The sequence below is a fragment of the Ascaphus truei genome, chromosome 14 (assembly GCF_040206685.1).
Source record: "Ascaphus truei isolate aAscTru1 chromosome 14, aAscTru1.hap1, whole genome shotgun sequence".
Taxonomy (NCBI): Eukaryota; Metazoa; Chordata; class Amphibia; order Anura; family Ascaphidae; genus Ascaphus; species Ascaphus truei.
The window spans coordinates 6,776,789-7,063,841 of NC_134496.1; the positions used below are offsets into that span (position 1 = coordinate 6,776,789).

A 287,053-nucleotide genomic window follows, 5' to 3' on the forward strand; every position below is an offset into this window, starting at 1 on the left:
AGAGGGGAGAGGGAAAGAGGGGGAGGGAAGAGGGGGGACGGGGGGAAGAGAGTGAGGGGGAGGGAGGGGGGGATGAGGGGAAGAGTGGGAAAGGAGAGGGGGAGGAAGGAGAGGGGAGGGAGAGAGGAGAGAGAAGGGAGGGAGAGAGAAGAGGGGGGACGGGGGAAGGGAGTGAGGGGGAGGGAGGGTGGATGAGGGGAAGAGGGGGGAAAGGAGAGATGGGGGAAAGGAGAGAGGGGGAGGGAAGGGGGAAGTGGAGGAAGGAGAGAGGGGAGGGAGAGAGGAGAGGGAAGGGGAGGGAGAGAGGAGAGGGAAGGGGGGAGGGAGAGAGGGAAGGGAGAGGGAGAGAGGGAAGGGGGAGGGAGAGAGGGGGAAGAAGGGTGAGAGGGGGAGGGGAAAAGAGAGAAGGGGAGGGAAATGTGTGTGTATATCTATATATATATATATATATATATATATATACGTGTTCGACAAATCAACCAAAAATCTACTCGCCCAACCAAAAAATCTACTCGCCACCTAGTCCCGCCCCCAACCCCACTTTAAAATAAAATATATAAATAAAATACATTTAATAAATTCCTAGTCAGAACAACATTCGTTTTTAACATAAATGTATTTATTGTATTACATTATACTACAATTAGTCCTTGTTAGGTATGTGTGTGTGTGTGTGTGTGTGTATAAATGTTGGATCTAGAAATAAAAGCCAGGTGTGAATGACTAGTTTCCTGAACCCCTTAACCAGGGACTGGACGTCCCCGCTTCACAATATCTAAAGCAGCAATCCCGCCTGGGATCTTACCTAATCCGCAGTCCCTCAATGTCCAGGTACCCTCATTCCCGCAATCTTATACATTGGAGGGGAGGTGTTCCCTACCTGTCTTCTGGGTTAGAGGGGATTCCGATGTCTCCCGTGTGAAGCTTGAGTCAGATCTGGAAGAAAGCAATATAAGTTATTTCGGTGTAGGCATAGGGCAGTTAAGATATACAGGGTAAATAAGATATCCAGATCCAGAGTGTGAGAGAGTGTGGGTGAGAGCCAGAGAGAGTGGTGGGTGAGAGCTAGAGAGAGTGTGGGGAGAGAGCCAGAGAGAGTGTGGGGTGAGAGCCAGAGACAGAGAGGGTGAGAGACAGAGAGGGGTGAGAGACAGAGAGGGGAGAGAGACAGAGAGGGAAGAGAGACAGAGGGGAGAGAGACAGAGAGGGGAGCGAGACAGAGAGGAGAGCGAGACAGAGAGGAGAGACAGACAGAGAGGAGAGACAGACAGAGAGGACAGAGAGACAGAGAGGAGAGACAGACAGAGAGGGGAGAGAGACAGACAGAGAGGGGAGAGAGACAGACAGAGAGGGGAGAGAGACAGACAGACAGAGAGTGGAGAGAGACAGACAGAGGGGAGAGAGACAGACAGAGAGGGGAGAGAGACAGACAGAGAGGGGAGAGAGACAGACAGGGAGGGGAGAGAGACAGACAGAGAGAGGGGAGAGAGACAGACAGAGAGAGGGGAGAGAGACAGACAGAGAGGGGAGAGAGACAGACAGAGAGAGGGGAGAGAGACAGACAGAGAGGGGAGAGAGGACAGACAGACAGAGAGGGGAGAGAGACAGACAGACAGAGGGGAGAGAGACAGGGAGGGGAGAGAGACAGGGAGGGGAGAGAGACAGAGAGGGGAGAGAGACAGAGAGGGGAGAGAGACAGAGAGGGGAGAGAGACAGACAGAGAGGGGAGAGGAGACAGACAGAGAGGGGAGAGAGACAGACAGAGAGAGGGGAGAGAGGGGAGAGAGACAGACAGACATAGAGGGGAGAGAGACAGACAGAGAGAGGGGAGAGAGACAGACAGAGAGAAGGGAGACAGACAGACAGAGAGGGGAGAGAGACAGACAGAGAGGGGAGAGAGACAGACAGACAGAGGGGAGAGAGACAGGGAGGGGAGAGAGACAGGGAGGGGAGAGAGACAGGGAGGGGAGAGAGACAGAGAGGGGAGAGAGACAGGTAGGGGAGAGAGACAGGGAGGGGAGAGACAGGGAGGGGAGAGAGACAGGGAGGGGAGAGAGACAGGGAGGGGAGAGAGATAGGGAGGGGAGAAGGGAGAGAGACAGGGAGGGGAGAGGTGAGAGAGACAGGGAGGGGAGAAGGGAAAGAGACAGGGAGGGGAGAGGGGAGAGAGACAGGGAGGGGAGAGAGACAGGGAGGGGAGAGAGACAGACAGGGAGGGGAGAGAGAGACAGACAGGAAGGGGAGAGAGAGACAGACAGACAGAGGGGAGAGAGACAGGGAGGGGAGAGAGACAGGGAGGGGAGAGAGACATGGGGGAGGGGAGAGAGACAGAGAGGGGAGACGACAGGGAGGGGAGAGGGGAGAGAGACAGGGAGGGGGAGAGAGACAGGGAGGGGAGAGGGGAGAGAGACAGGGAGGGGAGAGAGACAGGGAGGGGAGAGAGACAGGGAGGGGAGAGAGACAGGGAGGGGAGAGAGACAGAGAGGGGAGGGAGACAGACAGAGAGGGAGAGAGACAGACAGAGAGGGGAGAGAGACAGACAGACAGGGAGGGGAGAGAGACAGACAGACAGGGAGGGGAGAGAGACAGACAGACAGGGAGGGGAGAGAGACAGACAGACAGAGAGGGGAGAGAGTGAGACAGACGACAGAGGGGAGAGAGACAGGGAGGGGAGGGGAGAGAGACAGGGAGGGGAGGGGAGAGAGACAGGGAGGGGAGAGACAGGGAGGGGAGAGGGGAGAGAGACAGGGAGGGGAGAGGGGAGAGAGACAGGGAGGGGAGAGGGGAGAGAGACAGGGAGGGGAGAGAGACAGGGAGGGGAGAGAGACAGGGAGGGGAGACAGACAGACAGAGAGGGGAGAGAGACAGACAGGGAGGGGAGAGAGACAGACAGACAGGGAGGGGAGAGAGACAGACAGACAGGGAGGGGAGAGAGACAGACAGACAGAGAGGGGAGAGAGACAGAGAGGGGAGAGAGACAGAGAGGGGAGAGAGACAGAGAGGGGAGAGAGACAGAGAGGAGAGAGAGACAGACAGAGAGGGGAGAGAGACAGACAGACAGAGAGGTGAAAGAGACAGACAGAGAGTGGAGAGAGACAGAGAGGGGAGAGAGACAGAGAGGGGAGAGAGACAGACAGACAGAGAGGGGAGAGAGACAGACAGGGAGGGAGGGGAGAGAAACAGACAGACAGAGAGGGGAGAGAGACAGACAGACAGAGAGGGGGGAGAGACAGACAGAGAGGGGAGACAGACAGACAGGGAGGGGAGAGACAAACAGTTAGGGAGGGGAGAGAGACAGACAGGGAGGGGAGAGAGACAGACAGGGAGGGGAGAGAGACAGACAGGGAGGGGAGAGACAGACAGACAGGGAGGGGATAGAGACAGACAGAGAGGGGAGAGAGACAGACATAGAGGGAAGAGAGACGGGGAGGGGAGAGAGACAGGGAGGAGAGACAGACGGGGAGGGGATAGAGACAGAGATGGGAGAGAGACAGACAGACAGAGAGGGGAGAGAGACAGAAAGACAGAGAGGGGAGAGAGACAGACAGACAGGGAGGGGAGAGAAACAGGGAGGGAGGGGAGAGAAACAGACAGACAGGGAGGGGAGAGAGACAGACAGACAGAGAGGGGAGACAGACAGACAGAGAGGGGAGACAGACAGACAGAGAGGGGAGAGAGACAGAGAGGGGAGAGACAGACAGACAGAGAGGGGAGAGAGACAGATAGACAGAGAGGGGAGAGAGACAGACAGGGAGGGGAAAGAGACAGACAGGGACGGAGGGGAGAGAAACAGACAGACAGAGAGGGGAGAGAGACAGACAGACAGAGAGGGGACAGAGACAGACAGGGTGGGGAGAGACAGACAGACAGGGAGGGGAGAGAGACAGACAGGGAGGGGAGAGAGACAGACAGGGAGGGGAGAGAGACAGACAGAGAGGGGAGAGAGACAGACAGACAGGGAGGGGAGAGAGACAGGCAGAGAGGGGAGAGAGACAGACAGAGAGGGGAGAGAGACAGACAGAGAGGGAAGAGAGACAGACAGACAGGGAGGGGAGAGACACAGACAGGGAGGGGAGAGAGACGGGGAGGGGATAGAGAGAGAGGAGATAGGGGGGACTGACTGATGGGGGGGAACTGGGTGAGGAGATGGTGACTGACTGGGTGACTTTGACAGACTAGGTGGGGGGGGGTGACTGATTGGGGGGTACCTCTGGTGTCACACACACACACACACACACACACACACACACACACACACACACACACACACACACACACACACACACACACACACACACACATATATACACACACACACCCATATACACACACACACTCTCCCATATATATACACACACACACACACACTCTCCCATATACACACACACTGTCCCATATACACACACACACACTCCCATATACACACACACGCTCTCCCATATACACATACACACACACACTCTCCCATATACACACACATGCACTCCCATATATACACACACACACACACACACACACACACACACACACACACACTCGCACACCCATATACACACGCACACACCCATATACACCCACACCCACACACCCATATACACACACACACTCCCATATACACACGCACACACCCATATACACACACACCCACACACCCATATACACACACACACACTCCCATATACACACACTCCCATATACACACACACACTCCCATATATACACACACACACACACACACACACACTCACTCCCATATACACACACACACACACACACACTCACTCCCATATATACACACACACACATTCTCTCCCATATATATACACACACTCACACTCACTCCCATACACACACACACTCCCATATACACACACACACTCCCATATACACACACACACACACACACACTCCCATATATACACACACACACACACACACACACACACATTCTCTCCCATATATATTCACACACACACAGTCACTCCCATACACACACACTCATTCTCATATACACACACACACACTCCCATATACACACACACACTCCCATATACACACACACACGCCCATATACACACACACACACACACACTCCCATATACACACACACACACATACACACTCCCTCACACACACACTCACTCCCCCCCCCCACACACACACTCACTCCCACACACACACACACACACACACACACTCCCATATATACACACACACACACACGCACACAGACAGAGAGGGGAGAGAGACAGACAGAGAGGGAAGAGAGACAGACAGACAGGGAGGGGAGAGACACAGACAGGGAGGGGAGAGAGACGGGGAGGGGATAGAGAGAGAGGAGATAGGGGGGACTGACTGATGGGGGGGAACTGGGTGAGGAGATGGTGACTGACTGGGTGACTTTGACTGACTAGGTGGGGGGGGGTGACTGATTGGGGGGTACCTCTGGTGTCCCCCCCCCCCCCCCCCACACACACACACACACACACACACACACACACACACGCACACACACCCATATACACACACACACACACACACACACACACTCTCCCATATATACACACACACTCTCCCATATACACACACACTCACACTCTCCCATATACACACACACACACTCTCCCATATACACACACTCTCCCATATACACACACACACACTCTCTCCCATATACACACACATGCACTCCCATATACACACACGCACACCCATATACACACACCCATATACACACACACCCACACACCCATATATACACACACACACACACACACTCCCATATACACACACGCACACCCATATACACACACACACCCACACACACACACTCCCATATACACACTCCCATATACACACACACACTCCCATATACACACACACTCCCATATACACACACACACACACACACACACACACACACACACACACACACACACACACACACACACACTCCCATATACACACACACACATTCCCATACACACACACACACACACACACACACACACACACACACACACACACACACACACACCCATACCCATATACACCCACTCCCATATATACACACACACACACACACACACACACACACACACACACACACACACACACACACACACACACACACACACATTCTCTCCCATATATATGCACACACTCACACTCGCTCCCATATACACACACACACACACACACACACACACACACACACACACACACACACACACACACACACACACACACACACATTCTCTCCCATATATATTCACACACACACTCACTCCCATACACACACACACACACACACTCCCATATACACACACACACACACACACACACACACACACACACACACACACACACACACACACACACACACACACACACACACACACACACACACACATTCTCTCCCATATATATGCACACACACACACACACACACACACACACACACACACACACACACACACACACACATTCTCTCCCATATATATTCACACACACACACACTCACTCCCATACACACACACACACACTCCCATATACACACACACACTCCCATATACACACACACACACACACTCCCATATACACACACACACTCACACACACGCTCCCATATACACACACACACTCCCACACACACACACTCCCACACACACACACTCCCTCACACACACACTCACCCCCCCCCCCCCCCCCCCCACACACACACACACACACACACACACACACACACACACACACACACACACACACACACACACACACACACACACTCACACCCATATACACACACACACATACACACACACACACACACATACTTCCATATACACACACACATTCTCTCCCATATATATGCACACACACACTCTCTCACTCTACACACACGGGGGGTCGTAAGAGAGGAAAGCCCGCGACCAGCACCACCCCGCTACCCCCCCTTCCCCCCTCCCCTCCCCCCACGGGGGCATGAAGCTATTGGGCGGGCAAGCATTCCGCCCCCACCCCCCCCATACCTCACTCGGCGTAGTGGAAGCTTTGGGGAGGCAGGGTGGGTGGGAGTCACGTGGCGAGGTGTTCCCCAGCGGGCGCCCCAGGAGACATCTTCAATCTTAGCAAAAAGAGTCTAAATGCCGATGAGTGTAGTCTTATCAAAAAGGGCCTTAACTTTGCACCAGCCGCTGTAGCTAGCGGTTTCAATTTATACATAGACGCACATAAATTTATAAGACAACTGACCCTGAAAAAATTCTTCCTATCTAAAGATGCACAAAGTAGGGAAATTACGAACAACAGTACACCTACGATAATAGAAGAAGATACTTTCAAACACACATCTCTTAAAGAAAAATCTAAATTTTATCCTAGCTGGGCTAAGAGCCATAACATAGAGACCTTCCACCAGAAAATACAAGAAGATTTTGAAAAATTAACTCAGAATAATAGAAGTAAAATAAAACATAACCTGACACTAAAAGAGAAGACTGCGCTCAAAAAACTACAGGATGATAAGTCAATAACTATCAAACAAGCGGATAAAGGGGGGGGCGTAGTCATCATGGATACTACCAACTACAAAAAAAGAAGCAGACAGAATCCTCTCAGATGCTACCACATATGAAAGTCTAAAAGTAAACCCTCACAAAAATTTCTGTACAGAATATTCGAAACACCTAGATAAGGGTAAAGAGATAGGGGTTATCAATACCAAAGAATACGAATACCTGAATGTTAAATTCCCCGTGATGCCAATTTTCTACTTCCTTCCCAAAATACACAAAAGTCTGATAGACCCACCAGGAAGACCGATCATCTCGGGTATAGGCTCTCTCACCTCACGACTATCAGAATACATTGACATTTCCCTACAACCGTATGTCGTGGGGATGAAATCATAGCTTAGAGATACCACACAAACTATCAATATGATAGAACAAACAATATGGAGCCCAGATTTTATACTATGCACATGTGATGTAACATCATTGTACACATCCATCAACCACGAAGATGGCATTTCAGCCATAGATAGGATACTAAGCAATGACCCAAATGTCCATATAGAACAAAAAACCTTTATTTTAGAGAGTATTAACTTTATTTTAAAACATAACCTTTTTAACTTCGATGGAAAGTATTTCCTGCAAAAATGTGGCACCGCAATGGGTACAAAATTTGCACCGAGCTACGCCAACCTTTTCATGGACGTCTGGGAACAGGACAAAATTTGGTCCACACATGAATTCAGCGCAGATCTGGCGCTATGGCGGAGATATATTGACGATATCTTCTTCATCTGGAGAGGAAGCGAGGACAATTTAAAACGGTTCCTGGAATACATCAATGATAATAAAATCAACCTGAAATTTACGGCCTGCACAAACTCCATTTCAGTAGATTTTTTACATCTCACTATCTATGTTGAGAACAGTTCTCTCAAAACTAAAATCTTTTTCAAGCAGGTAGACTGTAACAACTACCTACTGAGGACAAGCTGCCACCACAAAAAGTGGCTATCTAACATACCCCCAGGCCAATTCCGCCGCATTAGGCGGAATTGCAGCGACAGTAACACCTTTAAAGAACAAGCAAATATCTTAAAAAATCGGTTTATAAACAAAGGGTTCGACGAAAACTCACTAGATGAATCCATTAAAAAGACAGGTCTCCTACAACGAAAAGATATTCTAGAGACAACTCAAAAACAACCAAGAGACAATTTTAACGCTGCATTTCTAACACAGTATAGCCAGGATTCAGGCAAAATACAACAAATTCTAAATAAACACTGGCACCTCTTATTGGGAGATGACACTCTTAAAAACTACCTCCCAGAAAGACCTAAGGTCATTTTCAAAAGAGCAGACAATATAAAAAACAAGCTAGCACCCAGTCTTTTTAGAACAGATAACACTAAAACGGAAGGGAATTGGCTATCAACAGCCAAAGGTTTTTTTAAGTGCAGCACCTGCAAAGCATGCAAACAGGGCTCAAACGACAAAATAGATTTTTCATCACATGTAACAGGTGAACAATTCAAAACGGCACACTTTATTAATTGCAAGAGCGACTACGTGGGCTATCTACTAAACTGCCCCTGTGGACTCCAGTATGTCGGACGTACCAGCCGACCACTAAGGGTTCGTATATTGGAACATATTGGTAACATCCGTCGACAGGTTATGACCCATAGTGTGTCAAAACATTTTTCACTCCAACATCAGGGAGATCCCTCTGGCCTGACCTATAGAGCCATAGAACAGATTCCCCCCCTTTGGAGAGGGGGCGATAGACTTACTAAACTAGCAAGAAAGGAGACTTTATGGATTTATAAATTAAAGACGCTAGCACCCCAAGGACTTAACATTGACATCGACATTGGGGCTTTTTTAGAGTAAAGCATACTAATTATGTTTCTCTTCCTTCCTTCTCTTTTCCTTTCTTTCCGTCCCTCTCTCATTTTGTACCAGTACCGCCGCATTTTGTTGATCCATTCACATTTGTATTTATCTATTTTTACATTGTTTTTATCGCAACATACTACCACATTCATTTTCCCTATGTTCACATGTCTCCAATTATATCAACGAGTGTATGGAGCTTATCTGCCTCTGTTTAGCACTGCCAGCTTAACGCACTGCCTCAGTGAGTGCTATTGTGACCATGGAGTCAAATCCCCGATGAACCACACACTGTAACACTTGAAATACGCACTAAAGAGCACATTGAATACATGAATTTTACACATTTTTAACTACTGAGCAACATTTTAACTACTGAGCTATCATTCTAATGAATATATTTTATTTCATTCAGACACCACTGTCATCTTTTAAACCAACCACAAGGGGGAATCAAGACACACAAAAGAACTTTTAATATTTTAATATTTTACTATATTAACCTGGGTAACACAGCAAATGCTAATCAACACTGAATAATATTGAACACATATGTGATACCATACGGTTGCCCCACAAATTTTCATTTCCTTTTTAATTTCTTCTTTTTTAATTTCTTAATTTTTCTCACCACTTTTTTAAAAAAGAGTACTTGAGCTGCTTTGCTTGTTGGTAGAGCCATGAGTGTATTCAGCTAGAGTCTAATACACCACACAAATACAAATTCTAAATGTAAAGGCCATTCTGGGAATGCAAGTCAATTTGTTTAATGGTTGAAGTCACAATGTATTTTGCTGCACCTGCCACCATTTTTAATAGATTTGTTTAATGATGTGTGCATTTTGCCCTAATCACTAATTGTTTATGTGACAAGAGTGATAATTAGGATCCTAGAGATCTGGTCTGCAGAATAGATGTCATGTGCGCATGATTAACTGCCTGATATATTATTATTGTTTATAGCACCACCACTGTGTGTATTTACATTTTTAACCATTTTTAAATCATTTTGTACATCACTGGACAATAGTCCAACACCCAATAAAGAATAAAGGTTCTTTTATAATTTATAATATGTAACTGTACTAGCACTAATTGATTGCAATTAAACAATCAATCAATTAGATACCAGCCTATAAAGAGGGAAGACACAGGGCATCCGGCAGGAACCTGACGAAGCATCACTGCGAAACGCGTAGTTCCCTGCCGGAGCCCATTGACTGAAGGACCCAGCCAGCCTGCTGACATCCGGGAAGATCTCCTCTTCCGGTCCCGCCGTCGGACGCGATCACTGGAGCCACACTGGTGAGAGGGATAGTACCGGACGATCGGGCTGATGCTGGGCTGTTTGAAAGCTGTATCGTGAGTGTTATTCTGTGAATTTGCTGTTTTCTTGCACTTAATAAATCCTATTTGCTTACTCACCGAGTTCGGCCCATTTCTTCCAATTTGGGCACCCGGGAGAGAAGCAACTCACATACTGCCTCCATTGGGAGGGTGAGAAAGCTATCCATCGCTTCTAGCAGCACTCCGTGAGGGAAAAAATGCATATTATACTTTGCAAACCAGCCTCATTATCCCTTTAAACCCCTGACCAACAGCAGGCTATACAAGCATATAGAAGCCCGCCAGTCACCCACATATACCACTGATTTTTATTTTTACTTTTATTTTCATTTTATTACATGCTGCAGAGTTCCAATCTTGTATTTACCTAGTTGACCTTGGCATTTTCGATCTGCACACAAGTAGCTCCATAACCACACAATTTTATTTATTTATTTATTTCTTAAAGAATTTTATCTGTTTATTTTACATAAATTTATTTTACAAAATTTTAAAGAAAAACTTTTTAACTCTCCATTGTTCTGTTTGGCTACCTAAAACACTAATTCCGTGTTCCATATCATCTTATCTCAATTTCTGAGCAAAATCCCGTGCGCTGACCAACCCTCCACCTCCACTGCAACTACAAGAAGATTCCGGGCTTTATCTTCTCTACTGGTCCAGCTGCAGAAAACAACAAGGGCAAGTATACACTACCCTTTCTTTGGTTACACATTACCACACAGGCAGTTTCACAAGCCTAAATAAATAGGGAGCGCCCCAGCCTTTTCTCTTTTTGTCACCTCCAGTGCAGTGTCAGGGTCCGAGCACCATGACAAGTGGTGGGCACCCCTATTTACAGGATACCACAACGGTATGGACCGTACGCGGTTCCTGCTGATCAGAAACAACATAGTCGACCATTGGTGGGCTGTAGGTGCCTTTTCTTCCCAGGAGGTGGCAGATGAGTTTGAGTTTCGCTACCAGGTGATAGAGCAGAAGAACATCCTTCCTAAGGGGGCTGCCATACTATATGATGATGTTGCCCCAGAGGAGCCTGAGTTTTGGATACTGCCAAGTAGGGCGGGTAACCGTAAACTTACCAAACTGAGCAGAGCAGACAGAGCCATAGTGGCCAGGTATAGACAATCTTATGGCTATGAGTTCCCTTACGTGCTGAGCCTATAATGCAGGAGATAGAGGAGCAGAGAGATACCTGGCTTCGGGAAGCGGTAATGGAGTACTTACGAACTAGGTTCGGTAAGGCGGGTTATCACAATGAGGATAAAATATGTGATGTGATCCGGGCCTGGAGCATTGGGAGAAGCATATACATGCACAGTGTAGTGTATCGGCTGGAGTATGGGTCGGTACAGCCATACTATGTGAAAGTTAAGGATCATAATGTAAGGATCCGGGAGTCACGCCGCTCTCGGCGTGCTCCCCACTCACCTGCAGCTCCGTCGGGTCCTCCCGCGGCAGGCAGGCAGCCTTCCTACAAGACGCCGATCGCAGCTCCACGTGGGCACGCGCGCGCACGCCAATGCTCCTCTTCAAGGGTTGGTCCTGCGGGTATGCCCCGTCACGCGCCCGCAAGCGCTGCTACACGGAGGCGCGGCCACACGGAGGCACACCAGCCCCTTAAAGGCACAGTACCTCAAACTATTGCTGCTACTAAATACAACCTTACTACTGGGCTTTATGGCTCCTCCCCTGGGACTCATGCTGGACCTATCCCTGCTGTAGCCTGGCCCTTCCACACACCCCCACCTTGCTGCGTTGCCATTGGGTCCTCTCTCCCGTATATACCCTACAGTTTCACTAACTCGTCGGCTGAGTATAGAACCAGTTGTTCTCATCACTCTCTGCCTCCCTAGTCCTGTCTTGTTTTGCAGTCTTCCTCGTGTACCGAACCGGCTTCCTCTACGACTACCCGCACCTCTGGCATCCCGAACTTGGCATACGGCAATACGACTCTCCGCACCTCTGGCACCCCGAACCTGGCAAATGGTAAACGATTACGTCCCTCTCTCTAACCCCGGACTTGGCGAACAGCACCCTCTACCATCCGTACCTCTCCTGCCCCGACTCGGACTCCCAGACCACTCTATTCTCAAGACGTGCCCTCGTGGCTGTGGGTGGCGTTATATCCTATCCCACCTCAGCAGAAGGTCCCGCCTCGTTTGTGGTGAGCTCGTCCTGACACATAATAGGCGGGAAGTAAGGAAGCCTGACCCGTGACATTATTGTTGGTGCGTCTTAAACGCAACTGCTCTGAAGATGAGACTTTTAAGACACAGGCAAAAGACCTAAAAAATAAATTTATTATAAGTAAGTACCCAGAGAGCCTCTTAGATGAGGCAATTGAACAAGTTAATAATATACAAAGGGATACTTTGCTTAAATATAATAATAAGAGAAAGGACACGACAGAGAGGTATAATAAACAGGTTGCATTTATTACTCAGTATAACGAGATGGCACCTAAGATTAAACAGATTATAAACAAGTATTGGCCCATTTTGTTGAAAGATGAAGTTTTGGTGGATATTCTCCGAAAAAAAACAAACGTCATATTCACAAAGGCTAATAATTTAAAATCTAAATTAGCCCCCAGCTGCCCCGTTAAGCAACAAAAACAGAAACAGACCGGGAGTTTAAAGGGTTTCTTTACTTGTGCGAAATGTGTGGCCTGTTCCTTTAGTATGAATGCTAGACATTTCACATCCACCGTCACCTCTAGGAGCTATCCCATTAAAACATTTATAAACTGCCAATCAACATTTGTTATATACTTGCTGCAATGCCCTTGCGGCCTGCAGTATATTGGCAGAACAGGGAGAACTTTTAAGAGACGCATTTATGAGCACGTATATAATATCAGAAAGGGACTGGTCACACATAGTGTCTCTCACCACTTTCTTCTGTGTCATAACAAAAACCCTATAGGTTTGCGGTGTCAGGCTATTGAGGAGGTCTGTGTCGATCCACGAGGGGGGAGTAGACTCAATCATGCCAGTATGCGGGAAGCATACTGGATCTATGAATTGAAAACACTGTCTCCGAGAGGGTTGAACATAGACTTTGAACTCAAGGCCTTTTTATAATATATTGAGATTTTTTTTAGGAGAGCTGCATTCTTTATTTATTTTTTTAATAATTTTTTATATTTTTCATGTTTTTAATGTTTTTATGTTTGTATATATTGATGTTGTCATTTGTTGTTATTGTCATGTATCTAGCTAGGCTTGTTCTTGTGCTACCCTGATTTTGGCAAGTATGGGGTTAAAGATAATTCTGACCATCTAATTAGCCAATTGAAAGCATGGACTGGGTGTATATATACCATGAAGCCCTAGGGGTAGTCACATCCCTTGAAGAAGTGCGCGCATGCGCACGAAACGTGTCGGGAAGATTCTTTGTATCTTAGAAGCTGAGTTTTGGTCTGTGGAGGACGTTGCACAGCAGCAGTTTGAGCCGTGGGGGACGAGAAGTGAGAGAGGGACATCGGGAGTGCCTTAGGGCGTGACGTCACATCCGCCCGGAAGCCCTAGAGTTCGAGTGACTTGTGCGCTCCAACCTATCATCCCCTCCACGTGGAGACACCCGCGAGAGAGCTCCGGTCGCCATCTTTGGCATAACATCTATGTGAATCCAGTTCCACTGCCTGTATACATCTAACATCGTGTGAGTAGGGTTACAATTTTTCCCCTCCGGATTGGTGTGTGCCAGCCACCCTCCCACACCCAGCTATAGTAGTTGTTTAATAAATAGCTTTTTTAATCATTATATAGCCTTGCTAGTGTTGTTTTCATCTGTTCTGTTTGTCATGTGTTGTTAGTCTATTATGTTTTTATGTTTGCATTGACATACTGCACCATAATCTGTTTCTTTTCTTTTCCCCTTATATATTGCACTGCATCTTGATGAGAATTGTCAGCTCACTTCCATATCATCAACCTATTTAAGGACTTCACTTGGACTGCACACTGTTATGGTTTGGATTTCCTTTAAATGACAATCAATTTTTGGCGCCGATATTCCCTTTTTTTCTGTATGCTTTTTGACTGACTATACTGTTAGTTTTTGTCTGGCTGCCAGTATTTTTATCAGTACACCTTATAACTAATTAGGTAAATATTTCACGTTTGTTCTGTAGCGCTGTTTTGCACCGTCTTTTTTTGTTAAAGGAAGCCTGACCCGCGACATTATTGTTAAGTTGGTTCTTCATGTTGGGAGTAACCGTGTGCCTTTTTGTTATAACGCCATCCGGGTGGAATGGTCTGATGTATGAACAATAACCATGTAATGTGTTTGTTTCCCAGGTTGTTCACCTGCAGGATGGAGCTGCTAAAGTTAGGTCCAAGTGGGGACCATTGGATTCCACCTGAGGGAGAGTGTAGCCCTGGTAAGAAATAGGGCTATATATCTAGCCTCCTACTGGTGTAAGTCATGCTAAGGGCAGGCCGCCAGTAGTTATCATGGGTTTCCCCCGCTTCAAGCCCTGCCTTGATTGGTGGAGGTAGGCCCCCTGACTCTGTGTGTAAGGCAAGAGACAGAGGGGAGGGGCCTGCTGACATCATGATGGGTGGGGCTGTCTAAATTTAGTTGCCTGATCCTGTCAGTGGCAGTAGTGTGAGAGTGAGTTCTGTCTTGGGAGTGAGAAGAGAGAGTTCTGCCCTGGGATCAGGAGGAATGAGCTCCAGGAGAGACAGGCTCTACATGTGGAGGAGCTCAGGCCAGCGTGAGTAGAGTTAATAGAACAATGGTGGACCAATGCCCCTCACCCTGCCTATAGGGTGAGGGAGAGCTGGCCCCCACTCTGAGGGTCTGCACCTTGGGGTGGTGGCGGGGAGAGTGAGAGCCCCAGACAGCCCATCCTGAAGGGGTACAGTCTGGAGGAGGAGGAGGAGGAAGAGACCATTGTGTATGATCTGCTGCTGCTGAGAGCTGTGTACAATAAAGAGACTTGATACTTTTTACAAAGAGTCTGAGACTGAAATCTCTCGCCCTATTGTGGGGACTTCTCTGGGAGGATTTCACCCTACCCCTATAGGGCTCGCCAGAGATGGAGGCGCTGCACTGTTGCTAGAAGATGAAGGCCCTGACCCCAGAAGCCTGTCCCTGTTGTCTCCCATACCATTGCGGGAGACTCAGGCCCTCTTGTTACCAGCAGGTATGCACCACCCACAGACATGTAGCCAGCCCTCATTACACCCCAGGGGTCTGATCTGCGACCGGGGGTGGGTGGGGGGGGGGGGAAGATGGGTTACATACATATAAATTAAATTGATTCATATTACGGAGCTTGTGGCTCTCTCTCATTTTTTAGATTTCTACGTGGATGAGGTTGTTCCTAAAAGAAGCTGCTACTGTACATCTCCATTGATGCTCTATTTTGAGCTAAGTTCCTATTGGATTTCTTGGGACTAAATGATTTAAAGGAATATTTCCATTTGAAACAATATCCTTTTGGATTCCTTTCCTTGATGGGACTTTCTAATGTAAATCCCCTTTCCAATAGATGTATCCAATAGATCAAGGCAATTGATAATATATATTTTCATAATCACTAATATTTAGGGAATGTATCTTTTAAGTATAGTTTATTTGTGTATGGATTGTTGTATATTGCATATTAGTATAATTGAGTTAACACTTCACTATTGGCACTTGTATATAATTATTGATAAATGCAGAGTATAGAATTTTGCAATATTGCAGATATCCCAATTGGATATTTTATCTAGTATATTTGGTGAACTATATATATATATATATATATATATATATATATATATATATATATATATATATATATATATATATATATCTGTTTGTGAATTTTAAATTGTTGGACTTTTTGGGGGATTATTAAATGTTATTTTTAGACATATTGCACTAGGATAGAATATTTTCTTTTTTGTACATACATGTAGCCATGCATAATAATGGACTGCAGACATCTTCCCTGTTGGCAGTAAACCCTGGTAAGTACAGGAATGCCAGCAGTAGTTATGGAGGTTTTTCCCTCACACCCTGGTGAGGTGCCCTACAGGTATGTATGGATGGGAGTGGCTGCATGCTCTGAGTCCCTGGATAGTGACGTCAGAGATGTGCCTGCCCCCTGAGGTATATAAGGCACAACACTGTCAAAGTTAAGGTTGTTGCTAAAGTGTTTTGGCTCCTGTGAAAGGGATTGCGGAATAGCTTGGTGCCCACTAGTGCTGTAACTAGTGGCACGGGTTTCCAGATCAAGCCTGTCAAGGCCACACTGTGTCCAGGAACCTGGCACAGGTGTGATCTCCCTACGGGGAGAGGGGATCCCACTTCAAATTGGAAGGGCGTACCTGGCAAAGGGACAGCACGGCGAAATGTGCGGCTAAAGCTGAGAGCTGCAAGGGGCAGTCTATCACATCAATCACGTCAATAAAGATGCCCTATTCAAAGATACCCCCACTGTGTGAGTGTGAAGTTACTCAACAGTGGATGAGACCACCAAGAAGGAGTTCCTCAACAGGACCATCTCCCTGTGGAAGCATAGATCCTGATGAGGTGGAGGCGCTGCACTTGAAGTAAGTTGGACTCGGCACCACTACCTCAGCTGCCTGTCTGGTTGATATCCCCACACACCATCATGCGGGAGACTCAGGAGGCCTGTTGCCTACAGGTGCACCACCAAACACGACCATGTAATGGGGGCTGGTTAGACCACAGGGGCTAATGTGAGATTGGGGTGATCAGGAAGGAGGGAATACCCGTTACATTTGGAGGCGCTTCTGAGATACTTGTCAACAGGACAGGCTTTTGCTAGGCACACTAGGAAACAGGGAGAGTGTCTGCTGCCACTTTGTGCTGCGTGGGACGGAGCCAGGGGTAGTCAGGGAGCTGCTGGAGCTGCAGACCGCACAGACGACCTGGGATCCTGCAAAGGGTTAGTGGGTCTGGAGAGGGGGGCTATTGCTGTTCTAGTCACCTTGAGGTAGCGCTGGTGGGGGACGCCTGAAAGTATAAACTGGTAACTTAGGGCAGGAATTCTGGAAGGGTCCGCGCTAGGCTAGCCAACAGTAGGTAGACGCCCAAAGTACTGCATGGAAGAGCCAGAGTACTCTAGTCTCCATTCTAGACCACATACCAAGAGGAGCACAGACTGGGAGGAAGGAGATACAGTAGACACAGAAAGAGTGAGCCTAGCCTGAGGTAGTGCAAACACGAGTCAGGTGTACGTTAGGTACACAAGATGGTTCACAAGGCATTTTTATTGTATCGATGTGGTAGCTGCCCCGCAGAGAGGAGCTCCATGTACAGAAATCCGATATTCAGAGGCCGTGAGGAGACCGCCCGATTGGAGGATCTGCAAGGTGCAGAAGGTCCAGGATGGGGGACAGAGGCCGAAGAAGAGAGCGCACCTGTTCTGTGCGCGTATGAAGAACAAGCTACAGAAGAGACTTTTGTGAGCCTGTTGTGGAATGGCGTGAAAGCCTTGGCTGCGCCGTGTTTGTCCTGCTTAGGCCCTTGGGATAGTAACCCCGAGGACAGCGAGGACGACAGTATTGTGAGATAGGAGGAACGTAATGGACTTGCTTGTCATTCAATATACAAACAGTCAAACGCTATCTCAACCGTGAATTCGAGTGACAGAGAAATCCAAGATGGCGGTTCCCGCGTTACTGGGACACCGCGTGGGACAGTTGCAGAGTCTTGCAAATTTGCAACTTGCAGAAAGTTGGCCAGAAGTGGCGCCAACATGAAAACCCCACCCTGTTTGGGAGTGTGGCGCGAAAGCTGGAGCTGCGCCCTCATGGACTGTGACTCACTCCGCCCCTGTGCTGGGTCAGCCTACAAGTCTACGAGACCTCCCCCTAGTTTCAACCAGGGGGAGTGGTTTACAGTTTCGCCGGATGCGGATGAAGAAAGCTGGAGGAGGGGTGGCCAAACCAGCCCCTGCACTTCAGTTGCGAGGAGCCAGCAAGCAGTACCGGTCATTAGTGAAAGTGCCTCCACTGGTGACCATGGCCTGCAAATCTGAACGAGCTGAAGCAAGCCCTCTGATAACTACTCACCCTTACTCGGCTCCAGGAGGCTTCCTGATCCTCCGAGTGGAGGGTGTAGAGACTGTGGCGTGTCTCTGCCTGCAGTGCAGACTGCCGGGCGGAACCGTGGGCACGGCTGCCCGATGCCTCATTGTGGATTGCAGTATCTGTGGCCCATGCCGACCTTTGTGCCGGCGCAAGCTGTGGAAACAAAGGAAGATATCCCCATGTTAGAAGAGGAACTTCCAAGTGCGATGTGGAGAGAAACCATGGATCCCAAAGAACAGGGACCAGTGCCGGTTCTCAAGAAGGAAAAGCACAGTCACCGACGGAGTGACAAGAGAGGGGCTCACCGGAGATCACCTAATGGAGTGCCCCGAGCTAATGCGAAATTAGAGTCCTTGGATGAGGAGTGCGCAAGGCTGTCTGATGTGCTAGATTTGTTACCGGAGTACCATACCAGTGGTACGCTTCGGCGAGCGGACACTCCTTGTGGTGTGGAGACATGGAGTCGAGTGTCGCCCGTACCACGGCAGACCGAGCAGCGGAGTCCCACGGCCGTGGTGACTAGCGGTTCGGATGGAGGCCGATCCACCCCGACACTACGGAGTAGTAAGTCAAGGCCGTGCTTGTCTCAGGCTCCGGGGGTGGTGATCAAGGAAGAGCGGAGCCAGGCCCAGGCGGTATCGCGTAGGAGCAGGGCGTTGCCGGATGTCCTTGTGGAGGAAGAGGTCTCGCTTGGGGACCCAACCCAAGATGGCGGCGAGGCACGTACGTGCACGGAGATCATTTCCGGTGACCCGAGCGGGGTCGAGTGGGAGATGATTGCGCCTCTACGATCGAGCAGCGGAAGCCGGTCGCCTACCTCGAGGGAGAAGGGGCGATCGATCCGGAGAGTGAAGAGTCCCAGTACCGGAGAAGAAGAGAGACTTTGTGGCGGAGCTGAGCCAGGTAGTACCGAGGAGCAGGTCGTAGCCCTGCACATACCCACTGTCCGGCCCTTTCCCCAAACCCCGCCCAAACCCAGAGCTAGTCCCACGGCCTTAGCTAAAAGTCCTGCCCCAGTCGTTTTCACGTTTGGGTCCTCTTCTAGTCTAGGGATGTCAGGGGATTCCCGGGTCACTTCCAAGGAACGGACTGGGATCCTGGACTGGGGAACATCCGATGATGGATCGGTGGGAGGATTTCACGACAAGTGTCGGTGTCAAGTGACTGTCCTAGCGCTATGAGCGTCACTATTGGGAACAAGTCGCGGGACAGGGAGTTGGCGGTGCCATCTGAGGGTACCTCGGGGATATCTTCCGGGGGTTTGCCTGAAGAAGAGGAATCTTTAGAGTCAGTTCAGGATGAGCTCAGGGAAACTAGATGGTGGGCGCCTTTGTATGAGGGATATGTAGCTTGGATGGATCGAACCCGATTTATTTTAGAAAGAGATGGGGTGGTGGATCACTGGTGGGCTAAAGGCGAGTTTGACGAGGAGTCTTACCTGAAGGAGCTGCAGGATAGGTGGGGCAAGATTAGGCGAGGCCTTATCACCCCAAATGGTCCCGATGGATTAGAGGATCCAGTGGATCCACATGAGCCCCTGTCATGGGTGTTACCGGGGAGGGCGGGCCATGCTAAATTGACCCGGTCCTGTCGTGCAGAACGGGCTATTGTGGCAAAATATAAGCGGTCTCATGGGCTTGAATACCCCTACGTCCCAGAACCCCTTATGAAGGAAATTGTGGATAACCGGGAAAGATGGCTCCGGGCAGATATTGAATATTACATGGTTAATAAAGGGGGTGCCATTACGGGTACGCAAGCTGAGCAAAGAATTTCCCAGTTGATGCGGGTGTGGACTATCGGGCGCAGCGTGTACATGCACAAAGTAGTGTACAGAAATGAGCGTAGTCTGCCCCGGCAGTACAGTATAACGGTGAGAAACGCAGCCGGAAGGGAGGTGAAAAAGCCAGACCCTCGACACTATTATTAGGTTGCCAGAATAGAGAGTCTGTGTGTAGTCTAGCGCTCCCTACTGGTCGGTGAGCGTCATTCCGTTGCATTATTATGTGATCTAATGATGTTTTGAAATTCTAATTTTGTGTTCTTTTGCAGTGTTTCCTGGCGCAAGGTACACCAAAATTAGGTCCCAGCCGGGACGGTGGGGATTCACCAGGGGGAGTATGTAGCCATGCATAATAATGGACTGCAGACATCTTCCCTGTTGGCAGTAAACCCTGGTAAGTACAGGAATGCCAGCAGTAGTTATGGAGGTTTTTCCCTCACACCCTGGGGAGGTGCCCTATGTATGGATGGGAGTGGCTGCATGCTCTGAGTCCCTGGATAGTGACGTTAGAGATGTGCCTGCCCCCTGAGGTATATAAGGCACAACACTGTCAAAGTTAAGGTTGTTGCTAAAGTGTTTTGGCTCCTGTGAAAGGGATTGCGGAATAGCTTGGTGCCCACTAGTGCTGTAACTAGTGGCACGGGTTTCCAGATCAAGCCTGTCAAGGCCACACTGTGTCCAGGGACCTGGCACAGGGGTGATCTCCCTACGGGGAGAGGGGATCCCACTTCAAATTGGAAGGGCGTACCTGGCAAAGGGACAGCACGGCGAGATGTGCGGCTAAAGCTGAGAGCTGCAAGGGGCAGTCTATCACATCAATCACGTCAATAAAGATGCCCTATTCAAAGATACCCCCACTGTGTGAGTGTGAAGTTACTCAACAGTGGATGAGACCACCAAGAAGGAGTTCCTCAACAGGACCATCTCCCTGCGGAAGCATAGATCCTGATGAGGTGGAGGCGCTGCACTTGAAGTAAGTTGGACTCGGCACCACTACCTCAGCTGCCTGTCTGGTTGATATCCCCACACACCATCATGCGGGAGACTCAGGAGGCCTGTTGCCTACAGGTGCACCACCAAACACGACCATGTAATGGGGGCTGGTTAGACCACAGGGGCCAATGCGAGATTGGGGTGGTCAGGAAGGAGGGAATACCGTTACATACATATATATATATATGTGTGCTCATTTGCATGTCATTCCCCAGAATCCCTTGCTGCAGTGGAAGTGCTGTGTGCTGGGTGATAATGGTGAAAGGCGGGGTTGCAGACCTGCCTAAGACATGCAGATGAGCATACAGTTGTATTTACATTTGCACATTTGCTTTGCTGTGGAGGGTTTTTGTCACTTTTTTTACTCACCATAACTTAACTCAGTATGGTAAACCCCATCCTTTAGCTTCTCTGCATACCCAGTTTACCAACCCCACACTGATGAGACCCATGAAGGTCGAAACAGCTGTCTGTGGGTGGGGTTTCTGGGTGTGCACCTTAACCCTGGCTGTGCTCAAAGCTGTGACCATGCAGCAAGCTTAAGCCTATAGGGAACCATGTTAAAAATGGTTTTTGAAGCAAAAAGTGGCAGTGTGCGCTCATTTGCATGTCATTCCCCAGAATCCCTTGCTGCAGTGGAAGTGCCGTGTGCTGGGTGATAATGGTGAAAGGCGGGGTTGCAGACCTGCCTAAGACATGCAGATGAGCATACAGTTGTATTTACATTTGTGTATATTTATATATATATATATATATATATATATATATATATATAAACACACATACATATATACACATACAGTTGTGTGAAAAAGAAAGTACACCCTCTTAAAATTTTATGGTTTTACATATCAGGACATAATAAAAATCATCTGTTCCTTAGCAGGTCTTAAAATTAGGTAAATACAACCTCAGATGAACACCAACACATGACATATTACACCGTGTCATGATTTATTTAACAAAAAATATATTTAAAAAATAAAGCCAAAATGGAGAAGCTATGTGTGAAAAACTAAGTACACCCTTACTGCTTCCATAGGAATTAAGATGCTAAGTAGCAGACAGGTGCTGCGAATCAAATGCCCTTGATTAATTGATCATCAGCAAGTGACCACCTCTATAAAAGCCGAAGTTTTAGCTGTTTGCTGGTCTGGAACATTCAGGCGTGTGTTAACACAATGCCAAGGAGGAAAGACATCAGCAATGATTTTAGAGAAGCAATTGTTGCTGCCCATCAATCTGGGAAGGGTTATAAGGCCATTTCCAAACAATTTAAAGTCCATCATTCTACAGTGAGAAAGATTATTCAAAAGTGGAAAACATTCAAGACAGTTGCCAATCTTCCCAGAAGTGGACGTCCCAGCAAATTCACCCCAAGGTCAGACCATGCAATGTTCAGAGAAATTGCAAAAAAAAAACAAGAGTAACATCTCAAACTCTACAGGCCTCAGTTAGCATGTTAAATGTTAAAGTTCATGACAGTACAATTAGAAAAAGACTGAACAAGTACGGTTTGTTTGGAAGGGTTGCCAGGAGAAAGCCTCTTCTCTCTAAAAAGAACATGGCAGCACGGCTTAGGTTTGCAAAGTTGCATCTGAACAAACCACAAGACTTCTGGAACAATGTCCTTTGGACAGACGAGACCAAAGTGGAGATGTTTGGCCATAATGCACAGCGCCACGTTTGGCGAAAACCAAACACAGCATATCAGCACAAACACCTCATACCAACTGTCAAGCACGGTGGTGGAAGGGTGATGATTTGGGCTTGTTTTGCAGCCACAGGACCTGGGAACCTTGCAGTCATTGAGTCGAACATGAACTCCTCTGTATACCAAAGTATTCTAGAGTCAAATGTGAGGCCATCTGTCCGACAGCTAAAGCTTGGCCGAAATTGGGTCATGCAACAGGAAAATGATCCCAAGCACACGAGCAAATCTACAACAGAATGGCTGAAAAAGAAAAAAATGAAGGTGTTGCAGTGGCCCAGTCAAAGTCCAGACCTCAACCCGATTGAAATGCTTTGGCAGGAACTTCAGAGCGCTGTGCATAAACAAATGCCCACAAACCTCAATGAACTGAAGCAACGTTGTAAAGAAGAGTGGGACAAAATTCCTCCACAACGATGTGAGAGACTGATAAAGTCATACAGAAAACGATTACTTCAAGTTATTGCTGCTAAAGGTGGTTCTACAAGCTATTAAATCATAAGGTATACTTAGTTTTTGTAAGGGTCTGGGAGTCACGCCGCCCTCGGCGTGCTCCTCACTCACCTGCATCTCCGCCGGGTCCCCCCGTGGCACGCAGGCAGCCTCTCTCCGGAACGCCGTTCACAGCTCCACGTGGGCGCGCGCGCGCACGCCAATACTCCTCTTCTACTGTTGGGCCGACGGCTACGCCCGGTCACGCGCCCGCAAGCGCAGCTACACGGAGGCGCGGCCACACGGAGCCACACCAACCCCTTAAAGGCACAGCACCTCAAACCATTGCTGCAATCAAATGCAGTCTTACTACTGAGCTTTATGGCTCCTCCCCTGGGACTCATGCTGGACCTATCCCTGCCGTAGCCTGGCCCTTCCACACACCCCCACCTTGCTGCGCTGCCATTGGACCCTCTCTCCTATATATACCTTACAGTCTCACTGACTCGTTGGCTGAGCATAGAACCAGTTGTTCTCATCACTCTCTGCCTCCCTAGTCCTGTCTTGTCCTGTCTTGTTTTGCAGTCTTCCTCGTGTACCGAACCGGCTTCCGCTACGTCTACCCAAACCTCTTGCATCCCGAACTCGGCATACGGCAACACGACTCTCCGCACCTCTGGCAACCCGATCCCGGCAAACGGTAAACGACAACGTCCCTCTCTCTAACCCCGGACTTGGAAAACAGCACCCTCTACCATCCGTACCTCTCCTGCCCCGATCCGGACTTCCAGACCACTATACTCTCAAGACGTGCCCTCGTGGCTGTGGGTGGCATTATATCCTATCCCATCTCAGCACCGCGGTCCTGTCTCGTTTGTGGTGAGCACGCCCCGACATTATGCTCAGCCCTACAAACATGGACCTCGCTGAGGTGGAGCGCACTTTAAATGCTCATAAAAATCTCTTCACCAGGCTAGAGACTTATCTGGAACAAGCTGATAGGCGAATGGATACGTTACAGCAAAGCGTTCATTCCATTACCGTTCAAGTCCGAACTCTCAGTCGGCAACCCTCACCCGTGGCTTCCACAGCTTTCGCAACCGCCTTTCCAGCACCTCCGTTTGCTTTGGAACCTCGTATTCCGGCCCCCAAACACTATGCCGGGGATCCCCAAGGATGTAGGGGCTTCCTTAACCAATGCCTCATTCAATTTCGACTCTCGCCCTCTCGTTTTGTCTCTTCTGTCTCCAGGGTCGGCTATATCGTGGCTCTTCTCATCGACGAGGCGCTGGCATGGGCTTCTCCCATCTGGGAACAACAAGGTCCTCTCACACAGGACATCGATCTCTTCGTCGAGGAGTTCCGAAGAGTCTTCGATACCCCTGCACGGCAATTAACGGCAGCATCGTCTCTTCATCACATAACCCAGGGAGATCGACCCGTCGCCCGTTATGCCGTGGAGTTCCGCACACTTGCTGCTGAGACGGGATGGAATAATGAAGCTCTATCTTCAGCGTTTTGGCAAGGTCTGTCGAAATCCCTAAAGGATGAGCTCGCAGCGCGGGAACGTCCCACTGACCTAGAGGATTTGATCAGGCTGTGTGTTCGAGTGGACCAGCGTCTGCAGGAGCGGAGAAATGAACGTTCTCGTTACCGTCAACGGGTTTCAAGGCATCTTGCTCCATCGTTCATGGCGCCTACACCCCCTTCCGGGGACGCCCCGGAACCAATGCAGTTGGGAGGTAACAAGCTGTCTGCTGCCGAAAAACAACGTCGGCGCAATGCTGGTCTCTTCATGTACTGTGGCAATTCCGGTCACATATTACCCCAGTGTCCCCACAAGCCGGGAAACGCCAACTCCCAATGAAATCCCGGAGAGTTTCGTTGGGAATACTGACACTTTCTCCCATCGTCAAAGACGTCCTTCCCACCAGGATAATGTTGCCTATAACACTGTCTGGAGAGGGGTTTCACACTCAAGCACGGCCGTTCATTGATTCCGGTTCCGCAGGCAATTTCATCGATGAGACTTTTGCTAGACGGAACAATATTCCATTTATCAGTAAGAAGACGCCAGTAGGTCTGGAGGCCATTGACGGTCGACCTCTACAGCCGGCATTCATCACGCTCCAGATGGTGCCTCTCCTACTGCAGTACATCGACGTTCATACGGAGATCATTACCCTCGATGTTATCCACACTCCCTCGGTTGAGCTGATTTTGGGCCTTCCTTGGCTTCAACTCCATAATCCTCGCATCGACTGAACGGATCGGGAACCCATCCAGTGGGGTGCTCCTTGTGCCAAGACATGTACCAAGATTTTCCAGAAGATTGGTGGGTTGTCTACCCCGCCAGAGAAGGTCGACTCCCTACCTTCTGTGTACTGGGAATTCTGTAATGTGTTCGACAAAGCACGTTCCGAGGTTCTACCTCCGCTCCGTCCTTTCGACTGCCCTATTGACCTACTACCCGGGCACCTCTTCCCAGAGGACGATCCTATCCTCTCTCTCTCCCAGAGACTAAAGCCATGAACACTTACATTGCTGAGAATTTAGAGAGGGGTTTCATCCGAAAGTCTTCTTCGCCAGTCGGAGCAGGCTTCTTTTTGTCAAAAAGAAGGACGGTTCTCTTCGTCCATGCATAGACTACCGGGGTTTGAATAACATCACACGCAAGAACCGCTACCCACTGCCCTTGATACCGGAACTCTTCGACCATCTTCAGGGAGCAACTATCTTTTCTAAATTGGATTTAAGAGGTGCCTACAATTTAGTAAGGATATGTGAGGGGGACGAATGGAAGACTGCTTTTAATACCCATGACGGCCACTATGAATACCTGGTCATGCCGTTCGGTTTGTGCAACGCACCAGCAGTTTTCCAGGATTTCGTCAATGAGATTTTTCGGGACATTCTTAACACATTTCTTATCGTCTACCTAGATGACATCCTAATCTTTTCTAAGTCCCCTCAAGAACACATCAAACACGTTCAACAAGTGCTGTTACGCCTCCGGGAGAACCATCTCTTTGCGAAGTTGGAGAAATGGCAGTTCCATCTCAAGTCTGTGGCTTTTTTGGGATACGTTATCTCTGACTCTGGATTCAATATGGATCCAGAGAAACTTAAGGCTATTTTGGACTGGCCCCGTCCGACCACTCTCAAAGCCGTGCAACGCTTTCTAGGTTTTGCAAACTATTATCAACGCTTCATTCGCAATTTTTCTTCTACGGTGTCTCCCATAACTGCTCTCACAAAGAAGGGTGCAGATCCTTCATCATGGTCTGAGGCCGCCATACGGGCATTTGATCTTCTGAAAAAGGCTTTTGTGTCTGCCCCTATCCTCACCCACCCAGATCCGAAACTTCCATTTACCTTGGAGGTAGATGCCTCTGACATCGGGGCTGAGGCTGTTTTATCTCAAAGGACCTCTCCCTTAGCCAGACTACTTCTCGAAGAAATTTTCGTCCGCAGAACGGAATTACGATGTCGGGAACTGGGAGCTTTTGGCGATCAAGTTGGCATTAGAAGATTGGAGACACTTATTAGAGGGTACGGAGACACCTATAACCAGTGGTCGACAAATCACCAAAAAATCTACTCGGCGAACAAAAAAATCTACTCGCCACCTAGTACCACACGTGTGCTGCTTGGGCCAATAGGAGCTCGCCACGATGTTAAATCCACTCGCCCGGGGCGTGCAAATGTATAGGTTTGTCGAACACTGCCTATAACCATACTCACAGACCATAAGAACCTTCTCTACTTAGAAGGGGCACGTCGTTTGAGCTCTCGACAAGCCCGCTGGGCACTATTTTTTTCACGATTCAATTTTCTTATCTCCTTTATTCCTGGCTCCAAAAATCTAAAGGCGGACACTCTGTCTCGACAGTTCCTGGCAGAGGACAAGTCTGAAGAACAGCTAGAGACGATTATTCCCTCTAGATGTATTCTGTCCGCCAACTCCTTTGATATTTTGGACAAGATTCGATCTGAGCAATCACAAGCTCCGAGGGGGCTCAAGGTTCCGGAGGGAAGACTCTACACGGCACCCCAACACCGCAAAAGGGTTCTCGAGTGGTGCCATTCCTCCAAATCAGCAGGACATCCAGGGATACGGAAAACCAACGACCTTGTTCAACGTACCTTCTGGTGGCCAGAGAGGGCTAAGGATGTGGAGGAGTTTGTTAAAGCGTGTGGCACGTCCGCTCACAACAAAGTACCCCGAGTCAGACCAGCAGGCCTTCTTCTTCCCTTACCCATTCCAGACCGTCCCTGGAACCATATTTCTATGGACTTCATTGTACAGCTCCCAGACTCCAAAGGAAAGAATACGATTCTTGTGGTAATTGATCGTTTTTCCAAACAGACTCACCTTGTCCCCTTGAGGGGTCTTCCAAATTCCTCCAGGCTTGCGGATGTTTTCATCCAGGAGATTTTTCGTCTTCACGGAGTACCTTCAACCATCGTCTCTGATCGTGGGTCCCAATTTGTGTCAAGATTTTGGCGAGCCTTTTCCCGAAAAATGGGTATTTCACTTCAATTCTCCTCGGGATACCACCCACAGACCAATGGGCAGACGGAGAGGGCCAACCAAAACTTGGAACAATACCTTCGGTGTTTCATAACCGATACACAGGATGATTGGGTGGATCTACTTCCTTGGGCTGAGTTTGCTCTTAATTCCCTTCGCAATGACTCCACTCAAGAATCTCCCTTCTTCATAAATTGTGGCTTTCATCCTTCCCGTCTACCCTTCTCTCCTCTATCCTCAGGAGTACCAGCGGTTGACAAGCGCATCTCCCGGCTGAAAGACTTATGGACGAGGATTCAGGAGAACTTAAAGGTGGCTACAGGGAGACAGAAACTCCAGGCAGACCGTCTTCGACGCCCGGTTCCGGAATTCGTCCCAGGAGACAGGGTTTGGCTTTCTTCCAGGAATATCCGACTAAAGGTTCCTACCATGAAGCTAGCACCTAAGTTCCTCGGTCCCTTTCCTGTGGTCAAGAGGATTAATCCTGTGGCTTATCGTCTGCGCCTTCCACCCTCGATGAAGATTCCTTCAGTCTTTCATGTTTCTTTGCTTAAACCAGCATTCCAGAGTCCTCGCTTTTCTAAGACCACGTCTCCTCCACTTCCTCTTCTGATCCAAGGTTAACAGGAGTACGAGGTACAGTTTATCCTGGATTCTAGGATTTCCAGAGGAGGAGTACAATACCTGGTCCACTGGAGGGGGTTTGGACCAGAGGAATGTTCCTGGATTCCCCACCGGGATCTCCACGCGCCTCGACTCGTCCAGGCTTTCCATCGTAAGAATCCCTCCAAGCCATGTCATGGACGCCCGGAGGTTGCCCCTGAAGGAGGGGGGTACTGTAAGGGTCTGGGACTCACGCCGCCCTCGGCGTGCTCCTCACTCACTCACCTGCAGCTCCGCCGGGTCCCCCCGCGGCACGCAGGCAGCCTCTCTCCGGAACGCCGTTCACAGCTCCACGTGGGCGCGCGCACGCCAATACTCCTCTTCTACTGTTGGGCCGACGGCTACGCCCGGTCACGCGCCCGCAAGCGCAGCTACACGGAGGCGCGGCCACACGGAGCCGCACCAACCCCTTAAAGGCACAGCACCTCAAACCATTGCTGCAATCAAATGCAGTCTTACTACTGGGCTTTATGGCTCCTCCCCTGGGACTCATTCTGGACCTATCCCTGCCGTAGCCTGGCCCTTCCACACACCCCCACCTTGCTGCGCTGCCATTGGACCCTCTCTCCTATATATACCTTACAGTCTCACTGACTCGTTGGCTGAGCATAGAACCAGTTGTTCTCATCACTCTCTGCCTCCCTAGTCCTGTCTTGTTTTGCAGTCTTCCTCGTGTACCGAACCGGCTTCCGCTACGTCTACCCGAACCTCTTGCATCCCGAACTCGGCATACGGCAACACGACTCTCCGCACCTCTGGCATCCCGATCCCGGCAAACGGTAAACGACAACGTCCCTCTCTCTAACCCCGGACTTGGCAAACAGCACCCTCTACCATCCGTACCTCTCCTGCCCCGATCCGGACTTCCAGACCACTATACTCTCAAGACGTGCCCTCGTGGCTGTGGGTGGCGTTATATCCTATCCCATCTCAGCACCGCGGTCCCGTCTCATTTGTGGTGAGCACGCCCTGACAGTTTTTCACACATGGCTTCTCCATTTTGACTTTATTTTTGTTAAATCATGACACGGTGTAATATGTCATGTGTTGTTGTTCATCTGAGGTTGTATTTACCTAATTTTAAGACCTGCTAAGGAACAGATGATTGTTATTATGTCCTGATATGTAAAACCATAGAATTCAAAGAGGGTGTACTTTCTTTTTCACACAACTGTAAGTCTTTATTTATATAGCACCATTAATGCTTCACAGTAGTAATACATGACAATCATTTAAATAACAAATAATACAAATAACACATAATGGGAATAAGTGATTCAGACATATAAGTAATATTTTGGAAGAGGAGTCCCTGGTCCGAAGAGCTTACAATCTAATTGGTAAGTAGGAAGAATATGCAGAGACAGTAGGAGGGCATTCTGGTGTGTCTGCAGGGGGCCAAGCTTTATGTATCTGGTGTATAGTATTAGCCACGGAGCTACTCATGTGCATCTTTAAGGAAGTGTCTTAAGATGGGTCTTAAAGGTGGATAGAGAGGGTGCTAGTCGGATATTGAGGGGAAGGACATTCCAGAGGTGCGGGGCCATCAGTGAGAAAGGTTTAAGGCGGGAGAGGGCTTTAGATACAAATGGGGTAGAGAGAAGACATCCTTGAGCAGAACGCAAGAGTCGGGATGGTGCATAGCGAGAAATTAGGGCTGAAATGCAAGGAGGAGCAGAAAAGTGTAAAGCTTTAAATGTGAGGAGGAGAATTGAATGTGAGATGCGGGATTTGAAGCTGCAGTTCAGTCTTTTTTTTTTTTTTTTAATTATTTTTTTTACTTCAATAGTTTCATGTGTGCAATCTCTAATTACCTAAAGAACTATATAGCTGCCGATCAATTCGTTCTCCATGTATTGATCGGCAAAATTTGGTGACATCATTAGAGAAGGCATATGTTTTTCTTCTGCTTCTGACACTCAGTGGAAGCTCATGAATATTCATGAGCACTCCTGCACTGACATGTGCTAGAGCCAGGGTGGGCAACCCTGTCGCCATTCGCCACTTGTGGCGAATTGGCTGTAAAACTGTGGCAAACAGGGCTGCCGGGACACTCAAACCCCCCCTTTCCCCTTCCGTGGTAAGGTGCGCGCTTCAGCGGTGTGACGCGCTCCTCTCCCTCCAGCACCCCAGCTCGCGCGCTCCCTCCCCTGCGAGGCCACTCCATGACGCGCTCCCCCCCCCCCGAGCACGCTCCAGCGTGACGCGCTGACGGCCGCCCGCCACCACTGCCACCCGTCACCACTGCCCCCCGTCCGCCTGCCACCACTGCCCGCTCGCCACCACGGCTGCCCGCTGCTGCCGCCGCGATCTGGTAGGTATTGGTGGGGGACGGGAGGGGGGAGGGTAGGGGGGTGCTTTCAAGGGTGCTGGGGGGAGATGAGGGGAGATGAAGGGTGCTGAGGGGAGATGAAGGGTGCTGATGGGAGATGAAGGGTGCTGAGGGGAGATGAAGGGTGCTGAGGGGAGATGGAGGGTGCTGAGGGGAGATGGAGGGTGCTGAGGGGAGATGAAGGGTGCTGAGGGGAGATGAAGGGTGCAGGGGGGAGATGAAGGGTGCTGAGGGGAGATGAAGGGTGCTGGGGGGAGATGAAGGGTGCAGTGGGGAGATGAAGGTTGCAGTGGGGAGATGAAGGGTGCTGAGGGGAGATGAAGGGTGCTGAGGGGAGATGAAGGGTGCAGTGGAGAGATGAAGGGTGCAGTGGGGAGCTGAAGGGTGCTGAGGGGAGATGAAGGGTGCTGAGGGGAGATGAAGGGTGCTGAGGGGAGATGAAGGGTGCTGGGGGGAGATGAAGGGCTGGGTGTGTGTATGTGTGGCTGGGAGTGTGTGTGTATGTGTGGCTGTGTGTGTGTGTGTATGTGTGGCTGTGTGTGTATGTGTGGCTGGGTGTGTGTGTGTATGTGTGGCTGGGTGTGTGCGTGTGCGTGGCTGGGCGTGTGTGTGGCTGGCTCGACGTGTGCGTGGCTGGCTGGGCATGTGTGTGGCTGGCTGGGCGTGGCTTGTGTGTGTGGCTGGGCGTGTGTGGCTGGCTGGACGTGTGTGTGGCTGGCTGGACGTGTGTGTGGCTGGTTGGACGTGTGTGTGGTTGGCTGGGCGTGGCGTGTGTGTGGCTGGCTGGTTGTGTTTGTGTGGCTGGCTGGACGTCTGTGTGGATGGCTGGTTGTGTGTGTGTGGCTGGCTGGACGTGTGTGTGGCTGGCTGGTTGTGTGTGTGTGGCTGGCTGGACGTGTGTGTGTGGCTGGCTGGATGTGTGTGGCTGGCTGGTTGTGTGTGTGTGGCTGGCTGGGCGTGTGTGTGGCTGGCTGGTTGTGTGTGTGTGTGGCTGGCTGGGCGTGTGTGGCTGGCTGGGCGTGTGTGTGTGGCTGGCTGGGCGTGTGTGTGGCTGGCTGGTTGTGTGTGTGTGTGGCTGGCTGGGCGTGTGTGGCTGGCTGGGCGTGTGTGTGTGGCTGGCTGGACGTGTGTGTGGCTGGCTGGTTGTGTGTGTGTGTGGCTGGCTGGGCGTGTGTGGCTGGCTGGGCATGTGTGTGTGGCTGGCTGGACGTGTGTGTGGCTGGCTGGTTGTGTGTGTGTGGCTGGCTGGACGTGTGTGTGTGGCTGGCTGGATGTGTGTGGCTGGCTGGTTGTGTGTGTGTGGCTGGCTGGGCGTGTGTGTGGCTGGCTGGTTGTGTGTGTGTGTGGCTGGCTGGGCGTGTGTGGCTGGCTGGGCGTGTGTGTGTGGCTGGCTGGGCGTGTGTGTGGCTGGATGGTTGTGTGTGTGTGTGGCTGGCTGGGCGTGTGTGGCTGGCTGGGCGTGTGTGTGTGGCTGGCTGGACGTGTGTGTGGCTGGCTGGTTGTGTGTGTGTGTGGCTGGCTGGGCGTGTGTGGCTGGCTGGGCGTGTGTGTGTGGCTGGCTGGACGTGTGTGTGGCTGGCTGGTTGTGTGTGTGTGGCTGGCTGGACGTGTGTGTGTGGCTGGCTGGATGTGTGTGGCTGGCTGGTTGTGTGTGTGTGGCTGGCTGGGCGTGTGTGTGGCTGGCTGGTTGTGTGTGTGTGTGGCTGGCTGGGCCTGTGTGGCTGGCTGGACGTGTGTGTGTGGCTGCGTGCGGGCAATGGCTGCTTGTATCTTTGTTATGTACCCAGTCACGTCCTGGCTGTGCCCCTGATCATGGATTTGGGAGGGAATGAGATGAGGGGGGTGAAATGAGATGATGGGGGGTGGGGGGACCGAGAATATATAAATAACATACCACCCCACCGACTGTGTGTGTGTGTTTGTGTGTGTGTGTTTTCATCATTTGCGTCTGACGCAGTTGTTACTGAGTAGTCAAAGTGTTCATGTTTTCAATAAACTTGTTCAAACAATGTGTGTTTTAAATTTTCGCATGCGCAACATAATACCTCAATTCTTACATGGTGGGGCTATTTTCACATCTAATTCGCCACACCTGTGGCTACATTGAAAAATTGGTTGCCCACCCCTATGCTAGAGGGAGGGCAGGGCTGACAAAGGGGTGTGCCAGGGTATTGTGAGGTCTGTGACCTCTTCTATTACATTTTGTATTGTTTCCCAGTATTTCTGAATTTCCGGACATGTCCACCAGATATGGGCCATGTCGCCCTTTTGACCGCAGCCTCTCCAACATAGATCGGAAGCCAGGGGGTAGATTTGATTTATTCTAACTGGGGTAAGATACCAGCGAAACAGTATTTTGTATATATTTTCTTTGATTGTGGTACATTTGTTTCCCAAATACTTTCCCAATCCTCTCGGTCTATAACTATATTCAATTCTGCTGCCCAATGCAGCATGTAGTCATGGGTGGGGGCTTCTATTGCCCTCTCCAGTTCTGCACAAATTTGCGTTATGAGACCTTTCTGGTGGCCTGTTTCTCTACAGAGCCGCTCGAAACCAGTGAGAGGGGGAAATTCCAACGTTGGGGATAATGTTTGAATAAAGTGTCGGATTTGTAGGTACTTGAAGACATTCAGCCCTACTATTTCATATTTGGTTTGTATGTTTTGGAAACTCAGGAACTGCCCAAAACTCAGGAGGTCGGCAACCGCTCTAATATTTTTTGTTTTAAATTGATCGAATTGTCTGGGCTCACAACCAGGTGGGAATTTTGGATTTTTATGAATTGGTGTAAGTTGAGAATGAGGTACTGTGAGCTTGAATTTGAATTTGCATTTCGTCCAGGTCTCCCATGTGTGTCTCATCGGGCCTAATTTGAATTTGCTATTCTGCATGTCCTCCCTGCTCAGGGACCAAAGGCACGCCGGCAGTGAAGGCGTCCCGGCGTAATACGTTTCTAAATCTAGCCAGCAGTATTGGTTTGGGTTAGCATTCCAGACTACTACCTGTCGCAGTTGGGGGCTTGGTAGTATCTTGTGATGTCTTCTTGTTACTCAAAGTCCTCCTCTCCCCCTTGAGGCCAGGAGAACTGTTCTGGCAACTCTGGGTTTTTTACCCTGCCAAATAAAATGGAAAATTAGTTTTTGACTGTTCTTTAATTCTGAGCCAGGGATGTGGACCGGGAGAGTCTGGAAGTAGTATAGTAATCTAGGGAGTATATTCATTTTAACTGAGATCATTCTCCCGATCCATGATATCTGATATCCTCCCCATTTATCTAGGTCTTGTTTGATTTTCCGAAACAGGGCCGGGTAATTATGTTGGTATAGGGATTGGTAGGTCCTTGATATCTTGACTCCCAGATATTTGATACACGAGGAGCTCCAATGGTAATTAAAGTTTAGCTTGAGGAGTTTCACCTCTGGCTCTGGCAGGCTTAGATTCAGGGCTTCCGATTTGTCATTATTAATTTTGTACCCTGAGATTCTTCCAAAATCCTGGAGTTCTTTTTGAAGGTTGGGTAGGGAGGTTTGGGGTTTGGAGAGAGTTAAGATGACATCATCTGCGAATAGGGATATTTTGTGCTGCCTGTGTCCAATTTCTATTCCTTGGATGTCTATATTGGTTCGTATTGCCGATGCCATAGGTTCTATGGTTAGTGCGAAGAGGAGGAGAATGGAACTCGTGATCTCGAATCTCTGGTTACTGCCCCCTGGTAGTTTTACCGTTGCTGACGGGTTTTGGTATAGTCTACGGACCCCCTCTAGATATGCGTCTTTGAAGCCAAATTTGCGCATAGTGTGGTCCAGGAATAGCCAATCTATTCTATCGAACGCCTTTTCTGCATCTAGGCTCAAAAGTAATGCTTTGGTTCCTGTGAGGTGGACATGATCAATAATGTTGATTATCTTCCGAGTGTTGTCTGATTTATTAATCTCGGTAAAATGGGGTTTAATCTGTTTGCAAGTATTTTACTATATAATTTGAGGTCACTGTTGAGAAGGGAGATTGGGCGATAGCTTCCACATTGCATCGGGTTTCTGCTTTCCTTGTGTATAATAGCCAGGTTGGCAAGGGACATTGATGGGGGGATTTGGTTCCTTTCCATAAAATGATTGAATGTTTTCAAGAGATGCGTGGATAGTGTGGGCAAGAATCTCTTGTAATAGACATTGGTGAAACCGTCAGGGCCAGGAGACTTAGTAATTTTTAGTGATTTGACCGCCTCTTCCAGTTCCTCTTTTGAGATCTCAGCATTGAGGACTGTGTTCTCCTCCTCCGTTAATGTAGGGAGTTGACATTTGTCTAAATATTGCGTTATTAGTTCAGTTGCTATCGGTTCAGGTCGGCCATTTTTAGATCTTAGGTTATAGAGTTCGGTATAGTATTTTGTAAATTCTGCTGCTATTTTGCTGTCACTATATTGTATCACACCAGACCTTCTCTTGATCGCCGTTATTTGGGATCTTTTTTGTACAAAAATAACTAGTAGTATACTGCTCACCAGATAGCAAATATTATAGCCGGTGCAAAGGGATGGTACTGGCATAGCAAGTAAAAAGGAAGACAGCAGAGTGATCTCCCACAGATCCCTTTTACCACTGCACAGACAGGCTAGTAGGAAAGATGGCAAGGAAATAGTGCTTCTTGAAAGAATTGGGAGTGAACTATAGGGGAGACCCTGGTAATCGCACCCAATACTAGGAATGATCAATTACCTAAAACTGCCTTATGGGCAAAACAATAAACTTTTATTAAACATTTATATGCACACACAATATAACGACGCAAAAATGAGTGGGTAATAAAAACAACTAAAACACAGGTACGGGTATATTCAGGAGGTAAATATGCAGTGGATATCTATTATTCTAATTCATTAATAGAACCCTCCTGATGGGTAGCTCCGGTGGGGAAAATACACAGTGCAGATGGTAGTGCCTGATAATATGGCTGTAGCAGATGGTACTTACTAATGCAATGGCAAAATCTACCGCCTAAATGCAGGGAAGGGTGTAATGGGAGTATATCTAATGCTATAAGTATAGCAGTACCAGGCAGAGGTGCATCAGTCTATAACAGTCATTGATAGTACAGAACGTGCTGTGGTCAATGTAGCTGCTGCTGTGGCAGTGTTCCAATGATAACACTCCCACCATGTATATCATGTGCAGCTTTAGCTCTTGTACCCACAGCTAACGGCAGTGGCCTGTGTAGTGCACTGTTGGGGCTTAATCGCCACAAATACCTGAGCCTCCGGTACACCAACTCACACCCTCCCTCCCCAATAACAGAGCGATCTCACCCGTGACCTCCGACGTCAACACGATGACGTCATCCCGACGTACGTTTCGCACTCGGGGGCTGGCGCTTTCTCAAGGTAGGTACCACTCTCAGTTTACTGGCCAAGAGTCTGTCGGCCTTGTTACCCTTGTCATAATATTGTTGATTGGTCTATTTGAGGGCCTTCTCAACATCCTCCAGCTGGGTTTGTCTAAGTTTTGTTCTGGCTGTTAGCAATGTTTTATATATTTTTTTTGAGGGGTTAGCTTTATGGGTTTATTCTATTGTTTTGATGTTGTCTGTGAGTTCCTTGATTAGTTTTTGGCGGGCTTTTATCCTGTGGGACGCAATGGAAATAAATTTCCCTCTAATGGCTGCCTTATGGGCTTCCCATAGGATTGCTGGGGAGGAAACGGATCCTGTGTTAAAAAAGAAGTAGTCCTTAAGTGAGGATCTAATCTCCCTTTCTATCTCAGGATGGTTTAGTAATGAGTCATTTAGTCTTCAAGAGTAATTTGTTGTTTTTTCGAAGGGGATTGATAGGGTCAGGGTGATCGGGGCATGATCAGACCATGTGATTGGGCCAATGTCTGAGCCAATGGTTGCCGCCAACACATTTTTGGTGGCCAAGAATTAGTCTATTCGAGAGTAAGTCTGGTGAGGTGCTGAGTAAAAGGTGTAGTCTCTCTGACCCTGATGCTGGGGGAGGGGACATGGGGAGGTGAAGGGGGGAGGGTGGGTGGGGGGGGGGGGGGTCTAGTATAGTAATCTCCTTAGCATTCTAAGTGGTGGCTACCCCCTTCTTTAAACATTTCCACATATTTAACAACATTTCTGGCAACATCTTTTTCAGGCATACATGAATAAACAGTTATTTATGAGGTGAGAGATTAGCCCTTGTGATTTAACTTATCATTGCAGTTGAACTCATAATGGGGGTCGATCCCCCTATTTATCCAATCACGTTAGTTTGTGGCCGTTCCCGGGGTTGAGCTTGCAGGCTCAGTCCCCTGTCTATCATCGTCCCGTGTCGTGCAGTTTTGGTCGTGCAGTTCGTTCTGTGGTCTATGTGGGGGCTCCTTTTTTGCGTGTTGAGTTGGGTATTGAGCCTTTACTTGTGTGGTGAGGTATGCTGAGCGCCAGCACTGACACTGTCTCCTAATGTGGTTGTATTGCTCTATTGGGTTCTGCGCGGGGGAGAGACGGGGGAGGTGGCGGGGGGGGGGAGTGGGACGGGGGGGTGGATGGAATTGCGGGGCAGAAAAAAGGGGGGGTAGGGGAGGGTGGGGAACGGGGGGGGGGGTGCTGATTGTGGCGCTAGAGGGGGAGACGTTCCGGTTTTGAATTTACTCTACTCGCCGCCCCAGCGGTTTATGTGATCTTTTCTTCTGCACCTTGGTGTGGTTGCTGCTTTTCTGAGATCTGTACGTGTATGTGATCTCAATATACATTTATCTCACGTGCTGTTCTCTGCCGTGTAAGGGGGAGGGGACGGGGGGAGGGAGGAGGGGGAGGCAGAGGGGAGGAGGGGTGACGGAAGGGGAGGGTGGAGGGTGGGGAAGGGGGGGGGTAGGGGGGGAGTGAGGGGAGGATAGGGGGAGGGGTTTGCTTGGGTTGCGATGGTGCCCCTTTCAATTTAACATATATTTTTAGCGAAACTGTATTCCTCGCTACTGCGGGAGGCGTGTATTCCTGTCTGTGCTGGTCGCGGATCTACTCATAGCCATTTTATATGTGCAATATACCAGCATATTTAGCAACCTTAATAACAATAAACAACTTGAACAAACCTATTAACATGTGTGGGAGCCTGCGCATTAACAGTTTTACAGGGTACACATTACTTCACAAACATTGGTATGGGTAGGAACACCGCTCCTTATGGTCTAGCATGCGAATGGGAGTGACAGCTTAGTGGGGATCATTGTAGTCGCTTGTCCAGCCCTCTCGTTTACCACCTTTTCCCCAGGTCCAGCACATTAGCTCAGTCCCGACAATTTGGGCCGCCCAGGGGGGGCTAGGTTCTAAGACCTATCTATAATGCCAAGTGTCCGATCCGGATGTATATTTCCATTTGCCAGGTAGCTGGGGGAGCGGTGGGTCAGATCTGGGGTCCCTGTTGGTCCGACGGGGCAGAGAGGCCGCTATGGCTCTGTTATCTAACACCCAGTCTCGCAACCCCAGTCTGTCCCACTGAGTGCCCTCCTCCCCTCTATCTGGGTCTGCTTCCGCAGTCATGATTTGGCCCGATAGACTTGGCTGGGGGGTTGGGTTACTCACGCTTGTTGGGGCATCCAGCCTTTCGCCTGGAGGTCCCAGTTATCAATGGATTCCAGATCTCTGGGCAAACGGTGTCGCGCAGGAGGCTGGGTAAGCCTTCGATCGGGGAAAAACAGAAAGCGAGAGGGGCCGGGGTGCGCCCCTACCCCCCCTCGCGTCTCCCCTCCTTTGTGTGTAGCTGGGCTACTCTTCTCCGGTCGCCTTGGTCCTCGGTCCTCTTGTCAGGTAAGTGCTGCTGGCAGGGTGCGGGGCGTCGGGGTTGATTTTGGGTGCGGCGTTGTTCCTTGCTGGCTGCTTCCCTCCCGTGGGCATAGGTGTGATGGTGGGTTGATCCTCGGCGGCGTTCGCTTCCCATTTGCTGCTCTGTCTCGGTGGGATTTTAGACCATTCTGCGGCTCAGTGTTTTAGTAAGGGCCACAGGCGGGGGCAAGGTTTCTTTATTTATTTCTGTGGTCCCTCTGCCCCGCCAATCTTTCAGAGGCCCTGATCGGAGGTTCCGCCAGACCAGTGGTTTCAGCGCTCCAGCTAGGAGGGGGCATGAGGTTTAGTGCCTTCACAAATTGTTCCATGTCCTCTGGGTGCTTGATTGAGAGGAATTTACCGTTTCGTTGAACCAGCAGTTTAAATGGGAACCCCCACTTGTATTTGACCGCGTTATCTCGCAATAAGACAGTTAGTGGTCTTAGCTCCTTACGGCGGTTGACCGTGAGTTTGGAGAGGTCGTTGTAAATTTGTAGGGGGTCCTCTCTGAACGTGATAGGTTCTTTGGTTCGGCAAATCTCCATTATCCTCTCCTTCACTGAGTACCTATGGAGACGGATAATAACGTCTCTCATCCGGTTCGGTTCCTCCGATCACGGGCCCAGTGAGCGGTGCACCCTATCCATTTCTAGGTCTTTATGTTCGAAGTCCTCGCTTAGTGATGTGAAAAAGTCCAGGAGGTAGGCCTTTAATTGTCCTGGGAGCACCAATTCGGGGATACCGCGTATCCGAATAGTTTGCCGCCGATCGCGGTTCTCCTGATCTTCCAGGCACTCGCGGAGGTTTTGCACCTCTGCTCCGAGTCGGTATATCTCGTTTGCGCCAATTCTTGGGCTTGCGCGGTGTCCGCCATTTTGGTCTATAGGGCCGATGTACGTTCCGTGAGGCCTGTAATTTCCTGCTTCAATTCAGTGACTGCGGCTCTTAGATCTGCCTGCAGTGACGTGTGCAGGTTGTCAAGCATCCCGGCCATGAGGTCCTTCATGTATTCGCGGGTAAGCGTTTCCTCTGCTTGTGCAGGCTCCGCTGATCGGTCCCGATCTGAGGCAGTTTGCTTGGGGCCTCGTGCGCTAGATGGTCCCGCGCCATCTTGGTTTCTGGATGCCGCCTCTGAGTTCCGTGGGGAAGGGGCAAAGTATTTGGTAACTGCCTGCGCTGCCTGGGCTTTTTGTCTGCCGGCCATATCTGCAGGGTATGTGCTCCAGGGGGTTCGTTTTTGAGGGGGGGATTTTGGGGGAAAAGCGCCAATATTCGCAAGTTTATACGAGGGTCTGAGGAGCTCCTCTCCTACACAACCATCTCCGTCGGCGTCCTGGCCACGCCCCCAAAGTTGTTTTTTTAAAAACAGAAAATGCTAAAAGTATTTTTTCTTACTACAGAACTGATTTATTAAAAAAAAAACACACATGCAGTATATTGACTGAACTGCAGCTTTGATAGGAATCCAGGAGAGGGATTTCAGCAGGGGAGGTGTTGAAACAGATTTAGGAAACAGTAGAGTGATTCTGGCAGCAGCATTTAGGATAGATTGTAGGGGAGACAGGTGAGAGGCAGGAAGGCCGGACAGCAGGAGGTTATAGTAATCAAGATGGGAGAGAATGAGGGTCTGTGTCAGTTTTAGCTGTCGAGCAACAGAGGAAAGGGCGTATCTTTGTAATATTGCGGAGGAAAAAGCGACAGGTTATCGAAACGTTTTGAATGTGAGAGAGGAGTCGAGTGTGAACCCTAGGCAGCGTGCTTGGGCTACTGGGTGAATGATGGTACTTCCAACAGTAATGTGGAAGGAGGTAGTAGGGCCAGGTTTGGGAGGAAGTATGAGGAGCTCTGTTTTAGCCATGTTGAGTTTAAGGCGGCGGAGGGCCATCCAGGATGATATAGCAGAGAGGCATTCAGAAACTTTGTCTGTACAGCAGGTGTAAGGTCAGGGGTTGAAAAGTATATTTGTGTGTGGTCAGCATAGAGATGTGATTAGGTCACCTATAGAAAGTGTGTACAGAGAAAAGAGGAGAGGTCCCAGGACAGAGCCCTGGGGTACCCCCCACAGAGAGATCAATAGAGGAGGAAGTGTTAGCAGAAGAGACACTGAAAGTACAATGGGAGAGGTAAGAGGAGATGCAGGATAGAGCTTTGTTACGAATACCAAGAGTATGAAGAATGTGAAGGAGAAGAGGGTGGTCCACGGTGTCAAATGCTGCAGAGAGGCCGAGTAATATGAGTAGAGCGTAATGACCTCTGTCTTTGGCAGCATGGATGTCGTCAGTTATTTTAGTGAGGGCTGTTTCAGTGGAGTGAGCAGTGCGGAATCCAGATTGTAGAGGGTCTAGGAGAGAATGGGTGTTGAGAAAGTGGAGCAAGCGAGAGAATACAAGATGTTCAAGTATTTTAGAGGCAAAAGGCAGGAGGGAGACAGGTCGATAGTTGGAAAGACAGGTAGGGTCAAGCTTTCTATTTTTAAGTAATGGTATAGGAGGAAGGAGGGAAAGGTTTGAAGGAGGGAAAGGTACAAGTGTAGAGGAGTTAAAAATATGTGTGAGTGTAGGGATTATAGTAGGAGCAAGGTTTTAGGAGATGGGAGGGAATGGGGTCAAAAAGGCAAGTGGTAGAGGGAGATATTTTCCCACAGTCACAAACTGCTTCTTCATTTCACTGGCGATTGATTTGTTTTTTCGGCAGATTGTTGATCTGTGTGGGGTTTTGTTCTTGGAGTGAGAGGACAAGTTGTTTGATGGCACAGGGTTTATAGTGAGGAGGTCTTACTTTTTCATTGCTCTGTAGCAGTAATACCGGGGATGGCTGTTGTTTAGGTGGGCCAAGTAGGTATGCATATATACTGTATAATGCATATATATATATATCTATATATAAAAGTATACATTACCGCATAGCAGCAAAAAGGGAGACAGCACTCAGGTGAATGAAAATAAATGTATTAAATACAGCACATAACTCCAACGTTTCGATCCCACAGGGGGATCTTCCTCAGGGTGGTGCAACAGACACAGGACAGTGAGTGACTTATATACCCCAACACCCAAGTGACATAAACATCTCCACATCATCAGAAAGCATCATCATCGGGCGACAAAACAGCTGTGCATAATACAATTTAATTAGATCATGCTCCAACTCCATGTCTGTACTCCTATTGGGGAATCCAAGTCACATGAGCAAACCCAAGCTGTCAGTGTCATTGCATGTAAACAAACTGATGCTGCATCAGCAGGCCCGGTTTTCAAGGCAACAACATGTGTGCTCAACTCTTTAAAGGCAGCAGACACCGGTGGTTGTCATGTGTACTGCACGTGTATAGATACACCACTGCAAATGTGTATGTGCTGTAGCAGTGATGAATTTGCTTCTAAACAGCACCTAAGAATAACAGATACTGGCATGCGTATATCAGTAGAATCCTATGACAGATGGAACCCGCTGTAATCCCAGTCGGGTAACCCATAATAAACCTGTCGGCGTCACATGCTGCTTGGATATACATAGGTTGCTAGTTAACCCCTACTATACCAGTACTGCTAAAGACACAAAGTGCGATCAAATAAAGGAACATACTGTCTGTAGAACTACATAAATATACAATATACGGACCTGCAAAAATGTGGAATAAAGAACACCCAATACACAGTGAGGGTAAAGTGAAGAGAACCGGGAGGGGAAAATAAAATCAATGGAAGAAGCTGAACGACAAGAATATACAAGCTGTAGTAAAATATACTGTATAATAAATGCCTTTTACATAATCATTTTGAACTACGCTGATCCATGTATACTGTACATACAGTTGATGTTGAACAGTAATAATTACAAAAAATTGCAAAAAATTACAAAAAACAACCCAAGTTCATGTCCTCATTCAGGCCTTTGGGGGCCATAGAATCCAGTCTGTGAATCATCCTCGCCTCAAGCTGGAGCAAAAGCCTGTGTCTATTTCCTCCCCTGGTTGGAGTATGGGCTTGTACAACGGGCATACAACGAAAGGTGGCTAAGCTGTGCTGTTTAAGCTTAAAGTGCCTTGCCATTTTTTATCACATATATCTATATATATATATGCTGCATGGACGTGTGCGGGAGTGTGTATATATGTGTGCGTTAAAGCGATAGGTAGGTGTCTAAACCTGCAGTTACAACTGCATCCTCATTACTAGAATACTTACTGCTGCCCTCTACAGCAGCTCACGAACACTTATTGCAAATGTGGCACAGGCTCCACATTAATCTTAGACATAATCTATGTCCTGAGCTCATTGAGAAATGCAGTTTGTTCAATCTCAATTAACAGTTACTTTGCCCTGCACTGATTAGCAATCTAACACAGGTAGCTCACTGAGACCACCTGGTCATCAACATAGGTTCCTACCTATCCCTGAAACCTTAGTCTCACGGGATTACATCAGACATGCGTCTTTTTAACTTACTTTGCAATACATTTGTTATTGCACCCAATTAAGAGGCTATTTGTTGTTGCTCCTCTTTTCATTTATTTTAGTGACGTATTATTAAAAATTGATGTTTTCATTTGATTAACCACCCACAAGTGTACACTATTAGGGGGGAAACAGACGCTGGGAGTCCCTCTCATCTCAGCAACACTGATATCCATAGGCTGCTGTAGTGTTCAGCTCCATGACCATTCGGACCGTTTCTCTAACCACTGAACCAATTATCCACATGGTTAGGTATCCAGTGCATACAATTGTGGCCTTCCAGCCTACTCTCCACGAGAGAATCTGCCTTGTTTTCATAGTGTTTGATGGTTTCCCCATAGTGCACCTACCTTTCCCTGTATACTGAGGGAGCGGGTGTCTCTCTTTGTCCGTCCCGTACTCGTTTGCTTAGAAGATTTAGGCCGCTTCCTGGTCCCACGCGCACTTTCTTGTTCTATTGCTTTTCCATTTTCTTTTTTGTATCTCTGCTTTACAGATAGCAAGTTATTCATTCTTCTCTAAGATCTTACAGACGCACACCCACCCACACGCGCGCGCACCAGAGGTGAGTGTCAAAAATATTGTATTAAAACACACCCAACATCTTAACATACGATGCACACTGCGTCCCGACGTGCGAGTCCATAAATGAAATACAGCCAGGTCCGGGTGCACGGACCGCAACTCGAAGAGAAGCAGGAGCATGCGGTCCGTGAACCCGGTGCAGACTGCTGGTGGGCTGTGTCTTTATGATAGAGAAATATATATATATATATATATATATATATACACACACACACACACACACACACACACACACACACACACACACACACACACACAAAGCTTTGTACTTGCTTTGCTAGTCCCATGCTGTGCTTAAAAGCTGTGTGAACAGCGATGCATTTGCTTAAATTGGCTCCATGTGAATGGATATTCCAGGCAAAAGGTGACACATTGTGTGCTCATTTGCATGTCATTTCCCAGAATCCCTTGCTGCAGTGGGAGCACTGTATGCGAGGTGATAATGGTGGAAAGGCAGGGTTGCAGACCTGTCTAAGACATGTGAATGTGCTCACAAGTGATATTCTTTATTGGCGCTATATATATATATATATATATATATATATATATATATATATATATCCATGTTTGTGCATTCGTTAGTTAGCACAGTACTCTTGTTTCCAGCACCATGTGTGGAGCCCACTGGCGGAGGCACCGTTTTCATCTCAGTATTTTCTCCTTGGAGATTATGTTACTCTAAATGCTGATTGTATATATACACACATACACACACACACACACACACACACACACACACACACACACACACACACACACACACACACACACACACACACACACACACACACACACACACACACACACACACACACACACACACACACGAAGTGGTGTTCTTGTCCATAACCAGCTGATCATTATCATATCACGCATCAATCTCCCAGATGCTTTCGTTAGCTGAAGGCTCTGAGCTTTAACCACTGACAGAAATGGACAGAAAAAGGTACAGCTGACCTAAAAACCCAGGCACAGTATGTGCTGAATGGGTACAGTTGGTCAGTATGCCTTATACTGGGCAGCTTTTGGTAGATTCTGGCTATACAGAGGTACATGCACCTTGCACCAGTATAACAGTGTCTATGTTGTCAGCCAGTGGCTGCTACATTTTTCTCCTTGGCAAATATTACTTTTGGAAGGCTACCACAATTCAAGGTGAATTACACAACCATTACCCTTTCAAGGAGCAATCCCTCCTAGGACTAAAGTGTGCTAATGGCAGTGACACAATTAAAATCAAAGTAACTAATGCCATTTTTTTTTTTTTTTTTACATGAACCTAACACTGTAACAAAATAATTAGTACATATAGGTTGAAAACACAGGGAGCGGTGACTTGGGAGGGGTTTGACTTCCTCTGGCTGCTCCGTTTTCGCTGATGTCACAGGGTATTTAATAAAGAGTTTGCACAGGCAGAGTCCCCACACCCCCCCTCTCCGAATCTTTATTGGCTCTCTGAAAAGGTCGGGGCGGGATAAGGGGAAAGAAAACACTTGATTGACAAACACTTCCCCGTTCAGAGACCCCAAGCCATACAATTTGTAATTACTTTCCAGAGAAGCAAAAGAAACAAAGTCTTGGTTTCAGCAAAGTTAGATTAGTTTAAGGACGTCAATTAGATTGTTTATCATCTATGTCAGGGGTGGCCAACCCTAGGCCTCAAGGGCCACCGCTTGTTGACTGAGCCACTGATTGAGCTACCTGTGCTGAAGCAGGTATATCCTGAAAACCTGCCCTGTTGGTGGCCCTTGAGGACTGAAGTTGGCCGCCCCTGAGCAATGTCAATGCTTGGGATTCAGACGCCGATGCATCATATTATCCTTGTGTGTGAAACATGTCATTCTTTCTGCAGCCGCTATAACCAAGCATTATAACTGCACACCGGGCCAGGGCGGACGGATTAGGAGAATGTGTAATTAGTCAAAGTGTAAGCCTTTGCCAACCAGGTTTTGGAGCTGGAAGCCCAGCCCCCGAAAAGCCTTCATGCAATCAAATTGCTAAGATCCCGAGCAATTGTGTAGTAAATAAACGAGTCGTTTCACTATTAAGACATCATTTACTGTAAGAACAGAGGTGGCCCTTTGCCACGCAGCTATTTACAAGCATTAACATCACTTTGGAAACAGAGCAGAGGCTGCAGCGAGGCACAGGACTAATAAATACACACGGAGGGGGTAAGGTCGGGAGTTATCAGAGGGACAAAGGGAAGGGACCTGCCCGGGAACAATGTGGGAGAAGTGGCTGAGCGGAAAGATGAATGGGTGTGGAAACCTCACACCACACCTCCGATATAACTTCAGGAAACAATACTTCATTTTTAACTCCTTGGCTGCCAATGCGTTGTTGGCTCCACTGGCGGCCAAGGAGTTAATTTTGGTCACGGGTTGTTTCCTGCTTAGAAATGTACCTATAGAAATGTAAACAATCTTTTGATCAGAGACCAGAGCTTGACGTTCTAATGTCTTCTCACAACTTGGGTTTGTAAAAGTCCAAAGCAACCAACGATCATGATATTCATCCCTAACACCAGGAATATTCCCTGCAGATTTAGGAAAGGCGTCTTAAATAAGCGTATTCATATCAAACACAGAACTGAGAAGTCCACAACCATCCAATGCGGTGCGTGATGAGAGGGGGAGGGTGGGAAAGGTGCGGAGAAGCAGTTATGGGCCATGACAACATTCAGAGGAACTGGGTCTTGGCACCTAGAGCGACTCTCTGGCACCCGAGGGAAGCAAAAGAGTGAATACGATTTTACAATGTGTAGGTACAGAAAGTGTGCATCTGCAGTGTGAAGTCATGATGGGTCCTGCTCTCACTCCAGGATAGCAGCTCTGTCTGTCCCAAGCAACACGAGGTAGCACTTGAGTAGGTCAGCAGAAGACCTGTCTTCACCACAAAGTAGCCGGTCCCACTGCCGGTTTCTGATTGTCTTACGAAAAGTTAGTTCATCCCCAATTTGGTGCCGAGATAACCTGGTGATGGATTGCCATTGGCTTCAAAAGCATCCAGTGCACTCCTTGATTAGCTGAAACAATACATAAAGCCCTTGTTTATGAATGAATGCATCTATATCTAGGACACACTTGTCCTCTGTGATTGGCTGCAGCAATTCCAAGGGCACGACTGTGATTGGCTGCAGTGATACCCTGGCCACGTCTGATTGGCTGCGCTGATATGTAGGCACGTCTGATTGGCTGCAGCTACAACAAGGCGCTGTGCTGCCATAATACCTACAGAGTGGGTTTGTGGTCATCTGCAGCAATACCGGTCACAAGAGTCACCTGGACTGGACGACACACGCAGTAAAGACAGACCCTAGTCCGCACTGACAGAAGGGGGGCTGAGTTCCCGAATCCCGTGTAGGATTCTCTTCATGTGGCCCACCTTTGTCACACCCAGCTCCTGCAGAACAAGAAAAGAGAAGTCTCGTTCACACCAAATACCTGAGAACTGGCCGGGGAGCCCCTCTACAGAAAGCGAGAGGCGAAGAAAATAAAACTAATTCAATATGCTGCAAATCCACCTGGTAACTGAAGCATTCACCTCAACGTACCAACCTGCTCTACTCACCATAGGAAATAATACAGACATGCTTCGGTTCTTGTTACCATTGCAAAGTCCGTATGATGCTTCCTTTAGCAACACTATCGTTTACATTCTAGAAATGAATTCTGGGAGATAACCAGTTGGGGAAAATGTTGCCTCCCAGGAAGCGTAAAAATGGGGTCACTGCCATTCGCACAGTGGGCAACTTAGGTTGCCATGGTAACAGGGGGTGCCAGGGAAATAATAACCAGGTTAAAATTCTGTAAACAAATAAATCATGTAAGATTTGGAAAAACTTGGAAATGGATGAGCACAACATGAACAGATCGGGTTATCCGATGGCACAGTTTTTAGTTTTTTTGGGGGGCTGTTGGTTTACGGGCTCGGGGTCTGATGCTTTGCTAACGAGGTGATCATTTTGCAGCATAATGAATATGGGCCTAAGAATAGGCCGTGCATGTGGTAGGAAGGGAAAGAGAACGTACTATCCATGGAGGGATCAAGTGCTTAGTGCAGGGGGCGGCAACTGCGGTCCTCAAGGGCCATCAACAGCTCACAGCATATTCCTGCTTCAGCACCAGTGGCTTAATCAGTAGCTCAGTCCTGCGCTGAAGCAGGATATCCTGAAAACCTGACCTGTTGGTGGCCCTTGAGAACTGGAGTTGCCCGCCTCTGGCTTCGAGAGAGCAGAGGTGCAGAGCGCACACATGTCAGGAGAGAGCGTGAGAAAAGAGTGATGCAGCAAGAGGAGAGCGCTCGGGTAAGATGAGCGGAGAGCGCGTGTACAGGCGGTGGATGATCTGGTGTCTGCGAGAGATACCTTGAGATCTCGGCGCTCCAGATGTAGGAGCTCACAGCCCCGGATGTCATGGCGGGTAAAGACCTCCTTGTACTCAGACAGACTAAGACGCTCCAGCCAAAGAGACACCTCCTCCGTCCCCCAGAGGTGAGCTGTCAGAGAGAGTCCCGCAGTGAGAGACCACATCCCAAAGCAGAGAAAGACCGCTTCCCAAAGTAGAGACACATACCACAACCCACAGCAGAGGAAGAAACCATTGGCCAGGGCGGAAATGGCTTGAAGGAGAGAGATCAGGGAACTAGGAGCCCTAGAGCCAGGAGCCCTAGACCCAACCGCCCTGTGCGTACAGATACCCAAAGCCCTAGAGCCAACTGCCCTGTGCGTACAGATACCCAAAGCCCTAGAGCCAACTGCCCTGTGCGTACAGATACCCAAAGCCCTAGAGCCAACTGCCCTGTGCGTACAGATACCCAAAGCCCTAGAGCCAACCGCCCTGTGCGTACAGATACCCAAAGCCCTAGAGCCAACCGCCCTGTGCGTACAGATACCCAAAGCCCTAGAGCCAACCGCCCTGTGCGTACAGATACCCAAAGCCCTAGAGCCAACCGCCCTGTGCGTACAGATACCCAAAGCCCTAAAGCCAACCGCCCTGTGCGTACAGATACCCAAAGCCCTAGTTTACAGTTCTGAAGGCCTTCTATATTCTTCAAAATGTCCCAGCGCCAGGGCAGCGGGATAACAGGAGGGACTAAGGTCACTGTGCCATCGACTTTCTATCCTGATGAAGGGGCTGTAGACCAGAAACGATTAGGTCTGTCCTCGGTCGTCATTATGTGCTAATAGCGCTCTGTGCTCTAATATCTGAGTGCTACCCCCCTTAATTTCAGCATATTTGTTTGATACGTTATACTGGGCAGCTTTTGGTAGATTCTAGCTATAAAGAGGTACATGTACCTTGCGCCACTATAACAGTGTCTATGTTGTTAGTGTCTGGGTGCTACATTATTCTCCATTTCTATTCTTACATTTGCAAGGATATGTCAATTTAAACTAATGCCCCATTCAATGTCTGGACAACTTAAACCACACTGAGCAGCTCCAAGAGGTTATGTGCCACGACCATGCAGGGAACTTTGAACTCACACCATAGTACTCCATGGAGCTCCAATCTCACGGTGCTATCCTACTATATGTTCTTTCACAAACCTTGACATGTGTTAAACAGATGGGAGCAGACAATTATAAGCTTGCTCTCCACCATGACATAAAAAATACAATCCAAAAGAAATTAAATATATTCACTGTGTGCACTTGTGGGTTTTGCACACAGTAGATGTTTCATGGGACATTTCAGTCACATACTCAGACCTGTGTCGGACATCGAAACGTCAATCTCCATTAAAAAAAGTGGTGATGTGCCCTGGGACCCCTTCTGGAAGATACCTTATGGCCCATTCAAGTGAAACGGTTATAAGGTGTTTTCAGCAATAGCACAGCATATATAGAATATGGGGTACAAAGTACAGCTCTACTCACAAGTTCATAATGAAGCTCTCCATTTAATGTAACAGCCAAGAACAGCGGGAAGACACCGTTCCAGGAACCATCTCCTGATGAAAGGTCCACATGGGACCGGAAACGTTGTTCCTCCTCTATTCTTCGCCGTCACATTAAATGGAGAACTTCATTATGAACTTGTGAGTAGAGCTCCACTGTGTATCTCTGTCCTAGAGGAGACCTGCACTGTGTATCTCTGTCCTAGAGGAGACATGCACTGTGTATCTCTGTCCTAGAGGAGAACTGCACTGTGTATCTCTGTCCTAGAGGAGACCTGCACTGTGTATCTCTGTCCTAGAGGAGACATGCACTGTGTATCTCTGTTCTAGAGGAGACCTGCACTGTGTATCTCTGTCCTAGAGGAGACCTGCACTGTGTATCTCTGTCCTAGAGGTGATCTGCACTGTGTATCTCTGTCCTAGAGGAGACATGCACTGTGTATCTCTGTCCCAGAGGAGACCTGCACCTTGTACCTCTGTCCTAGAGGAGACATGCACTGTGTATCTCTGTCCTAAAGGAGACCTGCACTGTGTATCTCTGTCCTAAAGGAGACCTGCACTGTGTATCTCTGTCCTAGAGGAGACATGCACTGTGTATCTCTGTCCTAGAGGTGATCTGCACTGTGTATCTCTGTCCTAGAGGAGACATGCACTGTGTATCTCTGTCCTAGAGGAGACCTGCACTGGGTATCTCTGTCCTAGAGGAGACCTGCACTGTGTATCTCGGTCCTAGAGGAGACCTGCATTGTGTATCTCTGTCCTAGAGGTGACCTGCACTGTGTATCTCTGTCCTAGAGGAGACCTGCACTGTGTATGTCTGTCCTAGAGGAGACCTGCACCTTGTATCTCTGTCCTAGAGGAGACCTGTACTGTGTATCTCTGTCCTAGATGAGACCTGCACTGTGTATCTCTGTCCTAGAGGAGACCTGCACTGTGTATGTCTGTCCTAGAGGAGACCTGCACTATGTATCTCTGTCCTAGAGGAGACCTGCACTGTGTATCTCTGTCCTAGAGGAGACCTGCACTGTGTATCTCTGTCCTAGAGGAGACCTGCACTGTGTATATCTGTCCTAGAGGAGACCTGTACTGTGTATCTCTGTCCTAGAGGAGACCTGCACCGTGTATCTCTGTCCTAGAGGAGACCTGCATTGTGTATCTCTGTCCTAGAGGAGACCTGCACTGTGTATCTCTGTCCTAGAGGAGACCTGCACTGTGTATCTCTGTCCTAGAAGAGACCTGCACCGTTTATCTCTGTCCTAGAGGAGACCTGCACTGTGTATCTCTGTCCTAGAGGAGACCTACACTTTGTATCTCTGTCCTAGAGGAGACCTGCACTGTGTATCTCTGTCCTAGAAGAGACCTGCACCGTGTATCTCTGTCCTAGAGGAGACCTGCATTGTGTATCTCTGTCCCAGAGGTGACCTGTACTGTGTATCTCTGTCCCAGAGGAGACCTGCACTGTGTATCTCTGTCCTAGAGGAGACCTGCACTTTGTATCTCTGTCCTAGAGGAGACCTGCACCGTGTACTTCTGTCCTAGAGGAGACCTGTACTGTGTATCTCTGTCCCAGAGGAGACCTGCACTGTGTATCTCTGTCCTAGAGGAGACCTGCACTTTGTATCTCTGTCCTAGAGGAGACCTGCACTGTGTATCTCTGTCCTAGAGGAGACCTGCACCTTGTATCTCTGTCCTAGAGGAGACCTGCACTGTGTATCTCTGTCCTAGAGGTGACCTGCACTTTGTATCTCTGTCCCAGAGGAGACCTGCACCTTGTATCTCTGTCAAAGAGGAGACCTGCACTTTGTATCTCTGTCCTAGAGGAGACCTGCACTGTGTATCTCTGTCCTAGAGGAGACCTGCACTGTGTACCTCTGTCCTAGAGGAGACCTGCACTGTGTACCTCTGTCCTAGAGGAGACCTGCACTGTGTATCTCTGTCCTAGAGGAGACCTGCACTGTGTACCTCTGTCCCAGAGGAGACCTGCACCGTGTATCTCTGTCCTAGAGGTGACCTGCACCTTGTACCTCTGTCCTAGAGGAGACCTGCACTGTGTATCTCTGTCCTAGAGGAGACCTGCACTGTGTATATCTGTCCTAGAGGAGACCTGTACTGTGTATCTCTGTCCTAGAGGAGACCTGCACCGTGTATCTCTGTCCTAGAGGAGACATGCATTGTGTATCTCTGTCCTAGAGGAGACCTGCACTGTGTATCTCTGTCCTAGAGGAGACCTGCACTGTGTATCTCTGTCCTAGAAGAGACCTGCACCGTTTATCTCTGTCCTAGAGGAGACCTGCACTGTGTATCTCTGTCCTAGAGGAGACCTACACTTTGTATCTCTGTCCTAGAGGAGACCTGCACTTTGTATCTCTGTCCTAGAGGAGACCTGCATTGTGTATCTCTGTCCCAGAGGTGACCTGTACTGTGTATCTCTGTCCCAGAGGAGACCTGCACTGTGTATCTCTGTCCTAGAGGAGACCTGCACTTTGTATCTCTGTCCTAGAGGAGACCTGCACCGTGTACTTCTGTCCTAGAGGAGACCTGTACTGTGTATCTCTGTCCCAGAGGAGACCTGCACTGTGTATCTCTGTCCTAGAGGAGACCTGCACTTTGTATCTCTGTCCTAGAGGAGACCTGCACTGTGTATCTCTGTCCTAGAGGAGACCTGCACCTTGTATCTCTGTCCTAGAGGAGACCTGCACTGTGTATCTCTGTCCTAGAGGTGACCTGCACTTTGTATCTCTGTCCCAGAGGAGACCTGCACCTTGTATCTCTGTCAAAGAGGAGACCTGCACTGTGTATCTCTGTCCTAGAGGAGACCTGCACTGTGTACCTCTGTCCTAGAGGAGACCTGCACTGTGTACCTCTGTCCTAGAGGAGACCTGCACTGTGTATCTCTGTCCTAGAGGAGACCTGCACTGTGTACCTCTGTCCCAGAGGAGACCTGCACTGTGTATCTCTGTCCTAGAGGTGACCTGCACCTTGTACCTCTGTCCTAGAGGAGACCTGCACTGTGTATCTCTGTCCTAGAGGAGACCTGCACTGTGTATCTCTGTCCTAGAGGAGACCTGCACTGTGTATCTCTGTCCTAGAGGAGACCTGCACAGTGTATCTCTGTCCTAGAGGAGACCTGCACTGTGTATCTCTGTCCTAGAGGAGACCTGCACTGTGTATCTCTGTCCTAGAGGAGACCGGCACCTTGAATCTCTGTCCTAGAGGTGACCTGAACTGTGTATCTCTCCTAGAGGAGACCTGCACTTTGTACCTCTGTCCTAGAGGAGACCTGCATTGTGTATCTCTGTCCTAGAGGAGACCTGCACCTTGTATCTCTGTCCTAGAGGTGACCTGAACTGTGTATCTCTGTCCTAGAGGAGACCTGCACTGTGTACCTCTGTCCTAGAGGAGACCTGCATTGTGTATCTCTGTCCTAGAGGAGACCTGCACTGTGTATCTCTGTCCTAGAGGTGACCTGCACTGTGTATCTCTGTCCTAGAGGTGACCTGCACTGTGTATCTCTGTCCTAGAGGAGACCTGCACTGTGTATCTCTGTCCTAGAGGAGACCTGCACTGTGTATCTCTGTCCTAGAGGAGACCTGCACCGTGTATCTCTGTCCTAGAGGAGACCTGCACTGTGTATCTCTGTCCTAGAGGAAACCTGCACCTTGTATCTCTGTCCTAGAGGAGACCTGCACTGTGTATCTCTGTCCTAGAGGTGACCTGCACTGTGTATCTCTGTCCTAGAGGAGACCTGCACTGTGTATCTCTGTACTAGAGGAGGCCTGCACTGTGTATCTCTGTCCTAGAGGAGACCTGCACTGTGTATCTCTGTCCTAGAGGAGACCTGCACCTTGTATCTCTGTCCTAGAGGAGACCTGCACTGTGTATCTCTGTCCTAGAGGAGACCTGCACTTTGTATCTCTGTCCCAGAGGAGACCTGCACTGTGTATCTCTGTCCTAGAGGTGACCTGCACTTTGTATCTCTGTCAAAGAGGAGACCTGCACTGTGTATCTCTGTCCTAGAGGAGACCTGCACTGTGTACCTCTGTCCCAGAGGAGACCTGCACTGTGTATCTCTGTCCTAGAGGAGACCTGCACTGTGTACCTCTGTCCCAGAGGAGACCTGCAATGTGTATCTCTGTCCTAGAGGAGACCTGCACTGTGTACCTCTGTCCCAGAGGAGACCTGCACTGTGTATCTCTGTCCTAGAGGAGACCTGCACTGTGTACCTCTGTAGCAGAGGAGACCTGCATTGTGTATCTCTGTCCTAGAGGAGACCTGCACTGTGTACCTCTGTCCCAGAGGAGACCTGCACTGTGTATCTCTGTCCTAGAGGAGACCTGCACCTTGTACCTCTGTCCTAGAGGAGACCTGCACTGTGTATCTCTGTCCTAGAGGAGACCTGTACTGTGTTTCTCTGTCCTAGAGGAGACCTGCACTTTGTATCTCTGTCCTAGAGGAGACCTGCACCGTGTATCTCTGTCCTAGAGGAGACCTGCACCGTGTATCTCTGTCCTAGAGGAGACCTGCACTGTGTATCTCTGTCCTAGAGGAGACCTGCACCTTGTACCTCTGTCCTAAAGGAGACCTGCACCTTGTACCTATGTCCTAGAGGAGACCTGCACCGTGTATCTCTGTCCTAGAGGAGACCCGCACCTTGTATCTCTGTCCTAGAGGAGACCTGCACTGTGTATCTCTGTCCTAGAGGAGACCCGCACCTTGTATCTCTGTCCTAGAGGAGACCTGCCCTGTGTATCTCTGTCCTAGAGGAGACCTGCACTTTGTATCTCTGTCCTAGAGGAGACCTGCACTGTGTATCTCTGTCCTAGAGGAGACCTGCACTTTGTATCTCTGTCCTAGAGGAGACCTGCACTGTGTATCTCTGTCCTAGAGGAGACCTGCACTGTGTATCTCTGTCCTAGAGGTGATCTGCACTGTGTATCTCTGTCCTAGAGGAGACCTGCACTGTGTATCTCTGTCCTAGAGGAGACATGCACTGTGTATCTCTGTTCTAGAGGAGACCTGCACTGTGTATCTCTGTCCTAGAGGAGACCTGCACTGTGTATCTCTGTCCTAGAGGTGATCTGCACTGTGTATCTCTGTCCTAGAGGAGACATGCACTGTGTATCTCTGTCCCAGAGGAGACCTGCACCTTGTACCTCTGTCCTAGAGGAGACATGCACTGTGTATCTCTGTCCTAAAGGAGACCTGCACTGTGTATCTCTGTCCTAAAGGAGACCTGCACTGTGTATCTCTGTCCTAGAGGAGACATGCACTGTGTATCTCTGTCCTAGAGGTGATCTGCACTGTGTATCTCTGTCCTAGAGGAGACATGCACTGTGTATCTCTGTCCTAGAGGAGACCTGCACTGGGTATCTCTGTCCTAGAGGAGACCTGCACTGTGTATCTCTGTCCTAGAGGAGACCTGCATTGTGTATCTCTGTCCTAGAGGTGACCTGCACTGTGTATCTCTGTCCTAGAGGAGACCTGCACTGTGTATGTCTGTCCTAGAGGAGACCTGCACCTTGTATCTCTGTCCTAGAGGAGACCTGTACTGTGTATCTCTGTCCTAGATGAGACCTGCACTGTGTATCTCTGTCCTAGAGGAGACCTGCACTGTGTATGTCTGTCCTAGAGGAGACCTGCACTATGTATCTCTGTCCTAGAGGAGACCTGCACTGTGTATCTCTGTCCTAGAGGAGACCTGCACTGTGTATCTCTGTCCTAGAGGAGACCTGCACTGTGTATATCTGTCCTAGAGGAGACCTGTACTGTGTATCTCTGTCCTAGAGGAGACCTGCACCGTGTATCTCTGTCCTAGAGGAGACCTGCATTGTGTATCTCTGTCCTAGAGGAGACCTGCACTGTGTATCTCTGTCCTAGAGGAGACCTGCACCGTTTATCTCTGTCCTAGAGGAGACCTGCACTGTGTATCTCTGTCCTAGAGGAGACCTACACTTTGTATCTCTGTCCTAGAGGAGACCTGCACTGTGTATCTCTGTCCTAGAAGAGACCTGCACCGTGTATCTCTGTCCTAGAGGAGACCTGCATTGTGTATCTCTGTCCCAGAGGTGACCTGTACTGTGTATCTCTGTCCCAGAGGAGACCTGCACTGTGTATCTCTGTCCTAGAGGAGACCTGCACTTTGTATCTCTGTCCTAGAGGAGACCTGCACCGTGTACTTCTGTCCTAGAGGAGACCTGTACTGTGTATCTCTGTCCCAGAGGAGACCTGCACTGTGTATCTCTGTCCTAGAGGAGACCTGCACTTTGTATCTCTGTCCTAGAGGAGACCTGCACTGTGTATCTCTGTCCTAGAGGAGACCTGCACCTTGTATCTCTGTCCTAGAGGAGACCTGCACTGTGTATCTCTGTCCTAGAGGTGACCTGCACTTTGTATCTCTGTCCCAGAGGAGACCTGCACCTTGTATCTCTGTCAAAGAGGAGACCTGCACTTTGTATCTCTGTCCTAGAGGAGACCTGCACTGTGTATCTCTGTCCTAGAGGAGACCTGCACTGTGTACCTCTGTCCTAGAGGAGACCTGCACTGTGTACCTCTGTCCTAGAGGAGACCTGCACTGTGTATCTCTGTCCTAGAGGAGACCTGCACTGTGTACCTCTGTCCCAGAGGAGACCTGCACTGTGTATCTCTGTCCTAGAGGTGACCTGCACCTTGTACCTCTGTCCTAGAGGAGACCTGCACTGTGTATCTCTGTCCTAGAGGAGACCTGCACTGTGTATATCTGTCCTAGAGGAGACCTGTACTGTGTATCTCTGTCCTAGAGGAGACCTGCACCGTGTATCTCTGTCCTAGAGGAGACCTGCATTGTGTATCTCTGTCCTAGAGGAGACCTGCACTGTGTATCTCTGTCCTAGAGGAGACCTGCACTGTGTATCTCTGTCCTAGAAGAGACCTGCACCGTTTATCTCTGTCCTAGAGGAGACCTGCACTGTGTATCTCTGTCCTAGAGGAGACCTACACTTTGTATCTCTGTCCTAGAGGAGACCTACACTGTGTATCTCTGTCCTAGAAGAGACCTGCACTGTGTATCTCTGTCCTAGAAGAGACCTGCACCGTGTATCTCTGTCCTAGAGGAGACCTGCATTGTGTATCTCTGTCCCAGAGGTGACCTGTACTGTGTATCTCTGTCCCAGAGGAGACCTGCACTGTGTATCTCTGTCCTAGAGGAGACCTGCACTTTGTATCTCTGTCCTAGAGGAGACCTGCACCGTGTACTTCTGTCCTAGAGGAGACCTGTACTGTGTATCTCTGTCCCAGAGGAGACCTGCACTGTGTATCTCTGTCCTAGAGGAGACCTGCACTTTGTATCTCTGTCCTAGAGGAGACCTGCACTGTGTATCTCTGTCCTAGAGGAGACCTGCACCTTGTATCTCTGTCCTAGAGGAGACCTGCACTGTGTATCTCTGTCCTAGAGGTGACCTGCACTTTGTATCTCTGTCCCAGAGGAGACCTGCACCTTGTATCTCTGTCAAAGAGGAGACCTGCACTGTGTATCTCTGTCCTAGAGGAGACCTGCACTGTGTACCTCTGTCCTAGAGGAGACCTGCACTGTGTACCTCTGTCCTAGAGGAGACCTGCACTGTGTATCTCTGTCCTAGAGGAGACCTGCACTGAGTACCTCTGTCCCAGAGGAGACCTGCACTGTGTATCTCTGTCCTAGAGGTGACCTGCACCTTGTACCTCTGTCCTAGAGGAGACCTGCACTGTGTATCTCTGTCCTAGAGGAGACCTGCACTGTGTAATTCTGTCCTAGAGGAGACCTGCACTGTGTATCTCTGTCCTAGAGGAGACCTGCACAGTGTATCTCTGTCCTAGAGGAGACCTGCACTGTGTATCTCTGTCCTAGAGGAGACCTGCACAGTGTATCTCTGTCCTAGAGGAGACCTGCACTGTGTATCTCTGTCCTAGAGGAGACCTGCACTGTGTATCTCTGTCCTAGAGGAGACCTGCACTTTTAACCTCTGTCCTAGAGGAGACCTGCACCGTGTATCTCTGTCCTAGAGGAGACCTGCACTGTGTATCTCTGTCCTAGAGGTGATCAGCACTTTGTACCTCTGTCCTAGAGGAGACCTGCACTTTGTATCTCTGTCCTAGAGGTAACCTGCACCTTGTACCTCTGTCCTAGAGGAGACCTGCACTGTTTATCTCTGTCCTAGAGGAGACCTGCACTGTGTATCTCTGTCCTAGAGGAGACCGGCACCTTGAATCTCTGTCCTAGAGGTGACCTGCACTGTGTATCTCTCCTAGAGGAGACCTGCACTTTGTACCTCTGTCCTAGAGGAGACCTGCATTGTGTATCTCTGTCCTAGAGGAGACCTGCACCTTGTATCTCTGTCCTAGAGGTGACCTGAACTGTGTATCTCTGTCCTAGAGGAGACCTGCACTGTGTACCTCTGTCCTAGAGGAGACCTGCATTGTGTATCTCTGTCCTAGAGGAGACCTGCACTGTGTATCTCTGTCCTAGAGGTGACCTGCACTGTGTATCTCTGTCCTAGAGGTGACCTGCACTGTGTATCTCTGTCCTAGAGGAGACCTGCACTGTGTATCTCTGTCCTAGAGGAGACCTGCACTGTGTATCTCTGTCCTAGAGGAGACCTGCACCGTGTATCTCTGTCCTAGAGGAGACCTGCACTGTGTATCTCTGTCCTAGAGGAAACCTGCACCTTGTATCTCTGTCCTAGAGGAGACCTGCACTGTGTATCTCTGTCCTAGAGGTGACCTGCACTGTGTATCTCTGTCCTAGAGGAGACCTGCACTGTGTATCTCTGTACTAGAGGAGGCCTGCACTGTGTATCTCTGTCCTAGAGGAGACCTGCACTGTGTATCTCTGTCCTAGAGGAGACCTGCACCTTGTATCTCTGTCCTAGAGGAGACCTGCACTGTGTATCTCTGTCCTAGAGGAGACCTGCACTTTGTATCTCTGTCCCAGAGGAGACCTGCACTGTGTATCTCTGTCCTAGAGGTGACCTGCACTTTGTATCTCTGTCCCAGAGGAGACCTGCACTGTGTATCTCTGTCCTAGAGGAGACCTGCACTGTGTACCTCTGTCCCAGAGGAGACCTGCACTGTGTATCTCTGTCCTAGAGGAGACCTGCACTGTGTACCTCTGTCCCAGAGGAGACCTGCATTGTGTATCTCTGTCCTAGAGGAGACCTGCACTGTGTACCTCTGTCCCAGAGGAGACCTGCACTGTGTATCTCTGTCCTAGAGGAGACCTGCACTGTGTACCTCTGTAGCAGAGGAGACCTGCATTGTGTATCTCTGTCCTAGAGGAGACCTGCACTGTGTACCTCTGTCCCAGAGGAGACCTGCACTGTGTATCTCTGTCCTAGAGGAGACCTGCACCTTGTACCTCTGTCCTAGAGGAGACCTGCACTGTGTATCTCTGTCCTAGAGGAGACCTGTACTGTGTTTCTCTGTCCTAGAGGAGACCTGCACTTTGTATCTCTGTCCTAGAGGAGACCTGCACCGTGTATCTCTGTCCTAGAGGAGACCTGCACCGTGTATCTCTGTCCTAGAGGAGACCTGCACTGTGTATCTCTGTCCTAGAGGAGACCTGCACCTTGTACCTCTGTCCTAAAGGAGACCTGCACCTTGTACCTATGTCCTAGAGGAGACCTGCACCGTGTATCTCTGTCCTAGAGGAGACCCGCACCTTGTATCTCTGTCCTAGAGGAGACCTGCACTGTGTATCTCTGTCCTAGAGGAGACCCGCACCTTGTATCTCTGTCCTAGAGGAGACCTGCCCTGTGTATCTCTGTCCTAGAGGAGACCTGCACTTTGTATCTCTGTCCTAGAGGAGACCTGCACTGTGTATCTCTGTCCTAGAGGAGACCTGCACTTTGTATCTCTGTCCTAGGGGAGACCTGCACTGTGTATCTCTGTCCTAGAGGAGACCTGCACTTTGTATCTTTGTCCTAGAGGAGACCTGCACTTTGTATCTCTGTCCTAGAGGTGACCTGCACTTTGTATCTCTGTCCCAGAGGAGACCTGCACTTTGGAGCTCTGTCCTAGAGGAGACCTGCACTGTGTATCTCTGTCCTAGAGGAGACCTGCACTTTGTACCTCTGTCCTAGAGGAGACCTGCACTGTGTATCTCTGTCCTAGAGGAGACCTGCACTGTGTATCTCTGTCCTAGAGGTGATCTGCACTTTGTACCTCTGTCCTAGAGGAGACCTGCACTTTGTATCTCTGTCCTAGAGGTAACCTGCACCTTGTACCTCTGTCCTAGAGGAGACTTGCACTGTGTATCTCTGTCCTAGAGGAGACCTGCACTGTGTATCTCTGTCCTAGAGGAGACCGGCACCTTGTATCTCTGTCCTAGAGGTGACCTGCACTGTGTATCTCTGTCCTAGAGGAGACCTGCACTTTGTACCTGTGTCCTAGAGGAGACCTGCATTGTGTATCTCTGTCCTAGAGGAGACCTGCACCTTGTATCTCTGTCCTAGAGGTGACCTGCACTGTGTATCTCTGTCCTAGAGGAGACCTGCACTGTGTACCTCTGTCCTAGAGGAGACCTGCATTGTGTATCTCTGTCCTAGAGGAGACCTGCACCGTGTACCTCTGTCCTAGAGGAGACCTGCACCGTGTACCTCTGTCCTAGAGGAGACCTGCACTGTATATCTCTGTCCTAGAGGAGACCTGCACTTTGTATCTCTGTCCTAGAGGAGACCTGCATTGTGTATCTCTGTCCTAGAGGAGACCTGCCCTGTGTATCTCTGTCCTAGAGGAGACCTGCACTTTGTATCTCTGTTCTAGAGGAGACCTGCACTGTGTATCTCTGTCCTAGAGGAGACCTGCACTTTGTACCTCTGTCCTAGAGGAGACCTGCATTGTGTATCTCTGTCCTAGAGGTGACCTGCACTTTGTATCTCTGTCCCAGAGGAGACCTGCACTGTGTATCTCTGTCCTAGAGGTGACCTGCACTGTGTATCTCTGTCCTAGAGGAGACCTGCACTTTGTACCTCTGTCCTAGAGGTGACCTGCACTGTGTATCTCTGTCCTAGAGGAGACCTGCACTTTGTACCTCTGTCCTAGGGGAGACCTGCACCGTGTATCTCTGTCCTAGAGGAGACCTGCACTGTGTATCTCTGTCCTAGAGGTGACCTGCATTGTGTATCTCTGTCCTAGAGGTGACCTGCACTTTGTATCTCTGTCTCAGAGGAGACCTGCACTGTGTATCTCTGTCCTAGAGGAGACCTGCACTGTGTATCTCTGTCCTAGAGGAGACCTGCACTGTGTATCTCTGTCCTAGAGGAGACCTGCACCTTGTATCTCTGTCCTAGAGGAGACCTGCACTGTGTATCTCTGTCCTAGAGGAGACCTGCACTGTGTATCTCTGTCCTAGAGGAGACCTGCACCTTGTATCTCTGTCCTAGAGGTGACCTGCACTGTGTATCTCTGTCCTAGAGGAGACCTGCACTGTGTATCTCTGTCCTAGAGGTGACCTGCATTGTGTATCTCTGTCCTAGAGGTGACCTGCACTGTGTATCTCTGTCCTAGAGGTGACCTGCACTGTGTATCTCGGTCCTAGAGGAGACCTGCACCTTGTATCTCTGTCCTAGAGGAGACCTGCACCTTGTACCTCTGTCCTAGATGAGACCTGCACCTTGTATCTCTGTCCTAGAGGAGACCTGCACCTTGTATCTCTGTCCTAGAGGAGACCTGCACTGTGTATCTCTGTCCTAGAGGAGACCTGCACCTTGTACCTCTGTCCTAGAGGTGACCTGCACTTTGTATCTCTGTCCTAGAGGAGACCTGCACTGTGTATCTCTGTCCTAGAGGAGACCTGCACCTTGTATCTCTGTCCTAGAGGAGACCTGCACTGTGTATCTCTGTCCTAGAGGTGACCTGCACTGTGTGTCTCTGTCCTAGAGGGGACCTGCACCTTGTACCTCTGTCCTAGAGGAGACCTGCACCGTGTACCTCTGTCCTAGAGGAGACCTGCACCTTGTATCTCTGTCCTAGAGGAGACCTGCACTGTATATCTCTGTCCTCTAGGAGACCTGCACTTTGTATCTCTGTCCTAGAGGAGACCTGCACTTTGTACCTCTGTCCTAGAGGAGACCTGCACTGTGTATCTCTGTCTTAGAGGAGACCTGCACTGTGTATTTCTGTCCTAGAGGAGACATGCACTGTGTATCTCTGTCCTAGAGGAGACCTGCACTGTGTATCTCTGTCCTAGAGGTGACCTGCACTGTGTATCTCTGTCCTAGAGGTGACCTGCACTGTGTATCTCTGTCCTAGAGGAGACCTGCACTGTGTATCTCTGTCCTAGAGGAGACCTGCACTGTGTATCTCTGTCCTAGAGGTGACCTGCACCGTGTATCTCTGTCCTAGAGGTTACCTGCACCGTGTATCTCTGTCCTAGAGGAGACCTGCACTGTGTATCTCGGTCCTAGAGGAGACCTGCACCTTGTATCTCTGTCCTAGAGGAGACCTGCACCTTGTACCTCTGTCCTAGAGGAGACCTGCACCTTGTATCTCTGTCCTAGAGGAGACCTGCACCTTGTATCTCTGTCCTAGAGGAGACCTGCACTGTGTATCTCTGTCCCAGAGGAGACCTGCACTGTGTATCTCTGTCCTAGAGGTGACCTGCACTTTGTATCTCTGTCCCAGAGGAGACCTGCACTGTGTATCTCTGTCCTAGAGGAGACCTGCACTGTGTACCTCTGTCCCAGAGGAGACCTGCACTGTGTATCTCTGTCCTAGAGGAGACCTGCACTGTGTACCTCTGTCCCAGAGGAGACCTGCATTGTGTATCTCTGTCCTAGAGGAGACCTGCACTGTGTACCTCTGTCCCAGAGGAGACCTGCACTGTGTATCTCTGTCCTAGAGGAGACCTGCACTGTGTACCTCTGTAGCAGAGGAGACCTGCATTGTGTATCTCTGTCCTAGAGGAGACCTGCACTGTGTACCTCTGTCCCAGAGGAGACCTGCACTGTGTATCTCTGTCCTAGAGGAGACCTGCACCTTGTACCTCTGTCCTAGAGGAGACCTGCACTGTGTATCTCTGTCCTAGAGGAGACCTGTACTGTGTTTCTCTGTCCTAGAGGAGACCTGCACTTTGTATCTCTGTCCTAGAGGAGACCTGCACCGTGTATCTCTGTCCTAGAGGAGACCTGCACCGTGTATCTCTGTCCTAGAGGAGACCTGCACTGTGTATCTCTGTCCTAGAGGAGACCTGCACCTTGTACCTCTGTCCTAAAGGAGACCTGCACCTTGTACCTATGTCCTAGAGGAGACCTGCACCGTGTATCTCTGTCCTAGAGGAGACCCGCACCTTGTATCTCTGTCCTAGAGGAGACCTGCACTGTGTATCTCTGTCCTAGAGGAGACCCGCACCTTGTATCTCTGTCCTAGAGGAGACCTGCCCTGTGTATCTCTGTCCTAGAGGAGACCTGCACTTTGTATCTCTGTCCTAGAGGAGACCTGCACTGTGTATCTCTGTCCTAGAGGAGACCTGCACTTTGTATCTCTGTCCTAGAGGAGACCTGCACTGTGTATCTCTGTCCTAGAGGAGACCTGCACTGTGTATCTCTGTCCTAGAGGTGATCTGCACTGTGTATCTCTGTCCTAGAGGAGACCTGCACTGTGTATCTCTGTCCTAGAGGAGACATGCACTGTGTATCTCTGTTCTAGAGGAGACCTGCACTGTGTATCTCTGTCCTAGAGGAGACCTGCACTGTGTATCTCTGTCCTAGAGGTGATCTGCACTGTGTATCTCTGTCCTAGAGGAGACATGCACTGTGTATCTCTGTCCCAGAGGAGACCTGCACCTTGTACCTCTGTCCTAGAGGAGACATGCACTGTGTATCTCTGTCCTAAAGGAGACCTGCACTGTGTATCTCTGTCCTAAAGGAGACCTGCACTGTGTATCTCTGTCCTAGAGGAGACATGCACTGTGTATCTCTGTCCTAGAGGTGATCTGCACTGTGTATCTCTGTCCTAGAGGAGACATGCACTGTGTATCTCTGTCCTAGAGGAGACCTGCACTGGGTATCTCTGTCCTAGAGGAGACCTGCACTGTGTATCTCTGTCCTAGAGGAGACCTGCATTGTGTATCTCTGTCCTAGAGGTGACCTGCACTGTGTATCTCTGTCCTAGAGGAGACCTGCACTGTGTATGTCTGTCCTAGAGGAGACCTGCACCTTGTATCTCTGTCCTAGAGGAGACCTGTACTGTGTATCTCTGTCCTAGATGAGACCTGCACTGTGTATCTCTGTCCTAGAGGAGACCTGCACTGTGTATGTCTGTCCTAGAGGAGACCTGCACTATGTATCTCTGTCCTAGAGGAGACCTGCACTGTGTATCTCTGTCCTAGAGGAGACCTGCACTGTGTATCTCTGTCCTAGAGGAGACCTGCACTGTGTATATCTGTCCTAGAGGAGACCTGTACTGTGTATCTCTGTCCTAGAGGAGACCTGCACCGTGTATCTCTGTCCTAGAGGAGACCTGCATTGTGTATCTCTGTCCTAGAGGAGACCTGCACTGTGTATCTCTGTCCTAGAGGAGACCTGCACTGTGTATCTCTGTCCTAGAAGAGACCTGCACCGTTTATCTCTGTCCTAGAGGAGACCTGCACTGTGTATCTCTGTCCTAGAGGAGACCTACACTTTGTATCTCTGTCCTAGAGGAGACCTGCACTGTGTATCTCTGTCCTAGAAGAGACCTGCACCGTGTATCTCTGTCCTAGAGGAGACCTGCATTGTGTATCTCTGTCCCAGAGGTGACCTGTACTGTGTATCTCTGTCCCAGAGGAGACCTGCACTGTGTATCTCTGTCCTAGAGGAGACCTGCACTTTGTATCTCTGTCCTAGAGGAGACCTGCACCGTGTACTTCTGTCCTAGAGGAGACCTGTACTGTGTATCTCTGTCCCAGAGGAGACCTGCACTGTGTATCTCTGTCCTAGAGGAGACCTGCACTTTGTATCTCTGTCCTAGAGGAGACCTGCACTGTGTATCTCTGTCCTAGAGGAGACCTGCACCTTGTATCTCTGTCCTAGAGGAGACCTGCACTGTGTATCTCTGTCCTAGAGGTGACCTGCACTTTGTATCTCTGTCCCAGAGGAGACCTGCACCTTGTATCTCTGTCAAAGAGGAGACCTGCACTTTGTATCTCTGTCCTAGAGGAGACCTGCACTGTGTATCTCTGTCCTAGAGGAGACCTGCACTGTGTACCTCTGTCCTAGAGGAGACCTGCACTGTGTACCTCTGTCCTAGAGGAGACCTGCACTGTGTATCTCTGTCCTAGAGGAGACCTGCACTGTGTACCTCTGTCCCAGAGGAGACCTGCACTGTGTATCTCTGTCCTAGAGGTGACCTGCACCTTGTACCTCTGTCCTAGAGGAGACCTGCACTGTGTATCTCTGTCCTAGAGGAGACCTGCACTGTGTATATCTGTCCTAGAGGAGACCTGTACTGTGTATCTCTGTCCTAGAGGAGACCTGCACCGTGTATCTCTGTCCTAGAGGAGACCTGCATTGTGTATCTCTGTCCTAGAGGAGACCTGCACTGTGTATCTCTGTCCTAGAGGAGACCTGCACTGTGTATCTCTGTCCTAGAAGAGACCTGCACCGTTTATCTCTGTCCTAGAGGAGACCTGCACTGTGTATCTCTGTCCTAGAGGAGACCTACACTTTGTATCTCTGTCCTAGAGGAGACCTGCACTGTGTATCTCTGTCCTAGAAGAGACCTGCACCGTGTATCTCTGTCCTAGAGGAGACCTGCATTGTGTATCTCTGTCCCAGAGGTGACCTGTACTGTGTATCTCTGTCCCAGAGGAGACCTGCACTGTGTATCTCTGTCCTAGAGGAGACCTGCACTTTGTATCTCTGTCCTAGAGGAGACCTGCACCGTGTACTTCTGTCCTAGAGGAGACCTGTACTGTGTATCTCTGTCCCAGAGGAGACCTGCACTGTGTATCTCTGTCCTAGAGGAGACCTGCACTTTGTATCTCTGTCCTAGAGGAGACCTGCACTGTGTATCTCTGTCCTAGAGGAGACCTGCACCTTGTATCTCTGTCCTAGAGGAGACCTGCACTGTGTATCTCTGTCCTAGAGGTGACCTGCACTTTGTATCTCTGTCCCAGAGGAGACCTGCACCTTGTATCTCTGTCAAAGAGGAGACCTGCACTGTGTATCTCTGTCCTAGAGGAGACCTGCACTGTGTACCTCTGTCCTAGAGGAGACCTGCACTGTGTACCTCTGTCCTAGAGGAGACCTGCACTGTGTATCTCTGTCCTAGAGGAGACCTGCACTGAGTACCTCTGTCCCAGAGGAGACCTGCACTGTGTATCTCTGTCCTAGAGGTGACCTGCACCTTGTACCTCTGTCCTAGAGGAGACCTGCACTGTGTATCTCTGTCCTAGAGGAGACCTGCACTGTGTATCTCTGTCCTAGAGGAGACCTGCACTGTGTATCTCTGTCCTAGAGGAGACCTGCACAGTGTATCTCTGTCCTAGAGGAGACCTGCACTGTGTATCTCTGTCCTAGAGGAGACCTGCACAGTGTATCTCTGTCCTAGAGGAGACCTGCACTGTGTATCTCTGTCCTAGAGGAGACCTGCACTGTGTATCTCTGTCCTAGAGGAGACCTGCACTTTTAACCTCTGTCCTAGAGGAGACCTGCACCGTGTATCTCTGTCCTAGAGGAGACCTGCACTGTGTATCTCTGTCCTAGAGGTGATCAGCACTTTGTACCTCTGTCCTAGAGGAGACCTGCACTTTGTATCTCTGTCCTAGAGGTAACCTGCACCTTGTACCTCTGTCCTAGAGGAGACCTGCACTGTGTATCTCTGTCCTAGAGGAGACCTGCACTGTGTATCTCTGTCCTAGAGGAGACCGGCACCTTGAATCTCTGTCCTAGAGGTGACCTGCACTGTGTATCTCTCCTAGAGGAGACCTGCACTTTGTACCTCTGTCCTAGAGGAGACCTGCATTGTGTATCTCTGTCCTAGAGGAGACCTGCACCTTGTATCTCTGTCCTAGAGGTGACCTGAACTGTGTATCTCTGTCCTAGAGGAGACCTGCACTGTGTACCTCTGTCCTAGAGGAGACCTGCATTGTGTATCTCTGTCCTAGAGGAGACCTGCACTGTGTATCTCTGTCCTAGAGGTGACCTGCACTGTGTATCTCTGTCCTAGAGGTGACCTGCACTGTGTATCTCTGTCCTAGAGGAGACCTGCACTGTGTATCTCTGTCCTAGAGGAGACCTGCACTGTGTATCTCTGTCCTAGAGGAGACCTGCACCGTGTATCTCTGTCCTAGAGGAGACCTGCACTGTGTATCTCTGTCCTAGAGGAAACCTGCACCTTGTATCTCTGTCCTAGAGGAGACCTGCACTGTGTATCTCTGTCCTAGAGGTGACCTGCACTGTGTATCTCTGTCCTAGAGGAGACCTGCACTGTGTATCTCTGTACTAGAGGAGGCCTGCACTGTGTATCTCTGTCCTAGAGGAGACCTGCACTGTGTATCTCTGTCCTAGAGGAGACCTGCACCTTGTATCTCTGTCCTAGAGGAGACCTGCACTGTGTATCTCTGTCCTAGAGGAGACCTGCACTTTGTATCTCTGTCCCAGAGGAGACCTGCACTGTGTATCTCTGTCCTAGAGGTGACCTGCACTTTGTATCTCTGTCCCAGAGGAGACCTGCACTGTGTATCTCTGTCCTAGAGGAGACCTGCACTGTGTACCTCTGTCCCAGAGGAGACCTGCACTGTGTATCTCTGTCCTAGAGGAGACCTGCACTGTGTACCTCTGTCCCAGAGGAGACCTGCATTGTGTATCTCTGTCCTAGAGGAGACCTGCACTGTGTACCTCTGTCCCAGAGGAGACCTGCACTGTGTATCTCTGTCCTAGAGGAGACCTGCACTGTGTACCTCTGTAGCAGAGGAGACCTGCACTGTGTATCTCTGTCCTAGAGGAGACCTGCACTGTGTACCTCTGTCCCAGAGGAGACCTGCACTGTGTATCTCTGTCCTAGAGGAGACCTGCACCTTGTATCTCTGTCCTAGAGGAGACCTGCACTGTGTATCTCTGTCCTAGAGGAGACCTGCACTTTGTATCTCTGTCCCAGAGGAGACCTGCACTGTGTATCTCTGTCCTAGAGGTGACCTGCACTTTGTATCTCTGTCCCAGAGGAGACCTGCACTGTGTATCTCTGTCCTAGAGGAGACCTGCACTGTGTACCTCTGTCCCAGAGGAGACCTGCACTGTGTATCTCTGTCCTAGAGGAGACCTGCACTGTGTACCTCTGTCCCAGAGGAGACCTGCACTGTGTATCTCTGTCCTAGAGGTGACCTGCACCTTGTACCTCTGTCCTAGAGGAGACCTGCATTGTGTATCTCTGTCCTAGAGGAGACCTGCACTGTGTACCTCTGTCCCAGAGGAGACCTGCACTGTGTATCTCTGTCCTAGAGGAGACCTGCACCTTGTACCTCTGTCCTAGAGGAGACCTGCACTGTGTATCTCTGTCCTAGAGGAGACCTGTACTGTGTTTCTCTGTCCTAGAGGAGACCTGCACTTTGTATCTCTGTCCTAGAGGAGACCTGCACCGTGTATCTCTGTCCTAGAGGAGACCTGCACCGTGTATCTCTGTCCTAGAGGAGACCTGCACTGTGTATCTCTGTCCTAGAGGAGACCTGCACCTTGTACCTCTGTCCTAAAGGAGACCTGCACCTTGTACCTATGTCCTAGAGGAGACCTGCACCGTGTATCTCTGTCCTAGAGGAGACCCGCACCTTGTATCTCTGTCCTAGAGGAGACCTGCACTGTGTATCTCTGTCCTAGAGGAGACCCGCACCTTGTATCTCTGTCCTAGAGGAGACCTGCCCTGTGTATCTCTGTCCTAGAGGAGACCTGCACTTTGTATCTCTGTCCTAGAGGAGACCTGCACTGTGTATCTCTGTCCTAGAGGAGACCTGCACTTTGTATCTCTGTCCTAGAGGAGACCTGCACTGTGTATCTCTGTCCTAGAGGAGACCTGCACTTTGTATCTTTGTCCTAGAGGAGACCTGCACTTTGTATCTCTGTCCTAGAGGTGACCTGCACTTTGTATCTCTGTCCCAGAGGAGACCTGCACTTTGGAGCTCTGTCCTAGAGGAGACCTGCACTGTGTATCTCTGTCCTAGAGGAGACCTGCACTTTGTACCTCTGTCCTAGAGGAGACCTGCACTGTGTATCTCTGTCCTAGAGGAGACCTGCACTGTGTATCTCTGTCCTAGAGGTGATCTGCACTTTGTACCTCTGTCCTAGAGGAGACCTGCACTTTGTATCTCTGTCCTAGAGGTAACCTGCACCTTGTACCTCTGTCCTAGAGGAGACTTGCACTGTGTATCTCTGTCCTAGAGGAGACCTGCACTGTGTATCTCTGTCCTAGAGGAGACCGGCACCTTGTATCTCTGTCCTAGAGGTGACCTGCACTGTGTATCTCTGTCCTAGAGGAGACCTGCACTTTGTACCTGTGTCCTAGAGGAGACCTGCATTGTGTATCTCTGTCCTAGAGGAGACCTGCACCTTGTATCTCTGTCCTAGAGGTGACCTGCACTGTGTATCTCTGTCCTAGAGGAGACCTGCACTGTGTACCTCTGTCCTAGAGGAGACCTGCATTGTGTATCTCTGTCCTAGAGGAGACCTGCACCGTGTACCTCTGTCCTAGAGGAGACCTGCACCGTGTACCTCTGTCCTAGAGGAGACCTGCACTGTATATCTCTGTCCTAGAGGAGACCTGCACTTTGTATCTCTGTCCTAGAGGAGACCTGCATTGTGTATCTCTGTCCTAGAGGAGACCTGCCCTGTGTATCTCTGTCCTAGAGGAGACCTGCACTTTGTATCTCTGTTCTAGAGGAGACCTGCACTGTGTATCTCTGTCCTAGAGGAGACCTGCACTTTGTACCTCTGTCCTAGAGGAGACCTGCATTGTGTATCTCTGTCCTAGAGGTGACCTGCACTTTGTATCTCTGTCCCAGAGGAGACCTGCACTGTGTATCTCTGTCCTAGAGGTGACCTGCACTGTGTATCTCTGTCCTAGAGGAGACCTGCACTTTGTACCTCTGTCCTAGAGGTGACCTGCACTGTGTATCTCTGTCCTAGAGGAGACCTGCACTTTGTACCTCTGTCCTAGGGGAGACCTGCACCGTGTATCTCTGTCCTAGAGGAGACCTGCACTGTGTATCTCTGTCCTAGAGGTGACCTGCATTGTGTATCTCTGTCCTAGAGGTGACCTGCACTTTGTATCTCTGTCTCAGAGGAGACCTGCACTGTGTATCTCTGTCCTAGAGGAGACCTGCACTGTGTATCTCTGTCCTAGAGGAGACCTGCACTGTGTATCTCTGTCCTAGAGGAGACCTGCACCTTGTATCTCTGTCCTAGAGGAGACCTGCACTGTGTATCTCTGTCCTAGAGGAGACCTGCACTGTGTATCTCTGTCCTAGAGGAGACCTGCACCTTGTATCTCTGTCCTAGAGGTGACCTGCACTGTGTATCTCTGTCCTAGAGGAGACCTGCACTGTGTATCTCTGTCCTAGAGGTGACCTGCATTGTGTATCTCTGTCCTAGAGGTGACCTGCACTGTGTATCTCTGTCCTAGAGGTGACCTGCACTGTGTATCTCGGTCCTAGAGGAGACCTGCACCTTGTATCTCTGTCCTAGAGGAGACCTGCACCTTGTACCTCTGTCCTAGATGAGACCTGCACCTTGTATCTCTGTCCTAGAGGAGACCTGCACCTTGTATCTCTGTCCTAGAGGAGACCTGCACTGTGTATCTCTGTCCTAGAGGAGACCTGCACCTTGTACCTCTGTCCTAGAGGTGACCTGCACTTTGTATCTCTGTCCTAGAGGAGACCTGCACTGTGTATCTCTGTCCTAGAGGAGACCTGCACCTTGTATCTCTGTCCTAGAGGAGACCTGCACTGTGTATCTCTGTCCTAGAGGTGACCTGCACTGTGTGTCTCTGTCCTAGAGGGGACCTGCACCTTGTACCTCTGTCCTAGAGGAGACCTGCACCGTGTACCTCTGTCCTAGAGGAGACCTGCACCTTGTATCTCTGTCCTAGAGGAGACCTGCACTGTATATCTCTGTCCTCTAGGAGACCTGCACTTTGTATCTCTGTCCTAGAGGAGACCTGCACTTTGTACCTCTGTCCTAGAGGAGACCTGCACTGTGTATCTCTGTCTTAGAGGAGACCTGCACTGTGTATTTCTGTCCTAGAGGAGACATGCACTGTGTATCTCTGTCCTAGAGGAGACCTGCACTGTGTATCTCTGTCCTAGAGGTGACCTGCACTGTGTATCTCTGTCCTAGAGGTGACCTGCACTGTGTATCTCTGTCCTAGAGGAGACCTGCACTGTGTATCTCTGTCCTAGAGGAGACCTGCACTGTGTATCTCTGTCCTAGAGGTGACCTGCACCGTGTATCTCTGTCCTAGAGGTTACCTGCACCGTGTATCTCTGTCCTAGAGGAGACCTGCACTGTGTATCTCGGTCCTAGAGGAGACCTGCACCTTGTATCTCTGTCCTAGAGGAGACCTGCACCTTGTACCTCTGTCCTAGAGGAGACCTGCACCTTGTATCTCTGTCCTAGAGGAGACCTGCACCTTGTATCTCTGTCCTAGAGGAGACCTGCACTGTGTATCTCTGTCCTAGAGGAGACCTGCACCTTGTACCTCTGTCCTAGAGGTGACCTGCACTTTGTATCTCTGTCCTAGAGGAGACCTGCACTGTGTATCTCTGTCCTAGAGGAGACCTGCACTGTGTATCTCTGTCCTAGAGGAGACATGCCCTGTGTACCTCTGTCCTAGAGGAGACCTGCACCTTGTACCTCTGTCCTAGAGGTGACCTGCACTGTGTATCTCTGTCCTAGAGGTGACCTGCACTGTGTATCTCTGTCCTAGAGGAGACCTGCACTGTGTATCTCTGTCCTAGAGGAGACCTGCACCTTGTATCTCTGTCCTAGAGGAGACCTGCACTGTGTATCTCTGTCCTAGAGGAGGCCTGCACTTTGTACCTCTGTCCTAGAGGAGACCTGCACCTTGTATCTCTGTCCTAGAGGAGACCTGCACTGTGTATCTCTGTCCTAGAGGAGGCCTGCACTGTGTATCTCTGTCCTAGAGGAGACCTGCACTGTGTATCTCTGTCCTAGAGGAGGCCTGCACTGTGTATCTCTGTCCTAGAGGAAACCTGCACTGTGTATCTCTGTCCTAGAGAAGACCTGCACTATGTATCTCTGTCCTAGAGGAGACCTGCACTGTGTATCTCTGTCCTAGAGGTGACCTGCACTGTGTATCTCTGTCCTAGAGGAGACCTGCCCTGTGTACCTCTGTCCTAGAGGTGACCTGTATCTTGTACCTCTGTCCTAGAGGATACCTGCACCTTGAAGACATTGTTTGTCTATGTTGTGTTGGCTGCACAAGTCGGATCCTCGTCACCTGAAACTATTTCCCCGCACTATGGAATTGTACTATATGGAATATGGGTCATTGTCTTTAGGGTCCCTATTCAATATGATCTGAAGCGGACTTTCATTCAAGTGAATGGCGCTGCAATCTTCCCAAGTAGAGGGAAGATGACTTCACAGCAAATAAGGACCAGAGGGACAATAGGAGTTTTTCATTGTAATTATGGGAGGCCTCCAGTAATGTGCTTCACTCATCTAGAAATACTGTAACTGAGAGCAGCTAAAGCCACTCATTGCTTTATATTTACAGGAGGTTCTTTCTCATGGGGCAGAAATGTGCTCGACATTTCGGCTGCAATAGCAGCCTTCCTCAGTCATGGCCATCACCTTGAGGAAGGCGGAAACGTCGTGTTTCAGATGGCAAAATAAATTAAATAAAGATATAAACAAAGCCGCGGTGTGCAGTCCTCTCTTCATTTAGATGTACCCTTTTGGGCAGCATCAGGCTCTCCTAGGAGTGCGGAAGCACCCATATCGTTCATATAAGAGATCAACATATGTCACTTTCAATAAGATAACAGCCATTATAGAGTGCGCCTCTGTTTTCATGCAGAAATATACTCACCACTTAGGCACCTCTTCGATATGCTCTGTATCCACCATCCAGTGCTGGAGAAATGTGCAGCTCTATGCACGTGAATAGGAGCAACATCTTCTCCAGCACAGGCAAGAGGCTTCACCGCATATTGAATAATAAGGTGTAGGAATAACACAGCTGTGCTGGATATTTCCTGTAGAAAAGAACATTAACGTGGAACAGGACTGCGCACCCTCCAGCTCCACTGCTGCGCTAGTGATCCTCACGCTCCCCTTACGAGACGCACCATTAGATACACGGATTCAGGCAAGTGGCGTTAAACTATTTACACAGACACACTGAAACAGGCGTGCATCAGGCATACACATACATACACAAAAGGCATCTATGCACACAGTCACAAACGCAGACAATCAGGCACAGCTGGACAGGCACATTTTGTTTTACCCGCAGGTACAGTGCTGCTTCGAGTCTCTTTGTTCCGGGTGTTTTTCTCCTTCTTAAACTTGCTGACCAGCCTGAACCGACTGCTGCGTCTCAACTTGGAGTAGTCCAGTGCGCCCTGTGAAGAAAAGGGGTGATCCTGTGTTCATACCAGTGAACCGGACGGGAGGGTCCAAGACAAGGAGAGAGATGGAGGAGAGCATCAAAAAGAAAACACGGAGATAGTGATGGGGATCTAGCACTGCACGGCAGGAGCACACACGTAGTTGGCATCTCCAAAGAGAATAGGAGGTGCATTTCAGAGCCGCAGAGCATGTGACGCGTCGGCCAATGCTGGGGCATTTCATGGGGGAACCACAGGGCAACATATTCTATTTGTCCAAATGACAGGTAAGAAAATGAGATGTAACACAACACATTCCTGGACACATCACCAGATTGAATATAATTCATGCAACTAAGCACACACTAGAGCAGGGGTGTGCGGGATTTTTTTTATGGGGGGGTGCGGGCGGTTGCAGAAGCCCCACGCCCTTTCCCGAGGCATTTAAATTAAATGACGGGGACAGCGCAATGCCTCTGCAACCTCAACTTACTGGGATTCAGCCGGCTTCTGCTGCGGGGTCATGTGACGTGTCGTCATGGTAATGCGCATCAAATAACGCTGTGGGGTCACGTGACCCGCGGCGTCATTTGACGCGCGGTCACAGGAGAGGTGAGCGATGGGGCTGGTACACAGGTGGGCGCAGCTCAAACAATTTGCGCACCCCTGCACTACAGTATATAGAATATGGGATGACCCGTAATGGTATGGAGTATACAAACAGTTCTGTCCCCGTCAGGGTGTTCCGCGTGTGGGACTCATGGCCCTCACCTCCTCGTCTCCAGGCTCCGTGCTCTGCCACAGCCAGGGGATGTCATTCAGCTGTCGCAGCTCCTGCTCTGTGCTACTCAGGGACGTCAGCAGCTGCTCCTTCTGAGGGGGATCCAGCAGCTGGAAGACCCAGAGTAGGGGTAAGTACAAACCACATGCCATGTAGTAGAGGAACCCTGACCAGGACATTCAATATGAATAACACGGACGTACTAAAAGTTCCTCTGTATAACAAACTCTCAGATCATTGTAATATAATATATTTAACAGAGAGAAGATTCTACGCCCCATCAAACTCAGCTTTACATAATAGATGAGGTTGAAAAATGACATATGTCCAGGAAGGCAAACAAGAAACCCCAGTGAATCAGCATCCAATGATGTCTCATAAAGGGACAAATAAATTCCTTACAGACTCCACATAATGGCGCAAGTAAAAAATCAAAGCGCATCTATCCTTAATACTTTTTAGCTTAAGTGACAATAAAAAATGCAATGAAAGATATGGGTGAAAAATGTAAAGAAATAATGATACAGGCCCTTTGGGTTCTGAGGTGGCCAGGAGGAAGCAGCTATCCTGTGAAACGCGTCGGGCCGTCAGACGTCAAGAACAAGACTTTATAAAGAGGTTGCAGCTGGGATAGGCGATCTGTCCTCTGCTCCATCCGGTCTCCCATAAACTACATTATTGGGGTTGACGCTGTGACGGGGAACACAGGTGGCGAGGAAAGCCAGACGTCTGTTCACCCAGCCTGCGTGCTCCAAATGCCTTTATAACTCCTATGTTTATGAGTGTACTTGCTCTATTACTACTGTACTACATAAAATCTTTTATACATCATTATGCTATGTGCCTGCTGGATCCCTTTAAGAAGACCTCTGGTGGGCTGATGAGCCGGATTTATACACGCGCGTGATTTATACACCCACTTTGTGAGTGCATCCATTACCCACTTTTCACTGAATGTGCACATTGTTGCACTATGTGTTGCTTTGTGTTTACCTATCCCATACGGTATATGGTTTCCTGGGAGTTGCGCTCCAACTCTTGTCCATAGTTTTCAAATAATGGCAATCAGATAACTCCCTGGATCAGCATCCTTCCCATGTTTACTTATTTGGTATATCCCTGTATACATTTCCTTTCTAAAAAGATGTCCAACCTATTTTTTTATATCTATCGGTCATCACAGTCTCCTTGGGTATTTGTATATAGTTATCATATCCCCTCTTAGACGCCTGTTTTCTAATGTAAATAAATCTAATTTAGCTAGCCTCTCCTCATAAGTTAGATTGTCCATCCCCTTTATTAATTTGGTGGATCTTCTCTGCATTCTCTCCAGTTCCATAATGTCTTTTCTTAGGATTGGTGCCCAAAATGGTACTCCATATTCAAGGTGTGGTCTTACTAATGCTTTGTAAAGGGGCATAATTATGTTTACTTCCCTTCCATCCATTGCCCGTTTGATGCCAGATAAGATCTTGTTTGCCTTTGCAGCTACTGCATGACATTGGGCACTATTGCTAAGCCTGCTGTCTACAAGCACTCCTAAATCCTTCTCCATCAAGGACTCCCCCAATTTATTCCCATTTAATTTGTAAGTCGCCTTTTTATTCTTGCATCCCAAATGCATAACCTTACATTTATCTGTATTAAACCTCATCTGCCATTTACCTGCCCACGTTTCCAGTCTCTCCAAGTCCTTCTGAAGAGAAATGACATCCTGCTCTGATTCTATTACCTTACACAATTTAGTGTTATCGCTCTCGATCCCAACCTCAGGGTCATTAATAAACAAGTTAAAAAGCAGGGGTCCCAGTACCGATCCCTGAGGTACTCCACTCACGACTTTAGCCCAACCTGAAAAAGTTCCATTTATGACAACCCTCTGTTGTCTGTCCTTTAACCAGTTTTCAATCCAGGTGCATATATTATTACTGAGTCCAACTTTCTTTATTTTGTACACCAACCTCTTGTGTGAAACCGTATCAAAAGCCTTTGCAAAATGTAAGTAGACCACATCAACAGCATTACCCTGGTCTAAATTCCTACTTACCTCCTCAAAGAAACAAATAAGGTTAGTTTGGCAAGATCTATCCTTCATAAATCCATGCTGACTATTACTAATAATTTTGTTTCCCATTAGGTATTCCTGAATATTATCCCGTATTAAACCTTCAAGTAGTTTCCCTACTATTGAAGTCAGACTTACAGGTCTGTAATTTCCCGGTTGTGATCTAGCTCCCTTTTTAAATATAGGCACCACGTCTGCTTTAGGCATTGTTTATCGTGGTTGCACACGTCTCTCGCCCGAGCGATGTGTGCACTGCAGATGGAGACGATGGGGAGGCGTGGCGCAGGCGTCACCAGGCTGCTTCGCCCTCATTGGCTGAACCGTTCGTTCACGTGACACGGCCGTCATGCAAAAAAAATAAATAAATAATTTGTCGGCTCAAAATTCTGCCACACGGTCGCGCGCACTATGGGCATCCACATAGTGGTCCTGCATTTTGTTTGTGACGCGTGCGCCGTCACGCTTACTATAGTCGCGGCCTTACGCCAATCTTGTGGTACTGAGCCTGTGGAAATGGGTTTCCCTGAATATTACATTTAATGGTTTGGCTATTACTGAGCTTAACTCCTTGAGAACTCTTGGATGTATGCCATCGGGGCCAGGTGCCTTATTTACTTTAATTATATCAAGCCGCCTATGAACTTCTTCCTCAGTAAACCAATTGTTCATTAATATGGAGGTTGTGGCTTCCTCCTGCGGCACTACTATTGGACTGGATTCTTCCCTGGTAAACACAGAGGCAAAGAATTTGTTTAATACCTCAGCTTTTTCCTTATCTCCAATAATCTGCCTACCCATCTCACACTGAAAGGGTCCTATATTTTATGTTCTTTTTTGGGTTATTAAGGTCCTTAAAGAACTTTTTAGGGTTGACCTTACTTTCAATTGCAATCCTTTTTTCATTATCCATTTTTGCTAATTTGATTGCCCTTTTGCAATTTTTGTTACATTCCTTATAATTCTGATACGATGTCTCTGTCCCTTCTGACTTAAAGAATCTAAACGCCTTCCTCTTCTTGTCCATTTCCTCCCCTACCTGTTTATTTAGCCGCATTGGTTTTGACTTATTTCTTTTATACTTATTACCCAAGGGTATATACACTGATAACTGTGCTTTTCTAACAATGTTTTAAAGACTGCCCATTTATCTTCTACATTTTCCCTGCAAAAACATCATCCCATTGTATTACTACTAGATTAGACCTCAGTTTATTAAAATCTGCCTTTCTAAAGTTTAAGGTCTTTGTTGAACCCAAGTAATCTGTTTGTTGATAATTTATTTCAAATGAGACCATGTTATGATCACTGTTACCCAAATGTTCCAGGACTTGAATATTTGTTATTACTTCTACATTGTTTGATATGACCAAATCCAGAACTGCCCCTCTCCTGGTTGGTTCCTCAATAATGTGGGTCATATAATTGTCTTTAAGCACCCCCAAAAACCTGTTTGCTTTTGTTGTAATGCTAATCTCATTGCCCCAGTCTATGTCTGAATAATTAAAATCCCCCATTATGCAAACATGACCCAGTTTTGATGCCTTCTCCATTTGCAAAAGTATTTTAGCTTCCTCAATCTCACAGATATTTGGTGGTTTATAGCATATTCCCACAAACATTGTCTTTATACTTTTACCTCAACTGCTAATTTCTATCGACAAAGTCTCTACATTTTCATCATTCCCTTCATAGACATCATCCCTTATAATAGGTTTTAGATCCGGTTTAACATATAAACATACTCCACCTCCCCTTCTATTTGTTCGATCCTTCCGAAAAAGAGAATAACCCTCTAAATTAACTGCCCAGTCATGAGTTTCATCCCACCATGTTTCAGTAATGCCATGTAGAGCCGTCCTCAGGCTTTGCGAGCCCCAAGGCGGCATGTTGGCGGGGCGCCCCCCCCCTAAAAAAGAAATGACGCTGCCCGCTGCAGAGAAGGTAAAAGCGCATGAACGCGCACACACCTCTCTGCCGCTCCCGCTTCCAGCCCCCCTCCGGTCGGGTGAAACTTGGATCCATGCGCCAACAGAAAAGAGAAGGAGCGGAGGATGCGCGGGGCCCCCTTTGGCGCAGGGCGGCCGCCTTGCCCTAAGGCCGGCCCTATCATACTGCTCCCTTGCAGCTATTTATTCAAGCTCCCACATTTTATCTGTCAGGCTTCTTGCATTAGCAAGCATGCATTTAAGTTTTTATGTGCTATTAGTCTTTAGAAGGTTTCTAGTATTATCTGTATTTAATATAGGTGCCTCCCTGCTTCCTAACTCCCACTTCCCCCTACTCTACTTCCATAGGTATTTCCTCTTTCCTATCTATTCTGTGTGGGACTATTCAGTGTGGTTGTGTTACTCTCTGTGACAGTAACAATACCCTGTGTAGCAGACAATGATTCCATAGGCACCTACTGCATGATCCCCAAATATAAACAATCCCTAGGACCGTGGATCCCAATTTGGCTGTCACAATGGTAACAAGAGACCTGGCAAGTGAATGGTCGCTGAGATGTCTCCCAGCGCTGGAAAGCATCTTGTGCAATGGAACAACTGAGAGAATAAGGGCCTCAATGTCCCCGTATTTATGTACATTTGTAGTGTCCCTGTGTTTCAATGTCTTGCCCTGAGGAAGCCTCCGTGTATAACTTGGTACCGCCGGTAAAGAAATTACTTTCAACTGCATTATCAAGTTTACTTATGGACCCAAGCAGCAACAATGGTCTTGTGGGACTCCACCAGTAACACGTCCGTCTCACAACAACTATCAGAGCATTCCCCTCTTCATTAACCCTAGAGACACTGCAGAAACTTTTCAGCAGGACATTCCCAGGGGCGCCGTCACCCGTCTCTTCTATACTCACCAACGCCATCTTCCCTGCAAGCAGCAGCTCCGTCTCGCTGAGAAGTGCGCGGACATTTGTGACCATTTCCAGAACGTGGCTGCAGCTCAGACCCTGCGAGGAGGGAGGAAGCGGAACAACAGCTGCCATTATTATTACTATTAGCAGTACTACAGGAGAGAAGGTGAGTACTAATCAGTATAGAGGGAAGTAATAAAGCAGAGAAGGTGAGTACTAATCAGTACAGAGGGGAGTAATAGAGCAGAGAAGGTGAGTACTAATCAGTATAGAGGGAATAATACGGGAGAGAAAGGGAGTATTGAACTAATCAGTATAGAGGAGATTAAGACCAAGAGGGGCCCGGGGACATGGGGAGAGGGGCCCGGGGACATGGGGAGAGGGGCCCGGGGACATGGGCCCGGGGACATGGGGAGAGGGGCCCGGGGACATGGGGAGAGGGGCCCGGGGACATGGGGAGAGGGGCCCGGGGACATGGGGAGAGGGGCCCGGGGACATGGGGAGAGGGGCCCGGGGACATGGGCCCGGGGACATGGGGAGAGGGGCCCGGGGACATGGGGAGAGGGGCCCGGGGACATGGGGAGAGGGGCCCGGGGACATGGGGAGAGAGGCCCGGGGACATGGGGAGAGAGGCCCGGGGACATGGGGAGAGGGGCCCGGGGACATGAGGAGAGGGGCCCGGGGACATGGGGAGAGGGGCCCGGGGACATGGGGAGAGGGGCCCGGGGACATGGGGAGAGGGGCCCGGGGACATGGGGAGAGGGGCCCGGGGACATGGGGAGAGGGGCCCGGGGACATGGGGAGAGGGGCCCGGGGACATGGGGAGAGAGGCCCAGGGACATGGGGAGAGAGGCCCGGGGACATGGGGAGAGGGGACCATACCTCAGAGTTCTTAGTATAAACATTCTCCATGGATTTGGAGCTGGCGTTGACCGCGTGGGCTAACTCCTGCTCCAGGCTCTGGTGGGACACCGCAATCTCCTTAATACTGCACAAAGAGGAGGCGCAGGCGGGTCAGCAAGAGATGGCTGTGCCAGCCGCTGGGTATCAGGCTCAGGCTTCACTGTTCCCCCAGTTAACTGAACATACCCAGGAACGCTTTACAATACCACAGAGATCCCCTCGTATTCAGTGGTATTGTTGCTGCAGAGTAGTGCACAATACCCCAAAACAGAAAAACATTTTGGAAAAATCTCCCTTTCCTCTAATCTCAAGGGATCCCCGTGTTATTTGTACGGTCTGTGAGTTCCCTGGTCCTGTGCATCATAAGGGTTAACCTTGAACATATTTGTAAATAGTCATCATGTCCCTTCTTGGACGCCTCTCTTCTAATATAAACAACCCTAGTCTAGTACGTCAGAGCAGTCTTATCCCCTGGACTCGTGCATTGAACCGTTGACTTAACGATGCCAAATGTTGGTGCGGTGCTTCCATGGTCTGGTAAGGAAACACGCGTGTCTAGGAAACACATTCTCACCTGTGAATGAGGGCGCCTGCAGCATGGCCGAAGCGTGACACTTGGGCAGCCTCTTCATCGGACAGCACCTCAGGGTGCAGCGAGGTGGGAGAGAGCGTGGAGGCAGATGGGTGGGGAACCTCACATTTCTGCTTATCTTCCCAGGATTTTAATGTGCTTTCAAAGGCCTGGAAAACCGTACAGATGTGAGTGCAACAGGATGTGGTCACTACACAGGAAATAGAACCACAACTAGTCAGCAGCTTAACCCTTTGAGCGCCCCAGGACGTAGCCACCACGTTATGAGGTCTGGCACTCCATGGGCCCCATGACATAGTGACTATGTCACGGGTTTCAGCTCCTTTCTCTAGGGGAGATCGTGTTCTGTGCTCCGCTGAGCTCAATCTGGCCACAGCAGGAACGCAAGACGACTCCTCTTCCGCGCGTGTCATCAGTGACGCCGCTGCCACGATAGCGATGCAGGGCCGGCTTGATGGTGGTTCCACCGGTGCCACTGCACCAGGCCCCGCTCTTAGAGGCCCCTGTAACTGTCTCTCACCTTGTCCGGCGGCATCACTTCCTACAGCGTCCCGTTATCATGGCGCCGCGTTGCCATGACAACGTGACGCCACCATGTGAAGCTGTGACGTCATGATGCCGAGTCGGCTGGGATGAGATGCCGCACTGGACAAGGTAAGAGGCCCCGCAAAGACCCCACACACCGAGCCTGCAAACGTCCCAGCCGGCCCTGTCGCGATATGCCGAAGGGGCTGTGGCCTTCTCGTACCACAGGGGGCCTTCTCGTACCACGGGGCCCCTCAGGTGCTCCAGAGGTTGTGAGAGCAAACATACTGTGGCGGACTGCAAATAAAAGTTTGCATTTTATGAGTGTGGATTAGTTAGTTCGATCATATTTTAGAAAGATTAACGTGACATTTATGCTTCATAAAACAGAAAAGAAGAAATAAAGATTTCTAAAATAAATCAAGTTTTTTAACATAATACAAAGTGGAACTGCTAGACTCAGTGTGAAAACAAAATAAAAGAGGTGGTACTCTGGGGTGGTAAATAAAAAGTGCTGCTCGTCCTCGTACTATTAGTTACACCCCTGAGCGGAACTCCTCCCACCTCCTGTAGCACTCAGGATTAGGAACTCCAAAATATTATCGCTAGCAGCAAGATCCGGCCAATAACTTTAACTAAACCCTCCAAGCACCAAGACATACCCTGAAATCATTACTGCTCACCAAGAGATACCCAGCTATACCCCGAAATCATTACTGCTCACCAAGAGATACCCAGCTATACCCCGAAATCATTACTGCTCACCAAGAGATACCCAGCTATACCCCGAAATCATTACTACTCACCAAGAGATACCCAGCTATACCCCGAAATCATTACTGCTCACCAAGAGATACCCAGCTATACCCTGAAATCATTACTGCTCACCAAGAGATACCCAGCTATACCCCGAAATCATTACTGCTCACCAAGAGATACCCAGCTATACCCCGAAATCATTACTGCTCACCAAGAGATACCCAGCTATACCCTGAAATCATTACTGCTCACCAAGAGATACCCAGCTATACCCCGAAATCATTACTGCTCACCAAGAGATACCCCGCTATACCCCGAAATCATTACTGCTTACCAAGAGATACCGAGCTATACCCCGAAATCATTACTGCTCACCAAGAGATACCCCGCTATACCCCGAAATCATTACTGCTCACCAAGAGATACCCAGCTATACCCCGAAATCATTACTGCTCACCAAGAGATACCCAGCTATACCCCGAAATCATTACTGCTCACCAAGAGATACCCAGCTATACCCCGAAATCATTACTGCTCACCAAGAGATACCCAGCTATACCCCGAAATCATTACTGCTCACCAAGAGATACCCAGCTATACCCCGAAATCATTACTGCTCACCAAGAGATACCCAGCTATACCCCGAAATCATTACTGCTCACCAAGAGATACCCAGCTATAGCCCGAAATCATTACTGCTCACCAAGATACCCAGCTATACCCCGAAATCATTACTGCTCACCAAGATATACCCAGCTATACCCCGAAATCATTACTGCTCACCAAGATATACCCCGAAATCATTACTGCTCACCAAGAGATACCCAGATATACCCCGAAATCATTACTGCTCACCAAGAGATACCCAGCTATACCCCGAAATCATTACTGCTCACCAAGAGATACCCAGCTATACCCCGAAATCATTACTGCTCACCAAGAGATACCCAGCTATACCCCGAAATCATTACTGCTCACCAAGAGATACCCAGCTATACCCCGAAATCATTACTGCTCACCAAGAGATACCCCGCTATACCCCGAAATCATTACGGCTCACCAAGATATACCCAGCTATACCCCGAAATCATTACTGCTCACCAAGAGATACCCAGCTATACCCCGAAATCATTACTGCTCACCAAGAGATACCCAGATATACCCCGAAATCATTACTGCTCACCAAGAGATACCCAGCTATACCCCGAAATCATTACTGCTCACCAAGATATATCCCGAAATCATAACTGCTCACCAAGAGATACCCAGCTATACCCCGAAATCATTACTGCTCACCAAGATATATCCCGAAATCATTACTGCTCACCAAGAGATACCCAGCTATATCCCGAAATCATTACTGCTCACCAAGAGATACCCAGATATACCCCGAAATCATTACTGCTCACCAAGAGATACCCAGCTATACCCCGAAATCATTACTGCTCACCAAGATATATCCCGAAATCATTACTGCTCACCAAGAGATACCCAGCTATACCCCGAAATCATTACTGCTCACCAAGAGATACCCCGCTATACCCCGAAATCATTACTGCTCACCAAGAGATACCCAGATATACCCCGAAATCATTACTGCTCACCAAGAGATACCCAGCTATACCCCGAAATCATTACTGCTCACCAAGAGATACCCAGCTATACCCCGAAATCATTACTGCTCACCAAGAGATACCCAGCTATACCCCGAAATCATTACTGCTCACCAAGAGATACCCAGCTATACCCCGAAATCATTACTGCTCACCAAGAGATACCCCGCTATACCCCGAAATCATTACGGCTCACCAACATATACCCAGCTATACCCCGAAATCATTACTGCTCACCAAGAGATACCCAGCTATACCCCGAAATCATTACTGCTCACCAAGAGATACCCAGATATACCCCGAAATCATTACTGCTCACCAAGAGATACCCAGCTATACCCCGAAATCATTACTGCTCACCAAGATATATCCCGAAATCATTACTGCTCACCAAGAGATACCCAGCTATACCCCGAAATCATTACTGCTCACCAAGATATATCCCGAAATCATTACTGCTCACCAAGAGATACCCAGCTATACCCCGAAATCATTACTGCTCACCAAGAGATACCCAGATATACCCCGAAATCATTACTGCTCACCAAGAGATACCCAGCTATACCCCGAAATCATTACTGCTCACCAAGATATATCCCGAAATCATTACTGCTCACCAAGAGATACCCAGCTATACCCCGAAATCATTACTGCTCACCAAGAGATACCCCGCTATACCCCGAAATCATTACTGCTCACCAAGAGATACCCAGATATACCCCGAAATCATTACTGCTCACCAAGAGATACCCAGCTATACCCCGAAATCATTACTGCTCACCAAGAGATACCCAGCTATACCCCGAAATCATTACTGCTCACCAAGAGATACCCAGCTATACCCCGAAATCATTACTGCTCACCAAGAGATACCCAGCTATAGCCCGAAATCATTACTGCTCACCAAGATACCCAGCTATACCCCGAAATCATTACTGCTCACCAAGATATACCCAGCTATACCCCGAAATCATTACTGCTCACCAAGATATACCCCGAAATCATTACTGCTCACCAAGAGATACCCAGATATACCCCGAAATCATTACTGCTCACCAAGAGATACCCAGCTATACCCCGAAATCATTACTGCTCACCAAGAGATACCCAGCTATACCCCGAAATCATTACTGCTCACCAAGAGATACCCAGCTATACCCCGAAATCATTACTGCTCACCAAGAGATACCCAGCTATACCCCGAAATCATTACTGCTCACCAAGAGATACCCAGATATACCCCGAAATCATTACTGCTCACCAAGAGATACCCAGCTATACCCCGAAATCATTACTGCTCACCAAGATATATCCCGAAATCATTACTGCTCACCAAGAGATACCCAGCTATACCCCGAAATCATTACTGCTCACCAAGAGATACCCCGCTATACCCCGAAATCATTACTGCTCACCAAGAGATACCCAGATATACCCCGAAATCATTACTGCTCACCAAGAGATACCCAGCTATACCCCGAAATCATTACTGCTCACCAAGAGATACCCAGCTATACCCCGAAATCATTACTGCTCACCAAGAGATACCCAGCTATACCCCGAAATCATTACTGCTCACCAAGAGATACCCAGCTATACCCCGAAATCATTACTGCTCACCAAGAGATACCCAGCTATACCCCGAAATCATTACTGCTCACCAAGAGATACCTAGCTATACCCCGAAATCATTACTGCTCACCAAGAGATACCCAGCTATACCCCGAAATCATTACTGCTCACCAAGAGATACCCAGCTATACCCCAAAATCATTACTGCTCACCAAGAGATACCCAGCTATACCCCGAAATCATTACTGCTCACCAAGAGATACCCCGCTATACCCCGAAATCATTACTGCTCACCAAGAGATACCCAGCTATACCCCGAAATCATTACTGCTCACCAAGAGATACCCAGCTATACCCCGAAATCATTACTGCTCACCAAGAGATACCCAGCTATACCCCGAAATCATTACTGCTCACCAAGATATACCCAGCTATACCCCGAAATCATTACTGCTCACCAAGAGATACCCAGGTATACCCCGAAATCATTACTGCTCACCAAGATATATCCAGCTTATACCCCGAAATCATTACTGCTCACCAAGAGATACCCAGCTATACCCCGAAATCATTACTGCTCACCAAGATATACCCATCTATACCCCGAAATCATTACTGCTCACCAAGATATACCCAGCTATACCCCGAAATCATTACTGCTCACCAAGAGATACCCCGCTATACCCCGAAATCATTACTGCTCACCAAGAGATACCCCGCTATACCCCAAAATCATTACTGCTCACCAAGAGATACCCAGCTATACCCCGAAATCATTACTGCTCACCAAGAGATACCCAGCTATACCCCGAAATTATTACTGCTCACCAAGAGATACCCAGGTATACCCCGAAATCATTACTGCTCACCAAGAGATACCCAGCTATACCCCAAAATCATTACTGCTCACCAAGAGATACCCAGCTATACCCCAAAATCATTACTGCTCACCAAGAGATACCCAGCTATACCCCGAAATCATTACTGCTCACCAAGATATACCCAGCTATACCCCGAAATCATTACTGCTCACCAAGAGATACCCCGCTATACCCCGAAATCATTACTGCTCACCAAGAGATACCCCGCTATACCCCGAAATCATTACTGCTCACCAAGAGATACCCAGCTATACCCCGAAATCATTACTGCTCACCAAGAGATACCCAGCTATACCCCGAAATCATTACTGCTCACCAAGAGATACCCAGCTATACCCCGAAATCATTACTGCTCACCAAGAGATACCCAGCTATACCCCGAAATCATTACTGCTCACCAAGAGATACCCAGCTATACCCCGAAATCATTACTGCTCACCAAGAGATACCCAGCTATACCCCAAAATCATTACTGCTCACCAAGAGATACCCCGCTATACCCCGAAATCATTACTGCTCACCAAGAGATACCCCGCAATACCCCGAAATCATTACTGCTCACCAAGAGATACCCAGCTATCCCCCGAAATCCTTATTGCTCACCAAGAGATACCCAGCTATACCCCGAAATCATTACTGCTCACCAAGAGATACTCAGGTACTGTGGCCCCAACGTCTTACACTCCGCAGCATTATATATTTCTAAATTATAACTAACTATAAGTCTACAAGCCTGAGCTCTATAAACTTGAACCCTTTTTGTTGTTTGTACCAGCAAGAGAAACACGGATACCAATTCAAAACCTTCCTCTTACGAGCAACAGACACCCGGGTGCTTTAACCAGCAAGACAAACCTGGGCTCTAGAACCCAAAGCCTTCCTGGTACCGCGAGAAATCAGTCGACTCCTGAAGAATCTGTGCCAAGCGAAACACGTAGAATATGCGGAGAAGGCTCTCAAGATACCCTCCGTCCTCATACCGGATTGCCGCCCGTTCCTCTCCGTGATACCGAGTGCACTGGCAGTGACGTGACGCACACCGGGAGCTCAACAGAGTGAGAGACTCTTACAGTCGGAGCGGTGAGGATATCGGAGGCCACCCATCTCTAGTTTTATGTGTGTATGCTGTTTTTTACCCATGTAAGTGTGATACTACTATATGTTTAATACGCACTTGAATTGCATACATTGTTGCACTATGGCATAATTTCTGCTTTAATGAAGAACATCACACCCAGACCACCTCTACTTACCAGAGAAGCCACGTCTGGATATCCAGAGACACACTTACAGTATTGTGGGACATGCTGTTTTTTATCTGAGAAATTGTGAGTCCCCATTTTACTGCATTCCTAGATTTTAGAGACCCTTTTGAAGCATATTACACTATGTAGTATTTCTCTGCTTCATTTCACATATGGTGATGCCTGCGCTCCCCAAAGCTTTCGACACATGCTTTAACCAGCAAGACAAACCGGGGCTCTAGAACCCAAAACTTTCCTGTTACCATGAGAAATCAGGACACATTAGCTCCCTCCTCGAACAATCATAAACCACAGCAGTATAACAAGACTTTGTGTCATCATTTGAACCCAGAGCACTATCGTCCCAGCTCCATTTTGTCACGTACCCCAAAAACCACACAGACACTCTCACCCCTCTCCTTCCTCTGTACCATTATTCTGCCACAACACCTTTGTAGCACACTGGACTTGCGTTCCTTTCTTACCCTGTCTCGGGTGAGAGTCTGAGTTCTGTTCTTGTGCAGTATACGGATATACCCTGGCGGTTGGACCCAGGCCTCTCCATCCACTTGCACTGGGACGCCCTCGTCTCCCAGCACCGTTATCTTCACCGTGCGACACTGTGGGGAGAACAACGCATGACTTATAATGACTGCGGGGAATCTGGCCTCAGGGGCAGTGAGTGGGACTTCAGTTGTGGATTTGTCCCTTTAAATTTGTTAACCCAATAAAGAGTGCTCAGAATGACTCAAATTCCCAATGGACTGAAAGCTCGCTGGCAAGGTAAAGGTGTTAGTGGTAAGAATTCTGCGTTTAAGCTGTGCGAAGCCGTTTCCCCAATCCCAGTGTTAGCTTTCCTGGCGACTATATTTTGTATATAGTCCTAACCAAAAAGACTTTCAGCACGACTGCCCCTACTCTTCTATGGGAACCTCTGATAAAGGGACGCTGGCTGGTCTTGACACGTGTAAGGGGAAGACTGTAGAGACCTTCCACCAGCGACTCTTAAAACATACAAATATGAATAACTATATACAGACTGTACATACATACATCTAAACTAAATAACTATATACAGACTGTACATACATACATACATACATACATCTAAACTAAATAACTATATACAAACTGTACATACAAACAAACATCTAAACTAAATAACTATATACAAACTGCACATACATACAAACATCTAAACTAAATAACTATATACAAACTGTACATACAAACAAACATCTAAACTAAATAAATATATACAGACTGTACATACATACAAACATCTAAACTAAATAACTATATACACACTACACATACATACAAACATCTAAACTAAATAACTATATACACACTACACATACATACAAACATCTAAACTAAATAACTATATACAAACGGCACATACATACAAACATCTAAACTAAATAACTACAGTATATACAAACTGCACATACATACAAACATCTAAAGTAAATAACTATATACAAACTGCACATACATACAAACATCTAAACTAAATAACTATATACAAACTGTACATACATACAAACATCTAAACTAAATAACTATATACAAACTGCACATACATACAAACATCTAAACTAAATAACTATATACAAACTGTACATACATACAAACATCTAAACTAAATAACTATTTACAAACTGTACATACATACAAACATCTAAACTAAATAACTATATACAAACTGTACATACATACAAACATCTAAAATAAAATAACGGAGGATTTAAATCCTGTGACGACTGCAATTTTGTAATTTGTTTTCACATTTGCTGCTATGGGAGATAATATGTAGTTGGTGTCACTTTGCAAAGTTCAGTAATCCCATTATAAGTGGAGACATGGCTGGGATTTTCCCTGCTGAACACGCGTGGGGCTTTAAACACTAGGTGTGTCTAATTATATTGCAATTAATGAGAGACTCCTCCAGCAAGAACTGCGGTTTCCAGCAGCCACCGGCCTCTGCAAAGGAAAGAGTAGGAAGAGGTTCCTTAATTAGGGAAGCCACCCAGTCCCCATCCTACAGGAAGAGAGAGTTTATAACACGTTGGGGCCGGAAATATACAACAATGACTTCAACACGGAGAAAACGAGTCAACGAGGAACTAGAACAGGAAGACACATCCTGGAGAAGAATAGCAAAGCATTAATAGTGAGGTATGCAATCCATGCTCCCAATACTCTCACCTTAGACCAACTCTCATTACTAAGGAAGGGCCTGGGACTCACTCCTAAGTAACGATTACAATCGTTTCACCTCTTCGTTAAAGAAAATCTAAGTACATTTAGTACACAAGAGCAACAATGCATTCATTCACTTATTATACCCTCCTGATAGCAAATACAAACCCCACGTGTGAGCACAGTCACACGTCTCAGACAGGTCTGCCCCCTGCCTGTCCCCATTATCTCTTAGCATACTCTTCTTATTCTACTGCAGCCAGGGATTCTGGGAAATGGCATGCAAATGAGCACACAGTGTCACCTTTTACTTCTCATCCATTGTTAGGCCAGGTCCCCGCTGGCTACTGCAGCGCCCGCTGTGGTGGACGCTGCAGGGCCAAGAGTCGCCTCACAATGGGGCCGGGCCCGCTGCGAGGGGAGGCCGCTGCGCTGCGCCGACAAACTCCTGCTCTCAAGAAAATTGAGATCAGGACTCGTGACGGCCGCTAGGCCACGCCCCCTGGCGGTTCAGCCAATGAGGGTGAACCTGCCGGGTGACGTCACGGCCGCGCCCCGTCACTCCCTCCCGTCTTTCCCCCTGCAGCTCACTGCAGACCGGGAAATTCAGCTGCACGCGCCGCCAGCCTCGCAAGCGCGCATGCAGCGGGGCCGTAGCCTTACACGGACCCCTATAACCCTATACCTGCGTATTACACAGCTTTTCAGCACAGCCTGGGTTAAAGTGCATAAGCCAGTAACCCTACTCACAGACAGCTGTTTCGACCTTTTGGGTCTCTTCAGTGTGAGGCTGGTTATACAGTACTGGCTTTGCAATAGGTTTCAACCACCATTATATAAGTTATGGTGGGTAACAAAGTGACAAAACCCCTCAGTGTCCAGCAAATGAAATACCCTCTGATGGAATGAGACGCTAGCGATTGTCAGACCCAATGCGAGCATTCCCTTCCAGCTGATTCCCACCCTCATACGGACAGTGGGAGATCCCCACGCTGCATTTATTCACTCGCACTTCCTACCCAAGTCACTTTTCTGCCCCTATCTCTCGAAGGGAAATGTTAGTCCTGTTACACGTTGGTTTTACAGGATTTCCTCACAATTATCACTGTATGAAATCTTCTCGCATAAACTTGAATCTATCCATAGGGAAAAGGAAAGCTCTTATATAACTGAACAATTTAGGCAGGCCGATAACGGGGGAGGGGGAAGTATTGTCATACAAGACTGGGATATCTATATGAAAGAGGCCCTTAGGCTTTTGTCTGAAATCCTACACAGTATTATCGTCTGACCCTATGGCTGACTTCCAATTTTCATCTCGCTTGAAGGAAGCAACTAATGACGGTATTATTACACCCGCTGAATGTACATTTCTCTATAACTCTCACCCGTGTGTGCCGATCTTCTATCACCTACCCAAGGTCCATAATGACCTCGCAGATCCCCCTGGCAGACCCATTATCTCTGGGGTGTAGTCCGTGATGTCCGACATGTCCAGGTATGTGGATCACTTTTTACAACCATGTGGTCCAACTTCGATCATACCTAAGGCCCCGCTGCACGCGCCCAATTCACGGCACCACGATCTGCGGTGAATTTTTTCTGGCGCGAGGGGGCGTGGCCAAAACGGGTGAGGGGGCGGGACCATCACACAGACACAAACACAGCAGACAGCCCCACACACACACTCGGACAGACACACACAAACACACTCAGACACACAAATACACATGGGGGAAATCGGAACGGGGGGTACTGGTGAATCGGAGCAAGGGGGGAAATCGGAATGGCTGCTGGGATCCAATCCGTGATTGGTTCCCTTGCGTGCCACGGCACTCACCGAAACCACAAGCTCCTTGTAGCTCCGGCTGGCCGACACGTCGCAGCACGCAATCAGCCACGCCGGAAGGAGCCAGCGGGAACCTCCAGACCGGCGGTAAGGGGCTGGTGGCGCACGCCGCCGGACGCAGCGGGACCCAAGCCTAAGGGACTCGTTGCATGTTGTGGGCTCCATCTCAGGGATTAAGTGGGAACCCCCTGATAAAGGGACATCCCTGAATGTACAGGAACTATATATAAGTATACAGCATGATAAGGGTCTATTCTGCTCTACAATTCTCTCTCAATCCACACGATACATGGCCGCTACTTCAGCAACTATTGTTCTTGTTCAGTATAAGATTTATACTTTCTCCTAATTATTTTTTATTTCATTATTTATATGGAAGACTGAGCAGCTGGGACATCCTGAAAACCTGACCTGTTGGGGGTTTTGAGGACTGGAGTTGCGCACCCCAGGACTAGCCGTTGCTGCGGACGTCTGCACTGAACGGACGTTGGCGAGCCACTGTGATCCAGACAGAAGAACCCCCCCTAACAACGAGAGGCCCGGGAACAGCGGCCCCCTAACAACGAGAGGCCCGGGAACAGCGGCCCCCTAACAACGAGAGGCCCAGGAACCGCTGCCCCCTAACAACGAGAGGCCCGGGAACAGCGGCCCCCTAACAACGAGAGGCCCAGGAACAGCGGCCCCCTAACAACGAGAGGCCCAGGAACCGCGGCCCCCTAACAACGAGAGGCCCGGGAACAGCGGCCCCCTAACAATGAGAGGCCCGGGAACAGCGGCCCCCTAACAACGAGAGGCCCAGGAACCGCTGCCCCCTAACAACGAGAGGCCCGGGAACAGCGGCCCCCTAACAACGAGAGGCCCGGGAACCGCTGCCCCCTAACAACGAGAGGCCCAGGAACCGCTGCCCCCTAACAACGAGAGGCCCGGGAACAGCGGCCCCCTAACAACGAGAGGCCCGGGAACAGCGACCCACTAACAACGAGAGGCCCGGGAACCGCTGCCCCCTAACAACGAGAGGCCCGGGAACCGCTGCCCCCTAACTACGAGAGGCCCGGGAACCGCTGCCCCCTAACAACGAGAGGCCCGGGAACAGCTTCCGCCATGAGATTTATCTCCCAGATTGCGAGTATTCTTACTGGCCTTGTGAGTGGGCCTTATCTAGAGGTTCCGCCTGTATTAATAAATGACTCGTGCTTTTTTACGCTATGTGGTCCATCCCATTAGAAGCTGCAGAAACTGCTACCGCCTTCAACTTTTTGTGGCCTTGTCTTGTCCCTGGGAAACTTGTATCACAAGGACACTAACTATATGCCTTTTCTTTCATTTTATGTTATTATATATTTTATTGTTTTCCAAACACTCCTAGAATGTGCCGCCAGCCGCTACTAATTCCATATAATTGTATTGTTCAATTCTTTATATAGCACTACTTATTATTTGCACATGGGTATATCTGGTTAGCGGTCGTTTGTAGAAATATAAATAAACATATACAAACATCTAAAAATAATATACCGGAGGATTTTTATCCTGTGACGACTGCAATGTTCTAATTTGTTCTCACATTTGCTGCAATGGGAGATAATATGTAGTTGGTGTCACTTTGCAAAGCTCAGTAATCCCATTATAAGTGGAGACATGGCTGGGATTTTCCCTGCTGAACACGCGTTGCTTCACCAGCTGCGGTCCAGCACATTACGCCGCAGCCGGTTGGCCGCCGACGTTCCTCCGCAGGATACTTCACCATGATGTCCACTCCTGCGCCTGACCGCCCTCCCCCCGACAAGCCTGGTCTGCCGCTCCGTCAACTGCATTTATATATGTCCCGCGTGGGACTGCTACGCTGTCCAGACCGGCCGCTCCGACACCACCTTTAAATGTGACGCGGGACAGTGCAGCGGTGCTGCGCCGGACATTTAAGTATGCAGTTGTTGGAGCGGCAGACCTGGCTTGGCTTGTTGTGTCGGGTGCGCAGCCATCCGGACATCGCGGTGCAGTGTCCCGCGGCGAGCTGGCCTGTGGCAAAGTGTCCCGCGTCGAAACGTCCCATTCCGCACGAGGTGGTAACCGCAAATAAAAAAACCACGTATGAGCACATTCAAATGTCTCAGACAAGACTGCAAACCCTGACATTCCCAGTTATCTCTTAGCATACAATGCTTCCAACTGCAGCCGGGGGTTCTGGGTAATGACATACAAATGAGGGCAACAACTTACTTTAATAGAGATCCACATCTAGACTGAGGTCCTTCTCTCAATGCCAGGAGTCCGGAAGAGACGTTTGACTTATTACTGGTACACATTGCATTGTGGGACGTCACGCTAGCGGCGAATGTGTTACTGGGCATTACCTGTGCGATTCGGTGGTGCTGCAGTTTGATAACCCTGGAAACAGCCATCTGCATACTGCCGAATACAGCGACCACCTCCAGGATCTTATCATCAAAGGAAGGGGCGGCAAATGTCTGGGGACGGGCGACGAGCACAAAGTCAGGCAGGGATCATGTCACGGGAGTGCAGTGTCCCCCTCTCCCCCGTATGAGACTTACATCGTCTTCCTTGCTTCCGCCCCAGAAGTTGGTCCCCCCGGCGTAGCTGGGGATGTTCAGCACGGCGATGCCCTGCAGGCTGGGCAGGGGAATGGGCACTCCGTCACACTGCGGGGGGCGACAGCGGAGTCAGGGTAAGAGGAGGGACACACGCACATCCACGGAGAGAGAAAGAGACAGACATCTAGAGAGACAGAGAGAGAGAGAAACAGACACAAGCAGCATTAAGAGACAGACACAGAGACGTACACATCAAGAGAGAGACAAAGAGACGCGAGGAGAGAGATACACATTTCCAGAGGGAAACACAAAGACACAATCCAGGGTTGGGGAGACATATATACAAAGATAACTAGACCGAGAGAATGATTCTAATTACAGGCACCATTAACCCATGTAGTAACACAGGAGGGAGAGGGAGTACAGGGTATGAGTAACACAGGAGGGAGAGGGAGTACGGGGTATGAGTAACACAGGAGGGAGAGGGAGTACGGGGTATGAGTAACACAGGAGGGAGAGGGAGTACGGGGTATGAGTAACACAGTAGGGAGAGGGAGTACGGGGTGTGAGTAACTCAGGAGGGAGAGGGAGTACTGGGTATGAGTAACACAGGAAGGAGAGGGAGTACAGGGTATGAGTAACACAGGAAGGAGAGGGAGTACAGGGTATGAATTACACAGGAGGGAGAGGGAGTACGGGGTATGAGTAACACAGGAAGGAGAGGGAGTACGGGGTATGAGTAACACAGGAGGTAGAGGGAGTACGGGGTGTGAGTAACACAGGAGGGAGAGGGAGTACGGGGTATGAGTAACACAGGAGGGAGAGGGAGTACGGGGTATGAGTAACACAGGAGGGAGAGGGAGTACGGGGTATGAGTAACACAGGAGGGAGAGGGAGTACGGGGTATGAGTAACACAGGAGGGAGAGGGAGTACGGGGAATGAGTAACACAGGAGGGAGAGGGAGTACGGGGTATGAGTAACACAGGAGGGAGAGGGAGTACGGGGTATGAGTAACACAGGAGGGAGAGGGAGTACGGGGTATGAGTAACACAGGAGGGAGGGGGAGTACGGGGTATGAGTAACACAGGAGGGAGGGGGAGTACGGGGTATGAGTAACACAGGAGGGAGAGGGAGTACGGGGAATGAGTAACACAGGAGGGAGAGGGAGTACGGGGTATGAGTAACACAGGAGGGAGAGGGAGTACGGGGAATGAGTAACACAGGAGGGAGAGGGAGTACGGGGTATGAGTAACACAGGAGGGAGGGGGAGTACGGGGTATGAGTAACACGGGAGGGAGAGGGAGTACGGGGTATGAGTAACACAGGAGGGAGAGGGAGTACGGGGAATGAGTAACACAGGAGGGAGAGGGAGTACGGGGTATGAGTAACACAGGAGGGAGAGGGAGTACGGGGTATGAGTAACACAGGAGGGAGTACGGGGAATGAGTAACACAGCAGGGAGAGGGAGTACGGGGTATGAGTAACACAGGAGGGAGGGGGAGTACGGGGTGTGAGTAACACAGGAGGGAGGGGGAGTACGGGGTATGAGTAACACAGGAGGGAGGGGGAGTACGGGGTATGAGTAACATAGGAGGGAGAGGGAGTACGGGGTATGAGTAACACAGGAGGGGGAGGGAGTACTATACCTTTTATTGGACCAACAAGTAGTTGATCTGTTACAAGCTTTCCAAGCTCGCAGTGTCAGGGTTAAGGACCCTGAGAGGTGGGAAAGCTTGTAACATATCAACTACTTGTTGGTCCAGTAAAAGGTATCACACCTCGTACTCCCTCTCCCTCCTGTGTTACTCACACCCCGTACTCCCCCTCCCTCCTGTGTTACTCATACCCCGTACTCCCTCTCCCTCCTGTGTTACTCACACCCCGTACTCCCTCTCCCTCCTGTGTTACTCATACCCCGTACTCCCTCTCCCTCCTGTGTTACTCACACCCCGTACTCCCTCTCCCTCCTGTGTTACTCATACCCCGTACTCCCTCTCCCTCCTGTGTTACTCATACCCCGTACTCCCTCTCCCTCCTGTGTTACTCATACCCCGTACTCCCTCTCCCTCCTGTGTTACTCATACCCCGTACTCCCTCTCCCTCCTGTGTTACTCATACCCCGTACTCCCTCTCCCTCCTGTGTTACTCATACCCCGTACTCCCTCTCCCTCCTGTGTTACTCACACCCCGTACTCCCTCTCCCTCCTGTGTTACTCATACCCCGTACTCCCTCTCCCTCCTGTGTTACTCATACCCCGTACTCCCTCTCCCTCCTGTGTTACTCATACCCCGTACTCCCTCTCCCTCCTGTGTTACTCACACCCCGTACTCCCTCCCCCTCCTGTGTTACTCATACCCCGTACTCCCTCTCCCTCCTGTGTTACTCATACCCCGTACTCCCTCTCCCTCCTGTGTTACTACATGGAAGAAAGGACCAACACACCCCCACCCTTCTATCCTTAACCAATGGAGAAAACAATAAAAGAAATTACATTGCACAGAGGGAGTGAAATAATACAAATCAGTGCCCATGATCATGGTCTCTGGTGTGTCGCTATCTGTAAAGAAAGAGGGGTAATTCCTCATAGGACTAATGTAATTCTACATAGCAAGTCATTTTAAATATTGTTTTTGTAACATTTAACATTTCCATAGTAAACAAAAGAAGAAGGAGCGGCTCAGTGAGTAAAGACACTGACTGGCACTGAGTGTGAAGCAGGGGAACCTGGGAGAAGGAGCGGCTCAGTGAGTAAAGACACTGACTGGCACTGAGTGTGAGGCAGGGGAACCTGGGAGAAGGAGCGGCTCAGTGAGTACAGACACTGACTGGCACTGAGTGTGAAGCAGGGGAACCTGGGAGAAGGAGCGGCTCAGCGAGTAAAGACACTGACTGGCACTGAGTGTGAAGCAGGGGATCCTGGGAGAGGGAGTGGCTCAGTGAGTAAAGACACTGACTGGCACTGAGAGTGAAGCAGAGGAACCTGGGAGAAGGAGCGGCTCAGTGAGTAAAGACACTGACTGGCACTGAGTGTGAAGCAGGGGATCCTGGGAGAGGGAGTGGCTCAGTGAGTAAAGACACTGACTGGCACTGAGAGTGAAGCAGGGGATCCTGGGAGAGGGAGTGGCTCAGTGAGTAAAGACACTGACTGGCACTGAGAGTGAAGCAGGGGATCCTGGGAGAGGGAGTGGCTCAGTGAGTAAAGACACTGACTGGCAATGAGTGTGAAGCAGGGGATCCTGAGAGAGGGAGCGGCTCAGTGAGTAAAGACACTGACTGGCACTGAGTGTGAAGCAGGGGATCCTGGGAGAGGGAGTGGCTCAGTGAGTAAAGACACTGACTGGCACTGAGAGTGAAGCAGAGGAACCTGGGAGAAGGAGCGGCTCAGTGAGTAAAGACACTGACTGGCACTGAGTGTGAAGCAGGGGATCCTGGGAGAGGGAGTGGCTCAGTGAGTAAAGACACTGACTGGCACTGAGAGTGAAGCAGGGGATCCTGGGAGAGGGAGTGGCTCAGTGAGTAAAGACACTGACTGGCACTGAGAGTGAAGCAGGGGATCCTGGGAGAGGGAGTGGCTCAGTGAGTAAAGACACTGACTGGCAATGAGTGTGAAGCAGGGGATCCTGAGAGAGGGAGCGGCTCAGTGAGTAAAGACACTGACTGGCACTGAGTGTGAAGCAGGGGATCCTGGGAGAAGGAGCGGCTCAGTGAGTACAGACACTGACTGGCACTGAGTGTGAAGCAGAGGAACCTGGGAGAAGGAGCGGCTCAGTGAGTAAAGACACTGACTGGCGCTGAGTGTGAAGCAGGGGAGCCTGGGAGAAGGAGCGGCTCAGTGAGTAAAGACCTGACTGGCACTGAGTGTGAAGCAGGGGATCCTGGGAGAAGGAGCGGCTCAGTGAGTAAAGACACTGACTGGCACTGAGTGTGAAGCAGGGGAACCTGGGAGAAGGAGCGGCTCAATGAGTAAAGACACTGACTGGCACTGAGTGTGAAGCAGGGGAACCTGGGAGAAGGAGCGGCTCAGTGAGTAAAGACACTGACTGACACTGAGTGTGAAGCAGGGGAACCTGGGAGAAGGAGCGGCTCAATGAGTAAAGACACTGACTGGCACTGAGTGTGAAGCAGGGGAACCTGGGAGAAGGAGCGGCTCAGTGAGTAAAGACACTGACTGGCACTGAGTGTGAAGCAGGGGAACCTGGGAGAAGGAGCGGCTCAGTGAGTAAAGACACTGACTGACACTGAGTGTGAAGCAGGGGAACCTGGGAGAAGGAGCGGCTCAATGAGTAAAGACACTGACTGGCACTGAGTGTGAAGCAGGGGAACCTGGGAGAAGGAGCGGCTCAGTGAGTAAAGACACTGACTGGCACTGAGTGTGAAGCAGGGGAACCTGGGAGAAGGAGCGGCTCAGTGAGTAAAGACACTGACTGGCACTGAGTGTGAAGCAGGGGAACCTGGGAGAAGTAGCGGCTCAGTGAGTAAAGACACTGACTGGCACTGAGTGTGAAGCAGGGGAACTTGGGAGAAGGAGCGGCTCAGTGAGTAAAGACACTGACTGACACTGAGTGTGAAGCAGGGGAACCTGGGAGAAGGAGCGGCTCAGTGAGTAAAGACACTGACTGACACTGAGTGTGAAGCAGGGGAACCTGGGAGAAGGAGCGGCTCAATGAGTAAAGACACTGACTGGCACTGAGTGTGAAGCAGGGGAACCTGGGAGAAGGAGCGGCTCAGTGAGTAAAGACACTGACTGACACTGAGTGTGAAGCAGGGGAACCTGGGAGAAGGAGCGGCTCAGTGAGTAAAGACACTGACTGGCACTGAGTGTGAAGCAGGGGAACCTGGGAGAAGGAGCGGCTCAGTGAGTAAAGACACTGACTGACACTGAGTGTGAAGCAGGGGAACCTGGGAGAAGGAGCGGCTCAGTGAGTAAAGACACTGACTGGCACTGAGTGTGAAGCAGGGAAACCTTGGGAGAAGGAGCGGCTCAGTGAGTAAAGACACTGACTGGCACTGAGTGTGAAGCAGGGGAACCTGGGAGAAGGAGCGGCTCAGTGAGTAAAGACACTGACTGACACTGAGTGTGAAGCAGGGGAACCTGGGAGAAGGAGCGGCTCAGTGAGTAAAGACACTGACTGGCACTGAGTGTGAAGCAGGGGAACCTGGGAGAAGGAGCGGCTCAGTGAGTAAAGACACTGACTGGCACTGAGTGTGAAGCAGGGGAACCTGGGAGAAGGAGCGGCTCAGTGAGTAAAGACACTGACTGGCACTGAGTGTGAAGCAGGGGAACCTGGGAGAAGGAGCGGCTCAGTGAGTAAAGACACTGACTGACACTGAGTGTGAAGCAGGGGAACCTGGGAGAAGGAGCGGCTCAGTGAGTAAAGACACTGACTGGCACTGAGTGTGAAGCAGGGGAACCTGGGAGAAGGAGCGGCTCAGTGAGTAAAGACACTGACTGGCACTGAGTGTGAAGCAGGGGAACCTGGGAGAAGGAGCGGCTCAGTGAGTAAAGACACTGACTGACACTGAGTGTGAAGCAGGGGAACCTGGGAGAAGGAGCGGCTCAGTGAGTACAGACACTGACTGGCACTGAGTGTGAAGCAGGGGAACCTGGGAGAAGGAGCGGCTCAGTGAGTAAAGACACTGACTGGCACTGAGTTTGAAGCAGGGGAACCTGGTTCAATTCCTGGTGTCGGCTCCTTGTGACCTTGGGCAAGTCACTTTATCTCCCTGTGCCTCAGGCACCAAAAACATAGATTGTAAGCTCTGCGGGGTAGGGACCTGTGCCTGCAAAATGTCTCTATACAGCGCTACGTAAAACTAGCAGCGCTATACAGTACAAGAAGATGCTATTATTATTATTTATTAAATGCTCTATTGTGCTTCACAACGTTTATCTAAAGTCCCTTGGCAGTCATCAAATCCTCCGGTAAACAGTTTTCCTGGTTTTGTTCTTGGTATGCAAAGTAATTATGGTACGCTCATTACCAAAACAGACCAACATTAGTACCTGATACGCAGAGAAAGGGAACATATTCATTTTTTAGCTACAAATAAGTGAAACAGTTCATTAAACATCAGAAACCCCAAATAATCTGAATGGACATGTCCCACATAGATAAAGCTATTCTCAGCAATTGGGGACCCACGTTTGAGAACTTCACGGTCGCATTTTCAGGCCAGGGTCATCCAATAGGAAGCCAACATGGTACACTGATATATGTATATATATATATATATATATATATATATATCAAATTCTAATCCCAACACACCGATATTATTCTGTCCCACTCCTCCCCTGACACAGGGAACTAGTGATTAGCACGATCATCAGGCAGCTCAGGGATTGGGAATAAGATACAATCCACACCAGCAACATCTCAGCAGAGCGGGATGCAGGGGCCCCTGGGAAAAGAGGGAGAGCGGGCTGCTGGGGCCTCTGGGGAGAGAGGGCTGCTGGGGCCCCTGGGGAGAGAGGGTTGCTGGGGCCCCTGGGGAGAGAGGGCGACTGGGGATTGGTGGCTGCAGGTAACACTTCTGGTCGCATGACACCCCTGGGCTGCCTGCTGCTCACCAATGCCCCAATGATAACGCAGCTTCCTATTGGCCCACAGAAGTGAGGCTGTCTCGGCAGAAATATTAGTTTCCCACGAGGGTAAAAAATAAGCAGCAATTACAAAGGTACATTTCTCTGGGACTGGGGGGGTCCCCGGAGCCGAGAACAGTGCGGTTCAAATCCTAGGACCCCTCAGTTTAAGTTAAGAAATTAAATAAAAACCGGCTAAGTTTAACTGCGCCTTTATTTGTACTCAGATTTTCTGTCTCGCCCCCAGTCAGAGGGTATAAAACGCGCCTTGGACATTGTACTGCGCGAGGACGCCAAGTTATGCCAAAAGGTGTCACATTGAACAAAAAGTCAGGTATTAAGAGATTCCTTCAGTGTGTGGGGTCTTCTTACCAGGTCACTAATCGTGCCGCATTATCAATATTCTGATCAAACCTTGAGCTTCCTCACATTAGGCACTCGGGAGCTGCTTTAAAACCCTCACATCGCGCTGTTCCACAGGAAATGTTACTTCTTGGACGATTAGGACAAAGACTTCTTGACTAAAAAGTGTTGAAATGTTTTGAAGGCGTACAGCAGCCCTTATACAAGACGGCCCGTCCTTTGTTTTTTTTGAAGGTATTAAAACGTTTTGTTACTCGTGACCTCTCAAGACAACAAAAATCTCTCCTGGAAACATGAATCTATTGATATTTCGTGTCTTTAACCCTTTTTGGATTATGGTATTTTCACGTGTGTCCTGTAAAACAGCAAATCTGTGCGGCGTGTCTGTTTTGTATTTTTTGTTGTGTGCCATCTCCCCAACCCCTGACCTCAGAGAACCCCTGGTACCCAACATTTGTCGTATTACAGACCTGGCAAAAATAACGGTGGAGACAAAATGGCCACCACTCCCAGCCTCCCTCCCGCAGCCAGTAGAAATCTGCCGCGTCATTTGGAGATGGCGCCCGAACTTTCTATCGGTGAACTTGCGGCCACATTTGAAGGTTTTTTTTACGTGTTTTTTTTTTTTAACTGGCAGAAACCCCCCACAAATATCTTAGGACCCACTGGCTCCCCTGGACTTGGGGGACTGTGGATTCGCTCCAGGGGACTCCCGGGTTCAGGCCGCATAAAACAGAAACTGTTCAGGACTATTGTAGTCTGTGCATAATGTTAATGTTTGGTCACACTGAAGGTATCACAAACTGCAACCAGAGCTAGAGAGGGGAGAACAGGACCCTGCAAGGCCGCCATTTTGCAGCATTAAGCATGTGTTTGCATACCTCCAGCAGCACCCTCTGCTCCAGGTTCTTGTATGTACGTTGCAGGAGTTCCTTGGTCCCCAGCACTCCGTACCACATCATGTTCTTTGTGCGGCTCCTGCCATTGGGAGGAGACAGGAGTAAGGAAGGATACCACATTTCCCAAGGCCCACCCGCCCCTTCACGCTGGAGACCTCCTCTCACCTGCACTTCTTGGGGTGCTCATCCCGCTTATTGTTAAAATCCAGGGAGATTTTGGCGTCCAGCCCAATCCCAAAGTAATTGTTCATCACACACTTCTCTGTGTAGCACTCCCTGGGGATACAGTTATAATAATACTCTAGTACTTGTCCATCACACACTTCTCTGTGTAGCACTCCCTGGGGATACAGTTATAATAATACTCTAGTACTTGTCCATCACACACTTCTCTGTGTAGCACTCCCTGGGGATACAGTTATAATAATACTCTAGTACTTGTCCATCACACACTTCTCTGTGTAGCACTCCCTGGGGATACAGTTATAATAATACTCTAGTACTTGTCCATCACACACTTCTCTGTGTAGCACTCCCTGGGGATACAGTTATAATAATACTCTAGTACTTGTACATCACACACTTCTCTGTGTAGCACTCCCTGGGGATACAGTTATAATAATACTCTAGTACTTGTTCATCACACACTTCTCTGTGTAGCACTCCCTGGGGATACAGTTATAATAATACTCTAGTACTTGTCCATCACACACTTCTCTGTGTAGCACTCCCTGGGGATTCAGTTATAATAATACTCTAGTACTTGTCCATCACACACTTCTCTGTGTAGCACTCCCTGGGGATACAGTTACAATAATACTCTAGTAATTGCCCATCACACACTTGTTAGTGTAGCAATGCCCGGAGATATAGTCATAAAAGGACATTAGTCACTGTTCATCGCACATGTCCCTGCTTTAATAATCTAGCGCAGGAGTTCATGATATACATTTCTCTGTCCTAATATTACGCCTTTCTCCAGTTATCGTACGCTAGCAAGTTGTTTATTACCCACGTCGCTGGGTACACTGGAAGAAGGGACGCACGGGGCTTGAAAACTCTGTACATTTTTATTTAATCTCTGAAGATTAAATGTGCGAGCACATGAAAGGATTCTCAGCCTACACTTCTCTGAGTAACACTCCCTGGGGGTACAGAGTCAGAGTAAGGCGCTAGTAATTACACCCTTTTCTGTATCATAATAATACTCTAATAAGTGTTCTCCGCACATTTCTCTACAACGCTACCTGGGGATATTGTCATATTAATAATCTAGTGCAGGGGCGGCCAACTGCAGTCCTTAAGGGCCACCAACAGGTCAGGTTTTCAGAATATCCCTGCTTCAGTACAGGTGTCTCAATCAGTCTCTGCTTCAGCACAGGATCAATCCCTGCTTCAGCACAGGTGGCTCAATCAGAGGCTCAGACTCAGTCAAAGACTGAGCCTCTGATTGAGCCACCTGTGTTGAAGCTGGGATATCCTGAAAAACCTGACCTGTTGGAGGCCGCAGAGGACTGAAGTTGGCTACACCTGGTACAGATTGTAAAGGCTCAAAAGGTGGGGCCTGCACGGCTTCTAACTACATCCAAATCGCATGACCGAGACCAAACAACCTTCTGAATTTTCCAAAGACGTAAAAACCGCCAAATATTTGCTTTAGGCCCGATTACAGGGGGGGGGGGTCTTTAAAGAAAGGCAACGGCATGATTACAATGCTTGTAAACGGTTGTATTTCTGTAAGACGTTGGAGACTGCCCGTATAAAGAAGCATTCCCCGAGAGGTGCGGGAGCTTAACCCCGTAAACAAAGGCACCTGTGCTTATATGTAACTGCATTGGGAATGAAAGTCCTCCTCCTTCGGCTGTGCTTATATGTAACTGCATTGGGAATGAAAGTCCTCCTCCTTCGGCTGTGCTTATATGTAACTGCATTGGGAGTGACAGTCCTCGTCCTTCGGCTGTGCTTATATGTAACTGCATTGGGAGTGAAAGACCTCGTCCTTCGGCTGTGCTTATATGTAACTGCATTGGGAGTGAAAGACCTCGTCCTTCGGGGGAGTGTTTGTCAATCAAACATTTTGTCTAGCGTTAGCCCATCTTGTCCCTTGTCACACAGCTAATAATGATAAGGGGGAGAGACGGGAACTTTGCCTGCGCAAACTCTTGTTGAACACAGAGTGGCATCAGGACAAAAGGGAGCAGCCGGAGGAAATCAAATCCACTACTCCATAAGGCACCTTCTGGAGCAACGCAAGTGAGTGAGCCTTAAAGAGGCATAGTTACTCCGCTGCGTTACTCACCGAGGCCCATTACACGCTGGAAGACAACTTACCGCCCCATTCACTCGAGTGGGGCGCAAGGTTCATATTTACTAAGCGGTGCTGCAGGGCGTTGCCTGCAGTAGCACTGCTTAGAAAATATGGCCCTTAACATGTCGCTACAAATAGCGCGTGCTGGTTGTAGGAATGATTGCGTCCCTTTAAGAGACGGGCATTGCGATGTTCTTACGTCTTGTTCTCAGTACATACCAAATTATTTCGCATAAGCGACACTATTTATGGGCTTGCCCTGCGCAAGCAGTTAGCGTAATGACACACCCGCCCCGCCCCTGTCCCGTCGGGCTTTGTAGTTACATGCACCTACAGGTTATCTGGCTCTGTGGCGAAGGGGTCAGCGCTGATTAACAGGCGGCTGATGATGGTGCTGCCAGGCAGGGACCCGGACATTCCTGCTCTCATATCTGCGAAGGGAGAGAAGGGGTGTCAGAGGGATGGAGAGCCGCGGGCTGGGGCGGGCAAGGGGACCCAAACTCACTGGGGTACTGGGTCTTGGCGTTCAGCACAGGCAGATTGTCCCGCTGGGTGCTGGGGGCCGGGAGCGAGGCCGAGGCCCCGGCTGACAGGCTGCTCTTGCTGGTCACCCACTCAGACTTGGCCACTGCAATATATAGCACCAGATCAGTGTAAGTGTGGGTGAGCAAGCAGCGTGTAAGTATAAGGGGGAGCAGCATAGAAAGTAACAATATACGTAGCACTGACTGTGGACACAATGCACTGCAAACCCTTCCTGTCCTTCCCAGTGGAGATTCCCATCTAATAACCTGGTCGGCTGAGGCACAACGGGTAATAGGAGTAATCAGGGTACATTTGGGCGATTATCATTTGGCGTCTCTTTGCGTCAATGTATCAAGGTCTTTGCTCTACTTCTTGTGCCGTGGGCTCAGCTTGCGATTACGGGAGCGCCAGGTTACATGACACGCACACTATGAAATGTAGCAAACGCCCTCTCTGCACGTCACTTATTTATATTGTATGTGCATCAAGAAAATCCCCAGTGTAAGATGGCTACGCTTCTGTCAAACAATTTGCATCATATGTAGGAGAATCTCATACTGAGGCAAACGCAATTAGAAACTGGAGCGATGCAGCTAAACCTCTCTGTTCTTTCTTTATGTTGCTGCATCCCTTTATACCAGCGGTTATCAACCACTTTTTTGTTCAGGAAACCTATAATTATATTGTGAAATTCTGAATAACACCAACCATCTCTTCCGCTCTCTGTTCCACCATACACTCCCCCCCCTCTCTTCCCCTTACACTCCCGCCCCCTCTTCCCTTTCCTCTTACTCAACCCCCTCTCTTCCACCTTACACTCCCCCCATCTCTTCCACCTTATACTCTCTCTCCCCTCTCTCTTCCCCGTTACACTCCTCCCTAACTCTTCTCCCTTAAACTCTCCCCCCTCTTCCCCTTTACACTCTCTCCTCTCTCTCTTCCCTCTTACACTCCTCTCCCTCTCTTCCCCCTTAGACCCCCCCTCTCTTTCCCCTTCTATCGCCCCCCCTTACAGTCTCTCACACACACACACACACCCTCCTTGGGGTGAGGTCTCCTTAATGCTGCTCTGGTCCTGCGCCCGTCCGGGGTCTCTGCAGCTTCCTCCTCCGTTCGGCCAGGAGTTGGACTCAACTTCCAGCACCAACAGGAGGAAGGAGAGGATTGCAGTGACTGCCGGGCTGCTGCATGGGGAGCCACCGGTGGAACAGTTGTCCCAGCTCTCCCCCACCATCGGCCGGAGAACCCTTGAGGGGTGCCCGAACCCCAGTTGGAAAATCACTGTTCTAGATTGAGGGCCTTCATTACCTTTTCTATCGGTTTGTCCTTGTTTGTCTTTAGTTGGTACGTCATTCGGTTTATGTAATTAATATCATTCTGTTCCCCAATTGCACCGCGCTGCGGAATATGTTGGCACTTTACAAAGAATCAATAATAATAACAACATCTCCCCCAATGTGATTTTTCCCATCGTGTAGACATTGGGATACAAATGGGTTTGTTGCTTCAAAGGAAGTTCAAAGTTACTACTAGGCCTAAGATGGTGGAAGAGTTGGACCAGACGTTGTGTGAAGTACTGAGCAGCAGAGCTACTGTAAATTAGGGCTCTGTACCTCTGCCCGAGGACCGGATTCTGGGCAGAGCGTTCCCACTCTGCAAGTGCACGGTGCTCTCCACACTATGTTCTTTCACGTCCTCAGGGGGAAAAGACAGGAGGAAATCTTCAGAGTCTGGGGTCTGTGCATTCTGCTCGTCCACCGCTGCAAGGAGAGAGACAGAGGAGATGGGAGATAGCATTGATAAGAAAGGTGTTAGACAGGGGATACCACACACATCATTCAGCAATTAGCCACAATGTCCTTCTAAGTAGCTGCATTGGTCCTGGAGAAGTCCAGCTTTGGTGTGGGTTGTGTTGCCTTCTAAGTTACAGAAAGGGAGAAATGTCACTTTCAATATTTTCCTTTCCTCTAGTCCAGGGAAGGCCAACTCCAGTCCTCAAGGGCCAACATGTCAGGTTTTCAGGATATCCCTGCTTCAGCACAGGTGGCTCAGTCATTATGTATTGAGCCACCTGTGCTGAAGCAGGAATATCCTCAAAACCAACCTGTTGGTGGCCCTTGAGGACTGTAGTTTGCCACCCGACTCTAGTCGCATCAGCCACTAGTGGGTTAACGCTCTTCCTCTAATAGGGATAGGACAAGAAGAAAATGGGGTCAGGGCGGATTTCCCATTAGGCCCGAGACAAGGGCGGAAAAAATGTCCGCCCCCATATACTTTTGCCTTGCTCTCGGGAAGTGACTTTGCTGCTGCGGCCTCCTCCTTACCCGTCGCCCGCCTGCTCCTCCTCCTGAACTGCAGCTTGAATGTGTGGTCTGAGCCTGGATATTGCATTACAAACCTGACTATTAGGTATACAGAAATGGAGAGTGCAGTGCACAGCCAAGAGAGTGGGTCCAAAGTAGATATAAAAATATTATTTTATTAGGTCCATTAAAAATGAAGGTACAACAGACCTCCTGCACGTTTCGTGTGCGTTGCATTTTATCAAGGAGTTCACAAGTCAACCAAAACACATACCTTATATACACATACAAAATGCCCCGTTTCAGGCCAAAAACGTGGTGATGTCATAGCGCCAGGGCGTCCTCCACTCGCGCGCTGACGTCACACCAACCGCACCTCCTACCAGCGCTGGTTCCCTGAGGGCAGCTTCAGGAACTCCCGATCTGCCCTCAGTTGAGCTGCGAGGCCCAATGTGAGAGCGAGTGCAGGACCCGCCCCCTGCGGACGCCACCCATTGTCATGGCGACCCACAGTGCATAGACGTGTCACAAAAACCGTCAATAGCTCAAAACGTTATCAAGCATAGACATAGACAGTTTATATGATATAAAATGTTCAAAACAGGTATCCTGAGATAAACTCTACCTCTTCCGTCACAAGCATGAATGACAAAAAGGACCATAAACCCTACTAATTTAATTTATAATGCATCAGATGTTAGATAAACAAAATCGATGGTATATACCTACAGCAGCTACCCTGAAGGCAACGCTGTTTCATCTCCTACGTAAACTAATATGTGTACATGATAGATAAATATAAGTTATAAATATAGAACCAACTAGATAGATGGAAAAATATATGCATCAGTTTATATATAAAGAGGGACAGCCAAAGAAATCCCATTCTCATATATCTACATAAAGTATGAACAGTTATATCTAATTGCATAAATGTACTAATCTACATCCCAGATTATAATATAATATTGCACATACATACACAATAAACACCCTCATAATCCAAAAAATGGAATTGCAATAAGACAGGTATAAATATACAATTCATTAAGGAAAACGTGTGTGTAAGTGCCGTCATATTCAGCTGTAGATTCACACTATATCCATAATCAGATTATCCAGGCCGTTAGCTCGCTATTTGATCTATGTACAACTTCTCCACAATCAGTCCACACGTGTGCATGAACAGGCTGAATATTAAACCATACACATAAATAGACCAACTGCTGCATTACAGATCCTAAGGCTGCGCTTATAGTGCCGGCGACAGCAATGCCGCGGCAAAACAAATGCATTGCCGCCGTCGCGTGCGCTTATAGTAAGCGCGACCCGACGGAGCGACGGATTGGTCGTGATCGCTGGAAGTCATCTCTATTTGTCGCGTCGCCGGCACTATACGCGTAACCTACGGGTTATAGAGATTAGTCCAATTTATCTTGATATTTCTAAATATCCATATAATAGATACAATATGGATCCACCATTTATGTATCTGCAAAAGGTCCACGTCACCATATATACCAATCAGTTCCATTTCCACTGGTAGGTATGATGATGAAAATGGATGAGGTTCACATGACCAAACTACCAGAAGTATATTCAATAGAGCAATATGGGACAGAGAGATATGCCAGTAATCCATATGTAAAGGTAAAAAACACCTACAATGCTATATAATTAAACCCGTCTCGACAGAATGGGGCAGATAATCCCATCTCTGTCTCTATCCAATAGGGCTCCATATAACCCAGGTATATTCATATACATATTATCTTAAAAAATAACTCAAATTCCCCTCTGTGCTTAGACCCTCAGGGACTCTTGTTCTCAATAGAAAAATCCACTGTTCCTCTCTACGATCCAATAATTTCTCGATGTCTCGTCCACGTTCTGACTATTAGGTACCTGACTATTAGGTACCTGACTTTTGGTGGTGAGTAGCAATGGGCCATTGAAACAATTGCCCCTAAGGCTGAAATTTGCACCTTAATGGAAGAAGGCTTGAGCTCCTTCTTAAAACCGGTTTAGAAAACATTGAGTATTTAAGACGAGGAGGCCTGAACTGGTGTGATATTGATGGGAAGAACCAAGAACAAAAGATTTTCCTGTGTTAGATCATAAAAGTAACGTTTCAATAGAATCTTTTCCAAAGCCCAGGTTTACCAGGGATTGCCTCTCAAACCCCACGATCCGGCACTATAGAAAGCTTCCAAGGCCCTGCCATACCAGTGCCTTCTTGGCCATATTAGTGCGATCATGATGACCGATACCTTGTCTCGACTTTTGAGAGCACCCTTTGAAACATTGGAATTGGTGGGAATATAAGATGGTTTCCCCCCCCAAAACCTCATGGTGTCTAATGCCAACGCCATTAGATCTTGGACTCTCGTCCAGTAGACCGGGAGATTTGTATTTGTCGTGGAAGCCAATCAGGTGTATTTCTGGTGTTCCCCAGAGTTAACAGATTGTTGAAATACTTGAGACAATAAGGACCGTTCCCGTGGATGCAGTTCGTGTCTGCTGGGAAAATATGCCTCCAGATTTTCTGGACCAGGAATGTGTATCCCGGATAATGCGATGAGGTGCTTCTCGCCCCATTTCAGCAGATTCCTCACCTGTTTTAGGCCTGCTGAACGTTGAGTACCGCCTTGGTTGCTGATATATGCCACTATGGTGGTGTTCTCTGAGAATAGTTGAACTGGGGAAAAAGGGATATAATCATTCTGAGCTAAAACAGACTCTCTCACTGTTATTATTTATAGGATGTTGCTTTGCAGTCCTCTTGCCTTGCTGGACCAAGCTTCCTGTACATAAATGGAGTCTGCATGAGTGCCCAGAAATGCGTCGGTAGTAACCATCTTCCAATGGTGAATTGACAAGGGTTTTCCCTGACAGGTTGCTTTGGATAGTTCGCCATCTTAGACTCTGTCTTGCCTCTGCTAATAACTTAATCCTTTGATTGGGATCTCTGGAATGTCGGACCCAGGTGTTCCAAAGATTACACTGTAAGATCCTTGTGTGAAAAAGCACCCCTGTGACCCTGTCTGTCATAGAAAACATGAGCCCCAATATCCTCATGTATGAAGCAGCTGACAGACTGGATACCTTCAGAAACCGTTTCACCTAATTGAAGTGGGGAGATAGAACCTTTCCTGTGGAGTATTGATATCTGCCCCCCAAAATTATATCCTTTCTGATGGTAACAAGGAACTCTTCTGGACATTCACAATCCAACCATGGTGTTGTAGGGTAGAGAGAACATATTCATTTGCTTGCATGAGTGGTTGCGGTTACGGGCCAGTCATCCAGATAAGGTAGTACGCGAATCCCCTGTCAGCGAAGGTAGGTCACTATAGTGAATATTAGTTTCTTGAAGGTCATCGGGGTTGTCGTGATCCCGAAAGGTAATGCTCGAAATTGGAAATGACTGCCTTCAAATAAAAACCGGAGGTATTTGTGGTGTTCCTGGGCAATAGGGATATGTAAATAAGCATCCTTGAGGTATATCGATGCCATGTAATCCCCTTCCAGTAGAACAGTGAGGACTGAACTTAGAGATTTCATTTTGAAATGTCTGACCTGTAGCCAACGGTTCACTTATTTGAGATCGACAACTGCCCTGTAGCCCCGGTGGCTTCTGGGATCACTTGTTGTTTCTGTTCCTTGGGATCTATGGAGATTGCTTTGTTGTCCAAGAATTCCTGAATTGCGTTCTTTAAGGCCACCGAATCCATTAGACGGCCCATTACATCCCTGAATGAGGCGCCATCCTCCAGGGGCAGTGTCGTCTCTTTTTCCACCTTCAGGACCATTTTCCCTGCTTGAAGTTCATCTCAAAGGGATATCATTTATAGAACTTCGTAGGCATCGGAGATCTCTTGTCTAGTGATTCCCATTCCTTATATATCCTGTCCCTGATGGCCTGATGGAGAGGAAATGATGTATTCCTTTGGTACTTGCCCCCGGATAACCCTATCTAATTCTTTTTGTCAGTCTTCAATTTCCAACACAATTCTCAAATTCTTTAGAAGCTTTTTGATGAGATCAATTAAAAAAATATTAAAGCGTCTCTTCCTGTGCCCACTCGTTATCGTCTGAAAATTCACCTGACCTTCTGACTTCGTCCAGCGCCCTGGGAAGCCCTATCCAGAGGTCTGTTTTCGGAATCTTTCACCCGCCTCTTCGACGGTGTGGACAAGGCACTCCTTCATCCAACCGAAGAAATCCTCCATTGGTTAAAGGGGCATCTTCTGTCGCAATTTTCTTAATGCATTCGTAGCGCAGCTTTTTAGTATAAGCAGGGGGTAATGTTTCTTCACAATATACAAAGTCTGTGCTTCTGTTTAAATGTAGTTGTCTTACATCTATCTTCCTCCACGAGGAAGCATTCTGCACTGGCGCATCAGGGGAAAACAGTGCAAAAAGTACAAACAAACAGAGCACTGACCTGATTTCCCTACAAACGTTTAAGGATTCCACTAGTTGCATCCATGACATCATCAGCGTTCCCTTTCTCCTTTAAAAGTAGCACCTCCTGCTTCTCTGCATACAGGTGGGTGGTCCTTCTGGAACGACGTCTATCCGGATGGCCCCAGACACTCCCCGCCGGCCAGCATAGCAGGTCGCATGGAGGTTCCCGGCAGCAAAGTGCAGGGGAATGCCCACCCTCGTAGCGGTCTGCGCACCTATGGCAGGAGCGCAGGGTTTCTGGTTGGTCCACGCAGGCGGAGGGATCCCGGCAGGACGGCACTTTGGCGGCCCAAATTTGTGAGGGAGGGATGGGGTGAGGCGTTCCTAGGCCCCCTACAGATGGCACACTGGTGGTCCAAACAACCCTATTCCTATCACATCCCATAGGACAAGAAGAAACTGGCGTTGGGAGGAAGGACACCGTTTTCTTCTTGTCTTATCCCTACGAGAGGAATAACACACTGGTGGCTGATGCCGTGTGGGACGCAAAGGAAATAAGAGTTCTTCCTAAATGGAATCATAGTGTACAAAGCTGTTGAAACCTCGTAGATGACTTCAAGGGTACTGAAGAAGACATGTAGAAGAAAACGATTAGGCTTTGAAAGCTCTGTGCATTATGATATCTCATCTATGATGACCACTAATGTTGGTCTCCTAAAAGAAATCACAACCTACAACAAATCTAGAAGTTACCCACCGAACGCAGATCAGCATCAGTCCTAACAGACAAGCCAGTGCCGGACTAGTCCTTCCGCAGTCTCCGATCCCAAAATTGCCCACACATCAGCACCATCTTACCTTTCTCTGCCTGCTCTATAATCTGTCGGATGGCTTTCTTCAGGCTGTTGGCTCTTAGCATGAGCTGTTCGCGTGGCCGGAAGCTCCGAGCACGGCCTGGGGAAGGTGACACCACCAAGGGATACGCGACTGTCTCCGAGGCTTCCTCCGCCTCCTCGCTGATGGTAGGAGGGGGCTGAGATGGAATTGAGGTAGCCTGAGATTCCTCACTCAGAGTCTTCAGAAGAGAGTCCAGTTTCTCTCTTAGCAAAGAGCACTGCAGGAGGGAGGAGAGACACAGCTGACACGGAGAGGAGAGACATGTTGGACAAGGAGACGTTGTAGGAAATGAAGGTGTTAATATAGATTTTCATCTTCCGCCCCCCTCCCTCCCACTACATATTATCAATGTACAGCAAAACCAAGCATGACTAGAAATGAGTCCCAGGAAACATTAAAAAGAACAAATAATAACATCAACATAGAGGATGATTCTGACTGCCCATCCCTACTACTCTCAGTCCCCTCCAACGTGCATCCTACTCGGGGAAGACTGTTCTAATTTTAGGTCAGAAGACCAGAGAGTCAGTGAGAGAAAGTACCTTTCCTGCCATGGTTTCCGACTCCTCGCAGCTCTCTGTCATTCTTTCGTAAGCTTTGCCAACACGCGCAACAAAATCCTTCACTGTCTCACACAGGACCCTGAGGAGAGACCGAACAACACGCTGGTCACTGCCGGTCACTGTGTCCAAACACGCCGATCACTCCCGGTCACTGTGTCCCAACACGCCGATCACTCCCAGTCCCAACACGCCGATCACTCCCGGTCCCAACACGCTGATCACTCCCGGTCCCAACACGCCGATCACTCCCGGTCCCAACACGCTGAACACTCCCGGTCCCAACACGCCGATCACTCCCGGTCCCAACACGCCGATCACTCCCGGTCCCAACACGCCGATCACTCCCGGTCCCAACACGCCGATCACTCCCGGTCCCAACACGCTGATCACTCCCGGTCCCAACACGCCGATCACTCCCGGTCCAAACACGCCGATCACTCCCGGTACCAACACGCCGATCACTCCCGGTACCAACACGCCGATCACTCCCGGTACCGACACGCCGATCACTCCCGGTCCCGACACGCCGATCACTCCCGGTCCCGACACGCCGATCACTCCCGGTCCCGACACGCCGATCACTCCCGGTCCCGACACGCCGATCACTCCCGGTCCCGACACGCCGATCACTCCCGGTCCCGACACGCCGATCACTCCCGGTCCCGACACGCCGATCACTCCCGGTCCCGACACGCCGATCACTCCCGGTCCCGACACGCCGATCACTCCGAGTCCCAACACGCCGATCACTCCCTGTCCCAACACGCCGATCACTCCGAGTCCCAACACGCCGATCACTCCCTGTCCCAACACACCGATCACTACCGGTCCCAACACGCCGATCACTCCCGGTCCCAACACGCCGATCACTTCCGGTAACAACACGCCGATCACTCCCGGTCCCAACACGCCGATCACTCCCGGTCACTGAGTAATAGGAAAGGATGCACAGCACGCTGATCCCTCCCAGTCACTGAATAACAGGAAAGGATGCACAGCACGCTGATCCCTCCCAGTCACTGAGTAACAGGATGCACAGCACGCTGATCCCTCCCGGTCATTGAGTAACAGGATGCACAGCACGCTGATCCCTCCCGGTCGCTGAATAACAGGAAAGGATGCACAGCACGCTGATCTCTCCCGGTCACTGAATAACAGGAAAGGATGCACAGCACGCTGATCCCTCCCGGTCACTGAGTAACAGGTTGCACAGCACGCTGATCCCTCCCGGTCATTGAGTAACAGGATGCACAGCACGCTGATCCCTCCCGGTCGCTGAATAACAGGAAAGGATGCACAGCACGCTGATCTCTCCCGGTCACTGAATAACAGGAAAGGATGCACAGCACGCTGATCCCTCCCAGTCACTGAGTAACAGGATGCACAGCACGCTAATCACTCCCGGGCACTGAGTTACAGGAAAGGATGCACAGCACGCTGATCCCTCCCGGTCACTGAGTAACAGGTTGCACAGCACGCTGATCCCTCCCGGTCATTGAGTAACAGGATGCACAGCACGCTGATCCCTCCCGGTCGCTGAATAACAGGAAAGGATGCACAGCACGCTGATCCCTCCCGGGAACTGAGTAACAGGAAAGGATGCACAGCACGCTGATCCCTCCCGGGCACTGAGTAACAGGAAAGGATGCACAGCACGCTGATCCCTCCCGGTCACTGAGTAACAGGAAAGGATGCACAGCACGCTGATCTCTCCGTGTCACTGAGTAACAGGAAAGGATGCACAGCACGCTGATCTCTCCCGGTCACTGAGTAACAGGAAAGGATGCACAGCACGCTGATCTCTCCCGGTCACTGAGTAACAGGAAAGGATGCACAGCACACTGATCTCTCCCGGTCACTGAGTAACAGGATGCACAGCACGCTGATCTCTCCCGGTCACAACACGCTGATCTCTCCCGGTCACTGAGTAACAGGAAAGGATGCACAGCACGCTGATCTCTCCCGGTCACTGAGTAACAGGAAAGGATGCACAGCACGCTGATCCCTCCCGGTCGCTGAATAACAGGAAAGGATGCACAGCACGCTGATCCCTCCCGGGCACTGAGTAACAGGAAAGGATGCACAGCACGCTGATCCCTCCCGGGCACTGAGTAACAGGATGCACAGCACGCTGATCTCTCCCGGTCACTGAGTAACAGGAAAGGATGCACAGCACGCTGATCTCTCCCGGTCACTGAGTAACAGGAAAGGATGCACAGCACGCTGATCTCTCCCGGTCACTGAATAACAGGAAAGGATGCACAGCACGCTGATCCCTCCCGGTCACTGAGTAACAGGATGCACAGCACGCTGATCCCTCCCGGTCACTGAGTAACAGGAAAGGATGCACAGCATGCTGATCTTTCCCGGTCACTGAGTAACAGGAAAGGATGCACAGCACGCTGATCTCTCCCGGTCACTGAGTAACAGGAAAGGATGCACAGCACGCTGATCTCTCCCGGTCACTGAGTAACAGGAAAGGATGCACAGCACGCTGATCTCTCCCGGTCACTGAGTAACAGGAAAGGATGCACAGCACGCTGATCTCTCCCTGTCACTGAGTAACAGGAAAGGATGCACAGCACGCTGATCTCTCCCGGTCACTGAGTAACAGGAAAGGATGCACAGCACGCTGATCCCTCCCAGTCACTGAGTAACAGGATGCACAGCACGCTGATCTCTCCCGGTCACTGAGTAACAGGAAAGGATGCACAGCACGCTGATCTCTCCCGGTCACTGAGTAACAGGAAAGGATGCACAGCACGCTGATCTCTCCCGGTCACTGAATAACAGGAAAGGATGCACAGCACGCTGATCCCTCCCGGTCACTGAGTAACAGGATGCACAGCACGCTGATCCCTCCCGGTCACTGAGTAACAGGATGCACAGCACGCTGATCACTCCCGGTCCAAACACGCCGATCACTCCCGGTCCCAACACGCCGATCACTCCCGGTCCCAACACGCCGATCACTCCCGGTCCCAACATGCCGATCACTCCCGGTCCCAACACGCCAATCACTCCCGGTCCCAACACGCCGATCACTCCCGGTCCCGACACGCCGATCACTCCCGGTCCCGACACGCCGATCACTCCGAGTCCCAACACGCCGATCACTCCCTGTCCCAACACGCCGATCACTCCCGGTCCCAACACGCCGATCACTCCCGATCCAAACACGCTGATCACTCCCGGTCCCAACACGCCGATCACTCCCGGTCCCAACACGCCGATCACTCCCGGTCCAAACACGCCGATCACTCCCGGTCCCAACACGCCGATCACTCCCGGTCCCAACACGCCGATCACTCCCGGTCCCAACATGCCGATCACTCCCGGTCCCAACACGCCAATCACTCCCGGTCCCAACACGCCGATCACTCCCGGTCCCAACACGCCGATCACTCCCGGTCCCAACACGCCGATCACTCCCGGTCCCAACACGCCGATCACTTCCGGTAACAACACGCCAATCACTCCCGGTCCCAACACACAGATCACTCCCGGTCACTGAGTAATAGGAAAGGATGCACAGCACGCTGATCCCTCCCAGTCACTGAATAACAGGAAAGGATGCACAGCACGTTGATCCCTCCCAGTCACTGAGTAACAGGATGCACAGCACGCTGATCCCTCCCGGTCATTGAGTAACAGGATGCACAGCACGCTGATCCCTCCCGGTCGCTGAATAACAGGAAAGGATGCACAGCACGCTGATCTCTCCCGGTCACTGAATAACAGGAAAGGATGCACAGCACGCTGATCCCTCCCGGTCACTGAGTAACAGGTTGCACAGCACGCTGATCCCTCCCGGTCATTGAGTAACAGGATGCACAGCACGCTGATCCCTCCCGGTCGCTGAATAACAGGAAAGGATGCACAGCACGCTGATCTCTCCCGGTCACTGAATAACAGGAAAGGATGCACAGCACGCTGATCCCTCCCAGTCACTGAGTAACAGGATGCACAGCACGCTAATCACTCCCGGGCACTGAGTTACAGGAAAGGATGCACAGCACGCTGATCCCTCCCGGTCACTGAGTAACAGGTTGCACAGCACGCTGATCCCTCCCGGTCATTGAGTAACAGGATGCACAGCACGCTGATCCCTCCCGGTCGCTGAATAACAGGAAAGGATGCACAGCACGCTGATCCCTCCCGGGAACTAAGTAACAGGAAAGGATGCACAGCACGCTGATCCCTCCCGGGCACTGAGTAACAGGAAAGGATGCACAGCACGCTGATCCCTCCCGGTCACTGAGTAACAGGAAAGGATGCACAGCACGCTGATCTCTCCGTGTCACTGAGTAACAGGAAAGGATGCACAGCACGCTGATCTCTCCCGGTCACTGAGTAACAGGAAAGGATGCACAGCACGCTGATCTCTCCCGGTCACTGAGTAACAGGAAAGGATGCACAGCACACTGATCTCTCCCGGTCACTGAGTAACAGGATGCACAGCACGCTGATCTCTCCCGGTCACAACACGCTGATCTCTCCCGGTCACTGAGTAACAGGAAAGGATGCACAGCACGCTGATCTCTCCCGGTCACTGAGTAACAGGAAAGGATGCACAGCACGCTGATCTCTCCCGGTCACTGAGTAACAGGAAAGGATGCACAGCACGCTGATCTCTCCCGGTCACTGAGTAACAGGAAAGGATGCACAGCACGCTGATCTCTCCCTGTCACTGAGTAACAGGAAAGGATGCACAGCACGCTGATCTCTCCCGGTCACTGAGTAACAGGAAAGGATGCACAGCACGCTGATCTCTCCCGGTCACTGAATAACAGGAAAGGATGCACAGCACACTGATCTCTCCCAGTCACTGAGTAACAGGATGCACAGCACGCTGATCCCTCCCAGTCACTGAGTAACAGGATGCACAGCACGCTGATCCCTCCCGGTCGCTGAATAACAGGAAAGGATGCACAGCACGCTGATCCCTCCCGGGCACTGAGTAACAGGAAAGGATGCACAGCACGCTGATCCCTCCCGGGCACTGAGTAACAGGATGCACAGCATGCTGATCTTTCCCGGTCACTGAGTAACAGGAAAGGATGCACAGCACGCTGATCTCTCCCGGTCACTGAGTAACAGGAAAGGATGCACAGCACGCTGATCTCTCCCGGTCACTGAGTAACAGGAAAGGATGCACAGCACGCTGATCTCTCCCGGTCACTGAGTAACAGGAAAGGATGCACAGCACGCTGATCTCTCCCTGTCACTGAGTAACAGGAAAGGATGCACAGCACGCTGATCTCTCCCGGTCACTGAGTAACAGGAAAGGATGCACAGCACGCTGATCCCTCCCAGTCACTGAGTAACAGGATGCACAGCACGCTGATCTCTCCCGGTCACTGAGTAACAGGAAAGGATGCACAGCACGCTGATCTCTCCCGGTCACTGAATAACAGGAAAGGATGCACAGCACGCTGATCCCTCCCGGTCACTGAGTAACAGGATGCACAGCACGCTGATCCCTCCCGGTCACAGAGTAACAGGAAAGGATGCACAGCACGCTGATCCCTCCCGGTCGCTGAATAACAGGAAAGGATGCACAGCACGCTGATCCCTCCCGGGCACTGAGTAACAGGAAAGGATGCACAGCACGCTGATCCCTCCCGGCCACTGAGTAACAGGAAAGGATGCACAGCACGCTGATCCCTCCCGGTCACTGAGTAACAGGATGCACAGCATGCTGATCTTTCCCGGTCACTGAGTAACAGGAAAGGATGCACAGCACGCTGATCTCTCCCGGTCACTGAGTAACAGGAAAGGATGCACAGCACGCTGATCTCTCCCGGTCACTTAGTAACAGGATGCACAGCACGCTGATCTCTCCCGGTCACAACACGCTGATCTCTCCCGGTCACTGAGTAACAGGAAAGGATGCACAGCACGCTGATCTCTCCCGGTCACTGAGTAACAGGAAAGGATGCACAGCACGCTGATCTCTCCCGGTCACTGAGTAACAGGAAAGGATGCACAGCACGCTGATCTCTCCCGGTCACTGAGTAACAGGAAAGGATGCACAGCACGCTGATCTCTCCCGGTCACTGAGTAACAGGAAAGGATGCACAGCACGCTGATCTCTCCCGGGCACTGAGTAACAGGAAAGGATGCACAGCACGCTGATCTCTCCCGGTCACTGAGTAACAGGAAAGGATGCACAGCACGCTGATCTCTCCCGGTCACTGAGTAACAGGAAAGGATGCACAGCACGCTGATCTCTCCCGGTCACTGAGTAACAGGAAAGGATGCACAGCACGCTGATCTCTCCCGGTCACTGAGTAACAGGAAAGGATGCACAGCACGCTGATCTCTCCCGGTCACTGAGTAACAGGAAAGGATGCACAGCACGCTGATCTCTCCCGGTCACTGAGTAACAGGAAAGGATGCACAGCACGCTGATCTCTCCCTGTCACTGAGTAACAGGAAAGGATGCACAGCACGCTGATCTCTCCCGGTCACAACACGCTGATCTCTCCCGGTCACTGAGTAACAGGAAAGGATGCACAGCACGCTGATCTCTCCCGGTCACTGAGTAACAGGAAAGGATGCACAGCACGCTGATCTCTCCCGGTCACTGAGTAACAGGAAAGGATGCACAGCACGCTGATCTCTCCCGGTCACTGAGTAACAGGAAAGGATGCACAGCACGCTGATCTCTCCCGGTCACTGAGTAACAGGAAAGGATGCACAGCACGCTGATCTCTCCCGGTCACTGAGTAACAGGAAAGGATGCACAGCACGCTGATCTCTCCCGGTCACTGAGTAACAGGAAAGGATGCACAGCACGCTGATCTCTCCCGGTCACTGAGTAACAGGAAAGGATGCACAGCACGCTGATCTCTCCCGGTCACTGAGTAACAGGAAAGGATGCACAGCACGCTGATCTCTCCCGGTCACTGAGTAACAGGAAAGGATGCACAGCACGCTGATCTCTCCCTGTCACTGAGTAACAGGAAAGGATGCACAGCACGCTGATCTCTCCCGGTCACTGAGTAACAGGAAAGGATGCACAGCACGCTGATCTCTCCCGGTCACTGAGTAACAGGATGCACAGCACGCTGATCTCTCCCGGTCACAACACGCTGATCTCTCCCGGTCACTGAGTAACAGTAAAGGATGCACAGCACGCTGATCTCTCCCGGTCACTGAGTAACAGGAAAGGATGCACAGCACGCTGATCTCTCCCGGTCACTGAGTAACAGGAAAGGATGCACAGCACGCTGATCTCTCCCGGTCACTGAGTAACAGGAAAGGATGCACAGCACGCTGATCTCTCCCGGTCACTGAGTAACAGGAAATGATGCACAGCACGCTGATCTCTCCCGGTCACTGAGTAACAGGAAAGGATGCACAGCACGCTGATCTCTCCCGGTCACTGAGTAACAGGAAAGGATGCACAGCACGCTGATCTCTCCCGGTCACTGAGTAACAGGAAAGGATGCACAGCACGCTGATCTCTCCCGGTCACTGAGTAACAGGAAAGGATGCACAGCACGCTGATCTCTCCCTGTCACTGAGTAACAGGAAAGGATGCACAGCACGCTGATCTCTCCCGGTCACTGAGTAACAGGAAAGGTTGCACAGCATGCTGATCTCTCCCGGTCACTGAGTAACAGTATGCACAGCACGCTGATCTCTCCCGGTCACTGAGTAACAGGAAAGGATGCACAGCACGCTGATCCCTCCCGGTCACTGAGTAACAGGAAAGGATGCACAGCACGCTGATCTCTCCCGGTCACTGAGTAACAGGATGCACAGCACGCTGATCTCTCCCGGTCACTGAGTAACAGGAAAGGATGCACAGCACGCTGATCTCTCCCGGTCACTGAGTAACAGGAAAGGATGCACAGCACGCTGATCACTCCCGGTCACTGAGTAACAGGAAAGGATGCACAGCACGCTGATCACTCCCGGTCACTGAGTAACAGGATGCACAGCACGCTGATCTCTCCCGGTCACTGAGTAACAGGAAAGGATGCACAGCACGCTGATCTCTCCCGGTCACTGAGTAACAGGAAAGGATGCACAATACGCTGATCTCTCCCGGTCACTGAGTAAAAGGAAAGGAGATGCACAGCACGCTGATCCCTCCCGGTCACTGAGTAACAGGAAAGGATGCACAGCACGCTGATCACTCCCGGTCACTGAGTAACAGGAAAGGATGCACAGCACGCTGATCACTCCCGGTCACTGAGTAACAGGATGCACAGCACGCTGATCTCTCCCGGTCACTGAGTAACAGGAAAGGATGCACAGCACGCTGATCTCTCCCGGTCACTGAGTAACAGGAAAGGATGCACAATACGCTGATCTCTCCCGGTCACTGAGTAAAAGGAAAGGAGATGCACAGCACGCTGATCCCTCCCGGTCACTGAGTAACAGGAAAGGATGCACAGCACGCTGATCCCTCCCAGTCACTGAGTAACAGGAAAGGATGCACAGCACGCTGATCTCTCCCGGTCACTGAGTAACAGGAAAGGATGCACAGCACGCTGATCACTCCCGGTCACTGAGTAACAGGAAAGGATGCACAGCACGCTGATCTCTCCCGGTCACTGAGTAACAGGAAAGGATGCACAGCACGCTGATCTCTCCCGGTCACTGAGTAACAGGAAAGGATGCACAGCACGCTGATCCCTCCCGATCACTGAGTAACAGGAAACGATGTACAGCACGCTGATCCCTCCCGGTCACTGAGTAACAGGAAAGGATGCACAGCACGCTGATCCCTCCCGGTCACTGAGTAACAGGATGCACAGCATGCTGATCTCTCCCGATCACTGAGTAACAGGAAAGGATGCACAGCACGCTGATCTCTCCCGGTCACTGAGTAACAGGAAAGGATGCACAGCACGCTGATCACTCCCGGTCACTGAGTAACAGGAAAGGATGCACAGCACGCTGATCTCTCCCGGTCACGGAGTAACAGGAAAGGATGCACAGTACGCTGATCTCTCCCTGTCACTGAGTAACAGGAAAGGAGATGCACAGCACGCTGATCCCTCCCGGTCACTGAGTAACAGGAAAGGATGCACAGCACGCTGATCTCTCCCGGTCACTGAGTAACAGGAAAGGATGCACAGCACGCTGATCTCTCCCGGTCACTGAGTAACAGGAAAGGGTGCACAGCACGCTGATCACTCCCGGTCACTGAGTAACAGGAAAGGATGCACAGCACGCTGATCTCTCCCGGTCACTGAGTAACAGGAAAGGATGCACAGCACGCTGATCTCTCCCAGTCACTGAGTAACAGGAAAGGATGCACAGCACGCTGATCCCTCCCGGTCACTGAGTAACAGGAAAGGATGCACAGCACGCTGTCCCTCCCGGTCACTGAGTAACAGGAAAGGATGCACAGCACGCTGATCTCTCCCGGTCACTGAGTAACAGGATGCACAGCACGCTGATCTCTCCCGGTCACTGAGTAACAGGAAAGGATGCACAGCACGCTGATCTCTCCCGGTCACAACACGCTGATCTCTCCCGGTCACTGAGTAACAGGAAAGGATGCACAGCACGCTGATCTCTCCCGGTCACTGAGTAACAGGAAAGGATGCACAGCACGCTGATCACTCCCGGTCACTGAGTAACAGGATGCACAGCACGCTGATCTCTCCCGGTCACTGAGTAACAGGAAAGGATGCACAGCATGCTGATCTCTCCCGGTCACTGAGTAACAGGAAAGGATGCACAGCACGCTGATCTCTCCCGGTCACTAAGTAACAGGAAAGGATGCACAGCACGCTGATCTCTCCCGATCAATGAGTAACAGGAAAGGATGCACAGCACGCTGATCTCTCCCGGTCACTGAGTAACAGGATGCACAGCACGCTGATCTCTCCCGGTCACTGAGTAACAGGATGCACAGCACGCTGATCTCTCCCGGTCACTGAGTAAAAGGAAAGGAGATGCACAGCACGCTGATCCCTCCCGGTCACTGAGTAACAGGAAAGGATGCACAACACGCTGATCTCTCCCGGTCACTGAGTAACAGGAAAGGATGCACAGCACGCTGATCTCTCCCGGTCACTGAGTAACAGGAAAGGATGCACAACACGCTGATCTCTCCCGGTCACTGAGTAACAGGAAAGGATGCACAGCACGCTGATCTCTCCCGGTCACTGAGTAACAGGAAAGGATGCACAGCACGCTGATCACTCCCGGTCACTGAGTAACAGGAAAGGATGCACAGCACGCTGATCCCTCCCAGTCACTGAGTAACAGGAAAGGATGCAGAGCACGCTGAACTCTCCCGGTCACTGAGTAACAGGAAAGGATGCACAGCACGCTGATCACTCCCGGTCACTGAGTAACAGGATGCACAGAACGCTGATCTCTCCCGATCACTGAGTAACAGGAAAGGATGCACAGCACGCTGATCTCTCCCGGTCACTGAGTAACAGGAAAGGATGCACAGCACGCTGATCACTCCCGGTCACTGAGTAACAGGAAAGGATGCACAGCACGCTGATCTCTCCCGGTCACTGAGTAACAGGAAAGGATGCACAGCACGCTGATCCCTCCCGGTCACTGAGTAACAGGAAAGGATGCACAGCACGCTGATCCCTCCCGGTCACTGAGTAACAGGATGCACAGCACGCTGATCTCTCCCGGTCACTGAGTAACAGGAAAGGATGCACAGCACGCTGATCACTCCCGGTCACTGAGTAACAGGATGCACAGCACGCTGATCTCTCCCGGTCACTGAGTAACAGGAAAGGATGCACAGCACGCTGATCTCTCCCGGTCACTGAGTAACAGGAAAGGATGCACAGCACGCTGATCCCTCCCAGTCACTGAGTAACAGGATGCACAGCACGCTGATCTCTCCCGGTCACTGAGTAACAGGAAAGGATGCACAGCACGCTGATCTCTCCCGGTCACTGAGTAACAGGAAAGGATGCACAGCACGCTGATCTCTCCCGGTCACTGAATAACAGGAAAGGATGCACAGCACTCTGATCCCTCCCGGTCCAAACACGCCGATCACTCCCGGTCCCAACACGCCGATCACTCCCGGTCCCAACACGCCGATCACTCCCGGTCCCAACATGCCGATCACTCCCGGTCCCAACACGCCAATCACTCCCGGTCCCAACACGCCGATCACTCCCGGTCCCGACACGCCGATCACTCCCGGTCCCGACACGCCGATCACTCCGAGTCCCAACACGCCGATCACTCCCTGTCCCAACACGCCGATCACTCCCGGTCCCAACACGCCGATCACTCCCGATCCAAACACGCTGATCACTCCCGGTCCCAACACGCCGATCACTCCCGGTCCCAACACGCCGATCACTCCCGGTCCAAACACGCCGATCACTCCCGGTCCCAACACGCCGATCACTCCCGGTCCCAACACGCCGATCACTCCCGGTCCCAACATGCCGATCACTCCCGGTCCCAACACGCCAATCACTCCCGGTCCCAACACGCCGATCACTCCCGGTCCCAACACGCCGATCACTCCCGGTCCCAACACGCCGATCACTCCCGGTCCCAACACGCCGATCACTTCCGGTAACAACACGCCGATCACTCCCGGTCCCAACACGCCGATCACTCCCGGTCACTGAGTAATAGGAAAGGATGCACAGCACGCTGATCCCTCCCAGTCACTGAATAACAGGAAAGGATGCACAGCACGCTGATCCCTCCCAGTCACTGAGTAACAGGATGCACAGCACGCTGATCCCTCCCGGTCATTGAGTAACAGGATGCACAGCACGCTGATCCCTCCCGGTCGCTGAATAACAGGAAAGGATGCACAGCACGCTGATCTCTCCCGGTCACTGAATAACAGGAAAGGATGCACAGCACGCTGATCCCTCCCGGTCACTGAGTAACAGGTTGCACAGCACGCTGATCCCTCCCGGTCATTGAGTAACAGGATGCACAGCACGCTGATCCCTCCCGGTCGCTGAATAACAGGAAAGGATGCACAGCACGCTGATCTCTCCCGGTCACTGAATAACAGGAAAGGATGCACAGCACGCTGATCCCTCCCAGTTACTGAGTAACAGGATGCACAGCACGCTAATCACTCCCGGGCACTGAGTTACAGGAAAGGATGCACAGCACGCTGATCCCTCCCGGTCACTGAGTAACAGGTTGCACAGCACGCTGATCCCTCCCGGTCATTGAGTAACAGGATGCACAGCACGCTGATCCCTCCCGGTCGCTGAATAACAGGAAAGGATGCACAGCACGCTGATCCCTCCCGGGAACTGAGTAACAGGAAAGGATGCACAGCACGCTGATCCCTCCCGGGCACTGAGTAACAGGAAAGGATGCACAGCACGCTGATCCCTCCCGGTCACTGAGTAACAGGAAAGGATGCACAGCACGCTGATCTCTCCGTGTCACTGAGTAACAGGAAAGGATGCACAGCACGCTGATCTCTCCCGGTCACTGAGTAACAGGAAAGGATGCACAGCACGCTGATCTCTCCCGGTCACTGAGTAACAGGAAAGGATGCACAGCACGCTGATCTCTCCCGGTCACTGAATAACAGGAAAGGATGCACAGCACGCTGATCTCTCCCGGTCACTGAGTAACAGGAAAGGATGCACAGCACGCTGATCTCTCCCGGTCACTGAGTAACAGGAAAGGATGCACAGCACGCTGATCTCTCCCTGTCACTGAGTAACAGGAAAGGATGCACAGCACGCTGATCCCTCCCGGTCACTGAGTAACAGGAAAGGATGCACAGCACGCTGATCTCTCCCGGTCACTGAGTAACAGGAAAGGATGCACAGCACGCTGATCTCTCCCGGTCACTGAGTAACAGGAAAGGGTGCACAGCACGCTGATCACTCCCGGTCACTGAGTAACAGGAAAGGATGCACAGCACGCTGATCTCTCCCGGTCACTGAGTAACAGGAAAGGATGCACAGCACGCTGATCTCTCCCAGTCACTGAGTAACAGGAAAGGATGCACAGCACGCTGATCCCTCCCGGTCACTGAGTAACAGGAAAGGATGCACAGCACGCTGTCCCTCCCGGTCACTGAGTAACAGGAAAGGATGCACAGCACGCTGATCTCTCCCGGTCACTGAGTAACAGGATGCACAGCACGCTGATCTCTCCCGGTCACTGAGTAACAGGAAAGGATGCACAGCACGCTGATCTCTCCCGGTCACAACACGCTGATCTCTCCCGGTCACTGAGTAACAGGAAAGGATGCACAGCACGCTGATCTCTCCCGGTCACTGAGTAACAGGAAAGGATGCACAGCACGCTGATCACTCCCGGTCACTGAGTAACAGGATGCACAGCACGCTGATCTCTCCCGGTCACTGAGTAACAGGAAAGGATGCACAGCATGCTGATCTCTCCCGGTCACTGAGTAACAGGAAAGGATGCACAGCACGCTGATCACTCCTGGTCTCTGAGTAACAGGAAAGGATGCACAGCACGCTGATCTCTCCCGGTCACTAAGTAACAGGAAAGGATGCACAGCACGCTGATCTCTCCCGATCAATGAGTAACAGGAAAGGATGCACAGCACGCTGATCTCTCCCGGTCACTGAGTAACAGGATGCACAGCACGCTGATCTCTCCCGGTCACTGAGTAACAGGATGCACAGCACGCTGATCTCTCCCGGTCACTGAGTAAAAGGAAAGGAGATGCACAGCACGCTGATCCCTCCCGGTCACTGAGTAACAGGAAAGGATGCACAACACGCTGATCTCTCCCGGTCACTGAGTAACAGGAAAGGATGCACAGCACGCTGATCTCTCCCGGTCACTGAGTAACAGGAAAGGATGCACAACACGCTGATCTCTCCCGGTCACTGAGTAACAGGAAAGGATGCACAGCACGCTGATCTCTCCCGGTCACTGAGTAACAGGAAAGGATGCACAGCACGCTGATCACTCCCGGTCACTGAGTAACAGGAAAGGATGCACAGCACGCTGATCCCTCCCAGTCACTGAGTAACAGGAAAGGATGCAGAGCACGCTGAACTCTCCCGGTCACTGAGTAACAGGAAAGGATGCACAGCACGCTGATCACTCCCGGTCACTGAGTAACAGGATGCACAGAACGCTGATCTCTCCCGATCACTGAGTAACAGGAAAGGATGCACAGCACGCTGATCTCTCCCGGTCACTGAGTAACAGGAAAGGATGCACAGCACGCTGATCACTCCCGGTCACTGAGTAACAGGAAAGGATGCACAGCACACTGATCTCTCCCGGTCACTGAGTAACAGGAAAGGATGCACAGCACGCTGATCCCTCCCGGTCACTGAGTAACAGGAAAGGATGCACAGCACGCTGATCCCTCCCGGTCACTGAGTAACAGGATGCACAGCACGCTGATCTCTCCCGGTCACTGAGTAACAGGAAAGGATGCACAGCACGCTGATCACTCCCGGTCACTGAGTAACAGGATGCACAGCACGCTGATCTCTCCCGGTCACTGAGTAACAGGAAAGGATGCACAGCACGCTGATCTCTCCCGGTCACTGAGTAACAGGAAAGGATGCACAGCACGCTGATCCCTCCCAGTCACTGAGTAACAGGATGCACAGCACGCTGATCTCTCCCGGTCACTGAGTAACAGGAAAGGATGCACAGCACGCTGATCTCTCCCGGTCACTGAGTAACAGGAAAGGATGCACAGCACGCTGATCTCTCCCGGTCACTGAATAACAGGAAAGGATGCACAGCACTCTGATCCCTCCCGGTCCAAACACGCCGATCACTCCCGGTCCCAACACGCCGATCACTCCCGGTCCCAACACGCCGATCACTCCCGGTCCCAACATGCCGATCACTCCCGGTCCCAACACGCCAATCACTCCCGGTCCCAACACGCCGATCACTCCCGGTCCCGACACGCCGATCACTCCCGGTCCCGACACGCCGATCACTCCGAGTCCCAACACGCCGATCACTCCCTGTCCCAACACGCCGATCACTCCCGGTCCCAACACGCCGATCACTCCCGATCCAAACACGCTGATCACTCCCGGTCCCAACACGCCGATCACTCCCGGTCCCAACACGCCGATCACTCCCGGTCCAAACACGCCGATCACTCCCGGTCCCAACACGCCGATCACTCCCGGTCCCAACACGCCGATCACTCCCGGTCCCAACATGCCGATCACTCCCGGTCCCAACACGCCAATCACTCCCGGTCCCAACACGCCGATCACTCCCGGTCCCAACACGCCGATCACTCCCGGTCCCAACACGCCGATCACTCCCGGTCCCAACACGCCGATCACTTCCGGTAACAACACGCCGATCACTCCCGGTCCCAACACGCCGATCACTCCCGGTCACTGAGTAATAGGAAAGGATGCACAGCACGCTGATCCCTCCCAGTCACTGAATAACAGGAAAGGATGCACAGCACGCTGATCCCTCCCAGTCACTGAGTAACAGGATGCACAGCACGCTGATCCCTCCCGGTCATTGAGTAACAGGATGCACAGCACGCTGATCCCTCCCGGTCGCTGAATAACAGGAAAGGATGCACAGCACGCTGATCTCTCCCGGTCACTGAATAACAGGAAAGGATGCACAGCACGCTGATCCCTCCCGGTCACTGAGTAACAGGTTGCACAGCACGCTGATCCCTCCCGGTCATTGAGTAACAGGATGCACAGCACGCTGATCCCTCCCGGTCGCTGAATAACAGGAAAGGATGCACAGCACGCTGATCTCTCCCGGTCACTGAATAACAGGAAAGGATGCACAGCACGCTGATCCCTCCCAGTTACTGAGTAACAGGATGCACAGCACGCTAATCACTCCCGGGCACTGAGTTACAGGAAAGGATGCACAGCACGCTGATCCCTCCCGGTCACTGAGTAACAGGTTGCACAGCACGCTGATCCCTCCCGGTCATTGAGTAACAGGATGCACAGCACGCTGATCCCTCCCGGTCGCTGAATAACAGGAAAGGATGCACAGCACGCTGATCCCTCCCGGGAACTGAGTAACAGGAAAGGATGCACAGCACGCTGATCCCTCCCGGGCACTGAGTAACAGGAAAGGATGCACAGCACGCTGATCCCTCCCGGTCACTGAGTAACAGGAAAGGATGCACAGCACGCTGATCTCTCCGTGTCACTGAGTAACAGGAAAGGATGCACAGCACGCTGATCTCTCCCGGTCACTGAGTAACAGGAAAGGATGCACAGCACGCTGATCTCTCCCGGTCACTGAGTAACAGGAAAGGATGCACAGCACGCTGATCTCTCCCGGTCACTGAATAACAGGAAAGGATGCACAGCACGCTGATCTCTCCCGGTCACTGAGTAACAGGAAAGGATGCACAGCACGCTGATCTCTCCCGGTCACTGAGTAACAGGAAAGGATGCACAGCACGCTGATCTCTCCCTGTCACTGAGTAACAGGAAAGGATGCACAGCACGCTGATCCCTCCCGGGCACTGAGTAACAGGAAAGGATGCACAGCACGCTGATCCCTCCCGGGCACTGAGTAACAGGATGCACAGCATGCTGATCTTTCCCGGTCACTGAGTAACAGGAAAGGATGCACAGCACGCTGATCTCTCCCGGTCACTGAGTAACAGGAAAGGATGCACATCACGCTGATCACTCCCGGTCACTGAGTAACAGGAAAGGATGTACAGCACGCTGATCCCTCCCGGTCGCTGAATAACAGGAAAGGATGCACAACACGCTGATCTCTCCCGGTCACTGAGTAACAGGAAAGGATGCACAGCACGCTGATCCATCCCGGTCACTGAGTAACAGGAAAGTATGCACAGCACGCTGATCCCTCCCGGTCACTGAGTAACAAAATGCACAGCACGCTGATCCCTCCCGGTCACTGATTAACAGGATGCACAGCACGCTGATCCCTCCCGGTCACTGAGTAACAGGAAAGGATGCACAGCATGCTGATCCCTCCTGGTCACTGAGTAACAGGAAAGGATGCACAGCACGCTGATCCCTCCCGGTCACTGAGTAACAGGAAAGGATGCACAGCACGCTGATCTCTCCCGGTCACTGAGTAACAGGAAAGGATGCACAGCACGCTGATCCCTCCCGGTCACTGAGTAACAGGATGCACAGCACGCTGATCCCTCCCGGTCACAGAGTAACAGGAAAGGATGCACAGCATGCTGATCCCTCCCAGTCACTGAGTAACAGGAAAGGATGCACAGCATGCTGATCTCTCCCGGTCACTGAGTAACAGGAAAGGAGATGCACAGCACGCTGATCTCTCCCGGTCACTGAGTAACAGGAAAGGATGCACAGCACACTGATCTCTCCCGGTCACTGAGTAACAGGATGCACAGCACGCTGATCACTCCCGGTCACTGAGTAACAGGATGCACAGCACGCTGATCCCTCCCGGTCACTGAGTAACAGGATGCACAGCACGCTGATCTCTCCCAGTCACTGAGTAACAGGAAAGGATGCACAGCACGCTGATCCCTCCCGGTCACTGAGTAACAGGAAAGGATGCACAGCACGCTGATCTCTCCCGGTCACTGAGTAACAGGAAAGGATGCACAGCACGCTGATCCCTCCCGGTCACTGAGTAACAGGAAAGGATGCACAGCACGCTGATCTCTCCCGGTCACTGAGTAACAGGAAAGGATGCACAGCACGCTGATCTCTCCCGGTCACTGAGTAACAGGAAAGGATGCACAGCACGCTGATCTCTCCCTGTCACTGAGTAACAGGAAAGGATGCACAGCACGCTGATCTCTCCCGGTCACAACACGCTGATCTCTCCCGGTCACTGAGTAACAGGAAAGGATGCACAGCACGCTGATCTCTCCCGGTCACTGAGTAACAGGAAAGGATGCACAGCACGCTGATCTCTCCCGGTCACTGAGTAACAGGAAAGGATGCACAGCACGCTGATCTCTCCCGGTCACTGAGTAACAGGAAAGGATGCACAGCACGCTGATCTCTCCCGGTCACTGAGTAACAGGAAAGGATGCACAGCACGCTGATCTCTCCCGGTCACTGAGTAACAGGAAAGGATGCACAGCACGCTGATCTCTCCCGGTCACTGAGTAACAGGAAAGGATGCACAGCACGCTGATCTCTCCCGGTCACTGAGTAACAGGAAAGGATGCACAGCACGCTGATCTCTCCCGGTCACTGAGTAACAGGAAAGGATGCACAGCACGCTGATCTCTCCCGGTCACTGAGTAACAGGAAAGGATGCACAGCACGCTGATCTCTCCCTGTCACTGAGTAACAGGAAAGGATGCACAGCACGCTGATCTCTCCCGGTCACTGAGTAACAGGAAAGGTTGCACAGCATGCTGATCTCTCCCGGTCACTGAGTAACAGCATGCACAGCACGCTGATCTCTCCCGGTCACTGAGTAACAGGAAAGGATGCACAGCACGCTGATCTCTCCCGGTCACAACACGCTGATCTCTCCCGGTCACTGAGTAACAGGAAAGGATGCACAGCACGCTGATCCCTCCCGGTCACTGAGTAACAGGAAAGGATGCACAGCACGCTGATCTCTCCCGGTCACTGAGTAACAGGAAAGGATGCACAGCACGCTGATCCCTCCCGGTCACTGAGTAACAGGATGCACAGCATGCTGATCTCTCCCGGTCACTGAGTAACAGGAAAGGATGCACAGCACGCTGATCTCTCCCGGTCACTGAGTAACAGGAAAGGATGCACAGCACGCTGATCTCTCCCGGTCACTGAGTAACAGGATGCACAGCACGCTGATCTCTCCCGGTCACAACACGCTGATCTCTCCCGGTCACTGAGTAACAGTAAAGGATGCACAGCACGCTGATCTCTCCCGGTCACTGAGTAACAGGAAAGGATGCACAGCACGCTGATCTCTCCCGGTCACTGAGTAACAGGAAAGGATGCACAGCACGCTGATCTCTCCCGGTCACTGAGTAACAGGAAAGGATGCACAGCACGCTGATCTCTCCCGGTCACTGAGTAACAGGAAATGATGCACAGCACGCTGATCTCTCCCGGTCACTGAGTAACAGGAAAGGATGCACAGCACGCTGATCTCTCCCGGTCACTGAGTAACAGGAAAGGATGCACAGCACGCTGATCTCTCCCGGTCACTGAGTAACAGGAAAGGATGCACAGCACGCTGATCTCTCCCGGTCACTGAGTAACAGGAAAGGATGCACAGCACGCTGATCTCTCCCTGTCACTGAGTAACAGGAAAGGATGCACAGCACGCTGATCTCTCCCGGTCACTGAGTAACAGGAAAGGTTGCACAGCATGCTGATCTCTCCCGGTCACTGAGTAACAGTATGCACAGCACGCTGATCTCTCCCGGTCACTGAGTAACAGGAAAGGATGCACAGCACGCTGATCCCTCCCGGTCACTGAGTAACAGGAAAGGATGCACAGCACGCTGATCTCTCCCGGTCACTGAGTAACAGGATGCACAGCACGCTGATCTCTCCCGGTCACTGAGTAACAGGAAAGGATGCACAGCACGCTGATCTCTCCCGGTCACTGAGTAACAGGAAAGGATGCACAGCACGCTGATCACTCCCGGTCACTGAGTAACAGGAAAGGATGCACAGCACGCTGATCACTCCCGGTCACTGAGTAACAGGATGCACAGCACGCTGATCTCTCCCGGTCACTGAGTAACAGGAAAGGATGCACAGCACGCTGATCTCTCCCGGTCACTGAGTAACAGGAAAGGATGCACAATACGCTGATCTCTCCCGGTCACTGAGTAAAAGGAAAGGAGATGCACAGCACGCTGATCCCTCCCGGTCACTGAGTAACAGGAAAGGATGCACAGCACGCTGATCCCTCCCAGTCACTGAGTAACAGGAAAGGATGCACAGCACGCTGATCCCTCCCGGTCACTGAGTAACAGGAAAGGATGCACAGCACGCTGATCTCTCCCGGTCACTGAGTAACAGGAAAGGATGCACAGCACGCTGATCTCTCCCGGTCACTGAGTAACAGGATGCACAGCACGCTGATCCCTCCCGGTCACTGAGTAACAGGAAAGGATGCACAGCACGCTGATCCCTCCCAGTCACTGAGTAACAGGAAAGGATGCACAGCACGCTGATCCCTCCCGGTCACTGAGTAACAGGAAAGGATGCACAGCACGCTGATCTCTCCCGGTCACTGAGTAACAGGAAAGGATGCACAGCACGCTGATCTCTCCCGGTCACTGAGTAACAGGAAAGGATGCACAGCACGCTGATCTCTCCCGGTCACTGAGTAACAGGAAAGGATGCACAGCACGCTGATCACTCCCGGTCACTGAGTAACAGGAAAGGATGCACAGCACGCTGATCTCTCCCAGTCACTGAGTAACAGGAAAGGATGCACAGCACGCTGATCTCTCCCGGTCACTGAGTAATAGGAAAGGAGATGCACAGCACGCTGATCCCTCCCGGTCACTGAGTAACAGGAAAGGATGCACAGCATGCTGATCCCTCCCAGTCACTGAGTAACAGGAAAGGATGCACAGCACGCTGATCTCTCCCGGTCACTGAGTAACAGGAAAGGATGCACAGCACGCTGATCACTCCCGGTCACTGAGTAACAGGAAAGGATGCACAGCACGCTGATCCCTCCCGGTCACTGAGTAACAGGAAAGGATGCACAGCACGCTGATCTCTCCCGATCACTGAGTAACAGGAAACGATGTACAGCACGCTGATCCCTCCCGGTCACTGAGTAACAGGAAAGGATGCACAGCACGCTGATCCCTCCCGGTCACTGAGTAACAGGATGCACAGCATGCTGATCTCTCCCGATCACTGAGTAACAGGAAAGGATGCACAGCACGCTGATCTCTCCCGGTCACTGAGTAACAGGAAAGGATGCACAGCACGCTGATCTCTCCCGGTCACTGAGTAACAGGAAAGGATGCACAGCACGCTGATCTCTCCCGGTCACTGAGTAACAGGAAAGGATGCACAGCACGCTGATCCCTCCCGATCACTGAGTAACAGGAAAGGATGCACAGCACGCTGATCTCTCCCGGTCACGGAGTAACAGGAAAGGATGCACAGTACGCTGATCTCTTCCTGTCACTGAGTAACAGGAAAGGAGATGCACAGCACGCTGATCCCTCCCGGTCACTGAGTAACAGGAAAGGATGCACAGCACGCTGATCTCTCCCGGTCACTGAGTAACAGGAAAGGATGCACAGCACGCTGATCTCTCCCGGTCACTGAGTAACAGGAAAGGGTGCACAGCACGCTGATCACTCCCGGTCACTGAGTAACAGGAAAGGATGCACAGCACGCTGATCTCTCCCGGTCACTGAGTAACAGGAAAGGATGCACAGCACGCTGATCTCTCCCAGTCACTGAGTAACAGGAAAGGATGCACAGCACGCTGATCCCTCCCGGTCACTGAGTAACAGGAAAGGATGCACAGCACGCTGTCCCTCCCGGTCACTGAGTAACAGGAAAGGATGCACAGCACGCTGATCTCTCCCGGTCACTGAGTAACAGGATGCACAGCACGCTGATCTCTCCCGGTCACTGAGTAACAGGAAAGGATGCACAGCACGCTGATCTCTCCCGGTCACAACACGCTGATCTCTCCCGGTCACTGAGTAACAGGAAAGGATGCACAGCACGCTGATCTCTCCCGGTCACTGAGTAACAGGAAAGGATGCACAGCACGCTGATCACTCCCGGTCACTGAGTAACAGGATGCACAGCACGCTGATCTCTCCCGGTCACTGAGTAACAGGAAAGGATGCACAGCATGCTGATCTCTCCCGGTCACTGAGTAACAGGAAAGGATGCACAGCACGCTGATCACTCCTGGTCTCTGAGTAACAGGAAAGGATGCACAGCACGCTGATCTCTCCCGGTCACTAAGTAACAGGAAAGGATGCACAGCACGCTGATCTCTCCCGATCAATGAGTAACAGGAAAGGATGCACAGCACGCTGATCTCTCCCGGTCACTGAGTAACAGGATGCACAGCACGCTGATCTCTCCCGGTCACTGAGTAACAGGATGCACAGCACGCTGATCTCTCCCGGTCACTGAGTAAAAGGAAAGGAGATGCACAGCACGCTGATCCCTCCCGGTCACTGAGTAACAGGAAAGGATGCACAACACGCTGATCTCTCCCGGTCACTGAGTAACAGGAAAGGATGCACAGCACGCTGATCTCTCCCGGTCACTGAGTAACAGGAAAGGATGCACAACACGCTGATCTCTCCCGGTCACTGAGTAACAGGAAAGGATGCACAGCACGCTGATCTCTCCCGGTCACTGAGTAACAGGAAAGGATGCACAGCACGCTGATCACTCCCGGTCACTGAGTAACAGGAAAGGATGCACAGCACGCTGATCCCTCCCAGTCACTGAGTAACAGGAAAGGATGCAGAGCACGCTGAACTCTCCCGGTCACTGAGTAACAGGAAAGGATGCACAGCACGCTGATCACTCCCGGTCACTGAGTAACAGGATGCACAGAACGCTGATCTCTCCCGATCACTGAGTAACAGGAAAGGATGCACAGCACGCTGATCTCTCCCGGTCACTGAGTAACAGGAAAGGATGCACAGCACGCTGATCACTCCCGGTCACTGAGTAACAGGAAAGGATGCACAGCACGCTGATCTCTCCCGGTCACTGAGTAACAGGAAAGGATGCACAGCACGCTGATCCCTCCCGGTCACTGAGTAACAGGAAAGGATGCACAGCACGCTGATCCCTCCCGGTCACTGAGTAACAGGATGCACAGCACGCTGATCTCTCCCGGTCACTGAGTAACAGGAAAGGATGCACAGCACGCTGATCACTCCCGGTCACTGAGTAACAGGATGCACAGCACGCTGATCTCTCCCGGTCACTGAGTAACAGGAAAGGATGCACAGCACGCTGATCTCTCCCGGTCACTGAGTAACAGGAAAGGATGCACAGCACGCTGATCCCTCCCAGTCACTGAGTAACAGGATGCACAGCACGCTGATCTCTCCCGGTCACTGAGTAACAGGAAAGGATGCACAACACGCTGATCTCTCCCGGTCACTGAGTAACAGGAAAGGATGCACAGCACGCTGATCTCTCCCGGTCACTGAATAACAGGAAAGGATGCACAGCACTCTGATCCCTCCCGGTCCAAACACGCCGATCACTCCCGGTCCCAACACGCCGATCACTCCCGGTCCCAACACGCCGATCACTCCCGGTCCCAACATGCCGATCACTCCCGGTCCCAACACGCCAATCACTCCCGGTCCCAACACGCCGATCACTCCCGGTCCCGACACGCCGATCACTCCCGGTCCCGACACGCCGATCACTCCGAGTCCCAACACGCCGATCACTCCCTGTCCCAACACGCCGATCACTCCCGGTCCCAACACGCCGATCACTCCCGATCCAAACACGCTGATCACTCCCGGTCCCAACACGCCGATCACTCCCGGTCCCAACACGCCGATCACTCCCGGTCCAAACACGCCGATCACTCCCGGTCCCAACACGCCGATCACTCCCGGTCCCAACACGCCGATCACTCCCGGTCCCAACACGCCGATCACTCCCGGTCCCAACACGCCGATCACTTCCGGTAACAACACGCCGATCACTCCCGGTCCCAACACGCCGATCACTCCCGGTCACTGAGTAATAGGAAAGGATGCACAGCACGCTGATCCCTCCCAGTCACTGAATAACAGGAAAGGATGCACAGCACGCTGATCCCTCCCAGTCACTGAGTAACAGGATGCACAGCACGCTGATCCCTCCCGGTCATTGAGTAACAGGATGCACAGCACGCTGATCCCTCCCGGTCGCTGAATAACAGGAAAGGATGCACAGCACGCTGATCTCTCCCGGTCACTGAATAACAGGAAAGGATGCACAGCACGCTGATCCCTCCCGGTCACTGAGTAACAGGTTGCACAGCACGCTGATCCCTCCCGGTCATTGAGTAACAGGATGCACAGCACGCTGATCCCTCCCGGTCGCTGAATAACAGGAAAGGATGCACAGCACGCTGATCTCTCCCGGTCACTGAATAACAGGAAAGGATGCACAGCACGCTGATCCCTCCCAGTTACTGAGTAACAGGATGCACAGCACGCTAATCACTCCCGGGCACTGAGTTACAGGAAAGGATGCACAGCACGCTGATCCCTCCCGGTCACTGAGTAACAGGTTGCACAGCACGCTGATCCCTCCCGGTCATTGAGTAACAGGATGCACAGCACGCTGATCCCTCCCGGTCGCTGAATAACAGGAAAGGATGCACAGCACGCTGATCCCTCCCGGGAACTGAGTAACAGGAAAGGATGCACAGCACGCTGATCCCTCCCGGGCACTGAGTAACAGGAAAGGATGCACAGCACGCTGATCCCTCCCGGTCACTGAGTAACAGGAAAGGATGCACAGCACGCTGATCTCTCCGTGTCACTGAGTAACAGGAAAGGATGCACAGCACGCTGATCTCTCCCGGTCACTGAGTAACAGGAAAGGATGCACAGCACGCTGATCTCTCCCGGTCACTGAGTAACAGGAAAGGATGCACAGCACGCTGATCTCTCCCGGTCACTGAATAACAGGAAAGGATGCACAGCACGCTGATCTCTCCCGGTCACTGAGTAACAGGAAAGGATGCACAGCACGCTGATCTCTCCCGGTCACTGAGTAACAGGAAAGGATGCACAGCACGCTGATCTCTCCCTGTCACTGAGTAACAGGAAAGGATGCACAGCACGCTGATCCCTCCCGGGCACTGAGTAACAGGAAAGGATGCACAGCACGCTGATCCCTCCCGGGCACTGAGTAACAGGATGCACAGCATGCTGATCTTTCCCGGTCACTGAGTAACAGGAAAGGATGCACAGCACGCTGATCTCTCCCGGTCACTGAGTAACAGGAAAGGATGCACATCACGCTGATCTCTCCCGGTCACTGAGTAACAGGAAAGGATGCACAGCACGCTGATCCATCCCGGTCACTGAGTAACAGGAAAGTATGCACAGCACGCTGATCCCTCCCGGTCACTGAGTAACAAAATGCACAGCACGCTGATCCCTCCCGGTCACTGATTAACAGGATGCACAGCACGCTGATCCCTCCCGGTCACTGAGTAACAGGAAAGGATGCACAGCATGCTGATCCCTCCTGGTCACTGAGTAACAGGAAAGGATGCACAGCACGCTGATCCCTCCCGGTCACTGAGTAACAGGAAAGGATGCACAACACGCTGATCTCTCCCGGTCACTGAGTAACAGGAAAGGATGCACAGCACGCTGATCCATCCCGGTCACTGAGTAACAGGAAAGTATGCACAGCACGCTGATCCCTCCCGGTCACTGAGTAACAAAATGCACAGCACGCTGATCCCTCCCGGTCACTGATTAACAGGATGCACAGCACGCTGATCCCTCCCGGTCACTGAGTAACAGGAAAGGATGCACAGCATGCTGATCCCTCCTGGTCACTGAGTAACAGGAAAGGATGCACAGCACGCTGATCCCTCCCGGTCACTGAGTAACAGGAAAGGATGCACAGCACGCTGATCTCTCCCGTCACTGAGTAACAGGAAAGGATGCACAGCACGCTGATCCCTCCCGGTCACTGAGTAACAGGAAAGGATGCACAGCACGCTGATCCCTCCCGGTCACTGAGTAACAGGATGCACAGCACGCTGATCTCTCCCGGTCACTGAGTAACAGGAAAGGATGCACAGCACGCTGATCCCTCCCGGTCACTGAGTAACAGGATGCACAGCACGCTGATCCCTCCCGGTCACAGAGTAACAGGAAAGGATGCACAGCATGCTGATCCCTCCCAGTCACTGAGTAACAGGAAAGGATGCACAGCATGCTGATCTCTCCCGGTCACTGAGTAACAGGAAAGGAGATGCACAGCACGCTGATCTCTCCCGGTCACTGAGTAACAGGAAAGGATGCACAGCACACTGATCTCTCCCGGTCACTGAGTAACAGGATGCACAGCACGCTGATCACTCCCGGTCACTGAGTAACAGGATGCACAGCACGCTGATCCCTCCCGGTCACTGAGTAACAGGATGCACAGCACGCTGATCTCTCCCAGTCACTGAGTAACAGGAAAGGATGCACAGCACGCTGATCCCTCCCGGTCACTGAGTAACAGGAAAGGATGCACAGCACGCTGATCTCTCCCGGTCACTGAGTAACAGGAAAGGATGCACAGCACGCTGATCCCTCCCGGTCACTGAGTAACAGGAAAGGATGCACAGCACGCTGATCTCTCCGTGTCACTGAGTAACAGGAAAGGATGCACAGCACGCTGATCTCTCCCGGTCACTGAGTAACAGGAAAGGATGCACAGCACGCTGATCTCTCCCGGTCACTGAGTAACAGGAAAGGATGCACAGCACGCTGATCTCTCCCGGTCACTGAGTAACAGGAAAGGATGCACAGCACGCTGATCACTCCCGGTCACTGAGTAACAGGATGCACAGCACGCTGATCTCTCCCGGTCACTGAGTAACAGGAAAGGATGCACAGCATGCTGATCTCTCCCGGTCACTGAGTAACAGGAAAGGATGCACAGCACGCTGATCACTCCTGGTCTCTGAGTAACAGGAAAGGATGCACAGCACGCTGATCTCTCCCGGTCACTAAGTAACAGGAAAGGATGCACAGCACGCTGATCTCTCCCGATCAATGAGTAACAGGAAAGGATGCACAGCACGCTGATCTCTCCCGGTCACTGAGTAACAGGATGCACAGCACGCTGATCTCTCCCGGTCACTGAGTAACAGGATGCACAGCACGCTGATCTCTCCCGGTCACTGAGTAAAAGGAAAGGAGATGCACAGCACGCTGATCCCTCCCGGTCACTGAGTAACAGGAAAGGATGCACAACACGCTGATCTCTCCCGGTCACTGAGTAACAGGAAAGGATGCACAGCACGCTGATCTCTCCCGGTCACTGAGTAACAGGAAAGGATGCACAACACGCTGATCTCTCCCGGTCACTGAGTAACAGGAAAGGATGCACAGCACGCTGATCTCTCCCGGTCACTGAGTAACAGGAAAGGATGCACAGCACGCTGATCACTCCCGGTCACTGAGTAACAGGAAAGGATGCACAGCACGCTGATCCCTCCCAGTCACTGAGTAACAGGAAAGGATGCAGAGCACGCTGAACTCTCCCGGTCACTGAGTAACAGGAAAGGATGCACAGCACGCTGATCACTCCCGGTCACTGAGTAACAGGATGCACAGAACGCTGATCTCTCCCGATCACTGAGTAACAGGAAAGGATGCACAGCACGCTGATCTCTCCCGGTCACTGAGTAACAGGAAAGGATGCACAGCACGCTGATCACTCCCGGTCACTGAGTAACAGGAAAGGATGCACAGCACGCTGATCTCTCCCGGTCACTGAGTAACAGGAAAGGATGCACAGCACGCTGATCCCTCCCGGTCACTGAGTAACAGGAAAGGATGCACAGCACGCTGATCCCTCCCGGTCACTGAGTAACAGGATGCACAGCACGCTGATCTCTCCCGGTCACTGAGTAACAGGAAAGGATGCACAGCACGCTGATCACTCCCGGTCACTGAGTAACAGGATGCACAGCACGCTGATCTCTCCCGGTCACTGAGTAACAGGAAAGGATGCACAGCACGCTGATCTCTCCCGGTCACTGAGTAACAGGAAAGGATGCACAGCACGCTGATCCCTCCCAGTCACTGAGTAACAGGATGCACAGCACGCTGATCTCTCCCGGTCACTGAGTAACAGGAAAGGATGCACAACACGCTGATCTCTCCCGGTCACTGAGTAACAGGAAAGGATGCACAGCACGCTGATCTCTCCCGGTCACTGAATAACAGGAAAGGATGCACAGCACTCTGATCCCTCCCGGTCCAAACACGCCGATCACTCCCGGTCCCAACACGCCGATCACTCCCGGTCCCAACACGCCGATCACTCCCGGTCCCAACATGCCGATCACTCCCGGTCCCAACACGCCAATCACTCCCGGTCCCAACACGCCGATCACTCCCGGTCCCGACACGCCGATCACTCCCGGTCCCGACACGCCGATCACTCCGAGTCCCAACACGCCGATCACTCCCTGTCCCAACACGCCGATCACTCCCGGTCCCAACACGCCGATCACTCCCGATCCAAACACGCTGATCACTCCCGGTCCCAACACGCCGATCACTCCCGGTCCCAACACGCCGATCACTCCCGGTCCAAACACGCCGATCACTCCCGGTCCCAACACGCCGATCACTCCCGGTCCCAACACGCCGATCACTCCCGGTCCCAACACGCCGATCACTCCCGGTCCCAACACGCCGATCACTTCCGGTAACAACACGCCGATCACTCCCGGTCCCAACACGCCGATCACTCCCGGTCACTGAGTAATAGGAAAGGATGCACAGCACGCTGATCCCTCCCAGTCACTGAATAACAGGAAAGGATGCACAGCACGCTGATCCCTCCCAGTCACTGAGTAACAGGATGCACAGCACGCTGATCCCTCCCGGTCATTGAGTAACAGGATGCACAGCACGCTGATCCCTCCCGGTCGCTGAATAACAGGAAAGGATGCACAGCACGCTGATCTCTCCCGGTCACTGAATAACAGGAAAGGATGCACAGCACGCTGATCCCTCCCGGTCACTGAGTAACAGGTTGCACAGCACGCTGATCCCTCCCGGTCATTGAGTAACAGGATGCACAGCACGCTGATCCCTCCCGGTCGCTGAATAACAGGAAAGGATGCACAGCACGCTGATCTCTCCCGGTCACTGAATAACAGGAAAGGATGCACAGCACGCTGATCCCTCCCAGTTACTGAGTAACAGGATGCACAGCACGCTAATCACTCCCGGGCACTGAGTTACAGGAAAGGATGCACAGCACGCTGATCCCTCCCGGTCACTGAGTAACAGGTTGCACAGCACGCTGATCCCTCCCGGTCATTGAGTAACAGGATGCACAGCACGCTGATCCCTCCCGGTCGCTGAATAACAGGAAAGGATGCACAGCACGCTGATCCCTCCCGGGAACTGAGTAACAGGAAAGGATGCACAGCACGCTGATCCCTCCCGGGCACTGAGTAACAGGAAAGGATGCACAGCACGCTGATCCCTCCCGGTCACTGAGTAACAGGAAAGGATGCACAGCACGCTGATCTCTCCGTGTCACTGAGTAACAGGAAAGGATGCACAGCACGCTGATCTCTCCCGGTCACTGAGTAACAGGAAAGGATGCACAGCACGCTGATCTCTCCCGGTCACTGAGTAACAGGAAAGGATGCACAGCACGCTGATCTCTCCCGGTCACTGAATAACAGGAAAGGATGCACAGCACGCTGATCTCTCCCGGTCACTGAGTAACAGGAAAGGATGCACAGCACGCTGATCTCTCCCGGTCACTGAGTAACAGGAAAGGATGCACAGCACGCTGATCTCTCCCTGTCACTGAGTAACAGGAAAGGATGCACAGCACGCTGATCCCTCCCGGGCACTGAGTAACAGGAAAGGATGCACAGCACGCTGATCCCTCCCGGGCACTGAGTAACAGGATGCACAGCATGCTGATCTTTCCCGGTCACTGAGTAACAGGAAAGGATGCACAGCACGCTGATCTCTCCCGGTCACTGAGTAACAGGAAAGGATGCACATCACGCTGATCTCTCCCGGTCACTGAGTAACAGGAAAGGATGCACAGCACGCTGATCCATCCCGGTCACTGAGTAACAGGAAAGTATGCACAGCACGCTGATCCCTCCCGGTCACTGAGTAACAAAATGCACAGCACGCTGATCCCTCCCGGTCACTGATTAACAGGATGCACAGCACGCTGATCCCTCCCGGTCACTGAGTAACAGGAAAGGATGCACAGCATGCTGATCCCTCCTGGTCACTGAGTAACAGGAAAGGATGCACAGCACGCTGATCCCTCCCGGTCACTGAGTAACAGGAAAGGATGCACAACACGCTGATCTCTCCCGGTCACTGAGTAACAGGAAAGGATGCACAGCACGCTGATCCATCCCGGTCACTGAGTAACAGGAAAGTATGCACAGCACGCTGATCCCTCCCGGTCACTGAGTAACAAAATGCACAGCACGCTGATCCCTCCCGGTCACTGATTAACAGGATGCACAGCACGCTGATCCCTCCCGGTCACTGAGTAACAGGAAAGGATGCACAGCATGCTGATCCCTCCTGGTCACTGAGTAACAGGAAAGGATGCACAGCACGCTGATCCCTCCCGGTCACTGAGTAACAGGAAAGGATGCACAGCACGCTGATCTCTCCCGTCACTGAGTAACAGGAAAGGATGCACAGCACGCTGATCCCTCCCGGTCACTGAGTAACAGGAAAGGATGCACAGCACGCTGATCCCTCCCGGTCACTGAGTAACAGGATGCACAGCACGCTGATCTCTCCCGGTCACTGAGTAACAGGAAAGGATGCACAGCACGCTGATCCCTCCCGGTCACTGAGTAACAGGATGCACAGCACGCTGATCCCTCCCGGTCACAGAGTAACAGGAAAGGATGCACAGCATGCTGATCCCTCCCAGTCACTGAGTAACAGGAAAGGATGCACAGCATGCTGATCTCTCCCGGTCACTGAGTAACAGGAAAGGAGATGCACAGCACGCTGATCTCTCCCGGTCACTGAGTAACAGGAAAGGATGCACAGCACACTGATCTCTCCCGGTCACTGAGTAACAGGATGCACAGCACGCTGATCACTCCCGGTCACTGAGTAACAGGATGCACAGCACGCTGATCCCTCCCGGTCACTGAGTAACAGGATGCACAGCACGCTGATCTCTCCCAGTCACTGAGTAACAGGAAAGGATGCACAGCACGCTGATCCCTCCCGGTCACTGAGTAACAGGAAAGGATGCACAGCACGCTGATCTCTCCCGGTCACTGAGTAACAGGAAAGGATGCACAGCACGCTGATCCCTCCCGGTCACTGAGTAACAGGAAAGGATGCACAGCACGCTGATCTCTCCCGGTCACTGAGTAACAGGAAAGGATGCACAGCACGCTGATCTCTCCCGGTCACTGAGTAACAGGAAAGGATGCACAGTACGCTGATCCCTCCTGGTCACTGAGTAACAGGAAAGGATGCACAGCACGCTGATCCCTCCCGGTCACTGAGTAACAGGAAAGGATGCACAGCACGCTGATCCCTCCCGGTCACTGAGTAACAGGATGCACAGCATGCTGATCTCTACCGGTCACTGAGTAACAGGAAAGGATGCACAGCACGCTGATCTCTCCTGGTCACTGAGTAACAGGATGCACAGCACGCTGATCCCTCCCGGTCACTGAGTAACAGGAAAGGATTCACAGCACGCTGATCTCTCCCGGTCACTGAGTAACAGGAAAGGATGCACAGCACACTGATCTCTCCCGGTCACTGAGTAACAGGATGCACAGCACGCTGATCTCTCCCGGTCACAACACGCTGATCTCTCCCGGTCACTGAGTAACAGGAAAGGACGCACAGCACGCTGATCTCTCCCGGTCACTGAGTAACAGGAAAGGATGCACAGCACGCTGATCTCTCCCGGTCACTGAGTAACAGGAAAGGATGCACAGCACGCTGATCTCTCCCGGTCACTGAGTAACAGGAAAGGATGCACAGCACGCTGATCTCTCCCTGTCACTGAGTAACAGGAAAGGATGCACAGCACGCTGATCTCTCCCGGTCACTGAGTAACAGGAAAGGATGCACAGCACGCTGATCTCTCCCGGTCACTGAGTAACAGGATGCACAGCACGCTGATCTCTCCCGGTCACAACACGCTGATCTCTCCCGGTCACTGAGTAACAGGAAAGGATGCACAGCACGCTGATCTCTCCCGGTCACTGAGTAACAGGAAAGGATGCACAGCACGCTGATCTCTCCCGGTCACTGAGTAACAGGAAAGGATGCACAGCACGCTGATCTCTCCCGGTCACTGAGTAACAGGAAAGGATGCACAGCACGCTGATCTCTCCCGGTCACTGAGTAACAGGAAAGGTTGCACAGCATGCTGATCTCTCCCGGTCACTGAGTAACAGCATGCACAGCACGCTGATCTCTCCCGGTCACTGAGTAACAGGAAAGGATGCACAGCACGCTGATCTCTCCCGGTCACAACACGCTGATCTCTCCCGGTCACTGAGTAACAGGAAATGATGCACAGCACGCTGATCCCTCCCGGTCACTGAGTAACAGGAAAGGATGCACAGCACGCTGATCTCTCCCGGTCACTGAGTAACAGGAAAGGATGCACAGCACGCTGATCCCTCCCGGTCACTGAGTAACAGGATGCACAGCATGCTGATCTCTCCCGGTCACTGAGTAACAGGAAAGGATGCACAGCACGCTGATCTCTCCCGGTCACTGAGTAACAGGAAAGGATGCACAGCACGCTGATCTCTCCCGGTCACTGAGTAACAGGATGCACAGCACGCTGATCTCTCCCGGTCACAACACGCTGATCTCTCCCGGTCACTGAGTAACAGGAAAGGATGCACAGCACGCTGATCTCTCCCGGTCACTGAGTAACAGGAAAGGATGCACAGCACGCTGATCTCTCCCGGTCACTGAGTAACAGGAAAGGATGCACAGCACGCTGATCTCTCCCGGTCACTGAGTAACAGGAAAGGATGCACAGCACGCTGATCTCTCCCTGTCACTGAGTAACAGGAAAGGATGCACAGCACGCTGATCTCTCCCGGTCACTGAGTAACAGGAAAGGATGCACAGCACGCTGATCTCTCCCGGTCACTGAGTAACAGGAAAGGATGCACAGCACGCTGATCTCTCCCGGTCACTGAGTAACAGGAAAGGTTGCACAGCATGCTGATCTCTCCCGGTCACTGAGTAACAGTACGCACAGCACGCTGATCTCTCCCGGTCACTGAGTAACAGGAAAGGATGCACAGCACGCTGATCCCTCCCGGTCACTGAGTAACAGGAAAGGATGCACAGCACGCTGATCTCTCCCGGTCACTGAGTAACAGGATGCACAGCACGCTGATTTCTCCCGGTCACTGAGTAACAGGAAAGGATGCACAGCACGCTGATCTCTCCCGGTCACTGAGTAACAGGAAAGGATGCACAGCACGCTGATCACTCCCGGTCACTGAGTAATAGGAAAGGATGCACAGCACGCTGATCACTCCCGGTCACTGAGTAACAGGATGCACAGCACGCTGATCTCTCCCGATCACTGAGTAACAAGAAAGGATGCACAGCACACTGATCCCTCCCGGTCACTGAGTAACAGGAAAGGATGCACAGCACGCTGATCTCTCCCGGTCACTGAGTAACAAGATGCACAGCACGCTGATCCCTCCCGGTCACTGAGTAACAGGAAAGGATGCACAGCACGCTGATCTCTCCCGGTCACTGAGTAACAGGAAAGGATGCACAGTACGCTGATCTCTCCCGGTCACTGAGTAAAAGGAAAGGAGATGCACAGCACGCTGATCCCTCCCGGTCACTGAGTAACAGGAAAGGATGCACAGCACGCTGATCCCTCCCAGTCACTGAGTAACAGGAAAGGATGCACAGCACGCTGATCCCTCCCGGTCACTGAGTAACAGGAAAGGATGCACAGCACGCTGATCCCTCCCGGGAACTGAGTAACAGGAAAGGATGCACAGCACGCTGATCCCTCCCGGGCACTGAGTAACAGGAAAGGATGCACAGCACGCTGATCCCTCCCGGTCACTGAGTAACAGGAAAGGATGCACAGCACGCTGATCTCTCCGTGTCACTGAGTAACAGGAAAGGATGCACAGCACGCTGATCTCTCCCGGTCACTGAGTAACAGGAAAGGATGCACAGCACGCTGATCCCTCCCGATCACTGAGTAACAGGAAAGGATGTACAGCACGCTGATCCCTCCCGGTCACTGAGTAACAGGAAAGGATGCACAGCACGCTGATCCCTCCCGGTCACTGAGTAACAGGATGCACAGCATGCTGATCTCTCCCGATCACTGAGTAACAGGAAAGGATGCACAGCACGCTGATCTCTCCCGGTCACTGAGTAACAGGAAAGGATGCACAGCACGCTGATCACTCCCGGTCACTGAGTAACAGGAAAGGATGCACAGCACGCTGATCTCTCCCGGTCACTGAGTAACAGGAAAAGATGCACAGTACGCTGATCTCTCCCGGTCACTGAGTAACAGGAAAGGAGATGCACAGCACGCTGATCCCTCCCGGTCACTGAGTAACAGGAAAGGATGCACAGCACGCTGATCTCTCCCGGTCACTGAGTAACAGGAAAGGATGCACAGCACGCTGATCTCTCCCGGTCACTGAGTAACAGGAAAGGATGCACAGCACGCTGATCACTCCCGGTCACTGAGTAACAGGAAAGGTTGCACAGCACGCTGATCTCTCCCGGTCACTGAGTAACAGGAAAGGATGCACAGCACGCTGATCTCTCCCGGTCACTGAGTAACAGGAAAGGATGCACAGCACGCTGATCCCTCCCGGTCACTGAGTAACAGGAAAGGATGCACAGCACGCTGTCCCTCCCGGTCACTGAGTAACAGGAAAGGATGCACAGCACGCTGATCTCTCCCGGTCACTGAGTAACAGGATGCACAGCACGCTGATCTCTCCCGGTCACTGAGTAACAGGAAAGGATGCACAGCACGCTGATCTCTCCCGGTCACAACACGCTGATCTCTCCCGGTCACTGAGTAACAGGAAAGGATGCACAGCACGCTGATCCCTCCCGGTCACTGAGTAACAGGAAAGGATGCACAGCACGCTGATCTCTCCCGGTCACTGAGTAACAGGAAAGGATGCACAGCACGCTGATCACTCCCGGTCACTGAGTAACAGGATGCACAGCACGCTGATCTCTCCCGGTCACTGAGTAACAGGAAAGGATGCACAGCATGCTGATCTCTCCCGGTCACTGAGTAACAGGAAAGGATGCACAGCACGCTGATCACTCCTGGTCTCTGAGTAACAGGAAAGGATGCACAGCACGCTGATCTCTCCCGATCACTGAGTAACAGGAAAGGATGCACAGCACGCTGATCTCTCCCGGTCACTGAGTAACAGGAAAGGATGCACAGCACGCTGATCCCTCCCGGTCACTGAGTAACAGGAAAGGATGCACAGCACGCTGATCCCTCCCGGTCACTGAGTAACAGGATGCACAGCACGCTGATCTCTCCCGGTCACTGAGTAACAGGATGCACAGCACGCTGATCTCTCCCGGTCACTGAGTAACAGGAAAGGATGCACAGCACGCTGATCACTCCCGGTCACTGAGTAACAGGATGCACAGCACGCTGATCTCTCCCGGTCACTGAGTAACAGGAAAGGATGCACAGCACGCTGATCTCTCCCGGTCACTGAGTAACAGGATGCACAGCACGCTGATCCCTCCCGGTCACAGAGTAACAGGAAAGGATGCACAGCACGCTGATCCCTCCCGGTCACTGAGTAACAGGAAAGTATGCACAGCACACTGATCTCTCCCGGTCACTGAGTAACAGGAAAGGATGCACAGCACGCTGATCCCTCCCGGTCACTGAGTAACAGGATGCACAGCACGCTGATCCCTCCCGGTCACAGAGTAACAGGAAAGGATGCACAGCACGCTGATCCCTCCCGGTCACTGAGTAACAGGAAAGGATGCACAGCACACTGATCTCTCCCGGTCACTGAGTAACAGGAAAGGATGCACAGCACGCTGATCTCTCCCGGTCACTGAGTAACAGGAAAGGATGCACAGCACGCTGATCTCTCCCGGTCACTGAGTAACAGGAAAGGATGCACAGCACTTTGATCCCTCCCGGTCACTGAGTAACAGGAAAGGATGCACAGCACGCTGATCTCTCCCGGTCACTGAGTAACAGGAAAGGATGCACAGCACGCTGATCCCTCCCGGTCGCTGAATAACAGGAAAGGATGCACAGCACGCTGATCTCTCCCGGTCACTGAGTAACAGGAAAGGATGCACAGCACGCTGATCCATCCCGGTCACTGAGAAGCAGGAAAGGATGCACAGCACGCTGATCTCTCCCGGTCACTGAGTAACAGGAAAGGATGCACAGCACGCTGATCCCTCCCAGTCACTGAGTAACAGGATGCACAGCACGCTGATCCCTCCCGGTCACTGATTAACAGGATGCACAGCACGCTGATCCCTCCCGGTCACTGAGTAACAGGAAAGGATGCACAGCACGCTGATCCCTCCTGGTCACTGAGTAACAGGAAAGGATGCACAGCACGCTGATCCCTCCCGGTCACTGAGTAACAGGAAAGGATGCACAGCACGCTGATCTCTCCCGGTCACTGAGTAACAGGAAAGGATGCACAGCACGCTGATCTCTCCCGGTCACTGAGTAACAGGAAAGGATGCACAGCACGCTGATCTCTCCCGGTCACTGAGTAACAGGAAAGGTTGCACAGCATGCTGATCTCTCCCGGTCACTGAGTAACAGTATGCACAGCACGCTGATCTCTCCCGGTCACTGAGTAACAGGAAAGGATGCACAGCACGCTGATCCCTCCCGGTCACTGAGTAACAGGAAAGGATGCACAGCACACTGATCTCTCCCGGTCACTGAGTAACAGGATGCACAGCACGCTGATTTCTCCCGGTCACTGAGTAACAGGAAAGGATGCACAGCACGCTGATCTCTCCCGGTCACTGAGTAACAGGAAAGGATGCACAGCACGCTGATCACTCCCGGTCACTGAGTAACAGGAAAGGATGCACAGCACGCTGATCACTCCCGGTCACTGAGTAACAGGATGCACAGCACGCTGATCTCTCCCGATCACTGAGTAACAAGAAAGGATGCACAGCACACTGATCCCTCCCGGTCACTGAGTAACAGGAAAGGATGCACAGCACGCTGATCTCTCCCGGTCACTGAGTAACAAGATGCACAGCACGCTGATCCCTCCCGGTCACTGAGTAACAGGAAAGGATGCACAGCACGCTGATCTCTCCCGGTCACTGAGTAACAGGAAAGGATGCACAGTACGCTGATCTCTCCCGGTCACTGAGTAAAAGGAAAGGAGATGCACAGCACGCTGATCCCTCCCGGTCACTGAGTAACAGGAAAGGATGCACAGCACGCTGATCCCTCCCAGTCACTGAGTAACAGGAAAGGATGCACAGCACGCTGATCCCTCCCGGTCACTGAGTAACAGGAAAGGATGCACAGCACGCTGATCCCTCCCGGGAACTGAGTAACAGGAAAGGATGCACAGCACGCTGATCCCTCCCGGGCACTGAGTAACAGGAAAGGATGCACAGCACGCTGATCCCTCCCGGTCACTGAGTAACAGGAAAGGATTCACAGCACGCTGATCTCTCCGTGTCACTGAGTAACAGGAAAGGATGCACAGCACGCTGATCTCTCCCGGTCACTGAGTAACAGGAAAGGATGCACAGCACGCTGATCCCTCCCGATCACTGAGTAACAGGAAAGGATGTACAGCACGCTGATCCCTCCCGGTCACTGAGTAACAGGAAAGGATGCACAGCACGCTGATCCCTCCCGGTCACTGAGTAACAGGATGCACAGCATGCTGATCTCTCCCGATCACTGAGTAACAGGAAAGGATGCACAGCACGCTGATCTCTCCCGGTCACTGAGTAACAGGAAAGGATGCACAGCACGCTGATCACTCCCGGTCACTGAGTAACAGGAAAGGATGCACAGCACGCTGATCTCTCCCGGTCACTGAGTAACAGGAAAAGATGCACAGTACGCTGATCTCTCCCGGTCACTGAGTAACAGGAAAGGAGATGCACAGCACGCTGATCCCTCCCGGTCACTGAGTAACAGGAAAGGATGCACAGCACGCTGATCTCTCCCGGTCACTGAGTAACAGGAAAGGATGCACAGCACGCTGATCTCTCCCGGTCACTGAGTAACAGGAAAGGATGCACAGCACGCTGATCACTCCCGGTCACTGAGTAACAGGAAAGGTTGCACAGCACGCTGATCTCTCCCGGTCACTGAGTAACAGGAAAGGATGCACAGCACGCTGATCTCTCCCGGTCACTGAGTAACAGGAAAGGATGCACAGCACGCTGATCCCTCCCGGTCACTGAGTAACAGGAAAGGATGCACAGCACGCTGTCCCTCCCGGTCACTGAGTAACAGGAAAGGATGCACAGCACGCTGATCTCTCCCGGTCACTGAGTAACAGGATGCACAGCACGCTGATCTCTCCCGGTCACTGAGTAACAGGAAAGGATGCACAGCACGCTGATCTCTCCCGGTCACAACACGCTGATCTCTCCCGGTCACTGAGTAACAGGAAAGGATGCACAGCACGCTGATCCCTCCCGGTCACTGAGTAACAGGAAAGGATGCACAGCACGCTGATCTCTCCCGGTCACTGAGTAACAGGAAAGGATGCACAGTACGCTGATCACTCCCGGTCACTGAGTAACAGGATGCACAGCACGCTGATCTCTCCCGGTCACTGAGTAACAGGAAAGGATGCACAGCATGCTGATCTCTCCCGGTCACTGAGTAACAGGAAAGGATGCACAGCACGCTGATCACTCCTGGTCTCTGAGTAACAGGAAAGGATGCACAGCACGCTGATCTCTCCCGATCACTGAGTAACAGCATGCACAGCACGCTGATCTCTCCCGGTCACTGAGTAACAGGAAAGGATGCACAGCACGCTGATCTCTCCCGGTCACTGAGTAACAGGAAAGGATGCACAGCACGCTGATCCCTCCCAGTCACTGAGTAACAGGAAAGGATGCACAGCACGCTGATCCATCCCGGTCACTGAGTAGCAGGAAAGGATGCACAGCACGCTGATCTCTCCCGGTCACTGAGTAACAGGAAAGGATGCACAGCACGCTGATCCCTCCCAGTCACTGAGTAACAGGATGCACAGCACGCTGATCCCTCCCGGTCACTGATTAACAGGATGCACAGCACGCTGATCCCTCCCGGTCACTGAGTAACAGGAAAGGATGCACAGCACGCTGATCCCTCCTGGTCACTGAGTAACAGGAAAGGATGCACAGCACGCTGATCCCTCCCGGTCACTGAGTAACAGGAAAGGATGCACAGCACGCTGATCTCTCCCGGTCACTGAGTAACAGGAAAGGATGCACAGCACGCTGATCTCTCCCTGTCACTGAGTAACAGGAAAGGATGCACAGCACGCTGATCTCTCCCGGTCACTGAGTAACAGGAAAGGATGCACAGCACGCTGATCTCTCCCGGTCACTGAGTAACAGGAAAGGATGCACAGCACGCTGATCTCTCCCGGTCACTGAGAAACAGGAAAGGTTGCACAGCATGCTGATCTCTCCCGGTCACTGAGTAACAGTATGCACAGCACGCTGATCTCTCCCGGTCACTGAGTAACAGGAAAGGATGCACAGCACGCTGATCCCTCCCGGTCACTGAGAAACAGGAAAGGATGCACAGCACACTGATCTCTCCCGGTCACTGAGTAACAGGATGCACAGCACGCTGATTTCTCCCGGTCACTGAGTAACAGGAAAGGATGCACAGCACGCTGATCTCTCCCGGTCACTGAGTAACAGGAAAGGATGCACAGCACGCTGATCCCTCCCGGTCACAGAGTAACAGGAAAGGATGCATAGCACGCTGATCCCTCCCGGTCACTGAGTAACAGGAAAGTATGCACAGCACACTGATCTCTCCCGGTCACTGAGTAACAGGAAAGGATGCACAGCACGCTGATCCCTCCCGGTCACTGAGTAACAGGATGCACAGCACGCTGATCCCTCCCGGTCACAGAGTAACAGGAAAGGATGCACAGCACGCTGATCCCTCCCGGTCACTGAGTAACAGGAAAGGATGCACAGCACACTGATCTCTCCCGGTCACTGAGTAACAGGAAAGGATGCACAGCACGCTGATCTCTCCCGGTCACTGAGTAACAGGAAAGGATGCACAGCACGCTGATCTCTCCCGGTCACTGAGTAACAGGAAAGGATGCACAGCACTTTGATCCCTCCCGGTCACTGAGTAACAGGAAAGGATGCACAGCACGCTGATCTCTCCCGGTCACTGAGTAACAGGAAAGGATGCACAGCACGCTGATCCCTCCCGGTCGCTGAATAACAGGAAAGGATGCACAGCACGCTGATCTCTCCCGGTCACTGAGTAACAGGAAAGGATGCACAGCACGCTGATCCATCCCGGTCACTGAGTAGCAGGAAAGGATGCACAGCACGCTGATCTCTCCCGGTCACTGAGTAACAGGAAAGGATGCACAGCACGCTGATCCCTCCCAGTCACTGAGTAACAGGATGCACAGCACGCTGATCCCTCCCGGTCACTGATTAACAGGATGCACAGCACGCTGATCCCTCCCGGTCACTGAGTAACAGGAAAGGATGCACAGCACGCTGATCCCTCCTGGTCACTGAGTAACAGGAAAGGATGCACAGCACGCTGATCCCTCCCGGTCACTGAGTAACAGGAAAGGATGCACAGCACGCTGATCTCTCCCGGTCACTGAGTAACAGGAAAGGATGCACAGCACGCTGATCTCTCCCGGTCACTGAGTAACAGGAAAGGATGCACAGCACGCTGATCTCTCCCGGTCACTGAGTAACAGGAAAGGTTGCACAGCATGCTGATCTCTCCCGGTCACTGAGTAACAGTATGCACAGCACGCTGATCTCTCCCGGTCACTGAGTAACAGGAAAGGATGCACAGCACGCTGATCCCTCCCGGTCACTGAGTAACAGGAAAGGATGCACAGCACACTGATCTCTCCCGGTCACTGAGTAACAGGATGCACAGCACGCTGATTTCTCCCGGTCACTGAGTAACAGGAAAGGATGCACAGCACGCTGATCTCTCCCGGTCACTGAGTAACAGGAAAGGATGCACAGCACGCTGATCACTCCCGGTCACTGAGTAACAGGAAAGGATGCACAGCACGCTGATCACTCCCGGTCACTGAGTAACAGGATGCACAGCACGCTGATCTCTCCCGATCACTGAGTAACAAGAAAGGATGCACAGCACACTGATCCCTCCCGGTCACTGAGTAACAGGAAAGCATGCACAGCACGCTGATCTCTCCCGGTCACTGAGTAACAAGATGCACAGCACGCTGATCCCTCCCGGTCACTGAGTAACAGGAAAGGATGCACAGCACGCTGATCTCTCCCGGTCACTGAGTAACAGGAAAGGATGCACAGTACGCTGATCTCTCCCGGTCACTGAGTAAAAGGAAAGGAGATGCACAGCACGCTGATCCCTCCCGGTCACTGAGTAACAGGAAAGGATGCACAGCACGCTGATCCCTCCCAGTCACTGAGTAACAGGAAAGGATGCACAGCACGCTGATCCCTCCCGGTCACTGAGTAACAGGAAAGGATGCACAGCACGCTGATCCCTCCCGGGAACTGAGTAACAGGAAAGGATGCACAGCACGCTGATCCCTCCCGGGCACTGAGTAACAGGAAAGGATGCACAGCACGCTGATCCCTCCCGGTCACTGAGTAACAGGAAAGGATGCACAGCACGCTGATCTCTCCGTGTCACTGAGTAACAGGAAAGGATGCACAGCACGCTGATCTCTCCCGGTCACTGAGTAACAGGAAAGGATGCACAGCACGCTGATCCCTCCCGATCACTGAGTAACAGGAAAGGATGTACAGCACGCTGATCCCTCCCGGTCACTGAGTAACAGGAAAGGATGCACAGCACGCTGATCCCTCCCGGTCACTGAGTAACAGGATGCACAGCATGCTGATCTCTCCCGATCACTGAGTAACAGGAAAGGATGCACAGCACGCTGATCTCTCCCGGTCACTGAGTAACAGGAAAGGATGCACAGCACGCTGATCACTCCCGGTCACTGAGTAACAGGAAAGGATGCACAGCACGCTGATCTCTCCCGGTCACTGAGTAACAGGAAAAGATGCACAGTACGCTGATCTCTCCCGGTCACTGAGTAACAGGAAAGGAGATGCACAGCACGCTGATCCCTCCCGGTCACTGAGTAACAGGAAAGGATGCACAGCACGCTGATCTCTCCCGGTCACTGAGTAACAGGAAAGGATGCACAGCACGCTGATCTCTCCCGGTCACTGAGTAACAGGAAAGGATGCACAGCACGCTGATCACTCCCGGTCACTGAGTAACAGGAAAGGTTGCACAGCACGCTGATCTCTCCCGGTCACTGAGTAACAGGAAAGGATGCACAGCACGCTGATCTCTCCCGGTCACTGAGTAACAGGAAAGGATGCACAGCACGCTGATCCCTCCCGGTCACTGAGTAACAGGAAAGGATGCACAGCACGCTGTCCCTCCCGGTCACTGAGTAACAGGAAAGGATGCACAGCACGCTGATCTCTCCCGGTCACTGAGTAACAGGATGCACAGCACGCTGATCTCTCCCGGTCACTGAGTAAAAGGAAAGGATGCACAGCACGCTGATCTCTCCCGGTCACAACACGCTGATCTCTCCCGGTCACTGAGTAACAGGAAAGGATGCACAGCACGCTGATCCCTCCCGGTCACTGAGTAACAGGAAAGGATGCACAGCACGCTGATCTCTCCCGGTCACTGAGTAACAGGAAAGGATGCACAGCACGCTGATCTCTCCCGGTCACTGAGTAACAGGAAAGGATGCACAGCACGCTGATCTCTCCCGGTCACTGAGTAACAGGAAAGGATGCACAGCACGCTGATCTCTCCCGGTCACTGAGTAACAGGAAAGGTTGCACAGCATGCTGATCTCTCCCGGTCACTGAGTAACAGTATGCACAGCACGCTGATCTCTCCCGGTCACTGAGTAACAGGAAAGGATGCACAGCACGCTGATCCCTCCCGGTCACTGAGTAACAGGAAAGGATGCACAGCACACTGATCTCTCCCGGTCACTGAGTAACAGGATGCACAGCACGCTGATTTCTCCCGGTCACTGAGTAACAGGAAAGGATGCACAGCACGCTGATCTCTCCCGGTCACTGAGTAACAGGAAAGGATGCACAGCACGCTGATCACTCCCGGTCACTGAGTAACAGGAAAGGATGCACAGCACGCTGATCACTCCCGGTCACTGAGTAACAGGATGCACAGCACGCTGATCTCTCCCGATCACTGAGTAACAAGAAAGGATGCACAGCACACTGATCCCTCCCGGTCACTGAGTAACAGGAAAGGATGCACAGCACGCTGATCTCTCCCGGTCACTGAGTAACAAGATGCACAGCACGCTGATCCCTCCCGGTCACTGAGTAACAGGAAAGGATGCACAGCACGCTGATCTCTCCCGGTCACTGAGTAACAGGAAAGGATGCACAGTACGCTGATCTCTCCCGGTCACTGAGTAAAAGGAAAGGAGATGCACAGCACGCTGATCCCTCCCGGTCACTGAGTAACAGGAAAGGATGCACAGCACGCTGATCCCTCCCAGTCACTGAGTAACAGGAAAGGATGCACAGCACGCTGATCCCTCCCGGTCACTGAGTAACAGGAAAGGATGCACAGCACGCTGATCCCTCCCGGGAACTGAGTAACAGGAAAGGATGCACAGCACGCTGATCCCTCCCGGGCACTGAGTAACAGGAAAGGATGCACAGCACGCTGATCCCTCCCGGTCACTGAGTAACAGGAAAGGATTCACAGCACGCTGATCTCTCCGTGTCACTGAGTAACAGGAAAGGATGCACAGCACGCTGATCTCTCCCGGTCACTGAGTAACAGGAAAGGATGCACAGCACGCTGATCCCTCCCGATCACTGAGTAACAGGAAAGGATGTACAGCACGCTGATCCCTCCCGGTCACTGAGTAACAGGAAAGGATGCACAGCACGCTGATCCCTCCCGGTCACTGAGTAACAGGATGCACAGCATGCTGATCTCTCCCGATCACTGAGTAACAGGAAAGGATGCACAGCACGCTGATCTCTCCCGGTCACTGAGTAACAGGAAAGGATGCACAGCACGCTGATCACTCCCGGTCACTGAGTAACAGGAAAGGATGCACAGCACGCTGATCTCTCCCGGTCACTGAGTAACAGGAAAAGATGCACAGTACGCTGATCTCTCCCGGTCACTGAGTAACAGGAAAGGAGATGCACAGCACGCTGATCCCTCCCGGTCACTGAGTAACAGGAAAGGATGCACAGCACGCTGATCTCTCCCGGTCACTGAGTAACAGGAAAGGATGCACAGCACGCTGATCTCTCCCGGTCACTGAGTAACAGGAAAGGATGCACAGCACGCTGATCACTCCCGGTCACTGAGTAACAGGAAAGGTTGCACAGCACGCTGATCTCTCCCGGTCACTGAGTAACAGGAAAGGATGCACAGCACGCTGATCTCTCCCGGTCACTGAGTAACAGGAAAGGATGCACAGCACGCTGATCCCTCCCGGTCACTGAGTAACAGGAAAGGATGCACAGCACGCTGTCCCTCCCGGTCACTGAGTAACAGGAAAGGATGCACAGCACGCTGATCTCTCCCGGTCACTGAGTAACAGGATGCACAGCACGCTGATCTCTCCCGGTCACTGAGTAACAGGAAAGGATGCACAGCACGCTGATCTCTCCCGGTCACAACACGCTGATCTCTCCCGGTCACTGAGTAACAGGAAAGGATGCACAGCACGCTGATCCCTCCCGGTCACTGAGTAACAGGAAAGGATGCACAGCACGCTGATCTCTCCCGGTCACTGAGTAACAGGAAAGGATGCACAGTACGCTGATCACTCCCGGTCACTGAGTAACAGGATGCACAGCACGCTGATCTCTCCCGGTCACTGAGTAACAGGAAAGGATGCACAGCATGCTGATCTCTCCCGGTCACTGAGTAACAGGAAAGGATGCACAGCACGCTGATCACTCCTGGTCTCTGAGTAACAGGAAAGGATGCACAGCACGCTGATCTCTCCCGATCACTGAGTAACAGCATGCACAGCACGCTGATCTCTCCCGGTCACTGAGTAACAGGAAAGGATGCACAGCACGCTGATCTCTCCCGGTCACTGAGTAACAGGAAAGGATGCACAGCACGCTGATCCCTCCCAGTCACTGAGTAACAGGAAAGGATGCACAGCACGCTGATCCATCCCGGTCACTGAGTAGCAGGAAAGGATGCACAGCACGCTGATCTCTCCCGGTCACTGAGTAACAGGAAAGGATGCACAGCACGCTGATCCCTCCCAGTCACTGAGTAACAGGATGCACAGCACGCTGATCCCTCCCGGTCACTGATTAACAGGATGCACAGCACGCTGATCCCTCCCGGTCACTGAGTAACAGGAAAGGATGCACAGCACGCTGATCCCTCCTGGTCACTGAGTAACAGGAAAGGATGCACAGCACGCTGATCCCTCCCGGTCACTGAGTAACAGGAAAGGATGCACAGCACGCTGATCTCTCCCGGTCACTGAGTAACAGGAAAGGATGCACAGCACGCTGATCTCTCCCTGTCACTGAGTAACAGGAAAGGATGCACAGCACGCTGATCTCTCCCGGTCACTGAGTAACAGGAAAGGATGCACAGCACGCTGATCTCTCCCGGTCACTGAGTAACAGGAAAGGATGCACAGCACGCTGATCTCTCCCGGTCACTGAGAAACAGGAAAGGTTGCACAGCATGCTGATCTCTCCCGGTCACTGAGTAACAGTATGCACAGCACGCTGATCTCTCCCGGTCACTGAGTAACAGGAAAGGATGCACAGCACGCTGATCCCTCCCGGTCACTGAGAAACAGGAAAGGATGCACAGCACACTGATCTCTCCCGGTCACTGAGTAACAGGATGCACAGCACGCTGATTTCTCCCGGTCACTGAGTAACAGGAAAGGATGCACAGCACGCTGATCTCTCCCGGTCACTGAGTAACAGGAAAGGATGCACAGCACGCTGATCCCTCCCGGTCACAGAGTAACAGGAAAGGATGCATAGCACGCTGATCCCTCCCGGTCACTGAGTAACAGGAAAGTATGCACAGCACACTGATCTCTCCCGGTCACTGAGTAACAGGAAAGGATGCACAGCACGCTGATCCCTCCCGGTCACTGAGTAACAGGATGCACAGCACGCTGATCCCTCCCGGTCACAGAGTAACAGGAAAGGATGCACAGCACGCTGATCCCTCCCGGTCACTGAGTAACAGGAAAGGATGCACAGCACACTGATCTCTCCCGGTCACTGAGTAACAGGAAAGGATGCACAGCACGCTGATCTCTCCCGGTCACTGAGTAACAGGAAAGGATGCACAGCACGCTGATCTCTCCCGGTCACTGAGTAACAGGAAAGGATGCACAGCACTTTGATCCCTCCCGGTCACTGAGTAACAGGAAAGGATGCACAGCACGCTGATCTCTCCCGGTCACTGAGTAACAGGAAAGGATGCACAGCACGCTGATCCCTCCCGGTCGCTGAATAACAGGAAAGGATGCACAGCACGCTGATCTCTCCCGGTCACTGAGTAACAGGAAAGGATGCACAGCACGCTGATCCATCCCGGTCACTGAGTAGCAGGAAAGGATGCACAGCACGCTGATCTCTCCCGGTCACTGAGTAACAGGAAAGGATGCACAGCACGCTGATCCCTCCCAGTCACTGAGTAACAGGATGCACAGCACGCTGATCCCTCCCGGTCACTGATTAACAGGATGCACAGCACGCTGATCCCTCCCGGTCACTGAGTAACAGGAAAGGATGCACAGCACGCTGATCCCTCCTGGTCACTGAGTAACAGGAAAGGATGCACAGCACGCTGATCCCTCCCGGTCACTGAGTAACAGGAAAGGATGCACAGCACGCTGATCTCTCCCGGTCACTGAGTAACAGGAAAGGATGCACAGCACGCTGATCTCTCCCGGTCACTGAGTAACAGGAAAGGATGCACAGCACGCTGATCTCTCCCGGTCACTGAGTAACAGGAAAGGTTGCACAGCATGCTGATCTCTCCCGGTCACTGAGTAACAGTATGCACAGCACGCTGATCTCTCCCGGTCACTGAGTAACAGGAAAGGATGCACAGCACGCTGATCCCTCCCGGTCACTGAGTAACAGGAAAGGATGCACAGCACACTGATCTCTCCCGGTCACTGAGTAACAGGATGCACAGCACGCTGATTTCTCCCGGTCACTGAGTAACAGGAAAGGATGCACAGCACGCTGATCTCTCCCGGTCACTGAGTAACAGGAAAGGATGCACAGCACGCTGATCACTCCCGGTCACTGAGTAACAGGAAAGGATGCACAGCACGCTGATCACTCCCGGTCACTGAGTAACAGGATGCACAGCACGCTGATCTCTCCCGATCACTGAGTAACAAGAAAGGATGCACAGCACACTGATCCCTCCCGGTCACTGAGTAACAGGAAAGCATGCACAGCACGCTGATCTCTCCCGGTCACTGAGTAACAAGATGCACAGCACGCTGATCCCTCCCGGTCACTGAGTAACAGGAAAGGATGCACAGCACGCTGATCTCTCCCGGTCACTGAGTAACAGGAAAGGATGCACAGTACGCTGATCTCTCCCGGTCACTGAGTAAAAGGAAAGGAGATGCACAGCACGCTGATCCCTCCCGGTCACTGAGTAACAGGAAAGGATGCACAGCACGCTGATCCCTCCCAGTCACTGAGTAACAGGAAAGGATGCACAGCACGCTGATCCCTCCCGGTCACTGAGTAACAGGAAAGGATGCACAGCACGCTGATCCCTCCCGGGAACTGAGTAACAGGAAAGGATGCACAGCACGCTGATCCCTCCCGGGCACTGAGTAACAGGAAAGGATGCACAGCACGCTGATCCCTCCCGGTCACTGAGTAACAGGAAAGGATGCACAGCACGCTGATCTCTCCGTGTCACTGAGTAACAGGAAAGGATGCACAGCACGCTGATCTCTCCCGGTCACTGAGTAACAGGAAAGGATGCACAGCACGCTGATCCCTCCCGATCACTGAGTAACAGGAAAGGATGTACAGCACGCTGATCCCTCCCGGTCACTGAGTAACAGGAAAGGATGCACAGCACGCTGATCCCTCCCGGTCACTGAGTAACAGGATGCACAGCATGCTGATCTCTCCCGATCACTGAGTAACAGGAAAGGATGCACAGCACGCTGATCTCTCCCGGTCACTGAGTAACAGGAAAGGATGCACAGCACGCTGATCACTCCCGGTCACTGAGTAACAGGAAAGGATGCACAGCACGCTGATCTCTCCCGGTCACTGAGTAACAGGAAAAGATGCACAGTACGCTGATCTCTCCCGGTCACTGAGTAACAGGAAAGGAGATGCACAGCACGCTGATCCCTCCCGGTCACTGAGTAACAGGAAAGGATGCACAGCACGCTGATCTCTCCCGGTCACTGAGTAACAGGAAAGGATGCACAGCACGCTGATCTCTCCCGGTCACTGAGTAACAGGAAAGGATGCACAGCACGCTGATCACTCCCGGTCACTGAGTAACAGGAAAGGTTGCACAGCACGCTGATCTCTCCCGGTCACTGAGTAACAGGAAAGGATGCACAGCACGCTGATCTCTCCCGGTCACTGAGTAACAGGAAAGGATGCACAGCACGCTGATCCCTCCCGGTCACTGAGTAACAGGAAAGGATGCACAGCACGCTGTCCCTCCCGGTCACTGAGTAACAGGAAAGGATGCACAGCACGCTGATCTCTCCCGGTCACTGAGTAACAGGATGCACAGCACGCTGATCTCTCCCGGTCACTGAGTAAAAGGAAAGGATGCACAGCACGCTGATCTCTCCCGGTCACAACACGCTGATCTCTCCCGGTCACTGAGTAACAGGAAAGGATGCACAGCACGCTGATCCCTCCCGGTCACTGAGTAACAGGAAAGGATGCACAGCACGCTGATCTCTCCCGGTCACTGAGTAACAGGAAAGGATGCACAGTACGCTGATCACTCCCGGTCACTGAGTAACAGGATGCACAGCACGCTGATCTCTCCCGGTCACTGAGTAACAGGAAAGGATGCACAGCATGCTGATCTCTCCCGGTCACTGAGTAACAGGAAAGGATGCACAGCACGCTGATCACTCCTGGTCTCTGAGTAACAGGAAAGGATGCACAGCACGCTGATCTCTCCCGATCACTGAGTAACAGCATGCACAGCACGCTGATCTCTCCCGGTCACTGAGTAACAGGAAAGGATGCACAGCACGCTGATCTCTCCCGGTCACTGAGTAACAGGAAAGGATGCACAGCACGCTGATCCATCCCGGTCACTGAGTAGCAGGAAAGGATGCACAGCACGCTGATCTCTCCCGGTCACTGAGTAACAGGAAAGGATGCACAGCACGCTGATCCCTCCCAGTCACTGAGTAACAGGAAAGGATGCACAGCACGCTGATCCATCCCGGTCACTGAGTAGCAGGAAAGGATGCACAGCACGCTGATCTCTCCCGGTCACTGAGTAACAGGAAAGGATGCACAGCACGCTGATCCCTCCCAGTCACTGAGTAACAGGATGCACAGCACGCTGATCCCTCCCGGTCACTGATTAACAGGATGCACAGCACGCTGATCCCTCCCGGTCACTGAGTAACAGGAAAGGATGCACAGCACGCTGATCCCTCCTGGTCACTGAGTAACAGGAAAGGATGCACAGCACGCTGATCCCTCCCGGTCACTGAGTAACAGGAAAGGATGCACAGCACGCTGATCTCTCCCGGTCACTGAGTAACAGGAAAGGATGCACAGCACGCTGATCTCTCCCTGTCACTGAGTAACAGGAAAGGATGCACAGCACGCTGATCTCTCCCGGTCACTGAGTAACAGGATGCACAGCATGCTGATCCCTCCCGGTCACTGAGTAACAGGATGCACAGCACGCTGTCCCTCCCGGTCACTGAGTAACAGGAAAGGATGCACAGCACGCTGATCTCTCCCGGTCACTGAGTAACAGGAAAGGATGCACAGCACGCTGATCTCTCCCGGTCACTGAGTAACAGGAAAGGATGCACAGCACGCTGATCTCTCCCGGTCACTGAGTAACAGGAAAGGTTGCACAGCATGCTGATCTCTCCCGGTCACTGAGTAACAGTATGCACAGCACGCTGATCTCTCCCGGTCACTGAGTAACAGGAAAGGATGCACAGCACGCTGATCCCTCCCGGTCACTGAGTAACAGGAAAGGATGCACAGCACACTGATCTCTCCCGGTCACTGAGTAACAGGATGCACAGCACGCTGATTTCTCCCGGTCACTGAGTAACAGGAAAGGATGCACAGCACGCTGATCTCTCCCGGTCACTGAGTAACAGGAAAGGATGCACAGCACGCTGATCACTCCCGGTCACTGAGTAACAGGAAAGGATGCACAGCACGCTGATCACTCCCGGTCACTGAGTAACAGGATGCACAGCACGCTGATCTCTCCCGATCACTGAGTAACAAGAAAGGATGCACAGCACACTGATCCCTCCCGGTCACTGAGTAACAGGAAAGGATGCACAGCACGCTGATCTCTCCCGGTCACTGAGTAACAAGATGCACAGCACGCTGATCCCTCCCGGTCACTGAGTAACAGGAAAGGATGCACAGCACGCTGATCTCTCCCGGTCACTGAGTAACAGGAAAGGATGCACAGTACGCTGATCTCTCCCGGTGACTGAGTAAAAGGAAAGGAGATGCACAGCACGCTGATCCCTCCCGGTCACTGAGTAACAGGAAAGGATGCACAGCACGCTGATCCCTCCCAGTCACTGAGTAACAGGAAAGGATGCACAGCACGCTGATCCCTCCCGGTCACTGAGTAACAGGAAAGGATGCACAGCACGCTGATCCCTCCCGGGAACTGAGTAACAGGAAAGGATGCACAGCACGCTGATCCCTCCCGGGCACTGAGTAACAGGAAAGGATGCACAGCACGCTGATCCCTCCCGGTCACTGAGTAACAGGAAAGGATGCACAGCACGCTGATCTCTCCGTGTCACTGAGTAACAGGAAAGGATGCACAGCACGCTGATCTCTCCCGGTCACTGAGTAACAGGAAAGGATGCACAGCATGCTGATCTCTCCCGGTCACTGAGTAACAGGAAAGGATGCACAGCACGCTGATCACTCCTGGTCTCTGAGTAACAGGAAAGGATGCACAGCACGCTGTCTCTCCCGATCACTGAGTAACAGCATGCACAGCACGCTGATCTCTCCCGGTCACTGAGTAACAGGAAAGGATGCACAGCACGCTGATCTCTCCCGGTCACTGAGTAACAGGAAAGGATGCACAGCACGCTGATCCATCCCGGTCACTGAGTAGCAGGAAAGGATGCACAGCACGCTGATCTCTCCCGGTCACTGAGTAACAGGAAAGGATGCACAGCACGCTGATCCCTCCCAGTCACTGAGTAACAGGAAAGGATGCACAGCACGCTGATCCATCCCGGTCACTGAGTAGCAGGAAAGGATGCACAGCACGCTGATCTCTCCCGGTCACTGAGTAACAGGAAAGGATGCACAGCACGCTGATCCCTCCCAGTCACTGAGTAACAGGATGCACAGCACGCTGATCCCTCCCGGTCACTGATTAACAGGATGCACAGCACGCTGATCCCTCCCGGTCACTGAGTAACAGGAAAGGATGCACAGCACGCTGATCCCTCCTGGTCACTGAGTAACAGGAAAGGATGCACAGCACGCTGATCCCTCCCGGTCACTGAGTAACAGGAAAGGATGCACAGCACGCTGATCTCTCCCGGTCACTGAGTAACAGGAAAGGATGCACAGCACGCTGATCTCTCCCTGTCACTGAGTAACAGGAAAGGATGCACAGCACGCTGATCTCTCCCGGTCACTGAGTAACAGGAAAGGATGCACAGCACGCTGATCTCTCCCGGTCACTGAGTAACAGGAAAGGATGCACAGCACGCTGATCTCTCCCGGTCACTGAGTAACAGGAAAGGTTGCACAGCATGCTGATCTCTCCCGGTCACTGAGTAACAGTATGCACAGCACGCTGATCTCTCCCGGTCACTGAGTAACAGGAAAGGATGCACAGCACGCTGATCCCTCCCGGTCACTGAGTAACAGGAAAGGATGCACAGCACACTGATCTCTCCCGGTCACTGAGTAACAGGATGCACAGCACGCTGATTTCTCCCGGTCACTGAGTAACAGGAAAGGATGCACAGCACGCTGATCTCTCCCGGTCACTGAGTAACAGGAAAGGATGCACAGCACGCTGATCACTCCCGGTCACTGAGTAACAGGAAAGGATGCACAGCACGCTGATCACTCCCGGTCACTGAGTAACAGGATGCACAGCACGCTGATCTCTCCCGATCACTGAGTAACAAGAAAGGATGCACAGCACACTGATCCCTCCCGGTCACTGAGTAACAGGAAAGGATGCACAGCACGCTGATCTCTCCCGGTCACTGAGTAACAAGATGCACAGCACGCTGATCCCTCCCGGTCACTGAGTAACAGGAAAGGATGCACAGCACGCTGATCTCTCCCGGTCACTGAGTAACAGGAAAGGATGCACAGTACGCTGATCTCTCCCGGTGACTGAGTAAAAGGAAAGGAGATGCACAGCACGCTGATCCCTCCCGGTCACTGAGTAACAGGAAAGGATGCACAGCACGCTGATCCCTCCCAGTCACTGAGTAACAGGAAAGGATGCACAGCACGCTGATCCCTCCCGGTCACTGAGTAACAGGAAAGGATGCACAGCACGCTGATCCCTCCCGGGAACTGAGTAACAGGAAAGGATGCACAGCACGCTGATCCCTCCCGGGCACTGAGTAACAGGAAAGGATGCACAGCACGCTGATCCCTCCCGGTCACTGAGTAACAGGAAAGGATGCACAGCACGCTGATCTCTCCGTGTCACTGAGTAACAGGAAAGGATGCACAGCACGCTGATCTCTCCCGGTCACTGAGTAACAGGAAAGGATGCACAGCACGCTGATCCCTCCCGATCACTGAGTAACAGGAAAGGATGTACAGCACGCTGATCCCTCCCGGTCACTGAGTAACAGGAAAGGATGCACAGCACGCTGATCCCTCCCGGTCACTGAGTAACAGGATGCACAGCATGCTGATCTCTCCCGATCACTGAGTAACAGGAAAGGATGCACAGCACGCTGATCTCTCCCGGTCACTGAGTAACAGGAAAGGATGCACAGCACGCTGATCACTCCCGGTCACTGAGTAACAGGAAAGGATGCACAGCACGCTGATCTCTCCCGATCACTGAGTAACAGGAAAAGATGCACAGTACGCTGATCTCTCCCGGTCACTGAGTAACAGGAAAGGAGATGCACAGCACGCTGATCCCTCCCGGTCACTGAGTAACAGGAAAGGATGCACAGCACGCTGATCTCTCCCGGTCACTGAGTAACAGGAAAGGATGCACAGCACGCTGATCTCTCCCGGTCACTGAGTAACAGGAAAGGATGCACAGCACGCTGATCACTCCCGGTCACTGAGTAACAGGAAAGGTTGCACAGCACGCTGATCTCTCCCGGTCACTGAGTAACAGGAAAGGATGCACAGCACGCTGATCTCTCCCGGTCACTGAGTAACAGGAAAGGATGCACAGCACGCTGATCCCTCCCGGTCACTGAGTAACAGGAAAGGATGCACAGCACGCTGTCCCTCCCGGTCACTGAGTAACAGGAAAGGATGCACAGCACGCTGATCTCTCCCGGTCACTGAGTAACAGGATGCACAGCACGCTGATCTCTCCCGGTCACTGAGTAACAGGAAAGGATGCACAGCACGCTGATCTCTCCCGGTCACAACACGCTGATCTCTCCCGGTCACTGAGTAACAGGAAAGGATGCACAGCACGCTGATCCCTCCCGGTCACTGAGTAACAGGAAAGGATGCACAGCACGCTGATCTCTCCCGGTCACTGAGTAACAGGAAAGGATGCACAGTACGCTGATCACTCCCGGTCACTGAGTAACAGGATGCACAGCACGCTGATCTCTCCCGGTCACTGAGTAACAGGAAAGGATGCACAGCATGCTGATCTCTCCCGGTCACTGAGTAACAGGAAAGGATGCACAGCACGCTGATCACTCCTGGTCTCTGAGTAACAGGAAAGGATGCACAGCACGCTGATCTCTCCCGATCACTGAGTAACAGGAAAGGATGCACAGCACGCTGATCTCTCCCGGTCACTGAGTAACAGGAAAGGATGCACAGCACGCTGATCCCTCCCGGTCACTGAGTAACAGGAAAGGATGCACAGCACGCTGATCCCTCCCGGTCACTGAGTAACAGGATGCACAGCACGCTGATCTCTCCCGGTCACTGAGTAACAGGAAAGGATGCACAGCACGCTGATCACTCCTGGTCACTGAGTAACAGGATGCACAGCACGCTGATCTCTCCCGGTCACTGAGTAACAGGAAAGGATGCACAGCACGCTGATCTCTCCCGGTCACTGAGTAACAGGATGCACAGCACGCTGATCCCTCCCGGTCACAGAGTAACAGGAAAGGATGCACAGCACGCTGATCCCTCCCGGTCACTGAGTAACAGGAAAGTATGCACAGCACACTGATCTCTCCCGGTCACTGAGTAACAGGAAAGGATGCACAGCACGCTGATCCCTCCCGGTCACTGAGTAACAGGATGCACAGCACGCTGATCCCTCCCGGTCACAGAGTAACAGGAAAGGATGCACAGCACGCTGATCCCTCCCGGTCACTGAGTAACAGGAAAGGATGCACAGCACACTGATCTCTCCCGGTCACTGAGTAACAGGAAAGGATGCACAGCACGCTGATCTCTCCCGGTCACTGAGTAACAGGAAAGGATGCACAGCACGCTGATCTCTCCCGGTCACTGAGTAACAGGAAAGGATGCACAGCACTTTGAACCCTCCCGGTCACTGAGTAACAGGAAAGGATGCACAGCACGCTGATCTCTCCCGGTCACTGAGTAACAGGAAAGGATGCACAGCACGCTGATCCCTCCCGGTCGCTGAATAACAGGAAAGGATGCACAGCACGCTGATCTCTCCCGGTCACTGAGTAACAGGAAAGGATGCACAGCACGCTGATCCATCCCGGTCACTGAGTAGCAGGAAAGGATGCACAGCACGCTGATCTCTCCCGGTCACTGAGTAACAGGAAAGGATGCACAGCACGCTGATCCCTCCCAGTCACTGAGTAACAGGATGCACAGCACGCTGATCCCTCCCGGTCACTGATTAACAGGATGCACAGCACGCTGATCCCTCCCGGTCACTGAGTAACAGGAAAGGATGCACAGCACGCTGATCCCTCCTGGTCACTGAGTAACAGGAAAGGATGCACAGCACGCTGATCCCTCCCGGTCACTGAGTAACAGGAAAGGATGCACAGCACGCTGATCTCTCCCGGTCACTGAGTAACAGGAAAGGATGCACAGCACGCTGATCCCTCCCGGTCACTGAGTAACAGGATGCACAGCACGCTGATCCCTCCCGGTCACAGAGTAACAGGAAAGGATGCACAGCACGCTGATCCCTCCCAGTCACTGAGTAACAGGAAAGGATGCACAGCATGCTGATCTCTCCCGGTCACTGAGTAACAGGAAAGGAGATGCACAGCACGCTGATCTCTCCCGGTCACTGAGTAACAGGAAAGGATGCACAGCACACTGATCTCTCCCGGTCACTGAGTAACAGGATGCACAGCACGCTGATCACTCCCGGTCACTGAGTAACAGGATGCACAGCACGCTGATCCCTCCCGGTCACTGAGTAACAGGATGCACAGCACGCTGATCTCTCCCGGTCACTGAGTAACAGGAAAGGATGCACAGCACGCTGATCCCTCCCGGTCACTGAGTAACAGGAAAGGATGCACAGCACGCTGATCTCTCCCGGTCACTGAGTAACAGGAAAGGATGCACAGCACGCTGATCCCTCCCGGTCACTGAGTAACAGGAAAGGATGCACAGCACGCTGATCTCTCCCGGTCACTGAGTAACAGGAAAGGATGCACAGCACGCTGATCTCTCCCGGTCACTGAGTAACAGGAAAGGATGCACAGCACGCTGATCCCTCCCGGTCACTGAGTAACAGGATGCACAGCATGCTGATCTCTACCGGTCACTGAGTAACAGGAAAGGATGCACAGCACGCTGATCTCTCCTGTTCACTGAGTAACAGGATGCACAGCACGCTGATCCCTCCCGGTCACTGAGTAACAGGAAAGGATGCACAGCACGCTGATCTCTCCCGGTCACTGAGTAACAGGAAAGGATGCACAGCACGCTGATCTCTCCCGGTCACTGAGTAACAGGAAAGGATGCACAGCACGCTGATCTCTCCCAGTCACTGAGTAACAGGATGCACAGCACGCTGATCTCTCCCGGTCACTGAGTAACAGGAAAGGATGCACAGCACGCTGATCTCTCCCGGTCACTGAGTAACAGGATGCACAGCACACTGATCTCTCCCGGTCACTGAGTAACAGGAAAGGATGCACAGCACGCTGATCCCTCCCGGGCACTGAGTAACAGGATGCACAGCACGTTGATCTCTCCCGGTCACTGAGTAACAGGAAAGGATGCACAGCACGCTGATCCCTCCCGGTCACTGAGTAACAGGAAAGGATGCACAGCACGCTGATCCCTCCCGGTCACTGAGTAACAGGAAAGGATGCACAGCACGCTGATCTCTCCCGGTCACTGAGTAACAGGAAAGGATGCACAGCACGCTGATCCCTCCCGGTCACTGAGTAACAGGATGCACAGCACGCTGATCCCTCCCGGTCACAGAGTAACAGGAAAGGATGCACAGCACGCTGATCCCTCCCAGTCACTGAGTAACAGGAAAGGATGCACAGCATGCTGATCTCTCCCGGTCACTGAGTAACAGGAAAGGAGATGCACAGCACGCTGATCTCTCCCGGTCACTGAGTAACAGGAAAGGATGCACAGCACACTGATCTCTCCCGGTCACTGAGTAACAGGATGCACAGCACGCTGATCACTCCCGGTCACTGAGTAACAGGATGCACAGCACGCTGATCCCTCCCGGTCACTGAGTAACAGGATGCACAGCACGCTGATCTCTCCCGGTCACTGAGTAACAGGAAAGGATGCACAGCACGCTGATCCCTCCCGGTCACTGAGTAACAGGAAAGGATGCACAGCACGCTGATCTCTCCCGGTCACTGAGTAACAGGAAAGGATGCACAGCACGCTGATCCCTCCCGGTCACTGAGTAACAGGAAAGGATGCACAGCACGCTGATCTCTCCCGGTCACTGAGTAACAGGAAAGGATGCACAGCACGCTGATCTCTCCCGGTCACTGAGTAACAGGAAAGGATGCACAGCACGCTGATCCCTCCCGGTCACTGAGTAACAGGATGCACAGCATGCTGATCTCTACCGGTCACTGAGTAACAGGAAAGGATGCACAGCACGCTGATCTCTCCTGTTCACTGAGTAACAGGATGCACAGCACGCTGATCCCTCCCGGTCACTGAGTAACAGGAAAGGATGCACAGCACGCTGATCTCTCCCGGTCACTGAGTAACAGGAAAGGATGCACAGCACGCTGATCTCTCCCGGTCACTGAGTAACAGGAAAGGATGCACAGCACGCTGATCTCTCCCAGTCACTGAGTAACAGGATGCACAGCACGCTGATCTCTCCCGGTCACTGAGTAACAGGAAAGGATGCACAGCACGCTGATCTCTCCCGGTCACTGAGTAACAGGATGCACAGCACACTGATCTCTCCCGGTCACTGAGTAACAGGAAAGGATGCACAGCACGCTGATCCCTCCCGGGCACTGAGTAACAGGATGCACAGCACGTTGATCTCTCCCGGTCACTGAGTAACAGGAAAGGATGCACAGCACGCTGATCCCTCTCAGTCACTGAGTAACAGGATGCACAGCACGCTGATCTCTCCCGGTCACTGAGTAACAGGAAAGGATGCACAGCACGCAGATCCCTCCCGGTCACTGAGTAACAGGATGCACAGCATGCTGATCTCTCCCGGTCACTGAGTAACAGGAAAGGATGCACAGCACGCTGATCCCTCCCGGTCACTGAGTAACAGGAAAGGATGCACAGCACGCTGATCTCTCCCGGTCACTGAGTAACAGGAAAGGATGCACAGCACGCTGATCCCTCCCGGTCACTGAGTAACAGGAAAGGATGCACAGCACGCTGATCTCTCCCGGTCACTGAGTAACAGGAAAGGATGCACAGCACGCTGATCCCTCCCGGTCACTGAGTAACAGGAAAGGATGCACAGCACGCTAATCTCTCCCGGTCACTGAGTAACAGGAAAGGATGCACAGCACGCTGATCCCTCCCGGTCACTGAGTAACAGGATGCACAGCACGCTGATCTCTCCCGGTCACTGAGTAACAGGAAAGGATGCACAGCACGCTGATCTCTCCCGGTCACTGAGTAACAGGAAAGGATGCACAGCACGCTGATCCCTCCCGGTCACTGAGTAACAGGAAAGGATGCACAGCACGCTGATCCCTCCCGGTCACTGAGTAACAGGATGCACAGCACGCTGATCTCTCCCGGTCACTGAGTAACAGGAAAGGATGCACAGCACGTTGATCCCTCCCGGTCACTGAGTAACAGGAAAGGATGCACAGCACGCTGATCCCTCCCGGTCACTGAGTAACAGGAAAGGAGATGCACAGCAAGCTGATCCCTCCCGGTCACTGAGTAACAGGAAAGGATGCACAGCACGCTGATCTCTCCCGGTCACTGAGTAATAGGAAAGGATGCACAGCACGCTGATCACTCCCGGTCACTGAGTAACAGGATAGGATGCACAGCACGCTGATCCCTCCCAGTCACTGAGTAATAGGAAAGGATGCACAGCACGCTGATCTCTCCCAGTCACTGAGTAACAGGAAAGGATGCATAGCACGCTGATCCCTCCCGGTCACTGAGTAACAGGAAAGGATGCACAGCACGCTGATCTCTCCTGGTCACTGAGTAACAGGAAAGGATGCACAGCACGCTGATCCCTCCCGGTCACTGAGTAACAGGAAAGGATGCACAGCACGCTGATCTCTCCCGGTCACTGAGTAACAGGAAAGGATGCACAGCACGCTGATCCCTCCCGGTCACTGAGTAACAGGAAAGGATGCACAGCACGCTAATCTATCCCGGTCACTGAGTAACAGGAAAGGATGCACAGCACGCTGATCTCTCCCGGTCACTGAGTAACAGGAAAGGATGCACAGCACGCTGATCCCTCCCGGTCACTGAGTAACAGGAAAGGATGCACAGCACGCTGATCCCTCCCGGTCACTGAGTAACAGGATGCACAGCACGCTGATCTCTCCCGGTCACTGAGTAACAGGAAAGGATGCACAGCACGCTGATCCCTCCCGGTCACTGAGTAACAGGAAAGGAGATGCACAGCACGATGATCCCTCACGGTCACCGAGTAACAGGATGCACAGCACGCTGATCTCTCCCGGTCACTGAGTAATAGGAAAGGATGCACAGCACGCTGATCTCTCCCAGTCACTGAGTAACAGGATGCACAGCACGCTGATCTCTCCCGGTCACTGAGTAATAGGAAAGGATGCACAGCACGCTGATCTCTCCCGGTCACTGAGTAACAGGAAAGGATGCACAGCACACTGATCCCTCCCGGTCACTGAGTAACAGGAAAGGAGATGCACAGCACGCTGATCCCTCCCGGTCACTGAGTAACAGGATGCACAGCACGCTGATCTCTCCCGGTCACTGAGTAATAGGAAAGGATGCACAGCACGCTGATCCCTCCCGGTCACTGAGTAACAGGATGCACAGCACGCTGATCTCTCCCGGTCACTGAGTAATAGGAAAGGATGCACAGCACGCTGATCACTCCCGGTCACTGAGTAACAGGAAAGGATGCACAGCACGCTGATCCCTCCCAGTCACTGAGTAACAGGAAAGGATGCACAGCACGCTGATCTCTCCCAGTCACTGAGTAACAGGAAAGGATGCACAGCACGCTGATCCCTCCCGGTCACTGAGTAACAGGAAAGGAGATGCACAGCACGCTGATCCCTTTCCGGTCACTGAGTAACATGATGCACAGCACGCTGATCCCTCCCGGTCACTGAGTAACAGGATGCACAGCACGCTGATCCCTCCCGGTCACTGAGTAATAGGAAAGGATGCACAGCACGCTGATCTCTCCCGGTCACTGAGTAACAGGAAAGGATGCACAGCACGCTGATCCCTCCCGGTCACTGAGTAACAGGATGCACAGCACGCTGATCTCTCCCGGTCACTGAGTAATAGGAAAGGATGCACAGCACGCTGATCTCTCCCGGTCACTGAGTAATAGGAAAGGAGATGCACAGCACGCTGATCTCTCCCGGTCACTGAGTAGCAGGAAAGGAGATGCACAGCACGCTGATCCCTCCAGGTCACTGAGTAACAGGAAAGGATGCACAGCACGCTGATCTCTCCCAGTCACTGAGTAACAGGAAAGGATGCACAGCACGCTGATCCCTCCCGGTCACTGAGAAACAGGAAAGGAGATGCACAGCACGCTGATCCCTTTCCGGTCACTGAGTAACATGATGCACAGCACGCTGATCCCTCCCGGTCACTGAGTAACAGGATGCACAGCACGCTGATCCCTCCCGGTCACTGAGTAATAGGAAAGGATGCACAGCACGCTGATCTCTCCCGGTCACTGAGTAATAGGAAAGGATGCACAGCACGCTGATCTCTCCCGGTCACTGAGTAACAGGAAAGGATGCACAGCACGCTGATCCCTCCCGGTCACTGAGTAACAGGATGCACAGCACGCTGATCTCTCCCGGTCACTGAGTAATAGGAAAGGATGCACAGCACGCTGATCTCTCCCGGTCACTGAGTAATAGGAAAGGATGCACAGCACGCTGATCTCTCCCGGTCACTGAGTAGCAGGAAAGGAGATGCACAGCACTCTGAGATTAGAGGACTTACTTGGCTGATGAGATAACCACGGAGTGCTGGTCGGAGCTGAGGATCTGAGACAGATGAGCAGCCACAGAGTCTTCGTAACACAGGATCTGCTGCACCTGAGAAGAAGGGTTCAGTGAGCTCTCCCACAGCTGTATACTGAAAGGATAACCAATGAGCTTCCACAAAGATACCGGTTAACAAGATGAGGCGTGAGCACCAACACCGCTAAATACTGACAGATGGAAGGTGTGGAGAAACCTCTCCGCGGCACTCAGTACAACACCCACCCCGTACCTCACAGTCCTCGCTTGGCTCCGTGCCGGCGTCAGGGATGTGGGCTGGCAGCTTAGTTTCATACACCATGATGCTCCACCTAGCAGGACAGAGACAGGGGCTAAGCAAGGGGCGAGCGTTCACTGGGTCCCGATCCTGCTGCCTTCCACCTCCTCTCTATTAAACGCGCAGGCAGAGCAATAACCGTCAGCAACACCAGCCCAAATCACTGCCATTCCTCTATCTCACATCCCCACCTCCCCTCTACTCATCTCTATCTACCAAGGAAACAAAAAGTGTGACCGGGTTTGAAGTGGGAGAACGTGGTTTGAAACCCACTGATCCTTGTGATCGTCTTGAATCTCATTGCGGCAGAAGTATAAAGGTGGAAATCTGTATAGATTTCGGGCCCCATTTACATGCAGACCTGCTCCATAAGGCACTGCTTAATAAATATGGCACCTTACGGCTCATTCAAGTGACTTGGCTGTAAGGTATCTTCCAGAATGAAAGTTGTCTTATAGCGTAGCCGTACCACTTTCCGGTGTCAATTCAATGCAGTCTGATTATACCGTACAAAGGAAACTGGAGCTGATCAATCACTTTGCTACCAGAGCATTGTAGGTTCTGCTCTATCATAACCTTCATGCTTTCTCTTCTCCACTTCACATTCAAATTTAAAACCCTGCTGCCTTAAATATCACCCTCGGCACCTGGTTTGTTTCTCACCTGGTATCTCCTTCCCCCCGTACACTTCCCTGCACCCTAATCCTTGCACTCACCTATCCAGCATCTTGGTGCCGGCCCTTTCCAGCTTCTCCAGGATCTGGGGGAGCTGAGCGTCGTCGTCACAGGCAGATCCCCAGCCCAGCACCCGCGCCAGGTCATTCCCAGTGCCCAGAGGCAGGACGCCGAGCTGACACTGAGAGGGGAGAGTCGGGGGAGAGGCGATAAGGAATGGGTCAAGAATGGAACAAAGTGGGGAGAAAAGAAATAAAGGAGGCAGGAATGGGAGGGAGACAGTAGAGGCAAGATGGACAAAAACAGGGCAAAGGCAGTGGACACAACATATCTACTACGCAACCCCAACTATAGAGTCTTCTAGGACTTTAACAGGGCTTTGAGAGTACTTTGAAAATCATGGTTTGTGCTACAGGGAGAGGGCTGAAGTGGGCATCAGGAACATGTGATGGGAGAGGTGTCTGGCTGCAGATAAGGGAACCCTAAAGTAGAGGAGCTCTCCTGCTGTGTCCGTACCTGTTTGTGAAGGTTGAGGGTGTCGATTTCGGAGAGCACCCACCCGACACTCCCGTCACCCCCGCACACAAGGATCCGGAAGGTGTCAAACTTCTGAAACAAGCGTAAACTGGGCAAGAGGACGTTAATGGTATCAGTTATGTCCCTTTTCCTAGCCCACCCTCATCTTCTCTGCATGGCCTTTCTTCCCACCCTCACCTTCTCTGCATGGCCTTTCTTCCCACCCTCACCTTCTCTGCATGTCCTTTCTTCCCACCCTTACCTTCTCTGCATGGCCTTTCTTCCCACCCTCACCTTCTCTGCATGGCCTTTCTTCCCACCCTCACCTTCTCTGCATGGCCTTTCTTCCCACCCTCACCTTCTCTGCATGGCCTTTCTTCCCACCCTCACCTTCTCTGCATGGCTTTTCTTCCCACCCTCATCTTCTCTGCATGGCCTTTCTTCCCACCCTCACCTTCTCTGCATGGCCTTTCTTCCCACCCTCATCTTCTCTGCATGGCCTTTCTTCCCACCCTCACCTTCTCTGCATGGCCTTTCTTCCCACCCTCACCTTCTCTGCATGGCCTTTCTTCCCACCCTCACCTTCTCTGCATGGCCTTTCTTCCCACCCTCATCTTCTCTGCATGGCCTTTCTTCCCACCCTCACCTTCTCTGCATGGCCTTTCTTCCCACCCTCACCTTCTCTGCATGGCCTTTCTTCCCACCCTCACCTTCTCTGCATGGCCTTTCTTCCCACCCTCGTCTTCTCTGCATGTCCTTTCTTCCCACCCTCACCTTCTCTGCATGGCCTTTCTTCCCACCCTCCCCTTCTCTGCATGGCCTTTCTTCCCACCCTCATCTTCTCTGCATGTCCTTTCTTCCCACCCTCACCTTCTCTGCATGGCCTTTCTTCCCACCCTCACCTTCTCTGCATGGCCTTTCTTCCCACCCTCACCTTCTCTGCATGGCCTTTCTTCCCACCCTCACCTTCTCTGCATGGCCTTTCTTCCCACCCTCACCTTCTCTGCATGGCCTTTCTTCCCACCCTCACCTTCTCTGCATGGCCTTTCTTCCCACCCTCACCTTCTCTGCATGGCCTTTCTTCCCACCCTCACCTTCTCTGCATGTCCTTTCTTCCCACCCTCACCTTCTCTGCATGGCCTTTCTTCCCACCCTCACCTTCTCTGCATGGCCTTTCTTCCCACCCTCACCTTCTCTGCATGGCCTTTCTTCCCACCCTCACCTTCTCTGCATGGCCTTTCTTCCCACCCTCACCTTCTCTGCATGGCCTTTCTTCCCACCCTCACCTTCTCTGCATGGCCTTTCTTCCCACCCTCACCTTCTCTGCATGGCCTTTCTTCCCACCCTCACCTTCTCTGCATGGCCTTTCTTCCCACCCTCACCTTCTCTGCATGGCCTTTCTTCCCACCCTTACCTTCTCTGCATGGCCTTTCTTCCCACCCTCACCTTCTCTGCATGGCCTTTCTTCCCACCCTTACCTTCTCTGCATGGCCTTTCTTCCCACCCTCACCTTCTCTGCATGGCCTTTCTTCCCACCCTCACCTTCTCTGCATGGCCTTTCTTCCCACCCTCACCTTCTCTGCATGGCCTTTCTTCCCGTCCTCTTCTTCTCTGCATGGCCTTTCTTCCCACCCTCACCTTCTCTGCATGGCCTTTCTTCCTGTCCTCTTCTTCTCTGCATGGCCTTTCTTCCCGTCCTCTTCTTCTCTGCATGGCCTTTCTTCCCGTCCTCTTCTTCTCTGCATGGCCTTTCTTCCCACCCTTACCTTCTCTGCATGGCCTTTCTTCCCACCCTTACCTTCTCTGCATGGCCTTTCTTCCCGTCCTCTTCTTCTCTGCATGGCCTTTCTTCCCACCCTTACCTTCTCTGCATGGCCTTTCTTCCCACCCTTACCTTCTCTGCATGGCCTTTCTTCCCGTCCTCTTCTTCTCTTCATGGCCTTTCTTCCCACCCTTACCTTCTCTGCATGGCCTTTCTTCCCACCCTTACCTTCTCTGCATGGCCTTTCTTCCCGTCCTCTTCTTCTCTGCATGGCCTTTCTTCCCACCCTCACCTTCTCTGCATGGCCTTTCTTCCCACCCTCACCTTCTCTGCATGGCCTTTCTTCCCACCCTCACCTTCTCTGCATGGCCTTTCTTCCCACAACCTCATCTTCTAAGGTTCAGGGCTTCCCTTGGCGGCGAAGCAGCCGGAGCCGAGATGTTCCAGCGGCGAGGTGAAAAAGGCTAAGACCAAATGTCTCAGACCGACTTCTCACACATTCACCCCTTCAGCCTCACCTCCCATTGCCTTCTCCAACGCTTCCCTCTCTACCCCATCCAGATTTCCTGCCTCATGTCTTCTCCTCCTTATCCCACCCCTGCCCTCCTCTCACCCCAGGTGGGGCCCTCCGTTCATCAGGTCGAACACTTGAGCCGGGTTCAGCAGCTGCTTGAAGCGCCGCAGGAACTTCACGCCTTGGTTGTCTCCGCTTTTGGAGTTGACGAACACGAGCAGGGGGCTGGTACAGGAGGGGGGGCAGCTGGCCTTCCAGAAACCTGGGATAGAGGCCACACAACAAAGTGAGGATGCCGTGCAATGCAGCAGGGAGACTGTTAAAGTTAAAGGTACTGATCTCTGAAGTGGAAGATCCTTGATCAAACTCCCGCTCTCTGCGACCTTGGGAAAGCTACATTACGCTCACGCAATAGTAGATGCTTTTGGCATTCTTCAGCTACGACGATGTAACATGTATTATTTTACTGTGCACGCCTGTGCATTGGGGCAGGATTATAAAGCAGTAACCTGGAACCAGGGAATCCCCTGGAGCACATCCGTGGTCCCCTGACCGCTGGACACAACAAAACCTGCCTGGAGGACAGAAAATGCAAGGCAGGCTCACTTTCGCCCCGGCAACCAATATAGATCCAAGATGTCACGAGGAGACAACGTCATGATTCCCTGCTGATCACCGAGCACCCACATTTGTAGTTACATGTAGTTACATAGTTACATAGTGTAGTTACATAGTGTAGTTACATAGTTACATAGTAGATGAGGTTGAAAAAAGACGTACGTCCAAGTTCAACCTATGCTAAATTTAGACAACAGATACTTTATCCTTTATCTATACTTACTTATTGATCCAGATCTAGTTGTTTTGGGTCTTGTGTTGACTAGAAATCGGGGAATAACAGATCAGTTCCGGGAGACCCTAGTGCAGGGCGGCCAACTTCAGTCCTCAAGGGCCACCAACAGGTCAGGTTTTCAGGATATCCCTGCTTCAGCACAGGTTGTGCAGTCTTCAACTGAGCCACTGATTGAGCCACCTGTGCTGAAGCAGGGATATCCTAAAAACCTGACCTGTTGGTGGCCCCTGAGGATCGAAGTTGGCCGCCCGTGCCCTAATTCAAGTGAAGTTTTGTTTGTTTGGGCGATTGGCGCTTTATAATATATCCAGCATGTTAGTGTCACGTGTTGTACTGGAGAACTCCCAGCCCCAAACCAAGGGCAGCAGGAAACCCTGTGGCTTCCTACTTAGGGCTGCACTGGCCATTCATGTACAGGGACATGTGTGACACAGATAGATCCAAGGGACGTACCATCTGAGTCACTGCTGTTGAGAGCGGTTGGGGGGATTACTGACACTTTACACTGTCCCAGGGGGCACTTTTTAGCGAGCAGATCCTTACAGGAGGAGTGTACCTGCAGCAAGGAGAAAGGAGGGGTGTTACAGGGACTCAAAAACAGAGGGGGAGAGAGAGCGAAAGAGGGGGGGGGGGGGAGAGAGAACGAAAGAGGGGGGGAGAGAGATCGAAAGAGGGGGGGGGAGAGATCGAAAGAGGGGGGGGGGAGAGAGATCGAAAGAGGGGGGGGGAGAGAGCGAAAGGGGGGGGGAGAGAGAGCGAAAGAGGGGGGGGAGAGAGTGAAAGAGGCGGTGGGAGAGAGAGCGAAAGAGGGGGGGGAGCGAAAGAGGGGGGGAGAGAGAGCGAAAAAGGGGGGGGGGGGGGAGAGCAAAAGAGGGGGGGGAGAGAGCGAAAGAGGGGGGGGGGAGAGAGAGCGAAAGAGGGGGGGGGGAGAGAGCGAAAGAGGGGGGGGGAGAGCGAAAGAGGGGGGGAGAGAGCGAAAGAGGGGGGGGAGAGAGAGAGCGAAAGAGGGGGGGGAGAGAGAGCGAAAGGGGGGGGGGAGAGAGAGCGAAAGAGGGGGAGGATAGAGAGCGAAAGAGGGTGGAGAGAGAGTGTTAATCATAGTGAAAAGGCGCCCAAATACAGAGAGAAAAAATAATGGAGACATTGCTTGCAGGGGATGAAAGAAATAGAAGCGGCAAATATTAGCGTCAGCGACATATGTGTGGATCTTGCCCATCTTGTGTCTTACGTTTGGTGCAGATCTCTTAGGAGAAGAGATCGACGCCACCTTAACCTGGCAGATTTATTTGACGCAAAGAGAGAAGAAAATCGCATCAGTTTGGACTCAACTATTGATCTATTTAATATCGGACTAATTCTTTTCTTGCCCCCAACACCGCCAAAACCAATTCTCAAAACGCTCGTGGCACAAGTGGAGCAAAGCCCCGTCATACACTGGCGCAGTGTAAAAACGATGCAGCGTGCAGCAGCTGTGGAGCGACGCTCCCCTTTGTGACCCCCGATACATATCCCCCAGAGTCCCGCGCTCAGCTCACCGCTGTGACCCCCGATACATATCCCCCAGAGTCCCGCGCTCAGCTCACCGCTGTGACCCCAGATACATATCCCCCAGAGTCCCGCGCTCAGCTCCCCTTTGTGACCCCGATACATATCCCCCAGAGTCCCGCGCTCAGCTCCCCTTTGTGACCCCCGATACATATCCCCCAGAGTCCCGCGATCAGCTCCCCTTTGTGACCCCCGATACATATCCCCCAGAGTCCCGCGCTCAGCTCACCGTTGTGACCCCCGATACATATCCCCCAGAGTCCCGCGCTCAGATCACAGCTGTGACCCCCGATACATATCCCCCAGAGTCCCGCGATCAGCTCCCCTTTGTGACCCCCGATACATATCCCCCAGAGTCCCGCGCTCAGATCACCGCTGTGACCCCCGATACATATCCCCCAGAGTCCCGCGCTCAGATCACCATTGTGACCCCCGATACATATCCCCCAGAGTCCCGCGCTCAGATCACCGCTGTGACCCCCGATACATATCCCCCAGAGTCCCGCGCTCAGCTCCCCTTTGTGACCCCCGATACATATCCCCCAGAGTCTCGCGCTCAGCTCACCGCTGTGACCCCCGATACATATCCCCCAGAGTCCCGCGCTCAGCTCACCGCTGTGACCCCCGATACATATCCCCCAGAGTCCCGCGCTCAGCTCCCCTTTGTGACCCCCGATACATATCCCCCAGAGTCCCGCGCTCAGCTCACCGTTGTGACCCCCGATACATATCCCCCAGAGTCCCGCGCTCAGCTCCCCTTTGTGACCCCCGATACATATCCCCCAGAGTCCCGCGCTCAGATCACCGCTGTGACACCCGATACACATCCCCCAGAGTCCCGCGCTCAGCTCCCCTTTGTGACCCCCGATACATATCCCCCAGAGTCCCGCGCTCAGATCACCGCTGTGACCCCCGATACACATCCCCCAGAGTCCCGCGCTCAGATCACCGTTGTGACCCCCGATACATATTTCTACATTTAAAGTGAGCTTTTTAAGTGATAAAAACAGTTAGACTACAGTTAATATATATATAGTTAATATACTCACTTTCTTCATGCAAGACCAATAACCTCAGCTGATATGACATGGATCTAATTGCATTCTCTTCACAGGTATGTTCCTGATGTTGAAACCCTGTGTAAAAGACTGAATCTGGCCTTGTTGAATTGATATATAAGTTAGTATGTTTGAATGTAAAAAGTATATATTTTTTTTTCCTCTTAACTCTGTGCTGTTAATTGACCAAATGGAACAAGCTGACTGATTGGGGAGGGGGAGGATCATGTGACTTTTTTTTGTGTATAATACTAACACCTTCGCTGCATTGGGCAGGAACTGCATTAGGCAGTGAGGCATTTAAAGTGAGCTTTTTAAGTGATAAAAACAGTTAGACTACAGTTAGACTAGAGTTGACTGGGGACTGCATCTACTGCAAACTCTTTTACTCAAGACAACAACCGGCAAGCTATTCAGATCACACTATGATCCCATGCTTGTTAGCCTGCATAGTTTAACCCCCAACCCCTTTACAACATCTTTCACTGCAGCCTCTCCCAAAACTGACTGCACAAAACACTGAAACCCTGAATTGACCCTAGCATTGCAATGCAGCAAAACACTTGAAAAGGTACAGGCCCACCCCTGCTGTTTAGTCTGCACACACTCACTCTGCTCACAACAGCTCCTTGCAGCACTGCCTACCTCTGGCATAATGAACCTGCTATGTCTTCTAACCTTTTTCTTTCTCCTGGCCTCATGGAGATGTTACTCCCTCTATCCACTACAAACTCCTCCATCCTTGCCCACACCCAACATCACCATACACCCTGGACTACTCAAAAGCCTTGCACTATCTACTGAATGTTGGTGGAGAACTCTAAAAACCAGCACACCAACCACTGCTCACTCTAATGGAAAACACCACAAATTTACAACTTGCAAACAACTACCCAAATTTCTACTCATACTATTACTCTCTCTAGCAGGTGATATTGAAACTAACCCAGGTCCTCCCATTTCAGCTCTGTCCCATGCCCCTGAGAATTCCACCTTTAAATTCCAAAAAGGGCTATCTGTCGCCCATATAAACATCCGGAGCCTGCTGCCCAAACTGGATGAACTAAGGGCATGGTGCCTTATGCATAAACCCAAAGCCATCGTTCTTACAGAAACATGGCTATCCTCTAAAACCCCTGATGCAAATATCGCCATTCAGGGATACTCCATTTTTAGGAGAGATAGGTCAAAGAGAGGAGGAGGGGTGTTATTTTATATTGCAGACACCTTACAATTTACACTGTTACATTGCCCACCAAGTCCACCCTCTTTTGAAACTCTAGTTGGCAAAATCTGCCTCCCCTTTTCTAAGCCCATCTTGCTTGCTGCCATCTACTGCCCCGCAAAAGCCCCTCTACAATCCTTGACTGATATCACCCAATTTCTTGCCTCCATTTCCTCTCTGAATGAGAAGAGTGAGCTGCTAGTTCTAGGGGATTTCAACTTCAATTGGCTTGACCCTAAAAACCACAAAATCCAGATACAACTCAAGTCACTTAACCTATCGCAACTCATTTCCCAACCCACACGAATAAACCTGAAGTCGCATAACCATTCCTTGCTAGACTGGATTCTCTCCTCAAACCCCAGCAGAATCCAATCCTCTGGCATCCTTCCTGATATTTTCAGTGACCATGCAATAGTGTACTGTGTAAGGAAAATTAAACCGCCCCATTCAAGCCCTAAAGTTCTCCTCACTAGAACATTTAAAAACTTTAACCCACAACAGTTTCTGGATGACCTTACCAACTGCCCATGGCACAGAATCGATTTAATTCCCGACCCTGACTCTGCGCTCGACTATTTCCAATCCGAGTTCTTAAAACTCTGCGATACCCATGCTCCACTACGCAAAATAAGGGTACGGGGGGCCCACCTTCCATGGGTTACACCTGACCTTATAGCACTCTACCAGTTCAGGGATGCCTTGTGGAAAAGCTACAAAGTAACTGGCACTACCAAGGATCTCAATCACTACAGATGCCTGCGGAACGTGTGCACAAGGCAAACAAGGTATGCAAAAGCACAATATTACTCTGACAATCTCCACCAAAATACATCAAACCCAGCTAACTTCTGGAAGGTTATCAACAATATATTCCAGCCTCCTAACCATCAACAACCAAGTAATATCACTAAGGGGGATATTACTCTGACAAACCCCACTGACATTGCAAATGCATTCAATGATTACTTTGTGGGGTGTGCCACTAACTTATTAGCGAAACGCAGCACAAACCCCAAACCTGAATCTCATCCTGGGAGTACCCCTATAGTCCCACCCCCTCTCAACACTGCCCACAATTTTCAATTTAGCCCAGTATCTGAAGAGGAGATTACACAAGCGCTCCTCAAACTAAAACTAAGCAGCCAATGTGGATCCGACTTACTACAATCTAGGTTCCTACGACTTGGTGCCCCAGCCATTGCCAAACCAATTGCGTCCATAGTCAACTCTATCCTGTCTGCAGGCCATATCCCTAAGACCTGGAAAACTGCCAGAGTTGTCCCAATCTTCAAAAGTGGGGACAAAAACACTGTCTCAAACTACAGGCCAATCTCACTTCTCCCAATTCTATCCAAAGTTATGGAAAAATGTGTCCACTCCCAATTAAGCGATTTCTATACCAAGACAAATTTCCCTAGCCAATTCCAGTCTGGGTTTCGTCCCAAACACTCCACCGCAACTACCCTGCTAAAAGTTTGCAATGAAATCCAGTGCGGAATGGAACGGGGACAACTCACTGGTGCAGTATTCCTAGATTTTGCAAAGGCTTTTGACACAGTTGATCATGTTATCCTGCTTAACAAACTCCAGAGCTCTGGAATAGGGAAACACGCTTTAAACTGGTTTCAGTCCTACCTATCAGGAAGATCCCAACATGTGTCCATCTCAGGCTCTAACTCCAACCCCCTGGATATCACCTGTGGTGTCCCACAAGGCTCTGTTCTTGGGCCCCTACTCTTCTCAGTGTTCATTAATGATCTTCCCACAGCTTGTAAGGAAGCCTCAATACACATGTATGCAGATGACACAATCCTGTATGCACACAGCCATAGCCTCTCTGACCTTCAACACATACTTCAGTCTGACTTTTTGAGACTCGAAAACTGGATTTCCCAAAACAAACTGTTTTTAAACACTGACAAGATGGTAACAATGGTATTTGGGACCAAGACTAAATTTGTAAAGCTTCCAGTGACTGAGCTCCTGATTAGAACCAACGCTAAAACCACCCTAACCCCTGTCACTAGTTTTAAATACCTGGGCTTATGGTTTGACTCCCACTTAACATTCGGGATGCACATTGATACCCTGACAACCAAGACCTATGCCAAACTAGGGGTACTTTACAGGAACAAATCCTCCCTAAGTCTCCTGGTCAGAAAGCGTATTGCACAGCAGATGCTAATGCCAATTATTGACTATGGAGACATAGTATATGGCTCGGCTCCTCAAACCCACCTTAGCAAACTTGACACCCTCTACAATTCAATTTGTCGTTTTGTTCTCCAATGCAACTACAACACACATCACTGCGAAATGCTCAAAGAACTAGATTGGTCATCACTAGAGTCTAGGCGCAAAGTTCACCTTTCCTGTCTCACCCTCAAATACTTTCTGGGCAAGCTACCCAGCTACCTGAACAAGCTCCTCACCCCTACCACATGCAGTACCTATCACCTGAGATCAGACTCCAAATGACTATTCATGGTCCCAAGACTCAACAAAGTATCCGGACGTTCCTCCTTCTCCTTCCGTGCACCCCAAAACTACCAGAGACTCTCATATCCACCACCAGCGTAAGTTCTTTCAAATCTAAGGCTGTCTCACACTTTAACCTGGTCTGTAACTGTTTCATACGCTCATAATATATATTTTCTTTAACTGTGCATGCAATGTCTTGTATATAATGTATACCTTGTTCATTTATGTAACTGTATTTGTAACCATGTATTATTTTGTTTTACTCTGTGCCCAGGACATACTTGAAAACGAGAGGTAACTCTCAATGTATTACTTCCTGGTAAAATATTTTTATAAATAAATATCCCCCAGAGTCCCGCGCTCAGCTCACCGTTGTGACCCCCTATACATATCCCCCAGAGTCCCGCGCTCAGATCACCGCTGTGACCCCCGATACATATCCCCCAGAGTCCCGCGCTCAGATCACCGCTGTGACCCCCTGATACATATCCCCCAGAGTCCCGTGCTCAGCTCACCGTTGTGACCCCGGATACATATCCCCCAGAGTCCCGCGCTCAGCTCACCGCTGTGACCCCCGATACATATCCCCCAGAGTCCCGCGCTCAGCTCACCGTTGTGACCCCCGATACATATCCCCCAGAGTCCCGCGCTCAGCTCACCGCTGTGACCCCCGATACATATCCCCCAGAGTCCCGCGCTCAGATCACCGCTGTGACCCCCGATACATATCCCCCAGAGTCCCGCGCTCAGATCACCGTTGTGACCCCCGATACATATCCCCCAGAGTCCCGCGCTCAGCTCACCGCAGTGACCCCCGATACATATCCCCCAGAGTCCCGCGCTCAGATCACCGTTGTGACCCCCGATACATATCCCCCAGAGTCCCGCGCTCAGATCACCGTTGTGACCCCCGGTACATATCCCCCAGAGTCCCGCGCTCAGCTCCCCTTTGTGACCCCCGATACATATCCCCCAGAGTCCCGCGCTCAGATCACCGCTGTGACCCCCGATACATATCCCCCAGAGTCCCGCGCTCAGATCACCGCTGTGACCCCCGGTACATATCCCCCAGAGTCCCGCGCTCAGCTCCCCTTTGTGACCCCCGATACATATCCCCCAGAGTCCCGCGCTCAGCTCCCCTTTGTGACCCCCGATACATATCCCCCAGAGTCCCGCGCTCAGATCACCGTTGTGACCCCCCATACATATCCCCCAGAGTCCCGCGCTCAGCTAACCGTTGTGATCCCCGATACACATCCCCCAGAGTCCCGCGCTCAGATCACCGCTGTGACCCCCGATACACATCCCCCAGAGTCCCGCGCTCAGATCACCGCTGTGACCCCCCGATACATATCCCCCAGAGTCCCGCGCTCAGATCACCGCTGTGACCCCACGATACATATCCCCCAGAGTCCCGCGCTCAGCTCACCGTTGTGACCCCCGATACACATCCCCCAGAGTCCCGCGCTCAGATCACCGCTGTGACCCCCCGATACATATCCCCCAGAGTCCCGCGCTCAGATCACCGCTGTGACCCCACGATACATATCCCCCAGAGTCCCGCGCTCAGCTCACCGTTGTGACCCCCGATACATATCCCCCAGAGTTCCGCGCTCAGCTCACCGTTGTGACCCCCGATACATATCCCCCAGAGTCCCGCGCTCAGATCACCGCTGTGACCCCCGATACATATCCCCCAGAGTCCCGCGCTCAGATCACCGCTGTGACCCCCTGATACATATCCCCCAGAGTCCCGTGCTCAGCTCACCGTTGTGACCCCGGATACATATCCCCCAGAGTCCCGCGCTCAGCTCACCGCTGTGACCCCCGATACATATCCCCCAGAGTCCCGCGCTCAGCTCACCGTTGTGACCCCCGATACATATCCCCCAGAGTCCCGCGCTCAGCTCACCGCTGTGACCCCCGATACATATCCCCCAGAGTCCCGCGCTCAGATCACCGCTGTGACCCCCGATACATATCCCCCAGAGTCCCGCGCTCAGATCACCGTTGTGACCCCCGATACATATCCCCCAGAGTCCCGCGCTCAGCTCACCGCAGTGACCCCCGATACATATCCCCCAGAGTCCCGCGCTCAGATCACCGTTGTGACCCCCGATACATATCCCCCAGAGTCCCGCGCTCAGATCACCGTTGTGACCCCCGGTACATATCCCCCAGAGTCCCGCGCTCAGCTCCCCTTTGTGACCCCCGATACATATCCCCCAGAGTCCCGCGCTCAGATCACCGCTGTGACCCCCGATACATATCCCCCAGAGTCCCGCGCTCAGATCACCGCTGTGACCCCCGGTACATATCCCCCAGAGTCCCGCGCTCAGCTCCCCTTTGTGACCCCCGATACATATCCCCCAGAGTCCCGCGCTCAGCTCCCCTTTGTGACCCCCGATACATATCCCCCAGAGTCCCGCGCTCAGATCACCGTTGTGACCCCCCATACATATCCCCCAGAGTCCCGCGCTCAGCTAACCGTTGTGATCCCCGATACACATCCCCCAGAGTCCCGCGCTCAGATCACCCCTGTGACCCCCGATACACATCCCCCAGAGTCCCGCGCTCAGATCACCACTGTGACCCCCCGATACATATCCCCCAGAGTCCCGCGCTCAGATCACCGCTGTGACCCCACGATACATATCCCCCAGAGTCCCGCGCTCAGCTCACCGTTGTGACCCCCGATACATATCCCCCAGAGTCCCGCGCTCAGATCACCGCTGTGACCCCCGATACATATCCCCCAGAGTCCCGCGCTCAGCTCACCGCTGTGACCCCCGATACATATCCCCCAGAGTCCCGCGCTCAGCTCACCGCTGTGACCCCCGATACATATCCCCCAGAGTCCCGCGCTCAGCTCACCGTTGTGACCCCCGATACATATCCCCCAGAGTCCCGCGCTCAGATCACCGTTGTGACCCACGATACATATCCCCCAGAGTCCCGCGCTCAGATCACCGCTGTGACCCCCGATACATATCCCCCAGAGTCCCGCGCTCAGATCACCGCTGTGACCCCAGATACATATCCCCCAGAGTCCCGCGCTCAGATCACCGTTGTGACCCCCGATACATATCCCCCAGAGTCCCGCGCTCAGATCACCGTTGTGACCCCCGATACATATCCCCCAGAGTCCCGCGCTCAGATCACCGTTGTGACCCACGATACATATCCCCCAGAGTCCCGCGCTCAGATCACCGTTGTGACCCACGATACATATCCCCCAGAGTCCCGCGCTCAGATCACCGTTGTGACCCACGATACATATCCCCCAGAGTCCCGCGCTCAGATCACCGTTGTGACCCACGATACATATCCCCCAGAGTCCCGCGCTCAGATCACCGTTGTGACCCACGATACATATCCCCCAGAGTCCCGCGCTCAGATCACCGTTGTGACCCACGATACATATCCCCCAGAGTCCCGCGCTCAGATCACCGTTGTGACCCACGATACATATCCCCCAGAGTCCCGCGCTCAGATCACCGTTGTGACCCACGATACATATCCCCCAGAGTCCCGCGCTCAGATCACCGCTGTGACCCACGATACATATCCCCCAGAGTCCCGCACTCAGCTCACCGTTGTGACCCACGATACATATCCCCCAGAGTCCCGCGCTCAGATCACCGTTGTGACCCACGATACATATCCCCCAGAGTCCCGCGCTCAGATCACCCCTGTGACCCCCGATACACATCCCCCAGAGTCCCGCGCTCAGATCACCGCTGTGACCCCCCGATACATATCCCCCAGAGTCCCGCACTCAGCTCACCGTTGCTTTGCACCACAGACATTGCCAGTCCTGCAGCCGGAGGACACTGCCACACGTCTTCTCACACATCGTGCACTTAGCACTCACAGGCAGGTTACCTTCCAGCCACTGGTGAGGCATCGATACCTGCGGAAGAGCGAGGAGACATCCTAATACCTGCGGAGAGAGCGTCTCAGAGGGATACGACTGACGGATGCCGGTTAGTGCAGCGTTAGCAGACACACAGAGGCGCCGGTCTCTAGAGAGGTAGAACTGCAAGTTAGCTTACCCCATCCTCATCCTCTACAATGTCCTTTCCGATGGAGGCCAAGGTTGTCCACTTGCAGTTATTGGTGGCCCTCACTGCACATCGTCGGTGAGATTTAAACTTGCACACTACAAATAGAGAACAGCCACACACTGAAGAGAAATGAAGACCAGTCCTAATACACACAGTGCAAAGAGGAAAGAGACCAGTCCTAATACACAGTGCAAAGAGGAAAGAGACCAGTGCTAATACACACGGTGCAAAGAGGAAAGAGACCAGTCCTTATACACACCATGCAAACAGGAAAGAGACCAGTCCTAATACACACAGCAAAGGGAAATAGACCAGTCCTTATACACACGGCAAAGGGAAATAGACCAGTCCTTACACACACAGTGCAAAGAGGAAAGAGACCAGTCCTTATACACACTGCAAAGAGGAAAGAGGCCAGTCCTTACGCACACTGCAAGGGGAAATAGACCAGTCCTTACACACACAGTGCAAAGAGGAAAGAGACCAGTCCTTATATACACTGCAAAGAGGAAAGAGGCCAGTGCTTACACACACTGCAACAGGGAAAGAGACCAGTCCTTATACACACTGCAAAGGGAAAGAGACCAGTCCTTACGCACACACTGCAAAGAGGAAAGAGACCAGTCCTTACACACACACTGCAAAGAGGAAAGAGACCAGTCCGTATACACACACTGCAAAAGGAAAGAGACCAGTCCTTACACACACTGCAACAGGGAAAGAGACCAGTCCTTACACACACTGCAACAGGGAAAGAGACCAGTCCTTATACAAGCACTGCAAAGAGGAAAGAGACCAGTCTTTACAGACACTGCAAAGGGAAAGAGACCAGTCCTTACGCACACACTGCAAAGGGAAAGAGACCAGTCCTTACGCAGACACTGCAAAGGGAAAGAGACCAGTCCTTACAGACACTGCAAAGGGAAAGAGACCAGTCCTTACGCACACACTGAAAGGGGGAAAGAGACCAGTCCTTATACACACACTGCAAAGGGAAAGAGACCAGTCCTTACTGACACTGTAAAGGGAAAGAGACCAGTCCTTACGCACACACTGCAAAGGGAAAGAGACCAGTCCTTACAGACACTGCAAAGGGAAAGAGACCAGTCCTTACGCACACACAGCAAAGGGAAAGAGATCAGTCCTTACAGACACTGCAAAGGGAAAGAGACCAGTCCTTACGCACACACTGCAAAGGGAAAGAGACCAGTCCTTACAGACACTGCAAAGGGAAAGAGACCAGTCCTTACGCACAATGCAAAGGGAAAGAGACCAGTCCTTATGCACACACTGCAAAGGGAAAGAGACCAGTCCTTACAGACACTGCAAAGGGAAAGAGACCAGTCCTTACGCACACACTGCAAAGGGAAAGAGACCAGTCCTTACGCACACTGCAAAGGGGAAAGAGACCAGTCCTTACAGACACTGCAAAGGGAAAGAGACCAGTCCTTACGAACACTGCAAAGGGAAAGAGACCAGTCCTTACAGACACTGCAAAGGGAATGAGACGAGTCCTTATACACACACTGCAAAGGGAAAGAGACCAGTCCTTATGCACACACTGCAAAGGGAAAGAGACCAGTCCTTACAGACACTGCAAAGGGAAAGAGACCAGTCCTTATACACACACTACAAAGGGAAAGAGACCAGTCCTTATACACACACTGCAAAGGGAAAGAGACCAGTCCTTACAGACACTGCAAAGGGGAAAGAGACCAGTCCTTATAACTTGTAAAGAGAAAAAACATACCCCTTATAGACTGCAAAGAAAAACATCAATATATGCTGTAATAAAAAGACCAAACCGTACACACACACTCACTGCAAACAAACAGAGCGTACACGCACACTCACTGCAAACAAACAAAGCGTACACGCTCACTCACTGCAAACAAACAGAGCGTACACGCACACTCACTGCAAACCAAGAGAGCGTACACACACACACTCACTGCAAACAGAGCGTACAATGCACACTCACTGCAAACCAAGAGAGCGTACACACACACTCACTGCAAACAAACACAGTGTACACGCACACTCACTGCAAACCAAGAGAGCGTACACACACTCATTGCAAACAAACATAGCGTACACGCACACTCACTGCAAACCAAGAGAGCGCACACACACACTCACTGCAAACAGAGCGTACACACACTCACTGCAAACAAACAGAGCGTACACGTACACTCACTGCAAACAGAGCGTACACGCACACTCACTGCAAACAGAGCGTACACGCACACTCACTGCAAAGAAACAGAGCGTACACGCACACTCACTGCAAAGAAAAAGAGCGTACACGCACACTCACTGCAAAGAAACAGGGCGTACACGCACACTCACTGCAAAGAAACAGAGCGTACACGCACACTCACTGCAAAGAAACAGAGCGTACACTCACACTCACTGCAAAGAAACAGAGTGTACACGCACACTCCCTGCAAACAGAGCGTACACGCACACTCACTGCAAACAGAGCGTACACGCACACTCACTGAAAACAGAGCGTACACGCACACTCACTGCAAAGAAACAGAGCATACACGCACTCACTGCAAAGAAAAAGAGCGTACACACACACTCACTGCAAAGAAACAGATCATACACGCACACTCACTGCAAACAGAGCGAACACGCACACTCACTGCAAACAAACAGAGCGTACACGAACACTCACTGCAAACAGAGCGTACACGTACACTCACTGCAAACAGAGCGTACACGCACACTCACTGCAAAGAAACAGAGCGTACACGCACACACACTGCAAAGAAAAAGAGCGTACATGCACACTCACTGCAAAGAAAAAGAGCGTACACGCACACTCACTGCAAACAAACAGAGCGTACACGCACACTCACTGCAAACAGAGCGTACACGTACACTCACTGCAAACAAACAGAGCGTACACGCACACTCACTGCAAACAGAGCGTACACGTACAATCACTGCAAACAAACAGAGCGTTACGAACACTCACTGCAAACAGAGCGTACACGTACACACACTGCAAAGAAAACGAGCGTACACGCACACTCACTGCAAAGAAACAGAGCGTACATGCACACTCACTGCAAAGAAACAGAGCGTACACGCACACTCACTGCAAATAAACAGAGCGTACACGCACACTCACTGCAAAGAAACAGAGCGTTCACGCACACTCACTGAAAATAAACAGAGCGTACACGCACACTCACTGCAAACAGAGCGTACACGCACACTCACTGCAAAGAAACAGAGCGTACACGCACACTCACAGCAAAGAAAAAGAGCGTACACGCACACTCACTGCAAAGAAATAGAGCGTACACGCACACTCACTGCAAAGAAACAGAGCGTACACGCACACTCACTGCACACAAAAAGAGCGTACATGCACACTCACTGCAAACAGAGCGTACACACACACACTGCAAACAGAGCGTACACGCACACTCACTGCAAACAGAGCGTACACGCACACTCACTGCAAACCAAGAGAGCGTACACACACACACTCACTGCAAACAGAGCGTACAATGCACACTCACTGCAAACCAAGAGAGCGTACACACACACTCACTGCAAACAAACACAGTGTACACGCACACTCACTGCAAACCAAGAGAGCGTACACACACTCATTGCAAACAAACATAGCGTACACGCACACTCACTGCAAACCAAGAGAGCGCACACACACACTCACTGCAAACAGAGCGTACACACACTCACTGCAAACAAACAGAGCGTACACGTACACTCACTGCAAACAGAGCGTACACGCACACTCACTGCAAACAGAGCGTACACGCACACTCACTGCAAAGAAACAGAGCGTACACGCACACTCACTGCAAAGAAAAAGAGCGTACACGCACACTCACTGCAAAGAAACAGGGCGTACACGCACACTCACTGCAAAGAAACAGAGCGTACACGCACACTCACTGCAAAGAAACAGAGCGTACACTCACACTCACTGCAAACAAACAGAGCGTACACGCACACTCACTGCAAACAGAGCGTACACGCACACTCACTGAAAACAGAGCGTACACGCACACTCACTGCAAAGAAACAGAGCATACACGCACTCACTGCAAAGAAAAAGAGCGTACACACACACTCACTGCAAAGAAACAGATCATACACGCACACTCACTGCAAACAGAGCGAACACGCACACTCACTGCAAACAAACAGAGCGTACACGAACACTCACTGCAAACAGAGCGTACACGTACACTCACTGCAAACAGAGCGTACACGCACACTCACTGCAAAGAAACAGAGCGTACACGCACACACACTGCAAAGAAAAAGAGCGTACATGCACACTCACTGCAAAGAAAAAGAGCGTACACGCACACTCACTGCAAACAAACAGAGCGTACACGCACACTCACTGCAAACAGAGCGTACACGTACACTCACTGCAAACAAACAGAGCGTACACGCACACTCACTGCAAACAGAGCGTACACGTACAATCACTGCAAACAAACAGAGCGTTACGAACACTCACTGCAAACAGAGCGTACACGTACACACACTGCAAAGAAAACGAGCGTACACGCACACTCACTGCAAAGAAACAGAGCGTACACACACACTCACTGCAAAGAAACAGAGCGTACATGCACACTCACTGCAAATAAACAGAGCGTACACGCACACTCACTGCAAAGAAACAGAGCGTACACGCACACTCACTGCAAATAAACAGAGCGTACACGCACACTCACTGCAAACAGAGCGTACACGCAGACTCACTGCAAAGAAACAGAGCGTACACGCACACTCACAGCAAAGAAAAAGAGCGTACACGCACACTCACTGCAAAGAAATAGAGCGTACACGCACACTCACTGCAAAGAAACAGAGCGTACACGCACACTCACTGCACACAAAAAGAGCGTACATGCACACTCACTGCAAACAGAGCGTACACACACACACTGCAAACAGAGCGTACACGCACACTCACTGCAAACAGAGCGTACACGCACACTCACTGCAAAGAAACAGAGCGTACACGCACACTCACTGCAAAGAAAAAGAGCGTACACGCACACTCACTGCAAAGAAACAGAGCGTACACGCACACACAATGCAAACAGAGCGTACACGCACACTCACTGCAAAGAAACAGAGCGTACACGCACTCACTGCAAACAAAAAGAGCGTACACACACACTCACTGCAAACAAACAGAGCGTACACGCACACTCACTGCAAACAAATAGAGCGTACATGCACACTCACTGCAAACAAACATAGCGTACACGCACACTCACTGCAAACAGAGCGTACATGCACACTCACTGCAAACAGAGCGTACACGCACACTCACTGCAAACCAAGAGAGCGTACACACACACTCACTGCAATCAAACAGAGCGTACACGCACACTCACTGCAAAGAAACAGAGCATACGCGCACACTCACTGCAAAGAAACAGAGCGTACACGCACACTCCCTGCAAAGAAACAAAGCGTACATGCACACTCCCTGCAAACAAATAGAGCGTACACGCACACTCACTGCAAACAAACAGAGCGTACACGCACACTCACTGCAATCAAACAGAGCGTACACGCGCACTCACTGCAAAGAAACAGAGCGTACACACACACTCACTGCAAACAGAGCGTACACGCACACTCACTGCAAAGAAACAGAGCATACACGCACACTCACTGCAAAGAAAAAGAGCGTACATGCACACTCACTGCAAAGAAACAGAGCGTACACGCATACTCACTGCAAAGAAACAGAGCGTACAAGCACACTCCCTGCAAACAAAAAGAGCGTACACACACACACTCACTGCAAACAAACAGAGCATACACGCACACTCAATGCAAACAAACAGAGCGTACATGCACACTCACTGCAAACAGAGCGTACACACACTCACTGCAAACAGAGCGTACACGCACACTCACTGCAAACAGAGCGTACACGCACACTCACTGCAAACAGAGCGTACACGCACACTCACTGCAAAGAAACAGAGCGTACACGCACACTCACTGCAAAGAAACAGAGCGTACACGCACACTCACTGCAAAGAAAAAGAGCGTACACGCACACTCACTGCAAAGAAACAGAGCGTACATGCACACTCACTGCAAAGAAACAGGGCGTACACGCACACTCACTGCAAAGAAACAGAGCGTACACGCACACTCCCTGCAAACAAAAAGAGCGTACATGCACACTCACTGCAAACAGAGCGTACACACACACTCACTGCAAACCAGGAGAGCATACACACACACTCACTGCAAAGAAACAGAGCGTACGCGCACACTCACTGCAAAGAAACAGAGCATACGCGCACACTCACTGCAAAGAAACAGAGCGTACACGCACACTCCCTGCAAAGAAACAGAGCTAAACACACACTCCCTGCAAACAAATAGAGCGTACACGCACACTCACTGCAAACAAACAGAGCGTACACGCACACTCACTGCAATCAAACAGAGCGTACACGCACACTCACTGCAATCAAACAGAGCGTACACGCGCACTCACTGCAAAGAAACAGAGCGTACACACACACTCACTGCAAACAAACAGAGCGTACACGCACACTCACTGCAAACAGAGCGTACACGCACACTCACTGCAAACAAACAGAGCGTACACGCACACTCACTGCAAACAAACAGAGCGTACACGCACACTCACTGCATAAGGGGGGGAAATATAACTTTTTCAAAACAGCAGAGAAAGAATGAATGATCTTTACACAAAACAGGTCCTTGTGTTCACCTGGGGAGGATTGCCAGATACCACAAAATATATGCCACTGCTCTGCTGTGGGTCCTTATCTACAATATGGGACCTTTGATTGAGTTTGATAACAGCACAGAATGGGGAGACAGGTTGGGGCAGTCTGTAAGCACCATGCGCGTCTCTGTATGGGAACCAGATGTGCTTCGCAGTCAGTGTACTTCAAGCCAATGACTTGTGCAAGGTCACAAGATTTCCTGCCTCGCCTCCTCAAATAGCTTTACAAACAATCATTCCTCCTAGCAACATACTGCAATCAAGAGTCCCAATCGGGTGAAAGCGCTTAGACATGTAACACCTTTGCTGCTTGTTTAGTATGTTTCATAATCCGAGGTAAGCCCAACATCCTACGACCCCAAAACCACACAATGTGCACTGCTTGTACGTAGACACCCGTATCTGGGGGACATGCGGCACATCTGCAGTTATCAAGACCGAGCTGGAAAGTAGCTCCTCAAATATAGATCTCTGCCCCCCGGATATGCCGAGACCCTCCTCAGAATATCTAAACCCCCCCCCCCCCCGATTTCTGGGGGAGTTTAGGATTTACATTTTTTACATGGGTATGTAATCTTGACAATGAAAATTATTAGGACTTGTGGCAACCATCTTTAAAATCAGCGAGGGCGCATTGCAGGGTGTGAGATACTCTTCCATGTGCCAATGGCGGCCTATTCTGGCCTCATTCACCCCTTCAGTGCCGGAGGGTTCTACCACCTCAGTGGCCATGGCCCCTCTGGCAATATCGCCCACGCCACGGCCCCCCTGAGCACCACACCACGGCCCCCCTGAGCGCCCACGCCACGGCTCCCCTGAGCGCCCACGCCACGGCTCCCCTGAGCGCCCACGCCACGGCTCCCCTGAGCGCCCACGCCACGGCTCCCCTGAGCGCCCACGCCACGGCTCCCCTGAGCACCCACGCCACGGCTCCCCTGAGCACCCACGCCACGGCTCCCCTGAGCGCCCACGCCACGGCCCCCTCTGAGCGCCCACGCCACGGCCCCCCTGAGCGCCCACGCCACGGCCCCCCTGAGCGCCCACGCCACGGCCCCCCTGAGCGCCCACGCCACGGCCCCCCTGAGCGCCCACGCCACGGCCCCCCTGAGCGCCCACGCCACGACTCCCACCTTCCGGTGATGTAAATGGAAGGGGAAGGTCCTCTACAAAACGAGCAAAGCCGGTAACGTACGTCACAAGGGCCGTCAGGGGGCCTCCCGGCATGCTGTACTTTGTATGTGTATAGAGCACAGAAAGGGTTAACCTGACCTCCCCGTTATGTCCAGTCAATGTAACTGCCCGGTCACGAGGGTCAGGTCTCCAGCCCCAGATACCGCCCCAGAAAATGCCTCTCCGTGTCCTAGGACAAACTGGTGTGTGTTAGCTGCACATGTAACAGGGAAAGCTGACCGCACTGATTAATAGTTTCACTTTTTTTTAAATTTGGTTCAATAAGTTAATGAAAGAACTGAAAGCTGCAGATCATAGAAAAAAAAGGTCACGTGTGTTTTTGCGGATCAAAAGAAGCCTTTAAATGCGCCATTAAACCCCCCCCCCCCCCCCCCGTGCGCTTGGTGTCTCAGCGGTTTGATGGTGTTTCCAGGGGGTCCTGGCCATAGGGTTATTAATGCAACCCGTGTAAAAAACAACAACAACAACATACCTTCGCAAGAGAGTCCGTGGGAGGTGACGCCGGAGAGCGCTTCGCGGCACACGTTGCAGTAAGTCGGGCGTGCGTGGGAACACGCGTACCAGTTGTGCATTCCTGAGAAATGGTCCATGCTGTACTGGGCAGACTGGAAAGTAAAGGAGAAATGCAGTTTATCTTGCAGGCAGTAATGGGCTGGTAATCAGCGAGAAGATCAGCTTCAAAGCCTGGGGGATTTCTGTTTCCTTGTTATGTAGATTCAGAGATCAACTCTCCAAGCAACCAGCCAAAAATGGCCCCGTAAGTCCTGACCTGTAAATATTCAGAAGCCAAATACAAATCGCCTTAGCGATGTCTCGCTGCGCGACTGGTTACCTGGGAGGCAAAAATACCTCCGCAGAGCAACCGGTTACAAACCTTAACCCAGGGGGGCTCAACTGCAGTCCTCAATACCCCCCAACAGGTCAGGTGTTCGGGATATCCCAGCTCCAGCACAGGTGGCTCAATCAGTCCCCGCTTCAGCACAGGTGGCTCAATCAGTGATTGAGCCACCTGTGCTGAATCTGGGATATCCTGGAAACCCGACCTGTTGGGGGGTCCTGAGGACCGGAGTTGAGCCCCCTGTCAACCTACAGCTCGCTAGGTACTCACGAGCGTCTCTCAGGTGAATGACCCAACTTCCACTCCTACCCCCTTATAAACCTGCTTTCTAGGAGCAAATTCCAGTGTAACTGCACCTCCACAGGTGTAATCCTATTTAGGGCTGGACTTGGTACTCTCTCATTGGGCGGCCACGTGATTACCTCAAAGAGCTCGTGGTTCTGTACAGACTTGAGTGCTGCCATCCATTCCTCCATGTCCTTCCTGTTGTCGGCACTGAGGATCAGCTTGCGGAAGGGGGTAAATACCTAGAGTCGGGAGTGGGACAAGCAGTGGGTCAGGAGAAGCGGAGTTTGCAGTCCGGGAGAGGGAGGGCCGGGGACTCTGGGGACGAGAGGGTGGAGGTGCGGGCAAGAGGCTCTTATTGGAAGGGGCTGTTTGCCAAGGGCCTGGCCCCGGTGTGCATAGTGGCATTGGAAACACAAACAAGGGCTTGTCTGTAAACCATGAGTGACGGGAGATAGAGGCGGCAGTCTGGAGGGGAGACTGAGCAGGAAAGGGGAGATCGGATTCAGGGGAGCGGAGCAGGAAAGGGGAGATCGGATTCAGGGGAGCGGAGCAGGAAAGGGGAGATCGGATTCAGGGGAGCGGAGCAGGAAAGGGGTGATCGGATTCAGGGGAGCGGAGCAGGAAAGGGATTAGATTTGAAAACTGACTAGCAGATTGCTCTGATAGAGGAGGACTCCCTGACATTAAACTGAATTGAGGGATATATTTCACCCTTTAAATCACTGCTGCACTTTCCCTTGCTACAGTATACACATGCAGGAAACATCTCTATCAGCCCCCATGTTCGGAAAAGAATCGCCCCTCTATGCGTCCTGCGACACATAACTGGTAACCACGTCCTGCGACACATAACTGGTAACCACGTCCTGCGACAGACCAGGCGCCAGTTGCTCTGTTAATTACATGTCCTGCTGAGTAATACATAAGATCTAAAACCAGTTGAAAGGAAGCTTTAAACAGAGCTGTAAATCCGCTCCCTTACTGCAAGGTGTCTTATCCCTGCAATGTAATGATTGCACGGAGCAGGACTCTCACAATGTTCCAACTATACGCGCGTGTGTGTGAGAGCGCGTGTGTGTGTGAGAGCGCGTGTGTGTGAGAGCGCGTGTGTGTGTGTGAGAGTGCGTGTGTGTGTGAGAGCGCGTGTGTGTGAGAGCGCGTGTGTGTGTGTGAGAGTGCGTGTGTGTGTGAGAGCGCGTGTGTGTGAGAGCGCGTGTGTGTGAGAGCGCGTGTGTGTGAGAGCGCGCGTGTGAGAGAGCGCGTGTATGTACACACACCTACAGTATATACATAGTGATTTATCTATACTTCCAGGATTTTAAATAGCTTTTCAAGTTTTATATATATGTATATATATATATATATATATATATATATATATATATATATAAATCTTGTGTGTACACACACACACAGCAAATATGTGCATTGCGTCATGCTATTTGTACACAGTCCTGCAGTATATTAATATGCGCGCACTGCTTCATATGCATACAATGTTCTGCAGCAATACATGCACAGAAACACACTGCACTGTAATACACGAGATATATATATATATATATATACACACACACACACACACACACACACACACACTTATTACCATGTTCTACAAACTTTCAATACACATACACACACACACAATAATGTGCATAGACCCTGCTCTGCAATAAGTACACATGCACACACCTTGTTTTACACAGGTAACTGGGGAGAAGGAGTAGCTAATGTAGGTAATGTCACTGCCTTTGAACTATGTAAAGCTGGTTCGAATCCTACTGTCCCCTACTGTACACCCTGTCTCCCGGCATCAGGGAGGCACCAAAATTACACGGTCATCTCTACAGGGAAGGGCCTCATTGTCCCCCACAGGTCTATGTACTGCTCTGTCAGTGCTATATAAGTACATTATTATTGTTGTACACACAGAGAACTCTGATGCACGTGAAGTTACACTTACTCTGTATACATACAAGCCTCCTTATTTGGCAATGGCTACATCTATACTCCACTATCCACACCCTTAAAACGTCTATTTAATGTATCTATCCATCTACCCATCTATCCACCTACCCATCCATCTATCCACCTACCCATCCATCTATCCACCTACCCATCCATCTATCCACCTACCCATCCATCTATCCACCTACCCATCCATCTATCTATCCACCTACCCATCCATCTATCCACCTACCCATCCATCTATCTATCCACCTACCCATCCATCTATCTATCCACCTACCCATCCATCTATCCACCTACCCATCCATCTATCCACCTACCCATCCATCTATCCACCTACCCATCCATCTATCCACCTACCCATCCATCTATCTATCCACCTACCCATCCATCTATCTATCCACCTACCCATCCATCTATCTATCCACCTACCCATCCATCTATCTATCCACCTACCCATCCATCTATCTATCCACCTACCCATCCATCTATCTATCCACCTACCCATCCATCTATCTATCCACCTACCCATCCATCTATCCGCCTATCTATCTATCCACCTACCCATCCATCTACCTACCCATTCATCCACCCTTCTATCTATCTATCTATCTATCTATCTATCTATCTATCTATCTATCTATCTATCTATCTATCCACCTACCCATCTATCTATCCACCTACCCATCCATCTATCCATCTACCTACCCATTCATCCACCCTTCTATCTATCTATCTATCTATCTATCCACCTACCCATCTATCTATCCACCTACCCATCCATCTATCCATCTACCTACCCATTCATCCACCCATCTATCTATCTATCTATCTATCTATCCACCTACCCATCTATCTATCCACCTACCCATCCATCCATCCATCCACCTACCCATCCATCCATCCACCTACCCATCCATCCATCCATCCACCTACCCATCCATCCATCCACCTACCCATCCATCCATCCACCTACCCATCCATCCATCCACCTACCCATCCATCCACCTACCCATCCATCCTCCTATCTATCCACCTACCCATCCATCTATCCGCCTACTCATCCATCCATCCACCTACCCATCCATCCTCCTATCTATCTATCCACCTACCCATCCACCCATCTATCCACCTATCCATCCACCTATCCTCCTATCTATCTATCCACCTACCCATCCATCTATCCATATCTATCCTCCTATCTATCCACCTACCCATCTATCCATCCACCTACCCATCCATCCTCCTATCTATCCACCTACCCATCCATCCACCCACCTACCCATCCATCTATCCATATCTATCCTCCTATATATCCACCTACCCATCCACCTACCCATCCATCCTCCTATCTATCCACCTACCCATCCATCCACCTACCCAACCATCTATCCATATCTATCCCTATCTATCAAACTATCCATCTATCCACAAACCCATCCATCCACCTACCCATCCATCTATCCGCCTATCTATCAAACTATCCATCTATCCACCCACCCACGGGTAGCTCAGTCGGAACATCACTGTCCGAAGTGGGTGAATCCCAGGTTTGAATCCCCATGTCAGCTCTTCTTTGGGCCTGTGCTTCAGGGAACACATTGAGCTGTACTGGACAGGGGCTCATTGTGATTGTGTCCGTCCTATACAAGAAAACATCATCCTATTGATCTTTGGCCTCGCTGCTGAAGGACCGTGTGGTGTCCGGGTTATTACCGTGAAGCTGTTGTTTAGGTTCTTGGTGCTGGATTCGGCAACACTGGCGTCCGTTATGTCCACTTCCTCGAATATTATGGACTGCAGGGGGAGAGGTAAGGGAAAGGGGTGTCAAGAGTGGGGTAGAGTGCAAGCTGTATGCTACGGGTTAACCCCTTTGTTGCTAGAGGGTCCAGCAACACATTGCTTTGCACATCGAGTCTGTACAGTGCCATAGGACGTCACTCACCCCATCTGGCTCAGTGTACAGCAACTTTATTAAATAAATACCTTCCAGCACTGTTTCCCAACCATGGAGAGGGGGGCGGGGGAGAGAAATACAAGAGCTTAGAGTGACAAAGAAAGAGAACAAAAGAAATGACAGACAGAATTGCAGCTTTCCTGCATCAATAACCCAGTTATTATATCCTACTATGTGGAGTCTGCATTCTGTTGCATGATGTTTGGAGAACTAAACCTCGGCCATCTTTCTTTGTGCACCGAATACAGGAGGAGGATCTCGAAACCAAACACATGCTTTTTGGTGGGGAGGGGGCAATTTTAAAAGAACCACTGTTGTTTTGTCTTTCTTTCCTCTGTGTTCAATGTCTTCCCTTTGTCCTGCATTACCTGATTATACAGGTTGCCTCTCCTGCCTCTTCATTGTCAGCTCCTGGGGCAAGACAATCTTAACAGATAAGAGAATCTGCATGCAGTTGAAAGCTGCAGAATTAACTCTGCTCAAGCAAAGGAGGGAAATTGAACCAAACAATTACTGAAGGGGTGGTGCTCGCAGGGAATAAATGGACAGTGAGTAAGAGGAAAGAAAGAATCCCTTTTGTGTGGCACTAGAGAAAGTACACCCTAATTAAAACGTAACTTTATTATAACTGATTAAAATAGATTGTTTGGAGAAACCACATACAAAAAACAAACAAACAAATAGTAATTAAAAGACGGAGAGGTGTGGTAGGGTGTTTAATGGAGGTGTAATTATATATAAATACCTCTCTAGTAATTCTTAAGGAACCCTAGAATGTGGGTGATCTCCCAGTGTATGTGTATATACATTTCTCTACTGACATTGGGTTGAGCGGTGGGTCACTTCTCAGTGCAAGCCCTCCTTTTTACATTGCAAAGATACTTAACAAATAATTAAATATAAGGTGGGTAACGCGCTTTAAAGGGCATAACATAGGCCAGTTTGGGGGGAAATGGCACCTATTAGCTATTAAACCAGGTGTGGGCAATTCCTGTCCTCAAGGGCCACCAACAACTCAGGTTTTCAGGATATCCCTGCTTCAGCACAGGTGGCTCAATCAGTGGCTCAGTCTGTGCTGAAGCAGGGATATCCTGAAAACCGGACTTGTTGCTGGCCCTTGAGGACTGGAGTTGCCCACCCCTGTATTAAACACATCCCTAATATCAGTTCCCTGTGGCCTTAACAGGGAGAGAGAGTAGCAGGAATTGGGCCTTTAATAACATCACGTCTTAGTTTCTACATTTAGACTCGGACAGAACTGCCAGAAATAGGAGGATTTTCACACTTTGAATTGTCATCTACCTGAAGAACGCCCATTCAGGAGCCCGGGGCCCCGGGGTCATCCAGGAGCCCGTGGCCCGGGAGTCATCCAGGAGCCCGTGGCCCGGGAGTCATCCAGGAGCCCGGGAGTCATCCAAGTTGGGATATCACGCCCAATCTGGCTGTAACGTGAATGTCGTTACTGTCAGATCGGGTGCGATATTCTGCATTTAGACACAGTAATGAGTCAAATTAAAATGTGCTTGTGACTGTATCCAACATGACAATATTGTCATTCAACATCCTTCCATTTGACTTGGACAGTACACTTGTATGTATGTGTGTATATCTTTATTTATACAGCGCCATTAAAGTACATAGCGCTTCACAGCAGTAATACACGTGACCATCACATAAATAACAAATAATACAAATAACACAGAATAGGAAGAAGTGTTTCAGTCATAAGAGTAACATTTAGGAAAAGGTGTCCCTGTCCGAAGTGTACAAAAGATGTAAGGAGCGCACGATCCAATAAGGAGCAGAGGGAGGACCCAAGTAGTAAAGTACACATTTATTGGGTCATCAAGACATTAAAATCCAACGCGTTTCGAACGTGCTATCGTTCTTTATCAAGGATAACATACTGTGTAGTCAGTTCCTTTAAATACCCTCTACCTGTATCCCCATCGGCGCCAAAAGGAATTGCGTCATGACGTCAGCGCATGCGCGATAGCGCAGCCGATGACGTCACCATGTCCGCGCAGGTAAATTGAGGTAAAGAGCGCTCCATGCCAGGTGTTCTAAATTCAATTCAATTAAACCAGACCACAATCCAGGAAAAATAGCCTCAGAATAATGAGTTTTGTAATATATAAACCAACAATTATGGGTAAGAAAACCCCCTAAAGGCTGGTAGTGTAAGGCAATGAAACCCCCACCATCAATCTCATTGGGGGCCAACCCTGTGGTAAAAAAATATAATAACTCACTGTTTGTTTCCTGGCGTGGCTGGTGGATATGCTGCTTCCAGATGAGGTATACAGTGTACAAAAGATGTAAGGAGCGCACGATCCAATAATGAGCAGAGGGAGGACCCAAGTAGTAAAGTACAAATTTATTGGGTCATCAAGACATTAAAATCCAACGCGTTTCGAACGTGCTATCGTTCTTTATCAAGGATAACATACTGTGTAGTAAGTTCCTTTAAATACCCTCTACCTGTATCCCCATCCGCGCCAAAAGGAATTAATAACAAATAATACAAATAACACAGAATAGGAAGAAGTGTTTCAGTCGTAAGAGTAACATTTAGGAAAAGGTGTCCCTGCCCGAAGAGCTTACAATCTAATTGGTAATTAGCAAGAACGTACAGAGACAGTAGGAGGGCGTTCTGGTAAGTTCGAGTGCTAAGGGGCCAAGCTATACTGTATGTATCAGGTGTATAGTATCAGCCACGGAAGAAGACATCCTTGAGCAGAATGCAAGAGTCTGGATGGTGCATAGCGAGAAATTAGGGCTGAGATGTAAGGAGGGGCAGAAGAGTGTAAAGCTTTAAAAGTGAGGAGGAGAATGGAGTGTGAGATGTGGGATTTGATATGAAGCCAGGAGAGGGATTTCAGCAGCGGAGACGCTGAGACAGATTTAGGAAAGAGTAGAGTGATTCTGGCAGCAGCGTTTAGGATAGATTGTAGGGGAGACAGGTGAGAAGCAGGAAGACCAGACAGCAGGAGGTTATAGTAATCGAGACGGGAGAGAATGAGGGCATGTGTCAGAGTTTTAGCAGTCGAGTAAGAGAGGAAAGGGCGTATCTTTATGATATTGCGGAGGAAAAAGCGTCAGGTTTTAGATACATTTTGCATGTGAGAGGAGAACTACATAGCTACATAGTAGACGAGGTTGAAAAAAGACATACATCCATCAAGTTCAACCTATGCTAAATTTAGACAACAGATACTTTATTCTATATCTATACTTACTTATTGATCCCGAGGAAGGCAAACAAAAAACCCCAGAGTTATATCATCCAATGATATCTCATAAGGGTAAAATAAATTCCTTCCTGACTCCAAGAATTGGCAATCGGATTAATCCCTGGATCAACATCCTTCCCATGTATATTATTTGGTGTATCCCTGTATACCTTTCCTTTCTAAAAAGATGTCCAACCTTTTTTTGAACAAATCTATTGTATCTGCCATCACAGTCTCCATGGGTCATGAATTCCACATTTTAACTGTCCTGTGAGAGAGAAATCGAGTGTGACCCCTGGCAGCGTGCTTGGGTTGTATGACAGAACTTCCAACAGTAATGTGGAAGGAGGTAGTAGGGCCAGGTTTGGGAGGAAGTATGAGGAGTTCTGTTTTAGCCATGTTGAGTTTAAGGCGGCGGAGGGCCATCCAGGATGATATCGCAGAGAGACATTCAGAAAGTTTGGTCTGTACAGCAGGTTTAAGGTAAGGGTTGAGAAGTAAATTTGTGTGTCATCAGCACAGAGGTGATATTTGAACCCAAGAGATGTGATTAGGTGACCCAGAGAAAGTGTGTACAGAGAGGAGAGAGGAGGTGACACCAGCGTACATACCGGCCGTAATATGTGATGCTTAAAAAACAAAACAGGAAAAACAGTCACAGAGAGAAATGAAGAATGTGAAATATCCGGCTAGAATACGCGGCTGACTTAACCCTTGCCCGATCTCGTCTTATTACCGCGACCCAAAGCAGACACACTAATGGGCAGTAGGCATGCTTACCAAGTCCTGCCACCGTATAACACTCGGTGAATGGGTCACAGGGAGCTTTACAGCGTAACGAATACAGCCTTAGAGCGGCCCTCCAAGCAGGCCGGGATTCTTTCATTTGTAACATAGCATTGAAGCGAGGGTCTCCAGAGCTGAATCCCATTCATTTCAGCTCCGGAGACCCCCTGCTTCAATCCCAGCTTAAAAAATCACCAGATAACAGTCTGCTGGGATTGTCCTTTAAGGAAGGGCTTCACAAGGCCCGATAACGTGTATCCGACCTCTGCTGGGATTGTCCTTTAAGGAGGGGCTTCACAAGGCCCCGATAACGTGTATCCGACCTCTGCTTGGATTGTCCTTTAAGGAGGGGCTTCACAAGGCCCCGATAACGTGTATCCGACCTCTGCTTGGATTGACCTTTAAGGAGGGGCTTCACAAGGCCCCGATAACGTGTATCCGACCTCTGCTGGGATTGCCCTTTAAGGAGGGGCTTCACAAGGCCCCGATAACGTGTATCCGACCTCTGCTGGGATTGCCCTTTAAGGAGGGGCTTCACAAGGCCCCGATAACGTGTATCTGACCTCTGCTGGGATTGTCCTTTAAGGAGGGGCTTCACAAGGCCCCGATAACGTGTATCCGACCTCTGCTGGGATTGCCCTTTAAGGAGGGGCTTCACAAGGCCCCGATAACGTGTATCCGACCTCTGCTGGGATTGTCCTTTAAGGAGGGGCTTCACAAGGCCCCGATAACGTGTATCCGACCTCTGCTGGGATTGCCCTTTAAGGAGGGGCTTCACAAGGCCCCGATAACGTGTATCCGACCTCTGCTGGGATTGTCCTTGAAGGAGGGGCTTCACAAGGCCCCGATAACGTGTATCCGACCTCTGCTGGGATTGTCCTTGAAGGAGGGGCTTCACAAGGCCCCGATAACGTGTATCCGACCTCTGCTGGGATTGCCCTTTAAGGAGGGGCTTCACAAGGCCCCGATAACGTGTATCCGACCTCTGCTGGGATTGCCCTTTAAGGAGGGGTTTCACAAGGCCCCGATAACGTGTATCCGACCTCTGCTGGGATGGCAATGTAACGCTGATCGGGTTCTGAAAACCGCTTTAGGAGCGTCCTGCAGACCCCAGGTGTCTAAAAACATGGGTGACAAGAAACGCAGAATGAAAATGCCCCTCGGTGCGTCAATATCAAGACAAAAGCCGCGTACCTGTATATTAGACAGATGTATCTGATCTATCCTCTCATCTCTCCCAAACCTCCGAGAATATGCGAGCCGGTTATGTGCAGGTATGTGCTTTATGTAAAAAATACTTCAATGAATCCCATCACGTGCGACGCCTCCAACCTTCGTGTGGGGGTTTGGGTTTTAAATTACAGAAATGATGAATGTGAACTTTCTGCTGAATTGAGTTCGTACTCAGCTCGAGAACAAGGTGATCCCTTCGGGGGTATTTAATAAAGCAGGAGTGGCCAACTCCAGTCCTCAGGGGCCACCAACAGGTCAGATTTTCAGGATATCCCTGCTTCAGCACAGGTGGCTCAATCAGTGGCTCAGTCAAAGACAGTCTTTGACTGAGCCACTGATTGAGCCACCAGTGCTGAAGCAGGGACTGATTGAGCCACCTGTGCTGAAGCAGGGACTGATTGAGCCATCTGTGCTGAAGCTGGGACTAATTGAGCATCTCGCTGCTGCACTGTGTCTCCCGTCTCTGTGTTCCACAAGAGTTTGCACAGGCAGGACCCCCTCTTCCCGGTGTGAGATAAGAGGGAAAGAAAACAGCTGGTTGACATGTTCCTATTCAGAGCTCCTCCTCCACCCAAGAAATAATAATAACTAAAATGCTTAATTTGCCAAAGAAAGAAAAACAGCCATATATTTGCTTTCGGAGCAGGGAGATTGATTTTAGGAAGAGAATAAGATAGTTCAATGGTTTTTCTTTTGGTTTTCGGACAAGAATGAATAGGGGATAAACAAGATATCATTGGGAGCCCCAAGCCCGGCAATCGCAAGGGTTATGAAAGTGGCATATTCATACTAAGGATAGTTAAGGTTTCAGGAAGCTGGGAATATGAATGGAATTGTGCCTGCCCCTGTACTGGCAGTAAGTCCTGGTACAGTCAGGCTGCCAGTAGTCAACATGGGTTTTCCCCACTCCTAGGAGCTGAACTTGAGTGACAGCGGGAGGCGGTGACATCTGGCCTGAGCATGTCCAATCATGAGACAGATCCGATGCCCTCCTCCTGGCTGTACTTAAGGGCAGTGCTGCCCCAAATTCAGTAGTTCCTCTACCTACTTGAGAGGGGCAGGTCACACAGCCATGAGCCTGACTACTGGGCCTTCCCTGGTCCTCTTCCCTTCGGGGGAGAGTGAGTGTGCACCATACCTCTGCCCCTGCTAGAGGGGCAGGAAAGAGCTGGCACTGCTGCGGGTGCCCTTGGCCTGTAGTGAAGGTCCAGGGACCATCCTTCAGTGGGTAGCTGACAGTTTGCTGCATTGGGCAGAACCTTCCTTGTACTATGAGAGAATAAACCGTTCCTGTTATTATACCTCCGGCCTGGAGCGTGATCTTACTGTGGGGAGGGGTAATCGGTTCTACCGTGGGAGATCATCTTTAGTTCCTGGAGCCCTTGGCAGATGGAGGCGCTGCACTGCTAAGGAGATATGTGGGGTATGAACCCCAGAAGCCTAGTCCTGTGTCGCCACTACCACCGGTGGACGACGCAGCCCTCCTGTTGCCTGCAGGTATCATGCACCACACGACCCGTAATGGCCAGATCTCCCACCGGGGGGGGGGAAACACCGCTACATGTTTAAGCAGCAAAGTCCCACTTAAGAGCTTTAAAAAGAAACATCTGTAATTCTCATTTATCAATAGGTTCTTCTTTGGCGAGACGTAGCCTGAAGCCGTATATCCTCTACCTGTGTGGTTTTAAGGTGCCCTATTCCTTAGCACCACTTAGTACATTTGGACCAAATTGTCTTATGTTATTATCAAAACGTAGTGTATGGTCTTCATTTCCTGATTTTGAATAAACGCCTTTGATGACGGGGGCAGGAACGCGGTGTAATCCAACGCATTGATAGCCGCTCTGCAGCAAGGGTTAAACCAGCGGTGGCCAACTCCAGTCCTCAAGGGCCACCAACAGGCCACGTTTTCAGGAAATCCCTGCTTCAGCACAGGTGGCTCAATCAGTCCCAGCTTCAGCACAGGGGGCTCAATCAGTGTCTCAGTCTTTGACTGAGCCACTTGTGCTGAAGCAGGGATATCCTGAAAACCTAACCTGTTGGTGGGTCTTGAGGACTGGAGGTGAGACACAAGTTAAACACTGTGTAACCCGATGCATTGATGCTGCTCTGGCAGTAAGGGGGTAAGCAGTGATGCAGTGATACAGCTCTGGCAGTAAGGGGGTAAGCAGTGATGCAGTGATGCCGCTCTGGCAGTAAGGGGGTAAGCAGTGATGCAGTGATGCTGCTCTGGCAGTAAGGGGGTAAGCAGTGATACAGCTCTGGCAGTAAGGGGGTAAGCAGTGATGCAGTGATGCCGCTCTGGCAGTAAGGGGGTAAGCAGTGATGCAGTGATGCCGCTCTGGCAGTAAGGGGGTAAGCAGTGATGCAGTGATGCCGCTCTGGCAGTAAGGGGGTAAGCAGTGATGCAGTGATGCAGCTCTGGCAGTAAGGGGGTAAGCAGTGATGCAGTGATGCCGCTCTGGCAGTAAGGGGGTAAGCAGTGATGCAGTGATGCCGCTCTGGCAGTAAGGGGGTAAGCAGTGATGCATTGATGCTGCTCTGGCAGTAAGGGGGTAAGAAGTGATGCAGTGATGCCGCTCTGGCAGTAAGGGGGTAAGCAGTGATGCAGTGATGCCGCTCTGGCAGTAAGGGGGTAAGCAGTGATGCAGTGATGCCGCTCTGGCAGTAAGGGGGTAAGCAGTGATGCAGTGATGCCGCTCTGGCAGTAAGGGGGTAAGCAGTGATGCATTGATGCTGCTCTGGCAGTAAGGGGGTAAGCAGTGATGCAGTGATGCCGCTCTGGCAGTAAGGGGGTAAGCAGTGATGCAGTGATGCTGCTCTGGTAGTAAGGGGGTAAGCAGTGATGCTGCTCTGGCAGTAAGGGGGTAAGCAGCGATGCAGTGATGCAGCTCTGGCAGTAAGGGGGTAAGCAGTGATGCAGTGATGCCGCTCTGGCAATAAGGGGGTAAGCAGTGATGCAGTGATGCTGCTCTGGCAGTAAGGGGGTAAGCAGTGATGCATTGATGCTGCTCTGGCAGTAAGGGGGTAAGCAGTGATGCAGTGATGCAGCTCTGGCAGTAAGGGGGTAAGCAGTGATGCAGTGATGCCGCTCTGGCAGTAAGGGGGTAAGCAGTGATGCAGTGATGCTGCTCTGGCAGTAAGGGGGTAAGCAGTGATGCAGTGATGCAGCTCTGGCAGTAAGGGGTAAGCAGTGGTGCAGTGGTGCAGCTCTGGCAGTAAGGGGGTAAGCAGTGATGCAGTGATGCAGCTCTGGCAGTAAGGGGGTAAGCAGTGATGCAGTGATGCAGCTCTGGCAGTAAGGGGGTAAGCAGTGATGCTGCTCTGGCAGTAAGGGGATAAGCAGTGATGCTGCTCTGGCAGTAAGGGGGTAAGCCGTGATGCAGTGATGCCGCTCTGGCAGTAAGGGGGTAAGCAGTGATGCAGTGATGCAGTGATGCCGCTCTGGCAGTAAGGGGGTAAGCAGTGATGCAGCTCTGGCAGTAAGGGGATAAGCAGTGATGCATTGATGCTGCTCTGGCAGTAAGGGGGTAAGCAGTGATGCAGTGATGCCGCTCTGGCAGTAAGGGGGTAAGCAGTGATGCAGTGATGCAGCTCTGGCAGTAAGGGGGTAAGCAGTGATGCAGCTCTGGCAGTAAGGGGGTAAGCAGTGATGCTGCTCTGGTAGTAAGGGGGTAAGCAGTGATGCTGCTCTGGTAGTAAGGGGATAAGCAGTGATGCAGTGATGCTGCTCTGGCAGTAAGGGGGTAAACAGTGATGCCGCTCTGGCAGTAAGGGGGTAAGCAGTGATGCAGTGATGCCGCTCTGGCAGTAAGGGGGTAAGCAGTGATGCAGCTCTGGCAGTAAGGGGGTAAGCAGTGATGCATTGATGCCGCTCTGGCAGTAAGGGGGTAAGCAGTGATGCCGCTCTGGCAGTAAGGGGGTAAGCAGTGATGCAGTGATGCAGCTCTGGCAGTAAGGGGGTAAGCAGTGATGCAGTGATGCCGCTCTGGCAGTAAGGGGGTAAGCAGTGATGCAGTGATGCTGCTCTGGCAGTAAGGGGGTAAGCAGTGATGCATTGATGCTGCTCTGGCAGTACCCCTTAAGCAGTGATGCATTGATGCTGCTCTGGCAGTAAGGGGGTAAGCAGTGATGCAGTGATGCAGCTCTGGCAGTAAGGGGGTAAGCAGTGATGCCGCTCTGGCAGTAAGGGGGTAAGCAGTGATGCAGTGATGCTGCTCTGGCAGTAAGGGGGTAAGCAGTGATGCAGTGATGCAGCTCTGGCAGTAAGGGGTAAGCAGTGGTGCAGTGATGCAGCTCTGGCAGTAAGGGGGTAAGCAGTGATGCAGTGATGCAGCTCTGGCAGTAAGGGGGTAAGCAGTGATGCAGTGATGCAGCTCTGGCAGTAAGGGGGTAAGCAGTGATGCCGCTCTGGCAGTAAGGGGGTAAGCAGTGATGCAGTGATGCCGCTCTGGCAGTAAGGGGGTAAGCAGTGATGCAGCTCTGGCAGTAAGGGGATAAGCAGTGATGCATTGATGCTGCTCTGGCAGTAAGGGGGTAAGCAGTGATGCCGCTCTGGCAGTAAGGGGGTAAGCAGTGATGCAGTGATGCAGCTCTGGCAGTAAGGGGGTAAGCAGTGATGCAGCTCTGGCAGTAAGGGGGTAAGCAGTGATGCTGCTCTGGTAGTAAGGGAGTAAGCAGTGATGCTGCTCTGGTAGTAAGGGGATAAGCAGTGATGCAGTGATGCTGCTCTGGCAGTAAGGGGGTAAGCAGTGATGCCGCTCTGGCAGTAAGGGGGTAAGCAGTGATGCAGTGATGCCGCTCTGGCAGTTAGGGGGTAAGCAGTGATGCAGTGATGCTGCTCTGGCAGTAAGGGGGTAAGCAGTGATGCCGCTCTGGCAGTAAGGGGGTTAGCAGTGATGCAGCTCTGGCAGTAAGGGGGTAAGCAGTGATGCAGTGATGCTGCTCTGGCAGTAAGGGGGTAAGCATTGATGCATTGATGCTGCTCTGGCAGTAAGGGGATAAGCCGTGATGCATTGATGCCGCTCTGGCAGTAAGGGGGTAAGCAGTGATGCAGTGATGCTGCACTGGCAGTAAGCGGGTAAGCCGTGATGCATTGATGCCGCTCTGGCAGTAAGGGGGTAAGCCGTGATGCAGTGATGCCGCTCTGGCAGTAAGGGGGTAAGCAGTGATGCATTGATGCCGCTCTGGCAGTAAGGGGGTAAGCAGTGATGCAGTGATGCCGCTCTGGCAGTAAGGGGGTAAGCAGTGATGCAGTGATGCTGCTCTGGTAGTAAGGGGGTAAGCAGTGATGCTGCTCTGGCAGTAAGGGGGTAAGCAGCGATGCAGTGATGCTGCACTGGCAGTAAGGGGGTAAGCAGTGATGCAGTGATGCCGCTCTGGCAGTAAGGGGGTAAGCAGTGATGCAGTGATGCAGCTCTGGCAGTAAGGGGGTAAGCAGTGATGCAGTGATGCCGCTCTGGCAATAAGGGGGTAAGCAGTGATGCAGTGATGCTGCTCTGGCAGTAAGGGGGTAAGCAGTGATGCATTGATGCTGCTCTGGCAGTAAGGGGGTAAGCAGTGATGCAGTGATGCAGCTCTGGCAGTAAGGGGGTAAGCAGTGATGCAGTGATGCCGCTCTGGCAGTAAGGGGGTAAGCAGTGATGCAGTGATGCTGCTCTGGCAGTAAGGGGGTAAGCAGTGATGCAGTGATGCAGCTCTGGCAGTAAGGGGTAAGCAGTGGTGCCGTGATGCAGCTCTGGCAGTAAGGGGGTAAGCAGTGATGCAGTGATGCAGCTCTGGCAGTAAGGGGGTAAGCAGTGATGCAGTGATGCAGCTCTGGCAGTAAGGGGGTAAGCAGTGATGCTGCTCTGGCAGTAAGGGGATAAGCAGTGATGCTGCTCTGGCAGTAAGGGGGTAAGCCGTGATGCAGTGATGCCGCTCTGGCAGTAAGGGGGTAAGCAGTGATGCAGTGATGCAGTGATGCCGCTCTGGCAGTAAGGGGGTAAGCAGTGATGCAGCTCTGGCAGTAAGGGGATAAGCAGTGATGCATTGATGCTGCTCTGGCAGTAAGGGGGTAAGCAGTGATGCAGTGATGCCGCTCTGGCAGTAAGGGGGTAAGCAGTGATGCAGTGATGCAGCTCTGGCAGTAAGGGGGTAAGCAGTGATGCAGCTCTGGCAGTAAGGGGGTAAGCAGTGATGCTGCTCTGGTAGTAAGGGGGTAAGCAGTGATGCTGCTCTGGTAGTAAGGGGATAAGCAGTGATGCAGTGATGCTGCTCTGGCAGTAAGGGGGTAAACAGTGATGCCGCTCTGGCAGTAAGGGGGTAAGCAGTGATGCAGTGATGCCGCTCTGGCAGTAAGGGGGTAAGCAGTGATGCAGCTCTGGCAGTAAGGGGGTAAGCAGTGATGCATTGATGCCGCTCTGGCAGTAAGGGGGTAAGCAGTGATGCCGCTCTGGCAGTAAGGGGGTAAGCAGTGATGCAGTGATGCAGTGATGCAGCTCTGGCAGTAAGGGGGTAAGCAGTGATGCAGTGATGCCGCTCTGGCAGTAAGGGGGTAAGCAGTGATGCAGTGATGCTGCTCTGGCAGTAAGGGGGTAAGCAGTGATGCATTGATGCTGCTCTGGCAGTACCCCTTAAGCAGTGATGCATTGATGCTGCTCTGGCAGTAAGGGGGTAAGCAGTGATGCAGTGATGCAGCTCTGGCAGTAAGGGGGTAAGCAGTGATGCCGCTCTGGCAGTAAGGGGGTAAGCAGTGATGCAGTGATGCTGCTCTGGCAGTAAGGGGGTAAGCAGTGATGCAGTGATGCAGCTCTGGCAGTAAGGGGTAAGCAGTGGTGCAGTGATGCAGCTCTGGCAGTAAGGGGGTAAGCAGTGATGCAGTGATGCAGCTCTGGCAGTAAGGGGGTAAGCAGTGATGCAGTGATGCTGCTCGGGCGGTAAGGGGGTAAGCCGTGATGCAGTGATGCCGCTCTGGCAGTAAGGGGGTAAGCAGTGATGCAGTGATGCCGCTCTGGCAGTAAGGGGGTAAGCAGTGATGCAGCTCTGGCAGTAAGGGGATAAGCAGTGATGCATTGATGCTGCTCTGGCAGTAAGGGGGTAAGCAGTGATGCCGCTCTGGCAGTAAGGGGGTAAGCAGTGATGCAGTGATGCAGCTCTGGCAGTAAGGGGGTAAGCAGTGATGCAGCTCTGGCAGTAAGGGGGTAAGCAGTGATGCTGCTCTGGTAGTAAGGGGGTAAGCAGTGATGCTGCTCTGGTAGTAAGGGGATAAGCAGTGATGCAGTGATGCTGCTCTGGCAGTAAGGGGGTAAGCAGTGATGCCGCTCTGGCAGTAAGGGGGTAAGCAGTGATGCAGTGATGCCGCTCTGGCAGTTAGGGGGTAAGCAGTGATGCAGTGATGCAGTGATGCTGCTCTGGCAGTAAGGGGGTAAGCAGTGATGCCGCTCTGGCAGTAAGGGGGTAAGCAGTGATGCAGCTCTGGCAGTAAGGGGGTAAGCAGTGATGCAGTGATGCTGCTCTGGCAGTAAGGGGGTAAGCATTGATGCATTGATGCTGCTCTGGCAGTAAGGGGATAAGCCGTGATGCATTGATGCCGCTCTGGCAGTAAGGGGGTAAGCAGTGATGCAGTGATGCTGCTCTGGCAGTAAGCGGGTAAGCCGTGATGCATTGATGCCGCTCTGGCAGTAAGGGGGTAAGCCGTGATGCATTGATGCCGCTCTGGCAGTAAGGGGGTAAGCAGTGATGCAGCTCTGGCAGTAAGGGGGTAAGCAGTGATGCAGTGATACTGCTCTGGCAGTAAGGGGGTAAGCAGCGATGCATTGATGCTGCTCTGGCAGTAAGGGGGTAAGCAGCGATGCATTGATGCTGCACTGGCAGTAAGGGGGTAAGCAGTGATGCATTAATACAGCTTTGGCAGTAAGGGGGTAAGCAGTGATGCATTGATGCTGCTCTGCCAGTAAGGGGGTAAGCAGTGATGCATTGATGCCGCTCTGGCAGTAAGTGGGTAAGCAGCGATGCATTGATGCTGCTCTGGCAGTAAATGGGTAAGAAGTGATGCATTGATACAGCTCTGGCAGTAAGGGGGTAAGCAGCGATGCATTGATGCTGCTCTGCCAGTTAGGGGGTAAGCAGTGATGCAGTGATGCCGCTCTGGCAGTAAGGGGGTAAGCAGCGATGCATTGATGCTGCTCTGGCAGTAAGGGTGTAAGCAGTGATGCATTGATGCTGCTCTGCCAGTAAGGGGGTAAGCAGTGATGCATTGATGCCGCTCTGGCAGTAAGGGGGTAAGCAGCGATGCATTGATGCTGCTCTGGCAGTAAGGGGGTAAGCAGTGATGCCGCTCTGGCAGTAAGGGGGTAAGCAGCGATGCATTGATGCTGCTCTGGCAGTAAGGGGGTAAGCAGTGATGCAGTGATACAGCTGTGGCAGTAAGGGGGTAAGCAGTGATGCAGTGATGGCGCTCTGGCAGTAAGGGGGTAAGCAGTGATGCCGCTCTGGCAGTAAGGGGGTAAGCAGCGATGCATTGATGCTGCACTGGCAGTAAGGGGGTAAGCAGTGATCCTGCTCTGGCAGTAAGGGGGTAAGCAGCGATGCAGTGATGCCGCTCTGGCAGTAAGGGGGTAAGCAGTGATGCAGTGATGCTGCTCTGGCAATAAGGGGGTAAGCAGTGATGCCGCTCTGGCAGCAAGGGGGTAAGCAGTGATGCTGCTCTGGCAGTAAGGGGGTAAGCAGTGATGCCGCTCTGGCAGTAAGGGGGTAAGCAGTGATGCAGCGATGCTGCTCGGGCAGTAAGGGGGTAAGCAGCGATGCATTGATGCTGCTCTGGCAGTAAGGGGGTAAGCAGTGATGCATTGATGCTGCTCTGGCAGTAAGGGGGTAAGCAGTGATGCCGCTCTGTATTGTATTGTATTGTATGTCTTTATTTATATAGCTCCATTAATGTACATAGCGCTTCACAGTAATAATACACGTGGTAATCAAATAAATAACAGATAATATAAATAACAGATCATGGCAGTAAGTGCATTAGACATAAAAGTAACATTAAGGAAGAGGAGTCCCTGCCCCGAGGAGCTTACAGTCTAATTGGTAGGTAGGGAGAACGTACAGAGACAGTAGGAGGGAGTTCTGGTAAGTGCGTCTGCAGGGGGCCAAGCTTTATGTATCATGTGTTCAGAATATCCACAGTGCTATTCATATGCTTCTTTAAGCAAGTGTGTCTTAAGTTGGGTCTTAAAGGTGGATAGAGAGGGTGCTAGTCGGGTACTGAGGGGAAGGGCATTCCAGAGGTGTGGGGCAGTCAGTGAAAAAGGTTTAAGACGGGAGAGGGCTTTAGATACAAAGGGGGGTAGAAAGAAGACATCCTTGAGAAGAACGCAAGAGCCGGGGTGGTGCATAACGAGAAATTAGGGCTGAGATGTAAGGAGGAGCAGAAGAGTGTAAAGCTTTAAAAGTGAGGAGAAGAATGGAGTGTGAGATGCGGGATTTGATCGGAAGCCAGGAGAGGGATTTCAGGAGGGGAGATGCTGAGACAGATCTAGGAAAGAGTAGAGTGATTCTGGCAGCAGCATTTAGGATAGATTGTATGGGAGACAGGTGAGAGGCAGGAAGGCCGGACAGCAGGAGGTTACAGTAATCAAGACAGGAGAGAATGAGGGCCTGAGTCAGAGTTTTAGCAGTCGAGCAACAGAGGAAAGGGCGTATCTTTGTTATATTGTGGAGGAAAAAGCGACAGGTTTTAGAAATGTTCTGAATGTGAGGGGCGAATGTGAGAGAGGAGTCGCGTGTGACCCCTAGGCAGCGTGCTTGGGCTACTGGGTGAATGATCGTAGTTCCAACAGTAATGTGGAAGGAGGTAGTAGGGCCAGGTTTGGGAGGAAGTATGAGGAGCTCTGTTTTAGCCATGTTGAGTTTAAGGCGACAGAGGGCCATCCAGGATGATATGGCAGAGAGACATTCAGAAACTTTGGTTTATACAGCAGGTGTAAGGTCAGGGGTTAAAAAGTATATTTGTGTATCGTCAGCATAGAGGTGATAATTAAACCCAAGAGATGTGATTAGGTCACCTAGAGATAGTGTGTACAGAGAAAAGAGAAGAGGTCCCAGGACAGAGCCCTAGGGTACCCCCACAGAGAGATCAATAGAGGAGGAGGAGGTGTTAGCAGAAGAGACACTGAAAGTACGATGGGAGAGGTAGGATGAGATCCAGGATAGAGCTTTGTTCCGAATACCAAGAGTATGGAGAATATGAAGGAGAAGAGGGTGGTCCACGGTGTCAAATGCTGCAGAGAGGTCGAGTAATATGAGCAGAGTGTAATGACCTCAGTAAGGGGGTAAGCAGTGATACAGCTCTGGCAGTAAGGGGGTAAGCAGCGATGCATTGATGCCGCTCTGGCAGTAAGGGAGTAAGCAGTGATACAGCTCTGGCAGTAATGGGGTAAGCAGCGATGCATTGATGCTGCTCTGGCAGTAAGGGGGTAAGCAGTGATACAGCTCTGGCAGTAAGGGGGTAAGCAGTGATGCATTGATGCTGCTCTGGCAGTAAGGGGGTAAGCAGTGATGCCGCTCTGGCAGTAAGGGGGTAAGCAGTGATGCTGCTCTGGCAGTAAGGGGGTAAGCAGTGATGCATTGATGCTGCTCTGGCAGTAAGGGGGTAAGCAGTGATACAGCTCTGGCAGTAAGGGGGTAAGCAGTGATGCATTGATGCCGCTCTGGCAGTAAGGGGGTAAGCACTGATGCATTGATACCGCTCTGGCAGTAAGGGGGTTAGCAGTGATGCATTGATGCTGCTCTGGCAGTAAGTTGGTAAGCAGTGATGCAGTGATGCCGCTCTGGCAGTAAGGGGGGTAAGCAGTGATGAATTGATGCCGCTCTGGCAGTAAGGGGGTAAGCAGTGATGCAGCTCTGGCAGTAAGGGGTAAGCAGTGATGCAGTGATGCTGCTCTGGTAGTAAGGAGGTAAGCAGTGATGCAGTGATGCATTGATGCTGATCTGGCAGTAAGGGGGTAAGCAGTGATGCATTGATGCCGCTCTGGCAGTAAGGGGGTAAGCAGCGATGCCGCTCTGGCAGTAAGGGGGTAAGCAGTGATGCAGTGATGCCGCTCTGGCAGTAAGGGGGTAAGCAATGATGCCGCTCTGGCAGTAAGGGGGTAAGCAGCGATGCAGCTCTGGCAGTAAGGGGGTAAGCAGTGATGCATTGATGCCGCTCTGGCAGTAAGGGGGTAAGCAATGATGCCGCTCTGGCAGTAAGGGGGTAAGCAGCGATGCAGCTCTGGCAGTAAGGGGGTAAGCAGCGATGCAGCTCTGGCAGTAAGGGGGTAAGCAGTGATGCAGCTCTGGCAGTAAGGGGGTAAGCAGTGATGCAGTGATGCCGCTCTGGCAGTAAGGGGGTAAGCAGCGATGCAGCTCTGGCAGTAAGGGGGTAAGCAGCGATGCAGCTCTGGCAGTAAGGGGGTAAGCAGTGATGCAGCTCTGGCAGTAAGGGGGTAAGCAGTGATGCAGTGATGCCGCTCTGGCAGTAAGGGGGTAAGCAGCGATGCAGCTCTGGCAGTAAGGGGGTTAGCAGCGATGCAGCTCTGGCAGTAAGGGGGTAAGCAGTGATGCATTGATGCTGATCTGGCAGTAAGGGGGTAAGCACTGATGCATTGATGCCGCTCTGGCAGTAAGGGGGTAAGCAGCGATGCCGTTCTGGCAGTAAGGGGGTAAGCAGTGATGCCGCTCTGGCAGTAAGGGGTAAGCAGTGATGCAGTGATACCGCTCTGGCAGTAAGGGGGTAAGCAATGATGCCGCTCTGGCAGTAAGGGGGTAAGCAATGATGCCGCTCTGGCAGTAAGGGGGTAAGCAGCGATGCAGCTCTAGCAGTAAGGGGGTAAGCAGTGATGCATAGATGCCGCTCTGGCAGTAAGGGGGTAAGCAGTGATCATTGATGCTGCTCTGGCAGTAAGGGGGTAAGCAGTGATACAGCTCTGGCAGTAAGGGGGTAAGCAGTGATGCAGCGATGCAGCTCTGGCAGTAAGGGGGTAAGAAGCGATGCAGCTCTGGCAGTAAGGGGGTAAGCAGTGATGCAGCTCTGGCAGTAAGGGGGTAAGCAGTGATGCAGTGATGCCGCTCTGGCAGTAAGGGGGTAAGCAGCGATGCAGCTCTGGCAGTAAGGAGGTAAGCAGTGATGCAGTGATGCTGCTCTGGAAGTAAGGGGGTAAGCAGTGATGCAGTGATGCTGCTCTGGCAGTAAGGGGGTAAGCAGTGATGCCGCTCTGGCAGTTAGGGGGTAAGCAGTGATGCTGCTCTGGCAGTAAGCGGGTAAGCCGTGATGCATTGATGCTGCTCTGGCAGTAGGGGGTAAGCAGCGATGCATTGATGCTGCTCTGGCAGTAAGGGGGTAAGCATTGATGCCGCTCTGGCAGTAAGGGGGTAAGCAGTGATGCTGCTCTGGCAGTAGGGGGGTAAGCAGTGATGCAGTGATGCCGCTCTGGCAGTAAGGGGGTAAGCAGTGATTCATTGATGCTGCTCTGGCAGTAAGGGGGTAAGCAGTGATGCAGTGATGCCGCTCTGGCAGTAAGGGGATAAGCAGTGATGCAGTGATGCTGCTCTGGCAGTAAGGGGGTAAGCAGTGATGCCGCTCTGGCAGTAAGGGGGTAAGCAGTGATGCATTGATGCTGCTCTGGCAGTAAGGTGGTAAGCAGTGATGCAGTAATGATGCTCGGGCAGTAAGGGGGTAAGCAGCGATGCATTGATGCCGCTCTGGCAGTAAGGGGGTAAGCAGTGATGCAGTGATGCTGCTCTGGCAGTAAGGGGGTAAGCAGTGATGCCGCTCTGGCAGTAAGGGGGTAAGCAGTGATGCATTGATGCTGCTCTGGCAGAAAGGGGGTAAGCAGTGATGCCGCTCTGGCAGTAAGGGGGTAAGCAGTGATGCAGTGATGCTGCTCTGGCAGTAAGGGGGTAAGCAGTGATGCAGTGATGCCCCTCTGGCAGTAAGGGGGTAAGCAGCGATGCAGTGATACAGCTCTGGCAGTAAGGGGGGTAAGCAGTGATGCAGTGATGCTGCTCTGGCAGTAAGGGGTAAGCAGTGATGCATTGATGCTGCTCTGGCAGTAAGGGGGTAAGCAGTGATGCAGTGATGCTGCTCTGGCAGTAATGGGGTAAGCAGTGATGCAGTGATGCTGCTCTGGCAGTAAGGGGGTAAGCAGTGATGCTGCTCTGGCAGTAAGGGGGTAAGCAGTGATGCAGTGATACAGCTCTGGCAGTAAGGGGGTAAGCAGTGATGCAGTGATGCTGCTCTGGCAGTAAAGGGGTAAGCAGTGATGCAGTGATGCTGCTCTGGCAGTATGGGGGTAAGCAGTGATGCTGCTCTGGCAGTAAGGGGGTAAGCAGTGATGCTGCTCTGGCAGTAAGGGGGTAAGCAGTGATGCATTGATGCTGCTCTGGCAGAAAGGGGGTAAGCAGTGATGCCGCTCTGGCAGTAAGGGGGTAAGCAGTGATGCAGTGATGCTGCTCTGGCAGTAAGGGGGTAAGCAGTGATGCAGTGATGCCCCTCTGGCAGTAAGGGGGTAAGCAGCGATGCAGTGATACAGCTCTGGCAGTAAGGGGGTAAGCAGTGATGCAGTGATGCTGCTCTGGCAGTAAGGGGGTAAGCAGTGATGCATTGATGCTGCTCTGGCAGTAAGGGGGTAAGCAGTGATGCTGCTCTGGCAGTAATGGGGTAAGCAGTGATGCAGTGATGCTGCTCTGGCAGTAAGGGGGTAAGCAGTGATGCTGCTCTGGCAGTAAGGGGGTAAGCAGTGATACAGCTCTGGCAGTAAGGGGGTAAGCAGTGATGCAGTGATGCTGCTCTGGCAGTAAGGGGGTAAGCAGTGATGCAGTGATGCTGCTCTGGCAGTATGGGGGTAAGCAGTGATGCTGCTCTGGCAGTAAGGGGGTAAGCAGTGATGCTGCTCTGGCAGTAAGGGGGTAAGCAGTGATGCTGCTCTGGCAGTAAGGGGGTAAGCAGTGATGCTGCTCTGGCAGTAAGGGGGTAAGCAGTGATGCTGCTCTGGCAGTAAGGGGGTAAGCAGTGATGCATTGATGCTGCTCTGGCAGAAAGGGGGTAAGCAGTGATGCCGCTCTGGCAGTAAGGGGGTAAGCAGTGATGCAGTGGTGCTGCTCTGGCAGTAAGGGGGTAAGCAGTGATGCAGTGATGCCGCTCTGGCAGTAAGGGGGTAAGCAGCGATGCAGTGACACAGCTCTGGCAGTAAGGGGGTAAGCAGTGATGCAGTGATGCCGCTCTGGCAGTAAGGGGGTAAGCAGTGATGCCGCTCTGGCAGTAAGGGGGTAAGCAGTGATGCCGCTCTGGCAGTAAGGGGGTAAGCAGTGATGCTGCTCTGGCAGTAAGGGGGTAAGCAGTGATGCAGTGATGCTGCTCTGGCAGTAAGGGGGTAAGCAGTGATGCTGCTCTGGCAGTAAGGGGGTAAGCAGTGATGCAGTGATACAGCACTGGCAGTAAGGGGGTAAGCAGTGATGCAGTGATGCTGCTCTGGCAGTAATGGGGTAAGCAGTGATGCAGCGATGCTGCTCTGGTAGTAAGGGGGTAAGCAGCGATGTATTGATGCTGCACTGGCAGTAAGGGGGTAAGCAGTGATGCATTGATGCCGCTCTGGCAGTAAGGGGGTAAGCAGTGATGCATTGATGCCACTCTGGCAGTAAGGGGGTAAGCAGTGATGCAGTGATGCCGCTCTGGCAGTAAGGGGGTAAGCAGTGATGAATTGATGCTGCTCTGGCAGTAAGGGGGTAAGCAGTGATACATTGATGCCGCTCTGGCAGTAAGGGGGTAAGCAGTGATGCATTGATGCTGCTCTGGCAGTACGGGGGTAAGCAGTGATGCATTGATGCATTGATGCATTGATGCTGCTCTGGCAGTAAGGGGGTAAGCAGTGATGCCGCTCTGGCAGTAAGGGAGTAAGCAGTGATGCAGTGATGCCGCTCTTGCAGTAAGGGGGTAAGCAGTGATGCCGCTCTGGCAGTAAGGGGGTAAGCAGTGATGCCGCTCTGGCAGTAAGGGGGTAAGCAGTGATGCAGTGATGCTGCTCTGGCAGTAAGGGGGTAAGCAGTGATGCTGCTCTGGCAGTAATGGGGTAAGCAGTGATGCAGTGATGCTGCTCTGGCAGTAAGTGGGTAAGCAGTGATGCTGCTCTGGCAGTAAGGGGGTAAGCAGTGATGCAGTGATACAGCTCTGGCAGTAAGGGGGTAAGCAGTGATGCAGTGATGCTGCTCTGGCAGTAAGGGGGTAAGCAGTGATGCAGTGATGCTGCTCTGGCAGTAAGGGGGTAAGCAGTGATGCTGCTCTGGCAGTAAGGGGGTAAGCAGTGATGCTGCTCTGGTAGTAAGGGGGTAAGCAGTGATGCTGCTCTGGCAGTAAGGGGGTAAGCAGTGATGCTGCTCTGGCAGTAAGGGGGTAAGCAGTGATGCTGCTCTGGCAGTAAGGGGGTAAGCAGTGATGCATTGATGCTGCTCTGGCAGAAAGGGGGTAAGCAGTGATGCCGCTCTGGCAGTAAGGGGGTAAGCAGTGATGCAGTGATGCTGCTCTGGCAGAAAGGGGGTAAGCAGTGATGCTGCTCTGGCAGTAAGGGGGTAAGCAGTGATGCAGTGATGCTGCTCTGGCAGTAAGGGGGTAAGCAGTGATGCAGTGATGCTGCTCTGGCAGTAAGGGGGTAAGCAGTGATGCTGCTCTGGCAGTAAGGGGGTAAGCAGTGATGCAGTGATACAGCTCTGGCAGTAAGGGGGTAAGCAGTGATGCAGTGATGCTGCTCTGGCAGTAATGGGGTAAGCAGTGATGCAGCGATGCTGCTCTGGTAGTAAGGGGGAAGCAGCGATGTATTGATGCTGCACTGGCAGTAAGGGGGTAAGCAGTGATGCATTGATGCAGCTCTGGCAGTATGGGGGTAAGCAGTGATGCATTGATGCCACTCTGGCAGTAAGGGGGTAAGCAGTGATGCAGTGATGCCGCTCTGGCAGTAAGGGGGTAAGCAGTGATGAATTGATGCTGCTCTGGCAGTAAGGGGGTAAGCAGTGATGCATTGATGCTGCTCTGGCAGTACGGGGGTAAGCAGTGATGCATTGATGCTGCTCTGGCAGTAAGGGGGTAAGCAGTGATGCCGCTCTGGCAGTAAGGGGGTAAGCAGTGATGCAGTGATGCCGCTCTGGCAGTAAGGGGGTAAGCAGTGATGCAGTGATGCTGCTCTGGCAGACAGGGGGTAAGCAGCGATGCTTTGATGCTGCTCTGGCAGTAAGGGGGTAAGCAGTGATGCCGCTCTGGCAGTAAGGGGGTAAGCAGTGATGCAGTGATGCTGCTCTGGCAGTAAGGGAGTAAGCATTGATGCTGCTCTGGCAGTAAGGGGGTAAGCAGTGATGCAGTGATGCTGCTCTGGCAGTAAGGGGGTAAGCAGTGATGCAGTGATGCTGCTCTGGCAGTAAGGGGGTAAGCAGTGATGCATTGATGCTGCTCTGGCAGTAAGGGGGTAAGCAGCGATGCTTTGATGCTGCTCTGGCAGTAAGGGGGTAAGCAGTGATGCATTGATGCCGCTCTGGCAGTAAGGGGGTAAGCAGTGATGCAGTGATGCCGCTCTGGCAGTAAGGGGGTAAGCAGTGATGCCGCTCTGGCAGTAAGGGGGTAAGCAGCGATGCATTGATGCCGCTCTGGCAGTAAGGGGGTAAGCAGTGATGCATTGATGCTGCTCTGGCAGTACGGGGGTAAGCAGTGATGCAGTGATGCCGCTCTGGCAGTAAGGGGGTAAGCAGCGATGCATTGATGCCGCTCTGGCAGTAAGGGGGTAAGCAGTGATGCCGCTCTGGCAGTAAGGGGGTAAGCAGTGATGCAGTGATGCCGCTCTGGCAGTAAGGGGATAAGCAGTGATGCAGTGATGCCGCTCTGGCAGTAAGGGGATAAGCAGTGATGCATTGATGCTGCTCTGGCAGTAAGGGGGTAAGCAGTGATGCATTGATGCCACTCTGGCAGTAAGGGGGTAAGCAGTGATGCTGCTCTGGCAGTAAGGGGGTAAGCAGTGATGCATTGATGCTGCTCTGGCAGTAAGGGGGTAAGCAGTGATGCTGCTCTGGCAGTAAGGGGGTAAGCAGTGGTGCTGCTCTGGCAGTAAGGGGGTAAGCAGTGATGCCGCTCTGGCAGTAAGGGGGTAAGCAGTGATGCTGCTCTGGCAGTAAGGGGGTAAGCAGTGATGCTGCTCTGGCAGTAAGGGGGTAAGCAGTGATGCTGCTCTGGCAGTAAGGGGGTAAGCAGTGATGCATTGATGCTGCTCTGGCAGAAAGGGGGTAAGCAGTGATGCCGCTCTGGCAGTAAGGGGGTAAGCAGCGATGCATTGATGCTGCTCTGGCAGTAAGGGGGTAAGCAGCGATGCATTGATGCTGCACTGGCAGTAAGGGGGTAAGCAGTGATGCATTGATACAGCTCTGGCAGTAAGGGGGTAAGCAGCAATGCATTGATGCTGCTCTGGCAGTAAGGGGGTAAGCAGCGATGCATTGATGCTGCACTGGCAGTAAGGGGGTAAGCAGTGATGCAGTGATGCTGCTCTGGCAGTAAGGGGGTAAGCAGTGATGCTGCTCTGGCAGTAAGGGGGTAAGCAGTGATGCAGTGATACAGCTCTGGCAGTAAGGGGGTAAGCAGTGATGCAGTGATGCTGCTCTGGCAGTAAGGGGGTAAGCAGTGATGCAGTGATACAGCTCTGGCAGTAAGGGGGTAAGCAGTGATGCAGTGATACAGCTCTGGCAGTAAGGGGGTAAGCAGTGATGCAGTGATGCTGCTCTGGCAGTAAGGGGGTAAGCAGCGATGCAGCGATGCTGCTCTGGTAGTAAGGGGGTAAGCAGCGATGTATTGATGCTGCACTGACAGTAAGGGGGTAAGAAGTGATGCATTGATGCCGCTCTGGCAGTAAGGGGGTAAGCAGTGATGCATTGATGCCGCTCTGGCAGTAAGGGGGTAAGCAGTGATGCAGTGATGCCGCTCTGGCAGTAAGGGGGTAAGCAGTGATACATTGATGCCGCTCTGGCAGTAAGGGGGTAAGCAGTGATGCATTGATGCTGCTCTGGCAGTACGGGGGTAAGCAGTGATGCATTGATGCATTGATGCATTGATGCTGCTCTGGCAGTAAGGGGGTAAGCAGTGATGCCGCCCTGGCAGTAAGGGGGTAAGCAGTGATGCAGTGATGCCGCTCTGGCAGTAAGGGAGTAAGCAGTGATGCAGTGATGCTGCTCTGGCAGTAAGGGGGTAAGCATTGATGCTGCTCTGGCAGTAAGGGGGTAAGCAGTGATGCAGTGATACAGCTCTGGCAGTAAGGGGGTAAGCAGTGATGCAGTGATGCTGCTCTGGCAGTAAGGGGGTAAGCAGTGATGCAGTGATGCTGCTCTGGCAGTAAGGGGGTAAGCAGTGATGCCGCTCTGGCAGTAAGGCGGTAAGCAGCGATGCAGCTCTGGCAGTAAGGGGGTAAGCAGTGATGCAGTGATGCTGCTCTGGCAGTAAGGGGGTAAGCAGTGATGCTGCTCTGGCAGTAAGGGGGTAAGCAGTGATGCAGCTCTGGCAGTAAGGGGGTAAGCAGTGATGCATTGATGCTGCTCTGGCAGTAAGGGGGTAAGCAGTGATGCCGCTCTGGCAGTAAGGGGGTAAGCAGTGATGCAGTGATGCTGCTCTGGCAGTAAGGGGGTAAGCAGTGATGCTGCTCTGGCAGTAAGGGGGTAAGCAGTGATGCAGCTCTGGCAGTAAGGGGGTAAGCAGTGATGCATTGATGCTGCTCTGGCAGTAAGGGGGTAAGCAGTGATGCCGCTCTGGCAGTAAGGGGGTAAGCAGTGATGCCGCTCTGGCAGTAAGGGGGTAAGCAGTGATGCAGTGATACAGCTCTGGCAGTAAGGGGGTAAGCAGTGATGCAGTGATGCTGCTCTGGCAGTAAGGGGGTAAGCAGTGATGCCGCTCTGGCAGTAAGGGGGTAAGCAGTGATGCAGTGATGCTGCTCTGGCAGTAAGGGGGTAAGCAGTGATGCAGCTCTGGCAGTAAGGGGGTAAGCAGTGATGCATTGATGCCGCTCTGGCAGTAAGGGGGTAAGCAGTGATGCTGCTCTGGCAGTAAGGGGGTAAGCAGCGATGCATTGATACTGCTCTGGCAGTAAGGGGGTAAGCAGTGATGCATTGATGCTGCTCTGGCAGTAAGACTCCTGACGAAGCCGTCATTCAGAACAGCGAAACGCGTAGGGCGTGACCCTACGATTGAGAGGGAGAGATTCAGAAAAAGGGAAGGGGAAACACAAAATTAATGTGCCCCCTAAAAGAATTGACTAAACTGCACACCAACGAAGTGTAAAAGTTAACTTTTAATAGATTTACTTAAAACATATATTACCAAAGAGTTGTGTACTGTGAGTTTATATACTAAATTTGTCCCTGAAGAAGCTCCTTTGCTGGAGGGAAACGCGCGTTGGACGCGCAATGTTGTCAGTCTCCTACTTGGAGCTGTTTTAATGTAGTGTCTGCAGTCTCCTGGTTCTATCTGTGTACACCCTAGTAGTCAGTTATTTATTTTTTACAGTCAGTATGCCTGCATTTCCTGCACTCCATGACAGGTGTTTTCACAGAACTTATACTGTGAACTCACTTTAATATTGCTGTGGTTGTCAGCTTCATTATGCTGTGAATTTACTATCATTATCACTGCATGTGTCAGCTCTATCACTTAAGCACTTGCACTTTAAACACTGTTAATTTTTCATTGAAGTGCCTAGTGATACCAATATAGCAGGGTAGCTGGATATTCATTCAATCCACTGGTCGCTTACTTGTACATATATATATATACACTTACCATCTGGTCTCACAGTTGCTCCAGAGGGGTTAATACCCTGTCTCATAGCACCCCCTGTCCTCTATATCCCACCAACATCAAGTTGTTAACTGCGATAGTATAATCCTACAATTGATGACACGGATGCTCGGTAGTGTTGATTTAATTTATTTTTAAACTCACAGTACACAACTCTTTGGTGATATATGTTTTAAGTAAATCTATTAAAAGTTAATTTTACACTTCGTTGGTGTGCAGTTTAGTCAATTCTTTTAGGGGGCACATTCATTTTGTGTTTCCCCTTCCCTTTTTCTGATTCACTTTTCAGTTCACAGTTTGCACCCACAATTTGATTACCTTATTCACGTATTCAATTACTTTATTCAATTAGTATGGTCCTGTGATCACTACTCCTTCGTGTTGGTTCTTAGAGGGAGAGATTGCCTGGATTCCCGTGAAGTCATTTTCAAACCGGCGGCGACACCGGAAGTGACGTATCGGCTACCAAGACCGGAAGTGACGTGTCGGCTGCAGGCTTCGATGCACTGTGGCGGTTTGATGCAGTAGAGACGCTGTTATGTGAAATTGCGATCACCAACGTCCTATGCTGTTATCCCATTGGGATCTTGTAAGCCTCCACTTTTATTGTGTTTGGATAAACTGTGTGTTTTTATCTGAGCTCCGTGTGTGTCTCTCTTCCTTGAGATTACACCTCCTCCTTTTAGCCTCCATCTGTGGCACTCTAGTCTGTTAATTATTTCACAGTAGAAGTGCTCTTTTGGGAGCTCCCATTGACATATTGCCACAGTGTTGCACTATGTATTTTATTTCTTTTTAAGGTATCAACGCTCCCCTGGTTCTTCTATTATCTCTGGCAGTAAGGGGGTAGGCAGTGATGCCGCTCTGGCAGTAAGGGGGTAAGCAGTGATGCCGCTCTGGCAGTAAGGGGGTAAGCAGTGATGCCGCTCTGGCAGTAAGGGGGTAAGCAGTGATGCTGCTCTGGCAGTAAGGGGGTAGGCAGTGATGCAGTGATGCCGCTCTGGCAGTAAGGGGGTAAGCAGTGATGCCGCTCTGGCAGTAAGGGGGTAAGCAGTGATGCCGCTCTGGCAGTAAGGGGGTAAGCAGTGATGCTGCTCTGGCAGTAAGGGGGTAAGCAGTGATGCTGCTCTGGCAGTAAGGGGGTAAGCAGTGATGCTGCTCTGGCAGTAAGGGGGTAAGCAGTGATGCTGCTCTGGCAATAAGGGGGTAAGCAGTGATGCTGCTCTGGCAGTAAGGGGGTAAGCAGTGATGCTGCTCTGGCAGTAAGGGGGTAAGCAGTGATGCTGCTCTGGCAGTAAGGGGGTAAGAAACAACAAAAGAGATAGGGAGTGATCACAAGACCATACTAATTGGGTAAAGTAATTGGGTATATAAATAGGTAATCAAATGGTGGGTGCAAACTGTGAACTATAAAGTGAATCAGAAAAAGGGAAAAGGGGAAACACAAAATGGATGTGCCCCCTAAAAGAATTCACTTAAATGCACACCAACAAAGTGTAAAACGCCTCACATGGAGAGCATTAAAACAGCTCCAAGTAGGAGACTGACAACATTGCGCGTCCAACGCGCGTTTCCCTCCAGCAAAGGAGCTTCTTCAGGGACAAATTTAGTATATAAACTCACAGTACACAACTCTTTGGTAATATATGTTTTAAGTAAATCTATTAAAAATTTGTCCCTGAAGAAGCTCCTTTGCTGGAGGGAAACGCGCGTTGGACGCGCAATGTTGTCAGTCTCCTACTTGGAGCTGTTTTAATGTAGTGTCTGCAGTCTCCTGGTCCTACTAGACCCTAGTAGTCAGTTATTTATTCATTTATTTTTAGTCAGTGTGCCTGCATTTCTTGCTCTCCATGTGAGGCGTTTTCACAGTTCAGTACTGTGAATTCACCCTAGTACTGCTGTGTTTGGCAGTTTTGTGATACAGTGAATTTACCATCTTTACTAGTGTATCTGCTAGCTCTACCACTTTAGCACTCTAATTCCAATATAGTGCTAATTTTTATTGAAGTGCGTAGTGATGTGAATTTAGCAAGAAAGCTGGATATTTAATCCGTCGGCCACTCACTTGTGAATATTTATATATACTTTTCACCATCCGGTCTCACCGTTGCTCCAGAGGGGTTAACACCCTGACTCACAGCATCCATCATCCTCTATATCCCACTAACATTGAGTGGTCAACTGGGATAGTATGACTCTCTAATTGAGGCAATGGATGCTTGATAGCGTTGATTTAATACATTTTTAAATTCACATTACACATTACTTTGGTAATATATGTTTTACGTAAATTTATTAAAAGTTAATTTTTACACTTTGTTGGTGTGCATTTAAGTGAATTCTTTTAGGGGGCACATCCATTTGTGTTTCCCCTTTTCCCTTTTTCTGAGTAAGGGGGTAAGCAGTGATGCTGCTCTGGCAGTAAGGGGGTAAGCAGTGATGCAGTGATGCCGCTCTGGCAGTAAGGGGGTAAGCAGTGATGCCGCTCTGGCAGTAAGGGGGTAAGCAGTGATGCTGCTCTGACAGTAAGGGGGTAAGCCGTGATGCTGCTCTGGCAGTAAGGGGGTAAGCATTGATGCTGCTCTGGCAGTAAGGGGGTAAGCAGTGATGCAGTGATGCTGCTCTGGCAGTAAGGGGGTAAGCAGTGATGCAGTGATGCTGCTCTGGCAGTAAGGGGGTAAGCAGTGATGCAGTGATGCAGTGATGCCGCTCTGGCAGTAAGGGGGTAAGCAGCGATGCAGTGATACAGCTCTGGCAGTAAGGGGGTAAGCAGTGATGCAGTGATGCCGCTCTGGCAGTAAGGGGGTAAGCAGTGATGCTGCTCTGGCAGTAAGGGGGTAAGCAGTGATGCTGCTCTGGCAGTAAGGGGGTAAGCAGTGATGCAGTGATGCTGCTCTGGCAGTAAGGGGGTAAGCAGTGATGCAGTGATGCTGCTCTGGCAGTAAGGGGGTAAGCAGTGATGCAGTGATACAGCTCTGGCAGTAAGGGGGTAAGCAGTGATGCAGTGATGCTGCTCTGGCAGTAAGGGGGTAAGCAGTGATGCAGTGATGCTGCTCTGGCAGTAAGGGGGTAATCAGTGATGCTGCTCTGGCAGTAAGGGGGTAAGCAGTGATGCTGCTCTGGCAGTAAGGGAGTAAGCAGTGATGCCGCTCTGGCAGTAAGGGGGTAAGCAGTGATGCTGCTCTGGCAGTAAGGGGGTAAGCAGTGATGCCGCTCTGGCAGTAAGGGGGTAAGCAGTGATGCTGCTCTGGCAGTAAGGGGGTAAGCCGTGATGCTGCTCTGGCAGTAAGGGGGTAAGCATTGATGCTGCTCTGGCAGTAAGGGGGTAAGCAGTGATGCAGTGATGCTGCTCTGGCAGTAAGGGGGTAAGCAGTGATGCAGTGATGCCGCTCTGGCAGTAAGGGGGTAAGCAGCGATGCAGTGATACAGCTCTGGCAGTAAGGGGGTAAGCAGTGATGCAGTGATGCCGCTCTGGCAGTAAGGGGGTAAGCAGTGATGCTGCTCTGGCAGTAAGGGGGTAAGCAGTGATGCATTGATGCTGCTCGGGCAGTAAAGGGGTAAGCAGTGATGCAGTGATGCTGCTCTGGCAGTAAGGGGGTAAGCAGTGATGCAGTGATACAGCTCTGGCAGTAAGGGGGTAAGCAGTGATGCAGTGATGCTGCTCTGGCAGTAAGGGGGTAAGCAGTGATGCAGTGATGCTGCTCTGGCAGTAAGGGGGTAAGCAGTGATGCAGTGATGCCGCTCTGGCAGTAAGGGGGTAAGCAGCGATGCAGTGATACAGCTCTGGCAGTAAGGGGGTAAGCAGTGATGCAGTGATGCCGCTCTGGCAGTAAGGGGGTAAGCAGTGATGCTGCTCTGGCAGTAAGGGGGTAAGCAGTGATGCAGTGATGCCGCTCTGGCAGTAAGGGGGTAAGCAGTGATGCTGCTCTGGCAGTAAGGGGGTAAGCAGTGATGCATTGATGCTGCTCTGGCAGTAAGGGGGTAAGCAGTGATGCAGTGATGCTGCTCTGGCAGTAAGGGGGTAAGCAGTGATGCAGTGATGCTGCTCTGGCAGTAAGGGGGTAAGCAGTGATGCAGTGATACAGCTCTGGCAGTAAGGGGGTAAGCAGTGATGCAGTGATGCTGCTCTGGCAGTAAGGGGGTAAGCAGTGATGCAGTGATGCAGTGATGCTGCTCTGGCAGTAAGGGGGTAATCAGTGATGCTGCTCTGGCAGTAAGGGGGTAAGCAGTGATGCTGCTCTGGCAGTAAGGGGGTAAGCAGTGATGCCGCTCTGGCAGTAAGGGGGTAAGCAGTGATGCAGTGATGCTGCTCTGGCAGTAAGGGGGTAAGCAGTGATGCAGTGATGCCACTCTGGCAGTAAGGGGGTAAGCAGTGATGCTGCTCCGGCAGTAAGGGGGTAAGCAGTTATGCATTGATGCCGCTCTGGCAGTAACGGGGTAAGCAGTGATGCATTGATGCCGCTCTGGCAGTAAGGGGGTAAGCAGTGATACAGCGATGCTGCTCTGCAGTAAGGGTGTAAGCAGTGATGCAGTGATGCTGCTCTGGCAGTAAGGGGGTAAGCAGTGATGCTGCTCTGGCAGTAAGGGGGTAAGCAGCGATGCAGCTCTGGCAGTGAGGGGGTAAGCAGTGATGCCGCTCTGGCAGTAAGGGGGTAAGCAGTGATGCAGCTCTGGCAGTGAGGGGGTAAGCAGTGATGCCGCTCTGGCAGTAAGGGGGTAAGCAGCGATGCAGCTCTGGCAGTGAGGGGGTAAGCAGTGATGCCGCTCTGGCAGTAAGGGGGTAAGCACTGATGCAGTAATGCCGCTCTGGCAGTAAGGGGGTAAGCAGTGATGCAGTGAGGCTGCTCTGGCAGTAAAGGGGTAAGCAGCGATGTATTGATGCTGCTCTGGCAGTAAGGGGTTAAGCAGTGATGCAGTGATGCCGCTCTGGCAGTAAGGGGGTAAGCAGTGATGCAGTGATGCTGCTCTGGCAGTAAGGGGGTAAGCAGTGATGCAGTGATGCTGCTCTGGCAGTAAGGGGGTAAGCAGTGATGCAGTGATGCCGCTCTGGCAGTAAGGGGGTAAGCAGTGATGCATTGATGCCGCTCTGGCAGTAAGGGGGTAAGCAGTGATGCAGTGATGCCGCTCTGGCAGTAAGGGGGTAAGCAGTGATGCATTGATGCCGCTCTGGCAGTAAGGGGGTAAGCAGTGATGCAGTGATGCCGCTCTGGCAGTAAGGGGGTAAGCAGTGATGCATTGATGCCGCTCTGGCAGTAAGGGGGTAAGCAGTGATGCATTGATGCCACTCTGGCAGTAAGGGGGTAAGCAGTGATGCAGTGATACTGCTCTGGCAGTAAGGGGGTAAGCAGTGATGCAGTGATGCTGCTCTGGCAGTAAGGGGGTAAGCAGTGATGCAGTGATGCCGCTCTGGCAGTAAGGGGGTAAGCAGTGATGCATTGATGCCGCTCTGGCAGTAAGGGGGTAAGCAGTGATGCATTGATGCCACTCTGGCAGTAAGGGGGTAAGCAGTGATGCAGTGATGCCGCTCTGGCAGTAAGGGGGTAAGCAGTGATGCATTGATGCCGCTCTGGCAGTATGGGGGTAAGCAGTGATGCATTGATGCCACTCTGGCAGTAAGGGGGTAAGCAGTGATGCAGTGATACTGCTCTGGCAGTAAGGGGGTAAGCAGTGATGCAGTGATGCTGCTCTGGCAGTAAGGGGGTAAGCAGCGATGCAGTGATGCTGCTCTGGCAGTAAGGGGGTAAGCAGTGATGCTGCTCTGGCAGTAAGGGGGTAAGCAGTGATGCTGCTCTGGCAGTAAGGGGGTAAGCAGTGATGCATTGATGCCGCTCTGGCAGTAAGGGGGTAAGCAGTGATGCAGTGATACTGCTCTGGCAGTAAGGGGGTAAGCAGTGATGCAGTGATGCCGCTCTGGCAGTAAGGGTGTAAGCAGTGATGCATTGATGCTGCTCTGCCAGTAAGGGGGTAAGCAGTGATGCATTGATGCCGCTCTGGCAGTAAGGGGGTAAGCAGCGATGCATTGATGCTGCTCTGGCAGTAAGGGAGTAAGCATTGATGCTGCTCTGGCAGTAAGGGGGTAAGCAGTGATGCATTGATGCCGCTCTGGCAGTAAGGGGGTAAGCAGTGATGCAGTGATGCCGCTCTGGCAGTAAGGGGGTAAGCAGTGATGAATTGATGCTGCTCTGGCAGTAAGGGGGTAAGCAGTGATGCATTGATGCATTGATGCATAGATGCCGCTCTGGCAGTAAGGGGGTAAGCAATGATGCCGCTCTGGCAGTAAGGGGGTAAGCAGTGATGCAGTGATACCGCTCTGGCAGTAAGGGGGTAAGCAGTGATGCTGCTCTGGCAGTAAGGGGGTAAGCAGTGATGCTGCTCTGGCAGTAAGGGGGTAAGCAGTGATGCAGTGATGCCGCTCTGGCAGTAAGGGGGTAAGCAGTGATACATTGATGCCGCTCTGGCAGTAAGGGGGTAAGCAGTGATGCATTGATGCATTGATGCATAGATGCCGCTCTGGCAGTAAGGGGGTAAGCAATGATGCCGCTCTGGCAGTAAGGGGGTAAGCAGTGATGCAGTGATACCGCTCTGGCAGTAAGGGGGTAAGCAGTGATGCTGCTCTGGCAGTAAGGGGGTAAGCAGTGATGCATTGATGCCGCTCTGGCAGTAAGGGGGTAAGCAGTGATGCAGTGATGCCGCTCTGGCAGTAAGGGGGTAAGCAGTGATGCAGTGATGCTGCTCTGGCAGTAAGGGGGTAAGCAGTGATGCATTGATGCCGCTCTGGCAGTAAGGGGGTAAGCAGCGATGTATTGATGCCGCTCTGGCAGTAAGGGGGTAAGCAGTGATGCAGTGATGCCGCTCTGGCAGTAAGGGGGTAAGCAGTGATGCATTGATGCCGCTCTGGCAGTAAGGGGGTAAGCAGCGATGTATTGATGCCGCTCTGGCAGTAAGGGGGTAAGCAGCGATGTATTGATGCCGCTCTGGCAGTAAGGGGGTAAGCAGTGATGCAGTGATACAGCTCTGGCAGTAAGGGGGTAAGCAGTGATGCAGTGATGCTGCTCTGGCAGTAAGGGGGTAAGCAGTGATGCTGCTCTGGCAGTAAGGGGGTAAGCAGTGATGCAGTGATGCCGCTCTGGCAGTAAGGGGGTAAGCAGCGATGCATTGATGCTGCTCTGGCAGTAAGGGGGTAAGCAGTGATGCAGTGATACAGCTCTGGCAGTAAGGGGGTAAGCAGTGATGCAGTGATGCTGCTCTGGCAGTAAGGGGGTAAGCAGTGATGCAGTGATGCAGTGATGCTGCTCTGGCAGTAAGGGGGTAAGCAGTGATGCCGCTCTGGCAGTAAGGGGGTAAGCAGTGATGCAGTGATGCAGTGATGCTGCTCTGGCAGTAAGGGGGTAAGCAGTGATGCTGCTCTGGCAGTAAGGGGGTAAGCAGTGATGCCGCTCTGGCAGTAAGGGGGTAAGCAGTGATGCAGTGATGCAGTGATGCTGCTCTGGCAGTAAGGGGGTAAGCAGTGATGCAGTGATGCTGCTCTGGCAGTAAGGGGGTAAGCAGTGATGTTGGAATAAAACCCTTATCATGTCCCCAGATTAGAGTGTATGACAGGGTTACACATTGCCCAGATGAGGTCCTCCCGCCCACGCTCACCTTGGCAGTCTTGGCGTAATAGAGCGTCCTCCCGCGCAGTTTGAAGTAGCGCCTCCTCCATCGCTGGAAGGAGCTGGTTTGCTTCTGCAGGTGACCTTCCTTCACAATCGTCTAAAGAAGGCAGAGCGAGCACAGAATTACATCCTCTGCCTCCTCTACATGATGCATCTATAGCATCAATGTGTGTGTGCGTGCGTGCGAGCGGGCGGTATGCGAGAGCGCGCAGTGTGTGCGAGGGCCCGTGTGCGAGCGGGCGGTGTGTGCGAGAGCGGGCGGTGTGCGAGAGCGCGCGGTGTGTGCGAGGGCCCGTGTGCGAGCGGGCGGTGTGTGCGAGCGGGTGGTGTGCGAGAGCGCGCGGTGTGTGCGAGGGCCCGTGTGCGAGCGGGCGGTGTGTGCGAGCGCGTGGTGTGTGCGAGCGGGCGGTGTATGCGCACGCGGTGTGTGCGAGCGGGCGGTGTGTGCGAGCTCATGCTGTGTGCGAGCGGGCAGTGTGCGTGAGCAGGCGGTGTGTGCGAGTGGGCGGTGTGCGTGAGCGGGCGGTGTGCGCGAGCGGGCGGTGTGCGCGAGCGGGCGGTGTGCGCGAGCGGGCGGTGTGTGCGAGCGGGCGGTGTGTGCGAGCGGGCGGTGTGTGCGAGCTCATGCTGTGTGCGAGCGGGCAGTGTGCGTGAGCGGGCGGTGTGTGCGAGTGGGCGGTGTGCGTGAGCGGGCGGTGTGCGCGAGCGGGCGGTGTGCGCGAGCGGGCGGTGTATGTCTCCATGGCATCTCTTTCTCTCACTATGTCTGCATATCGTCTCTCCCCCCCATGTTATAATAACTTTATTTCATATAGCGCTTTCCTCGCTATGACAGCGCGCGGTACGCAGCACATAGAATTGTTACAGAGACATTTTGCAGGCCCAGGTCCCTGCCCCGTGGAGCTTACAATCTATGTTTTTGGTGCCTGAGGCACAGGGAGATAAAGTGACTTGCCCAAAATCTTTACTCACTGAGCCGCTCACTGAATTTCTCTCTCTCTGCATGTCTCTCTCTCTATCTCTCTCTCTGTGGTTCATGTCTCTCTCTGTATGTCTATGCATGTCGTGTCTCTCTCTCTCTCAGCACAGTATATATGCTGTCTCTCTCTGTGTGTATGTCTCTCTCTCAGCACAGTACAGGCATACCCCGCATTAACATACGCAATGGGACCGGAGCATGTACTGTATGTAAAGCGAAAATGTACTTAAAGTGAAGCACTACCCTTTCCCCACTTATCGATGCATGTACAGTACTGCAATCATCATATACGTGCTTAACTGATGTAAATAAGGCATGTGTAACAGGCTCTATAGTCTCCCCGCTTGCGCACAGCTTCGGTACAGGTAGGGAGCCGGTATTGCTGTTCAGGACGTGCTGACAGGCGCATGCGTGAGCTGCCGTTTTCCTATTTAGCGATATGTACTTACTCGTGAGTGTACTTAAAGTGAGTGTCCTTAAACCGGGGTATGCCTGTATATATGGTGTGTGTGTGTGTGTGTGTGTGTGTGTGTGTGTGTGTGTGTGTGTGTGTGTGTGTGTGTGTGTGTGTGTCTCTATCTCTCTCTCTGTGTGTATATGTCTCTCTCTGTGTGTATATGTCTCTCTCTCTCTCTGTGTATGTCTCTCTCTCTCTCTGTGTATGTCTCTCTCCCTCACTGTGTGTATGTCCCTCACTGTGTGTATGTCTCTCTATGTGTGTCTCTCTCTGTGTCTGTGTGTCTCTCTCTGTGTGTGTGTGTCTCTCTCTGTGTGTGTGTGTCTCTCTCTGTGTGTGTGTCTCTCTCTCTGTGTGTGTCTCTCTCTCTGTGTGTGTCTCTCTCTGTGTGTGTCTCTCTCTGTGTGTGTCTCTCTCTGTGTGTGTCTCTCTCTGTGTGTGTGTCTCTCTCTGTGTGTGTGTCTCTGTGTGTGTGTGTGTGTGTGTGTGTGTCTCCCTCTGTGTGTGTCTCTCTGTGTGTGTGTGTGTCTCTGTGTGTGTGTGTGTGTCTCTGTGTGTGTGTGTGTGTCTCTGTGTGTGTGTGTGTGTCTCCCTCTCTGTGTGTGTCTCTCTGTGTGTGTGTGTGTCTCTGTGTTTATGTCTCTCTCTCTCAGCTTTAGCACGTCTTATTAACTCCCATTCATTTGAATAGGCGTTAGCGCATGCTAAAGTGTAGCATTGTTTAGCGAATATGGGCCCTGTGCCTATTTCTCTCTAATGATCACAGTGTGTGCTTCTGCTTGTATCTCCATCCTATCCCCTCCCACACACAGAACACGCATGAGACATGTGCATGTATGTTTCCTGGGGGAAGGAACTAATAATGCCCGTCTGTCTCTCTTGGCACCATTATCTCTCTCTCATAGGTCTCATTCTCTCTTCATTTTAGGCCCCTCTCAAGATAGATAGATAGATAGATAGATAGATAGATAGATAGATAGATAGATAGATAGATAGATAGATAGATAGATAGATAGATAGGTAGATAGATAGATATCTAGGTAGATAGATAGATATCTAGGTAGGTAGATAGATAGGTATAGGTAGATAGATATATAGGTAGGTAGATAGGTATAGATAGATATAAATATATAGGTAGGTAGATATATAGGTAGGTAGATAGATAGGTATAGATAGATATAAATATATAGGTAGGTAGATATATAGGTAGGTAGATAGATAGGTATAGATATAGATATATAGGTAGGTAGATAGATATATACGTAGGTAGATAGATAGTGTATACACAGTCTGGCTGATATCACTGCTATACACAGACACTTCTTGGTCTCCGATGCCCCAGCAGTATCCCAGCCTCTCTCCGATAGACAGCCCCGGGTGACACTCTCTGGCCTCTCATGTCACATTCCCTCTGTCTCCTCTACCGAACCTGCTTTCGCTATTAATGGGTTCCATTCCTTTCCCTGGGCTGTCTCTTGGTGGTCTCTCTCTGCCTGTCTCTCAGTGGTCTCCAACCTCTCTCTCTACATGTCTCTTTTCTCTCCTTGGGCTGTCTCTTGGTGGTCTGCCTCTGCCTGTCTCTCGGTGGTTTCCAACCTCTCTCTCTACATGATGTCTCTTTTCTCTCCCTGTGCTGTCTCTTGGTGGTCTCTCTCTGTCTCTGCCCATCTCTCGGTGGTCTCCAACCTCTCTCTCTACATGATGTCTCTTTTCTCTCCATGGGCTGTCTCTTGGTGGTCATTATCTGCCTATTCAGGACGTCTCTCTCCTCTCCCAGGCCTGTCTGTTAGAGGTCTCTCTGCCTATTCAGGATGTCTCTCTACCTGGTCATGATCTGCTTATTTAGGATGTCTCTCTCCTCTCCCAGGCCTGTTAGTGGTCTCTGCCTATTCAGGATGTCTCTTTCCTGTACCTGGTCTGTCTCCTCTGCCCCTGGATGATGTCCCTCTCCATTCCAGCTCTCTCTCCCCCCCTCCCCTCTGTCTCTCTCTTAAATCCCTCTCCCCCGGCTGTCTGACTCTCTCCCCGGCTGTCTCTCTCCCCCCGGCTGTCCGACTCTCTCCCCCACCCTCCCCCCGGCTGTCTCTCTCCCCCCCGGCTGTCTCTCTCTCCCCCCCGGCTGTCTCTCTCTCCCCCCGCTGACTCTCTCTCCCCCCCCCGGCTGTCTCTCTCTCCCCCCGGCTGTCTCTCTCTCTCCCCCCGGCTGTCTCTCTCTCTCCCCCCGGCTGTCTATCTCTCTCCCCCCGGCTGTCTATCTCTCCCCCCCCGGCTGTCTCTCCCCGGCTGTCTCTCTCCCCCCGGCTGTCTCTCTCCCCCCCCCCTCCCGGCTGTCTCTCCCCGGCTGTCTCTCTCCCCCCCGGCTGTCTCTCACCCCCCGGCTGTCTCTCTCTCCCCCCCCCGGCTGTCTCTCTCTCCCCCCCCCGGCTGTCTCTCTCTCCCCCCCGGCTGTCTCTCTCTCCCCCCCCCGGCTGTCTCTCTCTCCCCCCCCCGGCTGTCTCTCTCTCCCCCCCGGCTGTCTCTCTCTCCCCCCCCCCCGGCTGTCTCTCTCTCCCCCCCGCTGACTCTCTCTCCCCCCTAGGCTGTCTCTCTCTCCCCCCGGCTGTCTATCTCTCTCCCCCCGGCTGTCTCTCTCTCACCCCCGGCTCTCTCCCCCCGGCTGTCTATCTCTCTCCCCCCGGCTGTCTCTCTCTCACCCCCGGCTGTCTATCTCTCTCCCCCCGGCTGTCTATCTCTCTCCCCCCGGCTGTCTATCTCTCTCCCCCCGGCTGTCTATCTCTCTCCCCCCGGCTGTCTATCTCTCCCCGGCTGTCTCTCTCCCCCCGGCTGTCTCTCTCCCCCCGACTGTCTCTCTCCCCCCCCCCCTCCCGGCTGTCTCTCCCCGGCTGTCTCTCTCCCCCCCGGCTGTCTCTCCCCCCGGCTGTCTCTCCCCCCCCCCCGGCTGTCTCTCTCTCCCCCCCGGCTGTCTCTCTCTCCCCCCCCCCGTGTCTCTCTCTCCCCCCCGGCTGTCTCTCTCTCCCCCCCCGGCTGTCTCTCTCTCCCCCCCGCTGACTCTCTCTCCCCCCCCCCCCCGGCTGTCTCTCTCTCCCCCCGGCTGTCTATCTCTCTCCCCCGGCTGTCTATCTCTCTCCCCCCGGCTGTCTATCTCTCTTCCCCCGGCTGTCTATCTCTCTCCCCCCGGCTGTCTATCTCTCTCCCCGGCTGTCTCTCTCCCCCCGGCTGTCTCTCTCCCCCCCCCTCCCGGCTGTCTCTCCCCGGCTGTCTCTCTCCCCCCGGCTGTCTCTCCCCGGCTGTCTCTCCCCCCCCCCCCGGCTGTCTCTCTCCCCCCCCCCGGCTGTCTCTCTCTCCCCCCCGGCTGTCTCGCTCCCCCCGGCTGTCTCTCCCCTGCTGTCTCTCTCCCCCCGGCTGTCTCTCTCTCCCCCCCGGCTGTCTCTCCCCCCCGGCTGTCTCTCTCTCCCCCCCGGCTGTCTCTCCCCGGCTGTCTCTCTCTCCCCGGCTGTCTCTCTCCCCCCGGCTGTCTCTCCCCCCCGGCTGTCTCTCCCCCCCGGCTGTCTCTCCCCGGCTGTCTCTCTCACCTTCCTGCGGATTTGCCCGGATGTTGACACTTTCCTGCGCAGTTTCTGCGGCTCGGGCTCCGGGTCACTGTCTGATGAATCCTCCGCTGGGGCCCCGGGAAGCACCGGCGCCAGGGAGTCCGCCATCACCGGGCGCAACCCCGGGGACAGTGCCACCTAGCGGGGAGCCATCACCGGGCGCAACCCCGGGGACAGTGCCACCTAGCGGGGAGCCATCACCGGGCGCAACCCCGGGGACAGCGCCACCTAGCGGGGAGCCATCACCGGGCGCAAACCCGGGGACAGCGCCACCTAGCGGGGAGCCATCACCGGGCGCAACCCCGGGGACAGCGCCACCTAGCGGGGAGCCATCACCGGGCGCAACCCCGGGGACAGCGCCACCTAGCGGGGAGCCATCACCGGGCGCAACCCCGGGGACAGCGCCACCTAGCGGGGAGCCGGGACAGCGCAACCCCGGGGACAGCGCCACCTAGCGGGGAGCCGGGACAGCGCAACCCCGGGGGACAGCGCCACCTAGCGGGGAGCCATCACCGGGCGCAACCCCGGGGACAGCGCCACCTAGCGGGGAGCCGGGACAGCGCAACCCCGGGGACAGCGCCACCTAGCGGGGAGCCGGGACAGCGCAAACCCGGGGGACAGCGCCACCTAGCGGGGAGCCGGGACAGCGCAAACCCGGGGGACAGCGCCACCTAGCGGGGAGCCGGGACAGCGCAACCCCGGGGGACAGCGCCACCTAGCGGGGAGCCATCACCGGGCGCAACCCCGGGGACAGTGCCACCTAGCGGGGAGCCATCACCGGGCGCAACCTCGGGGACAGTGCCACCTAGCGGGGAGCCATCACCGGGCGCAACCCCGGGGACAGCGCCACCCAGCGGGGAGCCATCACCGGGCGCAAACCCGGGGACAGCGCCACCTAGCGGGGAGCCGGGACAGCGCAACCCCGGGGACAGCGCCACCTAGCGGGGAGCCGGGACAGCGCAACCCCGGGGGACAGCGCCACCTAGCGGGGAGCCATCACCGGGCGCAACCCCGGGGGACAGCGCCACCTAGCGGGGAGCCGGGACAGCGCAACCCCGGGGGACAGCGCCACCTAGCGGGGAGCCATCACCGGGCGCAACCCCGGGGGACAGCGCCACCTAGCGGGGAGCCATCACCGGGCGCAACCCCGGGGACAGCGCCACCTAGCGGGGAGCCATCACCGGGCGCAACCCCGGGGGACAGCGCCACCTAGCGGGGAGCCATCACCGGGCACAACCCCGGGGACAGCGCCACCTAGCGGGGAGCCGGGACTGCGCAACCCCGGGGACAGCGCCACCTAGCGGGGAGCTGGGACAGCGCAACCCCGGGGACAGCGCCACCTAGCGGGGAGCCATCACCGGGCGCAACCCCGGGGGACAGCGCCACCTAGCGGGGAGCCATCACCGGGCGCAACCCCGGGGGACAGCGCCACCTAGCGGGGAGCCATCACCGAGCGCAACCCCGGGGACAGCGCCACCTAGCGGGGAGCCATCACCGGGCGCAACCCCGGGGACAGCGCCACCTAGCGGGGAGCCGGGACAGCGCAACCCCGGGGACAGCGCCACCTAGCGGGGAGCCATCACCGGGCGCAACCCCGGGGACAGCGCCACCTAGCGGGGAGTCATCACCGGGCGCAGTCCCGGGGACAGCGCCACCTAGCGGTGAGCCATCACCAGGCGCAACCCCGGGGACAGCGCCACCTAGCGGGGAGCCATCACCGGGCGCAACCCCGGGGACAGTGCCACCTAGCGGGGAGCCATCACCGGGCGCAACCCCGGGGGACAGCGCCACCTAGCGGGGAGCCATCACCGGGCGCAACCACGGGGACAGCGCCACCTAGCGGGGAGCCATCACCGGGCGCAACCCCGGGGACAGCGCCACCTAGCGGGGAGCCGGGACAGCGCAACCCCGGGGACAGTGCCACCTAGTGGGGAGCCGGGACAGCACAACCCCGGGGACAGCACCACCTAGTGGGGAGCTGGGACAGCGCAACCCCGGGGGACAGCGCCACCTAGTGGGGAGCTGGGACAGCGCAACCCCGGGGGACAGCGCCACCTAGCGGGGAGCCGGGACAGCGCAACCCCGGGGGACAGCGCCACCTAGCGGGGAGCTGGGACAGCGCAAACCCGGGGGACAGCGCCACGTAGTGGGGAGCTGGGACAGCGCAACCCCGGGGGACAGCGCCACCTAGCGGGGAGCCATCACCGGGCGCAACCCCGGGGACAGCGCCACCTAGCGGGGAGCCGGGACAGCGCAACCCCGGGGACAGCGCCACCTAGCGGGGAGCCGGGACAGCGCAACCCCGGGGGACAGCGCCACCTAGCGGGGAGCCGGGACAGCGCAACCCCGGGGACAGCGCCACCTAGCGGGGAGCCGGGACAGCGCAAACCCGGGGGACAGCGCCACCTAGCGGGGAGCTGGGACAGCGCAACCCCGGGGGACAGCGCCACCTAGCGGGGAGCCGGGACAGCGCAACCCCGGGGGACAGCGCCACCTAGCGGGGAGCCGGGACAGCGCAACCCCGGGTACAGTGCCACCTAGCGGGGAGCCATCACCGGGCGCAACCCTGGGGACAGCGCCACCTAGCAGGGAGCCATCACCGGGCGCAACCCCGGGGATAGCGCCACCTAGTGGGGAGCCGGGACAGCGCAACCCCGGGGACAGCGCCACCTAGCGGGGAGCCGGGACAGCGCAACCCCGGGGACAGCGCCACCTAGCGGGGAGCCGGGACAGCGCAAACCCGGGGGACAGCGCCACCTAGCGGGGAGCTGGGACAGCGCAACCCCGGGGGACAGCGCCACCTAGCGGGGAGCCGGGACAGCGCAACCCCGGGGGACAGCGCCACCTAGCGGGGAGCCGGGACAGCGCAACCCCGGGTACAGTGCCACCTAGCGGGGAGCCATCACCGGGCGCAACCCTGGGGACAGCGCCACCTAGCAGGGAGCCATCTCCGGGCGCAACCCCGGGGATAGCGCCACCTAGTGGGGAGCCGGGACAGCGCAACCCCGGGGACAGCGCCACCTAGCGGGGAGCCGGGACAGCGCAACCCCGGGGACAGCGCCACCTAGCGGGGAGCCGGGACAGCGCAAACCCGGGGGACAGCGCCACCTAGCGGGGAGCTGGGACAGCGCAACCCCGGGGGACAGCGCCACCTAGCGGGGAGCCATCACCGGGCGCAACCCTGGGGACAGCGCCACCTAGCGGGGAGCCATCACCGGGCGCAACCCTGGGGACAGCGCCACCTAGCGGGAAGCCGGGACAGCGCAACCCCGGGGACAGTGCCACCTAGCGGGGAGCCGGGACAGCGCAACCCCGGGGACAGTGCCACCTAGCGGGGAGCCGGGACAGCGCAACCCCGGGGACAGCGCCACCTAGCGGGGAGCCATCACCGGGCGCAACCCCGGGGACAGCGCCACCTAGCGGGGAGCCATCACCGGGCGCAACCCCGGGGGACAGCGCCACCTAGCGGGGAGCCATCACCGGGCGCAACCCCGGGGGACAGCGCCACCTAGCGGGGAGCCATCACCGGGCGCAACCCCGGGGGACAGCGCCACCTAGCGGGGAGCCATCACCGGGCGCAACCCCGGGGACAGCGCCACCTAGCGGGGAGCCATCACCGGGCGCAACCCCGGGGGACAGCGCCACCTAGCGGGGAGCCATCACCGAGCGCAACCCCGGGGACAGCGCCACCTAGCGGGGAGCCATCACCGGGCGCAACCCCGGGGGACAGCGCCACCTAGCGGGGAGCCATCACCGAGCGCAACCCCGCGGACAGCGCCACCTAGCGGGGAGCCATCACCGGGCGCAACCCCGGGGACAGCGCCACCTAGCGGGGAGCCGGGACAGCGCAACCCCGGGGACAGCGCCACCTAGCGGTGAGCCATCACCAGGCGCAACCCCGGGGACAGCGCCACCTAGCGGGGAGCCATCACCGGGCGCAACCCCGGGGGACAGCGCCACCTAGCGGGGAGCCATCACCGGGCGCAACCCCGGGGGACAGCGCCACCTAGCGGGGAGCCATCACCGGGCGCAACCACGGAGACAGCGCCACCTAGCGGGGAGCCATCACCGGGCGCAACCCCGGGGACAGTGCCACCTAGCGGGGAGCCGGGACAGCGCAACCCCGGGGACAGTGCCACCTAGCGGGGAGCTGGGACAGCGCAAACCCGGGGGACAGCGCCACCTAGTGGGGAGCTGGGACAGCGCAACCCCGGGGGACAGCGCCACCTAGCGGGGAGCCGGGACAGCGCAACCCCGGGGGACAGCGCCACCTAGCGGGGAGCCATCACCGGGCGCAACCCCGGGGGACAGCGCCACCTAGCGGGGAGCCATCACCGGGCGCAACCCCGGGGATAGCGCCACCTAGCGGGGAGCCGGGACAGCGCAACCCCGGGGACAGTGCCACCTAGCGGGGAGCCGGAACAGCGCAACCCCGGGGACAGCGCCACCTAGCGGGGAGCCATCACCGGGCGCAACCCCGGGGACAGCGCCACCTAGCGGGGAGCCATCACCGGGCGCAACCCCGGGGACAGCGCCACCTAGCGGGGAGCCATCACCGGGCGCAACCCCGGGGGACAGCACCACCTAGCGGGGAGCCATCACCGGGCGCAACCCCGGGGACAGCGCCACCTAGCGGGGAGCCGGGACAGCGCAACCCCGGGGACAGTGCCACCTAGCGGGGAGCTGGGACAGCGCAACCCCGGGGGACAGCGCCACCTAGCGGGGAGCCATCACCGGGCGCAACCCCGGGGGACAGCACCACCTAGCGGGGAGCCATCACCGGGCGCAACCCCGGGGACAGCGCCACCTAGCGGGGAGCCGGGACAGCGCAACCCCGGGGACAGCGCCACCTAGCGGGGAGCTGGGACAGCGCAACCCCGGGGGACAGCGCCACCTAGCGGGGAGCCATCACCGGGCGCAACCCCGGGGACAGCGCCACATAGCGGGGAGCCATCACCGGGCGCAACCCCGGGGACAGCGCCACCTAGCGGGGAGCCGGGACAGCGCAACCCCGGGGACAGCGCCACCTAGCGGGGAGCCATCACCGGGCGCAACCCCGGGGACAGCGCCACCTAGCGGGGAGCCGGGACAGCGCTACCCCGGGGACAGCGCCACCTAGCAGGGAGCCGGGACAGCGCAACCCCGGGGACAGCGCCACCTAGCGGAGAGCCGGGACAATGCCACCTAGCGGGGAGCCGTCACCGGGCGCAACCCCGGGGGACAGCGCCACCTAGCGGGGAGCCATCACCGAGCGCAACCCCGCGGACAGCGCCACCTAGCGGGGAGCCATCACCGGGCGCAACCCCGGGGACAGCGCCACCTAGCGGGGAGCCGGGACAGCGCAACCCCGGGGACAGCGCCACCTAGCGGTGAGCCATCACCAGGCGCAACCCCGGGGACAGCGCCACCTAGCGGGGAGCCATCACCGGGCGCAACCCCGGGGGACAGCGCCACCTAGCGGGGAGCCATCACCGGGCGCAACCCCGGGGGACAGCGCCACCTAGCGGGGAGCCATCACCGGGCGCAACCACGGAGACAGCGCCACCTAGCGGGGAGCCATCACCGGGCGCAACCCCGGGGACAGTGCCACCTAGCGGGGAGCCGGGACAGCGCAACCCCGGGGACAGTGCCACCTAGCGGGGAGCTGGGACAGCGCAAACCCGGGGGACAGCGCCACCTAGTGGGGAGCTGGGACAGCGCAACCCCGGGGGACAGCGCCACCTAGCGGGGAGCCGGGACAGCGCAACCCCGGGGGACAGCGCCACCTAGCGGGGAGCCATCACCGGGCGCAACCCCGGGGGACAGCGCCACCTAGCGGGGAGCCATCACCGGGCGCAACCCTGGGGACAGCGCCACCTAGCGGGGAGCCATCACCGGGCGCAACCCCGGGGATTGCGCCACCTAGCGGGGAGCCGGGACAGCGCAACCCCGGGGACAGTGCCACCTAGCGGGGAGCCGGAACAGCGCAACCCCGGGGACAGCGCCACCTAGCGGGGAGCCATCACCGGGCGCAACCCCGGGGACAGCGCCACCTAGCGGGGAGCCATCACCGGGCGCAACCCCGGGGACAGCGCCACCTAGCGGGGAGCCATCACCGGGCGCAACCCCGGGGGACAGCACCACCTAGCGGGGAGCCATCACCGGGCGCAACCCCGGGGACAGCGCCACCTAGCGGGGAGCCGGGACAGCGCAACCCCGGGGACAGTGCCACCTAGCGGGGAGCTGGGACAGCGCAACCCCGGGGGACAGCGCCACCTAGCGGGGAGCCATCACCGGGCGCAACCCCGGGGGACAGCACCACCTAGCGGGGAGCCATCACCGGGCGCAACCCCGGGGACAGCGCCACCTAGCGGGGAGCCGGGACAGCGCAACCCCGGGGACAGCGCCACCTAGCGGGGAGCTGGGACAGCGCAACCCCGGGGGACAGCGCCACCTAGCGGGGAGCCATCACCGGGCGCAACCCCGGGGACAGCGCCACATAGCGGGGAGCCATCACCGGGCGCAACCCCGGGGACAGCGCCACCTAGCGGGGAGCCGGGACAGCGCAACCCCGGGGACAGCGCCACCTAGCGGGGAGCCATCACCGGGCGCAACCCCGGGGACAGCGCCACCTAGCGGGGAGCCGGGACAGCGCTACCCCGGGGACAGCGCCACCTAGCAGGGAGCCGGGACAGCGCAACCCCGGGGACAGCGCCACCTAGCGGAGAGCCGGGACAATGCCACCTAGCGGGGAGCCGTCACCGGGCGCAACCCCGGGGACAGCGCCACCTAGCGGGGAGCCGGGACAGCGCAACCCCGGGGACAGTGCCACCTAGCGGGGAGCCGGGACAGCGCAACCCCGGGGACAGTGCCACCTAGCGGGGAGCCGGGATAGCGCAACCCCGGGGACAGCGCCACCTAGCGGGGAGCTGGGACAGCGCAACCCCGGGGACAGCGCCACCTAGCGGGGAGCCAGGACAGCGCAACCCCGGGGATAGCGCAACCCCGGGGACAGCGCCACCTAGCGGGGAGCCGGGACAGCGCAACCCCGGGGACAGTGCCACCTAGCAGGGAGCCAGGACATCGCAACCCCGGGGACAGCGCCACCTAGCGGGGAGCCATCACCGGGCGCAACCCCGGGGACAGCGCCACCTAGCGGGGAGCCGGGACAGCGCAACCCCGGGGACAGCGCCACCTAGCGGAGAGCCGGGACAGCGCAACCCCGTGGGACAGCGCCACCTAGCGGAGAGCCGGGACAGCGCAACCCCGGGGGACAGCGCCACCTAGTGGAGAGCCGGGACAGCGCAACCCCAGGGACAGCGCCACCTAGCGGGGAGCCAGGACAGCGCAACCCCGGGGGACAGTGCCACCTAGTGGAGAGCCGGGACAGCGCAACCCCGGGAACAGTGCCACCTAGCGGGGAGCCAGAACAGCGCAACCCCGGGGACAGCGCCACCTAGCGGAGTGCCAGGACAGCGCCACCCCGGGGACAGCGCCACCTAGCGGGGAGCCAGTACAGCGCAACCCCGGGGGACAGCACCACCTAGCGGGGAGCCAGTACAGCGCAACCCTGGGAGACAGCGCCACCAAGCGGGGAGCCATCACCGGGCGCAACCCCGGGGACAGCGCCACCTAGCGGGGAGCCATCACCGGGCGCAACCCCGGGGACAGCGCCACCTAGCGGGGAGCCGGGACAGCACAACCCCGGGGACAGTGCCACCTAGCGGGGAGCCGGGACAGCGCAACCCCGGGGACAGCGCAACCCCGGGGACAGTGCCACCTAGCGGGGAGCCAGGACAGCGCAACCCCGGGGACAGTGCCACCTAGCGGGGAGCCGGGACAGCGCAACCCCGGGGACAGCGCCACCTAGCGGGGAGCCGGGACAGCGCAACCCCGGGGACAGCACCACCTAGCGGGGAGCCGGGATAGCGCAACCCCGGGGACAGCGCCACCTAGCGGGGAGCCGGGACAGCGCAACCCCGGGGACAGTGCCACCTAGCGGGGAGCCGGGACAGCGTAACCCCGGGGACAGCGCCATCTAGCGGAGAGCCGGGACAGTGCCACCTAGCGGGGAGCCATCACCGGGCGCAACCCCGGGGACAGCGCCACCTAGCGGGGAGCCGGGACAGCGCAACCCCGGGGACAGTGCCACCTAGCGGGGAGCCGGGACAGCGCAACCCCGGGGACAGTGCCACCTAGCGGGGAGCCGGGACAGCGCAACCCCGGGGACAGTGCCACCTAGCGGGGAGCCGGGACAGCGTAACCCCGGGGACAGCGCCACCTAGCGGGGAGCCGGGACAGCGCAACCCCGGGGACAGCGCAACCCCGGGGACAGCGCAACCCCGGGGACAGCGCCACCTAGCGGGGAGCCGGGACAGCGCAACCCCGGGGACAGTGCCACCTAGCGGGGAGCCAGGACATCGCAACCCCGGGGACAGCGCCACCTAGCGGGGAGCTGGGACAGCGCAACCCCGGGGACAGCGCCACCTAGCGGAGAGCCGGGACAGCGCAACCCCGGGGGACAGCGCCACCTTGCTGAGAGCCGGGACAGCGCAACCCCGGGGGACAGCGCCACCTAGTGGAGAGCTGGGACAGCGCAACCCCGGGGACAGCGCCACCTAGCGGGGAGCCAGTACAGCGCAACCCCGGGGACAGCGCCACCTAGCGGGGAGCCATCACCGGGCTCAACCCCGGGGACAGCGCCACCTAGCGGGGAGCCGGGACAGTGCAACCCCGGGGACAGCGCCACCTAGCGGGGAGCCGGGACAGCACAACCCCGGGGACAGTGCCACCTAGCGGGGAGCCGGGACAGCGCAACCCCGGGGACAGTGCCACCTAGCGGGGAGCCGGGACAGCGCAACCCCGGGGACAGCGCCACCTAGCGGGGAGCCGGGACAGCGCAACCCCGGGGACAGTGCCACCTAGCGGGGAGCCGGGACAGCGCAACCCCGGGGACAGCACCACCTAGCGGGGAGCCATCACCGGGCGCAACCCCGGAGGACAGCGCCACCTAGCGGGGAGCCATCACCGGGCGCAACCCCGGGGGACAGCGCCACCTAGCGGGGAGCCATCACCGGGCGCAACCCCGGGGACAGCGCCACCTAGCGGGGAGCCATCACCGGGCGCAACCCCGGGGACAGCACCACCTAGCGGAGAGCCGGGACAGCGCAACCCCGGGGACAGTGCCACCTAGCGGGGAGCCGGGACAGCGCAACCACGGGGACAGCGCCACCTAGCGGGGAGCCGGGACAGCGCAACCCCGGGGACAGCGCCACCTAGCGGGGAGCCGGGACAGCGCAACCCCGGGGACAGCGCCACCTAGCGGGGAGCCGGGACAGCGCAACCCCGGGGACAGCGCCACCTAGCGGGGAGACGGGACAGCGCAACCCCGGGGACAGCGCCACCTAGCGGGGAGCCATCACCGGGCGCAACCCCGGGGAAAGCGCCACCTAGCGGGGAGCCGGGACAGCGCAACCCCGGGGACAGTGCCACCTAGCGGGGAGCCGGGACAGCGCAACCCCGGGGACAGCGCCACCTAGCGGGGAGCCGGGACAGCGCAACCCCGGGGACAGCGCAACCCCGGGGACAGTGCCACCTAGCGGGGAGCCAGGACATCGCAACCCCGGGGACAGCGCCACCTAGCGGGGAGCCGTCACCGGGCGCAACCCCAGGGACAGCGCCACCTAGCGGGGAGCCATCACCGGGCGCAACCCCGGGGACAGCGCCACCTAGCGGGGAGCCGGGACAGCGCAACCCCGGGGACAGTGCCACCTAGCGGGGAGCCGGGACAGCGCAACCCCGGGGACAGTGCCACCTAGCGGGGAGCCGGGACAGCGCAACCCCGGGGGACAGCGCCACCTAGCGGAGAGCCGGGACAGCGCAACCCCGGGGGACAGCGCCACCTAGCGGGGAGCCAGTACAGCGCAACCCCGGGGGACAGCGCCACCTAGTGGAGAGCCGGGACAGTGCAACCCCGGGGACAGCGCCACCTAGCGGGGAGCCGGGAGAGCGCAACCCCGGGGACAGCGCCACCTAGCGGGGAGCCGGGACAGCGCAACCCCGGGGACAGCGCCACCTAGCGGGGAGCCAGGACAGCGCAACCCCGGGGACAGCGCCACCTAGCGGGGAGCCATCACTGGGCGCAACCCCTGGGACAGCGCCACCTAGCGGGGAGCCATCACCGGGCGCAACCCCGGGGACAGCGCCACCTAGCGGGGAGCCATCACCGGGCGCAACCCCGGAGACAGCGCCACCTAGCGGGGAGCCATCACCGGGCGCAACCCCGGGGACAGCGCCACCTAGCGGGGAGCCGGGACAGCGCAACCCCGGGGACAGTGCCACCTAGCGGGGAGCCGGAACAGCGCAACCCCGGGGACAGCGCCACCTAGCGGGGAGCCAGGACAGCGCAACCCCGGGGACAGCGCAACCCCGGGGACAGTTCCACCTAGCAGGGAGCCGGGACAGCGCAACCCCGTGGACAGTGCCACCTAGCGGGGAGCCAGGACAGCGCAGCCCCGGGGACAGTGCCACCTAGCGGGGAGCCAGGACATCGCAACCCCGGGGACAGCACCACCTAGCGGGGAGCCATCACCGGGCGCAACCCCGGGGACAGCGCCACCTAGTGGGGAGCCATCACCGGGCGCAACCCCGGGGACTGTGCCACCTAGCGGGGAGCCGGGACAGCGCAACCCCGGGGACAGTGCCACCTAGCGGGGAGCCGGGACAGCGCAACCCCGGGGGACAGCGCCACCTAGCGGAGAGCCGGGACAGCGCAACCCCGGGGGACAGCGCCACCTAGCGGGGAGCCAGGACAGCGCAACCCCGGGGACAGCGCCACCTAGCGGGGAGCCAGGACAGCGCAACCCCGGGGGACAGCGCCACCTAGCGGGGAGCCAGGACAGCGCAACCCCGGGGACAGCGCCACCTAGCGGGGAGCCAGAACAGCGCAACCCCAGGGACAGCGCCACCTAGCGGAGAGCCAGGACAGTGCCACCTAGCGGGGAGCCAGGACAGCGCCACCCCGGGGACAGCGCCACCTAGCGGGGAGCCAGTACAGCGCAACCCCGGGGACAGCGCCACCTAGCGGGGAGCCATCACCGGGCGCAACCCAGAGGACAGCGCCACCTAGCGGGGAGCCGGGACAGTGCAACCCCGGGGACAACGCCACCTAGCGGGGAGCTTGGACAGAGCAACCCCGGGGACAGTGCCACCTAGCGGGGAGCCGGGACAGCGCAACCCCGGGGACAGCGCCACCTAGCGGGGAGCCGGGACAGCACAACCCCGGGGACAGCGCCACCTAGCGGGGAGCCGGGACAGCGCAACCCCGGGGGACAGTGCCACCTAGCGGGGAGCCGGGACAGCGCAACCCCGGGGGACTGTGCCACCTAGTGGAGAGCCGGGACAGTGCAACCCCGGGGACAGCGCCACCTAGCGGGGAGCCGGGAGAGCGCAACCCCGGGGACAGCGCCACCTAGCGGGGAGCCGGGACAGCGCAACCCCGGGGACAGCGCCACCTAGCGGGGAGCCGGGACAGCGCAACCCCGGGGACAGCGCCACCTAGCGGGGAGCCATCACTGGGCGCAACCCCTGGGACAGCGCCACCTAGCGGGGAGCCATCACCGGGCGCAACCCCGGGGACAGCGCCACCTAGCGGGGAGCCATCACCGGGCGCAACCCCGGAGACAGCGCCACCTAGCGGGGAGCCATCACCGGGCGCAACCCCGGGGACAGCGCCACCTAGCGGGGAGCCGGGACAGCGCAACCCCGGGGACAGTGCCACCTAGCGGGGAGCCGGAACAGCGCAACCCCGGGGACAGCGCCACCTAGCGGGGAGCCAGGACAGCGCAACCCCGGGGACAGCGCAACCCCGGGGACAGTTCCACCTAGCAGGGAGCCGGGACAGCGCAACCCCGGGGACAGTTCCACCTAGCAGGGAGCCGGGACAGCGCAACCCCGTGGACAGTGCCACCTAGCGGGGAGCCAGGACAGCGCAGCCCCGGGGACAGTGCCACCTAGCGGGGAGCCAGGACATCGCAACCCCGGGGACAGCACCACCTAGCGGGGAGCCATCACCGGGCGCAACCCCGGGGACAGCGCCACCTAGTGGGGAGCCATCACCGGGCGCAACCCCGGGGACTGTGCCACCTAGCGGGGAGCCGGGACAGCGCAACCCCGGGGACAGTGCCACCTAGCGGGGAGCCGGGACAGCGCAACCCCGGGGGACAGCGCCACCTAGCGGAGAGCCGGGACAGCGCAACCCCGGGGGACAGCGCCACCTAGCGGGGAGCCAGGACAGCGCAACCCCGGGGACAGCGCCACCTAGCGGGGAGCCAGGACAGCGCAACCCCGGGGGACAGCGCCACCTAGCGGGGAGCCAGGACAGCGCAACCCCGGGGACAGCGCCACCTAGCGGGGAGCCAGAACAGCGCAACCCCAGGGACAGCGCCACCTAGCGGAGAGCCAGGACAGTGCCACCTAGCGGGGAGCCAGGACAGCGCCACCCCGGGGACAGCGCCACCTAGCGGGGAGCCAGTACAGCGCAACCCCGGGGACAGCGCCACCTAGCGGGGAGCCATCACCGGGCGCAACCCAGAGGACAGCGCCACCTAGCGGGGAGCCGGGACAGTGCAACCCCGGGGACAACGCCACCTAGCGGGGAGCTTGGACAGAGCAACCCCGGGGACAGCGCCACCTAGCGGGGAGCCATCACCGGGCGCAACCCCGGGGACAGCGCCACCTAGCGGGGAGCCGGGACAGCACAACCCCGGGGACAGCGCCACCTAGCGGGGAGCCGGGACAGCGCAACCCCGGGGGACAGTGCCACCTAGCGGGGAGCCGGGACAGCGCAACCCCGGGGGACTGTGCCACCTAGCGGGGAGCCGGGACAGCGCAAACCCGGGGGACAGCGACACCTAGCGGGGAGCCAGGACAGCGCAACCCCGGGGGACAGCGCCACCTAGCGGGGAGCCGGGACAGCGCAACCCCGGGGGACAGTGCCACCTAGCGGGGAAGCGGCCGCAGCGAAACCTCAGCACACAGCAACACTTACCGGGAACCGGGTGCAGCACAACCCCGGGACACAGGGACACCTACCGGGGACCCGGTGCAGCGCAACCCCGGGACACAGGGACACCTACCGGGACCCGGTGCAGCGCAACCCCGGCATACAGCGACACCTACCGGGGAACCGGCACAGCCCCGGCATACAGCGACACCTACCGGGGAACCGGCGCAGCGCAATCCCGTCATACAGCGACACCTACCGGGGAACCGGCACAGCGCAGCCCCGGCACACAGCGACACCTACCGGGGAACCGGCGCAGCGCAATCCCGTCATACAGCGCCAGCTACCGGGAAGCCGGCACAGCGCAACCCCGGGCACAGCGACACCTACCGTGCAACCGGCGCAGCGCAACCCCGGCACACAGCGACACCTACAGGGGAGCCGGCCCAGCCCTGGGACACAGCGACACCTACCGAGGAACCGGCGCAGCGCAACCTCGTGACACAGCGACACCTAGCAGGGCACCGGTGTAGTGCAATCCCGGCACACAGCGACACCTACCGAGGAACCGGTACAGCGCAACCCCGGCACACACTGACACCTACCGGGGGCGCGGGCGCAGTGCAACCCCGGCACACAGCGACACCTACCGGGGAACCGGCGCAGTGCAACCCCGGGGGGACAGCGACACCAACCAGGGGACCGGCGCAGAGCGACACCTACTGGGGAGGCGGGCGCAGTGCAACCCCGGGACACAGCGACACCTAGTGAGGAACCGGCGCAGCGCAATCCCATCATACAGCGACACCTACTGGGGAGGCGGGCGCAGTGCAACCACGGCACACAGCAACAACTACCGGGGAACCGGCGCAGTGCAACCCCGGAACACAGCGCCACGTACCGGGGAACCGGTGCAGCGCAACCCCGGCACACAGCGACACCTAGCGGGGAACCGGCGCAGCGCAACCCCGGCACAAGCGACACCTAGCGGGGAACCGGCGCAGCGCAACCCCGGCACAAGCGACACCTAGCGGGGAACCGGTGCAGCGCAACCCTGGCATACAGCGACACCTAGCGAGGAACCGGTGCAGCGCAACCCCGGAACACAGCGACACCTTGCGGGGAACCGGCGCAGCGCAACCCTGGCATACAGCGACACCTAGCGAGGAACCGGTGCAGCGCAACCCCGGAACACAGCGACACCTTGCGGGGAACCGGCGCAGCGCAACCCCGGGCACAGCGACACCTACCGGGAAGCCGGCGCAGCGCAACCCCGGCACACAGCGGCACCTACCGGGGAGCCGGCGCAGCCCCGGGCCACAGCGCCACCTACTGAGGAACCGGCGAAGCGCAACCCCGTGACACAGCGACACCTACCGGGGAACCAAGAGCAGCGCAACCCCGGCACACAGCGCCACCTACCGGGGAACCGGTGCAGCGCAACCCCGGCACACAGCACCACTTACCGGGGAGCCGGTGCAGCCCGGCACACAGCGACACCTAGCGGGGAACCAAGCGCAGTGCAACCCCGGCACACAGTGACACCTACCGGGGAACCTGGTGCAGCACAACCCCGGGACACGGCGACACCTACCAGGGAACCGGCACAGTGCAACCCTGGCATACAGCGACACCTGCTGGGGAACCGGCACAGTGCAACCCCAGCACACAGCAACACCTATAAGGGTACCGGTGCAGCGCAACCCCGGGACACAGTGACACCTACCGGGGAACCGGCGCAGCGCAACCCCAGCACACAGCGACACCTATAAGGGTACCGGTGCAGCGCAATCCCGGCATACAGCGACACCTACCGGGGAGCCGGCACCCTCCTTCTGCTCTTCCTTACATCTCAGCACTAATTTCTCGCTATACACCATCCCGGCTCTTGCATTCTGCTCAAGGATGTCTTCTCTCTACCCCTTTTGTATCCAAAGCCCTCTCCCGCCTTAAACCTCTCACTGACTGCCCCACACCTCTGGAATGCCCTTCCCCTCAATATCCGACTAGCACCCTCTCTATCCACCTTTAAGACCCACATTCTAACACATCTGCTTAAGGAAGCATATGAGTAGCTCGATAGCTGATAATTAACACCTCATACATTAACTTTGGCCCCCTGCAGACGCACTTACCAGAATGTCCCCCTACTGCCTCTGTACATTCTTCCTTCCAACCAATTAGACTGTAAGCTCTTCGGGGCAGGGACTCCTTTTCCTAAATGTCACTTTTATGTCTGAAGCTCTTCTCCCCATTATGTGATATTTATATTATTTGTTATTTATATGATTGTCACGTGTATTACTGCTGTAAAGAACTATGTACATTAATGGCGCTATATAAATAAAGACATACAATACTATATATATATATATATATATATTAGTGTCCCACTCATACGGCGGGTTAGATTCCAGACCCCGCCGAAAAGCAATCATTGCCTTAAAGCGGAATATATATACAGTTGTGTGAAAAAGAAAGTACACCCTCTTTGAATTCTTTGGTTTTACATATCGGGACATAATAACAATCATCTGTTCCTTAGCAGGTCTAAAAATTAGGTAAATACAACCTCAGATGAACAACAACACATGACATATTACACCGTGTCATGATTTATTTAACAAAAATAACAAAAATAAAGCCAAAATGGAGAAGCTATGTGTGAAAAACTAAGTGCACCCTTACTGCTTTCATAGGAATTAAGATGCTAAGTAGCAGACAGGTGCTGCTAATTAATGCCCTTGATTAATTTATCATCAGCATGAGTGACTGTCTCTGTAAAAGCCGAAGTTTTAGCTGTTTGCTGGTCTGGAGCATTCAGGTGTGTGTGTTACGCCGGAGTAGCCCGCAGACCAGACCTGTCCCTAGAAGTGAGGTGGCCGGTATGAATACACACACCGACAGAGCGAGGGACGTGTCCGGGTTGTGGTATTAGATGGTGCCAGGCCAGATGGGGTGTATTGCGAGAATAGTTGCCGGTACCGTTTTTCCCAGGAGAATGGTCGTTGCCGTTGCCGAGATCAGGGGTAGGAGATGAATGGAGGAATCGAGATAAGTGCCGAGGTCGAAGGGAGCCAGAAGGTACGTAAACAGGAACAATCCGAAGTCGAGAGCCAAAGGGGGTAGTCTGCCAAGCCGCGTCTAAACCGAGAGAATCAAAAAACAAGCACTGTGAAACACCCATACAAAAACTATGACGAGCAAGGAAGCACAGAACAGAGAGGGTATATAAAGCTGGAACAGCCAACCAGGAGAGGGGGCGTGCCTGGAGGAGCCCAGGGAGCTTCAGAGCATTGGATGCTGTTCTTAGAGCTCAGGTGACACCCGGCACGAGCCAGATTGTAACCGTGCGGTGTTTGGGGGCGGAGCCTGAGTGGGGATAAGTTCAAGGGCTTTTGTGTGTGCACTGTAAGTCCGACGTGCGCATGAGAGGAAGCAACGTGGGGTGCGCACGTGCGCGCGGGGCGGCGATTCCGCGCCGACGGCCGCGGCGCAGAGCGTGGAGGAAGTACCTCGTGGAGCGTCCCACCATGCCGAGGGGTAAGTGATGAAGCTGAAGGGGGCTTGCGTGGTGGTAGTGGAAGGGTCTGAGCAGTGTAAGGAGAGAGCCGTGAGCCCCGCCTGAGGCGCTGTGTGCTCACATTCCTAACAGTGTGTTTAACACAATGCCAAGGAGGAAAGACATCAGCAATGATCTTAGATAAGCAATTGTTGCTGCCCATCAATCTGGGAAGGGTTATAAGGCCATTTCCAAACAATTTAAAGTCCATCATTATACCGTGAGAAAGATTATTCAAAAGTGGAAAACATTCAAGACAGTTGCCAATCTTTCCAGGAGTGGACGTCCCAGCAAATTTACCCCAAGGTCAGACCGTGCAATGCTCAGAGAAATTGCAAAAAACCCAAGAGTAACATCTCTGACTCTACAGGCCTCAGTTAGCATGTTAAATGTTAAAGTTCATGACAGTACAATTAGAAAAAGACTGAACAAGTATGGTTTGTTTGGAAAGGTTGCCAGGAGAAAGCCTCTTCTCTCTAAAAAGAACATGGCAGCACGGCTTAGGTTTGCAAAGTTGCATCTGAACAAACCACAAGACTTCTGGAACAATGTCCTTTTGGGCAGACGAGACCAAAGTGGAGATGTTTGGCCATAATGCACAGCGCCATGTTGGGCGAAAACCAAACACAGCATAGCAGCACAAACATCTCATACCAACTGTCAAGCATGGTGGTGGAGGGGTGATGATTTGGGCTTGTTCTGCAGCCACAGGACCTGGGAACCTTGCAGTCATTGAGTCGACCATGAACTCCTCTATATACCAAAGTATTCTAGAGTCAAATGTGAGGCCATCTGTTCGACAGCTAAAGCTTGGCCGAAATTGGGTCATGCAACAGGACAATGATCCCAAGCACACCAGCAAATCTACAACAGAATGACTGAAAAAAAGAAAAGAATCAAGGTGTTGCAATGGCCCAGTCAAAGTCCAGACCTCAACCCGATTGAAATGCTGTGGCGGGACCTTAAGAGAGCTGTGCATAAACACATGCCCGCAAACCTCAATGAACTGAATCAACGTTGTATAGAAGAGTGGGACAAAATTCCTCCACAACGATGTGAGAGACTGATAGTCATACAGAAAACGATTACTTCAAGTTATTGCTGCTAAAGGTGGTTCTACAAGCTATTGAATCATAAGGTGTACTTAGTTTTTCACACATGGCTTTTCCATTTTGGCTTTATTTTTGTTAAATCATGACAAGGTGTAATATGTCATGTATTGTTGTTCATCTGAGGTTGTATTTACCTTATTTTAAGACCTGCTAAGGAACAGATGATTGTTATTATGTCCTGATATGTAAAACCATGGAATTCAAAGAGGGTGTACTTTCTTTTTCACATGACTGTATATACAGTATAGCCAATAAAGAATATCACTTGTGAGCACATTCACATGTCTTAGACAGGTCTGCACCCCTGCCTTTCACCATTATCACGTAGCTGTCAGGACGAGCTCACCACAAACGAGGCGGGACCGCGGTGCTGAGGTGGGATAGGATATAACGCCACCCACAGCCACGAGGGCACGTCTTGAGAGTAGAGTGGTCTGGGAGTCCGAGTTGGGGCAGTAGAGGTACGGATGGTAGAGGGTGCTGTTCGCCAAGTCCGGGGTTAGAGAGAGGGACGTAATCGTTTACCGTTTGCCGGGTTCGGGGTGCCAGAGGTGCGGAGAGTCGTATTGCCGTATGCCGAGTTCGGGATGCCAGAGGTGCGGATAGTCGTAGAGGAAGCTGGTTCGGTACACGAGGAAGACTGCAAAACAAGACAGGACAAGACAGGACTACGGAGGCAGAGAGTGATGAGAACAACTGGTTCTATGCTCAGCCGACGAGTTAATGAAGCTGCAGGGTATATATAGGCAAGAGGGTCCAATGGCCGAGTAGCAAGGTGGGGGTGTGTGAATGGGCCAGGCTGAGACAGGGATAGGTCCAGAGGAGCTCCTGGAGGAGGGACTAGAAGAAAGGGTACATTTGATTGCAGCATTGCAAAGAGGAGATGTGCCTTTAAGAGGCTGGAGCGCCTCCGTGTGGCCGCGCCTCCGTGTGGCCGCACCTGCGGGCGCGTGACCGGGCACACGCCCAGACCCGGCACTAGAAGGGGACCGCTGATGTGTGGTGGGTATCTGGCACCTGGTATACGATCGGTGAGAGGGGCGACAAAGTTCCAGCAATGAATGTAGCAAGATGTAGTCTTAATTACTCAAGTGTCCACACCGGCAGCTGCAGTGTGGCGAAGTGGAAGGCGCGCATGCGCCTGGGGGACGTCAGAGACTCCCGCTCTGAATAATCGACTAGACTGTCAGCTGTATAGATCCAACGTAGTTTGTGGTCTGCGCCTTTTAAAAACCCTTGAGACTGCACCTTGCCGAAGGCCTGCATCAGCAAAGTTCTCATCCAATCAACAAAATGGTTTAAAAGTGCAGAATTTATCGTCAGCCATCTTTTTTATGCAGTCTGCGCAAAACCTCTTTAGATAAGAAGCCGGTAGATTGATATCTGCACAGTACTTAGATTTGGAAACTGCTTTCTCAGGTTTTACAGCTTGAGCCTCTTGCTGAGGCCTCTCAGCTTTCTGGTCCCCTGTAACAGCAGAAGGAGCGGACATGGTGTCGACGTTTATCGACGTAAGGTAACAAATACTAGGGAAAGAACCTCCTGTTAAATACTTAGCGTCCTGATTCTGATCCCGCCCTGGTGGAGACTGCCCAGAGGACCGGAAGTGATGTTGCCGGACGCATGCCCCATGATAGCGTTGCGCTCCTCCGAAAGGCCTGAACCAGACGCCGCAACAAGCTGTGAAGATAAACTGCAGGGGGAGGAGCTGGAAACCGGGCTGAATGAGGCTTCTGCTGGAGGCAAGCGGTGGCGAGAGAGTGGCAGGTGTTTCCACCAGGGAGAAGGAACGTTCCCCTTCTCTTCCCAGGGAAGTGCTGGAGTGGACTGTAAATAAATTAGTGATGTACCGGGTACCTGGCAATTACAAGGTACTCAACATACCCGGCACTATTTTAAGTACCCGGAAATTACCCGGACCTGGCACCAGGGGGCTGGATGCCGGTGCTGGGTAATTTCCGTTCTCCTCTTGTACGAAGGCAGGAGCAGAGCAGCAGAACACTTACCTGCAGCCGGCAGTGGAGGGTGAGGAGGACCATGGCGACATCACGGGAGCAGCGGCAGGCATCCTGGTGGCGATGTCAGAAGAGGACGTAATTGTTCAGCCAGCGGGAGCAGCAGAACACATCCTATCACAGCTGATACCGGTGGGAGCCGGGGACAATGTGGCAGGAGTGTTACTATTGGACAGCCGGGGAGGAGCTGGCTGTGGTCCTCCTCACCCTTTGCCGCCGGCTGCAGGTAATTCAATGCTACCCAGCCGGGTACCCGGCCCAGCAGTTCAGAGAACTCGGTACAACACTAATAAAAACTACAAACTGCCAATGTCCATCCCTCAGCTATGGTTGGACGAGAATAAGTGACTAGGGATGTGCAACGCCCACTTATGTGGAGGTCTAAACAGAAAGTTCTTGTCCTACCTCAGCTGGTTGCAGGGATTACCCATTAATGACTGCCAGGGAGGACGTAGAAGGGGTAGGCAGTTTCTGTAACTGCTACGGACGCCTTGGGGTTTTCGTCTCCCCATTTCCTCTGCAAATAAGTGTAAAGAGTGCCCCAAATAACTATTGTATTTCCCTCTGATACTTCCTCTTCCGAGGAACAATGACCAATAAAAAGAGTTCAATAGTGTCAGAAGGTTCCTTGGCTCCTCTTCTTCAGACGATTTGGAGGAGGAGCCATGCTCTGGGATAGAGCTGAATTATATCTTAAACCTCCTTCGAACGTTAAAGTGATCTCCTGGGGTACAAATAGCAGATTCCGCTAGCTGGCACAAGGTTTCCGGTAGCTACACTGCGGCTTTCCCTGGTAACCCAAACACGCCTCTCCCGCAATGCTGTGTATTTGATCAAGTGCCCATGCGGACTAGGGTATGTGGATGAGACCACCCAGTTGGTCAAGGAAAGCATCAGAAAGCACAAAGCGGCCACCCGCAGATGTGACGTGGAGGCCCCTGTGGCACACCACTTCACACACGCTGGGCATGGTGTGAGCCAACTCCGTTTCCAACGTATTGATAATGTTGAAAAAAAATGATGGGCGGGGGGGTGGGAAACCCTCATACGCCAGCTGGTACAGAAGGAATCTAGGTGGTTTAGGACACTGGGCACCCTGGCACCAGGGAGTTGAACAAAGAACTGGACCTTTAGTTGTTGCTTCTTAGTCCTATGTTTATTTATTTATTCCCCATTATTTGTACACAAGCGATTATTTGTGTTGTCCCGTTGTACACCTGCACCAGTGTTCTGGAACTAACCACAGTTTTCTAATAACCCGGCTTCCTATTTTCCCCACAGACCATTAGGTACGGAAGTTGTTCCATTGTCCCCGATCTTCGAGGTGTGCACCCAAGGCTCCCTGAGATCGTCCTTCACCTTCCGCTGTCCGGTATATGCTATGGATCCATCCTTGGCCCAGTAGTCATCACCCACCTCTGCCCTATAAATTCCATCCATGCACAACATTGGGCACTGCTGGAACTGTATCTATAACTCCTTCGCACAGGAGTACCCATGGGAAGGTGTAGGGGGCCACCCTAAGTGCTGTGGTCTCACTCTGTGTAAGATTCTCTTGTTCCCTGTTTGGGGGGTCCCTTATCTGCTTGCCATCTCTAGTTCACATTGCCTTCAAATAACACATCCTAGTATATTTAGTAGGAATCTGACACTTTTATTCCTCTCTCCTCCTGTCCCTTCCTGTGGCAACCGGCTACAACGGGTTGCCATGGCAGCATGGATGCTTGAGGACGCCGGCGGGCGGTGTCGCAAGCAACACACAGCTTTCCTGCACTTCATGCAGAGATCCAGGGCACTCCCCAAGAGGCATCAGCGTCTGGCGTCAGACGCTCACAGTGAAGTGCTGGGAGCAGCCGCGGTAGCCACGCCAACTGATGATGCCAGGGAATTTTGTCCGCTTCATAAAGCCTGCTAGCTGACCCTGCAGACCGGCGTCACCTCTCAGACAGACTACACTGACCCAGGGGCACGTATTGTTGCTGATTTCCTTGCCTGAATTGGTTGTGTTATGGGGTCTGTTCCTTGCTTGTCTTTTAAAGGAGCTCCGATGCATTCCTGATAGTCTGGGCACCTATTATTATTCTTTAGTGCAGGCCTGTACAACTCCAGTCCTCGAGGGCCGCAAACAGGCCAGGTTTTCAGGATATCCCTACTTCAGCACAGCTGGCTCAATTAGCGGCTCAGTCAAATTGAGCCAGCTGTGCTGAAGTAGGGATATCCTGAAAATCTGGCCTGTTTGCGGCCCTCGAGGACTGGAGTTGTACAGGCCTGCTCTAGTGGTATAGATATATTGACATGTTGCTTTATTAACACTTGTTCTGATTTCTGTGCCAAGTGACAGATGAAGTTTCTAAGTGTGAGGTGTTATTTACACATTTATATATATCAGAGTGGATTCATTTATTGACTAATTCTATTCTATGGTGCACTAATTATCTGACCGTATATACGTTTGTGTGTTACATATTGTTTTTATTCCATTTGAGGGAGAACTGTGGTTGGATTGCAGGGAAGTAACATAGGCCCATTCGGTCTGTGGGAACGGGCTTGAACAAGGGGTTTCTGCCCCGAAATGTTGCCCCCCTCAACTCACTACACATTTCCCTCCCCTTTGGTTGCTCCCTTTCCCTACCCTGTGTGTGACATTCCCCCCCTTTCCGCCACACCCCTCTCTTTTCCTTAGCCTTCTACCTCTTGCCTGTGTATTTTTATCTCGTCGACCTGATCACAGAGTTGTTTTGCAGCACATGTTTATGTTCAGAATACAATTTCAATTTTTTGGCATATACCCAACGTCTAGTAGTCATTCATTTTGTGTGGTTGGAACCCCTGTGGTTTTTTGTATCAGAATGGTGGTCCCTATCAGGTGAGGAGCCTTAGCTGGCACTTCATCTTCATTCTCGGCCCCTGACTGGGAAAGTCTCCAGCTTCCCCAAGTCTCTGGAAGGAAGACTGTCACAATAGCAAGAGATTGCTTCAGAGAAGTTGATCTTCAGAGTGTTACAGAAGGCCCTATCACCTCACCTCAAAAATGTTCCTTGAGAAACTGCAGCACTCGTTTAAACTTGGCCCTCTCTCTAGCTCTTTGCCTGGGCAGGATAGATTTAGCAAACCTCTGGGTAAAAGACATATTTTTCCTGTACTGAAACCAGATGGCTCTGTTTGACCAATTTTAAATGTAAAAATGCTGAACCATTTCATTAGGTACAAAATATTTAGACTGGATGATCTGTCTGACATTTTGACGTTATTTCCACCCCATTCCTTCTGCGTGAAATTAGATTTAGAAGGCGCCTTTTTAGTAAATTCCAGTTTATCCCAATCACAGAAGATTAAATCGATTCTGGTGGAATGGGCAGTCCTATCAATGGACAGTTAGGGTTTTTGTACTATCCAACACTCTCTACACCTTCACTATGACTAGTGGTGGCTCATCTTCGACTCAATTGATTTCTCTGCCTTGTTTACATAGATGGCATAATCATCTAGATATTTTGGTCAAGCAACTCATTTACACTGTCGCCTTAGAGAATTTAGGGTTTACCATAAATCTAGAAAAATCCATACCGACACCTACACATTTATCTAGTACCTAGGGTTCCTGTTGATACCCATTCTTTCAGTGTTCCTCCTCTAAAGTTTCAGTCCATAGAAGAATTCTTAGGGCAGATCATGTACAAAAATCGAAGTACGCTGAGGACATTAGCAGTATTCCTGGTTGGAAATTCTTATCCTTTGGCCCGATGTTTCATCAAGTTCCCTATCTGTTCAAACGATCCTAATTTTTTCTGGCACAACACATATGTCAAGGGTCACACTGGTCAGCTCTAATCTGTCTAGATCAGCTCTCAAAGAAAAAAAAACAAAATTGACTTGTCTTCACCCTCCTCGTTCTCTTCTGGAACCTCCTCCAGAGATTGTGATAACCCCTGACGGGTCTCTTTTAGTTTGATGAGGATTCTCCCAAAAGGAGACTGTTCACAGGATTTGGTCCATAGTTATTCTTGCCTCCGTATAAATCATTTAGAACTCAGAGCAGCCAAGCTCGCCCTTCAGTTCCTAGTCCCTTGAATCCAGATGAACAATATCAACATATAGCACTTGCTCCAGAGATTTGATCTTTCTAGACAGATTTATCTCTCAGCAATGTTTGTTCTGGGAGAGACCAACAAAATAGCAGATGCACACTCTGACCAAAAGCTAACCCTCAGCATTTTGCCTCTCACGGGGGACACGTGCCTTTTCCTGGAAGAAACATTTAGAAGGATGAATGAAGACCTATTGAGGACCTAATCCTCAGTGCAATTTCCAAGGTTCGTATCACAGGTCTGGACTCAAGGGTCATGGAAAATGGACTCTTCATCGTTTCCATGGGCGGTCTTAGAACTTTCATATGCCTTTCCTCCCCTGTCTTGTCTACCATGGGTCTTGCACAAGATCAAAACTGACCAGGTGAAGGCAATAGTGCTGATACTGTATACCATGGGCTGGAAAAATATCATTAACATATATATATTTTTTTAATTTTTAAAGTCACTCGTCTACCCCTCATCCTCACACCGCCCACCCCACCCCTTCCTTTATACCCACACAGACATGCCCCTTCATAGCTACATACCCCACTTTATGCCCACAGAGAACCCCCTTTCATAACCACACAGACTCCGCTCCATACTCACATAGACCCCACTTCATACCCACACAGACCCCCCCTTCATACTCACAGACCCTCCACCCTCAAATAGTAAAGACCCTTGATCAATAAGGCAGCAAGCGTCAACATAAACCAGCCTGAAGGTAAAGATGTAGCCTCCTTTTCTTTGGACCATGTGGCTTAAAGGTGCTGAACTGCAGGCTACGTGAGGGCAGAATGCCTGTCACACTGCCAGAGCCTTGATATTTTGACCCAAAATGCCTTGCACTTAAAGGAGACAGACTGCAGCAGCAGATGCAAGGCATTGTGGGGCGCAAGCCTCCTTCACATCCTTCATTGGTTTATCTCCTTTAAGCCATGTAGTCCAATGAAGAGGAGGCTGTATCTTCACTTGTCTGCCCTGATTTTCCACTCATCCCGGATGAGTGGGCAAGTGGATTTTTCCAGCCCTGTATGTAGCCCATCTGGCCATGCAAGCCATGGTTCCCCTTCATTCGCCTTTTTTCTCTATAGGCTAGAGTCTTCCATTAGGGATTATCATCAATTGCTTTTTGGCGATAGCGGACTTTGTGCAGTGTCTTCCACAGTCCATGTGGATGGCAACATGTTTAGATTCGTAACCGCACAATTTTTCTTTGCTAAACACCTCATTGGTTCGACTGCTATAACGCAATCATTCAGGAGTTCAGATCTTGCCCTAGTTCCAGGAAATCAGAAACCTTACTAAAGCTTATTTTCGAGGCTGTCTTAGACAAGTTTCAAGAGGGTTTAGCGACTTTCACTCTCAGGTCATAAGACGCTGCCCTATGCCCCTTGGTACCTGGCCTGCATTCCCAAAAACTATATTTCCGCTTATTTGGAGGTGCGACCTTAGCTAAATCTATTTTGCCCAAATACACATTCACGGGGCATTGAACGTCTTTTAGTTTTTCTGTCCGCTCTAGACAACCCTTCAATAAACTTGAGATCCTAATCTATCAAGTTATCATCCTTACTAGCTCTAGTCTTTGTGGCTAGAGGAACCAAGTTCTTTCTGGTGTAGATCTCAGGTTCCTGGCTAGTACAGACTCCAGCAGTATTCCACATCTTTAAAGGTAGGACAAAAAAGGTTACAATGTAAAGATCTCCAATAGAGTTAGACCCTTCCTTCTGCATTGTCCAGTGTCTGTCCGTCTACCTAGAGTGAACCTCCAAAAAACCCTTTAGTTCAGCAACAATTAACACTGTGCAAAATTGGATACTTGCTGCTATAAATATGAAATTGACGTTGCAATCTACTTTACTGCATCACTGTGGACAGACACATAGATTTTCAGTCACACGAATTCTATTTATGCTCCTTTTTCAGCTATGCAGCCTTATACCTGGGTTCCATGCAGGGCATCCTGTAGCTTCCTTACTATGATTGCACAAGCCAAGTCATGTGGATAGGCAGCCGCTACTAAATTGGCTTTTTATCTTGGCGTGGCCATTCTTCTGGAGGCTTGCGTACCCATTATCTGTTTCTAGCTGGAAACTCTTTTACCTGGAACATAGATTGCTGCAACCTGGATTTTGCGCTCTCTTAGTTTTGCTAGTGTTTAGTTCTAGTCCACACCAGATCAGTGGTGCTGCAAGCAGATGACAGGGGTACTCTACTTTGCATTGACATGGAACACTCCTGCCAGGAGAGATGGATGGGTATCAGATGGCAGGAGGAAGAAGAACAGAAATTAGATGTGCCCAGAGAAGACCCTCCCACCTTCTCTAGACATTGGCGTTTCCCCGGCTTCTTCAGGCAGGTTCGAGCTATATGCCTCTTCTCACCACAGTAAAGACACAGCCTAGTATTCCGCCGGAGGTGCTTCACTTCCACCATGAGCCACATACCCCCCAATTGCATAGGCTCCGCTATATCAGTAGTTGGTACAGGAAGAATTGGAAGATGAAATTGCGGAAGGACCAGCAGGATTCAGTGATCACGCCCCCGCTCCTGCTGCCTTTCCATGATGTAGATGTCGAAGGAGCTGCACAAGGCGATCAGCTCTTCTATGTCTGCCGGGAAACCTTTGCAGGTAAGTTTATCCTTGAGCCTTTCAGAGAGATCTTGCCTGAAAGCAGATTTTAGGGCTCCCTCATTCCAGTCGGATGTCCGAAATTCAACCGCGTAGCAGCCCACTGGGCGATTCCTTTGTTGAATCCGCCTAAGGGTGGCCTCAGCAGTGGTTGCCCAAACCTGGAGTGTCGAAGACTCTCCAGAAAGCCTGGATGAATGCCGCAGAGTCTGCAAATCAAAATGGATCTGACACTGGTTAAAGAACCCCTTGCAGCGAAGGGGGTGCCAACATAATGTTCAGGGTTGGAAACAGTTGATTCCTTGAGAACTACCAGAATCGGTGCCGCTTGCTGGACCGGAGGAATCGGCAGGGGATGCAGAGAAAAATCGAGTAGTGAGGGTTTGCAAGGTGGAGGCGATGGGGTCCAATTTCATATCCAACATAGCCAGGTGCTTGGAGTGAATCCCCAGGAGATAGCCCTGGAGGGACACGGCCTTCTCTACCTTTGCGGGGTCCATTGCGTGGCCTGTGTAACGAGTTACATTTGTGTACGTCATACTGTCCAGGAATAAGATCCGCAAGACAGAGGTGGGGAGTATAGCCGAGTCGTACCTGGGCTCTGGATCCTCAACGAGTAAGAATAGTGGGGCCCAGTTCTTGGGTCAGGGATCGTGCAGCGGCTTAGTTGAAGTCACAGTTCTGAGGTTGAGGCAAGAGCAATTCAGAATGATCGTGGTTACAGTTCCAAGGTCAGGGCAGGAGAGAAGCAGAGAAGTTCGAAGGCAGGGTCAAAGATAGGCAAAGTCCAGAAAATTAACTAATGACATATATAAACATAAAGCATAAATGTTTCAACAAAAAGTACCCTTGGGTATCCTAAGATTCATATAATGCTTGAATGGGTAGGTAAAAAATGCTTACCTGGAAAACCTCACAATCCACAGCAGTAGAGGTTAACACATCCAGTGTCCAGAAATAATAGCGTGTATAAATTGACTATACCTTTCTTCAGCCATCTGGGGGAATGAGTTATGCTGTGTAATGACAGAAGGACTTGTAAGGGGAAGGGGTTAACCAGGCTCACAAATAAAGGTTAAGAACACTTGGTTACCCCTGATCCATGTGTTGAGGTCCTAGAGTGTCAGCTCTTGGACCTAGGTGTCAGAAATGCATTACTGTGACTGTGTGCAAATTATGCGACATTAAAGATTTTTCTGTGTTTTGCCTTTCCTGGGGTGCTGGGACGAGGAGATTTCTAGGCTGTAAGTTTCAGGGTGGGTATGCCGGAGAAAGTCTTCACAGAATGTGTCTATGTATCGGGGTTCTGCAGTTATGGGATACCCCAAAAGTTGGATCCGGGAATCGAGTGAGATTCTCAGATACAGCCAAGCACATTGGTCCGTGTAAACTCTGACCCTGAAAACGTTCTTACGACTCACCGCCAGGATTCCTGCTGCAGCATCATCCAGACAAGGTAAAAGGGCATGAAGGGGTTAATGTATACCTGCAACCATAAGCGGGGTCCCTAGTATGAAGAGGGGTCCCTAGTATAAGGAGGGGTGCCCAGATACATGCCCAGGTACCCTAAACCTGGTATAGGGGTTCGGGGTGCTCCATCTATGTGATAAAGCCGAGAGGGATTTCTTCTGTGTAAAAAGTTTTAAAAGTTATTTTCTTAAGTGTGCCAAGAATGAGGCTAGTGAGTGTAAGCAGTATATCCCCTCACTCCATCCCGGACACCAGAATAGGGACGTACACATTTTATCACACAAGATACAGGACACTGTATATTTTATTAAAAGGGTTATGTTTAATAGGTATATTGATAACCTGTGAATGAACTGTGGGATTTCCAAGTCCTGGATTCCAAAGGACCAGATGCCTACCAAGTTTGGTGCCTATGGGTCTGTGCAGAGTCTGGACTTGAAAGCCTCAGGGATGCCAAGGTGTTAGAACAGGAGAGGTACTGCAGTTCTACTTGAGTACCCACATCCTGGGCTAACACAGGGCTATCTGGCCACCATTTGCCAGAACCCAGACTCTGTGGAGCCTGGACAGCGGGTGGGCTCAGTATGCAATGAGGCAGAGGTGCCAGGTTGGCGCATGCCCTTTGCAGAATAAAAAAAGGTACCCACTCGACTTTACAATACCGGCAAATCGGTGATTGGCTGGCAGAAAAATTCCCATGCTCTGATAGGCTGTAGATAGAGGTTTGTGAATGGGACCCTGAAACCCATAAGGAGATTGCAGCCAATCAGGAGCGCAGATTCCAAGCGCCAAACCAACAGCGGCAAATTCAAAGATGCTCTGTACTGAATAGACCCCAGCCGGCTTCAAGTATTTTGACTCAAGAGGTTTTTTAAGTCCCGCTTTTGAGAACGTAGTGGTCGTGGCTGGCATTGCATACCGAAATCAGCTCCAGGACTTTCGTGAGTACCCCCCGGTCTTTGGAAAGGGCTCCTACAGTGATAATTTTTGTGAAATTCGTTTAAAGGATAGATTTATTTGTTATCCCATTCCCAGTAAGTGTGTTAACCATGTAAATTGTGTTACATTGTGTGTGTGTCTTTTCGTGAAATAAATTACAATTTATTTTACCTCCTTGCTTTGCTCAATCAATGATCCCGGTATACAAAGGTGTTGTGAAACCTGGTCTCCCGTGACAGGACTCACTTGAGTAGTGCAGCATCCAAACTTCAATCCCATGCGCCCTAGGGCACTGCGTGTACACTCCGCATGGAATAGATGCACATGTGATTTAAGAAAAAGCGGATCACTACAAAAGGAATATATTGAGAAAAAAGAATGCAGAGAAGTGTGCTCCCGTATATAAAAAAAGAAATGTATTGGGTCACTTTAAAAACCAGAGGCATATCTCCCACCTACACGTTTCACACCGCAGCGCTTTATCAAGGTGAACTTGAAAAGCACTATCCTTTAAAGAGACAAGGCACTGCTGAGATTTGAACTCAGGATCCCCTGTTTACTAGGGGATAGGCAAAACTGCAGATAAGGGTTCCAGCAGGAGCAAGGTAAAGAGAACCTTGCACAGGGAAAGACAGAGTGGACTAAGAGGCTTATAAAGGGTGCAAGCAATGGCCATTTCAACCAGAGGCTGACTTCCTGTATTGGCAGCCATGTTGGTGCACCCGGAGAAGTCTGGAGACATCCCTGTTGGTACCACAAATCCTCACATGGTTCTCCCGCTCACACATCTTCTTCGGAAACATGTTCCCTTTTCGTGGGGATTCATAGCCAAGACCACATTTCTGGACTTAAAAAGAAAAATCAACCACATCACCTGTATTTATGCACCCTGATCCTCAGCAACCCTTTATCATGGTGGCTAACGCCTCAGATTCTGCTATTGGAGTAGTTCTATCCCAACGCTCTCCTAGGGATTCCAGCACCAAAATGAATTATACTATTATGGAGAAAGAGCTGCTAGCTATCCGGCATTCTTGAATGGAGACACCTATTCGAAGGGACTGAAGAGGACGTTGAAGTATGAACAGATTGGAAGAACCTCACACAATTACGAACAGCTCGCTGCCCCAACCAGCGGTTAGCCCATTGGCCTTATACTTCTCCCGTTTCCATTTCAATAACCTATAAACCAGGAAAGAACAATAGTAATTCTCTCACGTAAAGACCCCCCAGCATGTGCACAGACTTCTTCTGAGCTGGTCCTTCCTTCAGGTCGAGTCCTACAGGAAATAGGTGACAAGTTTCTTCATAAGGTCAGACGAGCTATTGAATGTAATATCTTTTCTAGGAGGATACAACATAACCAGACACGTAACTTTGGGACTCAGAGTAAATGCTTATGGTATAAAAATAGACTATATATTTCTACTAAGGCATTACATCTGCAAATTCTTCAGTGGTACCATGATCTACCAGCGGCCGGATCTCAAGGGGATCTCAAAGACCTTGGACTTGCTCAGACAACATTTTGGTGGCCACAGCTCCCGCATGACGTGGCTCAGTTTATTCGTACATGTGTGGCAGGACCCACGCTTAGAAACTGCTTCATTCAGGCAGCTCTTTAGCAGTCAGCTGTGCTGCAACCCGTGACATCATGGGCCTATAAGAAGGAACAGCCCACAAAACTCTTGGCTTCTCAACAAACGTCCTACCTGGCTGGAGCAGGTCGTGTTGCCCCAGTTTCTTGTGCCCCTCTTCCTGTTTTCAACAATATTTACTACCCCCTGTCCTTGTTTTTGTTTTACTAGTATTTATGCCTTAATGAATAAACAAGTTATTTCATTTAGTTTGCCTTTCTCCAGCCCTTACTTTAATCCTGCTCAAAACCTGCTCTACCCTGTTGATAGTCCTGTATCCAGAGTGCTGTTGTATCCTGTGTCCAGTAGCTTGCATCCAGCTTTCTCCTCTGTCCCTGCCCGTCTTCAGATCCTTCAGACTCTCCCTATGGATTTCCCCCCTGCACTCCTGACAATGTGAGACTTGTGCATGAATGAAGCAAGCACGACAGCGCCCTGTATGATTGTTACAACCTATTGACAGTTCCTCTCAACCATGGACCATTATGTCTATGGATTTCATTGTGGAACTACCCTCTTCTGAGGGGTTTACCCTCTTCTGAGTAATTTTGACTATCATACATTAGTTTTAGAAATTGGCTCATTTTTGTGTCCCTTCCTCGATTACCTACTGCTCAAAGCGTGGCTCAGATCTTCTTGAAAGAGGTATACCGGTTGCATGGTCTTCTCAGTAAGATTAAGGTATAAACCAGGTATAAGCCAAGTATAAGGCTTTCTGTGATCATCACCAGATGCCCGCGCCTAAGTACCATCTGGGTGACAGAGTATGGCTCTCTACCTGGGATTTGCCGCTGAGCAACAGCCCTGGAAAATTTGCTCCTAAATTTGTTGCCCCCTTCGTCATTGAGAAAATGATTCATCCGTTGGCCTACCGTCTGCATTTACCTTCTTCATGGACAATTCACCCAGTGTTCCACACCTCACTACTCAAACCCTCGCATACAAATCCTGATCCCAACATGGTCTTGAGACCCACAGCTTCCGTTAGAATCCAAGGACATAAGGAATTAGTAGTACATGCCATATGTAACTCAAAATGGGTCAGCAGATGTCACGGTAAGACCAGCTTATTACAACTTTTAATTACCGGGATCATTGATTGAGCAAGCAGAGAGATAAAAATAAATTGCATTTATTCATCTAATGAACGCACACAACTATGTTACACAAAAATACAGTAAAAAGGCACACTTACTTTGGAAAACTGGGATAACAAAACTAATCGTTCCCAATTGCAAACACACAGCAAAATATTCCAGGCCACTTCTCCAGTGGGACTGAATCTCAGGTGAATCACACAAGGTGGAACTGATGAAACTCTTTGATGGAACTCTTAGAACAGAAGAATCTGACCTGTGTCAGGGCTTTTCAAACCTCTGGTGTCCAGGCCCCAGAAAACCTGCAGCCCAATCAAAACACCTTAGCAACCGCATAACGACCAATCTAAAACACTCATACAGGGTTTCCCACCCCTGAGCCTTTTAGCCGGGCAGGTGAAATAGCCCCCTCTGCCCCTTCGCTCCCCCCCCCCCCCCCCCCCCCCCCACGGTGCGAGGCTCCACAGCGGCTGGCTGTTTAGCAAAGGGTGTTAGTTTGCCTTGTTTCATGCCAGGATATGGGTGCTCTATAATAATGGCAGGGCCCATATGGCCTCACACCTAGGCATCTCTGAGCCCTTTCAAGTATGGCCCCTGGTAACCATCTGTGCCTTCCAGAGTCTATAACTTAGAAAGCCCTCAGCTCATATACAGGTCAGCAATATCTATACATATTAAACTATTCCCGTTTAATAAAAGATGTGGTGTCCTGTCTGCTGCGTGCAAAAAGTTATGAGTTCCTAATCTGGTGTCATGCATGGAGGGAGGGAGGGTATATCCTCTACTAATCACTAGCCTCATTCCTGGCACACATTAGAAACATACTTTTAAACACTGCAAATCTGCTCAGCTTCATAACCTTAGCGTGAGCACCTTCCTGAACCCCTACTCTAGGCTCAGGATACCTGGGCATGTACAGTATGTGGGTACCTCTGCTATATTGGGGAGCCCCATGCTATACTAAGGACTCTGTGTATACCTGCAGATATCTTTTAACCCCTTCATACCCATTTACCTTGTCTGGAAGATGCTGCAGCAGGGACTCTGGCAGTGAGTCGTAAGAGCGTTTTCAGGGTACAAGGTTGGCAGAGTAATGCGCTTAGCAGTATCAGAGGATATCACTCAATCTCCGTATACAACTTTTGGGGTATCCCATAACCCGGGACCCCGCTACATAGACGCGTTCTGCAAAGACTTTCTCCACCAAACCCACCCTGAAACTTACAGCCTAGAAATCTCCCGATCCCAGCATCCCCGGAAAGGAAATAAAATCACATCATTCTTTAATGTCGCAAAATCAGTATACAGTTGCAGTAATACATTTTTGACATCTGGGTCCCAGAGCTGACACTCTAAGACCCTAACACACGGGTCAGGGTTAACCAAGTGGACCTGAACGTTATTATAAGTCCAGTTAACCCCTTCCCCACCACAGCAGAAAATTATTACTCTATGTTTCTCACTGGTCTCCTACTGTCCTGTCCACCTCATAAATGGCTAACCTTCTGGAAAATTTGCCCTTGACTACCTAGCGATACTGCTCAAGCTGCTTTTGTCCCTGCTTCACCTCTCAGAATCATAGAACTCTTCCACAACCGAACTCTGCACAGGACTTGTCTTTTATATCGTGGGACTTAAACTGCCTCCTTTGCTAAACTAGCTTCAGTGAGAGGGAATGCCCAAACTCACTAACGTTACTTATCACTGGCCAGTATAGGTGTCTACGTGTAATTATTGGATTAATACATCATTCACCCATATTTAACCCCTAAGCATGTCATTGCCATTAGTACACTTTTAGTCTAAGGAAAGACTGTGAAAAGAGACATTTCCATGCAAGGAAAGAAGTTCTCTGGGAAGCACACCACACCATACATTTAATCTAACTTCCTACAATTAAGGCCCATCACTCTAACAAATAATACAAATAGAAGTAAGAAGAGGAAGCAGCACAGAGGCGTATCAGTGTGAGTTACACTCATGAGCAGGATATGCAGGAATAGATGCAGAGTAATAGATAGGGGCTAACTCCGATTGGTAATCAATACCAGCACAGGGATAATTGTATGGCTCCCTGTGTGTATGCTGAAGCGCTAATAGGGCTCGAAATACAGAGCTCACACAGCTGGTTAAATAACAGCCTATCCCTAGCACAGCAGATGTGTGTGTATAACGGACCGGGAGATCCGATACGTCGCTCCATTCTTCTTGGATTTACCCCCGATGCTTGTTTGATGTATTAAACCTTTTTATTTTTGACATCTATAAGTGAGTGCTGCGGATTTCTTTCTATTTTTGTTGCTGGCTGGTGATCCCGGCTGCCCTGCTAGCACCCGGACTAACAAGATAACCTATTTGTCCTGCCTTTACCCATTTAGTGTCCCGAACATTTTTGGGTTTTAAAATCAAAAACAGATAGTCAATCCCGTTCTGTGGCTAACAAAATGCTTTTATTTGTGTGAACTTTCGAGATGCACTGATCTCTTCTTCCGGCGATGGTACTTTTGATTCAACCAAAAAGCTTTCTTGAAACAAAGCATCTGTGGGTGAAGGCTTCACTCCCCTCTGTGCAGTATGCAATGTATGACCTGAGGAGGTGTTAAACGGTCCCTGAATACTTGTGCTGTAAGAGAATGTATGTGTGTATGTATGTGTATATGTGTGTGTATATGTGTCTGTGTGTGCGTGTGTAAATCTTAATTAATTAAGCGCCCACCGTGTATACAGAGCTTTACAAAAGGTGTGTGTGGAGGGGGGGGGGGGTGTATAACAATGGTGTGGTTAGGTGTTGAAATGTAAGAGGGTGTTGCATTTCTGTCCATGTGTGTGGCTACTATGTATTCCATATTGGTATATAGGGATGGAATTACATTGTACATATGAATGTGTAAGAGACATGTGTGTGCATTCATATAGCACAGTATTTATCACCTAGCATACCGTGCCAGAATCCCAGAATCCCTTGCTGCAGTCGGAACACCATATGCGAGGTGATAATAGTGAAAGGCAGGGTTGCAGACCTGTCTAAGACATGTGAATGTGCTCACAAGTGATATTCTTTATTGGCTATATGCTAACGATGGAGGTTTTATGTCGCCTTTTTCACCCACCATAACTTAAAATGTGTATGGTATATTGTAAGGGAGACCAGGTATATCAACACCTTTTTATACCGGGATCATTGATTGAGCAAAGCAAGGAGGTAAAATAAATTGTTATTTATTTCAGGAAAAGACATACACACAATGTAACACAATTTACACGGTTAACACACTTACTGGGAACGGGGCTAACGAATAAATCTATCCCCTAAACGAAATTCACAAAAATGACCTCTGTAGGAGCCCTTTCCAAAGACCGGGAGGTACTCACGAAAGTCCTGCAACTGATTTTGGCATGCAATGCCAGCCACGATTGCTACGTTTTCAAAAGCGGGACTTGAAACAATTCTTGAGTCAAAATCTTGAAGCCGGCTCGCGTCTATTCAGTACAGAGCATCTTTGAATTTGCCGCTGTTGGTTTGCCGCTTGGAATCTGCGCTCCTGATTGGCTGCAAGTCTCCTTATGGGTTTCAGGGTCTCCTTCACAAACCTCTACAGCCTATCAGAGCATGGGAATTCTCCTGCCATCCAATCACCAATTTGCCGGTATTGTAAAGCCGGGTGGGCACCTTTTATCAGTCTGTAAAGGGGCATGTGCCAACCTGGCCCCTCTGCCTCTTTGCATACTGAGCCCACCCGCTGTCCAGGCTCCACAGAGTCTGGGTTCTGGCAAATGTTGGCCAGATAGTCCTGTGTTAGCCCAGGATGTGCGTTCTCAAGCAGAACTGCAGTACCCCTCCTGTTCTAACACCTTGGCACCCCTGAGACTTTCAAGTCCGGACTCCGCATAGACCCATAGGCACCAAGCTTGGCAGCCATCTGGTCTCTCGGAAGCCATGACTTGGAAATCCCACAGTTCATTTACAGGTTAGCAGTACATATACCTATTAAACATAACTCTTTAATAAAACATACCGTGTCCTGTCTTTTGTGTGATGAAATGTGTAAGTCCCTGTTCTGGTGTCCGGGATGGAGTGAGGGTATATACTGCCTACACTCACTAGCCTCATTCTTGGCACACTTTAGAAATAACTTTTAAAACTTTGTTCACACATTAAATCTTGCTCTGCTTTATCACATAGCTGGAGCACCCATTGAACCCTTATACCAGGGTCAGGGTACCTGGGCATGTGTCTGGGTACCCCTCCTTATACTAGGGACACCTCCTTATAATAGGGACTCCCTGTATGATTGCAGTTATACATTAGCCCATTTACCTTGTCTGGATGATGCTGCAGCAGGAATCCTGGTGGTGAGTCGTAATAGCACTTTCAGAGTCAGAGTTTGACCAGAGCAATGTGCTTGGCTGTATCTCACTCGACTCTCGGATCCAACTCCTGGGGTATCCCATAACGCCGGAACCCCGATACATAGCCACATTCTGTAAAGACTTTCTCCGACAAACCCACCTTGAAACTTACAGCCTAGAAATCTCCCGGTCCCAGCACCCCAGGAAAGGCAAAACACAGAAATCTTTAATGTCGCATAATTTGCACACCATCACAGTAATGCATTGAAGACATCTGGGTCCAAGAGCTGACACTCTAGGACCTCAACACACGGATCAGGGGTAACCAAGTGGTCTTAACCTTTATTAGTGAGCCTGGTTAACCCCTTCACCATTATATATATATATATATATATATATATATATATAGACCATACGATACCGGTTGCAACACGACATCAAGGGACAGCACGCAGGTAAGTAAATCAAAAATGTTCTATATTTGATAGAAGACACAAAAAACGACGTTTCGGTCCCCCAGTGGGACCTTTCTCAAGGTGGTGCAGGGGGACCGAAACGTCGGTTTTTGTGTCTTCTATCAAATATAGAACATTTTTGATTTACTTACCTGCGTGCTGTCCCTTGATGTCGTGTTGCAACCGGTATCGTATGGTCTGTTATTGCTTTATGGGATAAGCACCAAAACTTATTTACTTGCATATGGTGTGCCGGCTGTGCATTGGATTCTATATATATATATATATATATATATATATATATACATATATATATATATATATATATATAAAGAGAGAGCGCAACCCCATAGCGTATTAAGTAATTTAATATAAGGGAAGGGGGTGGATAATGGAAAAAGGCACTCTAGCAATTTGAACATTAAAAACAAGCATTTGTGAATATAAACATCACCACCACAAAGATATGGAACCGCCAACCGACTGCATCCACTGCTCTCTCGGTGCAGCTCTCCCGCCAGGCGGTGGGAAACGTCCGATGCCCCGATGTAACTGGGCAGATACTACTGACAGCCTAAGTAAAATGAACAACACGCTCCGGCCACGAGCGTGTCGCCGCTTAATGATATAGTGTCCAATTGCAGGGTCTCCTTACGCGTTTTGGCGCATGCTGCGACTTCTTCAGAGGGTGTGAGCACACATCAGGCGCAAGCGTCTGAAATACTCTCCAGTTGTCAGGCTGAAATCATTCTAACCAATATATATATACACACACACATCTGCTGTGCTAGAGATTGCTAGAGATAGGCGGTTACAGGCATACCCAGGTTTAAGGACACTCACTTTAAGTACACTCACTTTAAGTACACTCGCGAGTAAGGACATATCACCCAATAGGCAAACGGCAGCTCGCGCATGCGCCTGTCAGCACGTCCTGAACAGCAATACCGACTCCCTACCTGTACCGAAGCTGTGCACAAGCGGGGAAACTATAGAGCCTGTTACACATGCGTTATTTACATCAGTTATGCACGTACTGTATATGATGATTGCAGTACAGTACATGCATCGATAAGTGGGGAAAAGGCAGTGCTTCACGTCAAGTACATTTTTGCTTTATATACATGCTCCGGTCCCATTGCGTACGCTAATGCGGGGTATGCCTGTATTTAACCAGCTGTGTGAGCTCTGTATTTCGAGCCCTATTAGCGCTTCAGCATACACACAGGGAGCCATACAATTATCCCTGTGCTGGTATTGATTACCAATCGGAGTTAGCCCCTATCTATTACTCTGCATCTATTCCTGCATATCCTGCTCATGAGTGTAACTCACACTGATACGCCTCTGTGCTGCTTCCTCTTCTTACTTCTATTTGTATTATTTGTTAGAGTGATGGGCCTTAATTGTAGGAAGTTAGATTAAATGTATGGTGTGGTGTGCTTCCCAGAGAACTTCTTTCCTTGCATGGAAATGTCTTATTTTACTTTTTATTTGGAACATTTAGCATGAAGTTATCAGTCCTGCACCCTACCTACAATAACTGTTATATATACTTATCACGTTAATATAGGGTCCAATTTAGTAGGGCATATGAGTTGATCACTTTCACATTTTATACATTTGTTCGAGCAGGGACTGTCCCCCATAGAGTTTTGTAAACACCATTAGTGATTCACGTCATTTATATGGCAATAATATGGAGAGATATTTATATGGCAGTGACATCTGTGAGGTGTACAGTTGGGCAACTGATTTCTTACAGAAAGCAACACCTGAGTTTCTTTAAGCTATTTTGGAAACATGGTGAGAAAAAACTTGGAAGAAATTTCCTCTGGCTATTCCCTTTTGCCTGGCATTTTGTAACGGGAGCTCACCACAAACAGGACCGCGAGGCTGAGGTGGGGATGTTAGTAACCACCGACCTGCAACTGAGCAACCAAGTGCAGAGTGAAGGTCGTGTAGCTGGGTCAGGATAGGAGAAAACAGAATGGTTGTGGTACTTGCCGTGGTCAAGGATAGGAGAGATCGGATAGTCGTTGAGCGGTGCCGGGGTCCAGGAATATAGAAGGTAGAAGTCCAAATGCAAGCCAAGTCCAGGGGTCAGAGAAGGCGGAGGTCCAGGTACTAGCTGAGGTCAAACAGGAGCAAGAGAAGCTATACAAGGTCAGACAAGGCAATAGCAGGGCAGCAGGGTGTTTGAGGCAGGTGTGGTAAAGAGATGTCCCCCTAGAACTTGGAGACCCTCCGGAACCTGGGACTGGCCCTGCGCGATGTCTTCCAACGAGTCGAAAGTATTGGCAGAGATTATACATGATGGAGGGAGTATGGTTTCCTCTCGGTTGTTGACATTGTCTTCTACTAGAAATTGACGAGAGAGGGCGTCTGCCTTCACATTCTTGGAGCCGGGTATGAAAGATATTATGAAATTAAAGCGGAAAAAGAAAAGGGACCACCGTGCTTGTCATGATCCCAAGCAGCGAGTGTCTTCAATGTAGAGGAAATTCTTATGATCTGTGAGAATAGTAACTGGATTTTCGGTGCCCTCGAGTACATGTCACCATTCTTCCAAAGCCATTTTAATGGCCAAAAATTCACGATTGTTATGTCATAGTTCTGTTCAGCAGACGAGAATTTTTTGGAGAAGAAGGCACAAGGGTGCAATTTGGCTTGCGGAGACTTCCTTTGGGACAAGACGGCTCCAGCTCCGACACCTGAAGCGTCCACCTCAAGGGTAAAGGGTAATCCAGGATCGGGGTGCACATGCACCGGAGCTGAGACAAAGTCATTTTTCAACTTCTCGAAAGCGTGGATGGCCGCCGGAGGCCACGGCGCTGCGTCGGCTCCCTTCTTCGTCAATACTGTAATGGGCGCCACTACGGAAGAGAAGTTCTCAATGAACCTACGATAATAGTTGGCGAATCCCAGGAACCATTATGCGGCTTTCAGGGTTGTGGGTTGAGGCCAATCCAACAATCCAATACCGCTTTAATCTTGGCTGGATCCATTGCTAGGCCGGTGCCAGAGATGATGTTGCCAAGGAAGGACGTCGTGGTCTGGTGAAACAGACATTTCTCCAATTTTGCGAAGAGGTGATTCTGTCGGAGATGTTGGAGAACCTGTTTGACATGGCCAGGATGATCACGGATGGTTTTGGAGAAGATAAGTATGTCATCCAAATATACAATGACGAATTGGTCAAGAAGATCCCTAAAATATTTGTTGATAAAATCCTTGAATACAGCGGGACCATTATACAGTCCAAACGGTATGACCAGGTATTAATAATGGCCATCCCGAGTACTAAAGGCCGTCTTCCACTCATCCCCTTGTTGGATTCTTACGAGGTTATAAGCTCCCCGTAAGTCCAATTTAGTAAAAATGGTGGAACCCTGTAGCCTGTCAAAAAATTCGGTAATAAGGGGTAACTGATACCGTTTTTTTATTGTAATTTTATTAAGCCCCCGATAGTCAATACACGGTCTGAGAGATCCGTCCTTCTTAACAAAGAAGAACCCTGCACCTGCCGGAGACGAGGACTTCCGAATAAAACCTCTCTGTAAATTGTCCTGGATATACTCCTTCATGGCTTTGGTCTCAGGAGAAGAAAGTGGGCAGGAACAGCCTCGCGTGGGCACAGAGCCGGGCAGAAGGTCGATGGGGCAATCGAAAGACTGGTGGGGTGGCAACTCCTCAGATTGAGCCTTGTTGAAGTCATCCTGAAATTCGGTATACATTTTAGGTAGAAGAGAGGTTACCTGTTCAGGTATTGAGACCCTGCATAGGGATTTGGATGGTGAGGAACAATTCTGGGAGCAGTAAGGACTCCATTGAAACGCTTGCACTTCTGTCCAGTCGATCCGAGAGTGGCGTTGCTGGAGCCATGGGAGTCCTAGAATAACGTCCACGGTAGGCGTATGAATGACGTCCAATTGGATTGACTCGGTGTGGTCCTTTCTGATCTGTAATTGAAAGGTGATAGTTTGCAGCGTAATAAAAGCTGGTTGTAAGGGACAGTCGTCATTAGCCTCCAGGCTGACTGGGTGACTTTTGCGCACCAGCGGAATTTTTTTATTTTCCGCAAAACCCAGATTGATGAAATTCCCACCTGACCCAGAGTCCAGAAAGGCACGAGTGGTGGCCTTGAAGGTGTCGCCGGTTAGGGTGATGGGTATCAAAAGCCTGATTGACGTTTGCGGAGGAGAGGCAAACATAGTTCCCAGTGAGATCCTCCCGGCTCTCACTGGGATTTGGCCTTTCCCGACTTGTGGGGGCAGGTGAGTACCTGGTGCCCAGCATTTCCTCAATACAGGCAGAGTCCGGCATCATGTCTGTGCGGCTTCTCTCCTGGCAATAATTTGTTGCCTGCGAGCTGCATGGGTTCCCCCAGGTCAGAAAGCGGAGGTTTAAAGGGGCCTGCGTAGAAGTTGCGGGAAGACTGCGTACCTGGCTTGCGTCGAGCTCTCTCGGCCCTTCCCTCCTGAAGCCTCAAATCCACTCGGATGCATAATCCGATGAGCTCCTCAAGCTCCGTGGGGCGATCCTGGGCAGCGAGTTCAGCTTTAATATTCTCTGAGAGGCCTTGCCAGAATGCCGCCAGCAATGCCTGATCGTTCCAGCCGGTCTCAGCCTCTACGGTCCGAAATTCGACCGCGTACCGGGTCACCAGACGACTGCCTTGGGATATATGAAACAGAGAAGAAGCAGCTGTTACCTTGCGCCCGGGTGTGTCGAATACGTTGCGGAATTCTGTGATGAAAAGGGCTATGTCGCCCTGTGAGGTCCGGTCTTTGCTCCCAGATGGGTGAGGCCCAGGCCAAGGCGTCGAACACTAGCAGCGATATAATATAGGCCACCTTGGACCGCTGGGAAAGGAAGTGAGATGGCATCAATTCGAACTGGATATCACATTGGTTCAGGAACCCACGACAGCCACGACAGGGGTGAGAGAGGATTAAGGGAGGGGGGGATGAGAGGATGAAGGGGGGGATGAGAGGATGAAGGGGGGGATGAGAGAGGATGAAGGGAGGGGGGATGAGAGGATGAAGGGGAGAGAGGGGATGAGAGGGTGAAGGGGATAAGGGGGATGATCTGGCTGAAGGGTCTGGGTGGATGATCTGGCTGATGACCTTCTTCAGTCTGTTCGCTAGGACTTTTGCTAGGATCTTGTAATCCGCGTTCAGGAGCGAGATGGGACACCAGGTCTTGAGGTCGCACCTCTCCCCCTTCCGTTTGTACAAGAGCATCAGCATTCCTTCCCTCAGCGTTGGGGGCATCCTACCTTCTGCTTCCATTTCCCTGTAAAGCTCGAGCAGGTCCGGGCTGATCAGGTCCCACAGCTTCGTGTATAACTCAGCTGGGATACCATCTCCGCCCGGCGTCCTACCCGTCTTAAAGGATTTGGTTGCAGCGTGGAGCTCCTCCAGCGTCAGGGGGGCGTTCATGGCTGCTTTTCCTGCCGGGTCGATGGTGTTTGTAATCCCTGACAGGAATTTGTCAGCCTGGTCTCGGTCTGATGCTTTTGGGGAGTAGAGGTCTTCATAGAAATCTTTCACGACTCCCATGACTTCCTCCTTCCCCTGCTGCACGTTGCCATCTTAGTCTCGCAGCTCCCTCAGGAGCGTGTCGGCGGAGTGGAGTCTCTTGAAGAAGAAGGCATTGCATTTCTCCCCCCTCTCAAGGTTCTCCACCTTGGAACGGAAGATGATTCGTCTGGATTCCTCCTCAAAGTGCTTTTGCAGGCTCTCCTTGGTTTCCTCCAGGTCGTCATCCACGTTCCATCCGCAGCGTTTGAGATCATGCAGGGACTGCAGCTTGCGCTGCAGGCCCTCGAACTCCCCCTTCCTCTCACATGCAAGGCGTCTGCCCTTTGCCTGCAGGAAGCAGCGGATCCTTATCTTCGTGAATTCCCACCACTCTGCAGTGCTGGGGAAACAGGCCTTTTCTTCTTTCCATGCTGTGTATGCTGTTCTCAGCTCCTCCATGATCTCCTCCCTTTCCAGCAGTGCGCAGTTCAGCTTCCAGGATCCTGGCCCTGGGGGGAAACCTCCTCCCAGGCGCCCCTGGAGATGAATGGCTCTGTGGTCAGAGAAATGTGCTGCGACCATGGAGTGCTGTCTGTGCTGTACCTGCTTGGTGGTGAACAGGAAGTCAATCCGAGAACGCACGGAACCATTTGGGTGGCACCAAGAGTAGTTTGCGGCGCCTGCTCCCATAGATCCCACCACGTCCTTCAGGGATGCCTCCCCAATCATCGCCGTGAGTAGCCTGGACGTCACATCTATCTTTGCTGATTTGCTGGGGGGCACGCGCCCCCCCACCTCAATCGTGCAGTTGAAATCCCCACCCATCACCACTGCCCTGGAGGTTGCAAGCCAAGGGCGAAGGTGCTGGAAAAGTTCCAAGCGCTCATTTTTCCGGGGGGCGGCGTACACATTGATGAGCCTAATCGACTCCCCTGCCCATGAACCGTCTACGACCAGTAATCTGCCGCAGACGAGTTCATGGACAGAATCAACAGTGAAACACCCCCCCCCCCCGGATCAAAATGGCTACATCCGCGTTCCTGCACCCGTTCCCCCAAGACCAGTAGGAGGGGCCGTGAGACCACTGCCCGCTCAGGTGCCTGTAGGACCAAGAAAAAGGTAAGGCACATTCCTGTAGCATATACACATCACATTTCTGTAAAGAAAGGAATGTTAGTACTCTGGCACGTCTCATCCGCTCTCCTATGCTCCTTACATTAATGGAGAAAATGTTAAAAGACGCCATTAGTTTGGGAATAAAGGGTTAGACAGACATGCAGTGATACTAGTTACCATCCTCGCTGGCGTGGGTGGTCATGCTGATCTCCTCGCACAGCTGGGCCAGCAGATCCATGGTTTGCCCAAGTTTGTCATCGAGGAGGAGGGTTTCTGCTGCCTCTCGTGCCTCTCTTATGAGCTCTTCCACGGTCACCTGTGTCTCGCTAGGTGGCTGTTCTAAAATGGCCGCCTGCTCCTCTGCATTGGCTGCCTCCTGCATCTCCGCTTCCCCCTCCTCCTCCAGGTTGCTTTCAAGGTCGCTGTCCGCGTCGCTGGAAGTGGGTGAGTAGCCGATTTGCATTTGGGCCCTCTTCTGCTCCAGCCCCTGGTGCGGGCTTTCCGTCTCAGGGACTCTCCTCTAAATTCCCTGCTTCTCCGTTCCGGTCTGGGCTCTGGAGGCGGTATATGCAGCAAGGGGGAAAGAGGGAGGGGGTGCAACAGCCTCTGGGCTGGGGAGAGGTGTTACAGGGGGAGGGGCTGCAGCCTCGTGGAGGGTGTGGGGGCTGCAGTGGGGGGTTGGGAGGAGGGGGCAAGGGGTGGTGGGTGGGGGGGGGGAGGTTGGGGTTGCAGCAGCAGTGGGTGTGGGAGGGAGTGTTGCTGCAGGGGTGAGGGTGGGAAGGGGTGGGGTGGGGGCTGCTACTGAAGGGACAGTGGGCTCAGGAGCCGCAGCGGGCGCTGCTTGGGTGGCCTCCTTTTGCCCTTGCTCCTGATACTTACCACCTTTTGCCTTTATGGGTTGGTTTGCAGGAGGCTTCTTGGGTTCCTTCTGGGTTGCTGTCAGGGGAGCGCCCGGTGTCGCGCCTTTTGCCGCGGCCTCTGCGTAGCTCCTGACCCTCAGCTCGCAGTCCCGGAACATGTGGGTTGTCTTTCCGCACAGGTCGCAGGTTTTCTGGCGGGGACAATCCTTTGTTTCGTGGCCAGTGTTTTTGCAGTTTCTGCAGGCTTTCAGGGTGCACTGTTTCCACTGATGCCCCAGGTTCCCACAATTACCGCAGGTCTGGGGCTGGTCAGGGTAAAAGATCCTCCCTGGGCTGCCCGCGAGTGAAAAACTGGGAGGGAGGTGGTGCAGCCGATCTGCCGCTTCTGGATCTGGCCACAAGCGAACGACCATGCTCCACTTTCCCATCCAGTACCCCAACTTGTCCTTGATCCTGCTTGGCTCCCTCACCACGGTGCAAGAGAGCAGCAGAAAGGTAGCGATATCCTTTCCAGGGATATGGGGGTTCCTCGCCGTCACAAGGATCCTCTTCTCGTCCCTCTGGATAGGGCAGTTCACGTCGAACTGGGAGAAGGGGACCTCCTGTTTCAGGGTCTGGAAAGCCTCCCAGTACCTCCTGCAGGCTCCCACCATGGTGAAGGTGACAAAAAACAGGCCACCCCTGAGGTCCTGGATGCTCAGGATCTTGTCCGGAGTAAAGCCTGCTTTGCTCACCAGCTCCTTGGTAAAGGTCTCAGCGTCCAATAGAGGGCGCTGTCCGTCGACCTCCCTCAGCTGCATCACCACCGTCTGCCTCATCCAGGGTTCCAGGCGGGGGATCCTCCTGTTGCTGCTGCTCCCAGTTCCAGGGTTGGAGCTGGGGCCGCCGCTGCTGGTGCTGGCAGTGGGGGTGAGGCCGCTGGGGGGGGCAGCGTCGCCTGAGCCGCTAGAGCTGGTAGTTGCTGGGCCCCCTCCGTCCATCTCCTGGCTGCTGGGGACCGTCTCTGGGGGTGCCGTGTGCTTCTCCTTCTTCGTCTTCGTCTTCTTCTTCTTCTCCTTGCGCAGGGTGGTCCCGGCGGGCTCCGTGGCGACCTCCATCCTCAGCTACACAGCTGTTTCGACCTTAATGGGTCTCATCAGTGTGGTGTTGATTAACTGGGTATGCAAAGAAGCTAAAGGATGGGCCAACCATAATACTGAGTTAAGTTATGGTGAGTAAAAAAAGTGACAAAAACCCTCCACAGCAAAGCAAATATGTAAATACAACTGTATGCTCATCTGCATGTCTTAGGCAGGTCTGCAACCCCGCCTTTCCCCATTATCACCCAGTATACAGCACTTCCACTGCAGCAAGGGATTCTGGGAAATGACATGCAAATGAGCACACAGTGCCACTTTTTGCTTCAAAAACCATTTTTAACATGGTTCCCTATAGGCTTAAGCTTGCTGCATGGTCACAGCTTTGAGCACAGCCAGGGTTAAGGTGCATACCCAGAAAATCACCCACAGACAGCTGTTTCGACCTTAATGGGTCTCATCAGTGTGGGGTTGATTAACTGGGTCTTTCCTTGTTCTAAAACATATATTGGGATGACGACGCGAGAAGTTCGCTTCCGCGTCCTTGAACATGTGAGGAACATCAAAAATACAGAGCAGGATCTCCCTAGGGGTAAGAAATTGACCACAGTGGCAAGACACTTTAAAATCTTTCATAACTCCAATCCAGGCTTTTTATCAGCTTTTGCCTTTGATCAGGTTTCTCTGGGGTTACAGGGTGGAGATTTAGAGAGGCGTCTTTTGCAGAGAGAGTGTCGGTGGATTTTTACATTGGGCACTCTTCTTCCTCATGGCCTCAATGAATATACAGGGTTTGCCATGTTTATGTAAGGAATGTCCTCTCTTTCTCTCCTCCTGATATATCTACCAGGGGGTTCTTATATGCTATACACTTTTTTATTGTGTATCACTTATGTGTATTCATTTATTTCAGTTAGCACTTTTATTATTAATTTATTTAATTATTATAAAATGTATTTATTATATTACATTTTTTTTATAGTTGTTATAGTTATGGGACAAACAATTTCTCTTTAATAAAAGTAGATTATTATTACACATTTTTTTATATATTTAGGAATTTACACTTTTATAATTAGTACACAGTATTGGGTGTTTTAATTGTATAACTTTAACCACATTTTTATACATTTTGACTTATATATATGACCTCTTAGCTCCTGTGTGTTCCTCTTCTCTCTCTCTTTATGGAATTAATACCTTAGTTAAAGAATCTGTACTTCTCTGACACTTATTTGTGCGGTAGATTTTTTCTTGCAGTGACTTGTGGCATTTCTCATTATTTTTATTTTTACTGATTTGTATCTTTCCCTATCCGTTTTCTGATTTAGGGCCTCATGCAGAGAGCATAGAATTTTAAAAATGGCGAATTTCATAAAAAGTAGCTTTTTTGGAGAGTTTTATTCTCCATATGCAGAAAAGTGCGAATTCTGCTATGTTTAACATGGATGCGTGTGGCGAGTTTAAATTGGCGAGATGCGCGCTTCAGAAACGTGTAAAAACAAATTCGCGCCTTTTTTTTCCCCTTTACTATAGGCGGCGAGCGCCATCTTGCCATATTTTCGTGGCGCGGCAAAAATGCGAGAATCGCGCCTTTTTTTGGCGCGAACAGCCGCTACTTGCCGTTCGCACCTCTCTGCATTCGGAGAGTTTTAAAAATGGCGCGATGGAGGTTCTCGCCAGCCGCGAGGCGAGTTTTAAACATAGAAATAAAAAAATGGCGCGTTTTTCGCAACTCGCCATTTTATGCCGTTTTCTGAGGGAAATTGAACAAAAAATGGCGAGTTTTGAAATAACGATGCTCTCTGCATGAGGCCCTTAATTCCTCTAGTTTGACAAGTTCCTAAGAAGTGATAATCTTCATTAAAGATGACTTTCTTCTCTGGCGGTAACGAACTGCCTGTTCCACTGCCCTGCTCAGGATCATGCTGTATCTATGATGTGTGCTCCATGGGCTTCGTGCTGGTGTCTGGGCTGACACAGCTTTAGAGGGACTGTTTGGATACTGCGAACCTGATTTTGTGTGTACCGGCATGGATCATGTGGGGCTTTGTTTACCTTTTATAGATGTACCCTCCCCCTGGATGACAGAATGGGAGGTGTCTGCTTCTTTGCAGCTGCACGTCTTAGGCTGCGGTCCCAGTCACTGCCACAGCGCACGGCTCGGCGTGCGCTGTGCTATCAAGCCCCGCCCCCCCAGTCCGGCCGGTCCCAGTCCCTACCTTGTCGCGCACCTTTCCCCAGCGGTGCGCGACAGGTTTTCAGGGAGGCAGGAGAATTTGAACTCGACATCTGCGACGGAGGCGTGGCCACGCCCCCGCCGGCGGGTCAGCCAATAAGGGCGAACCAGCCGCGGGACGTCATGGCCTCGCCCCGCAAACCCACAGCCACGCCCCCTCCCGTCGCAAACCTTTCCTCTCCCCCCAGACCGCAGATCGCGGTGTAGCGCTGTGCACGCGCCGCCCCCCGCCGGGCGCGCGTTCCACAGTGAAGACTGGGGACTCAGCCTTATCATGATGACACAGCCTTCAGCAGCTCATTACTTATTCACTGCTACTACCGGTGCCCTCGTGAGACTTCAAGCACAGTGCTATCTGTGGGCGGTTTTGATTGGAGCACTGCTCATTGACAAACCAATAGGAACTTTGGTTACAT

The 287,053-nt window shown here is 52.1% G+C and overlaps 1 protein-coding gene across 10 annotated transcripts; it reads right to left on the reverse strand.

The window, feature by feature from the left end:
- Window positions 1–46,152: 46,152 nt before the first annotated feature.
- Window positions 46,153–239,651, reverse strand: DGKD (diacylglycerol kinase delta). Of its 10 annotated transcripts, none has more exons than XR_012787927.1 (31): window positions 239,477–239,650; window positions 234,455–234,565; window positions 201,496–201,576; window positions 197,946–198,050; window positions 197,158–197,290; window positions 188,690–188,796; window positions 188,422–188,547; window positions 178,776–178,878; window positions 177,569–177,731; window positions 175,194–175,302; window positions 174,719–174,858; window positions 173,958–174,036; window positions 173,685–173,779; window positions 112,790–112,889; window positions 112,209–112,464; window positions 106,251–106,397; window positions 104,618–104,740; window positions 104,447–104,543; window positions 101,970–102,080; window positions 101,787–101,883; window positions 93,958–94,065; window positions 93,760–93,873; window positions 87,840–87,974; window positions 80,743–80,909; window positions 80,148–80,253; window positions 79,269–79,361; window positions 74,340–74,459; window positions 73,469–73,583; window positions 48,486–48,616; window positions 47,354–47,521; window positions 46,153–47,144 (listed from the first exon to the last, which is right to left on the reverse strand). XR_012787927.1 is itself a non-coding variant. In XM_075569617.1 (31 exons), exons 1-30 carry the CDS (start codon window positions 239,600–239,602, stop codon window positions 47,435–47,437), a joined length of 3,585 nt encoding a protein of 1,194 aa, XP_075425732.1. In that variant the 5' UTR covers window positions 239,603–239,650; the 3' UTR covers window positions 46,153–47,144; window positions 47,401–47,434. The 10 variants fall into 10 exon arrangements, 8 of the variants coding, with proteins under 8 accessions (XP_075425732.1, XP_075425733.1, XP_075425738.1 ...); XR_012787928.1 differs by having other exon boundaries at window positions 47,350–47,521; XM_075569617.1 differs by having other exon boundaries at window positions 47,401–47,521.
- Window positions 239,652–287,053: the final 47,402 nt, after the last annotated feature.

What these genes read in the sequence shown, in the direction of transcription:
- DGKD (XM_075569617.1), bottom strand. Translation starts at nt 239,602, where the DNA reads ATGGCGGACTCCCTGGCGCCGGTGCTTCCCGGGGCCCCAGCGGAGGAT. An exon ending in ATTACGCCAAGACTGCCAAG is followed by an intron (nt 201,577 to 234,454) that starts GTGAGCGTGGGC and finishes CTCCCCCTGCAG; the next exon opens with TCCATAATATTCGAGGAAGT. An exon ending in AGAACCACGAGCTCTTTGAG is followed by an intron (nt 197,291 to 197,945) that starts GTAATCACGTGG and finishes TTTACTTTCCAG; the next exon opens with TCTGCCCAGTACAGCATGGA.